At 46.9% G+C, this 228,586-nt stretch overlaps 6 protein-coding genes across 11 annotated transcripts; 3 read left to right on the top strand and 3 right to left on the bottom strand.

The window, feature by feature from the left end:
- Positions 1-6,519: 6,519 nt before the first annotated feature.
- On the top strand, positions 6,520-27,856 carry TMEM39A (transmembrane protein 39A). Of its 2 annotated transcripts, XM_065643315.1 has the most exons (9): positions 6,520-6,733; positions 19,491-19,684; positions 21,127-21,349; positions 22,769-22,852; positions 24,249-24,391; positions 24,860-25,208; positions 26,028-26,215; positions 26,716-26,836; positions 27,336-27,856. In XM_065643315.1, exons 2-9 carry the CDS (start codon positions 19,572-19,574, stop codon positions 27,567-27,569), a joined length of 1,455 nt encoding a protein of 484 aa, XP_065499387.1. In that variant the 5' UTR covers positions 6,520-6,733; positions 19,491-19,571; the 3' UTR covers positions 27,570-27,856. The 2 variants fall into 2 exon arrangements, with proteins under 2 accessions (XP_065499387.1, XP_065499378.1); XM_065643306.1 differs by lacking the exon at positions 6,520-6,733 and having other exon boundaries at positions 19,474-19,684.
- Positions 27,857-28,399: 543 nt separating this feature from the next.
- Positions 28,400-51,379, bottom strand: LOC135991877 (uncharacterized). Its single transcript, XM_065640704.1, has 20 exons — positions 51,224-51,379; positions 51,081-51,137; positions 44,231-44,268; positions 42,842-42,982; positions 40,882-40,944; positions 39,626-39,746; positions 39,106-39,198; positions 37,897-38,057; positions 36,714-36,799; positions 36,414-36,497; positions 35,144-35,206; positions 34,924-35,001; positions 34,743-34,831; positions 33,968-34,004; positions 32,554-32,702; positions 32,275-32,337; positions 31,875-31,950; positions 31,130-31,214; positions 30,860-30,947; positions 28,400-30,306 (listed from the first exon to the last, which is right to left on the bottom strand). Exons 1-20 carry the CDS (start codon positions 51,377-51,379, stop codon positions 30,196-30,198), a joined length of 1,839 nt encoding a protein of 612 aa, XP_065496776.1. The 3' UTR covers positions 28,400-30,195.
- Positions 51,380-51,488: 109 nt separating this feature from the next.
- CHD1L (chromodomain helicase DNA binding protein 1 like) lies at positions 51,489-75,791 on the top strand. 3 transcript variants are annotated; one of them, XM_065637739.1, is made up of 23 exons: positions 51,489-51,668; positions 52,901-53,013; positions 53,771-53,877; positions 55,757-55,871; positions 57,403-57,434; positions 59,511-59,592; positions 60,852-61,014; positions 61,367-61,522; positions 62,137-62,229; positions 62,658-62,754; positions 64,189-64,262; positions 65,363-65,473; positions 67,064-67,178; positions 67,621-67,774; positions 68,878-69,043; positions 70,401-70,546; positions 70,911-71,074; positions 71,798-72,006; positions 73,047-73,145; positions 73,906-73,976; positions 74,235-74,349; positions 74,590-74,698; positions 75,391-75,791. In XM_065637739.1, exons 1-23 carry the CDS (start codon positions 51,572-51,574, stop codon positions 75,464-75,466), a joined length of 2,664 nt encoding a protein of 887 aa, XP_065493811.1. In that variant the 5' UTR covers positions 51,489-51,571; the 3' UTR covers positions 75,467-75,791. The 3 variants fall into 3 exon arrangements, with proteins under 3 accessions (XP_065493811.1, XP_065493820.1, XP_065493829.1); XM_065637748.1 differs by having other exon boundaries at positions 51,580-51,714; XM_065637757.1 differs by lacking the exons at positions 51,489-51,668; positions 52,901-53,013 and adding an exon at positions 53,093-53,229.
- Positions 75,792-81,542: 5,751 nt separating this feature from the next.
- VANGL1 (VANGL planar cell polarity protein 1) lies at positions 81,543-127,420 on the top strand. Of its 3 annotated transcripts, none has more exons than XM_065653969.1 (9): positions 81,543-81,629; positions 89,951-90,242; positions 91,992-92,118; positions 94,941-95,548; positions 114,294-114,427; positions 117,674-117,806; positions 119,827-120,061; positions 121,308-121,580; positions 126,597-127,420. In XM_065653969.1, exons 2-8 carry the CDS (start codon positions 90,160-90,162, stop codon positions 121,566-121,568), a joined length of 1,581 nt encoding a protein of 526 aa, XP_065510041.1. In that variant the 5' UTR covers positions 81,543-81,629; positions 89,951-90,159; the 3' UTR covers positions 121,569-121,580; positions 126,597-127,420. The 3 variants fall into 3 exon arrangements, with proteins under 3 accessions (XP_065510041.1, XP_065510031.1, XP_065510023.1); XM_065653959.1 differs by having other exon boundaries at positions 126,594-127,420; XM_065653951.1 differs by having other exon boundaries at positions 121,308-127,420.
- An 8,427-nt stretch (positions 127,421-135,847) lies between these two features.
- CASQ2 (calsequestrin 2) lies at positions 135,848-170,945 on the bottom strand. Its single transcript, XM_065636315.1, has 11 exons — positions 170,508-170,945; positions 157,051-157,135; positions 155,486-155,586; positions 153,232-153,343; positions 151,174-151,247; positions 150,576-150,706; positions 145,387-145,432; positions 142,840-142,894; positions 142,047-142,147; positions 141,651-141,725; positions 135,848-137,867 (listed from the first exon to the last, which is right to left on the bottom strand). Exons 1-11 carry the CDS (start codon positions 170,739-170,741, stop codon positions 137,667-137,669), a joined length of 1,215 nt encoding a protein of 404 aa, XP_065492387.1. The 5' UTR covers positions 170,742-170,945; the 3' UTR covers positions 135,848-137,666.
- Positions 170,946-207,615: 36,670 nt separating this feature from the next.
- On the bottom strand, positions 207,616-208,062 carry NHLH2 (nescient helix-loop-helix 2). Its single transcript, XM_065658418.1, has one exon. It carries the CDS (start codon positions 208,060-208,062, stop codon positions 207,616-207,618), a length of 447 nt encoding a protein of 148 aa, XP_065514490.1.
- Between the last annotated feature and the right edge of the window lie 20,524 nt (positions 208,063-228,586).

The following is a 228,586-nucleotide window of genomic DNA, read 5'->3' as shown; positions in this document are numbered from 1 at the left end:
CTCCGCAGACCCCCGCCCTCCCGCAGCCCTCAGCGTCTCCGCCACCGCCAACCATAGAGCGCGGGGATAGAGCGGCCGCCTCCCGCCACAGAGACCACCCCGCCGCAGGGATAGAGCGACCCCGCGGTGGCCGTCGTTGTCCCGTCGCCCCCCAGGGCAGCTTCTCGGCGGGGATGGGAGTAGCGGGCCGTAGCCGCAGCCGCTCGTTTGCTTTAGGGTTTCAGCGCAAACTCGGGAGGCTTAGCTTCGGCGACGCAGGTCGGATGGTGGCGGCGGCTCAGCACACCCGCGGGGTGCGTGTCAGAGCTCTGCCCGGCCTTGCCAGCTGTGGGAACGCGGGAGCGCCCGGCTCTTTTTGGAGCTGCAGGGGAGTTTTGAGGGGCCGTGGGCATCGCAGCGTTTGCACTGCTGGTACTCGTCAAAAGCTGAAAGTTTGCCTTCCTCTCAAAATGTATCGTATTTAGCGCTTTAGCAAAATTAGATGGGGCTTGGCGGGAGTTCTTAGAATCTCCGAAATCAGATTTTAAGATACACGTTTCCAAACCCCGATTGCTCAGGAAAGAGAAAGGTGTTCCCCTTGCTTAATCTGAAGTGGAACCACGAAAGGGCCTTTTGTGTCGCACTCTAGCAGAGTGAAAACAAACCCATTTCAAGTGTGCATGCCCACATGCAGATGGCTGAAAATGTTTATCTGTTAATTAGTAAGTTTTCGTAAAATTTGTAAAAAGCCTCAAAATAAAAGGTATTTTCACCTGCAATACAAATTAGATCACCTTTTGGATTAGCTAAAATTCATATTGCTGTAATGTAACGTTTGCTCTTTCTCCAGGGAAAGCTTTCCTGCGTAACTGCCCAGCTGCAAAAACAATTTTAAAAAATTATTTGGTCAAAATATCAAAGCCATTTCATTGACAATAGCAAGGCAAGCAAAAGGGGAGTGGAAGGGATGACCACGGTGCTGTCCTGCTGAGTCTACCTGGCTCTAGGGTAAGGCTGCATACTTGCCCATCAGGAACTGGAATACTCCACATAGACCTTATGAAGTTGCACCCAAGAGGAATCTGCTGTCAAACACTAAAAAAGCCCTTCAAGAAAAAGGCAGCATTCATCTGTTTTTATGGTGAGAAACTACTTCTGTTAAAAGAACTAGAGAGGAGAAAACTTCTGTTTAAAAGTGTAAGAAATTAAACGAAGCAAAATGTTGCAAATGTTTTTGCAAGGAAGTATAGCCTCCACTAAAACTGTCAGAAATTAGATCTAAGGGAGACTGAAGGACAGTCTTAAATTCCTTCTGTTTGTAAATAGTGAAGGATATTGATAATCCAAAATTTAAAAATGTATGAGTAGTTGTCCAGTAAAAACTGTGTGAGTGACCCCTTTTCTAATGGTATCAGTCACACCTGTTGATAGTTTTAGTCAGGTTTTATAATGTTGTGTAACTCTCAAATCCAGATACTACTTCCTAATTGTAATCAAATTTGCCAAAGCGGCATCCGTCTCAAAGACAGAAAGTTACTGTTAGTGCTGTGAGAATCAGAGCTATAGATGCAGGAGACACTCCGCTCAGAGAGTAACATTCGTCATTGTTTGACCCAGCTGAGTGTGTATTTGCGTTATCCAGCTTGACAGTCCACATGCTTATTGCAGATTTTATCAGCATCTGTCTTAAGTCCCAACGCACACAGCAGATCACATTCTCGTTCCTCCTACAGGCCAACAAAGGTAAGTGCAAGGTCCCTTTGCATGTTCTCCTCCACAAGTGTTCTTATCTGGCAAATTCAGCATTTGTCAAACTTTCTTTGATCAGGTTTCTTTCCGCTCCACTAAATGTTATGCTTGTTGTAAGAAATAAAACCCTCTCATGGGAAAGGAGTCTGTATTGAGAAGGGTGCTAAGTCTGAGGTCTCCGTCAGTGATCTATCTTTAATCTTTTATTAAGCAAAACCTTACATTTCCCCTTCCTCAAAAATTCAGATTCTCCTAGGTGGGATCTTTAGCTGTTGATTTTAATCTCACTTGTAGAATATGAGGAGAACTGAACTTAAGCTATCCAGAATATCAGTCATGTATTACTGGGCCTCACACCACATGCAAATATAGTACAATCTATTTTTCCCCACATGTCCCAGGGACTTGAGGTTTTCAAGGTGTAAAATGATATTTTTGAGATATTTGAAAAAAAGCCAAGATCATTAGTTGTGGAAATCATGCCATCCAAGAAGTAATTGTAAACTTAGTAGTAGGTATTTCAGTGGAATGCTATGTCTCCAGTTTTGAGAAGGACACATAGTATATGGCATGTTGAATAACATCGCTATGCTGAGGTGATGAATGGACGATTTTTTTCCTGTCTGGGAAGAGGCAGAAAGAGACAGAAAGCCTGATACCTCATCAGTTTCCTTAGCACAGCATAAACAAGTTTCCCTCAGAAATCAAATCTGTACCAGCAGGTTCTTAGTGCTACTAAAACATTACCAATGAAGCAATCTTGGATGTAGTTTATCTCAATACGGTGTCATAGAAATAGCAGAATTTCTGAGCAAACAGAATCAGAACGTGGGTCCATTGGGTCTCTTTCTGGCAGTGTTGCTATCTGCTGAGCAGGAGTAGATTTTAAAGCCTTGCAGGTTAGTTTCCTAATCACATAGGTATCAGTGATCTCAAGTTAAATAGTTGCCTAACAAGGTTGTAGAAGATCTATGGAAGCACCATCTTCATGGACACAGGTACAAAGTCCACGTAGGACGCTCTTCCCTGCAGCAAGTGTGAAAGCAGCCTTTATCTTTGTCTCTATTCTTTAATCTCCCAGTTTAAACACAGGCCTTTTACATGATAAATCTTTTGTATGAAGGCTGTTTGCCTGGTGCAGTGTTGCCTTGAAAGGTGACCCTTTCTTGCATGCAGATATGATACAGAGGAACCTCTGGAAGGAAGATTTGACTTCCCAGGCAGTGTTTTGCCCACAAAATCCAACCGGTGTTTGTGTGGGCACAAGAGGATGTTCCACTTCAAGTGTTTAGACATTGGTGACTCGTGATCCCCGTGACACTGTTATTTTCTGTAAGAGTGTTAAGGTAGTTGTGTTAAATCTAGAGTTTTGTGCTCCTGTTTTTACTGTGTCTTATTCAGCTACACCCTATTTTAATCCTTGGAGCCAAATCCTAGCATACACTAAATAAACATTTGGCAGCACAAAATAACTTCCATGGAGAAGTTCCCTGGTGTTGATGACTTACCGTCACAGTTGTACAAGTCAGCCAAGTTGGATCACTTGCCAGTAATGGTGCGGTGTCAGTAACCAGGAGATTACAGTGGGCCTCAAAAGTAATCCCAGCAACTGGTGGATGTTCGAGCAATTGGTTCATGCTGATTTTCATGTTGCTACAGCTACACTGTTAATGGTACCCAACCTTGTCTGGATACCTCCCTGTACATGAGACGGAAATTGGGTCTTTGCCAAGGTAAGGCTTTGACTCTCCAAGTTGAATAACAGCTGTATCCCAAGATAAATTCACAGGACTGTTCAGGGTCACACCCATTTATGTCCCACAGTGTGTGGGACAATAGCCCTGGAGTAAAAGGGTAGAGGAGATGTTTGATAAAATGAAAAAGGAATGAGTTAAATCAGCAAGGCTGGAAAGGGATTTGAAACAGGAGGGAGTGTGACAAAGGGTTTTGGTCTTCTAAGAGATGGTGGAAAACAGACTCGAAGTGTGGCAGAAGTGAGAAGCAGATGAGAAGGGCATTAACCTGAAATACCAGAGAGGAAATGAGAATTCGAAGAAAAAAGGAACAGATGTAAAATAGGCAAAATCAAGTGTGCTACTGGCTGAGAGTGTAAGACATTTTATACCGTTAAGAGTTTGCTGGTGTACTGGCCGGTGGGGAAGGTGGTGGTACGGTGACTCAGGATGAGTGTTTTGTCAAAGTCCCTGTAGCGGTTACACATTTAATCAGAGAGGAAGGGTCTTTTTGAACATGGGCCTCTGTACTTTCTAGGATTTTCATTGAGGTAAGCCAGTGTTTCATATGATGAAGTCCCATGCAAGGATAAGTTAAAACACTGGGGGTATTTCACAAAATGTAACAAGGGTGGTTTCATCTTTTACATTCTGCCTGAGCTGCTCCTTGTTCCTCAGTACTAGTTTCCTTACCTCAGTCTGGATTACAGTTTCCTTGCAAGAAAACAGCTCTCTGATGAATTCAGTGATAAAAATACAACACACCATAGATTTGCTACAAGGACCTTAGCAGCTAAATGCAAAGTATTTCTGAAACAGCGCTATCAAAAATAGATGGGAGTAAATTGTCTCAGGCTCATACTGTTTCCATGTAAGAACAAGAAGGGAAAAGATGAGACACCCAAGTCTCCATACCATTTCATTGAATTCTGTATGCATCCCCATAAATAAGTATTATGCTAGGGAGGAGGGTGTGTAAATCTTAAAATGTCCAGAGTTGTTGTCAGGTCATTAGCCTAACTTTGACAAATAACACAAAGCTGCTTCTTTGAGTCAAAATGCCTAGTAGCTATAAGATTCTTCTACATGTATCCAGACTTAAACTGGTGTTCAGATTTGTGGCCGAGAAGGAATTTGCCCCCAGTTGAATTACCATAGACCTCTCTCTACTACCTTACTGTGCTCTGCTGCACAGCTCCATCAGCTAAGATCTCCTGAGCATATTTTACATGAAGAGCAGCTTTCTCTTAAAGCAGGGGCCTCAGGCTTTAGAAACACCTGGACTGAGGTTAAAAACATTTTATTTTTTGGAAGATTTCACATTTTAGTTCGTTGGGTTGGTTGGCTTGTTTGTTTTCCAGCTGATCTGGAACAGTGAAACACTTTGGCGGATTTCCTAGTACAAGGTGTATATTACAGAGGTGCAGACACAGGGACTATGGTACAGCTGGGATGTCACTGCTCATCTTTGTGGCTACAGGGAGAAGGATGAGCAAAGTTGAGGTGCGAGGGCAGCAGGGCAGGCAGATGCGGTCTCTTCACAGAATCACAGAATGTTAGGGATTGGAAGGGACCTCAAAAGATCATCCAGTCCAATCCCCCCGCCGGAGCAGGAACACCTACATGAGGCTACACAGGAAGGCGTCCAGGCGGGTTTTGAATGTCTCCAGAGAAGGAGACTCCACAACCTCCCTGGGCAGAGTGTGGCAGCTGTGGTCCAGCACATAGACATGAAAATCATCTGAAGATGCCATTGAAGCTGGAGGAAGGAAAGTGAATACACGAGGGACAGGCCCTGATCTGCTGGCAGGGAATGAGGGAAAATTCTGTATCAGAAAGAAGCCCAACCAACACTGATATGCCAGTGAGACTTTATCAGAGCCCCTTCCAGACCGTTGTTTTAAAAGTAAAACAGAATAGAGGGAAGGGCTGGTCAGGCCTGCTCTGTGCCATTTACGATAGACTTAGCACGTTCTCAGGATAAAACTTTTAACTGGTGCATCCCCATGCAGAATTGTCTACTGCTCACACAGAAGATTATTTCTCTCCTCCAGTATTTCCTCTCACTCCCTGGGAGAGTTTTCTGGTGATTGTGAAAGCTAATCGTTCAAAGAGATACATTTTCACCAGTTCAGCTCCCCAGCTCTGGGCTAGCATCTTCAAGCTGGCCCAGAAGTCACTTGCTGAGCACTGCTCAAGAAAGCCTTGCAGTGGTTTGGTGTCAGCCACCGCCAACTTTTGGTTATTTGCTGCCGCTTGGTGGCTATTGCAGACACTGCCCGATGCCCATTCCCCGCTGCTCGCTCCTCACTGGGTGCTTCAGTGCCTGAGGCTGCCCCGAGTACCTGTGTGCACCTTCTCACATCTTCAGGTGGCCCAGGGCTTCTCCAGCTGGGCATCTGCATCGCACCTCAGCTGAGCATGGCAATGGCAGCAGGTCCTTTCAGCTGTCGATGTGCAGTCATGGGATTTGCTGGCTGTAATGAAGCAGTTAATGACGCAGTTAATGACTCTTTTTTTTTTTTTTTTTTTGGCGTCTCATGATGCAAGACGTGGAGTTTTCTGGATTTAGTATTACCTGCGATTCTACAGCAGCAAAAATGTTCTTGGTGCAGCAAATAAGGAGACGGAGCATCACCCCCGGAGTCTCCTGCTTGGGGGGTCTGCCCAACATCCCAGCGCTGTGCGGGTGTAAAACACCAGCACAAAGGACAAACCGGCGGCGACACCGAGGCGGACGCCGCCGGTACCGCGGCCCGGCGGCGCTGCTGCCACCACCAAGATGGCGGCGCGGCGCGGCCGCCCCGCCCCCGCGGCGCCCTTCCCTCCCTGGGCCGGCCGCGGCTCGGCGGCCGCCGCGGTGGCTGCTGCCGCCGCCGCCTGTCGCTCTGTGATGAGAGCATCAGCCCTCACTGCCACGTCTCCCGGGCAGCTGCGGCGGCAGCGGCGCGGGCAGCCGGCGGTGTGCAGGGCCGCGCCGGGGTGCCGAGGCCGGGACCGCCCTCCTCCTCTTCCCTTCCTTTCGCTTCCCCGCAGGGCGGCCGCGGCCGCCCGCCCCTGCTCCTGCCCCGCCGAAGGGCGCTGGGCGCCGGCGGGCAGCGGCGAGGTGCGTCTGCCCGGCGGCAGGAGAGGCGCTCCGTGGGGCACCCGCCACCGCCGCCTCGTCCCCCGCCGGCCGACCGGGGGGCTGCCGGGGGCCGGGCCGCTGCCGCCGGAAGGAGACCCCGCTGCCGGCTGATGTCCGAGCCGCGCCGCCGCCCGCGCTTGGATGTGTGAGTACCGGCCCCGCCGCTCCCTCGGGGCAGCTCCGCTCCGGGAAAAGCCCGAGCGACTGCGGCGGGCTCCGCCGGGACCCTGCCCGGGTGGTGCGGGGCCGGGCGGCCCCATGGAGCCCCCGCAGGCTGCCCTGGGCGTGCGGTGCTGCCTCCCGCCGACCTGTAACTTCGTGTGTGTGTGTGTTTATGAGGTGCGGGGGCTTCTGCCGTTTTTGTTTCTTCCTGGCTGGTAAGTTAACCGCACTGGGTGCCGGGCTTCTCGTTTTGGACGTTTCCTGCTGTGTCTGGGTTTGGAGCAAGATGTCTGAGCGTGTTGCTGAGAGGTGGGTGCTCCGCGGTGGGAGGGTTGAGGACGGAACACGAAGAAGTTGGTCTGGGGTCATGGGTAGGTTCGCTTTGGGTTTTAAAATGCCGTCCCTACGTAATCAGTCCTCTGAAGGAGTTAGGAGAGGGCACCGTCCTGTGGCACATGAAGAACTGAGGCAATCTTCCCTAAATCGTGGCAAATCTAACCCCCCATAAGGTACTGTTTCCAGAATGGATGTGGGTGCACCTCTCTACAGCTGTTCTTTTTTGTACCACTGATTAAATGGTGTATCCATCATCCTCCGTTATGTAGGATAGCAGTTAGGCTGGTGACTTTCCTTATTACATGAGGTAGCTCCTTCGCTACTCCAGCACCATTTTAACATGTGAACGTATAGCGGAAACAGAGGCAGCTTTGTTTGAGATTTGTGATCGCTCTCATGCATGCTTTTTCGTTGTGAATAACGGCCCGCTCATGTCACTGCTGTCTGTTACGACTGTAAGTGAAAAAATGAGATAACTATATTATAAAGTGGCGAGTTGTAAAGTTTTTTGGAAACGAGGCATTGCATCTGTAACCAGCTCAGGTCTGTTAACTTGCTGCGATCAAAAGAGATTTTCTGGGGGAGGTATACGGTAGTACGAGGATGGGACTGGAATGGCTCAGCTCCAGTTTCACAGGATGCTGAGAACAGAGCAGGACACCAGCCCGTTAGCCCACAGTCTGCTCCTTTGCTCACCTCCTGGCACTCCTGTTGTGGGAGTGGCTTTGTTTCTGACATGCATTTCTCCTTCCAGCTGCTCCTCTGGAGCGCCAGCTCCTTCCGTCGAGGTGCTTCGTGTTGTGATCGGATAATACTCTGCTAGTAAAACCTGGGCCCACTGGAGCCAAGGTGCTAGCCAGGTGCTGCTGACCTCTCTGGGAGTTGTGCTGAAACTTCACCCGCTCCTTTTTGATCCTTATCAGACTGGAAGTTCTTCAGGTGTAGGTACAGCTACTCCGTGTTTCTGTTCTTGAGCATCTTTGACTTGGGTTTTGCAGTGGAAACCAGCATGTAGGGTGGGAATGCTGTCCTGGTCTGATTTATTTGGAAGAACAGAGGAGCTCAGGTAATATGACTGACACAGTTAACTGTGTCCAGCGTGATGTGTACTCCTAATCGTGAGACCACAGAGGTCTGCACGCCACCTGTACAGCTCATTCCGGGCTGTCTCTTTGCAGACCTAATGACTTGCAGGCATTTGAGACCTGGTTTTCAGAAGATCTGGTTATCCACACTCTTACCAATAGAAGTGTCTATATTGCCCCAACCCGAGCATTCAAAATCATTGATAATTTACATTAATGGCAGGCCTCTTATTTTATGTTTATTTTTTCCTTTTTTTTTACAGTCATTCCGACTGTAAAACTGAGATAAAACATTTTACTTCCTGGTTTTGCAGAGTATGTTGCTATTCTACTTATAAGAAAGTAAATTCTTTTCGAAACTTCTTTCAAGGTACAGGTTAGCACCTTGCTGAATTATTCTTTTTACAGAGACACTAATGTCATCCTGTGGTAGTTAAGGAAATAAGCTGTTCTCATTTTAGTGGCCTGCCTGTATTAGAAATATTTGTGCTGATGTAACATTGCCAATATAGGTATACTGTTAAAGCAGAGGCCTAATCACTTTTTTGTCTATGCTTTCTTCAGACACTGCTTTTTGGTCTGAAATTTGAGAGAGAGAATCAAACGATGTATGTAGTATTTGAGGGGGAAAAAACCACGCCTTTCTGCTGTTTTTGCAATTAAGCAGCACTGAACACCGATCTTTCTTTGAAAGTTTCTGTATTGCAAATTGACTTGGGCAACTCAAGTCTGGATATCATAAAACTAACTTTTTTTTTCTTCTGCAGGCATCAAATCTGGATGTTTGAGAATACAACAAGAGCATATATGCTAGAAACGTTTGTTAAGGTGGCTTCTAATTTCCGTGAGTGTTAAGTTCAGAAGCCAGTTGGGCCACTCAGTACAACTCTGTAGAGTTCCAGCTCCTAAGGATGGATATGGTGCTAAGCAAGAAGATAGTACTGATTCTGAGACTATTCTGCTCCTCATTCTCAGTGCTTTCCCTGTGCCTCAGCATCACAGAATCCTGGAAAAAAGTTTTTTTCTAGCAGTTACAAACATGTGATTCAGTTCTAGTTTTATGGATGTGAAACCCTTGAGTTGGAGGGGTTGGATTCGTACTCTGGATTTAAAGAGGAACTTTATTGTTGATACAAAGATGTGTGTGCATTTTAGCACTGGTGAAAATCAGAGATTTGGCTGAATTTGTTTACTATTAGAACATTTGGTCTTAAAAATATTACCAGTTTCTGACCATTATTTTGTTTGTCCATTGTGAAATTTTACATCCTGGCATGTTTATGGGCTGAGAAATAGAGAGGAGGGTTGAATTTGGTTTGCGGAAGCTACTTAAATGCTTGGAATCCTTAGACTCTAGTACTACTTGATCTGTCATACTTAATTGTGCAGCATGATATTCTGTTATACATATTTACCTTTGTTGTGGCCCAATCTTTGTTCTTCTTGCACTGCCATTCAGTTGGAGAACTCATACAGTTTGATGTCAGTACTGCAGTGCTACCTTATGCACAAGAAGTTGTAAGGAAGATACAAAATTATGACAGTCGACCTTCCTCTTCTTTTGGTGATCCTTTTCCTCTGCCATCTCTTTAATCTGCTCTCCGTCTGCCTGTCACAGTAATGGATGGTGCCATGAAGTTTGCTCTCTCCTCTTTGTTCACCTAACCACAGGAGGTCTCTTGTGGTGATAGAAACTTTAGTCCATTTATGTCTAACTGTTCCACAACGAGATACCTACTGCTAGATGAGCGGTATGCCTTTTGGCAGGTGGATTTTTAAAATCAGAGGTGAATCTCTAGTAGCTGTGTGGCTTGGGCAAATAGTTCATGAGCTATCACAAACTTGCCCGAAAGGTTTCCTGCCATTCTTTGTGGGGTGTAGCCGTTGGAGAGTAATTTCCAACCTTTTTTGACTTTTTGGGCTGAACGTGTCACAAGTGGAAAACGAGACTTCTGGTGGGAAGTGAGTATTACGCAAGCCAATCAGAAAAACTGTGCTAGCTAACGTGGTGCAGCGGCATCCACATGTGCTGGAGGTTTGAAATGCTTGGTTTAAAGCAAAATTATCAGCAGACATCTGTGGCCCCGTAATACTTATAAGGGAGTGTGTATACAGATTCAGGCAGCTAAATTAGTCTTGGTATAATTAATTATACCAGGGATTAATGTATCCTATTGCAATTTCCTGAACTGCAATGTTAGTTGCTCTGTAAATGGTTGTACAGTGTTCTGAGTGCTGCCTACCTGAGTAATGCAAGTTGAATTGAAGACCTTTACTGTTTTGCAGGGAGCTTGTATCGCTGTTATTTAGGAGGAAATTAGAGGGGAGTGATGTATTCTCATATGTGTTTTATGTATTAATGTGAATTTATGATTTATGCAAACTACCATTTATTTAGAATTCCCTGCAATAATTTTGCTTTTCCACAGTGTCAGGGATATGCAAGTAGTTGTTGCACTGATCCTTTCCAATATGAATGCCAGTGCAATGACACGGGGTAAGACTCGAGAAGCTGTTTCTTCCTTGCATTTTACTCCATGCCTTCAAACTCATTGCTACAGATGGCAGATGCCTGCCTTATTTTTAGCTACATGAGGACAAAATAGAAAAATCCTAGTGACTCCCTGTGATTTGTCATCATCACTGTTCTCCATTAAATTAAACATAGGGATTGGCAGATGAGCAAAACCAGCAGGAAAGCAGCTTCTGTTTATTTTTAAAAAAGCTTGTCTAAAGCACTAAAATAATACTGTAAAAAATATTCACTACTATGTACAGAGACCCCTGGGAGGAGAAATACTCGCCGAACAGTTTATCCTGTTTGGGATAAGGAAATTGAGATCTAAATCAGTAAAACAACTTCCCTGGAAGTCAGTTGAAGAGACTAAAAGCAGAGAGTTCCTGGTGTGCAGTCCTGTACTCAGGCCTTTGAACAATGTGTATGTATTCAGGGTTTGGAGGAGAATGCATATTTTGGTGGCTTGCTTGGCTGAAAATTATAAGATGGGCTCTTAAGGCAAGAGCATCTTTTATTTTTTCTCTCTTCTGCCACCCCCCGTAGGGGTCTGTTTTGCTGCGTGTTTGCCCCAATAAGTTGCAAAAGAAAATCTCAGTGGCTGTAGCTAAAATTCCTCTCCTTTTTCAGTCGCTGTGCGGTGTTCCGTGTAACAGAGAGCAGTCTCTCTGCGTTCATCGGTGGCTGTGTTTTAGCAGCTCCCTGACTGCACAGAGTATTTACTGAAGAGCTTTGGTGCAAGATGGATGTAGGAGTGCATGTTGATAAATTGTATTAAGAGCCAGCTTTGATAGCTTTGCCTGTGTTGTGTCTGCTGATACGTCGTCCTTATGATTTGGCATTGCTTCCCAGCCCGTGTCCCTTTCTGAAGTGAACTTCTGTTTCTGTCTGTAATGGGCACATGGAGTTGGAGCTTAAGACTTTTGTGTTGTTACATATCCAAATCCTGTTTTGGATCTGAAGCTGAAACTGTCCTGAGCTTACAGACGACAGCGCAGGTTGTCTGTAAGAACCTTAGATCTAGCTCACTAATTCTCACCAGCTATTTGGTTGGAGCCTCTTGCTGTGGATGAGGCTGGACTTGCTGCCCTTTCCCCACACCATTTAGAAGCATGGGAACTGTAGGACCGAAATAGACCATGACCCAACTGGTCAGGCCTGCATTTCCCTCTTCTGCTGGAAAAGCTCAACTTTGCAATTCTGTCTTGCTCTCCTACAAGGACAAGCCAATGCTTGCTTTATTCCCAGATCCAGTATTTGGCTGTGAGTGTTGCTGTATATGTCAAAAGAAGCCAAAGAAAATGTTAATGTCTTGCTAACTGTGCAATCCTGTTGCCTTGGTGAGAAATGTGTTATCAGCCACTTGTAGCTCCTGAGCCCTGAGGATCTTGTGTTGTGGGTTTGTTTTTGTTCGGTTAGTTGGTTTTTCTCTCCACCTTTTTGGAACGTAATTTCCCTTGTCTTCATTCATAAAATTATTCTAGTCATTCATTAAAGTCTTACTAAGCTGTTTACTTTGACCTCCTGGAGCAGTTAGTTGCACAAGGTAATTATATGGTTATAAAGTATTATCTTATTATTCCAGGAACTGCGGCTTTGTTCTTGTACTCATGAGAGGTTCATTAAGAGCGCTTAGCTTGTGTATCTTCTTTCCTCCAATTCACAAAGACTTGAACTCATCTGTGTTCTGAAGAGGACTGTATCCCCTGCATACCTCTGGAAAGCTCTTCCTTGCACCCTCTGAAGTAAGGTCTTTGAGGGAATTCTTAAAGAATGTACAGGATTTGCATTGGAAATCCTTCTCCATTTTAAAGAATTGCTTTCTCAATCTCTTGGATAATTTTCTTGGTCTAGAGTATTAAGAACTTAAATCCATGTCCCATCCTTAAAGAGCACATCTGCAAAATGACCTGAACCGAGCTTACTGCACTTCAACCCGGAGAGGCTTTTCCTGGAAAATTTTTCTTTCGTGCTCCCATTTTTGTTGGTGGGTATTTGAAATACTGGGTCACCCAGACATGGCAGGCACTGCCTTCACCTGGTCTTTAGCTAGAACTTTTATTTTCCTTGCTTGTCTGTCTCCTTAGCTCTAGCCTTCCTTGCTGAAGATGGCTGAAATGAGTCATACAATAGATACGCTCTTTGTGAAATCTTTCCTTTTTCTTGCTGCTTTCACCCTTTGGTTTTGGCACGTATTTAGAGGACTGATAGATGGAGCCTCTTTGGCCAGAGTTGTGCTGTATCGGAAAAGCCTACAGACTTGGTCTTGCCAGGTTGGTTTTGTTATTACAGAGGAGGTTCTTGGTTCTTAGTCACTGAGCAAAAATTAGTCTTGCTGATGCATCACCTGACAGCGGTGATTCACCGCCCAGCGCTCGTCCTCCTTGCCCAACCCTGCACTGCGCTTCAGGGGGGTTTCTGTCTCTCTCCGTACCACATCTCCTCCTTAATCCATCACTCCGTACGGCACGGCGATATGGAAAATCTGCTGGTTTGGTAGCCCTCCCTCCTAACTGGTTTTCCCTCCCAGCCCTGGGGCCGGTGCTGAGCTTTGGGCCAGGTGAGGAGTGTGTGCCTTTGGAGCCAGCCTGAGTTGAAAGGTTGTGTTGACTTAGCGCTGGGGGAGCTCTGCACAAGCCAAATATTTATCTTTCCATCTGATAACCTGTTGGTTCTTTCCTCCCTTGTAACAACCATATGCTTTTTTATTCCCAAACCAAGTTAAGGCTTCCACAGAAGTTTTGCAGCTTCTCAGCTTTCGGCATGGCAGATGTGAGGGCGCTGACACGGTGGCCTTGTGACCAAGGCACGTGTGCAGCTATTGCTGTTCCTAGGCTCTTTTATCATTTTATTTTGGTTTGCTGTCTGTATGGGGGTTTGTTGTTGTTTTTTGTTTGGTTGGTTTGGGTTTTTGGTGGGAGGTTTTTTGTGTGTTTTTTGTTTGGTTGGTTGTGTTATTCTGTTTGTTGATTTGGGTTTTTCTTGGCGTTATATTGGGTGAGTCATTTGCCAGCTTTGTGTCTCAGTTTTTCCAGCTGTCAAAGTGTGATATATAAATAAATAAATAAAAGGCTCACACTAAAAGGAAGTAAAAATAAGCCATAGTAACTAGGACTCAGAGCAGTTCAAAAGAAGACTTGACTATAAGGTGGATTCACTGGTAATGTGCAAAGACATTAGGATTGCTGGACAAATTTAAGTTTGGGGTTAGGTTGACCAGCTACAGCAACTTGAAGTGAGGACATCAGTAACCGAGTGACCTTTTTACATTGCTTGTTTCGATTTTGGAGAGTGATGGGGGCAGGAGGGAGGAAGAGGAGAAAGAGCCGTTTGTCGGCCAGCTGAAAGTCACAACTGTTACAGTATATATTTAATCCCAAAGGTTAGAGAATCCTGCCCGATTTGCCTCCTTCCATCCTTCCAGAAGTGGTTTCACCAGGGGCTGGTAACTGTCTTTTGCTGCCTTGCAAACAAGGTTTTATAAAGAAGCCACTGTCTGGGACACAGTGAGCTGTTGTCACCTGCGGGGCTGCTTGTGGGCACTGGCAGTCAGCAGCCTCAGAAGCTGTGCAGGTGCTGGCCGTGCTGTTCAGTGGCAGCCCTGGGGACAGAGCCTTTTGCTCAGGCCAGGGCGAACCAGCGAGGTCTTAAATGGTCGCTTGTCTTTGTGCTCTGGGAGCTCATGCCTCGGGGCTTATCCGGGCAGTCCATTTCCAGGATATATGTTCCTTTTTGAAGGAAAATGACCTAGAAGCTGGTGCTCCTGACAGCAGGGGAACAGGCAGCTAACTATGTGGGGGGAAGAATTGCCAGATAGCTGGGTGCAGGAGTTGAGTGCTCTGAAGATGGTGGTGCTCCTTGCCCTTTGACACTGAACGGCTGCTTCTTGCACTGCTGCTCCCACCCGCCTTGGCTTGTACTTTCCCTGCGCCGTTCCCAGTTCCTTTGTCCTTTTGTCCCGCACTTGACGCTAGCTGTGGTTCAGGTTATTACCAGTAGCACCCAGAGGGGCTGGAAACATCACTGGCGCTTTGTCAGTGCTGGTGGTTCCCCGTGCTTCGTGTCAGTGCTCAGCAGCCGTGTTGCAGGGGAGGCTCGCTGTGCTTCCCTGCGAGGGAGCACCGCAGAGGTGGCAGGTGTGTTTCCATGCCTGCAGAGCTGGGAATTTCCTGTGCCCTCAGTACAGGAAAGACACGGACCTGTTGGAGAAGGGCCAGAGGAGGCCACAAAAATGATCAAAGGTCTGGAACACCTCTCCTGTGAGGACAGGCTGAGAGAGTTGGGGTTGTTCAGCCTGGAGAAGAGAAGGCTCCGGGGAGACCTTATTGCAGCCTCTCAGTACTTCAAAGGGGCCTATAAGAAAGATGGGAACAGACTTCTTAGCCGGGCCCGTTGCAACAGGACAAGGGGTAGTGGTTTTAAGCTAAAGGAGGGGATATTCAGTCTAGATGCGAGGAAGAAATTTTTTACAACGAGGGTGGTAAAACACTGGCACAGGTTGCCCAGAGAGGTGGAAGATGCCCCATCCTTGGAGACATTCCAGGCCAGGCTGGACGGGGCTCTGAGCAACCTGATCTAGTTGCAGATGTCCCTGCTCATTGCAGGGGTGTTGGATGAGGTGACCTTGGAAGGTCCCTTCCAACCCAGACTATTCTATGATTCTATAAAGCACAGGCACCCTGAATGGGAAGTCTTGCTAGCAACCCAGACAATGCTGAGAACTTCTGTGTTGCTGAGGAGGAGGAGGAGGCAGGTAGAGGTAGGCATTGCCACAGAGGCAATGTGTTGCTTCACCCCAAGAAATCCTGTGCTTACTGCCATGAAGAAAGGTGCTTTGATCAAGGTGGAGAGTTGCAATGAGAGACCTTTGGTCTTCCCAAGCCACGTTGCAAGAAGTGAGGGTGGCCACGTTTCCCTTTGTGCTCTTGAGAGTATCGGGTTGTAGGACTTGTGGAGTCATGGAGAGCCTCTTGAATGTTTTCCAGGCTCTGAGAGTTCTCACGTCTCGGTGCAGCAAGCCTCCTGAGAGGATTGGAGGCTCAGAGTTTTCTCCAATTAAAAAAATGTTAACGCTATCAAAATAACAGGCTAAGCATTGTAGCGTTTCCAGCAAAGAGATGGGGAACCAGGCAGACTTTTCATTCTGATTCTCCTGATTTGTCTCTTGTAAGAGCTGTTTGGGCAGCTGCTGATGCAGGAACATGATTCTGAGTGATGGTCCCTGGGGAACAGGACCAGGCTTCATGCTGAACTGTCCACCTCTGAACTGGTGGATAGTTCATCTACCTAACTCTTCATCAGCAAAGCCTTGCTCACAGCTGTGGTTCTTGCTCACCTTGATCCTGCCTCATCAGGGTAACTGTGGAGCTGATGGGTAGGAAATCAGAGTGTCTGATGCCTTATGTTCCTAGATATTCTTAGAACCACGTCACAGCTGAAAGTTTTGTCTCTGTCCCGAAGAAAGAGCGCAGTCCCTTTCTAGGACCCAAGAGCTGTCTGTACCCATATCTGTTCCCTGTGCACAGGTAGGACCACTGTCCACTATTCTGTAGCTGGTCTCCAAATCCTTCTTGTGTGTATTTATGATGCCCACATCTGCCTGAGAGAGGAGAGGACATCTTGGAAACTAGGCAGATTCTGTTCTGGGGATGTTGAGGATGAATGGACTACAAGCATGTGATTTCTTTTTGTGGGAAATTATAGGTGAACTAGGAAGAACAATGTGGAATCACATTAATGGACTAAAGAGTCTTGTCAGGAAAAACTTTTATCTTCCATTACTCACTTTTTGTACCTGTGACTATATAAAAGAAGATTGCTGATGGGTTGGGGACTTGGTGGACTCCCAGCTCGTTTTGCGGGCTCTTATTTCTTAATATGACTTGGATGCATACAGGAATTTTATCTGTTGGCATAAAGGGTCATGGACGCTTTTTTTTTCCTTCTTAGAATATTTTTCACAGTAGAATCATGTCTTTGTTTATTAATTGAAAACTATAAAGAGGCGTTTTCCCATGTCGCTCTCCTCAAAAAAGGAGTGCTGTTGATTGGTTCAAGGCCAAAAAAAGCAGACTTAGAGTCAAACTGATCTGTAATCTCACTGCTTTGTTCACCTTTATCTGGGGAGATTCAGTTTTGTGTAGCTAGTTTTACAAAACAAAAGCAAACAAAAAAGGAATGGTTATTAGGCAGATTTTGCTCTGATAGACATCTACCTAATTTGATCAGACTCTAGTGAAGTTATTTAAAGCTTGGCTTGAGGAACTGCCCAGTCTGTATATGTTCGTGGATCACTGTGAAAGGGCTTATTCAAGTGCATTTAAAATATGGTGCAGTGATGTTAAGGAGGGCTCCTTTTCCACAGACATTCTGTTTTACTGATAGGAAGCTGCGTTTTACTGGTTTGCAAAACAAGAGGGTGGAAATGTGATTATGCAGTGTCCAAGTGTCTATATGTGTGTATCTATATGTCTTGTGAGCATATGAAGCATGCTAATGGGATAATACTAATTAGAGCTGTTAAATTATTTACATGAATTACTGAATGAGGCATAAAATACCTTCCACTGTTAATACCACTAATTAGACCACTGATGTATTGCATCCGTTATCACAAATAATCTGTAGGTTGAATCAGACCATTTGTTTTGGCTTCCACAGTCCCTGTAAGAGTTTAATTTGGCTTAAAATGGCTTTCAAAGTTGTTCCTTTTAGAGGTTTTTCTCCTTTTTTTTTTTAATTCGCCCTAGCTGCTTATGTAAAGTGTCTGGATGCCCTAAGTGAACATTACATTGTGTGTTGCTGCCTCTGCTCATCTTGTGCATGCAGGAGAATTTTCTTCTTTTTATATTCAATTCCTGAAATAGAAATACTCCCAATTAAAACTCCAGAACATCCTAGAGAAAGTTTTCTGAAAACTTTAGAGTCTTGACTAGAAAGGTAAGGAGGGCTTCAATTCTCTGTTGTGTTGTCATTGGAATTATAATGCAAATTTTGAAGTCTGCTGAAAGGCATTATTTTCCTCCAAGTCCAAATTGTCCAATGTTTGCTCTCGCCTTGCATGCAATATCACAACTCCTTTTTTTTTTTTTTTTTTTTTTTTGCATGACCTTCATGAGGGTATGTGGAAAGCATTTATCTTTTGATGAAACATCTTGATTTTTTTTTTTTTTTTGGTTGAAATTTTGAGAATCGGTTGTTGAAGTAGAGACGAAAGATGGGAAATTGTAATAAAAAGGACGATTCTTTGAGAGTTTTTTTAGAATAGTTCTCCTGCAGGCTGTGTTCATGGTGACAGTGGTGTGACTCATTGAGCAAACTTCCTAGCATTTCTGCCAGCTGTGATTTCTCAGGATTTTAAAGGGGGTGATAACTGAATTATAAATAGAAGATAGGTTCCATCTGTAAATTTCAAAGATAGATCCAGGGTTTCCCAGAAGGTGTGAGTACTTTTTTTGGACCCTGGGATGTTTCTGATTATGATGCTTTGCCAAAAGGGCAGGTGATTAGGCTCCAGACATGCAGACACACCAGAGTCCTTGTAGGGAGATGCTCATTAAGCGTCTGCATTACATACGACACATGTACTTGGAATGACTTCTGATTCGCTCTCCAATTCAACTCCTCACTCTCTCATGTCTGCTGTCTGTCAGAAACTTACCTGACTGCTGAAATCCTTGTAGTGTTAGAATAGTTTGGGTTGGAAGGGACCTTCAAAGCTCATCTAGTCCAACCTCCTGCAATGAGCAGGGACATCTGCAACTAGATCAGGTTGCTCAGAGCCCCATCCAGCCTGGTCTTGAATGTCTCCAGGGATGGGGCATCCACTACCTCTCTGGGCAAACTGTCCCAGTGTTTCATCACCCTCAGTGTAAAAAATTTCTTCCTCATGTCCAGCCTGAATCTCCCCTCTTTAGTTTAAAACCATTACCCCTTGTCCAGTCGTAACAGGCCCTCCTAAAAAGTCTGTCCCCATCTTTCTTATAGGCCACTTTTAAGTACTGAAAGGCCGCAATGAGGTCTCCCCGGAGCCCTCTCCAGGCTGAACAACGCCAACTCTCTCAGCCTATCCTCACAGGAGAGGTGTTCGTCTTGTGTGGGACACCAGTGAAATAAAAATAAATAAATAAATATTTAAAGGCTTACTTTTTTTTGAAGGCTGGGATATGTGATTGCCTCCGTGTGCATTTGAAGGACATGCATAATACGTGTGTTTTGCTGCACTACGCTGCTAGCTAGATCCACCTTTAAATGGATGTCCTACCATTGTGTCAGTGGGGCTTTCATAGCACAGAAGGGAGCTGAACCATGCAATTAACTTCACTGAGACCTAATAAGGCTGCCTTTTCTGAGCTCTCGCAAGAGAGGGTCGAGCATCAGACCCTGCCATGTGATGTGTTGGGTGGTAGAGAAGACCTGGGAAGCTCTAGTGGCTCTTTGCAGCAGAACAGGGAGAGGGCTTTCCCCAGGCTTGCTTTTGAAATGAGGCAGGCAGTCCTGTGGTCTCGAGTACTGGAGATGCTCAGTGGTGCTTTCCAGCCCACAGGAAGCATGAGCAGTCACTGATGGCTAATTTAAGCAGCCCCTTTTTAAAGACACAGTGTCAGTGGCATCCGTGCTGTGTATGCAGGGGGATGCTGATCCAGTGCTGTTGAAATGGCACCGTGTTTTCGGGTGGTGATGGGTGTCCCACAGGGCTCTGCATGTATGAGAGTGGCTTCCCTTCGCATGAACTCGCTCGGCTGGGGTGTGAACTAGGTGACCACCAGTTTGCAGCTCAAGTGATGTTTCTGCCTCCTTTGCAGACCTAGGAAGGCTTCGGGATCATTGTCTGGGTCTCGGGGCACAGCCTGCCGGAGGCACTGGAAGTGGACTGGCTCCTGGTCATGCCCGGTGGAAGGAGGGGACCCAGCCGGCAGCAGCTAAGCCGTTCAGCTTTGCCTTCTCTCCAGACGCTGGTTGGTGGGAGCTGTGGAAACGGTACCGGTTTGAGAAACAGGTGAGGACGAAGAGAGGGTTGCTGAGACTCCTGCAGCCAGGATAGCGCTAAAAGCCAGGAGCCTTGATCCGCTCTGAATTCTGCCTGGGAGCGTGGCTTCGTGGTTAAAGCAAGGAACTGGGAAGTGGAAACCTTGAGCCCTCTGCAGTGGCATCAGGAGATGGCCCCTCCAAGAAGGAATGTGCCCTGCGTGATAAACCTCTTCCAGCTTCTCTTCCGAGCTCTGCTGTGGCACACGCTTCCCTCTGCGGTCCCTCTTGTCTTCGTGCATTAAAATCACCCTGGGGGAGGGTTCATAGAGTCATAGAATTATAGAATGTCCTGAGTTGGAAGGGACCCACAAGATCATCAAGTCCAACTCATCTGTAAGTCCCTCTCCTACGTGAAAGAAAGGCAGGGCAGGAGGATGCCTGTATTCTATTTTAGCCCTTCTGGCTGCGTGTGAAACTAAGTCTCACAGTTGGCAAAGCTCATCTCCATTTTCTGGGGAAGTTTGGCCTGAAAAAGGAACACACAGTGATATTTAGATCTCCACATTTGGCCTAAAGACTAAAAGGGCCCAGTGTTACTTCCTTCCATACAGAAGTTAGCAGACTAGTGAAGCTATTTGCTCCATGTTGAGGCCCTGATCTACTTGGTATAGGTTCATCCTTACAGAGCAGAGAGATCCAAGCTGTTTAGCTTTGGCCTTTAATTACTTCTCTGGCTGTGAGAGATAGATGGCACAGTTTTAGATTCTTGAGGAACAAGTAACTGTTGAGACCATGGAGTTCAGTGCCCCAGGGTCCTGGGGGAGCATGGCTTATCCTGGTTTCAGTCAGACACAGCATAGTTCATGGCTGAACTTCCTCCATCAGCTTAGTCTGCTGGAGCTTTTGGTTGTCCGAGCCTCCTCTGAAGGCCAGGGAAGAAGGAAGTGTGAGAACACTTGAGAGATCAGTCTCTGCGAGGTGGCCAAAGTCCTCCATTTCATTTTTAGTTACCGCTCTTTTCAAGAGAGGAACTGTGAGCAGAATGACAATGGTTACTTTGCAATACTGGAGAAGGAGGCTGGGTGCTACTGTAATGTCCTAGTGATGGGTGGAAGGAGCCAACATTAAGTGCTTGGTCTGGCACAGAGTCCTCAATGATTTTTGCTTGGAGTTGCCTCCTTCCTCTCTGCCTCTGTTCCTCCATCTGCAAGTTTACTGAAATACTGCTGCAGCACCTCTGGCAGACCAATCTGTTGTCTGGTGAAAATGCTGGATAAGGGTTTTGTCTGGGCTAAGAAGATGAAGAATATCACCACCAGTCTTGCCCCACAAATATGAATGCAAGGCTGCTGCCATCTCTCCTCTAGCAATGCCCAGTGCCAAATTCACAACCCCACGCACTCCCCGTCCTGGAAAATGGTAGAGATGATGTAGAACGTTTACCAAGTGAGTGATATCTATCTCCTTCAGGAATGGTAGTGCCATCAGCCTCTCCGCGCCTCCAATCACAGCGCTGATTACTCCAGAGCCTGTACGGCACTGCCGGATCCCCGAACTGCCGTTGGATGGGAGCCTTCTCTTTGAATTCCTGTTCTTCATCTACCTACTGGTAGCCCTCTTCATTCAGTACATCAACATCTACAAGACTGTTTGGTGGTACCCATACAATCACCCTGCTTCCTGCACCTCACTGGTGAGTTCCCCAGCAAATGCCATCACTTGTGCTTTTTCATTACGCAGCTTCTTTTCATGCTTCTTCAGTCCAGGAATCACCAAGCATTTGACATTAAGGAAGTGAAAAGGAGTTCACATGCACCCCCATCAGCCAGGGCCATGTCACCCCCGTTTTACAGGGGAGAAAATACATGGAAGGTGAGAGAGAGGTGTCAGCAGAACTCCTTCAGTGGAAATTTCTTGCAGATATTCGTATGGCCTAGCTAGTCTCTAGGGTTTGAAATGGAGCTGAGACTCCAGGAGCCTGCTTTCTCCTGCTGTGGGTGCCCCTTCCCAGTGGAAACAACAGAGCCTGAGAGAAGGGAGGTGATGCAAGTTTTCATTAAGGTCTCTTAGCAGGTCAGTAGCAGAGGAGATGGGGAGGGAGTCAGATCCTCAGCCTATGTAAACCTCCCAGTCTCCTTGGTTTCAGTTTCCTTCCTGGCCCGTTAAGCTGCACAACCTGGCAGTGACCTGTACCTGAGTCAGCAAACTTCATCTGATGGAAGCCTCTGCGGTGGTCCTTCAATTTATATTGTGTCCTTGCTGCTTGGAAGTATGAGGTGGTTCCGTAGTTAACTATACCCACAGGTGGTGCTGGTGTTCCAGTTATCCAGCTATTCATTTCAAATTCAGCTATGTGATGGTGGACACAGCTTTCTTTGAAGAAAAAGCATTCTGTTTGAGGCTTGCTACCCAAAAGGATTTAATGGTCACTTCTTTGTTCCCATCAGAAGTCAAGCGCTCTTTTTCATGCAAAATGTCCTTGAAGTCCCAGACAGCAGTATTCAGAGTCTGCTAACTGTTCTAGCCAGAACACGTTTGATGGCTTCACTAAAAAATCATAAGGGGTCCAAGAGCTGTATCTAACTGGATGCAACTGGAGTGAACATTAACTTCTAATACTGACCTATGGCCCATGAAGATGACATTTCTCAGATCAACTTGATTATCAGGGAGCACTGGTCACTACAGACCATTTCTGAGACCAAGAGCTAAAGTGAGTTGGTGTGCTCACTTCTGGGCTCCATTTCAGCTGCCCTTTCTCTGGTTGCTCAGTGGCATTTCCCAGGAGAACTTGCAAGCTGTTCTCCATAGTAGGATCCTGGTCCTAGACATCCCTTTGACCCCAAAGATACCTGCCTGAAGGGTGGGCTTGTTTTGTTTTCAGTGGGAATCTCTCTGTGGGTAGGAACCCCCATGTGGAGATCATCTTGGTTCTGGAGACATTCCTGTGTTGCTGATGTTTATCCCTTCTCCCTCGTCCCTAACAGAGATTTGGGGAATGCTTACATGAGGTCCTAATGTGCTCTCCGCAGCCAGCTTTCCAATTCCACCCCAGCTGGGTGGTTTCAGAGTCCCTTCCCCTGGTGAAGACCTTTTTTCTTTCCTTCTTCAGAATTTTCACCTCATTGACTACCACCTGGCGGCGTTCATCACAGTGATGCTGGCGCGGAGGCTGGTGTGGGCCCTCATCTCTGAGGTAACATTCCCACTGTTCCCTCTCCTGCCTGCAGTACTGATTGCAGAGCATGACCATCCATGGCCTGAGAAGGTTCTGTAAGTTGGATAGCTGGAGGGTTTCTTCCTCCCAGAACAAGTCTGGGTGTGAAGGACTAAGATTTTGGGGATGCCTTTCTGCCTTGGAGTTTTCTCCTTGGGCCCATTTGTGTCCTGCAGTATTGAGTAGCTCTGTTGCCTCTGCAGCTAGACAGAGATGAAATTGTCCCACTTGCTTCTGTATCCTTGCAGGTGCAATACTGTACCTCACTACCTCGTGCCAGAGAAGTGGCTGAGAGAGTTGCAAGTCAGGTAGCAGAATGGCAAATAGGGATGTTAGTCAGGACTGGAAAAATGAGCAAGAGATTAGAGGGGAAGGGTCAGTACGCTAAAGTGAAATACGAATAGGTGGTAGAACTGCTTTTCTAGTCCTGGTTACTCAATAAGTCTGAGACTCTGGTCATGTCACCTCAGATTTTGAGACCCTATCTGTGTTTGTGAGAGCAGAACCAGGTCAAATACATGTTTGAGAAAGGTCATTTTGAGGAAAATGGAAGTTCTGTCCACTGAATTGGTTAATACAACTCCAGGCTAAGCAACCAAGCAATAACTTTAAAAATAAGGAACAGTTATGTCCTGTTGAATAGGTAAATGGAGAACATGGGATCTCTGAAGTCTCTTTTCATCTCAGATTCCTGCCATTTTCATTTGTGTTCACATCCTCCGTAAAACCTCCCATAGACTGAAATTTCTACATTGAAACCTTCCATGCAAGTTTTTGCACATCCCTTCTATTGGCTCTAACCCCTAAGAATGTTTTCATAGTTCAGTTGCCTTCTCCCCTCTGGAGACTGGAACAAGCTTTCTTGCTGTCCTTTTAAGGTGGTACCTCCTCGCTGGACTGCAGCCTGTACGTCCAGTAGAGATGAGTGGTGGATAATCTAGTTTGGGGATTGCCAAGGTGCACCATCTTCTCTTCCCTTAGCTAAGAGCTGCGACATTCCAGTTCTTTAGGAAAACGAATGGTGACACCTGATCCTTCTAAAGGAAAGAGCAAGAGGAAATGTGTTTCAGGCTATCCTGGACTATCATCAGAGCAATACGGGACTTTGCAGCTCTGATTTTTAAAAGGCCCTCTTTTAGTTGCACCCAAAAACTTGTGCTTATTTGAAACTTTTGGATTCTACAACTCCTGAATAAAAACAAAAGGTATTTGTCTTTGTAAGAGTTGGTCTCCTGCTTCTGGCAGGAAGAGGGCAGCCATCACTCTTGGAGTGCCTCCTGGCACCCCTCCCAAGTTCTCCTCCACAGGCAACCCCTGTGCTCGTGTTCTAGCACTGGTGTTACAGGGCCACTGAGTGTTTCTTCTCCATTTACAGGCCTCTCAGGTGGGTGCGACATCAGTGATTCATTACATGGTGCGCCTGGTGCTGCTCACCCTCTGTGGATGGGTGCTTTGCTGGACTTTGGTCAACCTCTTCCGCAGCCATTCTGTTCTCAACCTTCTATTCCTGGGCTACCCGTGAGTGATACCGCCTTGTACCTTCATGGTAGGGGGAGCATAGCTGCTTGGGGGTGGCATGAACCGCTATGGGAAGCAGAGCTGTTGGCTGTAATTCATCTCCTCATCATATGATTAAAGGGGAAGCAGGAGTGGCCAGGGATGATGCGAGGAGGTGGCACTGAGCTGATGAAGCAAATTGCTTCAATATGCTGTTTACGTGAGGGGCCTTGACTGTGAGTGAAGAATGAGCCATTGGGGTCGTTGGTTCTACAGGTGGGATTTAAAGAAGCTTCTCTGCACAGCTGTTGAAGCTGCAGCCTCTTGCCTTTTATGAGGGAGAAGAGTTGGCCACTAGCTTCTGGAGTGAGGGTTCCTGTGTGGTGTCCCTCTCATGAGGGCCACCATCTGTTGAGAAGGTGCCCCCTGTTTCATGTTAGGATGGCTGTCATTTCAGCACTTTCTTTCTTTTTCTTTCTTTCCGTGCAGGTTTGGTGTCTATGTCCCTCTATGCTGCTTCCACCAGGACAGCAGAGCACAGCCCCTACCTGCGGACTGTGGTTACTTGGTACAGGACCAGATGGTGGATGATGGGGCTTCAGCTGTCAGCACTCTGGTCAAACCCAAAGATTTCCTCTCGCTTCTATGGGAATCCCTGAGGGAACAGTTCAATAATCCTACATCTATCCCCACCCACAGCTGCCCCCTCTCCCCAGATCTCATCCGCAATGAGGTGGAGTGCCTAAAAGCAGATTTCAACCGCAGGATCAAGGAAGTTCTCTTCAACTCTCTCTTCAGTGCCTACTACGTGGCGTTCCTGCCACTGTGTTTTGTGAAGGTACCTCTTGTCTAGCTCTCCGTGTCCCTGCCTGCCGTCTCCTTCTGTATGTTGTGTGAATTGCTGCCAGGCCAGATTCCTGGTTAATTCCCCTTTTCTCTGTCTCCCCTTTGGCAGCCCGGATAGCGGAGCATGGCTGCATCCGGAGGGCACTAGTACTGCTCCTGGTTGGCGGATAGGTATTGCCATAAATGTGATGCACCTCTAGTCCCATCACCCCACTTACTAACTCCCCTTCTCCCACCCCCTGTCTTAGGCAGATGGATAGCTGTGTTCTTCCTAGGAAAGGGAACCTGTTGTTACCTGTCTCAGATCCAACATCCAGGCTTTTGAGTGCTTGGATCAGAGGCTTTGGTGGTCAGCTTGTTAGAAAGCAGAGCCAATGAGGACGCTTGGCAAGCTAAATCCAAGAACCTCTTGTCAATGTGGGGGTTGTATCTTTTAATCTGTCGTTTTTCTAACTTGAATGAGCTCCTGTTGGTGTAGTGAAATAGGCAGGGCTCCACAATCCATGTAGTAGTCTTGGTGCAGGTGGTGCTCCTGGGGCAGTTCTGTGGCAGGCGAAGCCCTTTGTTGTCTGCTGCTGGAGGAGGAGATGCACCAGCTGCAGCATCATCCCCCTTGCCCTTTTTCCTTCAAGTCAAGGAGAAGGGAGTCTTGAGTGTTTCCTAAGCTATTACCCTCTGAAATCACTGGTCCAAAAGCGCATGCCTGTCATGTGTGGTGTGGGTCTGCTGGATGCACACGCAGTACGTCCCTTGTCATTCCTTCCTCTGTTTTGTGACAGCGGTGCCAAGTTCTCGCCTGGTCTCTTTGCAGAGCACCCAGTACTACGACATGCGCTGGTCCTGTGAGCACCTCATCATGGTGTGGATCAATGCCTTTGTCATGCTGACCACTCAGCTGCTGCCTCCCAAGTACTGTGACCTGCTCCACAGATCAGCTGCCCACCTCGGCAAGTGGCAGAAACTAGAACATGGTTCCTACAGCAATGCTCCACAGCACATGTGAGTGCGGGGATGGGAAGAGGTTGGCATGTCCAGAAAGGGGCTGAGAAGACATTCTAGTAGATGACTAAATATCAGCAGTGCTTATCTACTAAGGATACTTCTCCATTCCCCATGCAACTCTGCTGGTCTTTCAGTTCCCTAGAAACAGAAACGTGCTCTAGAGACCTGTCTGAGCTCCTCCAGTTACTGCTGGTTCCTTCCCAGAAACAAATGCTGAGATTCTTCTTGGCTGCTGGAGAAGCAGCTTGTGCAGGGGCAGGGGGTGGCCCCCTCCAATGCAGTGGGCTAGGGTCTTGCACTGGAAACAATTTGTCCACATTACGCAGAGTCCATCTGGTGGGCTTGTGATCACCTCTCTCTGCTTTTCCAGTGGGAGCAAGGACTTGTCCTTGTGACGGGGGGTCTGGTATTTTGCAAGACGCAGTCCGTTTCTGCAAACACACATTTGGGGAGTTGGGAGCACAGATGCTGATGTTCTGGCATTTTTTTCCCCACAGCTGGTCAGAAAACACAATATGGCCACAAGGAGTTCTGGTGCGACGTAGCCGATGCCTGTATAAAGCGGTTGGGCCTTACAACGTAGCAGTGCCTTCAGACGTGTCCCATGCCCGCTTTTATGCAAGTATCTCTTCTCTTGCTTGATGTGTTACGTCTGGTAGGGAGGAGAGGCTCAAACCTAGCTGCAGCAGAGCAGAGTGCAGTGCTGCGCCACAGCCTGTCGCTGCTAAATAAAATACAGGTTTGCAGCGGAAAGGCTTTCCTGTTGCAGTGTTATAGTGATGTCTGGGCAAGATGGAAGCTACGGCTGCTTTAGCAGTGCTTTCTCAGCTCTTGATCAGGCAGTAGCATATTCTTAAGAGGGTTCTAGTTAATGTTTTCTGGGGAAATGGGAAAGTACGTCCTCTGGCCAATAGGTCCTCCCCTTCTCAAGCAAAATGACACTTTTACGTGCCTTGTTTCTTATGCTGCTTCCCCCAAGTAGCAGCTAGCAGTGGTTGGAGTGCTAACATTCCTTCTGCCCAGCACAGTGGTGCCTGACATTACTTACATACCCCTCCCTGCTTTAACACTGCAACAAATTACAGAAATCTGTCATTTTTTAACTGTTTCCCTGCAGTTCCTATTTCACCGTCCATTACGGCTGCTCAACCTGCTGATTCTCATCGAAGGCAGCGTGGTCTGCTACCAGCTCTACTCACTGCTGCGCTCAGAGAAGTGGAACCACACCCTCTCCATGGCCCTTATCCTTTTCTGCAATTATTATGTCTTATTTAAGCTCCTCCGGGACCGGATAGTATTAGGCAGGGCATATTCCTACCCTCTTAACAACTATGGACTCAAGGCACACTAGGCTGGCCAAACATGTACCCCTTTTCTTTCCCTAACCACAGGGCAGGGAAGGAACCTCAGAAAAAAAAAAATATTTTCGTACAGTTCTATTTTTTTCTTGCGGCGTTTATAAATATTTAAAATATTTTATATTTTGTATACTATTGTTTTTGTGGGGCGGGAAGGGAACCAGTGGCAATTAAATGTCGCTTTATAAACAAGGTGTTATTTTATATATATATATATATATATAAAAAATCAATGTGTATATACAGTATATCTATACCCATACATATATCTATGTGAAGCAACAGGATTGTGTGTGTGGTCACTGTGTCTGCTTTGCTCACATAACTGCCTTGCTGTTGCATACTGCGGGGAGAGAACTGCTGTTCATTAGGAACTGGTCTGCCGCAGGACTTGGATAAGCCTCCAGCCAGGGGAAGAAAGGAAACATGGGGGCCTTTCACCAGGATGAGTAAAGTTTATCTTAGTGACCTCAGTAGCAGGGAAGTCATGCAGTGAATTGATACCAGTTTAAGGAAAGGGAGGAAGCGGTGTGTGGAAAGACAAAATTGCTGTCAGTCAGTAAGAGCTCTCAGTTTTCTTCTTCCCACTGTTAGTGGGAGAAAAGTATTATTTTTTAAAAATAGTAAACTCTTTAACTCCTACCTCTCCTCCTAGCAACTTGAGCTCCCTCACTCTGCCCAGAGAATGAACTAAAGATTGAAATTATAATTGTAGGGTAGTATATCATTTAGGAAGGGATTTGAAATAAATAGCTTCATCTAGCAGGATGATAACTGAATATTTTAAACATCCACCTCTAATCCCTTGAGTAATAGCATTAAATTAGGGAATATTCAGCCACTTCCTTCAAGCAGTTATGTTCCTTGCAGAAGTTTATTCTTGTTGAACACTTACTGCTACACAATGCACTTCAGTAGTATTTCACTCTAAGGTATGTTGATAGTGTTTAATAACTTATCATTAATAACAGAGGAAAAACTTTGCTTTTAAACTGTTCTTCATAAAGCTGAACTATACTAGAATCTAGTGAAAAAATAGTCATGGCAGTATCACATAGAGGAATTGAAGATAAAAGACACTATCCAGCATATAATTAACTGCAGATGCTGGTGACAGCTGATGGAAGGAGTTGATGCTTTAACTCAGGTAATGAAGGAGCAGATGACAATGCAATGTCCTTCCATTCAGATGCCATCTGACCTAACTTTAGCTATTAGTAAAGTGCTAGCTCTGTTTAAAGACTGGATATGTGTGGGGAAAACCAAGACCAAAACTAAACAAAGTGTACTGAGCTTGGGAGAAACTGCAACTACTTTCTGTTCCTTCTTTCCTTCCTAGCTAAGTAAGAATACAATGATCTTTCTCTGCTCCTGGCTGTAGGACAGCTTCTCCAGCAGCCTGATCACAAGCCTGATGAAGCAGGCAACAGGAGATGCCTCTGGGCATTAACCCCAAACTACTCCAAAACAAACACAAATGCTTTATGTGGTATAGCCTCATCTTTAATCCATGTCTTTATTCTGCCTTGATTACTTCAGGAAGTACATTTGGGATAAGAGGGGGTTGGCTTCTTATCAAGACCAGGCTCTTTGCTGCACATGCAGCTTTCTTGCCCCCAGCTTTAATTCTTGCAGTAGCTCAGTAGCATTTCCTACAAATGTCACTTGTTTGTCATAACTGGCTCAGCACCCCTTAAACAGTATTTCACAGCATTACCAAGTAGTTTCTTCCATTTGGACACCTAAATGATAGTAGGCTTATACTTAAGGAACCAGTGTGAGAGAAGACACTGTCCAAGGCTTAGCTTGGGAAGTAGAAATGCTCAGCAAAGCCAGAATCCTGAATTAGGGCTTTGGGTCACAGAGCTGATGACGGTTTGTGCTCTGCTCTTTCCTCCCCTTGCACGTAAGGCTCATGCAGTGAGCACACCCGTACTTTGTGCAACAGTAAGACTCACCTTACACGGTTTGCAGGATAAGGGGCAGAAGCACGGTGACACTTCCATAGCTAAAGGCTTTCTATTTTGCTCTTAGTCTCTGACTAAGTAGGGGGCCAAAACACACACTACCTCATTACAGGTGTGTCAAGATCCTCCTCATTTCAAGGGAGTGAGGCATTACTTGCTGCCTCTCCCCCTCAAAACAGCACCTTGGTTATGTCCTGGAGCAAGAGGAGTTCTGTGAGAAGGTTTAAGGTCTAGAGATTGTACCTTTGCACACACAGTAGTATGAACTGCCTGCATGCAGTCCTGTAGATGCAACTGTCTTCCATCTTTACACAAGACTCCTACGTGGAAAGATATTGCAGAAGATAGTTGCAGCTTCTCCTGTTGGCAAAAGCACAGTGAGGAATGAGCAAGCACAGTTGGTCTCCCCAGTGTAAACTGGACTATGCAATAACCAACAGAAAGCAGAAATTATGTCTGCTCAGTATCAGTGCCTGCTTAGATCAGCGTTCCTCCCCACTCCTCAAATGGACCTGCTACTAAACCTTATTTAGATGAACACTGAAAACAAGTCCACTGTAATACTTGGTGAGGTCAGGGAAGGAAAAAAAAAAAAAAAGAAAAAAACCAAACCAAAACAAACCACAACTTATTCCCTATCTTGGTCGCTCTATCATGCGAGGATGTCATAATAAATGGATGGTTTTTTGGTCTGGCAACGGAACTCTTCTAGCTTCAGGCCAATCCTCAGAAGAACAGCTTCATCCCACCATTTTCCCATGACCTGGGAGAAGATGAGATAGGCAGAGAGAGAAAGGAAGAGCAGAAAAAAAGAAAAAAAAAAGTAGCATCAGATGCTCTTGAAAGCCGTGGAAAACAATTTCCTGCCTCCATCTCAACAGCACCTGAAGGACACATGCTTTTCCCTTTTATTCCAGAACTGCATTTGGGATAAAGGCAGTTGTGTGACTTTTAATTACAAGACATGGAACTTTCACTCCCGTGAGACCCATTTCAAGAGGGAAGGACTTGAAGAAGTTACAGAAATGAGAAATAGGAAAAAGAAGGGAAAGAGTAGTGACAAATACTGCGTACTGATACAAGTAGACAGGGAGACAGAGAAACCTGTCTCCCATATACCCAAAAAGTCCCCCTGCCATTCAGGAGTGAGTTGCTGTGACACAAATCTCTTCAACTACAAGTTAAAACTTTTATTACCAGTACCTGCTACCTCCTCAAGTGTGCTGTGTGGAACAGCAGGAATCTGCTTATAGTGGTTCCAGACAAAGCCAGCTGGGGATTTTGTGACCCAGCATACAACATGAGCCAATACTCACCTGGAAGCTGATGGGAAGCCCAGCAGCAGAATATCCAATGGGGATCACAAGGCCTGGAATCCCAGTGAAGTTACCAAGCTGCATGAACCTGAGGGAAAAGCTGTCATCAGCATTCCTGCCTTGGGACAGCAGCAAAGGCATCTTTTGTTGTGAGAGGCAGCCAGGATCAATCTCTCCTGCTCTACAGCCTGAGCTCCTTCAGTTAGTACAGCTAATTTCCAGTTGTTCCCAAACTTTTGCTTCCACAGTGCAAGCAGCACCCTTTCTTACCTCATGGATCGGACTGTGAGGGACATATCGCTGCTCCCAGTCAAGAGGTCAGATTCATAGATTCTTGGGGCAGTGCAAGCAACAGCTGTAAAGGAATCACAAAGTGATTGAGATTCAAAGGGAGCTCAGGACGTCATCTTGTCTAACTTTCTCTCTCAAGGATGGTCAGCTAGAGCAGGTTGCCCAGGACCATGTCCGAATGGCTTCTGAATATCCCCAAGGATGGAGATTCCACAGCCTCTCTGGGCAACCTGATCCAGTGCTTAACGAGCAAAGGAAGAGTCAGGCAGTGGGCAGTCTTTAAAGAACAGCTCAGTTCATTAAAGCCACATGTTTGATATACATCAGTGATGCAAACCCATGCTCCTGGAATGCAGTCAGGTTGCTGGGATTTATGAATTAAGCAGTTAAGTTTCTATTTAGAGCAAGAACATTTGCATACATAAGTAGATGTCCAGTCCCTCCTGTGTAAATGTGTTGGCTCTGCAGCTTGTGTTTCAAGTACCAATAAGGTGTTTCTCACTGCCATGGGTGCAGGCAGGAAGTCTAGAAATACACAGCAAATACAGAAGTAGACAGCAGTCTTTCAAACCAGGCTGCATTATCTCCTAAAGGCTTGGGGCACAGCAAAGTATTTGCACAAAAGAAATGCTCTTAAAATTGGGAGAAAGTTAAAGGAGTGACTATTTTTAAAATGCACCATACAGCTGTTGGGGACCAGCTCTTTGGCCAAGACTGCCAATACCTGGTGTAAGGATACAGTTCACTGTGGTGAAGATCTCTCGCAAAAATCTCATGCTCCGAGTTCTCTGTCGATTGGCCTGCAAGCAGAGAGACTACTATCTGACCAAGCCCTCTTGGTTCATGAGGCTTGTGTTTGATGTTGACAGACGCTGCCCATCAGAGCCTGTGCCTTTGCAAAAGAAGACACCATTCCTGCAGTTTGGAATAAAGAGGCAGGACAGCAAGTCCAGGTGTCATGTCCTCTGTGGCACCCCACCATTCAGCAAGCTTACACAGCAAAGGGCAGTACAGCTGAGCAGTTATCTTTCCACGTGTATGGGGAGGGTAAGAGAATCCTCTACCCCACCCTTACAATTTCGCTAGGTGCCTCCCTTCAGCCTTCACCACCATATGTTCCTTACCGTAATATAATCCAGAGCTGTGAACTGGGAAGCCAAGGCCAGGTTAGCCCGAGTGTCCAAATTCTGAAAGAGAGAACATCGATCGTGGCTCTGCTTGCAAGAAACTGAATGTGAGAGCCCAGGAGTTCTCTTCCAGACCTACTCTCCTGTATCAGTAGTCATCCAACAGGTGGTTTGTCATAGAAAAAGCAAGAAAGCCTCAGGTTTATCACTGACATGAAACATGTTCTGTATCAGCTGGGACAACTACTGGCACTGATGCAAGCTACTGCTACTTACCATTTCCTGGAAATGTTTATTGAAGTCAGGTTGCAGGAAGTCCCTCATCTCACTGAGAATACAGATTACATGTGCTACTCGCACTTCCTCCATCTCTGGCAGAGACAGTTCAACCACGCTGGCTCCCAAACTCTGCAGGTGCTCCACAGCTGTGTGCACAACAGGTAAAGCACAGACAGCATCCTTGAGTTCACCGAACTTCACAGAAGGGTTGTGAATCCCCACCCCCTTGAGAAGTCAGGGACCCCATCGGGCATCACAAGGCAAGCATCTTCAGTGCATTACGTGGCATGCGGACTGCTGCAGCTGCTTCTTGTAGGTAAAAGCCTTCAGCCTACCTAGATCTCAGTATTTCAACAGGGCAGGGGTAGAGGGCTTTCAAATGGGTTCCTAACTCATCCGCTACATTTTGGCCATGTTCTTCTCCTCCCTCTAGCCGCGCAATTAACCCAAAGAGTAAAAGTGGACTGACAATGCTTCCCTGAGCACTTGACATGACCAGCGTTCCATCAGCATGAAGCGATTATTTAGCATCATGAGATTCCCATTCAAAGCCTCTTCTGAACCACAGTGGTAGAGGAACCCAGGGAATACTCAAGAGATTGGGTCAACAGTACGGGTTCACTAAATCCTGATGCACTTTAGCAAGGCTGAACACCAAGAATTCAGGAAAAAAAAAAAATCTTTTGCAGTTTAAAAACAATCACCTCCTTTCTTTGACCCCAACTTCTTCACAAATACTCAAGCTTGCCTATTTCACTGGCTTATGGTGCATCTCTCCTAAGAAAACTCTACGCATGTAGAAGTGTGAGTGTCTATGGAAGTAAGGAGGCTGAAGAAAATCCAGGCAAACAAAGCCTGAATACTGTGAACTATCTCAGCCCCAATGCATAGGAGGCCAACTACTAAATCACACGCTGTAGTCTTTTTTCCCCCACCCCCACGGGTTGATTCTGCTTAGCCTAAAATCTGCCAAAGCCATCCTAAAGGCATCATTTGGCTGATTTCAGGGAAATACCAGAGGACGGGTTATATCACAAAGATTCAGCCCTGTCTTTCCTACTGAACATTATGTTGTAAAACAAGTCCCTTCCTTAAAAGTCTTTTACCATTTAAGCTTGCAGAGTAAGTATTACTGAGCACAGATCTGTCTTTATACAGACAGAGGCTTAGCACACTGGACTGCATTCTTCCATTGTAACCTGACAAGCCTACAACTGCTGAGCTTTTTAACCCTCAGCAGTCAGGAGGGCTTCCCTAATACAAAGCTACTGCTGTTGGTCTAGCCAGACCTCTTAACGTATATGCCTTTTAGGACTTCAGGCGAGATCTCTTTAATGCATACATAAGAGGAGCACCAAGTTACACCATGACATTAGGCAGAATAAGAGACTTACAGCCTTTTCCTCTTTACCTTTCTCACAGATGGACAGGATTTCTGCATCACATGCCTAGAGAATAAGAGGAAAGAACTAAGTAGACTTTAGTCACTGCCCTCCTCGTCTCCTTGGTGAGCACACTCGCCAGGACTTGGGTCCTCATGGAGCTTTCCTTGTTCCTGTCCCTAATGGCAGTGAAACGCAGCCCTTCAGGACTGCCTTACACTGGCTGCTCCATCTAGAACAGCTTGCAGGTCATACTCCTAAGGAAAAGGAAAGGTTGTCTTTTCCAGAAGAGAGGATATTCCTCCTTTGCACTTGGGTAGAGACAGAAAGAGTCCTCATTTTCCTCCAGGGAAGAAATCCTGACCACATTTGTGGGGTTGCATTACAATTGCCAAGCCGTACTAGCTTGCAAGCCCAGTTTCTACATTGGAATGATGAAATAGCCCTCAGCAGCTACAGCATTGTCACTAAATGGATACACTAATTTTCCTCATTTGATTTTAAACTGTCTTTTATAATCAGCTCAGCAGCATTGCTTCCAATGGAAACAGCAATACAAGGGAGCATACCACCATCAGCTGTACAGTCGTTACCTTTCCTTGTGCCTCCATCAGACTTTTAGTCAAAAGGCTGGCTTATGAAAAAACCTATCCCTGTCAATATTTTCACCCATGCTACATTCTCTTCCAATTATAAGACTAAATATGAGAAGCTCTAATGATGACAGGCAAGAGAATAGTGAATGCACTGAATTCCTCTAAAAATCTCATTTTCCAAAGCAGCAGAGATAGAACAGGCACACACCTTAAAAAATGTCCAGTCCACTCCCAGTTTTAGGCCTTTCAGGTCAGGAGCACACATATCAGATAGGGTTGCTTTGGGCTGTTTTAGTCCTGCAGGGAACAAACAAGAGTTCCTCCTTTTACCTAGGATGCCCCTAGGAAGGCAGAGCACCTGGGCTCAGGGAGGGAGAGGGCTCACCTACCATATGGATAGAGCGGATCTGGCTCAGCAAGGATACTGTAGACAATGGCTGCATCTGCCACTGAGGTACAGATAGGGCCTGTGAAGGAAAGATCAGTTCTAAAAATGTGACAAGGGGTAAATAATACCTTCCTCCCAAGGTCTTTTGTAGGCAGAGATTGCCTCCCCTGTGAGAACACCACACAACAAGGTCCCTGAAGTGGAGCACGAGTTCCTCTTACCTACACTGACTGTAGAGTAGGAGAGTGGCAAGCTGCCGTGACAACTGATGCGCCCAAATGTACCTAGAGGAAAAGAAATGGGCAGTTAGCTAGATATCAGCAGTTGCTGGTAAGATCTGACCTAGGTGGCTTTGGTGCACCCAGTCACTTAGCAACACACCCCTGCCAGTCACGTTTAGGTTTGGTGTTTTGGAGCCCAGTCACTCATCATTCAGTACCCTGTTCTGCTGACCATGATCTGACTCATTCATGAATAGTGAAACTGGTTTCCCTCAAAATAAATTATTTAGTTGAGGGGAAATATATGCAGGGATGTTTTGAAATATATGCATTTAAATATGCAGAAGCAGCATCTATGGTATGGAGGATGGGGAAGCAGGAGCAGGATTATCAACAGCATGAGATACCACCCCCCCGGGAGATCTCACCCACTTGACCAATGAGACTTCACGCCTAACACCAATTGTCTTCTGAGAGTACTTTTATTGCCTTTCTGATCAGTTACACTTTTGTCATCGTCATCATTAACTTCCTCAGATGAGTCAAGATTAATCAAGTTGATCGCATATAGAAAGATGGAAAAACAGAGTAATGGCTGAGTCTCATATGAAATAGCTGAGGTCCTTTGGAATGATAAATCATTCCCAAAAGCCAACATCTCTTCCAAGTGACAATCCTGCCATGCCACTTTCCATGCTGTAGACACTGCCCTATGCATTTCTTAGGTCCTCTGCACATTTTCCTTGATAACATTAATTCTTACTGCAAAAACTGCATTGCTACTTCATGTAACACTGAGATAAGAGGGAATGGCTACGTACTGGCTTCATACAAGCCTATTACCAGGTTTAATTTAGCAGATACAAACCTGAGCAGCATCAGCCTCTCCATATAATTGGGGTGATGGCAAACTATTGTGGGCAGAAATGTTTTTCACCAGCTCATTACAGATACACAACTATGTTGGGAACACCTCCCAGCAAAGAAGGAAGACTGAAGATGGAAGAGTGGGTAGAAAGGCAGCACGCACGTTTTGTTTAGCATTTGACTCAAGGAAGTAATTTTTTTTTTAACATCTGTTCAAGAACCAGTACTGAGAACACTTCCATGCTGCCAGGCCAACACATATCTCTCAGGGTGTTGTACTCCGGAGTCTCTCTTGGTCAAGTTTTGCTTGATGGGAATTAATGGACTGTGCCTGACTTGTTTGTGGCATTCTATCTGATACAGCAAACAAGATACACCCACTTCCATGATTAAAGGTCTCTACCTTTCAGCCCCACCACGCCACAGAACGAAGCAGGAATCCTCACAGAGCCACCTCCATCTGTGCCAATAGCCACTGGGCAGAGACCTACAAAAAAACCCACACATTGGCCTGTGATCAGAAAGACATAGTCTTGTCCTGTCCATTCTACCAGCAGCTGTAGCCAAGACAGCACACAGAGCTCTCTGTTCAGCTAGGAGTTCACTCCAACTTCTAAACACCCTCATAAAAAACAAATGCCTGAGGTACTTTGGCTCAGGACCTTCCTCCCACCACCCCTGAACTCTCTTTAGAAACACCTACCTGCCGCCACAGCTGCTGCTGACCCGCTGGAGCTCCCACCTGTGAAGTGGTTAGGCTTGTAGGGATTCCGAGGGATCTTGTGGTACCTGAAGCAGACAAATAATGTTGAAGCTTTTCCTAGAAAGGACCGTGTGCACTATAGGGCAGGAAAAGATCCAGAAACACAGCTCAGGGATTCTGATCTTAGTAAAGAGATACCATGTAATCCCAGATAATGCTATGTCCCTAGAAAACAAGATGTAAAAAAGACTTCTGCCTCAGAGTCCAATCTCTTGTTACCATAAGCAGCCTATCCAAAAGAAGCAGACTCAAAGCAAGAGAGAGGGTGATGCTCCAGCTATTCCATCTACAACAGCACTGTACCGTGACCGCATGCCACAGCGCATCACGCAATTCCAAAAGGTGGAGCAGCTGGTGGCCAGCAATTCTTACAGACCAGCAAGTCAGCACCCCCAGCTCTGCCCTTTATCCCAGAGCAGCAGTTCCAAAAGTCTCCAGATGCTCCAGTTCCCAGACACCAAAGAGAGCTGCCAGCTGCAGAGTGTCCAGCTGACCTCACACAGTGAGGAAATGCCCTGGCATGTTGTTGCAGCTGAGGGGGAGCCACAGTTCTCCCCAGCTGTACACACACAGAGCGTGGCTCTGCACATGGCTTCTTATCAAGGCTGTGAGGGCCGCTGCTCTGGAACAGCAGTTCTCAGCTTGGCTATAGCTGGAGAATTCGCAACAGTAAAGCAAATTCCTATAACCTAGGAAATAAACCCACTACATTCTGCTGAGATGACTTTACCTTTTCTCATTGTTCTGAGCCTTTCACCATTACTGTGACTGAGCATTAGATTAACTATTTATTTCCTGTCACTGCTTTTTTTCTACCACTCATCCTGTATACATTCACACCTCCAGGCCTGCAAGGCCTGGCAAACCAAGTTCCTTACTCAGCAGACACCACTTGGATCCTCTCCGTCCTTTGGTTTCAGGAGCCTTCAGGCTTCCACAGCTACTCCGACCCTCTTATCTACGACGCTGAGTTTTCATACCTGCAGGGTTTTCCCTGCACAGGGTGCTTCTGGCAGTTTTATTCTCACATGCTTGCCTTCTTTTTGTATCATTTTCTGCCAGTTCTGGACAGACTTTTAGGTCTTTCTAGATGGGGCAGAAGAGAGGGGAAAGGGATTTTTACCTATTAGGATTGCATCCCGTTGTTCCAGTCCCTAGTTCATGCATGTTTGAGACTCCAATAATGATAGCTCCAGCCTCTCGCAGCTTCTTGGCCACAGTAGCATCTTCTGTTTCGGGCTCTGTCCCAAGATACACTGTTCCCACTCGCTGATGGTAAGGTACCTTAGCAAGAAGACACCTTATTATTCATCCTAAAACTCTGGCAAGGTAGGCAAGCACATGTATGTGCTTCATACGTGCACTTCGACTCCACAACAGATTGCAGACATTAGGACCCACAGAGGTAAAGGCTAGGAAGCTTCACTCTTCAACTCATTCTGTGTTGGTTTCTGTTAGGAGGGACACTTAACTCTTCAATATTTGGTCCTTCTCCCATGCAGAGGAGTCATTTTAATACCATGACACAGAAAAGCAAAACGCACCTAGGTGGTCAAGAAGTCTGCCTTCCTACAGCAATGCAATTGCTGTACCCAGAGGCTGCAGAACAGACACCTGGGACCCACAGCACACAGGATATCTATTTTCCATTTTTCTATGGACAGAGCTGCAGCATTTCAGATCCATAGTGCTCTGAAGCAAGGCACTAAGATTAGACGAATGCCAAAATACCGGCTGTACTAATTTTCAGGGTATGCTAAGTACTCTTCACTTCGAGGCGGCAATGGAAGAATCTGTATATAAACAGGACTCCCACCCTATGGGTAGGTCTCTGCAGAACCTACAACAGCTTGATAGCACTGCCAGGGGTATTTAATAGTAGTCCTGTTAGGCCACAGGCACAATTCCTCATCAGTGGGGATTTTCAAAGTAACTTGCATATTTCTGACACATGTCCTTTAAGGTAAGACACTTCGCCAGTGGAGCAGAGTCAGTGCCTGAGAAGTGCAGAACAGTTACACCCACCACTACAGATCCTTTTATACATTCTGATTTCATCACAAGAGAGACCGTTTCCCATCCCCACCCCCACCCTCTACTCCCCATGGATTAAAAAGATCAGCACAAGATATGGAACACGTCTGCTGTATCCAAGATCTGTCATCACCTGGCAAAACTCATTAATCCTACTCATCACAAACCCACATACTACCCCTTATTACAAACATATTCTCCGGCTTCTGCTGAGGAGTTGGTCTTAAAACCTCGTCGCAGTGAGTTGTCCAGGTTGACCACCTGCAGCATGAGCTGATAGCTAGACAAGGAAACTCACCACTTTGAACTCTTCTTTCAGACACACTGGGATGCCATCCAGGTAAGACAGGGTACATTTATTCCTGTAACGAGCCGTGGAGGCCTCAGCCATCTGCACAGAGAAAAAAAACCTGTATGTTATATATATTTAGTTGAGCTGAAGGTCATTACTGGTATCAGAATAGATACCAAAAATGGCTCTCTCAAGCTGCTACTAAGCCAAACTAAGTTTGTTTCTTCCTTCTTCCACCATATGGTTATGGGCAACTACTACTTGGAAGCATCTATGCTAACGGATGCCGTATAACCACAGAAGTCCTGTTTTAAACATAGTTGTCCAGCAGGAAACAGATTGCTTTAATGCTACCTTTCTTTGCAGGATGGAAAGCAAACTTGTTTGTAGTCCTCCACACAAGGAGGGAGAAAAAAAATGTACATATTTCTCTGTGCAATATATCAGAAGAACCTCTGCCCCTTCTAATGGATGCTACCGCTCTTGGGGTGGCAGAGGCTCCTTTCCTAGCAAAGGCAGACATTACCAGCATTATTTGCTCCTGGTCCCATTGCACTATCGCTCTGAGTGGGGGTGTGGATTTGTCGCAGTCCTCCAGCGTGGCAATGATGTTCTTTGCTACCTGAGATGGCGTCAGCTTCCCACTCCTACAGGACAGGAGAAGTTGGTACCTTGTTACAAGACCCCTGCACCACATCCACACACAGGGTTTGTCTCTCACGTAGCAAGATGGCAGCTGTAAACAAGAACTAGATCCGAATCTGTGTGCGACGATGATTTCACCACAGTTGACACCATCAAGATGGAAGACTCCCTTCCTTAAGGGGAGAATTTGCCTACACACCACATCCCCAACCCTTTAGAGTAGGGGCAAGAGCTAGGAGAGTTACCCAGATACTCCTGAACCACCAGATAAACAGGGAAATCTTTACAGAGAGTCCTCAAGCTCCTGAAAGCCCGAGGCTATGAAACTCACAGTATCATGAACTAAGACCAAGAGGCCAGCCTCCATTATACAGGCCTCCGGTTACGGAGAAGGGGCTCCCAGCAGTACTATCATAACCCACCTTCAACACATAGGTCTTCCCTCCCTCCTGGTAAGAGGCTATGTTACCACAAACACATCTCTGGCTGACACGAAAGCCTCACAGTCAGGATGCCCCTATAACACCAGACCGCGGACGCCTTTTGCTCCAAAGCCGCAGCCTGCTGGCAGAGGTGGCCCTTGAGGAACAAGTGCTAGGAGCGCAAGAGAATTTATCTGAGCACACATCCACAGGCAAACAGGAGTTACCGAGCAGCCAACAGCTTGCACAGCCTCAGAGTCAGGGATGTGGTTCCAGCTCTTTCCAAGCTGGACACCCTTACTGGGTAAAAGCAAGCAGACTGCTCACAGGAGCACAAGCAGCTGGGGAACCAAGGGATTCTTCAGAGACCTACAGCATGTGCAACTCGCATCATCCAGATGAACCTTCCTCCCCTTCTCGCTCACATGTTTGGGCAAACAAGGTATGTAAAAATGTTTCCCATAGAAAACTGACCATCAGCCAAGGAAAACAGCATTTAAATATCTTTGCAGGATTTGTGAAAGTTATGCCAGCTCTCCCAGTTGGCTTTCCTTCATTATTCTATTAGAGGGAAAGGAGTGCAGAGGGTGATGCTAAATAGCGGTACCTCAAGGACAATCCTAACAAAGAGATGCCTGAGAGCATGTAGAACAGTAGCAGCCCACACCAGGGGAACATGCAAAACAGGTTGTTTCCAGGCCATAGTTTCACCTACCGGTAGCAGTCCAGGTAGTCTTTGATCCCTTTGAAGCTAAACCCATTGCTAGCAGAATCAGATCTGCAAAGAAAGGATTAAAGAGGCAACTGTGAACCATCAAAGCCACCTCTGTTTGGACCTGTAGACTTCAGCATCACAGTCCAATGGAGGCTGGGCATCATTCACTCACAGTAAACTCGCTGGTCATCATTTGGACTACTGGACCACACATTTCAGCTCATACCCTACCAAACTCCTTGCACACATGCCAGACACCAGATACACTTAGGATGCCCCAGAAATAAAGGGTCAGTCTTGCTGACACGTTCTAGTTCCTTCATATTTCTACCACAATACAGCAGTCATTAAACTGTTCAAAATTTATTCCAGGTTTACACTGGCTACTCGCTGCTCCAACATTACAGGAGTAGGCCCAGGTGGCAAAAAAGGCCAACAGCATCCTGGCTTGTATCAGGAATAGTGTGGCCAGCAGGACCAGGGAAGTGATTGTTCCACTGTACTAGGCCTTGGTGAGGCCCCATCTTGAATCCTGTGTTCAGTTTTGGGCCCCTCACTACGGGAACCACACTGAGGTGCTGAAGAGAGTTCAGAGGAGAGTGACAGAGCTGGTGAGGGGCCTGGAGCACAAGTCTGATGAGAAGCAGCTGAAGGAGCTGGGGCTGTTTAGAAGAGAAGAGGAGGCTGAGGGGAGACCTTATCGCTGTCTACAACTACCCGAAAGGAGGTCGTAGCATGGAGGGGGTTGGTCTCTTCTCCCAAGTAGGAAGTGAAAGGACAAGAGGAAATTGCCTTAAGTTGTGGCAGGGAAGGTTTAGATTTGATATTAGGAAAAAATTCTTCACGGAAAGGGTTGTGAAGCCCTGGAACAGGCTGCCCAGGGAAGTGGTGGAGTCACCATCCCTGGAGGGGTTTAAAAGGCATATAGATGAGGTTTCTTAGGGACATGGTTTAGTACTTGAGTTAAGTTATGGTTGGACTTGATGATCTTCAGAGTCTCTTCCAACCGAAATGATTCTATGATTCTAAGTTTGATCCAGAGATAGCCGGCAGCACATCCAGTGTGTGGTGTAGGAGGGGGAAAAGGTGCTACGCAGCATACACAAGGATACACATCAGCAAACTGCTTAAAAACTAAGTTGATGGCTCTAGCACATAAGAAATAGACCATTTCTCATCACAACAGAATGAACATAAGATCATCTGAAGAGCTAGCTACAATTACTACTTCTGAGATGCCTCCCTATCATCACCTAAACCAGAAGTCATATCCTGGAACAGGACAGGGTATGGGACCACAATGTGCTATGGAGGAAAGAGGTAAGGCTCCAGTAACCTGCTCTGTAATACTCAATGTATCACTGGAAAAGCTGAGACACAAGACCAGAAGGTTGCACTCACCAGGACCCACGCCTGCCGGAAATATATCCTTTCCTCTAAAGTGAAGGAGATTAAAGTTTTTCCTTGCTGTAGCTGAAGAATTCAAGTAGGGAACAAACTTAGTCCTGCTAAAAGCTGAGATGCTGATGAAGTGCAGCTCATAGACATTTTCAGTACCTACTCAATAGGCCCACAACTAAGAACCAAAACCAGATGGGGAGAGCATTCATAGCAGCCCAGCTGCTCCCACCTCAGCATCAGACATCAGTGAGACACGTGAGCCTGAGTAACGTTTTGCCTGGAATCTAGTGGGATTTAATCAAGTACAGGCTGCAATCAAGAAGCTTAACAGGCATTTATCCAAGCAACCTAACAAAGCCTAATACTTCACATTGCTTGTAACTACTGGTGATTTATAAGTTACAAAAGGAAAGATGACTGATAGCACTATTTGTTTTGTAAAGTAGCTGGGTGTGGAAAAAGATTTTAATCCAGGTTACTGAAAACAGCAGCTTCCCACTAACGTAACAGTGCTAACATGTGTGTTCTTCCACTCCACTCTTACACATCACATACTAACCTTGCATCTATCAGCTGCTGAATAACATCTGAAGTGCTTTTAGCCTCAGACTTGTCTTCCGTAACCTCTGCAGCAACCTCTGGGATAAACGTGGGATCTTCATGAATGTCAAGCAAACGCATGAGCGAGAAGTTGTTCAACCTGAAAGAGAGACAGTCACTGCTAGAGTTTGCAAGTTCTACCATGACTAATTCTTCAGATTGTTCAGAGGGAACCTTACGCAAGAACATTTTGTCTTAGCAGTCTGCTCTCACAGCAGGGAATTGCAACCATTACAAGATAATCTCTCACACCTTTCCAAAGGCATCAAATCTGTTCTGTTTAATAAAGTCTCCTACCTCTTGATATAAGGCCAACTGGCCTCTGTAAACCCAAGCTGCGAAAAAAAATGGTGAAAATCTTCAATTCACTTAATTAGAATGGGAAAGAAGAGAGAAAGAGAAAATAGTGTAATTCACACTATTCATAATATCATACATTCAAGTACTAACCCTGCTAAAACAAGAATCTCTTCAGGCTTTTCCATGACCTGCTTCAACATAGTTTGCAACCAGATACAACAGGGATTGCAGCACAAGTCCAGTGCTTGGAACACATAAAGCAAGGAAGTCAAGACTCTTGTCATAGATGTCAAGGAATGATCTGCTGTATAACAGCAGTGCCACTTGTCTGGGTTCGATTCATTCAAAAAGCCCATGCCCCAAGTAAAAATTAAGGGGTACCAATTGTGTGTAATATATTTTTCAGTGTCCTGGGATCTGCACAGATGACCCACCAAATGACCAGCAAACTATGTGAGCCAAGTGTGAGCCTGAGGTTCCTCACACATCTTACCTGAGTGGCTCTCAGTGCAAGTACACTTGACAGCACAGTTTCTAAACAAAACCGTAAAATGGGAGAGGAGAAAAGGCTGGCCTAAAATAGTGAATATCTTTAAAAAGAACATGCTAAAACCTTTGAACTTCATGTCATTTCCCCAGTACTACTATTCTTTTATCACTACTGGTGATAAACACAGCAGATTTGCACATCCACAAGCTTTGAAAGAGAGATCGCTCTTCAGCAAAAGGCAAGCCAGCAAATTGGGTTTCTATGCATCTGCTCCAGCGTGAAAAAAGTTGATTTCTTGTGACAGAGACCAACTCAAACCAAAGTAGTTAAAAAAATATGATCTAGTAAAAAACATGTATGAAATAATCTTGCTCACTCTCCAATCGTTATGCAGCTTCCCTTTTAGAAAAGGTAATTTCAGATAATCTGTAAGTGGTGTGCAATGCAAGCACTTTTAAAAAACAAACAAAACAAACCCACAAACAAACAACAAACAAAACCAAGCAAAACCAAACAAAATCCAACAACTTGGAGGGGGGAAAATCTCCCCACTCTTACCTTATTAAGAATGGCAGTAAGCAGATCTGTCCAAAAGCCTAGAAGAAAGTAAGGAGAAACATTGGTTTGCAGCAACTTTGACCTGAATACCTTCCCCACTAGACAAGGAACACTGAATGTGCTCACAGTTGCTGGAGACTCAGAGCACCCTACAGAGCAGGCAGTGCTATGTAGTAAAAAAATAGCTCAAATACTTGTATTTCAGGCCACAAAATGGGCTGAAATGCTTCCCCTCCCACCTCTCATATAACTATAAAGAGTGTATTCTTCCGGCTCTCCTGCCTTTGTCCTTCCCTGGCTTGGCCCAGAACGCCTGCAGCTGTGGGCTGCAACATTGTTAAGCTGCACCCATATAGAGCCCATCCATTTCCTTCTTCATGCTCCACAGATTAGGCAAGCATTGGATAATCACAGAATCACAGAATGTTAGGGATTGGAAGGGACCTCAAAAGATCATCTAGTCCAATCTCCCTTCTGGAGCAGGAACACCCAGATGAGGTTACACAGGAAGGCGTCCAGGCGGGTTTTGAATGTCTCCAGAGAAGGAGACTCTACAACCCCTCTGGGCAGCCTGTTCCAGGCTCTGTCACCCTCACTGAGAAGAAGTTTCTTCTCAAATTTAAGTGGAACCTCCTGTGTTCCAGTTTGTACCCATTGCCCCTTGTCCTATCATTGGTTGTCACCGAGAAGAGCCTGGCTCCATCCTCATGACACTCACCCTTTACGTATTTATAAACATTGATGAGGTCACCCCTCAGTCTCCTCTTCTCCAAGCTAAAGAGACCCAGCTCCCTCAGCCTTTCCTCATAAGGGAGATGCTCCACTCCCTTAATCATCTTTGTGGCCCTGCGCTGGACTCTCTCCAGCAGTTCCCTGTCCTTCTTGAACTGAGGGGCCCAGACCTGGACACAATATTCCAGATGAGGTCTCACCAGGGCAGAGTAGAGGGGAAGGAGAACCTCTCTTGACCTACTAACCACCCCCCTTCTAATACACCCCAGGATGCCATTGGCCTTCTTGGCCACAAGGGCACAGTGCTGGCTCATGGTCATCCTGCTGTCCACCAGGACCCCCAGGTCCCTTTCTCCTACACTGCTCTCTGATAGGTCATTCCCCAACCTATACTGGAACCTGGGGTTGTTCCTGCCCAGATGCAAGACTCTGCACTTACCCTTGTTATATTTCATTAAATTTTTCCCCGCTCAACTCTCCAGCCTGTCCAGCTCTCGCTGGATGGCAGCACAGCCTTCTGGCGTGTCAGCCACTCCTCCCAGCTTGGTGTCATCAGCAAACTTGCTGATAGTACACTCAATTCCCTCATCCAAGTCATTGATGAATACATTGAACAATACTGGCCTCAGTACTGACCCTTAAGGCACTCCACTAGATACAGGCCTCCAACCACACTCCGCCCCATTGATCACGACTCTCTGGCTTCTCTCCTTCAGCCAGTTCACAGTCCACCTCACTACCCGATCGTCCAGTCCACACTTCCTCAGTTTAGCTGTGAGGATGCTGTGGGAGACGGTGTCAAATGCTTTACTGAAATCAAGATAGACCACATCCACTGCTTTGCCATCATCTATCCACCTCGTTATGTCCTCATATAACAGGCTATGAGGTTGGTCAAGCATGACTTCCCCTTGGTGAAGCCATGTTGACTGCCCCTGATGACCCTCTTATCCTTGATATGCCCTGATATGGCACCAAGGATAAAGTGTTCCATCACTTTCCCAGGGATGGAGGTGAGGCTGACCAGTCTATAGTTGCCCGGGTCCTCCTTCTTGCCCTTTTTGAAGACCAGAGTGACATTTGCTTTCCTCCAGTCCTCAGGCACCTCTCCCGTTTCCCAAGACTTGGCAAAGATGATGGAGAGTGGTCCAGCAATGACTTCAGCCAGCTCCCTCAGCACCCGCGGGTGCATCCCATCTGGACCCATGGATTTATGGATGTCCAGATTGCTTAACTGGTCCCTAACCCAGTCCTCATCAACTGAGGCAGACTCCTCCATTGCCCTGCCTTCCTCTGGGGCCTCAGGGGTACGGGGCTCCTCAGGACAGCCTCCGGCAGAGTAGACAGAGACAAAGAAGGCATTCAGTAATTCTGCCTTCTCTGTATCTTCTGTCACCAGGGCACCCACCCCATTCATCAGTGGGCCTACATTGCCTCTGGTGTTAGTTTTATCTGCCATGTATTTGGAGAAGCTCTTTCTGTTGTCCTTGACCTCTCTTGCCAGGTTTAACTCTAAGGAGGCCTTAGCTTTCCTAGTTGCCTCCCTACATCCTCTGACAACAGCCTTATATTCTTCACAAGCGGCCAGCCCCTCCTTCCATAATTTGTAAACTCTCCTCTTCCACTTGAGTTTGCCCAGCAGTTCCCTGTTTAACCACGCAGGTCTCCTGGCTCCCTTCCTTGACTTCCTACGTATCGGGATGCACTGATCTTGAGCTTGGAAGAAGCAGTCCCTGAATGCTAACTAACTATCTTGGGCCCCTTTACCTTCAAGTACCCTTGCCCATGGGATTTCCCCTAGCAGTTGCTTGAACAGGCCAAAGTCGGCCCTGCTGAAGTCCAAGGTTGTGATCCTGCTTGGTATTCTGTTCCTGCCACATGAGATCCTGAACTCCACCATCTCATGGTCACTGCAACCAAGGCAGCCCCCCACCTTTACTGCTTCAACCAGACCCTCCTTGTTAGCGAGGACGAGATCCAGCAGCGCACCTCTCCTAGTCGGCTCCTCCACCATTTGCATCAGGAAATTATCATCAATGCACTGGAGGAACCTCCTGGACTGAGGCTGGCTGGCTGAGTAGTCCTTCCAGCAAACATCAGGGTAGTTAAAATCCCCCATGACAACCAGAGCCTGTGACTGTGAAGCCGCTCTCAGCTGCCCGTAGAAGGCCTCATCAACTTCTTCACCCTGATCTGGTGGCCTGTAATAGACACCCATGACAGTATCAGCCCTGCCAGCTGCCCCTTAATTCTCACCCACAGACTCTCAACTCGCTCCTCAACCGCACCTGGACAGTACTCTATACATTGTAGTTGCTCTCTCACGTAACGAGCAACTCCACCACCACGCTTGGCTGGCCTGTCTTTCCTGAAAAGGACACAGACATCCATGACCACATTCCAGCCATGTGAGCTGTCCCACCATGTCTCTGTAATTGCCACCAGATCGTAATATCCTGACCGAACGCAGGTTTCTAACTCCTCCTGCTTATTCCCCATGCTGCGCGCATTGGTGTACAGGCACTTCAGGGAGCGAGCCGAGTACACCGATTGCACCCTAGGGGCCTGGGGGGCCTCCTGGTCTTTATGGATTCTAGAGTGCTGCCCCACCAGTGCAAGCCCAGCTGCAACCCCATCCCCCTTCGAATCTAGTTTAAAGCCCTGCAAATGAGCCCTGCTAATTCCTGTCCCAGCATCCTTTTACCCCTGTGGGATAAACCTTTCCCACGTATCACTGTCCGGACTGGTATGTTATAAAACTAGCCATTATCAAAGAACCCAAAGCCCTGCCTGTAGCACCAGTATTGTAGCCAATCATTTAGGGACTGAATTCTTCTATTCCATCCCATGTCGTCACCCAAAAGTGGAAGGAGGGAAGAGGAAAATCACTTGCGCCCCAGACTTTTTCACCAACCGTCTCAAGGCCTTGAAGTCTTTCTTCATTTCCCTCAGACTACGGGATGCAGCTTCCTCCCCACCTGTCTGGAAGATCAGCAGTGGGTAGTAGTCTGTTGGATGCATCAGGTTGGGGAGCGCCCTGGTGATGTCCCTGATCCAGGCTCCGGGTAGACTACAAACTTCCCGATGCTGAGGGTCAGCTCTGCATATTGGGCCCTTTGTCCCTCTCAGAAGGGAATTGCCTACCACAATTACCCTTCTTTCTTTCTTATCGGAGAGAGTCTTGAGGTGCAGAGTCAACTGCTTCTTCCGATGTGACCTTGTAGGCGGCCCTTGCACCACATCCTCACCTACCTCTCCTTCAAGATCCAGGGCCTCAAACCTATTACAGAGGGGCACCTGGGGAAGCAAGGCAGGTAGGGAGGGGGGTTGCCCGCGATGTTGAACTGGAACTCGCTTCCACCCCTCCTCCTCTTTTTGGTCCCCTACCTCTGCCTGACAGCGGCAGGGCAGGGGCTGTCTCGGGTCTTCCCCCTCTGCCCGACAGGGCAGGGGGTCCATCACCTTTTGGGGGGTATCTTCCTGGGGCCTTTCTGACTGGCACGCCAGGGAGTTACTCCACCAATAGAGCTCCTTTTCAAACTCCCCGATGTTCCTCAGTCTCTTGACTTCCTCCTTAAGTTTCGCAGCCATGCTGAGCAGATCTTGCACCTGCTCCCACCTCCCGCAGGTGGAATGCTGCCTCCTTCCCCCCGTAGCAGCAGGCTGTGGCACTCCCTGCAGCCGGAGACCTGAACAGCCACGGTTCAGGGGAGACCCTCCATCTGGGTCGCCACAGTCTTTTTGTGACAAGCTCTCTTTCTGGAGGAGACCATGGTCAGCAGCAGTCTGGGACACTGGCAGTAATTGAGATGGTCTAACAAGCAAGGAGTGACAACCTCTGCACCCTACTACACGAGCTACCGCACCCGCTGCTGCAGCACAGGGTGGGTGGGACTCACTAGCTTCACAAGCTGGTTGCCCTCCCAGCGCCTGGCGGGCAGCGGACGTGTCCCTGCCCTCTCGGAGGCTTTTTCAAGGCGAGGGGCAGAGGTATGGTCGCCATCACCGTGGTAACGCCCATGCCAAGAAGCTTATTATTATTTTGTTTATCCCACTGTTAGGATCTTTCCTGTCACTCAACCAGCTCCTGCAGTAAACCAAGTGAGCTTGGAAACGCGTGAGAAATTTGAAGGCTCCATGGTAGCAGGCAGCTGAAAACACTCTTTGAATACCTTGGTTCCCAGTGTAGCAATAGCAGCAGTCCCAAAGAGAGCAGCCTTGTTCTAGCCTGTCTTAATAGCTCAACAACAAACTTTGAAAACATTAAGGGATGTACAAATACAGTACAAGTCTGAAGCAAGGCTCACACTCCTAGACCCATGAAGCGATATATTGCCTCACACTCTCCGTAAGAATTACAGTCTCTTTTTCGAAAGGCATTGCTCCTAATCTGCATCTAATATAATATAGCGCAATCCTCTAACATACTGAGATGTTGTGTGTCCCGCCCACTCAAGGGGGATGCCAGGAAAGGAAACAAGCCCAGGGCCAGAATCAGCCACAAAACAAAGGGTAAAAAGGTATTCTGGTTATCATATCCTGGAAGAAAGACACTTGCAAAGTATTCTCACAAATACAGGCAGAGCCCATCACTAGCCTTCACTCCAGACCCAACCAGGCACTGAGCTCTGTAACTGGTCATGCTGCTGAAATGAGACCTTCGTGCCTAACCTTGACATCAGCTCAAAAAGAAAGGCCAAGTAGCAGCAACAAAATCCACCCGCTTTCAGGCAGATGATGCCGCAAGGCACTCACTGCCAAAGGGACAGAGGCTTTTCTCCCCGCAGCACCCTGCTATACACCGGTCTCGGCAGGAATCAACCCACAGGCTGAAAAACCATCCAGAGGGACCTGGCCAAGCTCGCGAAGTGGGCCCATATGAACCTCATGAGGTTCAACAGAGCCAAGTGCAAGGTCCTGCAGCTGGATCGGGGCAACGTCTGGTATCAATACAGGCTGGGGGATGAAGGGATTGAGAGCGGCCCTGCTGAGGAGGACTTGGGGGTACTGGTGGATGAAAAGCTGAACATGAGCCGGCAATGTGCACTTGCAGCCCAGAAGGCCAAACATATCTTGGGCTGCATCAAAAGGAGTATGGCCAGCAGGTCAAGGGAACTGATTCTGCCCCTCTGCTCTGCTCTGGTGAGACCCCACCTGGAGTTCTATGTGTCCAGCTGTGGAGCCCGCAGTACAGAAAAGACATGGACCTGTTGGAGAGGGGCCAGAGAAAGCCACAGAAATTATCAGAGGGCTGGAACAGCTCTGCTGTGAGGACAGGCTGAGAGACTTGGGGTTGTTCAGCCTGGAGAAGAGAAGGCTCCAGGGAGACCTTGTTGCAGCCTTTCAGCAATTTAAAGGTGCCTAAAAGAAAGATGGGGACAGACTTATTAGAAGGGCGTATTATGACATGACAAGGGGTAATAGTTTTAAACTAGAAGAGGGGAGATTCAGAATGGACATGAGGAAGAAACCTTTCACAATGGTGGTAAAACACTGGCAGTTTGCCCAGAGAGGTGGTGGATGCCCCATCCCCGGAGACATTCCAGGCCAGGCTGGACGGGGCTCTGAGCAACCTGATCTAGTTGAAGATGTCTCTGCTCACATTGCAGGGGGGTTGGACGAGGTGACCTTCTAAGGTCCCTTCCAACCCAAACTATTCTATGATCCTATGAAAAGCACCGCAAAGCCCACTCGTGGAGGAGTTATGGGGGAAGAGGTGCCTTCATCACCTTCCTGAAAACCCCACTCAGAGGGCTGAGGGACTTGAATCCCTTCACATCTGAGGAAGGCTGGTGGCAGCTGCATTCTGAGTTTGATGTCAGCCTCAGGCTCTCCATACCAGAGGACTCTCATGACACCTCCACCCCAGAGCCCAGCTCTCCCCACAGCATCCCACCTCGGGGACAGGGTGAACCCAAAACCACGCAGAAAACCACAACTTCCCCACAACTCCCCTACAAACGCGGGTTTAACCTTCCGACCGAGACCTCCTCCCTCTGCAACCCCCGGCAGTCCTGGCCGGTTTCCCCCAGCAGCCGCAGGTTTTACTGCCTTGTTTACCCGGCTCCTTCCGCGCCCCTAGCCGCCGAGCCCGGGCGGCGACCCCGACCCCACTCACCGTGTTGGCCACATGCACGAAGAGGCGCAGCCAGGTGCCGCACAGCCGCGGTGCCCACTGCGGAGAGGACGCGAGAGGTGAGCGCTGCGCCCCGCTCCCCGCCGCCCGCCCGCTCCCTCCCTCCCTCCCTCCCCGGCGCTCACGGGGTCCCGCGGCGGGCTGCGGCTCCGCGGCTCCGCCCGTCCCGGCTCCCGGCGGCGCAGCACGGCCTCCGCGCTGCCCGTGTGCCGCCGCACGCAGCACAGGTAGGCAGCAGCGGCCGCCAGCAGCGAGACGAGAAGCAGCAGCAGCGGCGCCATGGCGGCTCTGACACCGAGCCCGGCGGCGGCGAGCCCACCCCTCGCCCCGCCTGCGGGCCGGCCCTGCCCGCGCACCGACGGCGCCTGCGCTCCGCCGGGCGAAGAGCGGCGGGAGCAGCGCGGTGAGCGCCGGCGCCGGGCGAGCAGCGGGCTCCGTCCCGCCATCCCGCCATCCCGCCCTCGCCAAGCGCCATGTCCCGCTTCTTCCAGGCGCTTCGCCGCGCCGCCAGCGCCCGGGCGGCGGGTCCGGGCGTGGAGGAGGCGGACGTTCAGCGGTGGGGTCTGACAGGTTAGCGGGCCGCCAGACCCGGCGCTGCCGGGGGGAAGCGGGAGCGGTAAGGCGCGTCGCGGGGTGGGTTTCCGTGCCAGGGTGGCGGGAGGGGCCCTGCGGCTGCCCGGGGATCGTCTGGGCCCTGTGTTAACAGCCCTCGGGCCTGAAATAAATCGAGGTGTAAATACGGGTGGTTCCCGGGCTCGCTGCACGGAGTGGTATTGCCGTGCTGGCTGCGCCGTGCAAACCTTCCCCCAGGTCAGTCGTGCGCCCATCGGCTCTGCAGTTAGGTGGGAGCTTAGGCCGGGACTTGGCTCCCTGGGCCCGGCTTTTAGCCCTGCGGTGTCTCAGTGCAGCCCTAGACAGCTCTGTGCTTCGGGAGCTGATCCACAGGGCAACGCTGGTCGGCCCCGAGGTGGGTTGATGTTGAGCATGAATGTTTTTAAAGTGCTTTCCACTACGCGAAGGGTAGATGTTAAAGCGGAGTGCCCAGGCTATCCATCCTGCTTGCACGTTTTCCTTAGCTGCGGGCAGCCCATATTTCAGTCCCCCTGCTAATTTGGGTTTGTGTTTCCTGCGGGCTGGTGAGTTACTTCGCCCACTCAACGGTGTCCCCAGGGAGGAGAGGGCGGCAATGGCGCAATGTTATTAACAACACACAGCACTTGAGTGCGGGTACAGGGAAGGATCTTGAGAACTCCTACTTGACTGGTTTGGTGGGTTTTTTTGACATATTGTGCCCCATAATAAGGATTGCAATGGCGGTAGTAGCTACAGTGACCTACAGTTCAGGTCTGCCCTAGCTTAAGTGCAGGAAAGCTGGAGAACGTCTTGTGGAGAAATGATTATTATACAATAGTAGATAGACTGTTACTGGTAGCCTAAAGCGTTCCCCTGGATCTAGTACTTACATATTTTTAAAAGTGACTGGAGCTGAAAGTCAAGCTGTCTTTTAGGAATGCAAAGTAGCAGATTAAATATCAGATTAGGTTCCTTGTACAGGCCTTTGTAATGACCTAGGGCGTTTTTGTGGGTACAAGTTCTTGAATATACTTTAATGGCTTTACTGTAACGCTGGTGTTTCTGCTCTCCAGCAGGGTAAACCAGTTTCTGCTGAACACTTTTCTCGCAAGGCTGCTGTTTAGGAAGGCCTGGTTGCACATGACCCATTTCTGGTGGCTTCAAGGTCTAATTGTGTATGGAGTGTATTGGATGACTATGTAAATGTAACAAATTTCTTTTATTGCCAGGCATTAAGCTTCGTCCCTATCAAATAGAAGGTGTAAACTGGCTGGTGCAATGCTACGAAGTCCAGCATGGCTGTATCCTGGGTGATGAGATGGGTCTTGGGAAGACTTGTCAGGTGTGTTGTCTTCTTCTGGAAAATGATCTTTGTCTAATTTAGCCTAATGTTTCTGCAGAATGAAAGGAAAATCACCTCGATGAGTGGTCAGTTAAACAGCCCCATCCTGAAGTCCATAGTCGAAAGAGAAAGCTCATTCTTTCATTTCTTAATCGCTTTAAATCCCTGTTAGGTCCTGAGTGACACTCCAAAAAGGTTTCAGTGTTTTGTAAAAAGGTGAGTGGTCATTTTACATGGACATCTGAATGTGTAGTTCATAGTGTGCAGATCTGAAGGGACAACACATAGCTAGTAAAGAGAGGTTGATGTAATTTTGATGAACATGCAGCAAGAAGATTTTTGTGTTTGTCAACACAGGGATTAAAATTTGCAGGTGTAAATTTTTCAGTGCTGCTTTTTTTTTTGGTAAGTTTTTAAATGGGTTTCAGTTTTGTTGGAAAATAAATGTTTGTGCTTTGGTTCAGCTGATAGTATTCGATGGGTCTTAAATAACAAACTAGTAGTTTTAAAAGTGATGTTTAGGAGATGATCTTCTTTGTGACTGTGGAGAAAGGTCTTTGGAAAGGGGCTCCAGATAACAAGGTCACTTTTTTGTCCTTTATGGTGGATCTCACTTGACATTCTCTTAGCTGTGTTTTGTGCTAGAGAGCCAGTGGGAACCAGCTAAAAAACTTAAGAGGGAGACAGTTTATGCAGGTTCAGGTTATTGGGTTTAACCCTTTTCTTATTATTAAATTTTTTTTTTTTTGCCTTTTAGACTATTTCTCTACTACTTTATATGGCAAAAAAAATAACAAACAAAGAGAGATTTCTGATACTTTGTCCTCTGTCTGTTCTGAGCAACTGGAAGGAGGAACTGGAGAGGTAAGTTTCAACAGTTGTCTGGCTCATCATATTTCTGCACAGCAAGTTGCAAAGATTCTCTTGGGCTCAGTCCAATAGTTTTCTTCCTTTCAAAAGGAAAAAAAGTAAACCAGGAAGCTACCAAAACAACAGACCAATGCAAACACCACTTGCAGTTAATGCATAGTCTTTACAATGCTGTGGTATATGTGTGTTGTGGTTTAACCCGAACTAGCAATACAACCACAATAGCTGCTCGCTCACTCCCTCCTCTGCCCCCCCACAACAGGGGAGAGAATCAAAAGGGAAGGGAGAAACTTGGATTGAGATAAAACCAGTTTAATAAAATAACAAAATAATAATACACTACTAGTAAATATATATATATAATAGAAATAAAAGATACTCAAGGCAATTACTCATGAACTCCGTCCACAACTGAGCAGCCAGTCCCAGCAAGCAGCACCCGGTCCCCGACAGCAAAAAAAAAAGAGAGGAAAAAGGCAGAAAGGCTCAGAGGCCTCTGCAAAACGGCAAAAGCCAGACTAAACATCCCGCGCAGACCTCCTCCGGCTACACCCCAGAGAAAGCAAGAGATAGCGGAAGACTAAGAGAAGAGGGGAGCAACCCAGAAGAGCAACTCTCCTTAAATCTGAAGCATGACACTAATGGGATGGAATATTCTTATTGATCAGTCTGGATGTCAGTCAATCTCTGCCCCATCTCTGCCTCGCTGTCTCACACCTGTGGGCAGAGCACTCAGAGTGTCCTTGGCTCTCAGACCAAAGCAATTAAAAACATTAGCTCTGTGCTGGGATGTTCTTTCTTGTTCTCAAACTAAATCCAAATAATGAGCGTGCTAGGTATGAAAAAGAAAGGCTGGCTTTCAGGCCAAATGCCCCCACTAGCTCCGTACTTTTTATTGATTTGTAACCCTCCATGCTCAGCCTCTCTTAGGCAAAATCTGCTGAAGACAGCCAGGATTCTGTACGATGAAAGGTAAGACCCAGCGTCTTTTTTGACATGCTCACATATGCATGCAAAATACATTACATCTGTGCATGCAACCCATCTTCACTGGGGTGCAATGACTCTGCTGATGGCACATATGCTGTGCCCAAAATGTATACATTAAGATGGAACCCAAAGTTTCCTTTTAAGAGAGAGGTCAGAAAGATTAGAAGTCCGCTTATGTGGCTGTCGGGCGATGCCGTCTCTCGGCGTCTTGAAGTCATCCAGGTTACATTCGGAAGTGAGCTGGCCTGATTTGGATACACTTACGGTTGGAATAGTTGGGGGAAAGTGCCTCCCTTCATAGATCAGCAGTGAACAGCTACCCAGGAGGAACATTAGGCAGATATCAGTGATGGAATTAAATGAGGAAAAATTTTAAGATTCCAACTCTTCCCCTGTAGAACTGTTTTTATCTGCTTTTTTGATGAAGAGGGTAGCTTCTTGAGGCCCTGACTTAGACCTGTTTGCTGCAGACATTGTTTGCCTTTATTTTAGCATGATACAGGCCAATTCTTTGGTCCCAGCTAGGCAAACTGTATTCATTCACCTGCTTCTTGTGAGCTTTTTCAGTTCAGGATAACAAATGGGCCATGAGACTGGTTTTCAATCATCTGCTTTGGACTTTGAGACATAGAACAACACAGTTTATTTTGGACTTGTCCAAACCAGAACCAGCAGTTGAGGTGCCAACCTGAGATGCAAATTAGTCAGGAAGGGGTTAGATCCGGCCGCATCTCATGGGAGGGTAGGGTAGCGGACAGGAGGTTCTCATTATTTGTGCAGTAGCTATGTTTGATAATGGGGTCCAGGGTCATAAAATGGGGTCCAGGGTCATAAACACATGAAAGACGTGGCTCACTGTTTTTGTTCTTTCTCTTGACAACAGGTTTGCTCCAGGACTTTCCTTTGTGACATACATAGGCAACAAGGAGGAACGACCCAAACTGCAGCAGAACCTGAAAGAGCGATCTCACTTCCATGCACTCTTGACAACATATGAGGTACTTGATGTCTTTGTCTTTTGAAAGGAGGGATCAACTTTTTCCTCGCCTTTTCCATTGCTCTGTACCAGCCAGCTCAAGTCTTGTCCCCTGTACCCGTCTCTAACCTTCCTTGGTGATTTTTCTACTCTGTAACCCTTTTCACCAACTCATCCAAGTTCATGCAGATTTTGTGTCCTTAAGAAAATCTACTTTAATTTCATTTTTACTGCATAGCTGTATCACACCTTGAGTAAAGAAAACAGACACATGTCCATCCTTAACTAATGCTAAATGGAAAAAGACAAAGGCATTGTCTTTGTATAGTGCCTTACAGAGGTTTAATATTTAATAGAAGTATACATGTGTTATGTTTATTAAGATTCTATTAATCAAGCAATGCAAGAACACTTAGCATTTGCCTTTTTTGTGCCCTCTTCAGCATGCCCTCCTCAGACAAATCTCTCATTCCTGGACTGCAAAATGGTGACATTCCTGTTGCAATTGATAGGACTTCAGGCAGAATCTGATCAGAGGTCTCCTGAGAAGGTCCTGTCCGGCTGTAAATGGAACCAACCAGAATAGGGTTGCTTCCTTGGTCACTGCTTTGGACTTGGCATGATCTGGTGCTTAGTTATCTGGAGTGGGAAAAAGCCCTTATTTTTCTCTTATGAGTCCGATCTTGGATGTTACTGCATATCAACACTTTGGTTTTATTTTAACAATCTCTTAACAAACACATGAACTTGAAATTAGATGAAAACTGTCTCTTACAGCTCCTTCCCACCCCCTCCTCCACTCCTGGTCTTCCTTTGCCCTTTTGCTTTCCTTCTCTTCAAGTATTTTATGGTCTCTTCCCACTGGGAGCTGTGTGACCTGTGCTGACCATGCTGAACCTGAATCTTTTTCCATGTTGCACAAGTGGGAGTGGGTAGCAGTGAGAACCCTTGTCCTGAATGGGATAAAGGGAGGTGCTCATACTGAAGCAAGTCCAAGAAGGCAATTGTCTGTATTGAAATATTCACTTAGCTAGGATTTTTTCTTGTCTCTGTTGCTTTTGATGATAAAATCCTGTGCTTTTTAAGGATTTCTCTTGAGTGACCTGATTTTTTTTCCTATGAATCTGAAGTTGGGCAAGCAGTGTCTACACTTTGGGATACTATTAGATCATTGTAATAGCTTAGATTAACCCACTGAAGCGTATGTTTGGTTAGAGTGAAAAAGACTGCGATGCTGAAGGTCCGTGGTGTTTCTTACTGAGTGAGAAACATATGAAAAATTTACAGAAGTGAAGAGCATTTATGATGTGTGTAAATTTTCATTAATTCGCTGAGGTTCTACTGCTGGTGTGTTGCCAGACAAGTGTTAAACTGTAGGATCACAACAGCTTCTTGTTACAACAGCTGTCATGTTACTTCCCTTAGGTAATAAGTGGCTTCATTCCACTCTGCTCTTTTCCACTATAGTTTGCAAGTAGACAAAAAGATGTTCTGTTTCTTAACTGGTGTATTAACTTAAGTCATAAATCATGGTTCATTTCTTTTCATTGCAGATTTGTCTGAAAGATGCAGCATTTCTAAAATCGTGAGTCTGGTTTTAATTTTTTCAAATTTAATTCTGCATGTCTGTCAGTGACTTCTTAAGCGTATGTTTGTACGTGTGTGAGATCCCATGCTTGTTTCACAAGAGCCAAGGGTGTTCTTTGCTTTTGATTAGAGCTTTTGCCTTTGCCAACTTTCAGTGAAGAATCTTTAATGTTAGCTAAGATGTACGTGAACTTCCCCCAAGGACAGTTTTCAAGCCAGCTAATGCAAAATAATATGATACATAGTGGCTTATAGCAGTACACTAAATATCAGTTCAGAAGATTGATATTTAGAACAGAGGAGATCTTTAAAAGGTTCAGATTGTAAAGGTATTAGATGCAAAATTTACTGAAATTGACCTGCATTATACTATGGTGATCATATGCTAATACCGTATCCTGAAGTTTTTTGCCTCCTGCCACCAGTCAGAACTGTGGAGGGTTTATGGAGCATTATGCTTTCTAGCAAGACTGATTATACAGCTGAAGATCAGCCTGTAGGAAGTATTGTCATGGTCATGGAGGATTTTACAAAAGCCGACGTTTGAAATGGGCAGGAATTTTCATACTTTTTAGCAGCAGCGCCAATGCCTTGCAATAGTGGTTAAGTGCTGTGTCACATTCTGGGGGCAACCAGAGATCATGAATGGCTCAGGATCTTTGTAGAAGCAGAAACCCAGTGGCCCCCACTGACAGAATTTTGGACCTCGGGACTAGTCAGGCCCGCTATGGGTGCCCTGTTGTCTTTCTGCAAAGCACCTGCCCTTGGCCACTGGTGGAAACAGAAAGTTGCGTTCAATGAACTCCCCCTGGTAGAAGCCAAGCCTTATGAAAGGTAGCCATGGCCATACTGTCCTTACAGTTTCATATCATGTCCTGTGCTGCTGCATATGATCCTGCTTATTTTGCAGCTTAGCCCTGGGATGTAGTACCTAGGGAGAGCAAGTAACTAGCCCTAGTATCACACAAATGTCAGCTCCAGTGCAATTTCCTACTTCTAACGTTAGCACATAACCTCAAAGCCATGCCTTCAAGGGTTTTTTTGCCCTCTAGTATTCCTTCTGGAAAAAGTAGCTGCTAATCATTTGTACCTTGTTCTCTGTAGGAGCTCTTTTTAAAGGTGGGTCAGTTATCAGATGTCTCAACATCACCACTCCTTACAAGCAGTGTAACAACACTGTTTGTTGAGCAAGAGCCCTGTTCTAATGTAACGTGGAGAGATTCAGTTGCTGAGCTTGTAGAATAAGAAAAACGACATTTCACTGTCCTGGCAGTAGAGAACCACTCTTAAATAGCAAAGAGGGGAATCAAAGGACACAGAAGAGCTGTGAGGAGAACGTAGATCCCTGTGATTTCAGCCCTTGTATTCCACTGGGAAGAGAAGTGTGTGGGTGAGAAAAGCTGGAGGGTCATGCTTTCCCTCCCTCGCCTGCCCATCAGCCAGTCTTGCCCATATGGAAATCACTCTGTGATGTGGGAGTTGAAACCCTAGCGGTAAGCAGGCACAAACACTGAGGGCTGAAAAGATCTGGAGTTTATATTAAGCCTAGTGGATCTACTAGGTCACCAGTGATTCTGCAGCCTCCTTGATGAGATGCCGCATATAGCTGTATAAAGTCCAGAACATGCTGAAGCTCCTGTCTTGGATGATTTGCAAAAAGCTCTTAATCACTCTGCCATCACTACCTGATCATAGTTGTTGGGTTTTTGCACAGGTGCAAGGGCCTAGTTTCACATCTCTTTTGTTGCAAATTGTGGACCTCCTTAAATGTTTGACTAACTTGTGCTTATGTCATTTTCCCCATAGAAATGGGGGTGGAGAGGGAAGGAAAAAATTCAAGTGAATTTACGTAGTTTTGATTTCAGAAAACCTCATCCAGACTACAGTTAAGAAGCTGCGTTGCCTTCTGAAAACCAGTACTTGTGAATTCCTCCCACCCTGCTTGTGATGTTTGCTTGTGGCTCACGGGGTGGGATCATCTCAAGTTCAGCCAAGCAGAGCCACTGCTTATTTCAGTGTTTTTGTACTGACAAGAATGAATTGTCTGCCCCTAACTGAAGATGCTATTTTTCAGCTTTAACTGGGCTGCCGTGGTTGTAGATGAAGCTCACAGACTGAAAAGTCAAAGTTCTCTTCTTTACAAGACGCTTTCTGAGGTAAAATAATTCCTCCATCTTTTAGTGTCTACTGCCTCTTTTCTCTTCAGTATAGCATACAGATTCTCTGTTCCTCTGAGTATTTATTAAGCTCTAGGCCACAACCAGTTGCCATCAGTGCTGGTGAACAGATTCCCATATTTAGTGGCAAACACATTAAGGCCTGTCGTGTTAGCTTTGCATGGAGGTGGGCAGTACTGGGAGCTTATCTCGCATTTTGACTCATGTTTGGGCTTGACATGTTGGAGCAATTTGAGAGACCAAAATAATGTAAAGCAACCATACATAGTGCCCCACCACAGCTGTGCTACTGAAGTGGTAGAAGTCTGACTGACCTAAGACAATATAAAGCAACAAGAGTCTTATCTCCAGCTCTGGGAGAGTGAAGGACCGCTTACCTGGTTCATGGGACGTCCAGTCATGAACTATTGACTTCCGTTGTCCCATTTACTGGAGCCACCCTTTTTAATTTAAATTGCTCCGGCTTCCAAAGCACTCTGCCGAAGTATGAATGCCTGATTGAAGGCTACACTTCTTGTCATGGCGGTGAAACATGGGCACTAAATCTGGGCTCACATTATCAACAGAGAAGTACAGCACTTTGAAAAATATTTTTTTATTAAATTCCTGAAAGTCTTATATCTTCTGAATGCATTGCCCATGGTGTCTGTATTTCAGGAGCTTTGGTTGTAGTCACAAAGAAATAGGCGTGATTTACCTTAGCTCTCCTCTAAACTTATTTTCTATTACCAGACTTGTGAGAAGACTTGTGTTTTTTCAGAGTTAACCATATTCCCCAAGTCTCTTTACAAGGATTGCCGTAAGCAACTCGGACCAAATAACGTTGCTGTGTTTGCCAGTTAGCCAGCAAATAGAAATGGAACATAGTCTTTTACAGTTTCATTTCACTGTCCCATTCCGAGAGCATTTTCCAGTCATCTCATTACCTAACATTGAGCATGCAGTATATAGAGTGCATGGATCCAAGAATGTTAATGGTGTCTGTTTTGGACATTGTTCTTGTTTTGCTTACAGTCTTCCTTGCATTGGTGCCATCCCAGTCAGTTTGGTGGAGCTGTTTGACTGTCACACCATACATGTTGGATGGTTTTGGCAGACGTTTGCAGCATTCTGCAGGCAGCTCTGTGCCACCTGTCATCTTTATGTTAAACTTAAGAGTGGCGTGGGTGGAGCTGTGTATTAAGTAACATTGCAGATATTTTCTCCTAATAATTTTGTTTTGTTGCTGGTTCTTTCAGTTCTCAGTAGGCTTCAGCCTGCTACTCACAGGCACTCCAATCCAGAACAGCCTCCAGGAACTGTACTCATTACTCAGCCTCATTGAGCCTGACATCTTTCCTAGGGAACAAGTGAAAGAGTTTGTTGAGTATTACCAAGCGATTGAAAAGGAGAGTGAGCCAGGTCAGTAATAAGCAATATTGTACTTGCATCAGAACCAGCTGTTTTCTTGACTAGGAAGCAGAGATGTCGTGTCCCCTTTATTTGCCTTTTTTTTTTTTTTGTTAATGCTGACTAGCTTTGAAACAAAGCCACTAAAAGTAATGATTACTTACCTTAATGTAGCTCTTATGTATTTCAAGTATGCAGCTATGTTTTTTTTCTCTGTTTGTAAAATTGGGCTTGAATCATTTAACTAATAGATGTAAAGTTCCTTATGCATTTATTTTGAAAGTATAGTTGTGAAGGTACTGTATAAATTCCTTACATTTAATGCAGTAATCTCCTCTGGTGTTTTTTCTCTGCCTCTGCATAGCCAAAGAATTGCACAATCTTCTGCAGCCATTTTTGCTTCGAAGAGTCAAGTCTGAGGTGGCTGCAGAGCTGCCAAAGAAGGTGGAAGTGGTTCTGTACCATGGAATGTCAGCTCTGCAACGGAAGTACTACAAGGCCATTTTGACAAAAGATCTAGGTAAATGAGGGATTTGAACCCTATCAACTAATTTTAAAAACAAAATTCTTTTTGTAAATCTGTGCTCTGTTGTACTGAAGGAGAAGATACTTTGGCCTGCAGAATATGTGTAGAATTAACGTACCAAATTCACTGCTTTGGGCTGCTTGATTTGCAGTCTTAGCTTGTGATAAAATAAGAGATATATTAATCTAGAGCTGAACTTTTGCGGAGCTGGGAAGGATTGTCTTCAGGATTCTGTTTTGGGCCAGCCTGTAATTAAAAATACTTACTGCCAGGCAAGCCTGCTCCTATCCCATGTTTTTGTGTTCAGAGTGGTACAGGGAGTTTTGGATCTGTGGATCTCTACAAATTTTCCAATAGTAGTAGTTTTCATCAGGGTCTTTTTCTAGAGGCTTGTCCAAAAAATGTGAGAGAAATTTTGTTTGGTCCATGAAAACAGATGTGTTAGTTGTGAGATGGAAATTCAAATGCAGATGTCATATACAGAGGGAGAGATACCTCAGTGCTGAAGCTCTGCAGAGCAGCGCTTGGTGCCCAGACATTCCCAGTCACACCTATTGATGGAGTGTGGGCTTTCCTGCTCAGATCCTTTTCTGTGCTTTTTGTTACAGATGCATTTGAAAGTGAAAGAGGAAGGAAGGTTACACTTCAGAATGTCTTAATTCAGCTTCGGAAGTGTGTTGCCCACCCATACCTTTTCAATGGTAAGAAAGCACTCCTCTCTCTTGAAACAGAAATAAATTTCTTGATTTACACAATGGTTTTCTATTATTGCGTGGCAGTGTAATGCTTAGAAGCAACAAGTAATAAACAACGTTGTACTCGAATCAGAACCAGCTGTGAGTTTGTGACCAGTTCCAACATATGACAGTTCATCAATAATGAGGAATAAAGTAGGAGGCTGTGTGAAGTCTGAGTTTCTTACTGCAGCTCTCCACTTGTTTTCTCATTGATGCATCTACTCTCACGTAAACAATGAAATCAGAATGCTTTTGGGAACTACTGAGGGTGTTTGCATTGTGGGAGTCTGCTTGGCGATAGCTGGCAGTGCAGATACACTGAGGCTGACCACCGAATTCTTACAATACTTTCATAGTATTATGTCTGCTTCTGAAATTCCTTTCTGTTCCAGGTGTTGAGCCAGAACCCTTTGAGATTGGAGAGCATATTGTTGAAGCCAGTGGGAAGCTGTGTTTGTTGGATAAACTCCTTTCGTTCTTGCATGCTGGGTATGTCATGTTGGTGTGAGGAAGATAGGGTGGGGTTGACATAAGGAGAAGAGGTAAACTGGGAAGGCAAACTACTTTATTTAGCCATAGATTGAACAGATGTTCATCACAATGCAAGCACTGCCCTATTTATTGCATGTTATTGACCACTTGAAATAAGTCATTTCACTACAGGGAGCTGCATTAGAGATGGTAGAGGAATCTAAAAGATTTTTGCTGCTTCCCTTTAAACATTTCTCAAAACACTTCAACTTTCTCACATGTTCTCGTATTTGTCATATTTGGGAACCTAGGAAAATAACCATCTGACCTAGTAGTCAGCATATCTGGTTTGACCGTGGGTTTCCTGTGAGCAGCTTCCAGTGCATCAGTTGAGTTCCTTTGTGCTGCCACGTTTGTGTTAGCCTGGGAGGCAGAATGCATAGCAAATGCAAAAAAGAAATTTGACTGGACCAAAAACTGAGAATAAGCTGAAACTTCAGCTTTGAGAATGGCGTTCAGAACTCCTGGTGCTGGGCTTTAGTGACTTCAGAACCTGGAATCCGAGGACCTTGGGTATTTATGTCCAGCTCTCAGATGGGATACAAATCGAACTGCAGTTTGCATTCTTGTGCAGTCTCTGAAGCAGTGTCTCCTGCATGACACAAATTCTACTTTCTGTCTTAATTGGGCTGAAATTTCCCTTTGACTACTTCCGAAGGACAGCTTGGGAAGTTCCGATGTGGTTGTGGAGGTCTTTGTCCTTCTGCTGTATAGCACCTTGTGAATGGATGCCTCTCCTTTGAATGTCTTTGCCACAGGACCAGCCCTGTTCAAAATCTGGACTTTAAAACGCCCGTGTCCTGCTGTAGAGTGAAGTCTGGTTAAACAGAGCATTGAGGCCTAGAGCTGATAAGGAAGAGAGCTGATGTCTCACTTATACATGATTGTAGGCAGAGATTGATCTTTGAAGGTCATTTGCTGGAGGAGAAAATGCTCCACTGTCACAGAGCTGTTGATACTGTATTTTCCCAGCATTTAAGATGCTTTGTAGTGTGTGATCTGAGAGCAGTCTGGTGTGGCAGGTCATGTGGTGAGGAAGATGCCATGACACTAGGTTGAAGCTGAGGATCCTTTTCGACAGGCTCCTTTGGATCCTCACCAGGCTGCATCCAGCCAGCTGCAGAGCTGTGCAAGAACCTTGTCCTGTCTCTGTGACTCCAGACTCTAGACATGGCAACGGATGATGGCAGATGAGGTCAACTGGTTGCATCTGGATGTGGGGCTGAGAATGTAGTGAGGGAATGGGCCGTGACTCTTTGAGGCTTAGTGTACAGAGATGGTGAGGCCTTGCTATTTAACACTGACTGGTTGAGCTACTGTAACCCCTCTGCCACCCTGTGAAATGCTGTCACAGTATGTTGATGCTCATGGTGTCTCATGTTCTTCTTCCAGTGGCCACCGTGTTTTGCTCTTTTCTCAGATGACTCAACTACTTGATATCCTGCAAGACTACATGGACTACAGAGGTAAGTTCTGTGTGCTTTGTCAGCAGAGGGTTTATCCTAATGATCTCTGCCATATATTATTCTTCTGATTTTTGGTTCATCTGCCTGGGATTGAGAAAGGACTGTGATTAAGATTTATTGTTTCTTAGTAGATAGAAACCATATTCTTGCAGTGGCTCTGTAAGTTCTAGGGTCTTGAGTTCAGCTCTTCGCTATGTTACCATCTGCCTGTAATGAGCTGGCACTTAAATGTCGCTCTTTAAAGTAGTTTCAGCTTTGGTTCCTCAATAAAATGGAGCTAACAGATGGCAGGGTAGCAATGTTTCATTATATATGTGTGTTCAATTATGGGCCTGAGTCCTGAAGTAATTGCACTGAAGGCACTAGGCTTGGTCTAGATTCAGTTTGTCCAGCACAAAATGAAAATTGGGCCACATTCATACCAGGAAATTAATTTTTGATTAAAACTGTTTCTGGCAATGGGGCACCGACATGTCTGCAAGGGCAGGTTGGATCAGACCATTTTTGGCAAGGTTACCACAATGTTCTTGGGACATTTTCTTTTGTTTCAATCCACATGGCTCCATGCCTACTTAGGATTTCCCATGAAAGAGGCTTTTGTTTGGTGTTTATGGTTTTGGACAACTAATAATGCAGGATAAAGCCAAATGGAGGGCCATATCCCGTACTGCTTGCTCACAGGAAAGCACACATTGAAGGAGTTTGCATAAGGAGGATCCAATGGTTGTTGGCCTGTTTTGTGGGGCTAACAGCCAGCACCACATAGTCTGAAACGGCACTGTGTGCTAACGTTCTTTTACTTTGGCTCTGAATTTTCCTGTTGTGTTTCCAAGCAGTAAATTAAATGCAAAGGGTCTCTATTTCAGTATCAGCTAAATTACCCTTTGCCGACAGTCAATCTGGAAGTCAAGGTCACTACTTCATTCTATAGGAGATTTAACTAGGAAAGAATGAAGGAATTGAAGGCAATAAAATGAGAATCAGGGCAGGAGGATTTAGCATAAAAAGATTCAAGACAGCAGTGAGACAATAGAGAATGAGGTAAGAGGGTAAGAGAATAGACAGAATTTCAGAAACATACATGTTGCTTGTTTGAAAAGGCTACAGCTATGAGCGGCTGGATGGTTCTGTCAGGGGTGAAGAGAGACATCTTGCCATTAAGAACTTTGGTCAACAGCCCATCTTTATCTTCTTGCTGAGCACCAGAGCAGGTAAGTAAGTAAAGGAGAGACAAACAACCCATCTTGCTTCTGCACTCTTCTTTTCCTCTCTCTGGCAGGATTTAGGGAGTTCTGAATCCTGCAGAGCCTGTTCATGTGAGGGATTTTTGAGAGAGACAAGACACATCCTGAACTTGGGTCTCTCAGCTAGGACATCTGGTTTCTTTGCTTTCCTTTCAGCAGCTGATGCCAAGATACTTTTTATATTGCAGCCACTCGAGTTACTTTTTAAATTCCAAGTCCCATAATGCCTGTCCCTGTGCCAGGTTGAGCTTAAGGAGTTTTACTAGCATCTTATTTCTGCAAGCACCAGAGTTCAGACAGGAACAGACTTCCTTTAAGTTAGCTGGTGGAATCGCTTCACGAGTTCGCTGAACGTGGACATGCTCTCTAGCTGGCAGACAGACTGACGTGAGAGCGTTTTATTGTCCTGAGACGGCAGAAAACACCATGGGACTGCGTCTGGGCTTCTTCCCCTCTTAGCTCCTCAGGCAGATCTGTGTCTACACAGTTTCAAACCTCCCTGTCTCTATTCAAGCAAGCGCAGAGGCAGGCGTGTTTCCAGAGGAGGGGTCGACACTGCTTCACCTCAGGCATCAAACTTGAACTCAGTTTTGCTTTGGGCTTCTGGTCAGGCTTTCCTGGGTGAGCTTGGCTCCAATGATGCTGCAGTGCATTCAGGGGAGTACATGGAGAGACTGAAGAGAAGCACCTAATGCTGGATGGCAGGAATAAGTGTGTCTCTCACCACAGTGCCTGAACTCTCCCTGCCCTTGTCAGCGAGGCTCAGAGTTGTTTTTACTATGTTTTTTTTTACTCTGCTATGTCTGACCAAAGAATTTCATATTCAGCTGGGAACAGTATTTCCATCACTGTTATGGACAGAGATTTTGAGGTGCATGGCTGTCTCCACATGCAGGTATGTTCTGGTTACTGTGAAGAGGTGCTTGGCATGACCTGGAAGAAATGTAAGGCAGCAGGCTCTCCCCTCTTTAGCTACAGTATATAGTCATAATAGTGGGTATTATAAAATATGTAATTAACTGTATTTTTTCTTTTCATTCCATGAGAGCCCATACTCTAACCTCAAAAACTTTAAGTCACATTAATACCTAGGCTCTGGTTATTGTACAGTTGAGCCTGGTGTTTTCCACTGCTTCAGCAGCATATTTACCAGTTGCTTCTGTGCTGCAGCCAGGTCATGACTTGGGCAATCCCTTGTAGCCTCAGTGAAGGCAGCCCTTGCTGGGTTAATCTGCCTGTCAGCTGAAGAATGTCTGTGTTCAGCGGTCTTGACAAGCAATGCCCTTTGTGTTGGTTCACTTGCACCCTTTTTTTTTTTTTTTTTTTTTTTTACTATATTGCACAGAACAGCTTGGCTTTGGGCTGTTGCAGAAAGCTGGAAGTGGGAAACGGAAGACTTACCCATCTTTTTAGACCCTTATGAGACTTAGATTTGGGGTCGAGAGATGGTTTGAATTAGACATAGTTGGTCAGATTTGACAGAACCTTACACAGCATAAATTCTTCATCTTCTCCTTTATTTTCTGCTGGTGACATATTTTGTGACCTTCTTTGTAGGCGGAGTTGGCATGAACCTGACAGCAGCAGATACAGTTATTTTTACTGACAGTGATTTTAACCCGCAAAATGACTTGCAAGCAGTAGCAAGAGCTCACCGGATTGGGCAGCACAAGTGAGAAACGTTGCTACTTCTGGTTTGGTTGTTGATTCTCTTGATCTCTCAGTATTGCTTTCCATGTCCATAAGCAATGGAAGGTTAAAGTACAATAAATCGAAGATTAATGAAGGAGAGCAGGGAGGATTTTGTCTTTGTTTTTCTGTTGCAGCCTTGTGCAGTCTTGTCACGCGTTTAGGGTGGGAGCTTTGTTGATTTGGAGGAGGAGAGGGAATCTGGAGGTTTGCCTGCCCTTTTACACTGAGCATTTCTCCTCTGTCGAGAAGTGATTTTATCAGCATTACATTTCTGCTGATTATTTTTGTTGATTTTGTTCTTGCCTTTTTTTCCCTACCAAAGGAGTGGGTGAAGGGATAGTGCGTTATGCAAGGAAACAGCTTTAGTGTACCTCAAAAAAAAAAAAAAAGAAAATAATAAGAATTTTCTTAAACTTTTCAAGGCCTGTAAAAATTATCCGCTTGATTGGGCGAGATACAATTGAAGAAATAATCTACCGAAGAGCAGCTTCTAAGCTCCGGCTGACAAATGCCATTGTAGGAGGGGGTCAGTTTGCCCTGGGAGCACCCAAGCCATCGGCAGCAGCAGAGTTACAGGTAAAATAGAGCTCTGTCCTCAATTTGACTCCAGTAATGTCTTTAGGAATGTTCCAAAGTGTTTCTATATTTATGTGTGATATGAACCTAGCCAAACACTTCTGTTTTGGAGGAGATGTGCATTGACTTAACAGCTTTTGCATATCTTAGGAACCAAAATGATATCCCAGGTCCAGACGAGATCTTATGTTTGCAGACAGTTTTTACAATTTTGAGGCACATCCATTGTTGAAAAAGTGTGTCTTTTCTTGGAGAAGAGGGGAAGGCAGAACCTCTCCGTGTTTTACTTGTTTATTTTTAATTTTAACAAGTCGAAAGTGGAAGCTGACTCATTGTTTCTAGAACTTATCTGCTTCTGGTGCTATTCTCTCACAAACAGACCTGATGATAAGTACTTAGTCAGCTTTGGGTTGCTAGTCTGAAACTCAGTCAACCTTCTGTTGACCTATTGGTAAATATAGTGTCTCGGGAGTCAGGGCATGATTTAGAATTATGACCTGAAAGCTGAGATTTGCACTGAGAACTTGGGTTGAAAACCTCAAGCAAAGTGACATTTAGGGGAAAACATCCCCTATGTGCAGCTAAACCTCGGAGAGGTTTGGAATTAGTGTATCCTTTCCCCTTCCACCTCCCCTCCCAGCCCTGTCAGCACGTATCTCAGCAATTACAGTTTCCATGGGAGAACTGGAACTGAGCCCATAGGAAATTCCATGATGGTGTTTTTCTCCCCATGGATTTTTGTGGTATTTAAGCTTTTGTTTTAAAGGAGTTGGGGGCAAAAACAAGCCTGATCTTTCTGCCTATTGAAGAAAGCTGCTTGAATGCAGTCAGTAGAATGCTATTTTGTCATTTAGCCCGGAACAAAAGTGACCGTTCAAGTCTGGATGAGTTATGATTGAGGGAGATATGTTATAGGGGCCTGCCCCATCAGGTGTTGGGAGAACCAGATGTGTTAAAGCATAAGTATTTTGACAGGTAACATTAAGGCTTGGATTTCTGCACTCACACATCCTTTGCATTTAAACCTGAGAAGCTTGAGACACTGGGATTGACATGCAGTTAGGAGATATTAATACTGAACTTCCCCTTCTCTTTGTTTAAAGCTGAGTGAAATCTTGAAATTTGGCTTGGATAAATTGCTCTCCTCTGAGGGGAGCACTGTACAGGATGTGGAACTAGAAAACATCCTTGGAGAGACAAAAGGAGGGAAATGGGTAATGGATGTTGTGCTGCCACTTGAACAAGAGAATGAAGAGGAGGATACAGAGAGTAAGTTAAGAATCTAAATACCTATGAAATGCATGTCATTTGGGTGCTGGTAGAGAAATTTTCTCAGGCAAGGGTGGCATTTCTCAGTCAACAAGAAGAAAAGTGAACTTAAATATGTGGCTTGGATTTTGTTTGTGGCCTGTCCACAAACCTTATTTCTGAGCTTTTATTAGTCTTTTTCTTCTTTTTGTGTCTTTATTTGCCTATTTGAACAATAACGGTAACAATACTTGCCCAGTTTTGGTGGCTGGGGGGCTGAATTCATGTGCTTCAAATATTTTGAGACTTCAGATGAAATTCATGAGAAAAGGGGAAGTATTCAAATTGTAGCTGCTGTTTTTCCCACAAAGAATCTTTAAGACAGATCTATAGTTTTAGAGATATAACAGTAACTGAGATATAACAATAACTTAAGGAAAGGCTACATAGCAGGTGTTTTGTATTTATCTCCAAACAAGTATTATTGGCCATGAAAATCACAGGTTGAAATGACCTTAAAAAAATTCCAAAATGTGAGATTAGAAATGCAGAGTCATGGTGTCTAAACAACTAGAACAAACCCACTTTGTCTTCAGTACTCCAACTTCCAGTCAGAATGTCGCACAATTCTGGTTCATTTTTCATAGCCCAATACTATATGAGAATAAATTCTAAGGATATTTCCCTTCTTCTAATGTCATGGTGAGAAAGACTGAATTTCTGTTTTGAGTACACAGTGGCACTTAAATATAGATCTGTGACTGAAGCAGAAATATGGCCCAGCAGGTTAGGGATTGTCCATCCTGCAGCAGTTGCTGGCAACAAGTAATTATTTGCTGAGACTTAGCAAAGAGTGGTATTTTCTGTTGGTAATTTAACGAGGAGCAGCAGGAGCACACTGTGTAAAAGTTATTGGGGAAAATAGCTCACTTGATGAGCAGTAACTCTGGGTTGCCAGAGTTCTGTGCTTTTATTTTGCTTGGGAGCTCCAAAGAAAAAGTTTGCTATCCATTTAAAAGAGTTGCCTGTAACTAGATAGCACAGCTGAATTAATTTGCTACTGGCAAAGATGGAATGACCGAAGAGAACAATGATGGAGCCACAACTTAAAATAGTTAATTGACCGAAATAGGAAAAAAGGTTCTTTGCCAATATAAATTACTTAAATGAAAAGCATTTGCCTAAGGAAGTAAATCTTGATTCTGTTGTTTCTATATGATGCTGACACATCATACAAAAAAAATTATGAGAGTGAACAACTACTTCTGCTGAGAGTAGGACAGTGTTACGGGGAAGCCAAATTTCTTTCAGTCTCACTGTATACTTAGGTGTTAGTGGCTTTCAGTTACTTTTTAAACTTTTAAATTGTGTTTTAAAGATCACATGTATGTGTATGAAGGCAAGGATTATTCAAAAGAACCCAGCAGAGAAGACAGAAAAGCATTTGATCAGCTTTTGGATCTTCAGAAGGCCTTGACTGAAGAGACCAGTAAGGAAGGGAGAGCTCTCCGGAACAAAGCAAATGTAAGACAAAAGACATGACAAGGCACATGATGCTCTTTCATTTGCTTGTGGAAAATGAGGCTTACAGTTTTGTCTCTTTACCTACGGCTTGCAGAAGGCATGTTAAAAAATCTGGATGTCAATGTGGCTCTTCTAATCTGAGGGCTTGACAATTCAGCAATTCTGATAACAGATCAGAGATATGATGTGCAGAGCACTAATATAAACTTAGGTCACAAAACCACACATTATGGGACAATTGGGATCTGATGATTAAGGCCTGTGGACAAGTAGACAAATGGGAAAGGAATGTAGGTTAAGGCAGGCACCAGATATGGCTTTAAGATGAGCAGTTTATTTCCATGGTGCTTCTTTCTTTCTCCAGACCCTTCTCACAGGCCTCCGGGAACAGTCAACCAGGAGAAAGCACTTGTTGAGCGCAGAGGATCTGGAAGCTAGGAAGAAGCAGCGCCAGGAAGCAGCAGCAAAGAGAGCAAGGCTCATGGAGGAAAAGAAGGCGGCAAAAGCAGAGGCAGAACACAAGAAAAAGTATGGTTTGTATATTATATCTACTACCCATAAGCTGATGTCTGTTACCCTCTAGAAACGTGTGTCTGATTGACAAAAACAAGTTGTGCTCTGTATCCACTCTGGCAAGTGGGGCTGGGGATGAGGGAAGGAGATGACAAAATGGCTGTGGCCACCCTCACAAGAGAGTTAATTCCATACATCACAATGTTTCTGTGTGTGCGCTGAAACTGCATAACATAAGGATGTGAAGGTGGAAAAAAGGCTCGAGCCCCTAGCAAGGTTCTTTTCCCCTCAATACACTGCCTGACTTCACATCTAATTTAATTCATAGAGACTGGCCTGAGCAGGAACCCCATATCTGATTGTACAGTGAGCTTGTGGGAGATGCTTTCCAAAATGTCACATTTGGCCCCCTATGTATTGGCCTGGCATCTGTGGCTCTGTGGCATATGTCTTAACTTGTTCCTCCTTGTTTCCTAGGTGTTCTTCCTTTTCACCACTCTGAGTAGCTCCTTGCCCTTTGTCACATGGTCACTTTTTCCATGCCTGCAGTTGGCTTATCACACTGGCATGTGGCTCTTAATATCACAGATAGCAACTGTGGTAAACTTGGTTCTGGTCTAAAATAGGGGAGGGAGCAGAGGTAAGGTAGGTCTGGGTCTCCTATATTTCACTGCAAAGATCTAAACCAATGTGCGTCCCCCCAACTCTGATTTTCATGGAACATCATCTTTGTTTCAGGATGGCCTGGTGGGAGGCAAATCATTACACGTCTACCTGCCTTCCTTCAGAGGAAAGTGAATCTGAGGAAGAGTTTGAGGAGGATGAAGCTGGGCTGAATGTGGATTTAGAGTACAAAGATGCAGACCTGAACTGTATCAAGTACGTCATGGGAGATGTCACCCACCCCAAAGCAGAAGAGGAGGATGCCATCATTGTCCACTGCCTAGGTAGAACTTATGACAACAGGAATGTGGATGGGTGAGGTGGGAAAGGGGGCTGAATCATCCATACTAGCTCAGTAGTTTCTAATTCCCATCCAGACTGAAGTAATTTGGATTTGAGTGGTTTTAATCTTAAGTGGTGCAGAGGCAATACAGACTCTACTCCACCATGTGTAACCCACACAAGTACTAGCAAGTGTACATGGGTCTTTTCATGCTCTCTCTGGATTTATGGGTGAGTTTCTTGAAAGGTGCCTGTATGGCTTGAAATTGTATGTCTGTGGCCAAATGGACCTCCTGAGATGAGGGCCTTTTCTTCATCCCTTGTAAACTGTAGGGATTGAACTGAGATATTGAAAATAATTTCCCTTATATAGTCAGCAGAGACACGCATTTCCAGAGGCTGAAGTCAGAGCTGCTCTTCTTGGTGCTTGTCTCTTGACACTGACAGTACAGCAGCTCTAGGCTAGTCTCCTAATTTAAGGATACTGAAGCTGAGGGAGAGAAATTCAAGTTACAGATTTCCTCCTGGATCAGTCTTGGAGTTGCTCTCTGGCCAGGGCTATAGCAGAACATTGTAAGATGCTTTGGCTTATGTTAAACTGAGCACAAAAACTCGTGTTTGAAGTGGAAATGCCAAGTAAAAGTAAAAGCCTGCAAGTAACAAACACCTAGTTGTGAGAAGCCCATGGCACCAATCTGGAGACATAGTAGTACATGCTCTATGCACCTATATGCATATATGTAAGGATACCAACAGGTTTATAGTCACAGTTAGTGCTCATTTGGGCATCCTCAGTGGACAATAAGAAAGAATTCTTCCTGCAGAGTTTTTCAGGGAACTGTCACAAGTTTGTTTTTCTGAAAGGCTGAGGTTTATCCTCCAGGATGGTGCCTTGAGTACTAGTTGACTTCAGTTCGTGTGTCATTCTCATATCTGTTTTTGATAACCATTTTTTGCATTTGTACAGAGTAGGTCCCTTTCCTGCAGGGGTGGTCTTCAGCCTTACTTTCTAAAAGGAGTCTTACTTGTCATTTCATTCTAGATGACTCTGGCCGTTGGGGAAGGGGTGGATTATTTACAGCTCTGGAGGCTCGTTCTGATCAGCCAAGGAAAATATATGAGATGGCAGGAAAGATGAAAGGTAAGAGATTAAAATATGACCTTAGGCCAAGGTACTTGAAAGAGTTTAAATCCTACTGATGTTGCAGGAGTGAAGTGCCTGGATACCTTCATACTCATGTTTTTTCGTCTTTCTCTAGATATGTGCATCCCTAATTCTGAAAGTAGAAATATAGCCAGTGCTTTGACTTGACTTGTTATGAGTCTGAGAACTCTGCATAGGGGCTGGTCATTCAGATCCATGCTACAAGACATTAAAAAAAAAAAAAAAAAAAAGAAAAAACCCAAACTTGTTCATTATTCACAGGATGTCTATTCACTATATAAGAAAGAGCCCATTATCTTCTGTCAAAGTCCTTTTAAGAGGGATGAAAGTCACCTCAGGTGGTATTCAGTTGAGCCTTTGGTTCCCTCCAAGCACTGATCTTCTCCTGAGCATATATTAGCAGTTTTGAGCTACCTGCAGCTGGTGAGGACCGCACGTCTTGCTGTAGGGTGGATCTGTTGTTTTTTCTGTTTTCATGGGAGATGCTTTCTTCTTGTTCCCAGTGTCTCTTCATTTGTGGTCTTTATCTGGGATGGGTGTGTGTCTTGGGTGGGGTAACATCAGTCTTGTTTCCCTGGGCAAAGGGACTGACTCTGCTGAAAACATCATGAGGAGACAAAGAAAGCCAAAGAGAATAATACGGAATGTGACAGTGAAATCACTGTTGCATTGACTCACGGTTGACTCTTCAGGATTGATTTTTTTTCTTGTTGTTCTGTTCTTGTTTTCTGGACAGACCTGGAGTTAGGAGGAACCCTGCTATTCCCGATTGATGATAAAAAATCCAGGAAAAAAGGACAAGACTTGGTGAGAATGCAAAGCTCCTTTTTGTCTTGCTCTGTCCATGTGTTTTTGAAGCTGTGTGAAAGGAACGTGATGTCCTTTTCCCAACAATAATGGTACTGAATACAGAACAGGGCTAAGTTGCAGTTAAACATTAGGGAAAAGGAGATCTTTTTCTCATTTATTAAAGCTAATAGTAATGTGGTTTTCTAGCAGCTGTCGCTGTCTCTCTTAGTGCTGTATATAGACTCCATTTCATGTTTTTGTGTGTTTTCTCCTTAGTTGGCCTTGATTGTAGCTCAACACCGGGATCGGTCCAACAACTTGTCTGGCATTAAGCTGTCTGCTTTGGAAAAGGGCCTGAAGAAGATTTATGTAGCAGCCAAGAAAATGAATGGTAAGTGTTCGTACAGTAGAACAGTGAATCTTAACACGTGTGATTGCACCTAAAGATGATGACCGGTTTCCACCTCTACTGTATTGTTTTTTCTGAAGTAAAGTAAGAGTGAGATCCCCATGTTGTATTCCAGACTATTTCTTCTGTTCTTGTTGGGTAGCTTGAAGTCTTTATCTACATCACTTTCTATATGTGTATCTTGTCCTAAGGAATGTGTACTCTCTGTTCCCTCCTTCTCAGCAACAGTTCATCTTCCACGTATCGGGTATGCAACAAAAGGTTTCAACTGGTACGGTACCGAGCGACTCATCCGAAAATACTTGGCGACGCGGGGTATCCCCACTCTTATGTATCCTTTTGCAGTATGTTTTATTTGGTTCACAATCTAATATTGAAACGATCCCCTAAATATCTTGGTAGATGCAAACGAAGCAAGCAAAGCAAGGCACAGATGCTGCAGTCCAGCTGGAAACTTGGTTTATCTGATTTTGTTCTCATCCAAGTACTCATTCCACAATGAGGACTTAGCCTCTTGGCTGATAACGACCAATTAGTGTGACTCAGTATGCCTGTCAGAATTTGTTGGGACTAGATGCTGGTCTTCTGTTGACAGCCATCAACTTACCTGTATGTGCCACCTCTGTAGAAAAGATGCCTGGAATTTCAGAATAATGGAAGTGACTCAGAAAGTAGCAAAAGTGAAAAAAACATTACAATGTACCACACAAATGATAACCTGCTTCCTTGGCTGAATATGGTGGAGTTGGTGTGTGTTAGGACAGGCTTTTATAACAAAACGGCTCATTGCTTTTACCTTCCAGAAAAGAAAACAGGTTTACAAGGAGGCTCTGTTTTGTCACTTCTCTAGGAAGACGTGTGCTTGCTATACTGCCACTGTCAGCAATTCTGTGAAACTGAAAACCTGAAACAAAGACAATAGTATTCAGAGCATTCTGCCTCCTTCCTTGGCGAATCTCTTAGTGGACATGTTGTCTGGCACTCCTTGACACTTAACAGCATTTCCTTAACACTTCTTATTAGATACTACTTCCCTAGGAATAAAGGCTCTTCTCCTTCACAACCATATTCATCTTCAATGACAGTCTCAAAGCCATGAAGATGTAGTAATTCCGTTGAGAAACATGCAAAAAGCCAAGGATCTTTTCAACATCACTCAGTCAGTCTGTATGCACCCACTTCAGAAACATGGCTTACACAGCCATTATTTGCTCCTGTATCTCTCTGCTTTCATTGGGCAGAACACTTACATGTTGTTAGTGGCTTTGGAGAGGAGTAAGACTGCTTCAGAATGCAAAGAGTCTTCGGATAAGGATGTTGGCTCAATCCCAGATCTGTTTTGGAGGTGGAAAATTAAACTTTCACTGATGGTCAGTTATTATCCCTTATATTAAATTGTTGCTAGGGCTTGGAATAAAGTATTGTTTGGCTATATTTTTTCCCCTCTTCAAGTCCCATCCCTTGTTTCACTATACCTGTTTTCAATCAGCTTTTTATTGGTTACCTCAGACTGTGTGTACGTGCCCGCATAGACGTCTCAGTGGAAAGGAAGCTGTCTGCATTAACAACACTGCATGACAACCACACAACATAAACTGTTTATACTGTTCCAATTCCCTAGAAGTCCATTTGACTTGCATTTGTTCAAATATAAATTTTAGCCACGTAATCATGTACTTACAATCTCACAAAATCCTGACCAGGATTCTTGGCAAAGGAATGCAAAGCTGCCAAAATTTGAGAATGGCTTTATAAATGACACCTTTCCTTTTCCCACAACTGCTTTTTCATTACACGGTTCTTTGTCGCAGCTGTTGGGCAAAACCAGTTCCTTATTGCTGTCCAAAAAGCTGTGTGAAAGGTTCCATGACCCTTTGATTCACTTCAAGGGAATCTTAATGCAGAGTTTTTGATGTTGGCTTTACTATGTTGCAAGTTTTTAGCATTGTTGGCACTGTTGGTTTTAGCATATTTTCTATTTTGTTTTGTTTTTAGTACAAACAAGCAATAGTAGCTCTCCTAATAAGTGTTTTGACCAGAGAGACTGTGAGGTACCAAACTTAATTCAGTGTGAAGTTCAGCTTCCAGTAGGAAGTCACCCCACAAGGAGTGGAAAGTACGTCTTTAAATATCTAATTGCCACTTACACTTCTTCTGCAGCACCGTCTGGTTACCTAATAATTTCAGGCCTGAAATGACATGGCTCACCAGGTGGACTGGTGTGTTCCATACTAGAAGAAGCCTTCCTGAGTTGGATGCTCTGTCATTCACTCATAGCTCTACCAGAAAGCCCCAAGTGATTCATTATCTCCTTTGACCCTGCTGAAGCTCAGGTAAGCAAGCACTGCACAGCACCACTCTGGGTAAGACCTTTCTTGCAGCTGCTCGCAGGAACAGCCCCTTTGTATTTGGCAAAGGGCTTGCCAGATCAGAGTCTGACTGTGAAGACTCTCTCAGGTGAAAGGTGGTGAGTAGATGTACATTACCTCGTTTTCCCACCCCGTCAGGCAAACTGGCGCTCTTCCAGCAGGCCGGCTGGTGGCACTGTTAATCAGCCGCAGCAGCGCATGTTGCTCTTCGGCCTCCTTTCAGAGAGCAGGGCAGTGATCTCCAACCTGGAAAAATGCTCCCTCTCTGCCAGAATTGAAACACCAATCATGCTTTTCTCTTTCCTAGCTTGACTGAACACGTAATTTCAGTCTGCAGACTGAAGGCTCTGTTCTTCCGCCTATTCTTTTCCTGTACATTTATTGCCCTTCTTTAGAAGGTTCCATTCCTGAGTGTTACAGAGTGTGCAGTCTTGTGCCTCAGCCTCACACACACCTATGGCCAAATCCCAGCCCACCTGTGAGTTCTCTGGTCACCATGCAGTTACACATGGACAGGATTTGTCTTGTGGCTGAGTCCCCCAGAATAGGTTGAAGTTCTGCATCTGCCACCACTATGACCGGTTATTCCTATATTTGAGGCCTCATGCTTTCCTTTGTTTCTGCGAGAAGGCGGTGCTGTGCCTCTGTCCTGTGCCCACCACCCTGCTGTAACTCTGACTAGAGTTATAAAGGAGAGGAGGGCATGACTACCTGCCTGTTAATGTCCTTTACCCTCTAAGATAAGGTCTATGGGGGGCTGAGAGGTCCCTGCCACACACAAGGGGAAAGGTCATGGTATGCAGTCAATTCTAGCCCTCTAACTTGGGGGCAGGTCAGACAAAAGATGTTTTCTTTTCCCCCTCTAGTCATCTTGGCCCGTAGAGATGAAATCTACCTTATTTTTTCCCCTTTAAATTTACTTAGGAAATGCTACTGGAGTGTGGGGATTTTGATATTTTTTTTAAAACAGTATTCTTTCTTTAAATCTGCTGAACCCAAATAAAAGTCCTACCTCTCTATGTGCTTTGAAATGGAAGTAAGCTTTCAACTGAATCTTTAACTGGGTTTTGCAGAATCTCAGCCAAGAGAAGTTTTTCTAGTGTTTGCTGCCCACCTCAATTTCTCTTTATTTGGGCAGAAATCATGTATTTTGGATAATTAATTCCATAAAGGGCTCAGTAGATTTTATGCAAATTGCTATGCAAAATAAATGTGTCATGCTGTTTCTTCAGCTGTGCAGTACTACGCATTTTCCCTTTCTAAATAGCAACCACCCCAAAAGGGAAGGAAGGTGTTCTTTTGTAGTCGTGTCCCTCTGGCCTTTCTCTTCCTCTAAACAAGATTTTCTGCAGCATAAGGGATGAAATGTGGCTCCTTGTGCATATCTGTCATTGCACGTTTACTGAAACTTCAGATGCTTGCTCCTGGATTGAGGTCAGCAGCACAGAGCAAGATCATGCACAGTTCAGATGGGTTATACATGCATTTTCATCAGAGGGGACCTAGAAAGGGGCATCCAGTCTCAGTGAAAAACTTCCCTCTCTGGCCCATGCTGGAGGCTCCAGCTGATGCCATATAAGAATGAGCAGTAATTCAGAATGACATTTGTACTTGTGTTGGCTCAGCTTATGCTTATGTTCCTTACTTGACAAGACACTGCCTCTAATTCCCAAAGCATCGTGCAGACAAATTCTGTCTTTCATGAGGAATCTCTGTGGTCTGTAACTTAAAAATGATCTTTTCATTCTGCTCAGGAAACAGGAAAAAAATGGAGAAACTCATCAGGTTTCATGGACCCCTATAGATATGTGATTCTGTCACTGAATTATGTCACAGACAAAAATTATCTGGATATGTCACTGTGGGTTAGGGAAGGTGGAGTCTGGATTTTGGGGAAGGAAAGAGGAAGATTGGTTTCCAAGGTGATGGAGAAAATCTACAGCAAATTCAGCCTCAGTGTCTTAACGAAAAATATTTTATGTATGTGCCTCCAAACAAGGCAGAATCTGGCCTACAAAAATGATCAGTAGAAAAATACAAGGATAACTAGATGGATTTAAATCTAAGAGAATCTAATAGTCCTGGAGGAAAAAAAAAAAAGGAAAAAGAAAGAAATCTTTAAGCAAAGATATGACTTAAGAGCGTAACCTACATGTCAAATTGCATGAAAAGTCTCACTGCTTTACAATAGATGATCCTAGAAGAGAGAGAGCAGACTCTTCCCACTGGTACCTAGTGAAAGGAAAAGAGGGAACAGGTGCAAACTGAAATACAGGAAATGCCATTTAAAAATGAAAACAAACAAAAAACCCCCACCAAACCAAAAAAAATCAACAACAGCAAAAAACAAGTGTGAGGATGTTCAAGCACTGGAACAGGCTGAAGAGGGAAGTTGTGCCCTCTCCATCCTTGGAGATGCTCAAAACCCAATTAGTCACAGCCCTGACCAACCTGCTCTAGTTGATCCTGTTCTGAGTGGGGAGACTGGACTAGAAGATCACCAGAAGTCCTTTCCAACTTAAACTGTTCCGTGAATCTATGAGATCTGTTCTGGGTAATCTAAAAAAAGCTCTAATCTCACCTACTCAATAGCGTACAGGAGCATAGCACTTTACAAATTTTTGAACTATGACCCTACCACACAAGTAGCTCGACTCAGCCCAAAGATTTCCTTATGTGTCAGTGGTTTAAACAAATGATGAGAGATAAGCATGTAATGTCACCTCAGCATCTGCCCCTGAGCCCCTCTTCAGTGTATGCCTCCTTTGTCAACATTCTGTGTGACAGCTTGACCTAGCTGAGTGCCAGGAGGCCGCACCGCAGGGTCTAATGGGTATCTACACCAGCTAGGTCTGGACAAGGCATAGGTGCTGGTCCTCTCTGAGGTTCATGTACATCCCCAGGTAAGATCTCTTAGCAATCTCCTTTCTGTGGGCATCTGTAACAAGTCCTGCTGCTCTAGACCATGAAACCAGTATTCAGAAAAGAAAATAAATTTAGTATTTAGAAAGGAAAAGAAATACAGATTTAGCAGTGGAGTTTTCTTGATCGCTTTCAAAGCAGTCCAGTTAAAGACCTTTGAAAAAGTCCCGTTTTCCTTGTTGAAATTTCCCCCTGAGTTTCCGTAGCCTTTCAGGCCGGGGCAGCATCTCCCCTTTTTCCCTTTTCCCCCTGAGCGCAGGTCAAACCTTCCTCCTTGCACCAAGTCTCTCCCCCGTGCCCGATGCACGGCCTGCATAAACTCTAGCCCGTTGTCTTTTGTGACGTTTCCCCTACCTCTGAGCCAGGAGGAAGCAAACCCTGTGATGATAGTCTAGCGGTGGGGAGCCATCAGCAGCCAGCGAGGCTGAGAGCTTTCAGCAGGGTGTCAGACACTTTTCCAGGGCAGAGCCATCGCCTGGAATGCAGCAGAGTACTCGGGCCTTGGGCAAGTTTAGACACATGTAGTCGCATAATACAGGATGGAGCCTATCACTGGGTATCAGCTTTTGCCAGTCAGTCGCAGGCTTGGGTAAGCATGTATGCCATGTGAAACAGGAGGGAATGTAACTACCAAATCAGAGTGATATGAAAACTTTTCTTCTAATTCCTGGTTGACTGTTCCACTGTAAAGTAATTCCATGTTGTACAGGTGTTGAGTACGGGGCAAGTGCCACAAATAAAACCATAGCATGATTTCAGAAAAAGGGAGTGAAGGGAGAAATAAAAGATGTTGTCTACAGCACCCACAATAATGCAACAGAGAAACTACCTGACAGGAATAAGTTGAGTATCTTCTGCATTTGTTCCCTTTGTAGACTGGATTATTCTTGAGTAGTTCAAAGTGCAGGACTGGAATCTAGGAGGTCTAGATTTTCTTCATGCATTCCCAGCTGCAGTTTCATTGTACAGCCGGAAAACTACTTTTAAAGGGTAAGACAACCCAGAGGTGAAACGAAAAAGGAGCAATGTCTGAATACAGAAAAGGTGGTTGCATGGCACGCAGAACTCCGCATGTTCTCTCTCCAGCTGCCCAGAGCAAGCGGTGTAAGGAATTCGGTGCCCAAGGCGGGCTTTGGGCAGCCCCTTAGAGGCTGCGGGCAAACCAGGCCTTTCTCCCTGAGGGGCGGGAGCTCCTTCCTCATTGCAGACCTCTTGTGACCAGGGGCAAAGTCCGCTGCAGCCGCAGGCCACAGGTGGAGGAAATGACCAAGCTGTCCCGAAGGCTCATCGTTACAGTGCCTAGCGATACACATGGCCTTGGAGCGAAACCCAAGAGCGTGGTCCTCCTGGACGGGAGAGCTCCAAGGGACTGTTTCCCTGGCTGAGGGAGAGGGTGATGGCGTAAGGACAAGCGAGGGGCAAGGCTGGGCGGAGGAGAGGTGTAGGAAGGGCTCAGCCTTGGAGGGGCTGTGGGGCTCAGGAGGTGGGTGCCCAGGAGCGGGGCGATGCGCAGGTCTCGGAAAGAGGGGCAGCAGATATGAGGGACCACGTTGTACGAGCTGAGGTGCAGAGGACACAGAGCTGCGAGGAGAGGTTCGAAGGGTGAAATCGGGCCTCCCAGGGGTGAGTGGCGGGCCCAGCCGCGGGTCCCCACCACGTACGGCTCCAGCGGGGGCCGGCTGGGAGGTGCCAGGGCGGGCGGTGGGCAGAGGCAGGCAACGGGGCCGAGGTGCCGGTGGGGGCCGGGGCGGCCGCCTCTCGGGAAGGGAAGCCCCGCCCGGAGGGGAGGTGGCTCCGGCGGGGCCGGGGCGGTGCGGCTGCCGGCGGGGGAGGGACGGGGGAGCGGTGCGGGGCGGCGCCGGGCACAGGAAGCGGAAAGCGGCGGCAGCAGCGACGGCCGCCGCCGCCGGGGGAGGACGGCACGGCGGCGGGTCGGTGCCGGGAGCGGCATGGGGCGGCCGCGGGCGGGAGGTGAGTCCGTCCGTCCGTCCGTCCGTCTGTCCGTCCGTCTGTCTGTCTGTATGTGCGGGGCGGCGGCGCTGCCCCTGCCCTCTACCGCGCCCTCCCGCCGCCGGGACCCCGCTGCCGTCTCTGCCCCGGGGTGCCCGGGCCGGGGCGGCGGGAGCAGCGCTGGGGCAGCCTCCTCGACGCCTGGCGGCAGGGGTCCGTCCCGGGCCGGGCCGGCGCTCAGAACCCGGCCGGGCTCCCGTGGTGCCGGCTGTGAGGGGACCCCGCTGTGTCCCGGTGCTTTCCGGGGCGGCTGGGTGCCGGTTCCCGTGGCTGGGCGGAGGGAGAAAGGAAGGCGGGCGGGGGCGGCCGCCGGGCCTCCCTTCAGCCGGGCAGCCGCGGCGCTGCCCTGCCCGCGGTGAGGCTGCTGGGGCGGCGGGTCGCGGCTCCGGTGCCGCGGGCGGGAGAGACCTGAGCTTCCCCGGCTACAGCCCTCAAAGGCCGGCGAGGGCCGTCGGTGTAGCCCCTCAGGGTGGGCAGCAGTTTCCCTGGCAAGCCTTGCCTTTGAAGGAAAGAAGCCGTGCCCTGCTAACACACCAGCGCAAGCGAATTCACGCTGTGGCGAAGGCTGTGCTGGTGCCTCGCGTGCCCGGGTTGTATAAAAAAGCTGCTTTATGCCTTGGTTCGTCCTGCTGGGCGGCGCGGGGGTCACTGCCGGGAGGAGGGAGGGCACAGCCGCGCTGCTCCGCTTAGAACCCTGTTTGGTTGCCCAAGCGACGCCCGTAGTGACGGGCTCGCAGGACTGAAGGGTTGTGTCCGTTCAGCAAGTTATGGACTGGGGAAGCTCCCATGGCCAGAGATAAATCTGCTCCAACAGCAGGGGTGGAGATGGAAGTCTCCTTCTGCGCCTTGGCAGTGCTGTCCTGGGACACGTACCTGAACGCTTCAGAATGTGCCCAATAGAGGGCAAAGCTATTGCTGTAGCTGTTCGGTTCCAGTAACAGCGCGCTTTGGAGAGCCACTGTGGAACAGCAGCATTGTTTTCTTATTTAGAAGACTGTCAAGGTTATAAACGAGCTCTCTTATGCCAAGGGCTGAACTCTTTGATTGCAGGGTCTGTGGAAGCGTGAATGGTTATAAACGAGCTCTCTTATGCCAAGGGCTGAACTCTTTGATTGCAGGGTCTATGGAAGCGTGAATGTCTTGATGGCAGGCTTTTGTTCTGGGGAGGCTTGCTTAGCAATTCTATGGCAGTTTGAAGCAGTGGGGTTTTTTGGCCCTGGGTTTGTCAATATGGACTTGACCACAAGAGCTTTGCAGCGAGAAAGAGTTAAGAAATTAAGTTGCACTGGCTGGAAGAGCAAATTAGGATGATACGGAGTGTATTCTGTGATAACGTTGCCTGTGAGCCTGTCACCAGGGCATCCTGACTTTGAGGAGAAGAGTTATGGAAAAGAGAGCTTCAGCAATGCTTTACAGTCTTTGAAGAACTTCATTTTGACCGTACTTGGCTCTTCTCCTCCTCTGGGGTTTGGCTAGGTCGCTGGCTGCAGCTATGGGACCAGTGTTGGCTCTGTGATCATTTAACTTGTTAATTTTGAAAAATAAATGATGAATAAGGTCTTACAGAAAGCATCCCTTAAGAGTGCCTCATACGAGCTGAAATTTTGAAAGGATTCCAGCCTGTGTTGAAACCACCCAGGCAAGCATCTGACTGCCCATGGTCATGGGCCAGCAGCTCCCTGTAGCTGCTGCTGGCCTTGGGTGAGCAGTGGCAAGGTTCTTGGTGGCCCTTATCTTGTGGATTTGTGTACCTAGGGAGGGCTTACTGTTACTGGGAGGCTGGAATACTGTACTAGCAAAATGCTACCAAGAGGACTGTAGTTGTCCTAGAAAAACTGCATGTGGTGGTGTTGTGGTAGCTGGCCTTCCTTTCAACCCCATCTCTGACAACTAAGCGAAGAGTGGTATCAGAAATGTGGCTTTGCTGCTGTAGGGCACGTTGTGCTGTGTAAGGACCAGAGAGGAGAACTGTGATGTCCAGTTCTGCTGGTGTGAAACAGTGTCACGCTCCTCTGTATCTGGTACCGTCACTGAGGAAGTTGGCAGAGGGAGAAAATGAACCCTCGTGAAAACTCTTATGCCTTCTTTTAATTTGTCATTAGCCTTTACTTCAGGATTATCTGAAATAGGTCAAATTAAAAACACAGTGGTTGTTTCCTCAGGGGTTAACACCCTTTCCCTTCCTCCTTGCAAGGTCAGAATGGCGTTGCCTTTGTACAGGGTTGAGCGAGACAGAGGGAGACTCCATACTGTGGAGTCCCACTGTGTTGTGTACTGGGAGTTTGATCAGGGTCTCTAGACTTCTTTTTCTTTTTAACTTCTAATAGGAAACGCAGGAAGACGTGCACTATCACAAAGAAAGGAGTGCACATTCAGTAGAGAAACCTTCTGCAGTTGATAGCCTTTAATGCTATCTCAGTATCTAAATGCTATGGCTGAAAGTAAACTTTGAAAATAAAGTTACAAGTACTGCCTCCTTGGATAGGCAGAGTCTGAAGAATCCTGTTTGTTTCAGTGAGGCTGTAGGGCTTTATATGACAGTATGGAAAACTGCGGTCCTGTGCATGGTCCAAGGTGCTCTAGTATCACAAAGGTGAGGCCACGATACCTTCTACCATGTTATGTGTCTCTGGGGTTGAGAGCTGCACTTGAAGGTCTAGCAACACAGGAGAGGTGTATGAGCAAGGAAGTGCAAGATTTCACCAGTCTGACAGCTGAGGTGTAATTTACACTACAGACTTGAGTGCTGGTTGTGCTTCAAAAACTTGGACAGTGCAGGTTCTTGGTCTGGGCAAAGGAGATCCTCCAGGGAGGTGCTTCACTGATTAGTCGCACGTGTAAAACTTCCCAACTTCCAGCTGTGTAATTGGGAGGCAAGAAGCTGGGGCTTCCCTTTTGGAAACACCGCTTGCTTGGCTGGTGGTCATGGCCGGGCATTTCTGCTGTAAATTGAAACAGCTTTGCTGTGTTTTCAGACCTGTGATGTTGCACGTTCTGATTAAACACACAGGTGGATTGCCTCATTTAACCAAGTGACTCTTCTTTTTGAAACATGCATGTCATGGACTAATGGTTTTCAGCCTAGGGGATGGAAATTCCCAGGGACCTATGAAATCTTTCCAAGAAGCCTCTGAGAAGCAAAAGGAAAGAAAACCTATTGCTAAAAGGCTTGAATTTGCTAAGTACTGAACCTTTTTTTAGGATAAGGGGCTTGCAAATCAAGAGCCACTGCTGTGGAGTAAAAGTTCTGGTTTACACATATATTCAAGGCCAAAATTAACCTTATTTAATGACATGCAAAAATAAATAGAAAGCTTTTGGAACAACCTTGTTTCCAGAAGCTTGTTGGTCGTTAAAATTGAAATACTTGGCTCTGTGAGTAGATTAGCATGGGCGGACTTCTGTGTGTACAGATCAAATGGCTGGATTGGGGCCTGCTCAGGAAATTCAAAAGCAGAAGGTTCCTGTGGCATTGCTCATAGGTCTTACTATACATGCAGTCGAACATAGCGAGTTACGCAACTTGTCGTTTTTCTGAAGTGAATAATAGGAATACGCTGCAGCCCTACCATGCAGCTGAGTTAATGCCGGAGTTGGAAGGCTTCCTCACTGCTTAGCCACCTTTTAATGATTTTCACTCTTGAACCCTAACGCTATCCCATAGCTTAGCTCTTGGGGTTCTGCGTGTTTAATTTGTGAAGCTCTTCGTTTCACTGAATGAAGGGAAAAAAGCTTTCTCGGCGCGATAGCTCGGGGGCATCTGTTACCCTATAGACAGCTGGTGCTGTTTAACAAGCGAGGCCGACACCGTACAGAGCCGAACGTGCCCACGTCCTCGCGGACACTTGTGGCTGCTCGTGCTCCAGATGGCACTTCCAAATATATCTAACTTCACGAACTGACTGGCAAATCACCTCTGATTTATTGTGAGCTTTAAACAGGGTAAGATTGAGACTGTACAGACAAGGATTTCAGAGCTGAGCAGCTTTGGAGTTATTTGCCTTGCTTTAACAGGGGAAAATCCATTGGGAAAGCATGGGATGTAAAAGAGCGTTCTTGTTTGCGTTTGCCTTCTTTGATTTAAAGATGTAACTTGCTCTTTTAAATTTCCCTTGGGCTGGGAGCCAAACTATGCTCCCTTGAAGACGATCACAAAGCAAACTTCACTGGAAATGGGACTGGGCTCCCAGCATGGAAAATAGTTATTCAAAAGAACTCTTTTTGGAGATTTATGAGCCTATGAAAAGAGGGAGTTACAATGAGTTGTGTAGCTGCGTGGAAACTGTAATTACAGTGATCTCTGCAGTACTCACGGATAACTACATTTCTCCACTGTCATTCAGGATGTAGCCATCTCTACTGCCAGAATAGGGTCCCAAAATTTCCTTTGGAGCATTCTTAGCGTTGTTTTCCATCTAGTACGTGCTTGTCGATGACAGAAGGATGCTAAGGGAAAGGCTCGGTGAGAGTGCTGGCCCTGCTGGGAGCAAAGTGCTGGGTGTGCAGTGACACAGTGCCCTGGTTGGAGTGGAGGAGACGTCCCCATCTCCCCTCCAGCCCTTTGCTTGCACTGCTGTTGGTTTTGTTGTTTGGGGCCGTGCTGTGAACTAGGTCACGGAAAGGATCCAAGACAAAAGCGTGGCGAGGGGTAGAAAAGGGATTTTTTTGTTGTTTTGTTTTTCAGCGGCGCTGTTTGCTCGCTGAGAATTGTGTTGACACAACCGAGAGTGGCGAACCGTGGTGTGGAGGTGGAAGCTACTTAAACCAGCTTTCTTGTCAGTGCTGAAATACAACTGTACCCTCAGGCCAGAGGAGCTTGCTTTCAGACAGGGCCAGAAGCTCTGCAAACAGACTGTGCCTTCAGTGGCATCCTGTGAGATGTAATGATCTTTTGTGAAGCCGTTTCAATTGGCTAAATTGGGCTCTCCATTCACACTTGTTTGTGGAGGGATGAGGCCCCAAATGATGGGGCTGCTTTTTCACGCAGCAGTTGTCCTTGCCCAGAGGGATACGGTAAGAATCATCATTAATAGTGGTTTAGTAGTGGAGGTGTTTAAGGACTGTGCTTAGTTTGGATATGGTTGTGCTATGTAGGACACACATACAGCTTGTCTTCAGTAGCTTTGCTTAGGCTCTAGTGGTGTGCACTATTGAGGTGGTGGCTAATGCAGGGTTGACTTCTGTCTGTGCTATTGTAAGAGCTCCAACCTGAAAATGTAGTTTAGCATGTTGGTTTTTTTTTTTTTGTCCCCTCCCTGGCTCTTTCCCAGTAGTTCCAGAAGCTTTTCTGGGGTAAGGCTGACCCCCTTTCTGCTGTAAAATAGACCAGGAGGTAGGTAACCTGCTTGGCTTGGCTATGAGGAGCGTGTGTTTGGATGGTGCTCCTCCCTCCTTGGTTTCTTCATCTCATCCTGCTCAGACTGGGTGTGGTGTCTGGCTGGCAGCCCAGCCTGTCCTTTGTTGGCCAAATCTAGGAAACCTTGCTGAAGATCTGCCTTAGTTGGGCACCAAAGCTTCTGCTTTTTCCAGCTGAAGTTGGGAAGAAGTATTTTATTCCCAGGAGCCACCTTGGTGGGAAGATCTGTTTAGCCACCAGTGTGTCCTGCAGCTGGGGTCATGAGGTGGTGCAGAGTCCTCAACCTCATCTTATTGCCTTTGACAACAATCCAAGAGGTTTAACGTTTTTTGAGGCCCTTCTTGTCGACTTTTCACAGGGCTGCGTCAAAACCGTTGCTCTTGTTTACACAGAAAATGAAAGCTGGCATGACCCAGCCTGCCCTGATGTTCCTGCATTGGTCCTCCCACGAGTCTGCTTTCTGTGCCTGATGCCCAGCGCTGCCGCGTTCTGCCACCATCAGATGGGCACTGCTTGCTCACGGTTCCCGTCTAGGCAGCCCGTGCATTTCCACAGCAGCCTCTGTCTACCTGCTGAAACGTTCTCTGACATCTCCAGGGAAGTGTGACCCTGTGCTCCTGGACATGGGAGGGCTCTGCTCCCAGTCCCTGTCTCAGCTCTGCTTCTTCTGTCTAAAAGCTGGGGGCAGGTGGAGGGAGGAAATCTGGTTTGTGGTTTGAGGAGAAGGCTGGGAGTTGATACTTTCCTAGAAGCCTAAGAAAAATGTGTAACTCTTACTGATGTATGCCAACAGCAATCCTTGCTTTCCCTGTTCCTGTAATGTGGTGGTATGTGTTTGTGAAGACAGTGGTTGTTCTTAAAGGGACTCTAGTAACATCACAAACAGTCAGCGATCTAAGCCTTATCACCTTTTGTACAACTGAGGGTGTTTCTGGTTTGCAATGCCTAGTTTTAGTAAGGTCCTGTATAGCCATCTCTGTTGGTATCATAGTGCTTTTTGAAGACAAGGCGGTGGTGGCCTCACTGCCATTTATTGGGAAAGGACAGACACAGAGGAAGGATTTTTTCCAAGGTTGCCTAGCAGGACAGAAGTAAAAACCAGGTTTAATGAGTCCCAGCCTATTGCTGGAGCCATAAGTTGCAGGCTCTGTGCAAGTCAAAGGAGTTGATGAGTGTTAACATCATGTGTCTTAGGCTGGGGGATTTTTATTCCTGCTACGGTAATGATGCAATTTCCAAACTGTGCCGTGCCTTGGCTTTATGTTTTGATATGCTTAAATACTTCCTATTTCCTCCCCTCCCCAAACCAGGCCTTTTGTTCCCATCCTCATTTGTCCTTCCCAGATTCTCTGCTGCCTTTAAGGAGCTTTCTCAAGGCACGATATGGCCTTAGAGCCAGGGGATTCTTGTACACGAAAGGTCTCCCCCTGCCTTCTCCTTTCCAAGAGCCCTGGCTAGCCCAAATGTTGTGCAAATAACCTGCAGCTTCCAGTGCAGCGGGAACGCTGCTTCACGTCGTCGCAGATTGCACCGCCAGCCAAGGAGCCCCGTGGGGAAGAGGCTTTGTTCTTTGGCACGGCTCACGTGTGGTAGAGCTCTCTGCTTGCTTATGGGCTTTTCTGGAGGTGTTAACAGAGGAATCTTATGGTTGGAAAGAATAGTTGGACAAGTACAAAGTGTGACTTCGGTTGTTGTCCTTCCGCATTTGGGGAGGGAGAAGGCGGAAAGCAGTGGTTTATTGCTAACAGCTTTGAAAACTGCTGTGAGCAGAAAATAACGGAGGGATCTAATTTAATTTTAAAGCAGTCTTTTGCCTGCTCCGAAAGTACGGCATGGCTATGGCCCTCCGTTCCACCCGCATTGGCAGGAGGCATGTGAGGCTGCTCCTATGTGTCAAACTCTGGGCTGTGCCAAGGTACCTTCGCTGCAACCCTCCATCTGCACCTCTTTGCCATTTGTATGCGTTTCCCCAAAGGGGTGACAAACTCCCCTCCTTTCCACTTTTCTTCCCACCTAACGCAGGATGTGGGTTTGGAAAAGGGGATTGGCATCCACCCTTCTTCCCCTCGGGGTTCAGGGGTTTTGACATGTCACTCTTAGGAATTGTTCTGATGTCGCCCTGCTGTTGTTCCAGAAAACATGACCTTCTTCTGCTCTTCACTGATGAGATATGAGCTTCTGTTCCAAATGGAAGTACGTTGTAAGAAGTGTTGGCCCATATAAGCTAGATGTGATATCTAATCTACTCTCCTCAGTGTTATTAGCATGTGTTTATATAGGTATAATTTTTAATAAAATTCAATTCTTCAAGGCCCAAATTAGCTTCTGGAGGCAAAGGTTACAAAGAAAGGGAGGTGCTGATAGTGCCATTGATTGTATAGTGACTACTGCTTGTGAAATGCGTACACCTTGCAGTTGTGAAAACAAAGCAGGTTCAGCATGGTAGTCTGATCCTCTCCTGCATTTTCTCCTAGGAAAGTCACCCTCGCCCCCCACCCCTTGCCCCTCTATATAGGCTACAATGCTGCTGTTCTGAATCTGGGGGTATTTGGGCTCTGTGCTACACAGGTGAAGAGATGTGGGTATGGAAGTTGAGCCCGGTACTTTTTCTGGGGGTGAGTTTCTTTATCTAGGCTGCTGAGCCTTCTCCAAGTCACTGTCTTTTCCAGGTGATGACTTACACAGTCTTCTGGATTTTTAGATGAAAGGGCTAGACTCTGCAATACAGAGATATGTTATCAGCTTATTTAAAACTCTACAAATGTGTATATTTCTCTAGGTTGGAGAGATATTGGCCAGGGTGGGCTTGCATACTGGGCACAGTACGTGAGTTGTGGCACGTGGCTGGGGTGAGGGAATTGCCGCAGTAGGAATGCTGTTTTGCTTTGCTTAGGGTACACTTCCATGCCCATTTTTCTTTCCTTAGGTCGATCGTGAGGAGCCAAGCACCCTCCCTTCCCTCCCCTGTGATCGGATGCCTTGTAAATAAAGCTCACTCGCTCCCTGAGGACCAGGCCTCACTGATGACGGGGAAGCAACGAGTACCCAGGAAAGCACTTTTACCACGGACTCCACCTCGGGAGCACCAGGAACTCATCTGCTAAGTAACATCTGTGCCCCATCCGTGCAGACCGGATGTCTGCTGCAATGGATACAGAATCAACGTATTCGGGATACTCCCACTACTCAGGTCACTCCAAAAAAGCCCACAGACAAGGGTAAGAAGTGCTTATTTTTAATTACTTGCTGTTCTAAGTTAGGACATGCCTAGTAGAAAATAACTGTAAACCACGATGGAATCAGTGGGGCCACAGCTCTGGAGGAGATACATGCATAGAGTCTTCGTGAGGAACCCAGTGAGGAGACTGGAAGCAATAATGCTGCTAATTTAATGATATTCAACCTGTTGGATGCACTCTGGAGTCACGTATGGCCAGAAAGATTGAGAAAGTGCCAGCATAAGCAAATAATGAGCAGAGTCTCTGGGGAGAAGACGTGTCAGACTTTCTAAACTGATAATTGCCAATTGTTTTCTCTTCTGATGCCATTTCTTTATTGTATAATAATAAGGTTTCCTATCTCTCCCCACTGCCCTCCTAGCTACTCTGTTGCTGGTGTGTTGGGTTTTTTTTTAATAGAATTTGAGTGGTACTTGAGTCCACAACAAGTCCTTTATCAGCATTGATTGGATTAGAAGTTAGGCTTAGGCTTTTCTGTACTTGAACAGCAAGTCCTCTCTGTTGTGGTATTTCAGCATCCTCAAAAATGATTTTGCTCTAAAACTTCTGGTTACTTGGAAATGTTATCCTTTTTTTTTTTTTTCCTGCATCATCGTTAGTTTTACATGCAGAATGTGTGCTACTTAAAGTCTTCACAACTTAGAACTGAGCTGGTTCGAAATAACTTTGCATTTCAGAAGCAGTTATTCTGTGTGGCTGGAAAAAGAATTCTTCTAGGAAATGAAGTCTCTTTGCTTGCAGTCCAGTTATTGAGTAAAACATCTCTTGCTTGCCTTTTCTCCCTTCTTTAACACCCCTAGCCTCTAACATGGGTTCCCCTTTGAAACTTAAAACGCAATGGGGAAAAAAGCCTTCAAAGTTCTCAAAACAACATAAAAAAATCCTAGAGCCTCTTACTGTGAACAAGAAAAAGTCTCATCCCATGAAACCTTTGGGCTTTGGTAATTCCAAGAGAGATGCACTGGAGAGAGCAGAGCTGGGACACTGGATACTCCTGAGCTTTAAGCTGGTCCACCAGCACAGTGAGTGTATCTGGTGCAAAAGCTGCTTTCCTGTGCAGGCAGGAAGAGGGAGGAAAATATTGGTGAGCAGGTTGGTGGGGCTTAACTCATCTTGAGATGTTCTCAGATGAGAAGCCATGAGCTCTAACAAGGGTACTCTGGAAGTCAGCACTACCCTGGTACCCTTGATGTTCCTGCTCTCATTGTAAAAGGTTGACTGGGGATTATTAACCAGTGGAAATAGGCTACACCAGTTGTAATGCAGTGTTGAAGTCCTAGTTGACAAGACTCTGTTGCAGGACCTAAAGCGGTGTTAATTCCCTGTGAGACACTTATTGCAGGTGGGGAGCTGTGTAGACGAGTTAATATCAAATGGAGTTGCCAGTTTGGAGAATGCAAGCTTCCCTTTCACGTGCAGGACTGGCAGAAGCTGTTTTAAGAGAAGCTGAGGTGGCAGAGATGCACCCCTGTCCCCTTTGCTCTCTGATTACTGAGGGGGTAGACTGTGCTAGCCACCAGGTTGTAGGCTGCTCTGGGCAAGATCCCTTTCTAGCACTTCCAAAGCTTTTTTTTGTCACCAATTGACAAATACTGATCAAGACATGGACAAGCACGACTACAACCTAATACTCAGGGCACCTGCTGCAGGCAGAGGTGTAGCAGATTCCGGGCCCTGCCCCAGAAACTGCCTGGTGATGTTGTTCTCTTCTTGCTCTGTTTGGAAAAGGAGTCGGGACAGGCACAAATCACCGCGAAGCAAAGATGGCAGTCGGTCTGAGAAGTCCGTCACTATCCAGACACCTCCTGCAGAGCCGCTGCTTGGGAACGACGCCTCTCGGGCGGAGGAGGGCCAGGTAAGGAGGGAGTGAACGCAAACATGGAATGTGGTTTCTGGAATAGAGCATATGACTTACCGACATGTGAGCAGGAGAAAAAATGTTGCTCGTGTGCTGTTAGTAAAGAATCATGACTTCTGGGTGTCCTTTATGCATGCATAAAGCCAAGGCCTCAATCAGTTTTGTCTTTTTCCGAGAGCATTATTTTTGACAGTGCCAGTGCTGATGTGACTGCTCCTGGGGCACTAATTTGCCAGTGTCTCCAGAGTGTCATCTGCCAAGCTCTATAGAAACATCTTGTTTCCATCATCTCACTGTGCATTTTTTCAGGTCAACCCTTTCACCTGTATGTGCACTTTTATTTTTAAGCAGGACTTGCTCTGGGTAATCCTGTAAAACACATTAGGACCAGTATCCCAGTAGGAAAGGGAGACAAGAAATGTAAAACTAACGTGAAATAGCTTGGAAGGAGGGTGAACTCTGTGAAAGCTGGTATATTAACACTGGGCTAAATAAAGAATGAAATAATGCTGACTTTAGATTGCACCTAGGATGGATCCAGTACACTCTCTGCTCTGGCAGTTGATGTGAAGGTGCATATTCATTTTCGAAGGATGGATGATGTTGCAAGACATAGAACGCAGGATGCTTCAATGCCTCCTGGGCTAGATTTGGCATCTGTTAATCCTTGACTCTGGGGCTCCACCTCTGCTATTTAAAAATAAATAAATAAATAAGTTGGTGCCCAGTTTCTACTCAGATTGTGTATGGTAGTACTTGTAACGGTATTCATGTAGCTACAGGTGTGCTCACTTCATGTATTGCAATTTGGTACTTTGTAATCAGATGCTTGTTCTCATAAGTCCTAGATATTCTAATAGATCTGAAGGTGCTGGTGGATTCTTAAGCCCTTGTTTTCATACAGACATCCTCAATGTGAATTAAAGTAAAAGAAAAACAAGTTGATGTATGAGCAAGACTTTTTTTTTTTTTTTTTTTCAGGGAGCGGGGTGCCCTGGGTTGGGCCCAACAACTTTATACCACTGGAGATTTAGACTTATCCATATAATTGCGCGGTTTTTTGCTTGTATCATTTAAAGTGGGAAGAGGTGTTATAAGGGGTAGACTGGGACTAGGGCTGCCTGTTGTCTTCTAGGCTGTAGCCTTAAGCTGCTGTGGTGTTTCTGTCCCTTTTTTCTTCTGCATAGTTTCTCAGTCCATCAAATGGAGGAAACTCTGCAGAGCTATTTTCATGCATAAACGTCAAATAGTTGAAATGCTTAGGTTGCTTTACTGGAGACACTAGCAAAGAGGGAAATATGATAGGATTATGCTGCCTTTCAGGACATACTACAATGCAGATATCTCTTCTGAGGCCTCTGTTTTGGTGAGAAGTGACTCAAAAAAAACCTCATTAATTCAATATGCTGACTGTGGCTGGTCTGTCTCAAAACCCTACTGCTCTAGGCATGGGAGGTATTCATGTCTTGGAGTATATTAGAAGTTAAATCCCTGGAGTTGTTCAAAGTAGTCGTGCTGCCTCTGTCTACTTCTTTCCCAAAGAGTCTTGAAGACTCTTTCCTCTAACTCTGTTGAGGAAGCGAATAAAGGTTTAAAACTATGCCTATTTCTTTAAAACAAAATGCTTTGATCAGCATGTGTGGCTGCAGAAGTCTGGAGGAAGGTGTAAATCCTATTATTGACAGAGGCTGCAGGAAGATACACTCAGGAGGGCAGGAGGAAGAGCAAAACATGTGCTTCTGAATGAGTGTTGCAGCGACAAAGGTGTCAGGTGCCAAGCAACACAGCACACGCTGTGCTGCTCCTTGGTGTGTATTTGTGGGAAGCAGCAGGAGCCTTCATGTGTATGAGTCACTCCAGCAGCAGCTGTGAGTCAAATCCATACATGTCAGTGTAACTCTTTGGCTGTGCCAGCACCGGGAAGGAGCAATCGGAGGCATCGTGGGATGGGAGAACTAGCTTGCAGAAGTCCTCTGGTATTAACTAGGGAAGAGATGAGACTTTCAGAAAAAATGTAATGTAATCTGAAGCTTGACTATATGGCGACTGTGTTTCAGGTAAGCTTCTTTTGTGGCTGAGTGGCTTCTGACAATGTTCTGACTGTACCAGAGCTACTTGGTAGTCCGGGATCCTCTAAATTTAAAGCGCCATACCTGAAAATATCCCCTTTGACCACCTACGATTTGTTGGTTTAACTAAACTTCTATTAGAATGTGTCAGCTATTGAGGGCAGTGCTACTGTAAAGGAGGATAAAAGAAAACAAAGTGGAGGAACTTGCTGTAAGTGCAGTTACTTCTGCGATGGATGGAAAAAATGTGCGAACATGTTTTTGATTGTGTAACAACAACAACTGGCTTGAAACACTGAAATGAAAGCTTCCCTTCCAGGTGCTTCTGTGGTGTACTTGCACCACGGAATTTGTGGGCTAGAAGGGTGCTAGTCCTTGCCCTGCACATGGGAACTGATGATTACTGCAGTTTCCAACAGTTATGTGATATTACTCATTACGTGTGCTGGAAGAGGAACCTCTGGGGTACAGTGAGTGGCATAGCAAGTTGAGCTACCTGCTCTACAGTTACAGGCTTTTAATACCTAATGTTTATAATCGCTGGTTTGGACAAGTTGCTGTTGTCTCCAAACCTTTATTAATTTTCAGGGTTGATTATTCAATGTATTGAAGATTGCTTTTGCTATATATTTTTTTTTCTGGGACTTAAGTCAGCTGTAGCAATCTTTCTTCAGGAAAGAAAAAGAGAAGACCTGGAAGGAATAACCTGATTGTTTCAATGTTATTTTTGTTTATTTCTTCTTCCCTCAGGATGACAACTGGGGTGAGACCACAACAGCAATCACAGGCACCTCTGAGCACAGCATTTCCCAGGAGGACATTGCCCGTATCAGTAAGGATCTGGAGGACAGCGTTGGGTTGGACTGCAAACGTTACCTGGGCTTAACAGTGGCAGCTGTTCTCGGACTCCTTGTCTTCCTTACCCCCATCGCCTTCATTCTGTTACCCCAGATCCTGTGGCGGGATGATCTGGAGCCGTGTGGTACTGTCTGTGAGGGACTGTTCATCTCTGTGGCGTTTAAACTCCTCATTCTTCTGATTGGGACCTGGGCCCTGTTCTTCCGCCAGCCTAAGGCAGATTTACCAAGGGTGTTTGTGTTTCGGGCCCTTCTGTTGGTCCTCATATTCCTGTTTGTGTTTTCCTACTGGCTCTTTTATGGCGTTCGCATCTTGGACTCGAAGGACACCAACTACCAAGGAATAGTGCAGTACGCGGTGTCTCTGGTGGACGCTCTGCTCTTCATTCACTACCTGGCCATCGTGCTGCTGGAGCTGCGGCAGCTGCAGCCCATGTTCACTGTCAAAGTAGTTCGGTCAACCGACGGGGAGTCGCGATACTACAGCTTGGGGCACTTAAGGTAGGTGCAAGCCCTTTGAAGTCCAATGGTGCAGATAAACGTGACTGTGCTGTGAGGTGAAGCATCAAGTGCTTTTGTAAATGTGATGTCACTGGTTGCTGAATCCTCCCCCAAGGGAGACTTAGAGTCTCTCCAGAGTTACCAAACTGAACCTCTCTTCCCCTCTGTGACTGTGGGAGAGGTGGTCCCTGCTCCAGAAGGGTCCTGTGCCTTTCTGTAAATGAAAAGAGCTGATGGTGCAACGTGAGGCTGGTCATTGGGCTAAGTCTGATGAGATCCTTAAGATCCTTCTCTGGGCTTCTTGCCCTATCTTCTCGCTGGAGGAAAGGGTAGAGGCCTCCTTGTGTGGCTGGGGCTGGCTTTGTGCTCTTTGGCTGTAGGGGCGTGATGTCAATCTGAGAGCAGCTCTTCAGGCAACTCAGAGCATTGCTCCTTGGAGCCATCTGACAGCAGGCCAGCCCGTGTGGCAGTGTCTGAAGGGAGAAGCGACTGGCCCCGTGCGAGGAAGCATTCAGCAACCTAATGTGCTGTTGAAAACGTCTGTGTGTCCTCATTGGCCCATGCAGCCAAGAGTCGTGTGAGGAACCTCAGTGAACATGGTCGGATGGAGCACTGTCGTTTGGATCCCGTATCCAACTTTTGCGGCCAGTTGAGGTGCTTGTGCTCTGGAGCCTGTTGCTGTGACAGGCTGGGCCTACCTTGAAGGGCTCAGCCAGGTAGCTACACTGTGGAATCTGAAGGCTGCTGCCAGTGACTGGGGACTCCTTCTTTGTTTCCAAGATCAGCGGTTTTCCACAGTTTTGTGTTGCCCTGAGGGAAATAGCGTTTAGTCCTGCTGAAGCAGCTGCCTTGATGCAGCCAAAACCTCCCAGCAGTTCAGGCATTCAAGAGAAATATTTTTAATTGAGTACTGGGGCACATGCAGGTGGTTTTTTGGTGGTGCTTGCTATGCTGCTTCTGGTTTGTTTTTGTAGCATGATGCTCTCTTTGTCATGCGTATGGATCAGTTTGCTGGGTCAGATGTATCTGGGAGTGTTTGAGAGTTGTGTAGTGTCTGTAGGTATGATCTATGCCTGCCTGCTTCCACCTTCCTCCTGGGGTTAATGCTTCCCTCAGCAAGGGTACAAGAAAGGACAGTTGTCTCAATCTCCTTAGTTCCTGTGTCCTGTAAAGCTCTCTAGAAATCTCTTCATTCCTGTGCTCTGTTAAGCTGTCAGCTGAGCTCTGAAGATGATGCCTCAGACTGTACATGCACTTAAACATCTGTTCTGCTTATCCTGTCCAGACCCCTATGGCATGCGTATCTATTGCAGATGGAGAGATTAACGTCTGCTGGTTTAAGTGGATGTAGGAACGGTCTCCTGCAGTCATTAGCTCAGCAGTGGAATTGCTTTGAAGCAGATTTAGTAGGTGAAGCTCAAGTCTGACTCCTGGATGTTGTTTCTGGCTTAATGGAAGAACTCAAGACCTTTTGGGTGAACTAGGTCTGGACTCCTGTTATATTCCTTCTCTGTAAAATGTGAAAGAGAGGCCCTCTGTAATTGGAGTGTTCCCCTTGATTTAATGAAATGCCACCTTCAGGGTTTGAAAAATGAAATAATCTCTGCTGGTTTTCTTGTGAAACTTTTTTTTTTTGTCTTAAAAATACCTCTGTGGTACATGATAGATCCAGTGGAGCACTTAAGACTAGGGGGTGGAGAGATGACTACCAAAGAGTTCCCCTGTGCCACAGCTTTGTGCCTTGACATTTGCTGAGGTAGTTCTCTCATAAGTGAATTCCGCACAGAAAGTTTAGTACATGTGTGTATATACCTATATACACCCAGTCTATATAGTAGGTTTGGTTTGAGAGAGTTTGCGGGTTGCTTGGTGCTAGATTGTGGGTTTGTGTTCAGAGGATTTAAGATCCTACGCCTGTGGACATCTGCATACCTGACTTGAACCATGTAAGCAACCTTGCCATCGGAGGCAAAGAATTTGCTCGAGAATCAGTGCACATGTGTTAGAAATGGTGGGTTTTTTTCCAATTCTGTCTTTGCATCTAGGTTTTGAAATGTCTTGAGTGATGCAAGGGCAGCAAAGAGTTGTAAAGCCTAGGATGAAATCTGAGATGTATGAAAAATTAATAACTCCTAATTTGTTGGCAAGCTGATTGTAATTTTGTTTGGCATATTGAATCCAAACTATGCAGCATGTAGATGCTTTAACGTCTTGTGTTACAGGAGTCTTGTCAAGTGTGCCTAATAATGGTAAACGAGTGTTGCTTTTTCTTTAGTTTCTGATAGATGAGTGTAATGTGTATTGACATAGTTTGGAGCCTGTGTGTCTTCCCGTCTTTACTAACGTAAAGGTAGAACTGTGTAGGTTTGATGAGTGGCCAAGTGTCTCCCAACTAAGGGAGAGTTCATTCTCTCTCTCTCTCCAAGCAACAGGGAGAGTTACTTGTATCCAAATAGCAAGAGCTGCTGATCCTGACACAGAGTGTGGCCCCAATGTGATAAACACTGAAAGAAGTAAATGCAGTTAGTATCTCCTTCAGCTTCTAAAGGCTTAGGATTGTGAGATGTTTATGCAAAACATGAGAAATTTGGGAACTTTTGCACACCTTTGCAGCATAATTTTGCAAAGTTTCCATAAAGGTCTTGACGTGCTTGTTGGTGAAGTGTGAGTCAGGGTCACAAGGGGCTGTCTGCTGCTTCTGGTCGGCTTTCTGGCTGAGGCACAGGACTGGCGTGGAAGGTATGTCGATGGGAAAACGTGGAGACATGAAAGGACAGTTTGGATTATTCAGGAAGATTGGAGAAGTCGCCTTGTGGGTGTGCTGGAGAGGTGATTGTAGCTATGATGGAGTGCGCATATACTACTTTTTGCTGCCTCTGGGCTCTCCATTTGTCACCGTGCATGCTTGCTTCACCCCAGCACTTGTAAAGGGGGCTTAGATAGGTTGTGGGCTGCCACCTGGAAGGAGGAAGCGTGCTTTAAACAGGTATAGAAATCTGACTGCCTCCTGAAATCAAAGCCTTGCTGCCTCAGTCCAGCCTTTTGTCCTCTTCATGCTCCCAAATATCTGAAAAGTTTTGCTCCCTGGCTGTCCATGGAGTCTGTTGTCTTCAACAGTCCAGTGGGCTCTAGAGAAGCTGGTGGCGAGAAGGGTGTTGAGACATCTTATCTTGCTCAGTGTTGCTTCTTGAAATAGATCAGGATTTTCCACAAGAAAATTGCAGATACCAATCTTTTTAATCCAAGGTGGAAGGTTTCAAATTCTAGGTATTTTCTGATGAGGCAGAGGGAGCTGCTATGTAACTATGAGGAAAACAGGCTTTCTAGGGGAGAAGGGAAGAAAACAATAGCTCAGCCACCCTTCTAGAGAACCATGTTTTTGCCAGCCAGGGTACAGACAGGATTTTCTACTCTCCTTGGCTCCAAATGCAGCAAAGAAGCTGAAAGTGCTGAGTTAGGTATTCCAATCCACCCTTGAGGGCCCTGGGTCCAGGAGGGTAAGCATATTTGGGAGTAGTTCCCCAAATTCATATTATAAGCAACCTATTAATAGGCTGGCTTGGTCCCACCCCTAGCACTTTGGCTGTAACTTTTCTTCTGGGAGACCTGACTGCCAAAATGAGCGTTCCCTTTGGCATCGATTCAGGAGCTTGAGGGGGAGGTAAAAATTAAATTGGAGTCCCAGTGAATGTGGTGCCAAGTCTCAGCTCACTGACTGCTCTGCTACTCCTGGTAGGAAGGGTTGCCATGCAAGGGGAATGCTTTATGGTGATATGTAGGGGTAAATAGCAGGGAACAGAGTAGATGCAAGAAAGGTCAAGCCTAGGAAAATATGAGAGAAGTTGGGTGAGGATGCTGGTGAGACTTTTGAAAGCAGCAACAAAGGGAACAAAGGTGGGGAAGAGTGACAGGAGAGAACTTTTCTGTTGAAAGGCTGATAGTTTTGTGAACTGAGGCTGGGATTTGCAGCTGAGGCTTAGGTTTGTCCCTGCAGATAGGGACACTGATGGCATCTGTCACCCACAGTTAAGTTCCTTCTGCATGGCTCAGAAACTATGTAGGAAGGATGTTGCAGGAAAAAAACCTTCCTTTTCTGTCACTAGGATGTTAAACATATTCCCTTCTTTACAGTGAATTATCTTTCCCCACCCTAGAGCTTTGGTAGTCTAGACAGCTCAAGAAAATGAGTGGCTTCAAACACATGTGGTAATTAATGATCTTACACACAGACTTAATGTTGGGCTCCCATATAGTCTTGGTTTTCTGAGGTTAGAAATGTCTGAGAGTGGGTCTTTTTCATCCCAGCAGTCGGGATATGAGGAGCAGGGCCATCACAGTTCATTATGTGGTGTTCCGTGCTTTCATTATGTGTTGGGCAGTATGAAGTACTGAGAGCTTTTCTGCCCTTCCTGGCACAGGCTTGCCTTAATGAACCAGCTGATTGGGGAGGCCTTTGGAATCAGGATACAGCTTTTGCAGATGGCTGTGAGCTGGTTGATGTTCTCTGCCCGCCTAATCAAGAGAAGCCTTAGTACTCAGAAATATCAGCTCTGTGTGGAAGAGGTCTGTTAGAACATTACCTGTACTCGTGTTATCCATCAGCTTTTGGACGAAAATTTGCTGAACTGGGATTTAAAAATACAGGAAGAGAGCAGCTGCTTCCTGAAAGCAGGCACCTGTCTCTGGGGAGCCTATACCTTCCCTGCAGGAACTATCCATCTCATATTGAGAAATCTCATGGCTTCTACATGCTCAGAAAACAAAGTAGATGTATATGTGTTTCATGGAAGGGAAAAACACTTGGCCTGCCTCCCAGCTGAACCAGAGGTGCCAGAGTAGCTGTTTCTTAGGTGGCGCTTGAGCCCTTACCTTTAATACACACCAGAGCTGAACCAGAATTGCGTGGTAGATGCTGATGCCGCTTTTGACCCAGCTGCTTTGGGTTGGCAGTCTTGTATCTGTTGATCCTGTTGCTTATAAAACAGGTCTCTAGGCTGTCAGTATTTACTGATCTAATCTAATCAGTGCTCTCTTGTCTGTGTCCCTTGGTGCCACTGGGGCTGTGTTCCCTTGTGAGGAAGCGTGTAGAGGGCTAAGGATTGGGAACAAACTTCTTCATACCCCAGTCTGCATTTGTAAACCTCACACCATCTGACCTTGCGACAATGGAGTGTTGCTCAAATATGCCTCCCCCTATCAAGGGTGAAATTTCTCTAATGAAGAACATCTGGTCAGCATTTGAACTGTACAGAGTTCTCTTACCTGGAGTTGTGTCAACACTTCTCTCTAGTTTATGCTGTCCTAAAATCTGCCTACCCCCCAAAAAGGCATATAGACACCTTCCTTTCTCTTTCTAGTGTGGTGAAATGTATCAGTTTAACCATGGGTTTAGGAAGCTGCATCTCTTGCCTGAGGGAAGAAGCGCTGAAATCTTGTGGTTTTCTGGTGAAGGCGCTTCATAACGCGTGTCTAATTGCATTGGTCATTCCCAGTGTGACTGATCCCATACACTTGTGTGCTATTTCTGTTTCCAGTCGGGCGGTCGGAAGCGGCACTGCAGAGCAAGCACTGGTGCACACTGAGCTGGAGGTGCTCAGGGCTTGTGCGCTTGCTCTTCCCTCTGCCCTGTGTGCAGTTTGTTTGGTCTGCGTTCCCAGTGAACAGACGAATTACGCTGACACCCCCCCTCTTTCTCCTTGAGGTTTCGTCAACCCTCACCGTCTTCCATAGTGATAAACACTGTGATGAAAGAGATTGAGCTGATGGGTTTTTAGCTTGTTCTGTAGCAAAACATCTTATTAACTGTCCTGCTGCCTTGATTACAGGAGCTTCCTAGACTAGCATGTTCCACAAACTAGCAACTTTGCAGAGCAGCTCTGTCGCCAGAGCCTGCATGGAGTGTGTGAAATTGGCCTCATTCCTGAATGCATTTTTTCTGCCCTGAAATATGTACAAGGCACCCTGATGAGCATTTGTGTGACTGTCCCTCCCCCCGCCCTGTCTATTACCAAACCTGATGAGCACCAGCCTTAGTCTCTCCTCCCAAGAAGTTCTGGGATAGCCGGCTAAATGGGTGTTAATTGCATCTGCAAGTGTGAAGCTCTTGAACAAGCTGAGCTGTCTGCTCCAGAGCAGCTTCTTTAGCACTGACTTAGAGGTGTTAGACTTGTGACCTCCAAGCCAATGTCTTTCCAGCAGCACTTCACATAACTGAGTGCTTACAAGCATCTTATTTGCAACTCATCATCTCTGCAGCTGGGCCGCTTCTCCACGCTCTCATTCCTGAGCTTGCAGAACTCTCTGCCCACAGTTGTGGGGCATGGGCAGTTGAGCATTAACACCCATTCAAACACCCCATGCCATGGAGAAGGGAAGGAGGCTATGACTTGGGACTGAACCAATAATGACTTAATGGCAAAAGACTTCCAGCTGCATTCTAGCCATTCTTGGTCACAGGCTATACCTTTCCCCCTCCCACCTGTGTCTGCTGCCTCATGTCCTCCGGTGCTGCAGAGAGCGGTTTGCCTGATTGCTCTTGCTGGGAGGGTACTGGTGGAACTGGAGAAGCGAATTTTCCGGTAGCCCCTGAAAAAATGTGCTGTTGCCTGCTGAGCAGGGAGCAGTCTCCTTTGATGCTCCAGATGAGTTATGAGGATGGTGCCTTGTTCTGTTTTATGAGGGTCTGTTTGACGGTGCATGGGGTGTGTTGGCAGCAGAGACCAGATAGGATGTCTTACTTGAGTGAGAGCAACACCTCATTAAGAGGATGTTTGTTTGTGACAGCAGTGAACAGCAGACACCAGGAGTGCCAGGTGCTTCTCATTAGAAGGGAGGGGAAAGTCTAGGATGGACTGTTGGTATCTCACTGCATGCACAGTTCATCTGGGAGTTTCTGATGTGGTAAAGCCTGGGAGTGCTCTGCTTTTTTGAAAGGAGCATGTTTTCCTACCCCCTTGCCTTTCTGCTTGTTCTTTTCAGGAGGTTTTATACATGGCTTTATATGTAGAGCAGCTCTTCATTTTGATAAAAGATGACAGAGCTCAGGGAACTGAAGTGCCCACAGTCATCTTTCTACCCAGCCCTCCTTGCCTATTTGATGTTTGATTACCCCCCACTGCCCCTTTTGTACACACTGCCTCTCCTCTCCTTTTCACCAGGAGCGTGGAATTGAGTGTAGTAGATCACAGCCTAGGTACCAGTCGTATTGTGCTCCTGCAAATGCACCAGGCTGTGATGGCAAGTGGTGCAGGGTGGTGGTTGTACCCTGGAGCAGTCTCACATTTTTTGAATACTTAATACTTTAAAAAGTTTACAAGCCTACTTGTAAGTGAAGGGCCTGCTGTCAATTATTAATCCCCCTGGTTAGTACAGTATTACTTGCTCCCTGGCAGGGAGCTGCTAGGCTTCATCCCTCTGAAAGAGATGGTGTGGAGGAAATGCCATTGGTTTTATCTGCAGGGATTTCCCTTCTTTTTGGGTTGTCTTTCAAAATCAACACTGCCCAGAAGTCCAAGAACAGCATGCACTCCAGCCTACCCTGTACTTAAGGGGTTTGTCATGTAATTTCTTTTCTTCTGCTGTCAGTGCCCTGCAAATCACCTGTGTGTACCACCCACAGAGACAGATGGTCTCCCTAAGCTGCAGAACAAATTTTGTGGCTGTGAAGATACTTTTATCTTCAAATGCTCCAAAACAAAAAAAAAAAAAATCCACCCCCTCAACCTTTGACATCCATTTCTTGTGGTGAATGATGAAATACAAATATTCTGCAAAGGAGTGAGCTGTGTGCCTTTTGGGGGACAGGAGGAGGAGCGTCACTTTTTGTTAAAAGTGCAAGAAATGGTTCTTGTACAGCACAACCAAGTAATATGTCCAAGAAAAGTGACCCTGTGCTGAATGAGTAAGGAAGAGTTAATAGGGAGCTGTGTGGTAGTAAAAGAATCCCCCTCTCCTCCTCTAACTGAAGGCAGTATTTTTGCTTATAACTTGATTTCCCCCTCCAGCTCTCTCTTTACATGAACCTCTGTGCTTAAGTTCGCCTCGTGCAGTTTAGTTCGAGTGGAGACCTTGGCCAATGCTTTGGGAAGAGCTATTCACCAGCAAAATAAGCTCCAGGCACAGCAGTAAGGACCTTAACAGTGGTATGGGGGGTGCTGACTCTGGCTCGTGCTCCCAAAAGTCCTGGCAGAAGGTCATTTACATCCTTGTTGGGGCTGGATTTTTGACACTCAGCTCAGAACCATGGACGGCTTCCCTGCGGCAACCCAGCGTTGTTTGTAGGGTTTCTGGGTGCTGGCCATAAGATGAGGCGGCTCTTGCTTGTGCAAAGCTTGCTAGGGTGGAGCTGCGTGGGGGATGCCCTGCGGTGGAGGGGTGCTGTGCAGGGAAGGCTGGGCTGTGTTTTAAGCAAGCCGATATTCCTCTGTGTGCAAGGGTCTGCTAGCAGGTAGCATTGGTGCTGCCTCTTCAGGCCCGGCTGTGTAGGCTTGCAGGGAAATAATGCTCCGAGGTGTTGTGAGAGAAATCCTAGAAGAAGTAGAAGCTGCTGTGTTGACTCAAATGGTGAGCTTCATTCAAAGTCTGGCCGTGTTAATCCCGTCCCCCACTGGGGGATCAAGTAAGAGCTGGTTGTCTTTCCTGAGAGAACACCCTACCAGGCTGCTGTTGGAACAAGAGCTGAATACTGACGTTTCATGGCAGCAGCATCTAAATGTAAAGTTCTGTTACAGCACCGAAGTTTTGCTGCCAGAATCTTTGAATACATTTTGTTGTTTCCTTGGCATTAAAGTTGCATTTCTTAGCTTTCATTAAAAAAAAAAAAAAAAACCAAAGCAAACAACAGCAACAAAAAACCCTCACAAAAAACCCACAAAAAAAAACCAACCAACATCCCCCCAACAACAACAAAAAAGCCAAACAAAAAACACCCTTAGTTGCTTCATAACCATTTATGTAACTTGAAGAATTCCATGTCTGAAGACTCTGGCCTTATTTGATGCTTGGTTAAGCTTTAAATTATCTTTTGAAAAGGTAGACTCTTATAAACTTCTTGCCATACCTGCCAGTTTCTGCATATTTTTTTTTCCTTTTGAGGCTCAGACTAATCAAAGGCACAGCACGCATTTTTATGTTGGGAAGAGGAAATGCATTGCTGTCACGTATTACGCTGCTCCCAGGGACTCTGGAAGTGGTAATCCAGAGTACCATGTATTGCTGGCTGTGGCAAGGTTCCTAAGCGCTTGAGTGGGGCACCAGCTCGAGTTGGAGGCTCGTGGGTGCGCTGTAGCTCAGGGCTGGGGCAGTTTGTATTTAATTCCTTCCATGTCTGCATTAAGTGCCTGTCAGACTCTTGCATGCAGGGGAAGCTCTTGGTCTTGCTCCAGACTCCGGTGTTCAGAAGGTAAAGCACACCTTGGTGTTGTCCTGTCCACCCTGACTTGTGTGGAACTCTTTGAATCCTAAATGTAACCTGCAATGTGTAGAAATCTTTGAAAGAGATTAAACCTCCCTCATAAATACTCAGTACACCCTTCAGTTACATAAATGCTTGATCATAGTTCCAGTTTGCTTCTTAAAATAATGCTTGGTCCTGTCAACAATCTGGTTCTCTCTCACCCCTTCCAAAGAAATCTTGTCTGGTTGCACAGGGATCTGAATGGTGGAACTGGTAATTTATATCTCTGTATTATCTATATAGCTTTTTAGTTAGTTTATCTTTCTTCCTGGATTATTTTACCCAGCTCAAATTCTGCAAACTTCTAAACTGTCCTTCTGCTGCTTGAGGTGTACAAAGGTGACAAGGCAGAAGGCAAGAGGCAGGACTGCTGCCTCTTGTGGCAGTGATGGTTTCATTGAAAGCGGTCCTGCTACATGTATGAAGACGTAGGTTGCACACGTGCATCCCAACAGTCTGCCTGCAGAGCAGGAGCAGTCAGTCCTTGGTGGTGGGTGGCTCTGTCTGCAAAGGTCTGCTCCTCTGCTGAGCTTGGGGAAAGGAGAACATCAAGTCCTTGCTGCTTCTCCCCTACCCAGCAGGCCTACAGGGGGCCAGCGGTGGCTCAAACACGAGGGACAAGTCTCATGTTCCAGGCCACATCCTTTAAGGTGCAGAGCTGGACGTGATGTACTCTGTGGCAGCTTATTGTTGTGGGCTTGGTGTAGAGTCAGATTGCCAGCAGTGAGATGGGACTATAAATTGTTACCCTGAACTATGTGGGTCTCCTTCCACGGGGCTCATTGGCTTCAATAGTCTGCTCAGCTATGGAGATCTTAACTGCAAGATTGACTTCAGCAGTGTCTCTGGCTCTTGCAAATCAGTCGCAGGTCTACGTAGAGCTGAGTGAGGACAAGTGGAGCTTGCTTGGGCTGCTGGCAGCTGGGTGCAACACCCGCGAGGTGCCCAGGGAAGCCGGCTTGTCCCTGCTCTGTTGGCACCTGTGTCTCTCTGGTGTGCCTTATCTGCCACGCTGTGCGAGTTTGTGGGGACAGCTTCACAGCAGCTTCCTCTTATCATCTTTTCACTTCAGTTGTCGCCTTTGTGCTCTTCTCTCACTGCCCTCCTTCCCAACCCGTCAATTTGCTCAGTAGGAAGCCTTTCACAGCTTTGGTTTTGCTTCAGTATGAGCAGACAGTAGTAGATTTTTTTTTTTTTTTTTCCCTCCTAAATAAGCAAATTAGTATTCTCACTAGTTCCCTTAAGGACACCCCACTGCTTTGCAAAACCATGGCACGCAGGCAGACTGCTTGGTGTGCTGTCAGTGTGCTTGGAAAACCCATTTCTGAGCTCTAGCACATGGATCCAGCTGCTCTCCATGTCTGATTCAAGTATGCCTGGTTCCTGAGGGCGCTGGGTTGAGCTTGTGGCGTAGGTGTCCAGCCAGGCGTTGGTTCGGTTCGCTGCGGGTGTCTGGGACGTGGTTTGCTCTCATCTCTTTTTTTCCTCTGCTGTTGCAGCAGACCCTGGGGCAGTGAGATGCTGGTAGCAAGGGCTAGCTCTCTGCTTGATGAGAAGGTAGCGCCTTCGCCTGTTTGAATGTGTTATGCATGATCAAAGGGAAGTGGATGTCTCTAGTTCGAGAGCTGTTGGGGCATCTGCTTGTGGTTATTGGTGTCTGAGGGACTGGTTGAAATCCAACCCAAGCTGTTAGTGCCTGAAAGCTGCTGTTGTCTACTGGCTAATCCGTGAGCTGTACCATTTGGATTTAGTGGTTCTGCTGGGTGAGTGCTTGAAAGCACCCCCCACACACACGCTGTTCGTCTTGGAGAGACGGTCTTGGCGTAGGAGGATGCGAGTGGTTTGCTTTGGAGCCTGCTCTCCTGGCAGCTGGCTTCCTCAGCCTTCTGGGGCAGAGGTTTGTCATGCCGCACACTCAGGCTTTCACAAGCTGCTCTTTCAGATGCAGCCCCTGAAGCTGCTCCTGTTGTACCCGTCCCCATGGATGGGCTGAGGCAATCGGTGCAACGTACCTTTGCCGCACGCTGACAAACTCCCCTTTGCTGCTCTATGTGGGGGTGGAAGACAGCTTTTGGCTACCTAGGCTGACCCTTGGCAATAAGACATCCTAGAATTCCATTCGGTGAACCTGGGAAGCAGCTTAGGCTCAGGAGCAGCTTAAGTTTTTCCTTTCTTGTGAAAAGAGTCCCACACCTCCCACAGAAAGCTCCTCCAGTGCTCCAGGTCCTCCATTGTTTCTAAAACTCTCTTTAGGCTTTTGCAGCTTATTTCTTATTTCATTTTTCTATCTGCTGAATATAATGCTGGAGGTAACAAGTTTCCCTATGATCTTTGTCTCCCTTGGCACTGTATACTGTGAAATGAGATGTTTACTGTGTCACTGAGGAGAAGTGTGCTGTCACAGCATCCAACCTGAACACAGTGACTGTATTTTTCTGGTAGATTGTATTATTTGGTATTTTGTACCAGTCTTTGAGAGGATTGTGCCCTCTTCCTCCTCCTCCTTCTCACTATATGTTACCACTAGTATCCTGGGTTTTTGTCCTGGCTAATTATACCAGGTGCCACCTTGAGCTGTTGGAATTGGAAGCAAGGGCAGTGCGGCTGTTGGGAAAGCATTCATCAAAATGTGAAGTTCTACCAATAAAGGTGACTGGGAAAAACATCCAGCCCACATGCTGGTACCCTGAAGACCGATTAACTTCATGAAGTATCAGGATGTAAAGTTTCTCACAAGGAGAATTGCAATGGGAACATGCCTGTGGGTTTACTGTGTTTTTATAGCTGCTTGCTAGAACTTATAACTCTGTACATCTGTAGCAGCATCTTCTTAGTACTGCCCTGGGAATACTTTTATAGGGTTCTTCAGGGAGGCTTAAATAAGTAGCTTGTTTGGATCATGTGACATAAAGGAGCGGGGTTTTTTTTTTGTTTTTCTCCCCCCTGCCCCCAAAGTTTGGTCATACCCTTCTGTAAAACTGTCTTTTTCAAAAGCTCCCATTTCCATATTCACAGCTTACCTTCCAAATAAAAAGATTAGAACATAACAGTGATATTAGTAGTAGACTTCCGGGGGTCCTTTTTTTGTCCATACTGGAGGGTTTTGGCTAGGCTGCTATTGAGGAAGACAAACAAACAACAACAACAAAACCTGAAAATGAATCCTACTTTCCCTCGTCATTCAAAAAATCTGTACATTGAAATCCCTTCTGTGTCAGGTGTGACCTACTATGTTGCTCAGCTGGTGTGTTGATTCTGTTTCTTTGTCCCACCAAACATGAGACCTCGTGTAGAGTGTACGTGTATTGGAGAGCACCATGTCTTGGACTATGCAGGACAGAAAAGGGTAGATCTGCAGCTAGAAACTGAGCTGGTGCTTTCCTTAAGCTTACATTCATGTGACAGTTGTTCAGATGTCCAGTGCTGGGGGAGATGGACACACAGTTAAAATCCTGTTTATTTATTTATTTTTAAAAGATTGGGAGGGGAGAGAACAGATGGGGACTGGTTGCTGCAAAACCGTGGCACAAACTGTGTATTTGGGCTCCGTATAAATTGCGCCGTTAATAGATGTACGTTCGCTTCCTTGGGGGCAGCAGTCGTGCTGCCACCACAGTGACAACCTGTTAACTGTGCTGAGCTTTCCTTCCCTGTTAAAGGCTTGACCTTGCAAATTCTCTTCCCTGCCTGACCAAATGCCAGAAGACAGGTATCTAAAACAAACTTGCTGCATCCCGGTTGCCTGGTGCCTGTTCCAGGGAGGGCGAGGATTGCACTTGGCTGCCTTAGCAGACTAGGGACTTCAGTTGTAGTTGTCTGACAAGAAAATGTGGTTTTTCTGTTCCTAGAGGTTGCAGCCTTGTTCCCTTGACTCTACCAAGCTGAAATGCTGTTGTAGTTACGACGATCAAAAGGCATTTTTCTGCTCTGCTTGCTGGAGAGGACAGAACTGTAGCTAAGGCATTGGTGCTACTGCAAAGCGCTCCTGCATGGCCTTGGTCCCCTCGGGAGCCTTGCTTCAAGGTGCTGCTTGGGGAGGACAGTGAGTACCAAATCCCTCATGCCCTGCCAGCTCATGAGAGGCAGCCCCTGATGTGGCCGTGCTGCCCCGGGTGCATCTGCCAGGGCAGCCTGTGGTGGCCTCGCCACTATCTATGGTAGGCATGGTGGGGTGGCAAGTCTGTGTAGAGGATGGTAGAAATACCTTCTGTAAGAGTTTCCATCGGGGTGTTGCTGGTGTGGGAAGTGCTTTAATTCTGCATTTCAGATGGGTATTTCCAGTTTTGTTTCTGAGGCTTCAGTCCTGGTGACTGTGCTTTGGAAGAGCAATCAAGTGTGGCAAAGAACCAGGAACTTGAGCCCCAGCTCTGGGCCCAGCAAAAGAGTATGTGAAGGAAAGGAGTTTTCCAGGAGGCAGATGTGATTGTAGGGTGCTTCTCGGAAGGAGCAGAAGTTTTCTGAGGCTGTTGGGTGTGAGCTGACAGCACGGCTAGAGAGCAAGAAGTGCTCTGGATGAGCAGCTCAGTGTTCCAGGAGACCTCAGAACCTCTTGCAGAAGATACAGTTGATGCAGTTGTAGGCTGGAGACAGCCAGTAAGGAAAAATCAGCTCTGCGTGGAAGGTTGCATTGTGCAGTCCTTGCTCAGCTTCTGTTTGAGGTGCCAAAGCTTCCCAGTTGGCTGTGGCATGTATTTTGTGTGCCTAGAGACCTCGGCTTGTTTTGATGCTGTGTCTGTTTTGGGGAACATAAAAAAAGTTGTTTGGAGGAGAAGAGTCTGTGTTGGGAACCGTTTGATTAAATAACCCCAGACTTCCTCAGCCCTCAATTAGCACAGGGCTGATCAGGCCTATCTGGCCATCCCTGTGGATTTTAGGTGTGTGGCTCACCCTGAACTCTGCTGCAGGATTTGCATCCGTAGCGAGGTAAGGAAGTAAGTGCTGTGGTAGCAAACGGCTCAGCTCTTTCTGGATGTATATTTAATCTCTATCTGTTGCAAAAGCATGAGGCACTCCTCTGCCTCTGATGATCGGCAGTGTCTAGCTGGTGGTTGGTATAGTGCCATGACAGGCTACTTTTCTAGCTTAGCAGGAAAGCACAAAACTACTAAACCAACCCATGTGAATGACTCACAGCTGGGTTTGACCCTAGTGTGTCCAATGGCGACTCTGGCTGTAGAGTTGTGGCTTCAATTTTTTTTTTTCCTCCTTATTTTCTTTTTCACTAACCCTTCCTCACCACTTTAGAAGACTCAAAACTCTCTTACTAGAAACCAGCACGGCCCAAAGCCAGTATTTGGATAATATAAACACACTACTTGTGCTTTGCTTCAGTATAGCACTGGCTTGTTTTCCTGGAATTCTTCTAAAAAAGCCATATGTTGGTATAGCTATGTTACAGAAGGCAAATACAAAGCCCAAATAGCCTCTGAGCTGCCAAGTGTGGCAAGACTCAAATCAAAATTCCATGTACCACCAAGTATCCAGGCGAAATTGTTCCTGACTTACCTTTTGAGAGAAAAAATTGGCAATAGTTGCTGCCTTTGTGTCACATAGTCCCCTCGTCCACTTCCTTGGATGCCCTCTAAAAGTTAATTCATTACTGTTTGTAAAGGATTCTCTGTTTCTTTGCTGCCAAATGCCACTGAGGTACCCTGTGCTTCTGTTGGGTCTGCTTGTTTGCTTTCCCTCTTGGCAGCATGCTGTGACATGGCCTTCTTCAGGGTAGTAGTAATAATAATTAAAAAAAAAAGCAACCTTCCAACTACACAAAATGCAAAGTACCGAAACGCAGAACCTTACTGTTTGCAAGGAAAACTTGGTTTCTAGTAGGCCACTGGCCTGTGCATGAGGCTTTTTCTCATATCATAGGTTTTGAGTCAGAACTGTTGTATGAAAATGCTCTTTGTGTCCTGATATGCTCTTCTGTTTTCTGGTAGTTTGTTACAATGCTTGGAGTACATTGAGCTGCCAGACCTTCTTCATAGAATTGTGAGGACGATCCTCACTCTGACCTTCTCCAAACACGCAATTAAGTACTGAGACTTTCTGTTCGTTTTCTTCCTGCCCCTCCCCATTCTTTCAAAATCCTACACGCCAAGGAAAGCCTCGGTTTGCTGAAGTGGGGGGTGAATGAACGCAGTGACCGACGTGGTGCTGAACCCCTCCAGAGATGCGGCTGCGAGGAAGCAGCCTCCGAACAACGCGGGCCCCGGGACGGCCGCCAGCTCCCATCCCCATTGGAGCTGGCATCTGGGTGGGGAGATTTGCTGCAGCCTCTTCACCTTCCTCACAAGGCAGGAGAGGGTCTACCCTGCAGTGGAAAGTCCCAAAAAAACCCTGGATTTCTGTCGGGAGCCTGCAGGCTTCCTTAGCGTTTTTGCTTTGCTCCTCAGAGCTGCTCCGGATGCTTATTTGCTTGTGGTTACCCCCCATCCCTGCACATGGCGTTGCACAAGTGCGGTGGGTCCCTTTCTGCCGTGTTTGGGACGGCTGTGCCGGTTTCAGATGGGGTTCTTGTTGGTTTGTAGCTCCCGCATGGGGCAGGGCTGGCTGTCCTGCACTGTGCAGGGTGAGGCTTCCCCTTGATGTGGGTGAAGAGGTTGAGCAACACAGCCCAGAAGGCTCTGATTCAGCCTTCTCCTCACTCTTGCTAATTATTGTGACCCTTCTAATTTTCTTGTTTGGAGAATCTTCTCTTTAATTCTCTCTTTTTTTTTTCCTTTTTTTTTTTTCCCTCCTTCTTCTCTAAAAGATAATTTGAAGAGTCAGAGTACAGATGTCTTCCTAACCTAACATGTTTACACTCGACTACATGGGAGACAAAAATGGGAAACTGATGTTTAATTACAGTTCTCTCCCTAGAGGGCAGACCCTCTGTGTGATTGGGGTATCTCATATGTGGGACTGAGCCTGTACTGGATTTGCATCAGCAAAAAATACCTAGGCTTTAATTTTTGAGTCAATGGCGGTTGCTTATTGCAATGTAAAAGCTTTATTGCGTTTGGATTGTGGGTGCGCGTGCCAATGAATTGGTGGGATAGGTTACTTAGTGAGGGGATGGAAGGGTTAATGGGTGGGGAAAGCTGGCATCCTGATGATAACATGCTCTGTGGGGTCCAGGGAAAATGTGTATGTATCAAAATAAATTATTCTATCCTGTCATGCATTGTGTTTTGTCCTAATAGAGCTAGTTGGTCAATGAAGCAGCTCCCAAACATTTCCCACTGCTGCAATGGAAGTCCCAATGCTGTCTGAAATGAGTGCAGTGGATTAGCAGAGTATAACTGATTTTTATCTTCTTGTTTTTAATTGGTCCTAGTTTTCCAAATGTATTTTGAGATGAAACTCTGTGGAGTTTTACCTTTCTGGGAAGCAGACATGGAAAAACTTAGTCATGTTTGAATGCAGTCAGAAGGGGAATATATGCTGCTGCCGCATGGCTTCTTTTATGAAATTTTTATTTTAAGCTGCAGCAAATTCAGAGTAGAAATCAGAACTTTGGCAGGGAGAAAGAAACCGGCTTTCCCTTGTTCTGTGTCAGTGGCTACGTGTGTGTAGCAGTGGGTCAGTCTGTACTACTTCATTAAAGGAAAATTATTTCCTTGATTAAATAGTGGCTTTTTATTACATATCAGTAGCTGAGTGCTTAAAGGGAGTTGCTTTTAACAAACCTGATATGAGGAAATATGAAGGACTGGCACCTGAAAGGTAAAGCTTCTTTGAGATGCTATTGCTGGATGCAAAAGACCTCACCAAACAGTCCTAAAGATGGAAATTGCTTCGAAAGCTAAATTAATCATCTTCAGGACGTACAACTAATGAATTATGTTGTGCCAGACAATAATACTGACTGATGAAGGTACGTGGTGAACAAGTCTGGGTTTGGTTTTTTTTCACAGAATCTTGTGAATGGGCTGGCATCTGTGCTTAAATCACTGATCAGTGGAAGGAGGGGGCAGCTGGAGAATGATGGTGTCCGAGAGAGTGTATGTGTTTAAATTACTGGGGTGTGATGCAGAAGTTTAATATTGGCACAAGGCACGGGAAAATTTAAATTGCTCCTCTGGGAGTGTGCACTGATTCAGTGGTAGTGCTGAGAATTGAATTTAGGTCTTAATTGGTTTATGTCGTCTTTTCCCACGTTACCATCCTTGTAGTGTTTTCTTCCTATGTTGTAACATGTGTGAGAATACTCGATTGCTTTCCTTAGGAGAAGCTTTGTTGGTAAGTGTGAACTTTACAATTAACTGGCAACAAATGTGTTGGCAGTTCCCTTATAATTTTTATGGATTCAAAATGAAATTAAGTTTGGGTTCTTGGCAAATTCCCGCTGGCTGAATCGACTATCTTGGTGCTTTTCTGAGAATACTACTGTCGGCTGGACATGGAGCTGGAGCAACGTGGAGAGATCCATGTCCTAGATCCTCTGTGTGTATTGTCATTTCTAAACACCATAGCTCTGGTTTGTTTTGAAATACTGTCTTCTTTCTTGGTAGCAGTGCCTACGGATATGTTTCTGTTGTCAAAGTGATTGCAAAGGAAGATACCTCTGGGTTGAGCCTTTCCTGTTGCTGGCACGTGTGGTGTTTTGCTCCCATGTGTCGTCACTTTATGTAGAGGCATCCCTTCAAAGGGACAGAGGGAGTGTCACTGCTCCTGATTCTGTCCCTGCCTGGGATTTAACAAGCAATACTGAGGTAATCCCTCCTCTGGCAGCGATCTTATCTTGCTGTGAAAGCTGAAGAGGTTGGTTTCTTGTCAGTGCTGGGACAGAGGAGATCTGAGGAGCTGCTGCGAGGTGTGGCTGAAAATGACTCAAAGGGGAAAGCATCCATCCTGAGCTGGTCCCTCCATCAAGGCCGGCCAGCTGCAGCAAAACCAGCGTGGTGCTCTGATCTTCAGCCTGGGCAAGGTCTCTGCATCGCATTTACCCTACCTACCAGCTTGAGGCAGCCTGAGCTCTTGTTCTGTTCTTTCCCATACTTCAGGCAGCCTAGTGCTTTGGTTTATGTGCTGCCCTTGTAGGGATTTCCTGTCCTTCCCCTATTTGAGGTGAGGGCAGAGACATTTATCTTGCATCTCAAATGAAATTTCAGGTCCTAGGGAGAGTAATTAACATTCTGCGTATTCTGTGGGCATGACAACCCTGTTCCAAATAATGTGTCTATTTATTTTTTAAATTTTATTTATTTATTTATTTAAAGGAAACAATAGAACTTGTTGCATTTTTGGGAGTTTGGTCTTAGTTTTTTTCTTTCTTTTTTTTTTCTTCCTCCCCCCTCCCCACCCCAGCATCCAGCGAGCTGCACTGGTGGTTCTGGAAAATTACTACAGAGATTTCACAGTCTACAACCCGGCTTTGTTAACAGCCTCCAAATCCCGTGCAGCCAAGCATATGGCTGGACTGAAAGTCTACAATGTGGATGGTAGGTGAGGTGAAATGTAGTCTCTGAGACTGGGTGGGATGGGGAAGGGCTGGGTTGGCTTTATGCTTTGTTATGCACACATTCTCACCTTTTTGCTTTGCCAAATCCTTGTCTCTTGCTGGAAATCTTCCTAACAGTGCTGAGTTTACCGGTTCCAGATGACTTTACAGATGTGTTTAGCCCACAATAAGGCTTTTGTCTTTGCCAGGTGAAACGGCCAAGTTTTGGATCAGGCTTAATTATTATGTGGCTTGTCAAGCACTTTTTGTCACCACTACTTGTTTTAGGCAGTCCCTGCGTTTTGTCGCCATTGGGCCATCTCCTTGCTTGTGCTAGTACAATAAATACAAATTTTAACCTAAATGAGCTCCTCAGTCGTTTCCCATGCCACTTCCACAGGCAGCCTTCCAGAAAGTGAAGGAGGTTGATACCAATGTGGGAAGAAGCAGCAGCCTTAGCAGTAAATTATGCATGGCCCTGCTCCCAAGTCATGGTGATGCTAAGCAGTTTGTGAAAATTCAGCAACAGATAACTACTCCCCTTGAGCTTTACCATTCTGTAAACCAGTTTGAAACTTTTGGACTTTAAACAGGCCTGTGGGAGGATGGCCGGGTGAATCCCTGTGGACACTCAGAGCAGTAAAAACTGGACTTAATCATTTGACACTCTTAAACCCTATCAGTGAAAGCTAGGCTTGATAAGCAGCCATTACAGCCTTTATAGAAGTGTGTGTTCCCTTGATGGAAGAGTTGAAGTTGCGTGGGGAAGATTTAATAGCGCAGGATGGCTGAAGTCCTGTCGCAAGATGTGGTAAGGCACATTCTGCTCATGAATTTGTTAGTATTGGAAGGCTTTGAGAGCTGGAAGGGAGAAGGGACTGAAGTGACTCAGCTGAGCAAGGTGGCTCTGTGTGCAGGGTGTGAACTGAAATACAAAGAATATCTGTCACATGGAAAAACACAAGACATGACTATTTTGCCTTCAGTAAAGTTCCAGTGCCTTATAGGTGGTGGTTTTTTGTTTGTTAATTTTTGGTGAGTTTAGAAATTTCAAAGACCTTACGGTAAACGTTTCCCAAACCTGATGCAGCACTCCTGAGCCCCTAAAATTAATTGGATATTTAGATCCTTACAGTGAGATGTCCCCATCCTGACAGAGGAAGGGGGGAGCAGGGTGAAGTGAGAGGGGCAGGCATGCCCATTCTGTATCCCCTGTTGCCTGGAGTGAAGAAGCTCTCAGGTGGGAGTGAACAAGTTGGGTTGGAGAGAGGAGGCAAACAAGACCCACTCAACTTCTGTAGAGGCGAAGCCTCTAATTGCAGCTGCTCACTCTGAATGAAGCCTGGTGTGTGGAAAGTGAGGGCTTCCCGATCCCGCAGGTGTCTGTCCACCATTCAAACCCAGCGGCCCGCCAGGCTGGCTGCAGGACGTGCCGTTCCGGTTACTGGCTGGCTTGTCTTCTCCTGCGCTGCAGCATCTCTTCAGAAGGTGTCAGGGTCTCTGTTCCTGCAGCATCTGCTGGGACACTGGGACTTGCAAGCCTGGAGGAAAATCTTCCAGTCTGGTAGTGTTAGTAGCTTAGGAGCTGCTAGCTCACAAAACTTTATTGGAAGAGAAGGGACGAGAAGCATGCTCCATATGTGGCTGGCAGGCCTTTCCAAATGTCAAGCTCATGAGTTTGCCAGGGCCCAAAAACTCATGCCGTCCCTTCTGAGGCACTTATGAGTTCCTGGGCGGTTGTGGAAATCTCAGGCTTAGAGGCATGTCCTTAAGATTCCTGTCCATTTTGCAAAGCAGAGCATAGTTCTGGCTGCAGCTTACCTTGGCATCCTGACAGTCTCTTACACTGTTCATGTGAAAAGAGAGTAACGCTATTAAGGCAGCCTAATTTGTTGGCAGCTTTTGTATTTGATAGTGGAGCAGCCAGGAAGGAAAAACATCATGCTGTAATCTCTGTTATATAGAGTGGGTAGGCTCACCTTCAAAACTAGGATTTTCATCGCCAGGCATAGTCAATGAGGCAAATTGCTAAACCAAATTTGGGAGTGAGTGTCTCCCTTGAGTCATATCTTCCATTTCAGAGCTGTGAAACAAAGTCTGAAGTGTTTAGGCTTTTAAGAAGCTGTCTGTGTGAATGCTCGTCCTTCCCACTGCCAAGCTTTAAGCTTCTGTCTTGGAATCTGGTTTGTGCTTTTTAGGAAAAAATTAACAAGTTGCCCTTGCGTGAGCAGAACAATTCTAAGCATGTCTGTGCAATTGGTTGGCCTTAACTACTGCCGGTTGAGAGTGTGGGCTTTCAGAGCAGTTAGTCAGAAAAGCAGCTCATGGTGGCTTGGAGGCAGTCCAAGGCTTCTCCTTTTTCCCTCTGGGTAGACCCTACTCTATCTAGGTAGAAGGGTTGATAGACTCTTCTGGGGCAACATTTTCTTCCTCTGTCTGCCTGAACAGCCAGACCTGTGAGCTTCATGGTGGAGCTGCAGAACCTACTACTGTATTTTAAGGTCACTAATTAAGGTCTTGTAGTAGACAGCTCTGTCACTTGGCCGGGTGTTACAGAGCAGATCGCAGCTTTGCTGTAGCTGTTAACAGCAACAGAAGCTGTAATGGCAGGTGCTGTTCAGAGTGCCATGAGAAGCTGCTACGCTTATAGACCCCAGTGTACCCTATCGCAGGATTGCTGCTCTGACAGCATTTGCCCTTCTGGAAAACCCTGTGCTTCGTCTAAAGGTGACCCTGCTGCCTCTGCCTCCTGTTTTTCCTCCCTGCACGTAGCTGCCTGGAGTTTGGCTTTTGTTCATTCATCTCCATGTCTCATGATGTTCTTGTGTTTGTCTTTCTCCTCTTTCCAACTCCTCACTTCTTGTGCTCACACACTGTCTTGTTGCTGAAATGTGATGTGTTCCAGCTGCCCTTGCCTTCAAACTGAAAACATATATAATGGGTGGTAAGTTGCATCTTTGGCATGTGCACCTCACCTCTGCCTTTGTGTATGTTGCGTGAGATCCTTCATCCCAACTAACTTTCCTCCTCCACGTGCCAAAGCCCCTTCTCTAAGCCTGTGCTGCCTCGCAGGGTTTCTACCAGAGCTCCTGAGGACTGGGGAAGGGTTTATAGATTTGGCTGGGACAGCTGGAGCCACAGAGCACTTGTGACAGGTGCTGTGGGGTGCTGGTCTGTCCCAGCCCCAGCCCTGTGGCAGTAACACCACCTTTCTCATCTCCTTTTTGCTCGTCCTCGCCTCCCGAAGGCCCAGGTAACAACGCGTCGGGGCAGTCCCGTGCCATGATTGCAGCCGCGGCACGTCGCAGGGACTCCAGTCACAACGAGCTCTACTACGAAGAGGCCGACCATGAGCGCCGAGTGAAAAAACGCCGTGCAAGGTAAAGCCACCCTGTCCCGGGTGTGAGGCTCGGTGGCAGGGGGCTTGCTGAGCCTGGTGAGAGGTGGGGGACCCATGATTGAGGGCTGGGGGTTGGCTGTAAACCTGTCACAGCAAAGAAGCACCTGAAACCCAGATGCATAAGGGACGGCAACAACTTACAATTGGAATTATCTGAAGAACGTGCATAAAGCAGAGCTTATGTATAGTATGCAGATAAGCTAATGCAATGTCATGGATTAGGGAACAGTCCGGTGCTTGACAAATCTGTAGTTACTCGCTGTGGGAAATCCCATTATTTCCCCCTATGCCCAGGCTGGTCATCTCAGCTCAAGTAATCCAGGGACAGGATCAGTGGAGCACTTGGTGTTGCTTGTTCATGGGCGAGGAGAATATTTGTGTTTGCAGACTACTAACAGGGGCAGTTTGACTGCCCTTTTCAATGACTTGAGGAGGAAAGACCACAAGCGGTTGCATTTTATCTTGGACCGTAGGTATGTTTTCTGCCAATTGCGCTAGGTTGCAGAGTTGATGCTTTGTTGAGGTGACCCGAGATAGTGCCTCTATTTGCTCTGGAGCTTAATGACTGTTTGTAGTTACCATACTTAACAGTTTGAGGCAAGTTGCTTACGGACAGGCACCCCTGAACTGAGCTGTGTTTGGAAAGAATGTGCTGTAACTGGAGGGAGCTGGCTTGTTTTATGTTTCGTTTTGGCAGTTTGTATTTCATTGGGAAAGTGCTGGCACAGTGTGTCTCCTCAGCCTGCTTCTGTCTGACCTGTGCTCTATGTCAGCTCTATTTTGGGGTCTCTTCCAGCCTTGGAGCAATAGGAACTTAAACTTTCCTTTCAGTGCAGCACAGCATCCTAACTCGGGCACATCTCCGTTGCATGCTGATTTTGATTAGAACGGCTGCTTAGTCAGGGGAAAGCCATCAGTCACTAGAAGATTAGGCCAGATATTTTGAAGGAGGAAGGTCAGAGCTGCAACAAAAAGACATGAGGAGATTAGAAATTCATTTCCAGCCCCCATCTCCTCCAGGTCAAATTAAACAAAATGGGCAGGGGTCAAGGCCTCTCGTTCTGTTTGTCATATGTCATCTGAATGCAGTGTGCCATACCTCTGCTTGTCTCCAGTTCCACTGGCTTTAAGATGCTTTGGATATTGAGAGCAGTGTGGAGAGTAGTTGATGACTTGAGTGGAAATCTAGTGTGAAACAAGTCCCGTCTGGAGCAGCAAAAGGGTTTTTTGTTGGGTGACCGTTTCGTTATCGTTGCTTTTTCCTCACTAAATGCAGCGTAGACCTTCGCTTGTTAATTAGTACTGGGCTAACTCGCAAGTGTCATATCCTTCTGTTTGCATTTTTATGATGTTGTCTTGGTGTTTGCTCACCTGTGCCAACATGGGAATGGTTTGCAGGGAGTGTCTCTAGCTGCAGTGTTAGGAGTGAAGACGGGAGCCCTGTCACTCTTCAGTGGAGGGATGCAGAGCGATCAGTTGGCAGCACAAGTTCTGTACCCAGCTGGTGTAAATCCGAGCAGACAGCAGCTTGTGAGCACAGAGTCTCAGAGCAATCTGTGTCCTGGTCATGGTTGTTTATAGCCAGCCTTTCCTGACTCCTTGCCTGTCCTTATGCTTTACGCTGCAGTACTGTGTGCTGGAACCGTTGTTTGCAAAGGCATGCACTGAAGGCAAGGGCAGCTGTGTCTTGTTTGGGTCATGTAGCTGATGTTCATGCTGTGTTGGCAGAAACAAGTATGACACTTGGGCTTTTGAAGTGTTAATCCTGGTTTATGACCCTCGGTTGCTGGATGGCTTGGGCAAGGGAAAAAAAGCTGCTGTTTACCCCTCTGACTATCAGCAGAGAAGATTTTCTGTAATTTGTCTGATGGCAGGCAGTGACTCAGTGGCAGAGATGGGAATAGGAGCTTGTAAATCCTGACTCTCAGGCTTTGCCTTAACCACAGACCCATCTTACCCCTCTTGTTATGACTCTTGCTGTCCTGTTTTTCCTTCTGCAGGCTTGTGGTCGCAGTAGAGGAGGCTTTCACTCACATCAAACGCCTTCAGGCAGAGGAACAGCAGAAAGCTCCAGGGGAGACAATGGACCCTCGAGAAGCAGCCCAGGCAATCTTCCCCTCCATGGCAAGAGCTCTGCAGAAGTACCTTCGCACCACCCGCCAGCAGCAGTACCACAGCATGGAGAGCATCTTGCAACACTTGTCCTTCTGCATCACCAATAACATGACACCAAAGGTAACACTTTCTCTAATGTTGATGCAGTAAGGAGGGAGAAAGGGATGGCACATCTGTGTGTGCATGCAGAACTGAAAACAGTCAAGGGAGGTGAGTGGAGGTTTTCATAGTTCCTGTCTGTGATATGATCAGTGCATTGCAGGTGGCATCAGATCTTAAAGGGAAGTAATGTTTCGTCTACAGCATCTTCTGTCTCTTTTTTTTTTCTGAAAGTGCCTATGAAATAATTCTTCTCATATCCAGTTCTGCAAAGGAAGAACCAAAGAAGTGTTCAAGGTGGTGGCCTTGAGTCAAGGGGAATTCTCCCAGCTGGCTCATGGTAGCAGCATGATCCAGGTGGCAACCTGCGAAGGACCACTTTTTTTTTTTGGTTCCCTCTGCAGTGTTCCATTTTGGACTGCTTCTAATTATTGTCTAAATCCCTGTCTGTCTGACAGTGTTTCTAATTCATGGGCTGCTTGGTCAGACATCACTTTGCTGCTTTGCCCCCCGTGACTGTTGACTTGTAGACACATGGAGGGACTGAAAGATGAGAGAAACAGGTCACATGATCCCCTTCCCACTCTCCACCTTCCCCTCTAAGAACACCCCACAATCCTTGAGAAGGGTTAGAAATATGAGAATTTACTCCTGAGCACTTACCCAGGACTTACTATGCTAAGAGTAGAAATGCTGTCAAGAGATGGGGTTGAGCACCCTCCCATTGGGATCTACCTGGGACCTTGCCCAGGGATGCAAGGAGGAGTTCTGCTGCCATTAGGATTGCAAAGGAGACTTGAAAATACAAATGATGTCAAACAGTGTTCCATGTTCTGCTTTCAGTTTTGCAGCCTCAGTCAGGCTGCAAACATGGAAACCTCTGCTTTCCACCTTAGCTTGGCCTGAAGAATGGAGGGCCAGCTATCCCATCTGCTTGTTTGGGATGGGTTATGCAGCTGGTAGGGGAGAAATGACCTCTACTTTACTGAACTGCTGCTGGGTAGCAGTCTTGACAGCAAGAAGCTGGGGCTGTAACTTTGCAGGCTTCCTGGGATGGACTCAGAGGATCTCCTGGTGGTTGTCTCTGCTCCTGGGGTCTGAAAAGCTGGGAGGGACTGGGGAGAGGATGTCTGCTGAAGTGTGGAAGCTGAAACAATTTGCAGTGTGGCAAGCCTGTGCTCGCAGAGCTGTATCTGGTGATGTGAAGAGAGCATTGATGCAGAGCGAGTTGTGGGGCTGGCGCTAATGCGTGTCCCTCTGTCGGCAGGCATTCCTGGAGCGTTACCTCAACCCGGGCCCAACCCTCCAGTACGACAAGGATCGCTGGTTCTCCAAGCAGTGGACGCTTGTCAGCGAGGAAGCGGTCACAAGCGGGTTACAAGACGGCACTGTGTTTGTCCTCAAGTGCTTGGACTTCAGCCTTGTTGTTAATGTGAAGAAAATCCCCTTCATCAAACTCTCAGAAGAGTTCATAGACCCTAAATCTCATAAATTTGTCCTCCGCTTACAGTCTGAGACTTCAGTCTAAGGGATTTTGAGGGTGGGTTGTTCGGGGACTTTTTTTTTTTTTCGATATTGTGCTTTTGGGTTTAATTTCCCTAATGCTGACTGAAACTGGCAGATGATGGACCAGTAATATTTGACCATCTGCACTTTATTTGGAAAGGGGAGGGGGGTGTTGGGATATCTTATCTAGAAAGAAATATCTTAAGAGGTGACAGGGTGACTTGGCTCAGTTAGCTCAGCCTTGGAGGCAGAACAGATTTATTTTTTTTTTTTCTTTTCCCTTCCCTTTCCAGGCATACTGTAAATCTCATGCTCTCTTCACTTGATTGCAATGTCGGTATTTTTGTTGGAGTGTTGCCTTGTGCCATGCGCACCCTTTTGCTTTTGTGTCTCTGCTTTTGCTACCTGTAGCTGTTTCTAAGAGCGCATTGCTCACCTCCCCGCTGTAGAAACCTCCTTGCGTGGGAGGGTGACAGTCCCTGTTCGCTCAGGGAGTGTATCGAAGGGTGGATGTGAGAGGATTCTGCCTCTATGAGCCACCTGATCTGGAGACTGAAGACTTTTATTCTTTTCCTCCCCTCCATGTGCCCTCTTCTGTCCGTGCTGGACCTGTATGAGGGTAGGGGGGTGGGTTTGGTGTCTCTATATCTGAAATTGCTTGTCTTGAACTGCATCAGCCCATCTTGCAGATCTTTTTTACCAGTGCTTGTTAATGAAACTGTTCTGTGTGACACAGCTCCCTGTTATCTCTCACTTGCTTGCCTACATCTTTGTCAGGCGCTCCCAAGGCTCCCCATTTCTGTCCCCTTCTGTCTGGCTTTCCGAATGTGTTTCTCCAGCCACAGTCCCCTCAGGGTCTGCCTTACCGTCACTTCCTTTTGCACCTGCAAGGGCTGTGTATTTGAACCAGGACAGGGTAGGGAAGTAGCTGGCTCCTCCTCAGATAAATTACAGACCGTCTCTGTGTCTGACAGCCTCTTTGAGGGGAAGGGGCTGCAGGCAGGAATGTGCCCCTCCCTCTCTAGCTGGCTTTGAGTTCGTCTGGAGGAAAGATGTGCAAAAGCACTTCCCTGCTTGAGGAGAGGAGCCAGGGAAGGGCTGACCTCAGCCACGTGCACTTGCTCTGGAGAGCTGCTGTGCTCTGGAAACACTGCAGTATGTCCTTCTGCACCGTACGCCTTCAGCTATAGCTAAGAAATACCAAACTATATCTGAATGTTGAATATCTCCTTGCCTTTCTTGGCCTTTCTGTGCTGCTCAGTGCTGGGATCTGCTCCTGTGTGAGACACGTAGCTCTTACATTGCAGTTTGGTTTGTCCGGCTGCCTTTGCCCATCAGTGCAGCTTTCATGTGTGACTCCTGTCGTCTGAGATTTGCGGAGTTTTGAAAAGTTTGCTTTTAATGATGAGCCTAAACTGGTGTCTGAAGTCTGATTGCCAGCACAGGGCATTGTGTGACTCTGGAGCCACCTCCGAGGCTGGCAGTGACCTGCCTTCGGTCAGGCGTCTCTGAGAGCCCCCCAGTTCTGTGGCCGTGGATTTGCGCATGTGAATGCAAATGCTGGATTCATTCTGCCCAGTCTTTTGCCATGCAGATGTCTCTATCAGGCAGGAGCTGACCTGCCCTCCATACATGTCTTAACACAGAGGGCCCCGATTCAGCAAGGTGCATAAGCCAATGCCTTTCACTGCCAGGGTGCATCATCTTCTGAGGGGGCCTGTGACAGCCCTTGCCATGCCCTTTGGCTTTCCCTGGGCTCCTTCACTGTCTTGTGGAGCTGGTCTCCACTCTCACCAGTGGGAGGTGGCCCCGCTAAGACCAGGGAGTGGGTCTCTGCCAGTCCTGCGTGGCGCGGCTGGTGTGGGCTGGCCAGTGCCCATCACAAGCTGGTGGGAGGGAGCAGTGGCCATAAGCGGGGTGCTGGGGACAGGGCAGGGGTGTCCAGCATCTTCCAGCTTCAGCAGCAAGAGAGCTGCATCTTCAATAGCACCTGTAGATAGTCCTCTTGGGATCAAGGAAACACCCTGGTGAGCAAGAGTCCAGAGTGATGATTCCCCATCCAAGTGACACCTGCAGTCTCCTGCACCTTTCTACAAGTGCATCGTAGTCACCTGGGTCTTGTATTCTTCATGTAATGTGCCAGATGTAGTTGCAAAGAAACTAGATGGTGCGATACATGACAGGATCACGCCCACATCCCTTAAAGGATGGGAAGTAAGTAGAGTTTTCCCATCTCTGAACTTAATGTTTTTGGTTTCTTTCTATGTCAGGATTTCTGGTAGTCTGTATGGGGACTCCTTTATTAACTGTGGCCTTCGCAGTTGTATTATTTTGAAAAATTAGATTGGTTCATTCTTTTATCTAAAAAAAATTAAAAAGAATGAGGGGGAGCACATAGTATCTCACACTTGGCTCTCCTAAAGATGTGTGTATCTGGCTTTTGCGATGTGCATAATCAGCAAGGTGGGAGAGACTCGCAGTAGCTTGGGAGACTCTGGAGTGCTTATGTCTGTGTGGAGGCTACTGCCTGTGGCTGAATTGGCTCATTTCTGTGAAGCCAGAACAAAAACCACCTTGCTGGGGGCTTGGGTGCAACGTGTGTGTGAGAGTACCTCGTCACAGGCACCTCTGCAAAACTTTATTTTCCCAGGATCTCTTTCCCTTTTTTTATCTCCCTCACAAGGGGGGTTGTCTGACAGTGTCTGCTCAGGAAACTCCTGTCTTAATTGTGTTAAATCACTGAACGCGTGGAGAGCCAGACGGCAGCGGCGTGTGCTTGCTCTGAGTCTGCTTTCTCGTCTGTGTGCTGTGGTTCTGCGCTGCCTTTTCTGCCTGCCGCTGAAAAGGACACTGTCAACGAGGGGCCAACTCCTACATTAAATGCTCTTCCCTGTGTTAGCAGTGTGAATGCTTTGCCTGATGAAATCTGAAGGAGAGGACTTCGCCTCTCAAGCGGTTTCCCTAGAGATACGCAACCTGCTTAGGGGCGAGGATAGACTAAATGGGGAATCGGGACTCCTGAGTGTTCCCTGTTTGTTTTGGTTTTTTTAATGACATTTTATTTTTCAGGGTCTCTCTTGTTTCCCCTCTCCATGCAAAATCAGGGGACCACTGTCATACCTACCTCACTGGGGTGCTGAGGCTAAACTCAACTTGTCGTCAAGTGCTTTGAGATCCACAGATGCATCTGTGGCGTCTATAGGGATTCAGACTCTTTGTTAAAAATACTGAGCAGTGAGAGCAGACTGGTTTGTTTAATTCTGTTTATAGCCAGCTAATGAGTAAGAATCGAGTCACAGGGAGCGAAGCTCTGATCGAAATCCTGCAGTCCTTACTTCTGCAGAGCTTGCCAAGAGCTGAGCACAAATAAGGCTTGTAGGATTTGCCAGCCAAGCCCAGGCTGTTTTCCTCCAAATGCCTCTCCTATCCTGCACTGTCGTCTTGTACATATTCTCCCTCCTCTCTCCCAGCCTGGATGCTTGTACCTGGCTGGGAATTGTTTTTTAGAATTCGAGTGGTTTATAAGACAACCCTGTTTGTGGTGAAGTGGACAATGTCCCCCTCAGAGGAGATCCTTGCACTGGATATCCTTCACTAAAGGCTGAACCATTCGATAGGGTGCTGTGTTGCCCCACTCCTCACTTCTATGTTGCCGTTTTTCCTGTGACTCTCAAGTGTGCTGCTTGGATACTTTAAAGGCTTTGGGTGTTTTGCTGAGATCTTCCAAAACCAGATGCAGCTAAGTCTTTCAGATGGAGCAGATGGAAATGTCTGTGGGTTTCCACAAAGGCTGGCTTTCTATTTTGTAGCGAAACAGTGAAAGATTCTGATTTCTTGCAGCTTCTAGGAGTGTATGGGCAGATATTAGACCCTTAATACCTTGACAGCTATGTAACGAGGCCTGAGCCAAGTTTGTTAGCAGATCTGTTGGCTCCTTATTGCCGTGTGGCTGCAGCCATCCCTGCGTAGGCTCCGTGGGGGAGCTGCTTGCAACTACCACTTCTCACCCTGCAGAGGGGAGATGCTGCCACCTGCATACCCCTGTAGGCAGCAGGGGAGCTGGGGAGGGATGCACTGTGCATGATGAAAAGTTGGCATGATGCAGCTTGCTCGCAGAGCAAGGTCAGCTCCAGCTTCTGGGGTTGTCCTGAGTGCCTTCAAGAGCAATCTTCCCTGAAGGGGGAAATTGGAGAGAATGGCAGATCTGATTTCAGCCTCTTGTCAGCTATTCCTCTGACCTCTGCCTTAAAATCTTCCTGCCAGCCACTTCAGTCACTCTAGCTCACATCCTCCTCTCGCTGTGGGGTTTTTTTCTTCCCCTGAAGTTCCCTGGTGAGGAACAACAAGTATCCACTGAGATGGGAGGTGCTGGGGCTGCAGTTTGGAGCTCGGGGGCAACTGACAATAAGGCACAAATCTGGGAGAGATCCGAACAAATCCCAACCCTCATGGAGCCTCTAAACCTTTTCTGTTGGGATGGGGATCTCCACACAAAGCCTTGGGAATCTGCTGTTGCCAAGTATGCCAAAAGCTGTGAGGAAGCAGTTTCTAAAGCTGGCCCTGCCTGAGTTGCTTTTAAAAGTCTTATTTGAAATGTGTTTGTTTCCAACACTTGCTGCTGAAGAAACTGGGAAGATCCATACTCTGCTAAATGTGGAAACCTCTTCAAGCCAATTTCATCTTGCTTACCCAAACTTGTAAACCTGCCCTTTTTGAAGGTAAAACAAAAGTTCTTCAGTCTTTTGCAGAAATGCTCTAATCTCATCCCAGGTTCCTCTGCTCAGTTCTGCCCTGCTGTATGAGAGCTGATAGTGAGATGTGTGCACAGATGTCTGTTTTCTCATTCAGCTTGTGTGTGGCTATGTGGGTTTTTTTCCTCTTATAGGTGTGTGCATTATACATGTCTAAAAGCCTCGAGCCAGGCTTGGTGGTTTGGTGTTTAAACTGTGTTAAGAAGGAAGCGCTCTTGGGATTGAGCTGTTTAGGGTTTTTTTGAAAAAAAGAAAAAATTAAAGTTAAACGCTCCAAATTTCTGTTTTCCTAAAAGAAGATGGCTTTGGGCCATGAAGTCTCCTACAGGAATATGAATCCTCCTGCATTCAAGCTGCTGCCTCCGATAGATGATGACCAAGAGTTGCCGTTTCTGACAGCTGCCATGTGATGGGTGCGGTTCACTTTGGGGTGTTCCTGAGCTGGGTTCCTGCAGCACCAGCAGTACTGCTCGTGTTACCTGCTCCTCTGCATCCCTCCAAGAGACTGCATTTTTATCCCTGTAACATCCCGGAGCCCTGCAGGCAGCAGCCAGCCCGGCCCTATGCTCTGCCCGGAGGGGGAATTGGTCCTTCCCTCCGGCTGCTTCCCATGCACCTCTCACCAGTGCTGACGATGCTTGGGGGGTACCCCTGTGTGCACAGGGGGATGCTGGGGCTCGCTACCTGCACAGACATAACTGTGAAGGAATCTTACACTCTTCTGTGCCTGTTTCTTTGATTCAGCATTATTGTGTCTTGGGGAAGGGGGCAGGAGAGATTGCCCTTCCCTTGCCCTCTTTTGATCACTGTGTAATACTCTTTTTCTACACAAACTGTGTATAGTAAGATGGGTTTTGCCAAGGTTTTCTAATTAATAGACACTAACCAGCATTTTTTTTTCCCCTCTTTGCACATGTGACTTTAACTGCAATGGTACCTGGTCTTTCTGTTCTTTTCTAATTGTGAACTTAAGTAAGCAAATTCCTGGTGTCTGTGACATTAATGCACTGTGGGTCTAGCCTAGCAAATTGTTCTGTTCCAAGCTGGGTTCTCTTAAGTTATAGCTGGATGGGGCTTTGTTGTTTTTAAACTGAAATATAAAACTGTTTTACACTTTGCATATTTTGTACAGTAAAATTCTGGAAATAAACCGAAACCAGATTCGATTGTCACACTCCTTCCTCTTATCCTTTCAGACAAAAAAGAAAGCTTTTCTGGCCTTCAAGCATTCCTTAGCTGTGGCTGGGAGGGGCCCTGCAAACATGTGGTTTAACCTTTTTGAGGCTGACTTCTTGTCACCCTCGTTCTAGACCTTTCTGATCTGCCCTGCCACAGTAAAATGCAAACTCATTTATCACTTCTGAAGAAAGACTGGTAGGTGAGTGCTTTGAACACCTGAAATCTCAAAGGATGGGGAGCAAATGCAGCTGGTGAGGGTGTGTGGTGGGGGCAGGGGGGGGAGCAGAGAGGACATGACTGGAGTGGGAACAGGTTTTTCTACCTCCTGTCTTCTCTGGTAGTTTGCACAGGAATTATGAAGTGCAGGATTCATGGCAGAGTTCCTTATTTGCACCCAGCAGGGAGGAGGAGCTGTGAGAGGAGGAAAAGCCAGCACTCCTCGTTTGTGTGGATGCGAGCCTGTGCTCTGCCAAAACAATGTGCAGGGATTTCACCCCAACAGCACCTGTGGGTACAGCTCTCCCCACCTCCCATTTCCCCTGCCAGGAAGCTGAGAGCTCTGAACGGTGGGAGCAGCCTTCTTGCTTAGAGGGTCTTCGGTACCTGCTGTTCAGGAAAGCCCCTTTTGATGGGGACTACCTGGCCTCGCAGCTGTGGCTTCGGCTGCTGGAAAAATCCACAGGATGCTGCTGTGTGGTGAAAATTACAGTGCAGCAGTTGTGGAGATAAGCAGCACACGTATAAATGCTGGTGGAGAGAAATATCCATGTGGGTAATTCTCTGCTTGGTGGGGAGAGATGGATGTATTTAGGATACAGCGCACTAAACTAAAGCCTGGGAGGAAGCAGGAAGGGTGGGATAGTGGTGTGCTCGGTCCTGCCTCCTGCCCTCCCTTGGTCTCTCTGCTTTTGTTCTGTCCTCCTCATCCTCCTGGTGCTTTGGCAGTGCCCAGCCCTGGGCTGTTTGCAGTGCAGCTGCTGGAGGTGGGCAGGGAAAGGAAACGATGCTGCTACTGCCCTGCAGAGCCTGTGCAATGGGTCAGCAGCCCTTGCTGGTCCCCTCCTGCTCCTCAGAGGAAGACCTGACTTGCCAGGCTGGAGCTGCGTAGGTAAATGTTCTGTGGGAGCCAGCTGCAAGTGTGTTGTGAGAAGGTGTAGGAAGCAGGAATTTGGCACAAACAAGATAACGGGCTCATCAGCCTTATCCTAGACTCTAGGCCGTGAGAGTTATAGAATCATTTTGGTTGGAAGGGACCATCAAGATCGAGTCCAACCATTGTGTCTTTACATTCGTGTTCAGCATGCTCTGTTTTATTTGTGGCTTAATGCTGATACCGAATCAACACCCAGTTACTGCCATTTGTGGCACTTTCTCTCCTGCCATGGGTTGTGGAAGCCAATGGAAGGAACAGGCTTTGCTGGAGGGACCAGTTCCCCAGCTTTCGCCCAGAGCTCAGCTGCCTGAGTCATATGAGGCTGTGGTGCATAGCTCAGCAGAAAATAGAGCTGAAGGTGCTGTTCTGGTTTGGCCAAGCCTTTCACTGAAGTTGCGAGACTCTTTGAGGGGTGATGGAGCCTCAGGTGCAATGTCAGGTTAAGTATTACCGACCGCATCCTCTGACAGAAAAGGGATGGAGGCTTTCACTGTCAAACAATGCTTAGAGGGACCTGGTGCCTGAGGGACCTACCATGCTAGGGTCACTTGGGAAGAAGATGCCTCTCCTGCAGTGCCCTTCCTGACCATAAGGGCATAGGGCTGTGGCTACTGTGAGACAGCATAGCAACAGCCACTGGGGTAGGTGGACCATTTGAGCAGGGCTGGTGGCTGACGTGTGGCTTAGTACATAAAAAGACTGACTGATCCCAGTAGCTAATGGGACCAAGCGTCACAGTGGTGGGGTGTCAGAAAATACCAGTTTTGGAGAATTTCAATGGGGAAGTATGGGGCAAAGAGACTACGGGGTATAACAAATGGGTTCAGAAAGGGATATGTCACCTTACACAGCTAGCTCCATAGCCTTGCATGAAGCACCAGGAACACCTCACTGTGCAAAATTGTTAGCTAAATTGATAGTTCAATGAAACATCTGGCTGTAGAGATGGGCAGGGCTTCAAACACCAAAACAGCTTCTCCTGGTACTAAGTATTGGCTCTGCTGTCCCAGCCCCAGATCTGAACTGAGAGGTACAGAGAGGGATTGATCTCGAGGGCTTCCAGGGAAAGTCTGTACGGCAAGCCAGGGGTCCGGGAGCTCAGGGGCAGGTGGGGTGGGTGAGAGAGGAAGAGGATCTCTCAGCAGGACGTGGTGTCTCACAACAGCGTGCAGGAAGGGAAGGTGCGCTGGGAGTTGGCCGAGCAGAGCGCTTTGATTTGTCTTTCAACACCACTCCTGAGTTTATGTTGGACTGGGAAGGTGATGGGTTTAGGTTACAGTCCTTTCCGGTACTGACAGATAATGCACTGGGGCGGGGGCGTCCATTCCCTTTTCATGTATGCATCCATGCGCTGCTGGGTCAGGAGGTCCTGAGAGAAGAGAGAGCACTGGGCAGGACATGTCGGCAGATGTAAGTAGGGATGGTGTAGTGGGGTGATTGCATGTGCACAAGTCACTATATATGAACAACGTTACCCAAAGTTGCTTTGAAATGCTGTAGCAAGTTTTACAGCCCTGCTGTGAGCATGTGTGTTGGTTTATGCTGACAGGTTGCTGGTAAAATAGAGAGTACCTCAAGTGGGAAGCAGGCTGTTTTCCTGTTCCTCATCTCACTGTTCCTCTCCATAATGTCCCTGGAAAATATTTGGTTTGTTTTATTTTTTTCCTGTCTATTGCTTATACAGTAGTCTGTGATCGGGTTGGGGCCCACTGCAAGGCTGCCAGCCCACTCCAAAGCCCTGAGCTGATCTTCCTTCCCCCATAATTTGGGGAGCTGAGTGGGGCGAAGACGGCCACTTCTGTGCACGGCTTGGGGCTTGCTCCGGTTCCAGCTCAGCTAATGCAAACAACCTGGGGACACCAAGAGCCCTCGCACAGGGACACTGCTGCCCGCCAGGCAGGAGGAGCAGAGCGGTGATTTGCTACTGAGGCCATGGCCAAGACGAAAGGAGCAAGTAGTCTTTGGGATCTGTGTGGGCATACAATCTAGAAGAGGAAGAAGTGAGGTAACTTCTGCCTTGTGCATGTGCATTTGGGATAGCTCAGTGCGTCCACCTTGCTTACATACCAAAGTACGGAGGAAGCAACGAAACCTTGAGAGATGCAGTAAGACAAGGAGGAGTCAATGCGAGGTCAGTGGGAAAAACCTTGGAGAACAGGGTGTGGTTTTGCCTCTGGCATCCTTAGAAACATGAAGGTACAAAGATTTTAAAAACAGAGACACTACAAATTGCTCTAGGCATGAAGCTACTCTGTAAACTGAAACATTTAAAGTCTCTTCCAAAGGCAAAAATCACGCTTCCAAATGGTTGTCCTTTTTTTCTTCATTCTTCTTTTTTCTTTTTTTCCTTTTTTGTTCTTTTTTTTTTTTTTTTTAAAAGTCTTATTACTACTTGAAAAGATAGCGTGAATGAAAAGTGGATGCATGGAGAGAAGGGAGTTATTGATAGCACACATTTGATTCAGCTTCTCAGAGACACTCAGAACTTTTTAGCTCTTTGGACCTCTCTTCAGTACAAGTCAGATGCTATGGGCATGCTTTAAAAGCATGAACGAGAAGGAGCTGATTAAATCTGGGCCACAGATGTGAAACAGATCTGCAAACCTTTTAGCTTCTATTTTGTAAAAGCTCCTTCTTGAGTACTCATAATACCAGATCCTACAGTTGATTATAATTTTGCCTTGTAAGTGGTTGGGAGAAACTGGTTTAGTAATTCAGTAACTAGACTGTGGGAAGCCGTGCAAATTCCTGCAGCGATTTTGTTTTGCAGGGACTAAAATGTTCTTCAAACATTTGGTTACTTTTGTCGTTCAATAGCCTCTTTCTTTGTCCCTAGCAGGAGCAGGGCTTTGACATGTTGGATTGAATTTTAAAGCAAAAAATCTAACACCAGGCAAATTTCAGGGCTGCTCTCTTGTCGAACATAATTTTATTTTTACCTGCATTACTGAGTGAGGGACCGGATTCAAGCCAGGCTTTCTCCAAATCCACAAGCGGAGGATGAGGTCACCCAGGGCTATTTAAGTCATTTTCCACCCACAACCAAGGGATGGCTCAGTCAGGACAGCTGCTGATCCTCTTGGGCAGGTAGTTGGCTTTCTGGCTGCCCTTGATGTATGGGATAAACTCTCCAGCAAACCTGGTTCATTTAACCCTCGAGGCTTATTTCTCATGCATGAAGTCATGCCATTTGTCTTCTGCTCAGGCAGTATACTGGTGTGATTACTGGCGGCACTGGGGGTTACTGATCTCTTCCTGCAGCAGCAGCAGTCGGGGCTGGGGCAAAGGGTGATGGTCCCTCATCTGGATTTTGGGACAATGGGAAAAGACGCCCACTCCAAAAAAATCCTGGTGTTTCCTCAATGCTCAGGCTGGTGAAACAGCTTCGCCTTGAACATGTCCAACACGTGCCCCCACAAAAGGAAAGCCAGCGTCGGCCTTATCTGGTCAGCTTTCTCCTCAGGGAGAAAACGTTGTCCCTCCCCAGGTTCACAGCCACAGTTTTTGGCATGGGGTGCCACCACGGCTGGTTCCTGGCAGTGGTGTGAGGGAGGCTGCCGTCTGCCCGGGCTGGGGATGAGCTCAAGCAGCAGGGGAAGGCCTCGTCCTTAAGCAACCCTGAACACCATATGCTGTGGGGGTGGGTTGAGGAGGAGAGGAGGGCAGGCAAGATAGAAACAGCAAAAAAAATTAGGGGAGCCAGTGAAGACCAGAAGAGTAATAAGTCAAGAGGGAGGAAAAGAAGGTTAAACAGCTGTATTTTCTTCTTGTCCATATCATTAGGGACAATACCAGAAGTCGTCGGAGTGCTTTGCTGGTGTCCTTCATCTCAGGGGTTTGGCAAGAGAAGGCACAAGGGGAAGCAGAAGGGGAGGGGAAGGATCTTTGCTTCCATCCCGAAAGCTGACTGTAATCTGACTCCAGAAATGGGTCTTCAAGCCGCGAGGAAGCTCTGTAACTCTTTTTTGGTCCCTTTAGTTAGTTTAGCACCTTTGAAAGCTGGCAGAGAGACTTCTGGGAGCAGGGCCAAGGGGGCTGGCTTTGCCCTGGACCCTGCCCTGTGGTCCATGTTGTCATTGTCTTCTTCTGCCAAGCAGGTGTGAGAGCCACCACTGGCCCCAGGAGCTGCTGACTGCTGGAGGGCTGCTCGGCCCACGTGTTAGTGGTGCAGGGGAGCAGGCAAAGGCAGGGGATGCTGCGGCGCCGCGGGTTGACACGCAGACTCTTAGGTCTCAGGCAGGACACTGTCCTGCTGGCGCAGCCTCGTTACCGAGGTTAATTACCCTTCCTGCTGTGTTCTGCTGCTTCCAGTTTCTAGCGGATGGGACCACACTGCACAGCACAGGCATACCTGGGGTGTGCCATTAGCCGGCCGCTGGGCCAGGCAGCGGTTTGCTTTGCCCTGGGGGGCCTTTCACCTGTTGAGCTGCTCTCCCTCTTCAGCCCCCCAAGTGCAGGCATTGACGTGCAACTGGCCGTGTGTGAGGCTTCCCCAAAAAACAAAGCTTTGCTGGGGCAGAGAAGAATCCAGGTGCAGTCCTGGCCTGTTTCCACAGCAGTGCAAATCAGTGGCAGCTGGGAAGTGACATGTTCCTGTCTAACTATTGCTCTGAGAATAAAACGCAATGTTTTTTGTTTGGTCTTGGTAATGAATCAATCATTTTTTAGGTATGATGTGTGGACAGACACAGAGAAGCAGCCGGTGTCCTTGGCTGTACGTGCACGTTGGCATCTGGCTGAGCAGCTCTGCAGTGGGGTGGAAGCAGCCGAGATCTCTGGTGTCACTTACGGGGCCGTTCTTCTCCCAAGAGCAGATCAGGAGTCTCTCAGCACTCCTCAGAAACATCACAAAAACTGCTGACCCTGAAAATATGGAGGAAACTGTGACTTCCAATATGCCTCCCTTGTCCTCTCCTTCTGGTACTTTTTCCCAAAGGGCTGATGTTAGAGCAGCTTCTGGATCACGGAGCCCCTCCATCAGTCTCCTTGGATGCGCTGTAAAGGCAGAAGCTTTCTCCTCCATGTATGACAGCTGTAGTGTATGGCTCTTGATGGGTTTCCCTCTCCCTTGGTCAAGACACAGGGTGGCCTGCTGTACAGCACACCAAACAAATTCTTCTTCTGTGGCCCCTACCCCCATGTCTGGGGCCTGGGAGGAGTTGGCACATGAATTTGTGTTCTTGCCACATACTGCTTGCAACTGAGGAGCCTCAATATTATTGGGGGCTAGTAGGGCTAGGTTTTTGGGGTACTTCGAAGTGACTGATCAGCTTGAAGCACTTGCAGTTGGATGAGGGCAAACTATAATTCCTTGTCTGTCTTTATGTGTATTAAGACACGTTTCATATGAATGTCTAATTAACACTTCGGAGAAAAAGAACTGTTTTCTAAGAGAGGGACAGTCTTAACAGACTTGCCTGCAGAAACAGTGCTGCCCATATGCACACTTTTTTTAATAAGTGAATACGTTTTTTTTTGCCGATTCCTCATCCAAACGTACTGACCTTTTCCTTTTGAGTGTGTAGTGGCAGGTTTAGGCTGACTTTGCTCCTCGGGGTCACCTGTGCCTTTCACCTGCTGGTTGTGCCGACTTCTGACAGAGGAGCCCAGGAGCGCCTGTGCCTGGGGTGCTGCGTGTGATACCTCCCCACAGTGGAATCTTACCTGTCCCTGCAAGGAAGACACTCAAATTCAAGCTGCCATCTTCTTCACAAGGGGCATTACGCTGTTCAGTGGTTCAGTCACTATAAACTCAGGGCAGACAAGGCATGATAGGTGAATGTGAGAGGCTTTGCTGCCTGCTCATCTTCATTGCCGCAATCCTTCCTTTGCCGCAACATCTTCTTAACTTTTTATGTGTCTATCCCATAAGCTGAAGATAAAAAGTTCCCATTTGTGAGCAAAGAGAACCATGAAAACCATAATGGGGGGCATGAGTGTAGAGGGAAAGGGCGGCTCCATCAAGGACTACACTGGCACCCTGAAGGAATAGCAGCTGTAGGATTGGACCTAACTCTCATAACTCAAGGGAAACTTTCCATAAACCACTCGCACCAGCCCCACCAGCCCCAACATGAACTCAGCCTCACTGGCCTTAAGCGTGTAAGCCTAAGCACCACTGCGTTGTTTTTCCCCAGCACTCTGTCACTTGATGTGTTGAAATGTGTAGGTGCCTGTGAAACACCTGTGCATTTGAACATGCCTGTAGTGCCATCTGCAGCGTCTGTCTGCTCTGCCCGTGTAAGTTGTACCTCTCGGAGCATCTAGAGAGGGGCACACCAGAACAGACAGGCATCCACAGCAGGAGGGGAGGTACGTGGAGAGTACCCAGGCAATCAGGATACGCAGAGACAGTGCTGTTTGGGAAAGGCAGTGGAGCAACTTTTTGTTCATTCTTCACGTTTACAGAAATCCATAGCACTTTATGGTGACTGATCTGGAGCTGCAGGGCCTGTGCAGGCTGGTACCTTGTGCAGGGTGAAACTGTGCGTGTTTTACTTGTGAGAATAGCCCCAAGGTAAAGATAAACAAGTGCTTTGCTCAGGTGAGTAACATAAGCGCCATTTGTCCCTTGACCACAGATTAGGAGACTACTGAGCTGCTGCTTTTGCCTCCTGTTCTTGCTCCTTACCGATGTACATAAATGAGACCTTGAGTCCCACCTGCTCCCTCTCTCTCTGAGCCGGGGGTCCTTCAGCAAACCTCTTGATGAAAGTGCTGAAAGGGGAGAGCAGCAGGAGTGTGCTGGGCACCCCACCAGCCAAGAGAGAGGTGTGTGTGAGCGAAAGGGAGGAGGAGACCTCCAGGCTGACAGCACTGCGCATTTAAAGGCTTTTGAAAGTCTCCACCAGGTCCTCTGGAATGGGGCTGTTGTTCATAACCCCACTGGGACCAGGTGGATGGTCTCTCCAAACATGCTTGGTTCAAGTCTTCTAGGCAGTGCTTATGCATCATAAAGAAGCGAGAAAGGGCAAACAGGTGACCTGGAGGCTTCGCTGTCCTGTCTACTCTTCTAATAAGCTGTGCTTTAAAAGCACGGGTTGAGTGATGTTGAATGAAAAGCTAATATGGCCTACAGTCATACACCATATAAGCACAGTATCAATACATATACATAGAGATATATAGATATCCAGCTGCATGTCGTTCATGCACTTTCATGGCACTTTCCACCAAGGGGATATGGCACACGAAGAAGTATATCAGTACTTCAGCCTCTTTATACCAGGAGTTTCAAATTTCTATTTCAGCTGATGTAGAGAGAGAGTCAAAGAGACTGATCAACAGGCAGGAAAAAAGAATAATCTATAAAATCTTGCTTTGCAGTTCAACTGATTAAGGAAATATATAGTGTGTAAACCTTGTTTCTCATCAAGCCAATTCACATTCATATAACAAGCTTTGATTCTCCTGTCCCTCACATTGTTATTTCCAGTGACATCACTTACCTCTGACGTAAACCACTATAAGAAAGGTCAGAACAATATTTTTTTTGTCTGTAGCAAGAGGGGACATGTGTACTCTACCTATGCTAACAAGTCTGAACGACTGGAGAACATATTTATAAATGTATTTATGAAGATACAACTATCTCCAAACTCTCCATTCATTGCACTATTATCAAACCTAATAAGCTAAGACAATTGAAACCTGCCGGCATGGGAAAGCAGGGAGACCTAACACTGTCGCGGTGACCTGCACATGGATGGTGCTGCACTCGCCAGGACTGAGTTGCTGACCCTTTGCTTTGTGAGTGACCCCCTTGACTGCAAACTGGTGCCCTGAGCTCCTTCTCCATCTGCAGTCAAAAGAGGCTTCTCACAGGCTACCATGGGACATCCGAGTCTCTAAGCAGGGAGTAACTGTGCAGCTGAATACTTAAAAAGCCAAACAGCTTGAAACCTTTCACTGCTCATTGCCCAATGCATGTTATCCAGCATCTAATACAGTTGGATGGATGTGTTCCCTCCCAGCATCTTGGTCATGGGAAAACATGCTCTGTAGGCTTTGGGTTAGAAGTCAGCTAAAGCTGGAAGGTCATGGGGAATAGGAAAGCTTCAGGGGAGGCCCCTATGAATACTGGCAGGAGTATGCTAGCTCGTGTGCACTGTTTTCAATCCAGCTGAGATTCATGTGAAAAGGATGGTAGGCCCAGCCCAGACCTGGCTGCAGATGTTTGGAACTGGCCTGGATTCTGCTCTGGTGTTTCTCTGGGGTTAAGACCAGCAATTTGGCTCCGTGCCATGATCTTCAGCCTCAGGAATTTGGGCTCAGACCTGGATCAGCCCTTCCAGCAGTTCAGGATGTCCCATATCAGACCACCTGCACTTCCTCTGTTTTTTGCCTGAGCTTCCAAGAAGAAAGAGGTTCAGACAGGGACCACAGTGTTTGGTTTTGCATTGCTCTGCCAGACAAGAATATCCTGTCATTATACGGAATCACTGTAAATTTAAATAGCATCTCTAAAACCTTCCTTCCTTCCCAAGCCTTTTGCTGCTTGTAGCATGTTAATGAGTAGCTACAGACTCCTGCAGCAGAACTTGCAGCATTGAGTGGTCTTGGCAGAGTAGCTGCAGAGGGTATTGTGTTTAATAAAAGGACTAAACTTTACAGTGGCCTTCCCTATGTCTTGGAGTGAGATTTGGTCTTTGGATGCAAGTGCTGGGCCGATGACCATTGAAAATCCGAACTGGCTCCCTATGTCCCTCTGGCAGGGTGCAGGGGGCACTTTTCTCCTGCCCTGGGGCACTCGGGACAAATTCCCTGCAGATTCCTATTGTCCTTACTAAGGAGGCATGATTTGCAGCGGTGCTGGGCGCCTGCAGGCACTGGCCGCTGCAGGGGCAGTCCCGGTGGCTCAGCACCGCTGAGAATCAGGCCAGGGGGTCCAGGCAAGGGCAGGGGCAGGGGGAACAGGGCAGGGGGATAAGAGGAGCAGCGGTGCTTGCTGACGCTCAAACGCAGGTCTTCCGATGGAGGGACCTGCCATGGAGGGAGGCCTCTCGGCCCCCACAAGTCAGACTGCACAGAATCACAGTTAGTCATCATCATCATCGTCATCATCATCATCATCATCATCGTCGTCATCATCATCATCATCATCATCGTCATCATCGTCATCGTCATCATCATCTTCGGTATTTATCTTTCCAGAAAGCACATCCTCTATCCAGTCCTCCAGCTCCTCGGCTGTGGGCAGGTCATCGTCGTCTCTGATGTCCATCCACACGCTGTCAGCCTGTGGGGACAGGTGATGGGGGATTAGCCACCCTCAGAGACACAGGGAAGAGATAAGGTTTGCTGCTGTTGTGGGGGTAAGGGTTGGACCACAGGTGGGATGCGGGGGTGCTGGTGGCATTAGCTCCCTCCCTGCCACAGTATCTCTCTGCACACACATTGGGATTACCACTTCCCCCTGAATTTCTGGTGTTTCTGTCTAGGGGCCGTGGGACTGGTCAGCAGGTTTATATACATGTGTTGTACTGTTTGCCCTGGGTTAGATGTGTGCTTGCTGCCCGCTCCTCTCCTGCACTGCTTACACCTGTGAGCAAGAGCATCGTCCACCTGATGCATTCATTGTCCTCACCCCATCTGGCCAGTTCTGTAGACTCCAAGACTGCATAAAGAGACCTATACCAGCTCCCCGTGCATTGTCACAATTCACAGAACATCACAGTGTTTCCTTCCTTCCTCCCAGAGACCCTCTGGGAACTATTCGAGTCATGACACCCTCCTGTCAGCAACCCTTCTCCCCAACCTCTTTTACCATCATCTTTGCCCCAGGACATTGCCCTGGACTCTCCACATGTGATAGTGGTTCCTTCTCTTGAAAGAGCCTCTTCTTAGATCATTTCAACTGTGCTCCAGCTGAAAAGTGATGGAAACCACCGATGCCCTGGACTACAGGTGCCCCCTCCTCTTTATCCCCAGCTGTCTGCATTAATTCCATAAACTGGAGGGGATAGGGGGATTTAGTAAGAAGATGCTGTCTAAAATGAGGTAAGATCACATCTAAATTGTGGCTGTTACCCAGGGGCAGGAAGCAGAGCTGAGACGGTCTCTGAGACCTGGAAATGAAAGGTTTTCTCCCTGCTTTGCCATAGGTTCCTTGGGTAAATGGCTGGTAAGCCTCTTTCCCTTCACTGCCTCCCCTCCATAAAATAGGATGAGCCTCCTGTTTCGCAGAGATGTTGTGAGGTTATCTCATTCAGGTTTTGATGTTGCAGGAGCAAGTGCTTTTCATTTGTCAGAAGATAACTAATGACTTTTGCAAATGCACTGCATTTCTTTCCCTTTCGGTGGTGCCTGATTCTCTTTGTTATACGGCTTGCTAAAAAGCCAGACCAATTTCTGGTCAGAGAAGGCTGTTTCTCCCTTACAATATTTTCCTTCTAAAATACCAAAACTGTAATAAAAGAAGAGCCACAGAATGGCACACAGCTCTCGCTTCATGGAAACGATCTTGTTCCCTACCTCAGGACTTTTTGTGCTGTAAAAATGACACCTTTAAATAAGGGGAACAGGAGTGGGCTCACTGCGCCTAAAGAAGGTGCTGTGCAAATAAAATGTTATAGCAATATTTTGCAGTGCATCATGGTCCTGGTCCTGAGCCACCACAAGGTGACAGGCCAGTGGGAGCTCTGGTGTTTGTATTGGCAGGTTTTTAGAGAAGCAATGGGGTCACAGGAGCTATGTCCACCAAAGCCAACAGCAGTGTTTATTTTTACTCCATTGTGTAAGCCCTACTTTGTACCTGTGTAACTTGGCTGAATGCAGTGATGTAACAGTGAAATAACGAAATGAGCTCAGTGTTTGTTTTAGATATCACTCGCCAACCTAGAACTTTCTTAAGTCTCTCTCTTGAGGAACAAAAAACAAACTTAAGAGAAATTAAATAAAAACTACAACTACTATAGTCAACAACCTGAAACATTTGCTGTATCAAAGCTAGACAATGCATGAGTTTTTACAGGTCTCTGAGTGTTTGCCAGATACTAAAGCATATGTTCCTGCCTAATACTGCTTTCTATATGATTCCCTTGCCACTGACAATCCTACTTCCATGAATTTCTATTGATAGCTGTTTAATGTAACTTTAATGTGACTTAAACATGGCCAGTTGTGGTAAAGATAATGAAGAGAGATACTGCAGGTAAGTAAGAAGGGCAAAAGACTGGAAGACTTGCGCTCTATTTTTCTCTTGTCCATTTCTCTCATGATTTTAGGTGACAGATGCTGTTTTGGTCCTCTTCCCGTTTGACTCTCTCTTAACAATTCTGCTAATAAGCTTTAACCCACTAGGTCCCCACTGTCCAGGTGTCTGTCCTGTGGTCTGACGGATGCTGCTCTGTTACAGGTAAATCACTGCTCACATCCAGCCAGCACCGCATCTACTCCACAACTCCCAAGCCAGCCTCTGTGTTTCTCTCTCATTCCCCTCAATGGGATGGAGAAGATCCAGGGTTTCCACTTCATTCATAACATTATCTCTTTGCCTTCCTTATCAGATTTCCCATCTTATGGTCTTGCAAGCATCTGCCATAACAGGAGGCACAGTCATCTAGCACACCCTTGCTGTCCTTCTTTTTCTGGGGAGGTACAAGAGAGAGGACATGGGGGCCAGGAACAAGGTTGGTGGTGGGGCCAGAACTGGTATCCAGTCCTGGCCAGTTGTCCCAACCTCCAAGTCTCTCTCTGCTCTCTTCTAATGAAACACCATGTTCCCATGGGACTGGAATTTCGAACACGAAGTCAAGCATCAAATTATAAACACCTCTGCAGTGGAGAGATTTCTGCTTCCAGATGCACTTACATACCCACGCAGGTTCATTTCAAAGAGGTTAAAACATCCAGGATTTAACCATCAAAAATAAACTACGGCAACAAGTGAGCCAGCCTGGAGTACACTGCATTACCTGCTCTTTGATCATCTTGGCTGTTATTGTCAGAAAGAGGAAAAATGGTTTCTCCCTCTAGATGTGTCAGGGCCATGGTGCATGTTACATTGCACTCAGCAGCTCTCCCCACATCTCCGCTGGTGGGGATCAGATGAGGTCCCTCTCCTGACTGCCTTCACATCTCACAGTGTGTGGGCAACCTGAATGAGTCCCATGGCTTGCTGGCTTGAAGGCAAGCACGGTGAAAACGGTAGCTGCTAGAAAGCTGTCCCGATAGCACAGCTGTGGATGCTGTGGGTACCAGCACCGCCGCAGCTGTGCCAAAGCATCACCTGCCTGTGCAGCTCTCCCTCTGCAGTGCTTCTGGCTGTGGGATGGAGTGGAAACCCTCACTACTGCCAGCTGCAGGGCAGACACATCCCCTCTGCCCACCCAGATCCCTCCAGCATCACCTGCATGGTAGTGGCTGAGGAGGAGGGGGGCCTGGATGAACCCCACCATAACCTCTTTGCTTCAGCAGGATCCCTCTACTACCAACTTATGTCATATTCTTATCAAGGCAGTATATTTACTAAGTTTTCTTTTTTCAAGCTGTGCAGTTGCTCCCTGTCATCTGTTGGGGACCATCTTCCCCTCCTACTCTTCAGCTGGGCTGTTGTGGTCCTGCTGCCAAAACACTCTCCTTTTTCTCCTCCTCTCCTAAGTACGGCTGGCTTTCCCTCCCTACACACACACTTTTTCCCCACAAGCCCACCCAGGTTCAGTCAGAGCAGGGCACAATGGTGGATGCTGTAAGTTGGGACAGAAACGTGAGACCTTGAAAACAAAACTGGGCAAAGCCCTGAAGCTCAGACTATGAGGGCTGGTCCTGCCCCCAACAGACTTGGTTTGCATGTGACTCAGCAGCAGAAATATGCTCAGACCAAAGCCCTGAAGCTCAGCATCAGAGGTGTTATGGACCCAGCTGCATGTGTGAATGATGAGATCTCTACAATTTTTCTCTAGGGAAAAGGCCTGGTCTACCTGCATTTAACAGAAGAAAGATTTCCAGCAGACCTCAGCTCCCATCCTTTCTAGCACCCTCTTCTTGGGACCACTGGATTTTCTGGGTATGTGCTACTCACGTCTGTGACGTTCACTATCCCAATCTGTGGTCTGAACAGGTCAATCTTGAAGGTCTTCTCCCAGTAAGTGATCAGCTGCAGGAGTGAGAAACAAAGCTCAGACAAGGATGTTTGTAATGCCCTGTTATGTTAATTCAGCTGGCTGGGCTGTGGTGTGGGAGCGTGCATCGATGAGCACACAGGAGAGAAGAGAGGCTGAACAGAAGGCTGTTCTCAAGACACCACCTTCAGGAGAAGCAAACCAGAGGAAAGAGCTCTTAGGAATTGCCCCTAGTCTTGTTCCCAGTCCTTTATATCCTGTGTAAGGGCTGGGGCAATTCCTGTGCTCACACACACTCTCTCTCACACCACATCCATTAATTAAACCAAGAAAGGGAAGAAGCCCCTGCCACTCACCAGAGGAAAGTCATCAGGGTCAATCCACACAATGCTCAGGTCGGGATTATCGGTGTTGTCCCTGGCAACCTGCTTCAGGATTTCCAGGAACTCAAAACCATCTGAAACGATACATGAATCGCTGCAGCCCTCTCCTGCAAACATGCAGGCACTTTTCGCTTGCGGGGCTTTCAACTTCCCTCCCCTCCACTACGCACACAGAAGTTGTTTATAGTTCTCATTAAAATGCTGTCTCCCAGCTCCTTCTTCTGATAATAAGGCTTTTAATTTCGAGCATCCTCCCTGGGTACTGAAATTAGTTACGCATGAATTAAATCTCATAATCCTTCCATAGAGTGGAACGATGTCACTATTTTCTTGTGGTGAGGGAGGAACTGAGCCCCTGAGAGGCCAAAGCTTTTCAGCACGCTGATGGTGCTGAGTAGCACCAATTCCATGGCTTTTCAGGAACTGATGCCCATGGGTTTCCTGCATGCCCATCACACACCCAACCCTCAGCACTTTCCCAAAGCCACACAGCAAGGTGGATTCAAAGTTAGGGAGCAAATCCTGGCACTAGGTTGGAGAGGATGATTTTTTTTTCCCAGCCGGTCATCTGTTTATGTCCAGAATTTGAACCCCAGCTAGGACACATGCTAGCGTAAACACCCAGAAGCATCCCAGCTCCCCATCCTGGCAGGCTGGGGCTCCCTGTCCTGACTAGGGCACGCAGCTCCACGGTGCAAACAAAGCGCATGAAACTACACCATCTTGAGTGATGCAGAGTCACGCAAGGAGGAAAACAACCTCCTACCTGGGTCGTCTTCTTCGGCAAAGGCCACAATGTGGATTCCCTCCATGTCATCCTCCTGGAAACAAGAAAACTGTTACTGATGGGCCAGGGAGGGAGGACAGTCTGTGTGGTTGCTGGAGATGAGGAGTAGTGGGATGCCTTCAAATGAACAGGATTATTGCAAAGAGAAGCTTGACTGGAACCCCACTGAGACACCAGAAATGGGACCCGAGGTGAGGTTTAGTCATGGAGGTGTTAGAAACTGAAGTGGGTAGTTTGGGTAGTGTTGCCGAAACCTTTCAGCTAAAAATGAGGTGGGCACCACCATGGCAAAGGCAAGTGGGCTTCTGATGGTGTGGGGTAAAACCTTGCCTGCAGAGAAGGCCAAGCGCTCTCTAGCATGGGAATATGGGCTTACTCTCCATGCCCAAGGCCACCTACCCTCAAAATTTGCAGTTTCCAGGGGCTAGTTTCTAGGGAAACAGATAACTGTGACCAAGCTCAGACCCCAAACGTGTTCCTTTGGGCCCACCAAAGGAGGTTTCCTCACAACATGAGAGGCAAGGTGGCTCACTTGGACAGCTTTTGAGAGGTCAAGGGTCTCTGCTCTAGATGAGGGTCTCTGCGAACAGTGAGCAGAATTGAGTGGGAGGCTCATTTCAGTGCTCCAATGACTAGAGGACAGAAATAACAGCCTGGTGGACTGCTTCTCTCCATGAGACATATGAGTAATGGGTAATGATATTGGCAAAGGCCAACGGTTCTGCCTGCCGGTTCATCATCCGCCTGCTATGAATGTCGTCTCTGAATTATCCCACGGATCGGCTTCGCCTTCCTCACCCGCTGCCAGTCTCGGTTTCCATTTCAATTGGTTTTAATGCGAGAAAAAATTCCCATCTAAATGCTAATTTCTTTTCCCTCCTGAGCCCAGAGGTGACAAAGCCACTATCAGAAACTGAAAGGAAAAAAGAAACCCTGAAAGATTAAGTGGAAAACATTATCTTTAAAAACAATAGAGGATGGTAGGCCTTTGCTGGCGTCTTCAGGGAATATGTTTTCACTGGGCCATTCTAAGCAGATTTACTTGGGATTCAGACCACTTACAGCTGGCAAAATCTACGCTGTTGCTTTTTCTCCATATTTGCCAGCAGCATTGTCAGACAGTAAAATAATAACAACAACAACAACAACAATAACAACAACAACAACAATAATAATAAATGCAATATATAATTATATATATAGCTATATAATATAGCTCTATTCTGACCTTCAAGGCACCAAACAAAACTAGAGTAATCCTTTGAAGGCATTGGGGATGTTCTGAAGACGCAGTGAGATCAGAATCCAGGCTGTCCTCTTCTGTATTTAGGCAAGGTCTGTATTCCTAGGCTGCTGGTAAGGCAAACATCCTACCTTTGACAATTCACACTTTTCCTGAGGTTATTTTTGAATATGTTCAGTTTGAAAACAAAACCACTGCATGTGAAATTTGAGTCCCACTGAAGCCCCCTGAAAAAAAATCTGGAGGTACTTCAGTGGATCTAGGAAGCTATCTTCTATAAAGAATCTGTATTTCAAAACAAAATGAAAAGCTACCGTGCATAAGTGACTCATAACTCCTGGCTCGGTTTTATTATCTCTCACTTTGTTGTATTGAAGACTCCCAAGGTTTTTGGTGCTTCAGAGTCCTGCTGTTACACAGCCAAGCAAAGAGACAACTGAATGCTGTTCTAAATGTGCTGAACTTTTTTGGGGGAATGACCGCATCTTCCTTAGTGCCTGTAAAGCACCCGTTCAGCTTTATTTTTCAGCATTCGGCAGACACTTGAAGGTCCCTGATGGGCTATTAACTTTGTACTCACTCACGGTAAAGTGATAATTTGTTTTACATTATTTTTCTTTAGTTTTCACCCTTCCCCTTTTCCCCAGCACTTGCAGACCAGGAGAGTCCTCTGCATGTGATTGGTGCCAAACTGCTGGTTAGTTCTTCACAGTCGCTGACTTTCAGTGTGCTCACACCATGAGAAGTGCAAGCAATGCACAATTTGCTCCATAATCTATATAATTAACCGAACTACCTGCCCTCACTCGCAGTTTGATTTGTACAACTGCTCTGGTGCAATTTCCATGAGTCACCTGTTTGGTAAAACCTCCATCACTCACCCAGCGAGCAGGCCACTGAAGTGACATCACCACCAGCACTGATGCCCCTTGGATAAGATAGAGCACCCTTGGGAAGGATGCTCTCCACAGCTCTATCACAGCTGCCACAGAGGCTCAACACCTGCCTGGCACGGTTGGTTAGCTTTCCCTGTTCTGTCTGTGGAGCAAACGGGACCCAGCTCAGCTCTCCACCGCTGTTGAGTGAAGCATTTGAGCACACCGTTTGAACTCAGGCACTGGTCCTCATAGCCAAGGCTTTCCCTTCTTCCTAGAGGAGGGAGAGTGGCTTTGCAAGGAAGGAAAGATCATGTTTTGCCCAGCCAGAGGCTAGAGCTCATGAGCAGCGGTTTCTTGTTGGGAGCTAGCAGGGGATGCGAGGCTTCCCCCGCCACACGTACTTACCCACGTCTCAAACATGTCCTCGGGGCGCAGCTTCCGCAAAGTGGCCCTGGAAGGAAGACAGAAACGCTCTTTGAGGACGCATCCGGCACTGTCACGCATGATGCTGCTGGTGTCATGGAAAAGGTCACTGTGGCGCGTTTGGCTGGTGGCTGGAGTCAGTGCCGTTGGCCACCATGTTTTGAATGCAAAAGCACAGGGGCACAGTAGGTCAACCCATGCTTTTATTTATGGTGATGAAACCCTGCCCTTGTCCCCACTGGAGTCACTGCAGCCACTATTTGTGCTCGGGAAGATGAAACGCCTCTGTGCTGGGATACACTGGTGAATTAGTCCCACACATGGCACATTGTTCTGACCATGCTGAGAGCACAAGGTGAGGCATTCACTTGTGTGTGGCAGTCGCTGGGCTGGTCACGTTCTTTTTTCCTACTGGGCTTTGTTCCTCTTCCCTGCTGGTTTTATCCCAGCATAATTACACCACAAAAAAATCCTTCCATACTCTGCTGAAGTGAAGAAAATAGAATAACCTCTGGCAAGAAAATTTAAACCATAAGACTAGTCAAAGCAAATTTTTTTGAATAGTTCAAACAGGACAAAAAATAAAATGAATATTAAATGTTTTCAGACACATCCATAGCAGGAAGCCTGTCAGAGTGCCTGGCAGGCTAAGAGGTGACTGGAGTGTTAAAGCGGCACCCAAAGAACACAAGACCATAGCAGACAAGCACAAGTAATCCTTTGCACCTCTACTCACTCCAGCATCAAGTGTTGAGGGAGACTCCCCCAGCAGAACAGGTCTCCCTGGCTGACCAGCCCCAGGAGCTCTTGCAAAGAGAAGTGTTGGTCGATGAGGTCCTAAAACAGATTGGTAAAGGGAGTAGCAACACGTTTCCAGGACCAGGTGTCATCAATGAGATGCATGACCTGTTGCTTTGGTTTGCCTCACTACCAGAGCGGTGGAAAAAAAGGAACATTTTTTAGTGTTTCCTAAAGAACCTGAGGAAGCATATATCTGAAAGAGTAACTTCCTTGTGGGCATGATACTACCAGAAAGAGTTAACAGACATTTGAAGGAATATGATGTGATAGACAAGAGACACATGGCCTTTAGGAGGAAAATCATGGCCATGGATCTGCTGGAGTTCCCAGAGCAAGTTAACAAGTGGGCAAAGTTATGCTGGTCAATGCAATGAGCTGCCTTCAGAGGACCATTGGACAAGATGCATTACTAAAGGTTCTCAGAGAAACTAAGCTACAGTTAGATCAGAGGAGGGGTCCTCCTGTGGGTTAATGACATTTGAAGATAAAGGGGAGAGATGAATGATCAGTTTTCACAACAGAGGGAATTAACCAGTTAAGATCCACAGCATATGCTTTGGCATGATCATATGCGTAACATATTCTCACATAGAGAGTATGGCAGCATTTGCTTGTCATATCCAGTTCTTCAGATGGCCAACACCAGACCTGACTATGAGGAGATACACAGAGGGATCTCTTGAGACTGGAGTGTCTGCATGATAGACAGACATATACAAAATAACTCACTTGCAGAAAAACAACTCTGATTATACAGGTACAACAATGGATTCTAAATTATTTATAATTAATTATTGGCTCTCAGGAAAGGAGACCAGGTGTCACGAATTAAGAAAGCATCAGCTCCAAAGGCAAAAAGTAAGTTACAAACAGCTAGGAGATGACTAAAGAGTAAAACATTGTTATGACAATGGACACCTACACTAAGCACCTCCATAGTGAATGGATTTGTGGTTCTGGTCATTCCATCACAGAAATGATATGGGAGAACTGAAAAAGGGACATGGAAACACAGTGGTGGTGAATGAAGGTATGGAATGACCTCTCTTAGGTGGAGGCTAAATAGATGAGAACTATTTATCTTGTAAAAGAGGTGAATGAAGAGAATATTGGCAGGGTGTCTAAAAAAGTGAGAGTGGTAAAAAAAAAAAAAAGCGAAACAGAATGGCTTGTCATTGTTCCTCTTTACACAAAAGCTAGCAGACACACCGGGAAATTATTAGGTAATGGATATAAACTGAACAAATAGAAATGCTCTTTTGATGCAACGCATGATTCAGCCACAGAACTCAGTACAATTGAACACTTTCAGTATCAAAATAGAAATAAAGTAAAAAATGACTACAGAAATTGAAGAAATAGTCACTAAGCAGAAGATCAGGAATACTATTTTTGATGCATTGGGTCTACGTGTTGGTAATTGTCAGAAACTGGAGATTATGTCAGGTGAATATGCGCTATGAACTTGTACCTGGCTTTCAAGAATCTTTCCCCAGCCATTCTCTGGGGGCATCTCTTAGATAAAGAAAACTCAGTGAGAAAGATTTGATCACACCCACGTGTACTGATTGCTGCAGAGTTACTCAAGATTTACTCTGGTTACTCCCCGATACTGGAAGGAACAGAGTGAGTAAGATGGAGCAGAATTCAGCTTCATGTCGCTACACAATTACAGAGAATGTGGTAGGGATTCCACCGCCAGCGTTTTGTATGTGAGAAAGGCATAAACCCAGAGACCCCCTACTGCAGGCAGAGGAACTACTGCATAATTTGTATTTGTTCAACCGAGAGCAAAATCTGGGCTGAGAGCTTGGAGTCACGGCACCTGGCCACCATCCCCAGCCGGACACCGATCTGCTGGTTGACCTTGGAGGAGTCACCCCACTGTGCTGAACACCAGGTTCCTGACCTGCTCGGGAGACGGTGGACTTTCCCACCACTGCCTGCAGCTGCGCAGGGAAGCATCAGCCAGGAGGCTGCCTACGGGCTGCTCCTGGGCACCCGCTGCAGCTCCCATCTCATGGCTGAACTGAAAGCTCAGCAAATCCCAGTTCCTGTGCAGGGCTGGAGGAACAGATGGTGAAGCCTGCCTGGGCACGGCAGCGGGGAGCCCTTTTTGGAAGGGCTGTTTCAAGCATGCCAAAGAGCCTGGATGTTGCTGAGCACTGGGAACTTCATATAAGAATCATAGAATAGTTTGGGTTGGAAGGGACCTTCAAAGCTCATCTAGTCCAACCGCCCTGCAATGAGCAGGGACATCTGCAACTAGATCAGGTTAGGGTACCCACAGCTTCTCTGGGCAACCTATTCCAGTGTTTTGCTACCCTCACTGTAAAAAATTTCTTCCTCATGTGTAGCCTGAACCTCCCCTCTTTTAATTTAAAACCATTACCCCTTGTCCTATCATAACTGGCCCTGCCAAAAAGTCTGTCCCCATCTTACTTATAAGCTCCTTTTAAGTACTGAAAGGGTGCAATAAAGTTTCCCTGGAGCCTTCTCTTCTCCAGGCTGAACAACCCCAACTCTCTCAGCCTGTCCTCGCAGCAGAGCTGTTCCAGCCCTCTGATCACCTTTGTGGCCTCCTCTGGACCCCCTCCAACAGTTCCACATCTTTCCTGTGCTGTACTTTCCCCAGTGATGTGACAGAGCTCCTTCTGGGCAATGAAGAGGTGGCAGTGCGGCTTTGCACCTTAGCAGAGGGACAGCCCGTGCCTGCTGCCTGGGGTGAAGTGACAAAGTGTGCTGTGTGAGAGGGAGAAGGCGAGAGGTCCTCTACACCTTCCTGCAGAGGAGAAGATCCTGCCAAATTGTCTACAGGGAAGGAGCACACAGCAGGTGCTGAGGTCTCTTCATTTTCCGCTACAGGCCTGATCATCTCCTTGTCTGACTAATTCCACTTTCAGCCTTCAGCTTTAGGTCCTTTACTGGCAACAAGGCAGGAAGAAACATTTCTGCTCCAAGAGACAGAATTAACCACTGGGAACATACCACTGTTGCTCCAAGGATTTTATCCTGCCATGGCAGCACCTTGACAGGTTTGGGATTTCAGGCATCTGACTTCATGAAACTCCTTTCAATTCCCTTCTGAGCCTTGGCACTTGCAAAATAAATGGTCCAACCCTTCCCTCCTACCAAGCACCACATAGCATCTTGAAATATGTAAGACTTGGGGGGTTTCCACTGCAATTTTGTGCTGTTGGAGAGCTTGCCTTATTAGACTGGCATTTAGCTGGCTGTTTAATCAGCCTTCTGATGCTGCTGCGTTACAGCAAGAGCTTGGGGAAAAAAGATGGAAAAAAGCTGGGATCAGGAAGTCCAGGAGGTCAGCAAAGTGACCTGTGAGTACATGGGAGATAGAGGACTCCTTCGTATTTCAGAAAAAGCAGAGGTCTGTTTCTAAGACTGGTGACTCTGCTGATTCTAGAGATGATCTCCTGTCTCTAAACCATCTTTGTATGAACAGAAACCTCCAGCTCAGCCTGATTTGTGGTCCCCTAACAGTATCAATGGCTCTGCTTTTCTTGAACTCTTTTCTGGCTCTTTGCTGGGAAATGCAGCTGCAGGAGCAGCAGATGGCCTGTGTGACTATCCTGTGTTGTATTTTTAAGGGTGTAAAAATACAGCACTTCATAGGTAGTTGTGCCCTTATATTTAACCATGTGCTTTTACAGGGGATCAGCCTTTCCAGATGCTTCCAGACTGTTGATGGCCAACTTGCTGAACAACTGGGCAATAAACCTGATTGCAAAAAGCACAGAGCATCCATAGCTCCTGCTGAGTTGATCAAACACTGTAGGTGCTCGGCACCATTGTCACATGAGGCCCAAAACAGCCATAGCAGCAGTGGATTCCTCTCTGTGCTCGTGGTCAGCAGGATCTTCTTAGCCCATCACAGTTCCTCCACGCTTGGTCTGAGCTCAGAGGCTGCCTACAGATGTATCTGACATCAGGAGAGGGACATATCCATTAGTGAGGCTGTTTTGGGGAAGGAGGGAACTGGACAGAATTTGGATTTGGTTTGAGAGGCCTTGGATAAGATCATCTTCTGTACAGACCTAAAATAAAAGCATGGTCAAGTAGAGTAAGGTTTCTGCTCTCCAGTGCCTGCAAGCCTCCCTGCTCTTTGAGGCAGGACTAACCAGGGAAAAGGAGAAGGGAAGCTGATGGTGGGCTCTGATTGTGGCACAGATACTTCCACCTCTGGAAGGAGGAAAAGACCAGTCAAAATCTCAAACCTGAATCAGGAAATTGTCAAAAAAGTGGTCATCATGCTGATTTTTACTGACAGGGATGCCCTAGAGGGACATTCTTGCAATGAAAGACACCTTTATCTACTTCCTATGGCCAGGACCACCCTGTACATTACGTACCTTTTGTGCTCCATCACAAATTCAACCAGCTCCTCTTCTGTGTAAGGCTTGTCAGGGATGTGAACAGGCTCATCCATAAACGGTTCATAGAAGTCCACCTCATTCATTTTCAGACCTAGCTTCTTGGCAACCTGTTGCAGTGCAGATGGTCAGAAGTGAGTGAGCCCGACGTGCTTCTTTGCCCACCCAGAGTCTCTCCCGGCAGAGAGCTGAGGTCAAGTTGCTTGCTCTCTTTCAGAGTGTGCACTCTTAGGAGTGACCAACAAAATATGAATGGATCTTTCCTTGGTTAAAAAACCACTGATGCTCTCTAGACAACTGATCTCACGTGCCAGGGCAGAGCAAGGCCAGAGTCAAGGTCCCACAAGCCTAATGGGACTGGTTTCCAAACCCAGATCAGAATCTGCCTCCACGCTGCATAAATGGCTTTTTATCTTGTGACAGGGCCAAATCCAAATGTGAACACCAATACCACAAATTACAGGAACAATGAAAATGAGAAGTGGGAGCCAGATATTAAATCTGGAAACATCCTGAGCTTTTGGAAAATAAGTGGTGGAGTATGTGAGCTCCCATGGTGAGGTCTGTGCATGCTTACCCCTTTGTCAAAGGTAGCAAAGAACTTAATGTATGGCTGGAAGTGTTCGGCGGCTTCTTCAAATGCCTTGTAATCTGGAAGGAGAAAAAGGGAATGAAAAAAAGATTTCACAGACAGCTGGTCATGTCTGATCAGCACAGAAGGCACCAGGGAAGAACAAATATAAATTATTGCAAAATACATCAGATGACAGCACTGTGTTTCTTCCACCCTTCCAGGGTTTACAAACACGGACCATTTCATATCACAGAATCATAGAATAGTTTGGGTCGGAAGGGACCTTCAAAGCTCATCTAGTCCAACCTCCTGCAATGAGCAGGGACATCTGCAACTAGATCAGGTTGCTCAGAGCCGCGTCCAGCCTGGCCTGGAATGTCTCCAGGGATGGTGCATCTACCACCTCTCTGGGCAACCAGTGCCAGTGTTTCACCACCCACATTGTAAAAAATTTGTTCCTCATGTCTAGCCTGAATCTCCCGTCCTTTAGTTTAAAACCATTACCCCTTTTCGTGTCATAACATGCCTTCTAAAAAGTCTCTCCCCATTTTTCTTATGGGCTGCTTTTATTAATAAGTATGGAAAGGTCACAATAAGGTCTCCCTGGAGCCTTCTCTTCTCCAGGCTGAACAACCCCAACTGTCTCAACCTGTCCTCACGGGAGAGGTGTTCCAGCCCTCTGATCATTTTTGTGGCCTCCTCTGGCCCCTCTCTAACAAGTCCATGTCCTTCCTGTACTGAGGGCTCCAGAGCTGGATGCAGAACTCCAGGTGAGGTCTCACCAGAGTGGAGTAGAGGAGTGCGCAGGACACACATTGTGCAGCCCCACAGCACTCAGGAAAACTACAGATCCTGGCGTGCCATGCTTAACTGGGGCTGAAATCAGCAGCCTTGCAAAGCAGGTCTGGGAGTTACAACTCCAGCCTGTTGATAAGGCTGTTTGCAGTTGCCCTCTGACACAAGCAGTAATTCAGCCTGCGAAATACATGGAGTTGCTCCAACATTAATTATTGCTGCCATTCCCTAAATATTCACCAGGCATGATTAGGCACACTCCTGCTGCACGAGGAGGGGACAGGAGTGAGGGACGTTTTTACCATTACTGGTATCAGGTCCTCAGCTGTATTCAGTAAGGATGCTCTCAGCCTGGAGGAAGCTGTTTACAACAGGTATTTCCCACCTTTCTTCCAAACACTTGTTACTGAACAGCATAAGGGGCACAACCCTGCCTGAGGTGCCCTGCAGCCCGTTTTGAGCTGGTGAGAAAACTGAAGGGAGAGGTGGATGGCCATTGTGGTGCAGCAGACCTGGTGATATGTTGCTTGTTCAGGTAGGAATACCTGTCTTTTTGCTAAAGCGAAGCTTTGCAAACATGGAGTGCATGCTGCCAGCACTGCCCAGTGAGTAGGGGAAGTGCTTGGGTCTGGCAGAGGAGCCTACTGGTGCTGCTGAGGAGGGACTCGCGTGAGGGTTTCTCAAGGTTCATGGAAGCTGATGGTTTTGCTCGCAGTGATCCCCAAGCTGCACATCCCTCAGGGCACAGGACCAGCCTCTTCTCAGTCTTGGGGTCCAGAGAGGAGAAACAGGTCAGTGCCTGTGCTGGGCTGCCCCAAGGCATCCTGCTTACTGCTGCTTCATGTTTGCCAAGATAGTATTTAATGTGTTTCCCTCTCTTTCTCTTTATTCCCCCCTCCCTTTTTGTTTAACCATTTGGGCTCACTGCTCATAAGAGGTGGACCTTTGCTCCCTTTACGTGCTTACCCAGTATAACCATAATCTCAGCTGGTTTTGGGTGAGGTAGACTTCCCTTCAGGAGATCTTGGTTTATCGCCCTCTTCTCCTGCCAGCAGGCACCTTGCGGAAGGGTCACTGCTGTTGGTGTAGGAACGGGCTCATGCATAGCAACACCAGAAACTTTCCTGCAACCCCACCTCATGCTCCAGCAACTTTGGAACTGTTACCCCTACCACCCTTAATGTTCATGTAGAAGAACATGTAGAATGCCTGACCCCAGCATTCCCAGCCAGGCTCCAAGCCCCATGAGGAACATATTCATCTTACGTTCAGAGTCTTCTCCTTTGAAGTAGCCGATGAGTTTTATTTCCTCGTCGATTTGGTCAAAGGCTTGAAGCTCCAGCTTGTTGTTTATGATCTCCACAGGGTCTTCTAGCAGCTGCCACGACAAACACATTTGATAATGCAACAATTTGCAGCACCAACCTGTGCCTGGTGGTGTGTCACCAGCAGTCTAAGTTAGGAGAAAGAGGTCACCCAATTTCTCAGCTGCTGGAAACTCTACTTAGTGCTCTCTGCCTTAATGTGAGGGATCAAGAGATGCAAGTCACCTTTAGAAGGAGCTGTTAGTAGATCGCTGTAGAGGTTGAAGCATCAAGAGGGAAGCTCCAAGAAGCCTGTGTAGCCCAAATGCATGCTGAAGAACCTGCTATGCTGAGTGACATGGGGTAGAAATTGCAGCTGGATTTAGTGTGGCTGAGAGAAAGGGAGAGCATTTGAAAGCATGGGGACTGAACTTCTGTGAATGATGGATGTATTTGTTTCCAAGTGTCGTTTTCTGGAATAGGTCATTGCAAAGAACTTGCTTATGGATAACATTTAAACTGGCACACTAGAGTGTGGCCAAACAGTGTTTTGGAGCAGTGGAAAGTCTGGATGTGAATTTTCCTGGCTGATTCTCCTATGAAGAGTTCTTTGGCCCTGCCGTTTCAGTCTGTCATTAAGCCCAAACTTAATCTCTGTTTTCTTAACTAGCCACTGCTGGTGATAAGATTTGGTCTGAGTATTTTGCCCAGTAAGACTGGTGTAAATCAGGTATGGTTTCACTAGAAAAAAAATGCAGGCAGGCCACTCTACAGTCTAGAGAGGAGTAGAGGACCTCTGGATTTGTTTTCCTTTGAGATGAGGCTGCTGAGGCACCACAGATGTGTTTGTTTTTATTTCCCTGTTTTGCTGGGTATTATCCCTCTTGAGTGGAAAACACACAAACAGAAATCCTTGCTCTTTTCCTTTGTTCACAGAACATGATATTTTCAGTGGCACACCACAAAACACAGCAAGCAAAGCCTCACAAAATGCTTTTGCTGCACCCCTTGCGAGTGATGCTCCAGCATGTGGTTATGCCTCTGCTGCCTCCAGAGCAGCTTGTGCAGCTCCCTGCCACAATGCCCTGAGCCATGGCAACCAGGTTTCCCAACACTGTCAGGGTTGCAGCAAAGCCCTGCCCTGCCTGTGGCCCCCTGGGGCTGGGCAGATGCCCACTTCTGTCCCCGAAGCCACTCACATGTGTTTTGGCCGCAATACCTGATGCATGCAGCCACAGATGTTGCTGTAGGAGAGCTAAAATCCTAGGGAGCTGTTTCTGTTCCCCGGCCGTGCCTCTCCCCACCAGCACTCCTACACCTTGGGTGACCATTTAGGCAACCTGCCACCCTGGGGAACAAACCCTGCCAGCTTTGCTGCTCGCCTCACGTCCCTCGTCTGCGTTTTTGCACGGCTGCTCATAAAGGCAGCCTAATTTCAAAGGAAAGCCATGCTGCTGCAAAAAGTTTTCCCTACAAATCAAAGACTATGTTTTTGGACTGTTGCCTCTCCTAGGAATAAAATGTAAAGAAAGAGTAGTGCAAAATATTGATGAGGGAGTCAGCATCTCTTTTGCATTTAGACACAAAGATGAGTATATCGTTGTACCTATGCATAAAATGACCTGAGAGCACGAAGTCCTAGGGCCTTGATCTTCTCTAACTCATGGCAGTGCAATTCGGTAAGTTCACTAAAGAACCAGTAGTAGTCTATGTTTTTTGTGTGCTTGTGTCTAGAAATGGGCAAATAGTTTGCAGCATATACCTTTCTCAATGAACTGAGCTCTTTTTAGTTGCTCTATGAGAATGAGAATGCTATTTGTTGGAATTTATTTGAATATAATCCTTCCTTTTGACAAAAAAAGAAAAAGTGAAAAGTTTTGCAAACAGCAGTGTTTGCATGCCAGCTTGCTGAGGTGGGTGACTAGCGGTTAATTATGTGGGATTATTGTTTGCTTCCAATCAAATACTCCATAAACAGGAAAGAGAGCAAAACATCTTTAAGATAAAAGTGGTTGGGGGCATATAAAGGTATGTGCGTTCCTGGGAACTCATGGTCAGACAAGTATTTGGGAAGCTGTAAAATATCATCTCTACCAGTGTGCAGCAAAGAGGGATGGAATTTCAAATAAAGATAAACCCCTGTTTTTTAGCAAAGTGAGCATTTACAAGGTCTTCCTTGAGAGGCTTTATCTAGCTCTCAGCTTATCTGTGCTTACATCCAACAGGAATTCCACCAAGACATCCGTGGCCAGTTCCCCATCAAATTCAATCAACCGCTCCTCCTTAAAGACATAGAGACTTCCCTCTTCAACCAAGCCTGAAAGAAAGAGATAGGAAACAAAATGCGGCTGACATGTCACTAAAAGCATTTTTACTACAGAGTATCTTGCTTGTTACTCTAGCAATGCCTCCTGGGAAAACACAATTGTCAGTTTACTATGTTGGTCCCATTAGAAACAAACTGATCAATCTCCTGACTGATGTCTCACGGCACAAGGGACAAACCTCAGCCAGAATTTGTGCTAGCTCCTTCCCAAATGCTGAACTTTTTCATTTAGGTCACAGTCTGGCCTCAATTGGAATAATTCTGTACCAGGAGCTTGTTTTAGCTCTGACTGATATCCCAAGTTTGAACAATCTAACACTAGAAGGAAAATGGACTTTGATGTGGGCTGTGCTCTCTGCCTGGAGAAGGCTGAACTATGTGAACATAAACAGTAAGCTGAAAGCCAAAGTGAACTTCAAACTCTCTGCAGCTTAGCTAAGCTTGGCAAAAGGAGTTAGAAACCTATGGTAGAGATGCCACAGGTGACAGGCTGGCAGTTTGGAATGTTATGTCACTGGAATGATGACTGGTTGCCACAGTGTCTTGTTGGAGGGTCCAAAATCATCAGCAATAAGCTCCTGCAATGCATGATGGCGGGGTACCATGGGTGAAGGCGCTTGGTAGTTTGTCCTTCTTGGAGACGAAGAAGCTCTCAGCTTTAGTTTAGCTTCCACCAGCACACTTAGCCTTTAATTTAGGAAATAAAATTACAGTCCAGCATACAGTCCAGTATGCTTAAACAGTCTCTGACCTTAAGTCTACTGGTACATTTATGTGCTGTTGTATTTACGTGCCATAGTATTTCCATATGGCTTTGTGGGCTAAAATATAAAGGAATCACCAGTCGCTGGACGGCAGCTCTTTCCAGGGGTAGGCAGCAGCCTCTCACCTTTACAGCATGTTTGCTTTTCTGCTCTGGGGAGCGCATCAGGGAGGGTTGGCACCTGGCTGTCAGACCATTGCAAGGCTGTGGCTTCCTGATTGGTGACTGGGGTCACTCTGCCGTGGGACCAGTGACATTTGGGGGCCTATGTGATGTCTCCCTGTAGGTTTTGGTTCTGTGCCACTGAGTCAGACCTGTCTCTGTGCAGGAAGAGCATGGAGTTACTCCATGGCACCTATCTACAGTTTCTACTCAGCAAGCTGTGAGCTTCTACCCTGTCATCGCTACAGCATGAACTGGTTTTCTTTTTCACTTGGTTTGGTTTTGTTTTGGCACTTTTAGCTAAGAAGCTTTTTGCTGGAAGGGTGTTGGCTCACCTCTCTCATCCTTGCCACCCAACTTCCACTTGATCCTGCCCATGTTGGAGTGGGCAGGTGGTTAGTGTGCAATTGCCACCATCACCCTCCCCATCCTGGTGACAAGGATTTGGCTGTTCTCTATGGGGCTGGCTATTGGGCATCACTCCAACACCCTCTCCGAGCTATTCCAGAGATATCAGACATGGGACTCACCTAACTTTTTAGCAAGTTTGGCATCCTTCTTGGAGTCCACCATCCCGAAGCCGATGCTTCTGGGTTCCAATACCTGAGCTGCCAGCTGTGGGAGAAACCAGAGACCCCAACGTTAGCAGCATTAACACCACAAGGTAGCTAAAGGGCATCATGCCCTGCTAGCATGGCACAACAGACACAAGTGACCCATTTTCTGCTTTCGGAGAGCACCAATAGGTGGGATTTGTCACATGCTGCCTCCCAGCTGACATAATGCTGCCTGGAGGTCACAAGGGTTGAGTTTCTTCCCACTGTGTCGCAGCACGAAGTTTGTTGGTGATAACATGTGCTGTTATTTGCTGTTTGACACACAGGCATTGGGAGAGGGCTCTCGACTGAATCGGGGACACCAAAGCAGTGGGCATGGCTGGGAGAAAGATCTGTGCCACCGACACAAAGCAAAAACTGTCTCCACTGTTGTGCCTCAGTGGCCTCCTGTGAGAGAGCGTGACATGTGGGGTCCATGGACATTTTAATTCTGGAAGTGCTTGGTGCCAGGCAGCAGTGGCCGCAAACTGAAGGGGATGCAGGGCACTACAGTATCATGTTTCCTTCATACATGCAATAGGCTGGCCAAAGCAGACAGCCAGCAAAAAAAAAAAAACAGAGGGACTCCAGGCTTTGCAAAAGTGGCCACTTCTCCTATAAAAGGCTTTAATTCATGTCTCCAGTCCAGGCTTCAGTCACCCCCCCTCTTTCTTGTCCCCTCTTTTCCCTAAAGAAGTGGGTCTAATCCCAGCCATGCTCACATTTGCCTCCTGACAACTTCACAAAATCACTGCCTCCCATTCCCACCATTTTTTACGAAGGGGCCTCTTGAAGATATCAGGTTCCTGCCTGTTTTGTGAAAATAGATATGTGAGGAAAGGAGAGACCCTCTGCAAGTTCCCCATGGTGCAAGCAGCCCTGGGTGAGACCCTGTGAATTCCAGATGGGCTCCATAGAGATGCAGTGACCCTGGAAAATGAGCCCACTTACTGACCAGATGACTGACTTAGCCCCACCACAAACACACCAGAGACCCTACAAGGTGGTAATGATGCTCTGAGACCACCAAGCAGCTGTAAGAGCCCCCTCCTCCTTCTTCCTCTCTGCTCCACGAATGCTTCTCATGCTGATGGTCTTGTCACTGTCCCCCCTCCCAACTCTGCCAGATGAAGTGGGGGCAGCGCAATGCAGACAAGGAGTTTGGGGCCTCCAAGACAAGAATGTCCCTATTAGGGCACAGCTGCCTGTGCTTGATGGTGAGAGGCTGGAGAAGGGCAGAAGAAAAGCCGTGGCCAGAGAGATGGCGGGCTGATTTATGAGGAACGCCCTCCCCCAGGACCTGTTTTGGCATCCTCCCCCAGCCTCGAAGCTGGTTTGAATGTCACCCAGCGGCACCGCCCCCACGGCCATGCAGCCCCTTGGCTCCCCTGCCATAAATAGCCTCCTTCTGCGCCCGGCTCCTGCGAGAGCAAGCAGCGATTAAAGGCATCGGGGAGCACAAGCCATGGGGCAGCTCCTTCACCTGCACCCTGGTGTGTCATGGGGCAGGCCAGCTCCCCGTGCTGGCAGCATCCAGCCCTTCCCCAAAATCCTGGAGGAGATAGCAGGCACCCTGGCGAGGTCTCAGGGGCCTTGGTTGGGTGAAGGGGAACAATGGAGAACACGGTTGTCTTCTCCCTTCCACCAAATATGTGTCCCCAGGCCTGTCTGGAAGCCCTCCAGAAGGACATATTCTCCACCAGCCATCATGGCATCACTGCAGCCTTAATCCTCCTGCAGCTACCTGGCCTATTGTCTTTGGGGAGAAATGCCACCGTGTGAGGCAAAAGGGCTGCTCTGTGTTGTGCAAGAAATATGTGGTCTCTCTGCTCTTTCCTTGCTCTCTGCCAGTGCTTTGAAATTAAGGTGAAGTCACACGTTCAGGGCTCATGCTTACAGGGCACATTGCCTGAACAGGGCAGAGCACTTGTCTGTAATTGCACATCCATTGATAGAGCATCTGAGCCTTTGTCTGACTGGTCTGGCATCCCATCTCCTGGCTCAGGCCACAGCCATCCATGTTAGAGCACCTGAGAGCAGCTGGTACCTGATAACACAAAAAGAGATGGACAACTCTTGTAAGCTCCCTAGACATCTGCAAGCAGGTGGTAGTGGGAGATGCTGTTTTCTCTTCCCAGTTGTGGAGATCTGCCTTTATGGGACAAAGAGACAGAGCCTGTGGGATCATCATCTTTAGGGAACATTGTCAGCAAGTCCCTGCCCTGAGGAAGTTGTACAGAGCAGCAAGAGGTTTCTCAGAGTCAACACTGAGACTCTGGTTCTGGTAAGACACAGAAAGCCCAAGGGAAAAGGTCTGTCCAGGCATGTCTGGTCCAGTGCATACTTGATCTAGCTACTTCCTTACAGCTATGTTAGCCATGTGCCAGACAAATTCGAGGCAGTTTAAGCCCAATAGTTCTTGACACCTACTCACAGGAGGTGGTTAGAGTTTCTTGGGGGTGTCTGAAGAAGCTCAGAAATGTGCCTTCATCGTGTGAGGTTGCAACACCTGCTGCAGACAAGTAGTTGGGCATGAGCAGAGATGTTTGCAAGAGAGGAAATGTTAATCAGGAGTAATGTGTGTCAGTATGCAGCATAGGCAAGGTAGCTCTTTTGTGGGGGGCTGTGGATGCAGCCATGTAGCTGTGAGCATGGGAGCTTGCTGGGAAAGAGCAAACATGTCTAGAAAATGTGGGCGAAGGGATGAAAGCCTCTTTGTATGAAACTGTGGGAGTGTGCACTTCATTAGGGCTCAGGAGGCAGAAAAGGTCACAGTAATGCTGGAGGTGTGCCTGCTGGTGTGTCAGGGCCTGTGTGACTGTGCCTAGTGAGAATGTCTCTAGGAAGTGTATGTACCATGGGTACAACTGTTTGGAGATGTTCCTCTGAAGAAGCCCATCCCAAGAGAAGACGTGACAGTATGTGACTTTCAAGCTAATGAGATAATGAGGTGAGTGGTGCAGCCTATGCCCATCTGCAGAGCACTAGAGTCCTGCACCAGGGAAATCTTTATGCAACATGAGACTTTCGGGAGCTCTTTCCACTGTGTCAGCGTCCGGAGGCAGGAGACCTTTCCAGGGTGTCAGTACCTATGGTGGCTTTTTCTAGTGGAGCTGTACAGGGGCTAGATATCGCTCCTGCATGTGCTTTCTCTGCTTTCCACTGTAGCAGATCAGTCTGACCAGTGCTCAGATGAGGATGTATTCCCACACCTATATTTGAACCCTATAAGGCAGCAAAATACAGGGTATGCCAGAGGCACGGCAGCTTGGCTAGTTGCCCCCTGCTCATTACAGTATCAAGCATTTATATATCCCCTTACAGTATTTTCTGATTCCATAATACTAGTGGGATTTGAATGCAGATAATGTTTCTAATCTTGACAATCCTCTTGGCTCAGGACCTTGGGACAGAGGCAGCTGTAATATAAGAACACAGCCCCTCCTCCTCCCCCTCCTTCTCCTCCCTTCAAATTTGTGTTGCTTGAAGTCTTGGCCGGCCAGAGCCCTTGCCTTTGTGTCAGCCTCTATAGTGAGTAATTTAGCTTCAACAGCTGCACGGAGGGGTGAAACTGCCCTGGAAGAACTGGACCTAACTGGTCATGCAGTCCCTGAGGTATAGCAGCATCTTTGGGCAGGCAGAGCTGGCTGAGAGCATGAGCAAAGATCCCAGTAGCTTGTAACCTCGTATCCCATGCACGTTTTGCAGCCTTCCTCTCGCGTGCATGAAGACTTTGCAATGCACACTTACTAGCCACAAGATCACAAGCTGTGTCTCATGCAGCCTTGGGAAAAGGAGGTGTGAGATTGGGAGCACTCCTTTCTTCTTCCACTTCCCTCAAGTAATAGCCATGCTTGAATTTGGGTGAGCGTGAGGGCGTGCATGGCCCTCTGGGATGTGTGAGAGGTGCCAGCCCAAAGTCAAGCTTGAGTACCACCATGTAAGCAGGAACGACCTCATCTTGGCTGGTGTCAACATTTACAGGCAATCTGAATAATGGGGATGGAAAGAAACAACTCCCTGCCAGAACATCTCACCTTCACACCCACCATACCTATCTGAACTTGGGCGTGATGTTGGGAAATTTTGAGAGATTTAAGAAGACTCATAGGGTCATTCTGAAATCCTAGGTTATAGAGCAGCAGAAGAGTCACCACTTCACTCCTATTCCAGCTGCTCAGATTGCGCTCAGGGCGCTGGAGACTTTTGAGTCTCTGTGAGAGCCATAATGAGTAAACTTCTCTTAAGAATGGGGAGCTTTCTGTTTTCCTAACTGGCAGTGGTGGAAGAACAAAGCTGAAGTAATGCAAGGAGAAGAGCAACAGGAGATGATGAGGAAATGTCCCTCAAGAAATGCCACCTTCTTTACACTTCTCCGCTGTTTCTCTCCTACTCTCTTTAAAGCTGCCATTTATGTTGCTGGTCAGAAGTTGGTTGATGCAATGACGATGATTATATATCCCCAAACATTAGGTTTTTATTTTCAGAAGCAACAGAAGGAGATGGCAAAAGTCTAGGGTATTTCCCCCAAAGATTTGAATCCTTATGCAGGACTCATGCCTTCCTGCTACGGTTGGCTTCACTGTTGTTCAAGCTGGTGGGCAGTTTGTTGGAGAGCAGAGGAGTATCTGTCCTTCCTAATACTGTGCTGCCTCCTCTAGCATCCCCTTGCATACCCCACCAACAACATTTTGGGTTCTTGAATAATTCACGCTGGTGGATTAGGAGTTCTGAAGCATTATGGTGGTCAAAGGGAAGGGGCAGAAGCCTGCTGAGCAGCTACCACTAGAAAAACCACCCTCTTGGCATTGGGGCCAGGGGAGAGTGTATTGGTCCCATCTTCATGCCCTTTTCCACCACCTGAGCTGCCCAGAGAGGCTGTTTACAGCTGAACCTGCCATCCCAGGGGGTCACTGCTCCTTGGACTAAAAGGCAAGTCCCCAAATATGGAACATGCAAAGGTCACTCCCACAGAGGTGGCTTTCGCAGGTAATGCTTCCAAGAACACCGCTCCAGGGCTTTAACTGCCACACAGCCACTCAGCTCGGTCAAACAAATGATGTGCTCTTTGGCTGCCTCCCTAAAGGTTTCACATAGTTCGTATTTTTGTCTGCACCAGGCATCCCTAATTTTAGCGAGCTGTAAGCTAAAGCTCAGCCTCCCCAGCCGTGAGCTAACCGGGGCCGATGCCCGTGCCACTGAGCACCCAGGGGTGCAGGGGCCACCTGCTGCTGTTCCTGGCCAGTCCCTGCTGGCCCTGCATCACGGATGTTTTGCCGACTCAGCTGGGCAGCTTGCATGGCAAGGATGGCCCAGGGCAGGCGTGCGTGCATGTGTGCATGTGCTGACCCAGGCTGTGGGGTCTGGGATGGTGCCCGGGGGCCAACCTGCTAAACTCCTCGTCGACAAAACAGAGACCAGAGGTGCAATCTGGGGGCTGTCCTCAACAAAAGTGAGGCTACTGCAGCCTTGTTGTCTTACTGGACTCAGAGAGGCTGCTTTGAAAGCAAAGGCTGGGTGCTGCTATGAAGCCCGTGCAGGGCACAAGCTGGCTCCTTTCAGTTGATGCTGGAGGAGGGAAGCATGCGTGATATTCAGCTCGTTCACCTCCTCAAACCATTGCCCATGTCATTTCTACACCTCCAGCTCCCAGAAATGAGCGAGATTTCTCAGGTTTCTGACCAAGTGGGTGTGATGCAGCGCCTCTGAAACCCCACAGAGCCCAAGATGTGACAGCAGGAGATGGGACCTCCCACCCTACATGCATGGGAAGGATCAGTGAGGGGGGGACCCTGGGGGAATCGAGGGGTCCTTGAGACAAGAAAGGCCTTTTAGCCAAGGAGTGAGCAGAGAGAAATAAGAACTGAGGAAAACTTTAAAATCACGCAGCCCCCATTGCTCAGGTTTTGAGGTGTCAGAGGTCTGCTAAGCTGGCGGCAGTCTGTCTCCTGCCAGGGCTAGACAGGGTTCCAAGAAAAAGGATGTATCATATGCGACAGCTGGCCCTCGCCAAAGCTGTACCAGAGAGCGCAGAGGAATGAGCACCATCAGCACTGCTTAGGAGGGAGCACTCGCTGTCCCGGGGTGCCAGGGGAGGGGAGGAGTGAATGCGTGCTCTGTGGTTCCCCCCAGGAATTGAGTGTGTGCTCTATTTCCTCCGGCAAGGTTTTGTCTCATGTATGTAGGTAAATCCCAATGTGCAAAGGAGGAAAAAAAAAAAAGGGATTGCTTGGACCTTGCTAAGTCACTTCTTTCCTAGGCCATGGATGTTATCCAGGGACAGAGGCTGCAAAATGACATTTTTAGTCATCAAACCTGGGACTATGTCATTCAATCTCTGTCACAACCTGGTCAGTGTCCATTTAAAACTCATTGGGCTGTTCTTCCCTTGACATCTTCCCCCTCTGATGATTAGGGACTTCCCAGTTTCCAGACCTGGTTTATTCATAGCCCATTTGTCCTTAGGCTTTGTGCTTAAATAGCTCTTTTCCCTCTTGGGTGTTTAAAGCGAATTATTGCATCCCCTTTCTACTCTTGCCACTAAATGAAGCTCAGGCATGAAGGAAGGGCAGTCACAGGCTTTGACTAGTTTGGTTTTAGATGAAGGGCACTGGCAGACCAAGCTCTGGGTTAAGGTCACGTTGGGCGAGCATGGCAAGGGCCACCATACCTGTTCTGCCTGGCAGAGCAACAGCTGCCCCAGCCTGCAGGCAGGCTCCTGAGAAATGTCAAGGGGACATGAAATGAAAACTATAAACAGCACACAGATCCACTGAGTAGGAGAGTATGAGCTCAAGCTAAGCCTTTTGAGGCCTCCCACTCAGGACAGGGCAAAAGCACCTCGTCATATAGGAATGAGACTCTGCCTCCTGGGAACCAGACCAGCATGAAGGCATGGGAAACCCTTGCTGGCACTTTTTTGGGGAGCTGACTAGTGTAGCAGGGTAGCCGAGACCTAAGAGGATGGGTTTTCAACATTTTTCCTCAATTGTACTTCTGAAGGGAGGGATGACACAGAATGAGTCTCCATGCAGCTTAAGGTCTTGTGTGGCACCTACAGAGTTTGTCTGCTCTGCAACTGGACAGTGAGAAGAGCTCCTCACTTCAGGGCTGAGAAAGCCTGCAAAGCCCAAGCAGGCTTAGCCTTGCACTGTGTCTGCAAGCAAACCCAAGCTCACAGGGACCTGCCATGTCTCCAAGTGACATCTGCACAGAAATTTGGTCTCTGGATAAAACCCGTTCGATTTTCATTAGATCCTGAGATCTCGTCTCTGCTCTGGTCTCTGCTCAGAGAACTGTTGTCAGTACACCCCTCTCTGACCATACTTTAGCAGCCGCGAAACGTGCCTTTCAAAGAGCAGTATGGCACTGAAAGCGGGGTCTTATGCTAGATGTGGCTCATGCAGCCAGTTCCAGCTCACTGCTGGGAACTGACAGGAGGGACTTGAATGAACCTGGGCAAAACCAGCAAAAGCATCACTGGAAATTGTTCCTGCTATTGTTATACAGAAAGACTGAAATCACATACTTGTCCCTGGATGTCAGTGTGCCCATCTGTGAAACAGGGACCTACCTCTCTGTAACTTGTTTTTGTGACTGGCATGTGTAGTGAGTTAAATCGTCCTAAGTGCTACTGCTAAAAATCAGTGCTCTTTCTCTGCTGTCTGTTTATGAATTGAGACCTACTTACACGGCCTCAAAGGACAAAGTAATCAGTGCATGCTTTTTCCTTTTCTTTCCCTTCCTTCCTTATTTTTGCGTTAACTTATCTGTAGTGGAAGGCACTGCTTTAGTAGCAATGGAAACAAAAACACCTCTTTTATTACAGATATGTACAGGCACTTGCACTGTAGACTTCTACACATACCTATGCATCCAGGTGTGCCTTGTCTCTCACCCTTAGGACTTGCTCTGTAGGAACCAAGAGACCTGATAGTTTCTGTGAACGTGTCTTGTATAACATGTCTACCCAGCCCAGGAAATGAGGCACTGTCTCATTAATATGCCCATTTTCAAAGAAAAAGGCTGAAATCTGAGTCTGTGAAACAAACAGCAGGGTGTTTCAAGAAAGAATTTGGGTTTATGTTTGTACTCTACCTAGAGATGGGGATGAACTAGGATCGCATCTCCTGGTTCCTATGAATTTCTGGGATAAACTGCACAGACATAAGCTTGTAAACCTTTTTTCTGTGTTGCATTAGAAGCAGAGAAGACTTTCTTGCTATATATTAGATGACTCTGAACTCTCATGGGAACCACCTGCTCTCAACAGATTTCAAGACCATGTGGGTAGAACTATCCGAAAACCATCCGACCTTGTACCAGTTTTTCTATCCTGAGCTGCAAGCTGCAGCAGTTTCAAGACTTGAATATAAATACTTGCTCTCTAACCCATGCCTTTTACTGAATTCAAAATCTATCTTTTCCTCTCACACCACAGGTAGCTACTGACTGTGGCTGGGCAATGAGAGGATCCCATGCAATGTAAGCTCATGGATTTATATTCCCAGGTTTGTAGGATAAATTTTCCTTCATGTTACAGAACTGACCAACTATGTTAAGCTGCTTCACCTTGTTCTGCCATTTATTGCTAGAGGCTGGGCTGACCCTAGACCTCAACTGGAAAGGGAAAACCATGTCCCTCTTCTCTTACTTCTAATCAGACTGGTTTGTGCTTGGGCAGTTCTCCATGAATTTTCAGCCCAGGGGCACTGTTGCATTGAAGGGTCTAAAATAGCGGGGCTTGACTAACCTCTATTTTTCTTTAAGGATATTACACATGCACACAGGTGACAAGGGAAGAAAGACAGGGGAGCCAGGACTGAGCAAGTTTCAGCAAAGGAGAGGGTAAAGGAAGGAGTTCATTGCAGGCAGCCTGCTGTGATAGTGAGACAACCTCAGCTGCTGGAGAGATCTTCTCAAGTGCAGAAAGACAGCCCCTATCCCTACAGCTCATTATTCTTGCTACAGGATTCCTAGAAACAGGGTCTGGCTCACTGGAAGGTGAAACTATCCAAATATTTGGGAGATTCAGAGATGAGAGGAGGAAGGGGCACAGACTGAAGCATAGGAGGTTCCATCTGAATATGAGGAGAAACTTCTTTACTTTGAGGGTGCCAGAGCACTGGAATAGGCTGCCCAGAGAGGTTGTGGAGTCTCCTTCTCTGGAGACATTCAAGATCCACCTGGACACATTCCTGTGCAATCTACTCTAAGTGAACCTGCTTTAGCAGGTGGGTTGGACTAGATGATCTCCAGAAGTTCCTTCCGACCCTAACTATTCTTTGGTTCTGTTATTCTGTGAAGGGAGAAGGTGTGAGAAGTGGTGGTATGAGACAGGATGGAATATGGCAAGGGAGCTATGGAGGAGAAGAAAACCAGAACTGATATCTCTCAGCTCCACTACTTTGGTCTTTTCCTCTTTTGCCTCTTCTTCATTAAAGCTGAGACTTTTCAGGACAACTAGCTTTTTTTCTTACTGGTCTGTTAAATACTTATTGTGAAACCTTGTCTTTGGCTGTTTCATCTGCTTCAATGTGCTCACATCATGGGGCATACAGGGCTCTTGTAAACATCACCACAGAGTACGAATAGCTTCTGTTAGCTCTGGAACTACCTGGTTCAACCTCTGGCATTGCCCTGTATGGAGGCTTTTCCCCACTCAAGCTGCAGGTGCTTTTCGGTAGTCAGTGACGCAGAGTGGAGTCATAAGAGAAAGGCAAGCAACTGGGAAGAGCCCTCGAAATTCAGCTGTGAACCGGCTTGTGCTTATGCTGTCTCTGCCCTGAGTTGTCTTATTACAATCCTTCCTCAACCCTTTTCCATCTTAGTCAGAAAGCAGTAGGCAGCTGCATCTCCAAACATTGCTTTTACTGTTTTCCTGACAGAGTAGCCCAACAGCCCCTGGCTTTCCCACCCTGACCTGAGGGGTTGGCGCTGCCGTCTTTGGAGCTGTTGTCATGTACAAAGGAAGGCCCAAAGAAGCCCTTTCTCCAACCAGAGGGGCTCGGTTGTCCCTGTACCCTGTTGTCACCAGTTAGCATCCAGCAGTATAGGTGGCAGGAGCTGTCAGGACTGCTTCATGATGGTCTTCACCTTCGTTCCCTTTCTAATCTGGAAAGGGACCCTGGGCTGCCTGGGAATCCAGTAACAGTTCCCAGTACACCTGGGTATGCGGAACCAAAGACCCCGTCTGTTGTCCCACAGAAATATCAGCCTAATGGTGGCATCCCTTTTCTGGTGATAGCTGGTGTGCACCTTGAACTTTTGACAGTGTCGGTCAGTCCTGCATGCTGGGATTTTGCCCTGGGAAGGAAATTTTTCTAGCTATTGGCCCTTTTCAGCCAAATTTTCCGGAGGAAGGGATCTGAAGCAGAATAAAGCAGTTACAAGTTTCATGAAGAGCAAGGACTTGGAAGTGAAGAGACTGACATGCCCTGAAAGAAACATTGCCAGCTGAGCTCAATCCCTGTTAGACACCAAAGGATCCAATTGAGAAGCCTCACATGCTCCTCACTTGTGGGAGAAGACCCAGTCAGAGCTTGTTACTAACCATGAGCTGCATACTTCAAGGAAACCCTGCTGGATCTCTCCTGTTCTTTTCTTGATGTCTAAGATATTTCTTCAGGTCTTTGGAATTACATACATTTTTTCTAAGGTGTGTGAGGAAGAAACAGAAGTGTGGACTCTTTGGGGGTTTTCTGGACTTAACATCCACTAAGCCCATTCCCTCCCATGTGCACACACACTCATGTTCATCAGACAATAGGACATAACAACCCTTAACTACCCAGCTCAGATCTTTGCTTAGCTCCACACTTGCCTGTGTTTTGCATGAAGGCTCTCTATTATTCCTAATGGTGGAGACTAGTGTAATTGTATGGAAAAAGGGCTAAGGACATGATGCTTTCCAGGCTGTGGAAACAGCACATCTCATTGTGAATCAGCAGATAAACTGTCAGTACAGTAAGATGGAAAAACATGAGCTGCTCTAGGAAGGAGCGTCTTACTACAGGTAGCACCCTACTCTGGGAACCTCACAAGCTGGTCAGCAGGGAATAGCGAAGGCTGGAGCATTTGCCTCTTAGATACCTCATTTCAGGCATAGAGGACCTTCAGCACTCAGAGCCCTGAACCCTCTGCTGAAATTAGATACATAAAGTCTTCCTGAGTGAACTTTTCCCAGATTTGGCTGGAAGGAGAAACCCTGTCGCTGCTCCTGCGCCTGCCCAGCAGCTCACTACTCTGAGTACTTGCTCAAATTACCAGAGAGCTGGGCTCAGCTGCTGGCTGCTTCCAGTGAGAGTGACCTCAGGCAGTGCATCTCCCAGGTGAATGGCTCCACACCTCTGTCATGGAGCCACTTCAGCCATTTCTTTCCCTCGCCCTGTCCCAGTGAACATGTGGTGGAATCCCACAGCTGGATGAGCTCTGACAGGGGACATCGAGAGTGACCCTCACAGCACAACATGTTATGGTTTGAGGTCAGGGAGGTGAACACTGTCACAAGAGGGAGTAGTTTACAACCTGGCTTGCCCTCTCCTTTCACAAATGCTCCCATGGTTGAGTTAGTACAGAAATTGGGAGCACTAGCACCTTGCTGGGCTGTGTCCTATGCAGGATAGGACACATCCTTATCTTCTCTGTTACCCTCTGAGACCCTCTCCCTGTTTGATTCCCTCAAGTGGCAGAGGCAAAGGAGTGCTCATTCTGCAGATTGCTCTTGTGCTTGGGCTGTCCGATTGCTGCTGCTGCAGCTCCTGGTCCAGGGGTGGTACTGTGAAACTTCAACATGCACTGAATCAGCATTGCAAGTGTTTGGAAAATTTTGTGGTCAAAGTCAAAAGTGATGGCTGATGTGTGGCACAGTTAGCTAGTAGCTGAGTAGTAGTGGACTAGAGCACTACAATTGTGTAAAGTCTGCTGTGGATCTAATCCTCAGTCTCTTGCCCAAGGTCACATAAGAAGTCCATGGCAGAGAGGCAGTTGGAAACCAAATCACCAGCGTCCTAAGCTAATGTACTCACTGCTGAATCAAATCCTGCAAAACAAAAGCTTTAAGACAGCATGTATTGCAGCCATTGGACTCTTTATTTGGCTTATTGTTAACATGGGTATAGATGTTGTGGGGACTAAAACCGGTAGTACAAAACAAATACCTGCTTCTGCCAGCTTTCTATAAATACATATCTAGTAACTGCTTGCCATCTACTGAGCACAAAATAGCTATCCTATTAAATAACAATACAATTATACTACCAACCATAAACATTTCAACTGGAGTTTCAATGTTGTTTTTTCTTTACTTTGCCAAATGGTATTTGATCATTCACCTGGAGCAAGTGTTTCCTGATAGGTGAGTAAAATCTGGTTAGTTTTTGAATCTTTCTTGTTGACAGGCTTGCTGAGGAGGTCCATAGACTTCAAACTTGACACTGGACTTTTTCAGGTCCCAGCCTTCAGCAAGCATGTTTTCTAATTCAGTTTTGCTGTACTCCTAGAGTTGCAATGGATTTTCTCTCTGGATCCGATAAGTAAAGCTTATGTGTTTCTTCTGTAATTCTCACTTTATTTCCAACTGTGTCTTTTAGTTAAGAGGGAATATTTGTAAGCCCCTGGTAGGAAATAAGCACCTAACAATCCAGGCTTGATGCTGTATGATTCCCTAGATTACAGCTACATTACAAGAAAGAATGCTACAAGTGTACTTTGTAATTTTTACCACGATTTATTTTACTGAGGATTAATTAATCATTCTTAAACCAAAGAATTAACAACACTCTTTTTTTCCAGCACAGAAATGAATGGTTGCATTAATAAGCAGCTACAGACTGATTCTAAGCAGGCAACCAAGTGTCAGAAAAACAAAAAGGGATTTAATGCTGCACCAATGGGGAGCTTTTGAGATGAGGAGCTAGGACGCCCGTTTGCAGCACAGTTTGGTAAAGCTTCTTGGCTGATTGCTCCTAGTGGGACAGAAAATGGGACTGAATCCAGAATACAAGGGGGATACTGGCTTGCACAGAATGAGAAAGGACCTAAAAATTTCAAGCTATGGGCTCAGGTCTGTGCTAAGATTAGGGAAAGCTCAACAGAACTGAGTTCACATTGCTGAGGTTTGCAAGGTTACTCGCTAGTGCCCGGGTTTCTGACACACAATCTAGAAAGACTATGTCCCAGCAAACAATTCAGAGGAGCACAAAAGAAGTTTTTTTCTTGGGTTTCACAGAACCCAGGGGTTAACTCAAATCCAAGTAAACAAACCCAAAATTTTGAGCACTCAGTCCCCACTCTACACAAGACCCTTTGACTATCCTGTCCCGTGGCTCCTCTCCACAGCTCCAAACCATGCTGTGGTGTTGACCCCAGCCAGGACATGCAGCGACACTTACCTCCAGGACCATCTCTGTCATCTGGAACTGCTTCTGGGAGACCTTGTCAGAGCTCACAGGCTCGTGGAAGAGCAGGCACAGCATGTCGTACTTCTTCAGGGCCTGCTTGTAGTTCTTCTCATTCAGGTCGATCACTCGGTCTTTTCCATCGTAAGTTGGGAAGTTCAGTCCCTCTTCTGCCTTGCAGCAGAAAAGCAGGTAAAAACCTGCCAGGATCCAGCAAGTCGCCTTCATAGGGGAGTCCTTGGAGTGCAGCAGAGGGCAGGTAAATGTCCCTCTCCTTCTTAATTTGGGAAGAGAGGGGCACCAAAGGCTCCGCGTAAAGTTTGAACCGAGTTTCTCTTTCTGCTGCCTTCCTAGTGACCAGCCCAAATGCTGCAAGGCTGGTGGGGAGCAGTAAACTTTGCTGTCCTGGGCTCACAACAAAGAGACAGACAGGAGAAGCTGTCAGGCCAAGCCCTGGATACCTTACATAGCTGTGTCCAGCTCCCGTGTCATTAGGAACTCCATTTTTAGGAAGCAGTTGTTTCAAGCTAAAAATAAACCCTGCAATGAATAAAAAGGACAGATATGACACCATTGAGGGACTTGCTGGCACTCTGCATCATCTGAGAGAGGGGGAGTGAGCAAAAGGGAGGGAGTGGAAGATGTTGATGCTGGGAATACGCAGGCAGGATTTGTGAAGGGACAGACTTCACTTGTACAGGGAACCAAGGCACAGCCTGTCCTACTGAGGCTTAACAGAAATAGAAGGTATTTGCTGCAATTTTTAATAAGGGTATCTCTCTTTGTATCCCCTTGGGCATCACACTGATTAGGCTTTGGATAACGGATCTCAGGTTAAACAGTTTTGGAGCCTCATCTGCACTGCTAGAGGAGAAGTCTCATTTCCTCAGCAGCAAAGGAGGTGAGTGCTCCTGGGACTCCCTCCTCCTCCTCCTTCTCCTGCCTGGGCCACTGGCCGGACATTCAAGCTCTTTTCTGAAGTACCTTCTCTGCTTGCGGGCTACCAGGATAATTTCTGGCCCTGGGACATGTAATCCCAAAGCAGAGGGAAGTTTATGTTGCAACCTTCCATGCCCACAGCAGTTACCAAGTCCCATACATTTCTGGTGAGTGGTTGAAACCTTATCGTACTAAGAGGGATGAAGGGCAGGAGGCACGTACCCAGGCCAGCGTCTTGGGGCAGGAGGCAGGGCTCTCCTCAAGATGGTGAACAGATGCCACCATTGCTGCTCACCTGCCTTCCTGGGACCTGCCTGTTGGCCCAAAGGGCCGTATTCCCTCATATTGCTTCCTCTTCATTTCCTGGGAACGGTGACCAGTTGCCCTTTTCCCTGGAGCTCGGCTCTGCCTGCCGCTTCCCTGCAGCTCCTGCACCGGGCTGCTGGGGGGAGAACAAGTTCGGTGGCACAGGCTCTCACCTCCTCCCCTCCTCTGGCTGGGCTGTCACGGCTGCCCCATGACTGGCAGCGACAGGCAGGCGGAGGCAGGCCAGCTGGCTGCAGGCCGGCAGCGGGGCTGACGCAGATCTGCTGCAGAAGGCACGCCGAGGGGCTGGCAGAGAAGAGCTTGACAGGGGGCACGGGTCTCCTCCCCCCGCCAAAGTGGTGTGCAGACACGTGGCCCCCTCCTCGCATGTTGCTCCATCACGGCCTTGCTCCATCTACACCGGGGGGGAGACGATGTCTCTTCATAGCGCATGCAACTCTCGCCCCAAACAGCTGTTCCCATTTAATTGTATGGCTGGGATTATTTCAATATTTGGGGTGAACGGTGAGCATTATTTAGCAATTAGAGAATCACAGAATCATTTAGGTTAGAAAAGACTTTTAAGATCATAGAGTCCAACTGTAAACCTAACACTGTCAAGTCCACCACTAAACCACGTCCCAAGCACCACATCTACATCTCTTTTAAATAACTCCAAGACTGGTGACTCACCCACTTTCCTGGGCAAATTATACCCACCTCCTGGGTGACTTAGGAACACACATCCCCTCAGCTTTCACTTCCAAGGTAAACAGCCTACAACATACTGACTGAAGTCTGTGGGCAGCAAGTCTCTCATATTTCCAAAGCCTCCTCTTAATTTCTGCTCATACGTTTTCAGAAGTTCAATGTTTACCTGCAACTTGAAGTCCTAATGATGAAGCCTGAGGGATGCGGGTAGAAGCCAGAGCAAGACAGCCTCAGAAATACACTCCCTACAGAGGCACCCTTCAGGGGCAGTCACTTTTAGAGAGAGATGTGACAAACCTGGATATGTCTGATTGCTGTTAGTGAGAGACGCAAGACTTGTGCCACAGTGGGTGGCAATGGCTGGCCAGGCTTCTGCTGAGCATTTAGGCTGTATAATGCACAACTGAGCTTGTGGGATGATGAAGAATACACCAGGCCGGTTGGTTGCCTTTGAAGGACCTCATGGATCTGGGGTGCAGGAGCAGGCTTCTGCCGGCATCAGAGTGTGTTTTAAAGCAGGCGCACATCAGACGGGGCTGCAAAAATGAAGCGTTCACAGCTACTTCAAAATTGTTTTCTCAGGCTTCTGCTCTCCTTTTGTTCTTGTAGATCTTCAGCAATTGCTCCACTTTCATATCACTTAAGCTATTTTTGAGGCACTTTCTCTCTAGTCTGAATAACTTTTAAATCTGCCTAAAATTAGACACAATCCAATTTTCATTTTCTCCTCTTTTTGCTATCAAAAATAAAGGAATAAAAAGGCTTTTTATTCACAAAAAGTGTTACCTCGTTAGCCCCAGGCACATCTATTTCATCTGCCCTTGGCATGACTAGCAGAGATCTGTGACTGTTAGGCTTCACCTCTGCTCTGAAGGGAATTCCTCCAGCAGAATGACACTGGATGTTACAGTCACCAGAGTCCATCTCTTTGTGTCTCCACTCAAAACCTCAACGGGACTGTTTGTGCTAAATCCAGTGGACATGCTGGGGCAGGTTCACAGCCAAGAAAAGGACAGTGTGTAGACTTCGTGGATTTGGGGAACCTGAGTTTTGTTGAAGGCCCATTTCTATGGGACACTGATGAAGGGTTTCTCTGTGTCCCAGATCCTCCTCCACAGAGTAGGAGCAACAGCAGTTCCTCATAGGAGGGGAAGATGAGGCGGACAAAGAGATTTTCTGTGAAATCTTGAATTTTGCATTCACAGATTCACTACAAATACTTTGTGCTATCTTTCGGCATAGTCCAAGGTCTTCCTGATTTCATTTAGCTGCCCATGGTTGCAAAACATCTGTTTCTGTGGCCAGCACCATGCGAGGGAATGATATAGTCAACCCTGTGTCCTGGGACACTTGTCCTTTAGTTCATTCCATGACAAAGCTGGCATCTGTTAGTCTCTGATATAGGCTGACTGCAAGGCTCAACCTCCCAACTCTGATTCCTTAGCCACCTTTTAGCCCTGACTCTAGAAATCATTATGATGCTCTTCCCTGGTGAACCATCCCACCATCCACCTGAAAACTCTCTGAGAAATTAGCTGATAGGGCTGAACACCCATCCACATGGGCAGGTGCGCACATCATTCAAATAACCTTCAGAATTGGCTCCAAACTTCAGGCGAAGAAAGAAAGAATTAAAGGAAAAGCTTGCTGGTGGTTTATCCACTGTTTTAGGCTCTTTGGCGTATATTCATTGAACAAAAGCCTGATTCCAGGGAATTAGGTTTGCAAAACCACTCGAGTAGGATTTTACTTTGTTTCTTTGAATTTCGTGAGGATAGGTAGCCATTGACAGAAATGCAACAGAAGTGCTTGAAACAATACAATCTCAGCCCTTCACTTCAGGCCTGCAGAAATTCAGGATGGGGAAGTAGGATGAACAAAAATCTCCTTCTTGTTGATTTTTTTTTCCTACTTGTACTAGAAATTTGGGATATCCACTTGCTGCTCCTCCCTCCTGGCCACAGCAGCCACACTCCTTGCTGCCATTCTCACCTTCATTGTCCTTTCTAGCTCATGCAGTAAAAGAGATCCCCAGCCACTGCTGATCCAAATGCTTCAGTGAGCCTTTTTTTCCAAGGCTTCAGGATTTAAGGTTCTGCTTTAGCTAATCTCTTTTCAAGCTTCTAAGACCTTGTATGTTTTGCAAGATAGGAGTATTCAGAAAATATGCCTTTTGCCACCAGCTAGCCAAGCAAGGTCACAGCTTGTAATAACTTTCAGTGTACTTCTGTCCTTAGGGTGGAAGCCTCAGAGATATACTGAACCTTTCTAAAGAGACTAAGGGAATCACTGTTATCTCCAGGAAAGCCCTGCAGTGTGAGAAAACCTAGTTCTCTCTCCCTTCCCTTCAGCCCTGAAAGGTGACAAGTCCTCCACAGTGCTTTGCGTTGCCTGTGCTCTAATGCAGTCATGTCAGGGATGGCAAGTACAAGTCAGAGAGGTTGTATCATTTGCACTCCCTCTCTTTTTTTCCTATTTTAAACTGCTGGAGAACTTTGTATATTTTGTCTGAGGTGTCCCAAGACCTGCCATGTGATAAAAGATGCTATAAACCCTCCTTTTTTTCTGACACACAGACACTGTTTTTGATGAGGAAAATAAAACACGGTACGGACAAAAGCACTTTTGTGAAATTACATAGAAGTTGTAAAGGGAAGGTCAACGAGATGACTCAGAAGTCCTGACTCACTCTGAGCCACACAGGGTCTTCGCTCATTGACATTTCAAAAAGAAAATTTTCTCTTTTAGACATTGTGTCCCCCAGAGAAAAGTTGCTCTCTGCCATCTTATGGGGATCATTGCACCTCTCTGTCTTTGGGAGTGACACCTGTGCCTTATACAGGTCAGAAGGTAGTTTAGAAAGTCAGACCTGGGACTGTCCCAGAAGGATTGGGATAATTGCTTCCTAATGGATTTATAATCCCTACATAGCAAGAAGGGATTTAACGCAGATATCATGCAGGGCCAAATGGAAATGGGCCCATTGGCATGGATGGAAATGACTGGGAAGGAAAGCAATAAAGTGCAAATGAAAAGCATAAGGAGAAATGCTGGAAGCAGACAAGACTGCTTTTTCATGCAAAGATCTGACAAGGGATGTCTGAAGGCAACCTGCTGCTGTGGTTTAGGGACCCGTCAGGTGGACTGGAAAAGGCTGCAAATAGCCTGCAGCAGGACACAGAGACAGTGACCTGCCTACCTGTCCCAGCTGGGCTGGGAGCTCTGCCAGCCTGTGGGAGCAGGGTATGACTTATCCACACACAACCCACTCTGGAAAGGGTAGAGGGACTCCCTGGGGGCTTTCTGCAGGTAGCACTGGGATGGGAGGATTTTCTTCATTGTTTCTGTTGCTCATACAGAAGCCAGCAAACAGATGCTACCTCTAGTACACCCAGATAGTTTCAAAGAAAGAAGAGCTTAAACCTGGCATTATATATTTGGATGAGGGGATTGAGTGCACCCTTAGTGAGTTTGCAGATGACACCAAATTGGGTGGGAGTATTGATCTGCTGGAGGGTAGGAAGGCTCTACAGAGGGGTCTGGGCCAGCTGGATCATTGGGCTGAGGACAACTGCATGAGGTTCAACAAGACCAAGTGCCGGGTCCTGCCCTTGCGTCACAACAATCCCTGGCAGCGCTACAGGCTTGGGGAAGAGTGGCCTGGAAAGCTGCCTGGCAGAAAAGGACCTGGTGGTGATGATCAACAGCTGGCTGAATATGAGCCAGCAGTGTGCCCAGGTGGCCAAGAAGGTCAACAGCATCCTGGCTTGTATCAGGAATAGTGTGGCCAGCAGGACTAGAGAAGTGATCGTCCCCCTGTACTCAGCACTGGAGAAGCCCCATCTCGAATCCTGTGTTCCGTTTTGGAACTCTCACTACAAGGAAGACACTGAGGTGCTGGAGAGAGTGCAGAGGAGGTCAACAAAGCTGGTGAGGGGTCTGGAGCACAAGTCTGATGAGAAGCAGCTGAGAGAACTGTGGCTGTTTAGCCTGGAGAAAAGGAGGCTGAGGGGAAACCTGATCGTTGTCTACAACTACCTGAAAGGAGGTTGTAGCAAGGAGGGTGTTGGCCTCTCCGCAGCAGCAAGCAATACGATAACAGGAAAAGGACTCATGTTGCGCCAGGGAAAGTTCAGATTGGATATTAGGAAAAATTTCTTCACAGAAAGGGTTGTCAAGCATCGGAACAGGCTGTCAGGGAAATGGTGGGCTCACCATCCCTGGAGGTGTTTAAAAGACATGTAGATGAGGCTCTTAGGGACATGGTTTAGTGTCAGTGTTAGGTTAATGGCTGGACTCAATGATCTTGAGGGTGTCTTCCAACTAAAATTCAATATGAATCCTAGCTGGAGTGACAGCTTTGCACCTAGCTATACCTGCATTGGGTTTGACATGTTAGAAGCCTGAATCCTACTGACTGGGCAGAGAGATGGTAAAAAAACCCCCTGACCTCAGGATGCTCCAAGAAAGACCATTTTATAAGCTGCAGGCCTCAGTCATAGTTGGTAAATGGGCAGGGCTACACTTAGGTGTCCCATAACTCCCTGTGCTTTTGTCTGCAAAACCTCCACTCTTTGAGGATGGCGTAACTGGCACACTGGCTAAAGAAGACAGACACAGATTTATTCACTAAGATTCTGTCAGGAGTCCGTACCCATGGTTTGCAGGATGTTGCCTCTGATGGGCTGGGCACAGAGGAGCTCTGTTTGTGGCTCTTTAGGTCCTATAGGCACTGGCTTTCCAGAGCCACAGGAAGGCAGCCTTGTTTGGGCAAATAATTAGTGTTTGGAAGAGGCTTTTGAGCAAGTATCTGGCCTTCTCGCTCTGTCTAACCTGAAAATGGATAGATGTGACTTAGCCATAGCCTGGTTAGTAAAATTTTTGCCTTGCCAGTAATCACCACGAGCTGAGGTCCAGCAGATGCCCCAGAGCTCTGCTGATCACATGCTCAAAGCAGCCTGAGTGGAGACCTGGCCACGCTGCTGCTGCCTGCAATGACCTCCTGCCCACCTTCTCTTCTGCAGGACCTGGGAGCAAAGAGGAGTCTGACATGCATTTGGTGCTGGGACTTTCAAACCTTTTTTTTTTTTTTTTAATGTACGAACTCCTAGTATCATTCTGGTGTCAGTGCAGATCCCTGCATAACAATTTTAACTGACTGATGAGAGGTCTTTTTTTTTCCAGATGCCTCTAACACACCCAACTTCAGAAAAACTCCAGTGCCACGTTCTGAAAAACTCTTCCCTGAGACAAATCCCATGGCATGTCTCAGCCACCCTGCCCCATTCTATGTCACCTTCCTATGCTCTCATGTCACAACTAATTAGTTAAAGCAGTTGCCCCTGAGACACTAAGACAGGGGCATAATCTCCCACCTGGGGGAAAGGTGTGGATGGGTGCTTCAGAAGGGACAGGATGTAGGTGTGGGTAAGAGATGGATGTTTGAATTTTCCACTGACACAGGCTTCCCACATGGCTTTGGAAAAATCCATCCATGTCTCAGTTCTCCATTCAGACCATGTGATGGGGTCCAGGGAAGGCATGGTGTTGCAAGGTACTTGGACACTAGACTGACGGGGGTTGGTGCTTTAGGCAGGCAGGGAGCCTGAGACAGGTCTAGGCTCCTGAAGATTTTGGTATACTGGAGGGCCAGTGAAGGGGGCACAACTGCTGCTGGCCACGTTTTCAGGAGAGCTGTTTCAGAGACCTGGCCAGGCATGTTCCCTGAGAGATGCTAAGAGCTGAGGTCTGGATGATTTCTGTGAAAACCCAAGTGATCCACAGCCAAGCCTCGAGCTGATGTGAAGGAGTGGTGCAGTGCTGGTCCCCCGACAGCTAGGGTGTGAATGTGTGCAGGCTGAGCTCTGACCCAGGCACCCCAACAATTACTAATAATATAGTAATAATATAATTACTAATAATAAAGTATAAGACATAAACCACATGATCTGACATGGTGCATTCCCTTCTGGAATCCCTTAAGGCACATACAGCCCAATCTGACCATTTCCATCTATCAGCCCCACTTTTTCTTGGAGGAGGTGGGACACTGGACTGCTGCCTAGCTTTGGCCATGATCGGTATGTCCAAGCATATGTCCGTGTCTCTGCCTGCACACACCCATGCACGCATTAACCACCCAGCCCTTCAGGGCCAGGGTCTAAAACGAGGAACCTGCACCAGGCAGGGTTGGAGTGGCCAGGTCTGCAGTGCCACTTGCACCTCAGGTTTCTCCTAGCCATGAGAGCACCAGCGTATTTAATAACATCTTGACAACTGGAGGGGTGTTTAATTTAACGGCATGATGCCGTCTGCTGCTGAGAGAGCTGTGCCCAGCAGATTTACACCTGTTGCACTGGAGTGGCAGCTCAGCTCTCCTTTGCTGTGCTGCCCCTCAAAACCTTCCCCCTCCCCTGCCTGGACCGTGATGCCTGCTGGGGTGCAGCTGGCAGCGAGGAAGTGCTGGGGTGAGCTCACTGTGCCACCAGGAACCTCATTCCTTTTGGATGATGAGCTGGACAAGCTTAGCGAGCTCCTTAATTTTGTAAGGGGACAGAATGGACTTGCTGCTCTTGAATTTCTGCTCTGTTTTGACTTCCCTCTTCTGTAACCAGACTTCATACAGTCTGAATTGACTGTGAATCTCTCTAAAAAGTCTGTTGGCACCTGTCAGGCACATGCATTCCTAGTGTGAATAGCTTTCCAGGCAGTATTGATGTCTTACAGTCAGTCCTTTATGCATGCTCTGGGCATGGGTTGTGGGTTTTTTTTTCATTTCAGGCAATTTTTTAATTCAAATTCTTCTATGTGAATAAGCCCTACTGGCAGTGCACCCATCATGGATATTAGTATGTAGCTGGAGTACAGTTACACAGCTTTCCCAAGCATTCAGAAGTAATGAGTCAGGTACCCCCTTCCCCCAGATCATTACGTCGCCTAAAACCCAGGAGATCTAAGAAGTGTCTTGCTTATGATGTTTTTCTCCAGCACGGTAGCTTCTGGGTGCCTGTGCTCAGGCTATTACCTGCAGCCACAAAAGAGAGAAAAGCTCCTCCGTTAAAGCTTTCCTGTTTGAAAATGGAAGCTGAAATGCTTGAGTAATAGTGTGAATCCTGCTGTCAAGAGCCACAAAAGGACCTGAAAATCATAAAAATATGTGATGATATGGTGTAAGATAGCAGAAGGATGGACACCCCACCTCACTCCTTAGGGATGGCTGAAAACTGCTGTTGCAGCTGATGATGGGAAGCAGCATGTCCTTGCCTTTCTGAAAATGGGCTGCTACCGGCGATTCAGGACAGCTAGCAGCTTTTTGGCCAGAGGAAAGATTTCACAGTTCCTTTTGAATCCTTTTGCACCTCTCCTTAAGAATTATCACCCAGGCTTGAAAGGACACTGGCCTGTGTGGCTGAAGAGTCTCCTCACCCTGAGACAGATCACTTCTGAGTCTGTCAGGACAGGAGACCAGCTCCTGCCCTGCCCCATTGGCCTTGTCTGCTGTGGGAGGCTGGGAAGTGGAGACTGAGGCCCCACCTGGCCAAGGCTGGATGCTCAGAGAAGCCCTGCTAGAAGGAAGAGACCCCAGCAGCAGCCTCCTGCACCAGCGCTGCTCTGGGACATGCAAATAAAACCTCAGCACCCAAAAGCACGCAATCAGGCAGCCAGGGCTTGCTTTCCTGGAGAAGAGGCAGTAGCTGTGCTTCTCCAAGCCCTGAGCCAGCAGGGTGTTGCACATGGAGCATGGTCTTGCTTTTCTTTCTAATCTGGGGCTTCTAGCAAAGCACCCCCTGGCAGCACCTCCAGGCTGCAGCCTGAGCCATGGCTTCCATAAAGGGCTGCTGGGTTTACTCGTATTTATAACGCTTGTTTCTGCTGCAGCGTGTCAGCTTGCAGAGGTCAGCACGAGGAGTCATTCCATGGGGTGTGATCCTATTTCCATCCCTGTGTGCCAATGGGCCTCCCACCTCCTGGCAGATGTGACCTGGAGGTGGCTGGGGTGGGGGACACAACAGAACAGTCCAGGGGAGAAAGGGGACCAGGCAAAGGGAGTGCACAGGAGATGTGGTACCTGGTTTCTACTGTAAGCTCTGGGAGGTATGTGGCTTTCTCTACTGGTGCAGGGCAAGTGTGAGCCACTACATCCCCATGGCAGACAGGTTGTCTCCAGGCCAGTGAAGAGTTTTCTTCTTCAGGTGCATTTTAGTGGGCACCACTGGTAAGGAGAATTTCAAAAAACAGGGAATAGCTCCTGCACTGGGTATGGCTTGGACAATACTCCTCTTAGTTCATCAAAGATTACTTTGGACTTCCTTGTACATCTGCCAGCTGTACAACATGGTACACCCCAAGTGGAGTTGTACCTAAGAGAAGATTAGATCACCAGATGCCAGCCTGTGGCCAGTGTTCAGATATTCCTCATGGTTTGACAGGGAGATCAAACTATGACTCTGCTGTCCGGAGGAGAGCCACAAAGTTCAGCTTGGAGAAGAGGCTGAGGGGAGACCTCATGACGATCTACAGCTTCCTCACAAGGGGAGGAGAAGGGGCAGGCGCTGATCTCTTCTCTCTGGTGACTGATGATAGACCTAAGGGAATGGCAGGAAGATGTGCCAGGGGAGGTTTAGGTTGGACATTAGGAAAAGGTTCTTCCCCCAGAGGGTGGTGGAGCGCTGGAAGAGGCTGCCCAGGGAGGCGGTCATGTCCCCAACCCTGACAGTATTCAAGAAGCGATTGGAGAGGGCCCTCAGACACATGGTGTGAATTTGGGGATTGTCCTATGCAGGGACAGGAGTTGGATCCTTGTGGGTCCCTTCCAACTCAGGACATTCTATGATTCTATGACGTTGCTCTCAATGGGTAACTTACTGAGTGCTGTGGCCCTAGAAAAGGCTGGAGACCCCAGAATGAGGAATATTTTGGTGGACAGGAGATAGAAGTCAGCTCGTAGGATGTGACAGCATTTAGGTAAGAAGAGAGACTGTATGTTGTTGGTGTTCTTTGTCCTGTTCTGTCTCATGGCACGTGCGCGGTGTCAGGAGCCGACACTGCAAACTCACCTCTTCTGCCTCTCAAGAGCCGCACGTCACAGCTGTGTGCAGCGTCCGCACGCTGAGGGCTGCAGCTAAGCTCCTACAAAGCTCCCCGGATTAGCAGGTGTGCATATGCCAGGCAGGGACAGAGTAATTTGAGCTGGAGTTGCTGTTAGTTAGTGCAGTTAAGCAAATGTCATATGTGAAAAGAGTGTCTAAAAGGATCTAGCACAGTAGTTTGTGCTCGGTTCTTACCAGTCAGTAGTAGGAAACAAAAGTAGCTTTAAATTAGTAAATATAACTATTCTTCCTTGGTTAAGACCCTTTTCTTTGTGTGGTGGTTTTTTGGTTGATTATGTTGTTGTTTGTCTGGTTTTTTATTTTTTTTTTCCCCCCACCTTTACATTTCAATCTAGTACAGTGGGAAAGATTCCCAGAAGGATTATGGAGCTCTCCTTATGCTATCTGGGACATTTTGGGAAAAATATAAATGTCTGCCTTGTCATAATGTGACATTTTCTGGGCTACTTATAGCACCATTTTTTCTGAGTTAAAGTCTGCAGATTTATGAACACAACACCCTTTTAAAGACTGATTCCAGGCTGCAGTCATTTCTGGATCACTATTTCATTTGCCAGTGGTAGATTTTCATGGTTTAGTCAGGCCATTAGATATTTAAGGCTAGACTTGTGAAGATGAGAAAATTTTATCTTTTTGTTGCTTGCACAGTTCATTCTGATTAATGTTTGTTCAGATTAGACCCACAAAGCAGAGATTCAGGCAGCTGAATCACTCAGGACAGGGACTGATTCAACGATTCATTTAACATTTTTCATATCTCCTGAAGACCCCAAGTACTTAAGATTTAAGTAAGTCCTCTTGACTTCCATGTGTTGTGAACAAACATGGAAGTGTGTGGCTGAACAATGTCATTTAGCCTGAACCCAAGTAACTGCACATGCCAAAAAGGGGAAAACTACCTAAGAATAATTCCAGGCAGACCCTCAATGCCATTAATGGAAGAACTAATTGAAAAATATCCAGCTAAAACTCTCCAACAGCAGAAAACACAGATCCTGTAACAAAAATAACTTTATGATTATGTTTTAATTTGGCATAACTGTTCAGATAAAACAGTGAAAACATTTCTTTTGACATTTTTAATTGCAATATTTTTATTTTTATCCAAAATTGCCTTTCTGTACTTAACCCGTGTCTCAGATGAGAGCTGAGACACCACTATTTGGATATCAGAGCCTAAGCTCCCCCATCCACTGAGAACATTGTGAAGGAAACCTGGTGAGCCTGGTACCCAGGGAGAGGTTGCAGGAGTGTACAAACCTGGCCATGGTCCTCAGGCCCTGAGAGACTTCACTTATGGAACTCTAGTGAACCAAACAAGATGACGAGCTGCTATCTATAGCTACCCAGTGACAGTAGGTTGGCTTTTTTTTGCCTGTAAATTACTGGACACAGGTGGGGAATTTATTAGCATAAGTAAGATTAGGAAGCAGTACTCCATCCATCTCCCCGCTGATGCTGACATGCTGCAAGATGTTGACCTTCTCTGAAGTGTTAGCCTGTATAGCCCTGAACCCAGCAAAAACACTTAGGCCTGTGCTTAATTTTGCATCCCATTAGGTCTGCCCTTGCGCTAGAAGTTAAGCATGTGGGTCACTGTTTTTCTGGATCAGAGCCAAGCTCTGCACGGTCCTTCAAGATTTAGCTAGATAGAGCTTGTCAAAAGATACAGTGCAATTTATATAATAGGATTCTGCTCTCTTTTCTCTTAATGGCTGATTTGTGATCGGTAGGCTGGGGTGGTCAGAAGTATACATTCAGCCATCAACAGTTTTTTGCAAACTATCGGCTATATAGACATTGGGGATTTCTAATTAATTAAGTCTCTTCTGGAGTGCCTTTTTGTATCTGATCAAGGTTGTATTTTCTTGCAGGCGCACTGCCTGCTTCCAGAGGTCTAAATTAGGACCCAAACTCTGAAGCTCAAAAGTCAGTCTGCTTCAGTTGTCAGAAGCCGGTGGCTCTTCAGCCTTCTAGGTGTTATGAATGGCTGGGCAGATGAGGGAAGAGCAGTGGACATTGTCTACCTTGACTTCAGCAAGGCTTTTGACACCATCTCTCACAACCTCCTCACAGGCAAGCTCAGGAAGTGTGGGCTGAATGAATGCATGGTGAGATGGATCATGAACTGGCTGGATGGCAGAGCTCAGAGGGTTGCGATCAATGGTGCTAAGTCTGTTCGGAGGACTGTAGTTAGTGGGGTTCCCCAGGGGTCAGTATTAGGTCCATTCCTGTTCAACCTGTTCATCAACGATCTGGATGAAGAGACTGAGTGCACCCTCAGCAAGTGTGCTGATAATATCAAACTGGGAGGAAGGCTGTGCTGTCATCCAGTGAGACCTAGACAGGCTGGAGGAGTGGGCAGAGAAGAACCTGATGGAGTTTAACAAGGGCAAGTGCAGGGTCCTGCACCTGGGGAGGAATAACCCCAGGCGCCAGTACAGATTAGGGGCAGACCTGCTGGAAAGCAGCACTGCAGAGAAGGACTTGGGAGTTCTGGTCAAGCACAGGTTGACCACGAGTCAGCAACGTGCACTTGTGGCCAAGAAGGCCAACGGTATCCTGGGGTGCATTAGGAAGAGTGTGACCAGCAGGTCAAGGGAAGTTTTCCTCCCCCTCTGCTCTGCCCTGGTGAGGCCGCATCTGGAGTACTGTGTCCGGTTCTGGGCTCCTCAGTTTAAGGACAAGGAATTACTGAAGGGAGTCCAGTAGCGGGCTATGAAGATGATTAGGGGCCAAGAGCACCTTTCTTATGAGGAAAGACTGAGCAAGCTGGATCTGTTCAGACTGGAGAAGAGAAGGCTGAGAGGCGATCTCATCAATGTTTATAAGTATCTCAATGGTGAGTGTCAAGAGGATGGGACCAGACTCCTTTCAGTGGTGCCCAACGACAGGATGAGGGCAATGGAATCAGATGGAAGCACAGGAGGTTCCATCTGAATATAAGGAAAAGCTTCTTTACTTAGAGGGTACCAGAGCACTGGAACAGGCTGCCCAGAGAGGTTGTGGAGTCTCCTTCTCTGGAGACATTCAAGAGCCACCTGGACACATTCCTGTGAGATCTGCTCTGCGTGAACCTGCTTTAGCAGGTGGGCTGGACTAGATGATCTCCAGAGGTCCCTTCCAACCCCAACCATTCTGTGTGAGGATGTAGAAGTGGTGCTCCTGCTCAGCATACACCTAGGCACTGATTTCTCCTGGGGAAATGTAGACATTGTAGACAAACCCCTGCTTTGTGAAGATGTTTGTCTAGTTTCACATTTCGGAGCTGACTACATCACCTAAAATAAGGGCTGAGCTCACAGAGCAGCTCAATAACACAGGCAATAACACAGCGTCTGCCTGGCCAGCTTTCCCCAGGAAGCCTGCAGACATTATCTCACACTTTTGAGACCTTAACTTTTTCATCAGGTTTAGGTAATTGTCCAACCGGTTCAAAAGTTATTTGGACATCCACACAGGGAACTGTTACCTGTGCAGCAATACTAATAAGCGTTATCTTACGAACTAGCTGTTTACAAAAAAAAAAAAAAAAAAAAAAAAAAAGACACCATCGATTTGTTCTCTCCCTCCTTTCCGGCATTATAAGGGCCTTGACCCGCCTCTCCTGTGCTCCCGCAAACCTCCGCCCGCGGCTGCGGGACCCCGACTCGGGGCACCGGGGGCGCCCCCGCCCGCGGAGGCGCCGGGACGTCCCGCGCTGCCGCCTCAGGCCGCCAGGTGGCGCCGCCGCCCCGCGCGTGGCGCTGCCCGCCCTGCCTGCGCCTGCCCGGCGGCCCGGCCGGGGACGGAAGAGCTGAAAAGTGCTTCAAAGGGGCCTACCTGAAAGGCGGGGACAGACTTTTTAGCAGGGCCTGTTGCGATAGGACAAGGGGTAATGGTTTTGAACTAAAGGAGGGGAGATTCAGGCTGGACGCGAGGAAGGAATTTTTTACAAGGAGGGTGGGGAAGCACTGGCACAGTTGCCCAGAGAGGTGGTGGATGCCCCATCCCTGGAGACATTCCAGGCCAGGCCGGACGGGGCTCTGAGCAACCTGGTCTAGTTGCAGATGTCCCTGCTCATTGCAGAGGAGTTGGACTAGATGAGCTTTGAAGGTCCCTTCCAACCCAAACTATTCTGTGATTCTATGATTCTATGCCGTGTTCTTCCTCACCTGCCTTGCCTGCTCGCGGCTTCCTGACCCTTAACGCTGTTTGTCTGACAGCTGCTCCCTCAGCTGTGCTGGCAGCCTTCCATGGGGCTAAACCACAGTCCAGAACAGAGAGCAGGTCAAGTTCCAGAAAGACCTTTTCTTTGTTTCCTTGAGTGGTGTTTTAACCATGGCCTTTTCAGAGGTCTGGGCCACAGTGTGGTCCCTACAAGCAGTGCTTTGCACAGCCAACGGAGTGCCTGCAATGTGAGAAGGAGTGGCTGAGAGTCAGAGGACCTTGGAGGTCATGGCTAGTGTGAAATTTGGGTCTTGGCTTTCAATTTTTAAAACCTAAGGTTCCCCCCCAGCCCCAGCAGTTGCAGAGGGCAGCGTGAAGTAATGATCCATGGCAGGGTTTTAAAGGTTCAGAAACAAGGGTGTAAAAAAGTTCATGCACTCCCAACCAAAACCACGCACACAAATCTGGGGTTTTTTGTTGTGTTTTTTTTGTTTGGTTGATTGGTTGGTTTTGTTTTGTTTTTTAATTTAAATCTTGTAATTTAAGGATGTTCATGTAACTTTGAGGGCTATGATTTTTTTAACAGGCAGGGATGGGTCTACTGGGGTTTACAGGTGTGATAAAGCCTTCACCCAAGGTTGAATCCAGCAGCGAAGCAGACCCTTTCCTTTCCCGTGGTGTGATATTGCCCACTCTTTCCCATGCTGATGGAAACAAGGTTACTCGGCCATTTGGACCCAGGTATTGCCCAGCCTGCTGTGCCCACATTTTATGCCGACTCAGACAGCCTGGCATCACTCCTTTCTGTAGACAGGGAACCAGAGGAAGGAGAAAATCAGGGTCTTCAGGCAGTGCTGGCAAGCACAGATGGCGTTATTTCCCCCCAAGGGCCGCAGGGTGCCCGCAGCTATGCTGGTGTGCGACTGAGCAGGGTGCTCTGGGATTTGCATGTGCCCTTTGCACGCCAGGCGCCGGCTATTTGAATAACAATAGGATGAAGGGCAGGTTAGGTGGAAAGATGTTTCTCTCTCTGCATGGGCTGCTGCTGGCAGCTGCCATCCAGCAGCCAACCTCGCCTCCCCTATCAATATCCTTTCCCCTGAGCTGGAAGGACTGAGGGATAATTTAGTCTTTATGCTAGTTTGGACTTCGCCTGATTACCAGCTGAGCCTAATTACACAGGCCTTGCCGTCCCTTCTGGGAAATAGTCCAGACAGAATGGAGGGGCTGCTGCTCCTCCTGCCAGTGTTGCCACTGCTGAGCCCTCTTATTTCATTTTGGATTGCAAGCTGCACTGCTCGTTCTCGCTTCTGTCCTCCTTGTGCACCCACCATCTGAGACCAAAGGACCAAATTTTTTTTAAGGACCCTAAATCACATTCACACACAAGACTTACATGAAAGTGTATAGAGGCAACTGCTGGGGAGCTGAGCTCTTGTGACTACTGATGACATGGAGTTGGGCCCTGGAGCAAGGAGAGAGGTGGAGCCCAACTTCGTCTGTCCTTCCTTACACACCAGTTTCCCCTTTCATTCACGTCTTGGCAACTAAGCCCCAGTCTGTGCCAGTCCATGACATAGCTACACTGGATGCCTGGATTTTCCATGTAACTGGGAGCAAGAACAAGCTGACAGGTAGAAACTGGTTCAAGCAGCAAAGCTGAAGGTCCACACGAGCTGAATGTCCCAGTTTCAGCTATTTCAGTGACAACAGAGTGAGTGGCAGGCTGGGCAGAGCTGAAGTACTGGGAACCGGCAGCAGGTAGCCATTGCAGTCCAGCAGCCAGCACATTCTCCCCCATCAACAGAGGATTGCCACTTAGGAGCACTTGAATCAGTCAAACACAAGATTCAGATCTACATCCATATCAGTGGTTCTGCAGAGTTCAGATGAAGGGAAGTTTCGGCTTTGGACTTGTGCAGTTTTCAAAGCTAATTAACATATGGTGGTTTACTTGCTGTCTCCAGCCCCTTTGTATTAGGTGTGATCCAAGTTTAAACAGTGTAGAAGGATTAGGATGGTCATGGTGCCACATTCATTTGAAGGGAAATTATGCAGGGAGACAGAGGGAAATAATGCAAAACCAGATCCAGGACTGGTTTAAAAGCATCCCTGCACAGCTGAGGTGTTCCTGGAGTCACCTCAGTTGCACAGAGGAGTTATCTCAACTTCTGAAGCTCAATGAAAACACTTGACCCTTGACTTGAACTGAGACCTCTGGCTGTTGATCCCAGGAAAACTTAGGAGAGAGGGCAGGCGCCTTCTGCCTGCAGTGGCTCTGGCTCCTGAATAGCTCTGCCTGTTTTTAGGAGCTGTCACACTGAACTCTCCCTCCAGCCTCTCCACATCGTCTTCCCAGCCTGTGGGTGACAGGGCTGTATGAGAGTTTGACTTGACTTGATCATCTTTGGAGAGTTTGACTTGATCATCTAATGTAGTCCAGAATGGGGATGGCATTGTTTGCAATGAGGACACTCTGCTTGTCTTCCGCTTGTAACCCCTGACTTCTTTTCAGCTGGGTCTAAACAAGTACATCTGCACTGACAGATCACATAGGTGCCACCAGGAGCACTTCTGATCACATTGGTGGGCCCTACACAAACTATATAGATATCTCAGACCAGATATAAGGAAGAAATTTTTTACAATGAGGGTGGCGAAACACTGGCACAGGTTGCACAGAGAAGTGGTAGATGCCCCATCCCTGGAAACATTCAAGGCCAGGCTGGATGGGGCTCTGAGCAACCTGATCTAGTAGATGTCCCTGCTCATTGCAGGAGGTTGGACTAGATGAGCTTTGAAGGTCCTTTCCAACCCAAACTACTCTATGATTCTATGCTAGCTGGCATTTGGGATTTGACCCCCTGAGCCCCACTGGTGGCAGTACCTTGAGTGTTCGCCCATTTTCTGTTCCAGGCATCTGAAATTATGTGAGAGCTGTGGTACAGCAGGGCACATCCAGCTGGTGACAGCTGCCAAACAAAGCAAGTGTCAAAGGATGGAACTCAAGCAGTGGTTGGTTGGTGACACCAGGACGCAGCCTGACCCAGGATGATCTCCCACATGGCACTGTGAGCTCAGGTACCACAGTGCTACCCTGTGCTCTGAGGCACAGATGGTCTGAAAGAGAGTCTCTTCTACATGACAAAACACCATATGCAATTTTGTGACAACTTTATTGGACCAAAGAGCTGTCCTTCAGTATTCCTTCTCCAAGCTTGGCTAGTAGCGGCTGCATAGGTAAAAGGTATACTAGGAGGACAGCTTTGTACTTTTCAGGCTTAACTTTATAGCTTTGGGACATCTTGGAAACACCCACAGAGAGGAGTCTGATCAATCTTCCTATGACACAGCATAACTGAGACCGTACCACTCACAGCCCAAGCTCTTTACTGTCTTTGCAGCTGCACTGTGAGCTCCTTTCAATTATGCACAGGCACTTTCTTGCCCATAGGTAATTTAAAGGTGGAATATCTCCAAGTTATTGAAATGCTTTGTTCCAATATTTCATTTTCAAGCAGCTTGTCGCTTAGGCTTTTTTTTTTAAGGTGAAGCAAAATATTTTCTTTAATCTGAAATTCATTTCTTTGCAAAGAGTTTTTGTTAGATGCGAAACTTCAAATTCCAGGCTGCTTTTCTGGTATGGGGTGAAAGCAAAGATTGAATGGATAGAACTGCCTCTGCCAAGAAGACAGAGGAAAACTAAGGAACCTCAATATATCTAGACTTCAAAAACTTCAGTTTTGAATTTCCAGATTGTTCAGGTTTTAAAATGTTCTTCCCTTGTAAACAGGTTGTAATGGTCTGGCTGGAAGCATTGCCTTTTCTTGCTGGAAAGAGTGAAAGTTACTGAGCCATATCATGTTTGCCGAGCCTGAACTTCAAGTGTTTTGCTTTGAAAAGCTTGGGGATCTGTGTTCCTTGGTTGGCTGACTGGATTTTTAAGAGCAGGATCTATTTTCTCTTTCTGGTGCCATGCAGGTGTGCTAATGGGCAAAGCATCAGCCTAGTGATAAGAATGTTGTTCTTACAGACTACTGAAAATGGTGGTTGGTAGTTTGCTCTCTTCTGCTAACCCTTGCCTGTCTAAAGTGCTGTGCAATTAAAGCTAATGTTCATTGCTTGTGAGGTACAGGCAGACCTTAATGGGAATGTTGCTAACTGCAGGTGCTAGTGAGGCACAATGATCTCTCCTTCATCTGAGGTGTGAGGTAAGAGTCATGGGAACCCCTCACAGTATGTCTCCTCTACAGGGACCCTGTAAGGCCCTGTATGGAGCTCAAGGCTGAGCCAGCTTTACTTCTTGGCTAGCTGGGTGGACTTGGCTCTGGTAGCCCTCCCATGGGCTTCTGCACTGCAGTCTGGGCTGCTGTAGGTCTTGGTATGGCCACCACTCACCCCCCAGTACTGGGGTGCTGCAGCCCCGGTCCTGGGTTGGGAGCACTGGGAAATGTGCTGCAGAAACAGGATTTCTCCTGAACATCATTTGGTATCAAGTCATGCGTCCTGGCCCTGGCTCCTCTCGCCATGCTACTTGGGTTGCCTTCACTAACGCTGATCCTAGGAGGGCCGGACTGCACCTGCTTACTGCTGGTTTGCGCCCATCAAGGTTTATTAGCTGTTCTCTGCACCATGCTGAAGTGACTATGCTGCTTCAGGACACAAGCTGTGCTTCAGCTAATCAGAGCAGTTGAGCCTGAGGTGGCTTGCCATGGAGCTAGCATGGTGGCCTCCATGTTTATGGCATATCTCATGTGCAACCTGGACCCATCACCCGCAGAGCCACCTGTGAGCCTTTGACTCACTCTGTGCCAGTCCATGGGTGGGTAGCAGGGGGGAGGCATTTGGGCTCTGCCCCTGCTGCTCTTATTTGTGGAAACTGGACAACTGTGCATGGAAAAATGTTGACACAGTTTGCCTTGCCAGCCTCTCACCTGCTGGTAATAACGTGAAACACACGTGTTGGTGCAATGATGTTCAAAGGAGATGTGCGGCTGTGGAAACCTGCCTCTGCATGCCCAGAGAGCCCATGAAAGCTTGTGAGCAGAGCCACTAATACTTCTCCACCTTGGCCCCCCGTGATCTTTCTGCAAACAGCCCTGCGGGGAGAACCACTTCATTTTCTGGTCTGCGTTCCCTACACTTGCAATACCTGGGGAAAAAATGACAGCTCTCTTTTCTTGAGACTACATGTCAAATGCCTGAGGCTGTAATGAAATATAGATCTACCTGATGCTGGACATAATACTCGAGTATTTCCTTATACACTTGATGAAAGACCCTGCCATGTCTCCAGCTCACAGCATCCTACTGCAGCTGGAGGAGAGCTACTCTCGAGCTTCACTCACCTTGTCACCCATCAGCTAAATAAAGATATGATGTTCGTTAGGTAATAGGGAGGCTCCTGGGAAAATATGATCAAATACAAAGATCAGTTGGGGAGCTTAAACCAAGGATCCCATTTGAGGAATTGACTCCTGACTCGTCTTCACTGGTGCCCATTGTGCTTCTGAACTGGGGGCTCCTTGTTAGGCAGCTGCAGATGTCTGCCATGTCTTCCCTTCAGGCCTGACCCTGTCAGAGCTGGGGAGTGCAGGTGAGCACAAATGGAGCCAGAGCTGGCCTGGAGAGGAGGGAGGAGGTGGAAACACCCGAGTTGCCCGAAAACCCCTTTCTGTGCTATGGTGAAGGTCACCATCCAGGAAGGGGAGCAGGAGGAGCTCTGTATCTGGAGCAGCTTGCTGTGCTCGGACAGAAACCCACTCTGCTATGGCTCCAAGCATGGTCTGAACCCAATGTACAGCTGCGGTACGGTGGCTTAATGAGTTGCCGTGTACCAGCCACGCCATGGTAGCCATCTGTGTGTGCCCTGCACCCGTGATGGATGTGTGGTGTGCTGCGAGGTGCTGAGTGACCCACCTGACTTCCCTGTCTTTGCAAGCCAAGCTGGTTCAGGTGGCTTTGGGTTTCTCACAGGCTTCAGGCAGTCACCTCTGCTCAGCTGCTGTGAGGTGGTGAGCCACCAGGCTGCAGAGCTTGGAGTGGCTCGTTCTTCTCCCAAGTGAGGAATCAAGCTTTGCTGGAAGGAGATGTTTCCCCACATGGTATTTGGCAGGTATTTGCTGCTGCAGGAGATCACTGAGGCCAACAACCATGCATGATTCAAAAAAGGCACTACTTATTTGTTTAAATGGCACTCCCAAGACCTCTGTTCATAAATATGGAAGAATATGCAAGAGCCATGATGAAAACAGAAGGACTCAGTTTTGAAGAGTCACAGTGTACCGTGGCCCCGTAGAGTTTGTGAGGAGATGTTCTCAAAGGACAGGTAGTCCATCATGACTGACAGCAGGTTTCTGAGCACCTTTTCCAGAAGAAGCAGTCTTCACCCTTGCCAGGAAGCCGGGCTGGATGAACCATGTCCCCCATCTGGTAAGTTCAGCCTGAAGCCTCTTCAGATAGCTCATGTCAGGCCAAGACACAACAAATGTTCCCAGCTCAGGTTTTAGGCTGATCTGATGACAATCTTTCTTTTGAAACAGCCTCAATACCACATCGGTTGAAGGTTATTTTTTAAATTGTGCAGCTGAATAAAAAGGAAATGACCTATGAGGGCTTTTGAAAAAAATTTTTTTTTAATTAGTTGGTGAGGAGTCATCCTTGGTAAATGCCTAGTAGCTGGCTTGATGTGAGTCTTCTGTCTGCCTTTGTGTGCTGGTACATATGGTCTCGGTGGATATGTACGGAGTGGAAGCAGTCCTGTTCTGTAGGTCCCCTGTGCTCAGGTTTGTGTTTGTGTACTGGGAGACTTAATGAGAACAGACTGCCTTTCTTTCCCTTCATTCCCCAATCCCATCTGTTCAAACAAAAGGCTGAAAGGGAGAGAGAGCCGAGACCCTGCTGGTCAAGAGGGGATGGATAATAACACATATCCTTGGGCTACATTTCAGCACATGCAACCCTTTCAAGCTGTGCTAAAGCTTTTATTCAGGCAAGAGAAAGAACAACCAATATAAAATATTTTTTTTCTTCTTTTTAAAAAAGCTGCATCAGACCTGAAGGACGCTACGTTCCATTCTATCCCTCTAACATTTTATAAAGCTGGATTGTCAAAAAAGAGTCTAAATCAGCACTGATTATATATTTGTGTGTGTACAGACAGGGCATGGTATTGGGCTAGAGCGAGCGACATATGCAGAGGGGCCAGGGATGGCTTAGAAAGTCAATTTTCTCTGTGTTTGCACATGGTAACAGTTCCAGATTCGTGTAATTAACTATACATCAAAAGGGTGTGAAGGAAGATATATTCCTCTCCACCTTGGGGATTTGATGGGTACTTTGCAATTCATAGTTAACCCCCCATTCACATGTTTGTCATTATGGTCATGCCAAACAACTCATCTGAAGATCAAAACAGCTTTCTCGGGGACTGTTACAGAGAGAGCAGCAAAAGAGATGGTACCTCGAATCCCAAAGTGGGTACCAGGAGGCAGAGAGGGATGGCAGCGCTGGTGCTCAGCTCTCTGCCAGCCATTCCAGGGAGGTCGTAATGGTTTACGGGAGAAAAATGGTCTCAAATGCCATTAGTTTAATGCTTCATAATGTCGTTGTGTCTGTTTTAAATGCAATCATGGAGCTCAAGGGACACCCAGGACTAAAATAAAAAGGAGGAAAAGAGCTTCCAGAAATGTAACAGTAGAAAGGGAGGCAGGAGAATCTTTGGTGAGTGAAGAAAGGACATTCACTGATTCTTTTCCATTGAGCAGGCAGCACATGAATAATCAGTGTAGGACTCATAAAGGTATATTCACCATGAGGACTAATTGCATCCAGGTTGCAATAAACACAGCAAAATAATAGAATCAGTCTTGGAGAGGAGAAGAGACAGTTTTACAAAACACAAGGTCTGGTCCTGGCCAAGATTTTCGTAAACAGCCTTTTCAAGTGATATTTCTAGTGCCGTGTGAGTGTTTCTGCCTAATTTTCAGAAGTGGCGCAAAACAGATCCCACCAAATGTGTCCGCCATCTCCTGCCAATCCAGCAAGTTCATTAACATGAGTGCCTAACTCTGGGGCACCTGACTCTCACTGACTCAAAGAGAGGGATCCAGAGAAAATAAAAGAGGCCAAAAGCAGTGAACAAGATGAAACTGACCTGTTCACACTAATAGAAATGCTGATAAATACATTTAAAAAAGCAATGAGTACAAGCAGTGGTTATGCTCAAATAAGCTTCAGAAATCTTTCTAGGTGTCTCACATCTCGTTTCAGTCACACAGATGGAGCTGTTTCCTTGTGGATGAAATCTTCTCTTGGTTGGCATCTCCTGCTCCAAGCAAGGCAGGTACATGCTCCTTTCAGACAGGAGTTGTTCAGTTCCAGTGGTCATCAGTTATTCTTCTCCAGGGCAGAATTAAACAAGGTGTGGGGTTCGTAGGACTGGCCAGCACTGTTCCTTTGTGTCCCTTTCTTTTTGAATCCTGGCAATCAAGAGCAACCTGCTTCTGTGCATCAATGCCGAGGGCTAATCTAATGTAGAAAATTTGCATGAGCAGCACAGCTCCCCTCCTCTCTACACCTCTTCTCACAGGGGATCCATCTCATACGTAGAGGACACGCTATGGCTGCTCTCTTGTCTATTATTCAAAAGCAGACCCCTTAAGCCTGGCCTAACGACGCACTATTGATATATTAGTGGGACGTGCCTCTGCTGGGTTCATCCATCAAGCAACCGCAAGAGATGATTCCTAGGGATTAACTTGCTGATGGGTGTATGCAGAGGTTGAAAGGAGGCGGGATCGCAGTAGTAGCTGGTTTACTGAAAAGACAGAAAAATGAATGTGGCAGAAATAGGGCCCTTAGCATTGCAGGTAGGTACAGCTCAATAGGTGGTTGCTTTCAGCTCCTCTGTTTGCTCTCTGCAACAGCTATTTTAGAAAACAAGGAAGCGCAGTTTCACACAGTGCTTTGTACAAGGCTGGTTGCATTATAAGAATCTGTCCCCAGTGTCTTACAACCTAGCCAAATGTAACCCTTGAGGCTGAGATATGCTGTGGTGGATGTCTCTGGTGGTTTCGATTGGAGGAGCTGAGTTTAATCTGACACAGTTAAAACCTAGTTTCTCAGAGCAAGGGTAGAGAAAAAGAAACAGATGTATCTGTAGTTTAAAATTGACTCGCAGTGCCTTTCTTTGAGAAGATCTAAAGCTTCTGTGGAGCAGAGGCTAGAAATTTGGCTTAAAAGGGGCCTCCACTGTGGAGGATATGACTTCTGTCATCTCCTGAAAAACTGTCCCGGTTTGTCCATATTGTGAGCCTCCAAAGAAAACCAGAGGAAATCTCATTTGCACTTGCCCAATAGAATTTTGTCAGAGTTTAACAGCCAGATTGTCTACCCATCCTTGGCATGCATGACCACTGTGCGTAGCCCATCCCCACGGAGCACAGGAGTGTGCAGTCCTGAACTGCATTTTTCCTTGCTATTTTCTTAACCATGTGGGGCGGCCTTGGCGCTGGGTACCACAAGAGAGAGCATGGATCATGGGAATATAGCTGAGAGATGTGCACAGGGAAGTTTCTTTTGCATTTCACTGATGGCCAAAAGTGTAGCCAGATAGACTTATAGCTTCAGGAGTCACTGAGCAAGGAGAAGAGTCCAGGAAGTAGACATATGTGCTGTCATAGGTGAAAGAGATAAAATTCTTCCTTTAGTTCCTGATGTGAAATGAATAAACTAAAGGGAATATTTTTCACTGCAGGCCATCAGAGATATTTTTTGTGATTCCCCAAATATATTACCTGAATGTGATATATCAGCAGGCTTCCAGAACAAGGCTTTAGAAAAACAGAGTGCATGTTGGCATGTGTTCAACATCCTTTCTGGGAAACACCGCTTCCTTTGACTGTCATTCAGCCTGTGTTTCGCATCTTACCCTTCACCCTCGGAAAGAGTAGGAAAGTTGGTGGTATAAAGATACTTAGGTCTGCAGAGGTGGTATTTTGATATAGGGAAGGACAGAAAACTGATGGCTTGGAGCAACTTTGGAAAAAGCTGGAGTTTTCAGCTGAACAAGCAAAACTATGTATTTCTTATGATAGGAATTATGTGCCTGAAAGAGAAGTTAACACAGCCAGGTAGACAAGAAAAATATATTCAAAGGGATGCATCAAAGGTATTCAGGAACAGAAAAAATCAAAGAGAGGAGCCAAAGGTGTTTCATGCTGGCATCAGAAGGCCAGTGACATCAAGGAAGCTGATGAAGCTTGTCAAATATCTACAGATAAGTAATAGAAATAGTCGGGTTACTATGAAATAGTAAGATTGCCGTGAGGCAAATATGAACAGAAATATAGGTCTGTGTGAAAGCACAAGGAGAAAAAATAGAGCAAGGGTTGAAAGGCTGGTCTGTGTTGAGCACCAAAGGTATGACTTAGAGCAACCAAATTTGTAGACATTGAGAGAGATACTGTTTATATCAGGCCTGGACTTCAACTGGGCCCCAGCAGCGATATCTCCACAGCAGATATGGTCTCTGGCAACAGGAGGATGGCAGCAAGGCTACAGCACATTGAATACGCCAGTTATCTTCCTGTTATCCCAATGAGAATGCAGGCAAATAACTGTGAGATGACCAAAATGAGGAATCAGAGACATTGGGCACCAACTGTGCCTAAGGTTTATGGCAGCTGAAGTGAACAAGAGTCTGAAGCAAACACTCATCCCATAAAGACTGCAGACTCTGAAAAGGTATAAAGGACCCATTCAAAAAATAGCTAATTGTCAGCAATCAAGAGGATTCCATGTGCATGAAAGCAATTCTGCTTGGATGCAATATGCCTGACACCAAGATGTCTATACTCTCCAGTCTTACAAATTGGCTAGTAAAACACTTACTGAAGAAGGACATGGAGCCATATTTGGATGGATGCTCAGCACTGTTACAGTGCAGAGTGGTACCACAACAGTGGGGCTCATCATATGGTAACATCTTGGTCAATAGGAAACTGAAAAGCACGAAAAATGCTGGCAAAAATGCTTGGAGCCAGAGTCCCTGGGGACTCTAACATATCAGTACAAAAAGCCAAGATAAGGAATACGTGACTCTGGGATGTAGGAATTGCTAATATGCATCCTTATGATAGGAGGCAAATTTGCAAATGGTGGGGTTAGCCCTACCACCACGGAAAACTGTTGTCAAATATACTTGTCAGATCAATGCATCCAGTGAAGAAATAAGGAGCACCTTCTCACAACATCAGTGAAAAGGACGCTGGACTGAGGCAGCCATCTCTTTTGGAAGGGCCTCAGACAAGGACAGCAGAATCATGATGAGACAGTTGATGTAACATGACCACAACAAGTAGACTTACTGCTGCTTACCAGCCGTGCTGTTGCTCTTTCAAAAGAGACCTTGGGACACAATAGACTTGGCATTGTTGGACCAGCTAATCCAGAGACTGACTGGATATTTTTACTTTTTGTAGGCATTTATTCAAAGGTCTGTGCTGCAGGCAAGTCAAATAGGGGTCCTCTTATATGGTGAACTATATCAATAACTGGCTTTTGAGACAAGCAAGCAAGAACAGCTGTGGCAGAGCATGTATGGAGACTTACGTCATACTGTACCATCCACTCCAGGAGTGGATGATGATGACCTCCATCAGGATCCTTGCTCCCCAGTAACCTTTTACTGTCACTCAGTAATTAGTAAGAGTTCAGAAACAAGGTGGGACTAGGTAGGCTGCGAATCATCTGGCTGGGTAGGTCAGGTCCTTATACTGCTGACAGAGCATTTGCAATCTAAACACGGAAAGGGTGGAAAAGGGAAGCATGTGTTGTCTAGCAGGAGGATGTGAGGCATGGAGAAATACCAGACTGGCTGTGAGATTCAGAGAAATGGCTTTGCTGGTGTCAGTCAAGCCAGAAGGTGCAACTCTTAGAGAAACTCAAGGAGCCACCATGCACAGTAAGAAGGAGTCAATCTGGTGACAGCTATTTGAGTGTGACAGTGGTATAACTTTCACTTGACAGAAATTCTTCTGCTGAAGATGCTATTGTTTTGGATGCAATTATCTTTTACAAGGTTCTTCCAATCCACCTAATCATCTTTGTCTTAATGTGCTTTTCCTTTCTACATTGTCACGTAAAATCCATTTCCTTTCAATTTACTCCAAATCTATCTGCATCCAGATTACTGCAACTTGGACGCACGGTAATTAAATGCAGTTTGTCTGAGTAGAAAGGCAATGAATGCTATCGTGGCTTGTTTATGCTAGCAGCGCAGGTTTCTCTGTGTCATGCTGCCAGCATGGCTTAACCCTACCCTAGAGAGACTGTATTTTAGGCCAGACGCAAGCTTCACCTTGCATTTAGTCCTTGGGCCATCTTCTGAGATTGCTGATGAATGCCGCTTGGGTTTCAGATTCTGAGATTCCAAATTATTCATCCCACTAGGACTGGCCTCGATAGCTCATACTGTGCTGGCTCTCACTTGATCCTCTATTTCTGATATGAATATTTAAGAGGCTACTGACACCATTTGCATGATTAAAAAGGTTGCAAGGTTGTTCTACCCTTTGGCTCCAATGCAGCCTGGTGCTAGAATCCCTATGCGACCGACAGGACTTCACCCTGGCCTTGGCCCTTCATAACACTATGTGCTTTGGGAGCTTGTAAATCTGTACTCTGAATCCTGTTTCATGTAGCACTTCCACCTTTTGGATGTTACTGAGAAGCAAGTTGTTTGGTAGCAAGGGTCCTGGATGTCTTGAAATGATATAGAGGAGGTATTATGAGTGTCTGTAGGTCAAGCATGCACTGTGAACCCACCATTGAGAGCTGCTTTAAGAGTCATTCAAGAAAAGGTCAAGTGACGTAAATTAACCTTTACAGAGTAAGGTTCAAGTCTTGGATGCTGTTACAGGGTGAATGGAGTAGGGAAGTCTTGCACTGATTTATTTTGTACATTGTCTGAAGCTACTTCATGAGTCAAGAAATCTGTAGTTCCTTCTCAAGAAATCCTTTGGCATTGATGAGCTTTGTGTGGGGAGCCCTGGACTGGGAGGGCCAAGGGGGCTGCTATGTAGTTTTTCTGAGGCCACTTTCTTTGAAAGCCATGCTTTTTCTGATATAGGCTAAACTAGAGAGTGTAGACTTTGAGATAGCCATATGACTATGGCCAGGAAAGTGATTTTTTGCCTTTAAAGGTAATTTCTGATTCTCTGGATCCTTTTTATGTTCAGTTTCCCCATCAAGAAATCAGGGATAAGTGTCCCCAAACCACTTTTGGAGACTCCACACCTAGCTGAGCAGCAAGACCTGGCTCATACTGGAGATGGCCTCTGGCCACAAAATTTAGACTGGTCTGTTTATACTATGATTGTCTGAATAACTACGTATGGTGTCACCCTGCAACTATTTGTCCATTTGAGACACCTTTGAATACCTAAGAAGCCCCAATGGCATGAGCTTAGAAGATGACCGACTATTCATGTACGCCCCTGTTCTCACTCCTCTTTATGTCACCATTTTAACCTCCCCTTTGTTTTCCTCTTCATTGTTTCTTTCTCCTTTCTGCAGCTTGAATCTAAAGTATGTCTAATTTTGGTAGGTTTTGATGACCAGGATGGCTGAATCTAAAATCTCGAGTTTCTCATCAGACCTTTATTCTTTTATTTCGCTAGATTAATTTTATTTAAGGTCTCCTAAGCTTAGGTTTTCTTCAGGCAATTCAAGCAAGGTAAGAACTTGTGACCTTGATTAATAGGTCCTACCTATTTAGAAAGTAATCCTGTCCAAGTAAGGACTGGAAAAAATACCAGAACAAGAAGGTTGGGACCAAATTCAAGAAAGGACCTCATCCTGCATTTGACCATCCTACTTTACCATGATCATCTTCAGGATCCTTCTTAGTATTCTTACTCTGGTGACAATCACAAGAATCTCCACTGAATCAGTGGAACTGCTGTGCATGTACATTTATGTCTGACATCAAACTCCAAGTCTGGCTTTCAGGAAAACCTCATTCATTTTGCTTATTGCCCCGGAGAACAAGTCCTCTTCCCTCCCAATATAAAGATCATATTTATCTTGTCACATTGGTCCACTGGGAACTCACCATACAGAGGCTTGCCCATACATTCTGTGTTCAGGTTCAAAGAGACTGAGGCTTGAAAGAAGTTGGCATCTGTCAAAGATCCATTTCCTTCAGATCATGAAGATGTATGTAAGAGCAGTTGCACTGAGCCAAACTGAACATCCATCTAGCCCAGCATCTCAGTTCAAAAGGGGGCCAAACCCAGATGTCTGGCAAATATCACAGTAGTGGAGGTATACATGATACTTCCTGCTAGAAGTCTGCTGGCCTTCAGCCATTTGTGGCTTGAGGAGAGCCTGAGTTGGAAGCAACATCTACATGTTTAAAAATCTTCAGCAGATTTATCTTCCGCGAGCTTCTGTCCTTGAACTTTGTAACATTTTTGCTTTCACAGCATCCCGAGGAAGGAGCTCCACAGTTTTACTGCATATGGTGTGACGAGACATCTCCTTTTGTTTGTTTTGAACCTGGCACACAACAGTTTAATTTGATGCCTCCTGCTATCAAATTATATTGGAAGAGACAGGGAACAACTGATCCCTTTCCACCATCCCCTTCATAACCGGAGTATGACAGCTTTCTGTAAAATTACCGCTGACTCAGTCCTTTTCACTTAGTCATTTCTTGTACAGAAGCTACTCCATGCTTTGGGTTATCCTTGCTGCCATTCTCAGATGCTGTTGGACTTTTACTGTATTATTACTGAAAGACTGGAGGACCAGAGCTGCACGTGATATTTAGGATACAGACTTACTTCGGTTTTATGCAATAGCATAATGATGCTCTCTGCCTTGTTGTCTATTTGTTCTGTTCTCTCTACAAAGATAATAATATCTAAAATTTAATTTTCTTTTTCCACTCTACCAAGAACCAAGCTGATGTTATCATGAAACAGTATATTGTAACTACAAGATCTTGCTTCTATGGTTGGCTCAGGACCTATCAGTTATATGTGAAGTTAGAAATGTTCTTTCCTGCACCACCTTATCACTTTATTACAACTGAATTCCTTGTGCTATTTTGTCAGTCTTACACAGTCATTCTGCAATTTTTCATGATCAGTGTTTGTCTTTATTATCTGAAATAACAAAAGTCCAATAGAGGTTTGTGGGTCTATCCTGTAGGAGTCATTTCTAGGAAAGGCTTGAATCCTGTCTTAAATCTTGAAATCACTTAAATGGGAAGATCCTTGATGTTGCCAATATCAAGTCTCAGATGAGGGAAAGAATTGTGTCTGCACACAGTCAAATTCTTCTCTCCTTCCTCCCCTTCCCTTCCCTCCCTTTCCTTTCCTTTCCCTTCCCTTCCCTTCCCTTCCCTTCCCTTCCCTTCCCTTCCCTTCCCTTCCCTTCCCTTCCCTTCCCTTCCCTTCCCTTCCCTTCCCTTCCCTTCCCTTCCCTTCTCTTTTCTTCTCTGTGATCCCATGTGAGCTCTAGGGCGTTTGCAAATCTTTTGCCACTTCCATGTACAGAACAGTTTTGAGGAAGGAGAAAGACAGAGGACTTCTCTGGAGGATAAATGTTACATGACAAACCCCTTGTCTTTTGGTCCTTGAAAAAATGTTCCTGTGCCAGTCCATCCCTCTGGTCATGATTAAAGTTGTAGTGATCTCTCCTCAGTAGTGTTGAACATCTAATTGATGACTCCTTCCAGTTCTCTCCCTGCCTCATGTCTGCCTGTTTCTGGACGAACTCGCTTCTAACCCCCAAAGCGAGCTGCTACTTCTGGCTTGTCGGAGCATCTTCTCCCCATCCTCCCATATGAGCAGCTCTACCCAGCTGCTTATATCCTTCCCCTTCCTCATATGTTCAGCTGCTGCCTTTTCTCATGTTTGTTGCCTGCCTTTTCATATGCTTTTTATCACATTGCTCCACTTGCATATGCCCCAGATTTACTTGTACACCATACCACCCTCATGCAAAATGCCCTGCATCATGCTCAGTCTCTGACTGATGTGGCCTCTCCACTGATGTGATCTGGCTTCTTCTACTTTTCTCTCTTTCATCCTGCACTGCTTTTGCTTTGATTTAAGCACTTGTAATGACATCCCTTTCATCCCTTCTCCTAGGTCTCCTCTGAATTCTCTCCAGAGTGTCTTTGTCTTCTCTAGTCATCTTCATGTTTCAGTGAGGAACAGCAGAACAAATGTCACCTGTTGCTTTCTGAGTGATTCTGTGTCCTGCCACACTGACAGCTATTGCACGTAAAAACGTGTGCACACAAGCATGTGTGTGTGTGTGTGTGTAGGAGGTTTTGGGAGGAAAAGCATGGAAAACGGGGTTGGTGGTTTTTTTGTGTTAAACTGCTAAGAACGCCTGAACCATCCGGATGGGTGTGAGAAGAGTGTAACTTCTGTAACATCACCTGTTCTCTTGGGCCCAGTGGGGAAATGTCTCCACAGATTAGAGAGGAAGCGAGAGACCAGATCTGTCACTCTGCCTCTGAGCTGGAGCACCAGGCAGCTCCCTGCAGGAGCAAGGACCAGCTGAACTGGAGGGCATGGGCTGGCGGTGATGGAGGAGCAGGACCTCTGTGCAGTCATACAGCTCTCAGGACCTGGAAGGGCAGGGTGGCTGTGGGGTGGCCAGGAGGAGCGGCTGGAGGGAAGTGAGGGGGCCAGGAGCTGCTTGCAGAGCTGGGCTGTAAGGAGCTGGTGGAGGGTGGCAGTGGGCAGGGGAGCCTGCTCTGGGCGGACAGAGGCGGGGACATCAAAGCACGCAGCAGGGAGCTCAGAAAAAAAAGCAGCATTAGCTAGCCCAACTTTTTACCTGTGCTTGCGTGTCTGAAAGTGGACAGAGACTGAGCTCTCTTTCATTTGAAGCCTGAGCTATTCCAGCCCAGTGACTCAATTTATTTCTGTCTCTGCTCCTGACATTTCTCTTTCAGGTGGCTGCTGCCTGGTTTTGGGTGGGGCTGTGGGCTGGGGTGACTCATGTTTTCAAGCTCTTATCGGCATCAGTACGATGTTCTGCTTTTCTTTTCTGTCATACAGCATCCTGCTCCCCTCCCCTTCTTCCCCTCCCTCTGCCGAATCCCAGAGGAGGCGACAGACGGTCCTGTAATTTGGTTCCATTCGCTCGACTGGAGCAACACCTGCCCCCCTCTCAGGGGACGGGAGGGTCTCATCCCAAACTGTGCAAGGAGCCAAAGACGAATCTGAAGCCCACATGCAAATAGAGCCCAGGATAAAACAACACAGCCATTCCGGGCAGGAAAGGCAAAATCCATCACCAGGGGAAGAGGCAGTAAAAACAAAATTGCCTCTGAAGAAATAAATAAAAAGTGCCAAGAGATTGTCTTTTCCTTTTGGGTCAGTTGCTATTGTGGTTATTGATCTGTCCCACCCTGGAGAATAAACTGAGAGTACTGAAAAATAATGGCTGATATTAGAACACATTTATTTATCCTAAAAGGACTGGGTTAATTTGGTTACAGAATGTCTGATGGATAGATATGTGAATAGATAGAATGTTGCTAGTATTTCTTCATGCCTATATAATGGAAAAGAGCCATTTCTTTGTTGAATTTCATATGCAGTGTCCTCTTAAGCTCACCACCCCCTGCAATTTTTCTCTCTTTTGTACACACACATGCTTTGCTAGAAATACAGCAAAGATATCAAATCACACCCAAGACCCTCAGAATTTCTCTGCTATAAGTATCAGCTGTTATACCCTACCTGGCTCCCCTCCTTTTTAACACAAGCAATAAGGCACTACTTTGTGGCCAGTAAGTAGTGTGATCCCAAATGTACATGTACCATGCACTTTGCTGGTGAGTGATAGCCTATGTCTAGAAATCCTTCCTTTTGTACACACATATCTAATAGCAGCATAAATGCAAGTCTATATTTTTGAATATTTTGTCCTCTAGATCCTTTAATCTCTTAGGAAAATACATGATACTGATAGAAACTGTTCCCCCTTAGCTGTACAGTCCCACAGAAATCAGTATGTTTCTTTGTAGAAATTACTTTTGGCTTGCTGTCTGTCCTCGTTCACTGTATCAGGTTCAGGATCTATTTCTACGGTTCAGATGAATGCGTTAGATGCCTTGTTTCCTAATGACACCAATGTGAACACATTTGCACCCCTTGTCCGTATCTGCAAATGTATCTTAATAGATGTTATCACCTTGTGCTAAGTGTGTGCTGGGTATTCCTCGTATTGCGATATTTGAGATCTATACATTTAAAGTACTTCCTCTCTGTGAATGCTGGAGATTTCCATTCCGTGTTTTATATATTGGATTGAGTCAGGCTTAAAGAACCTCTTTTAGCCTCAGCTAAAGGTCCAGAGGTAGTGCTCTGCGCTCTTTGAGCATGCTTTCTTTCATGGTTTGCAGGATGAGTTCCACTTTAAATGTGAAAGGTATTTGAATGTAGCTTTAATCTTAGCTTTACTCCCTGAAAACCCAGGAAATACTAACATTGTGTTTCTTTCCTGACAATTGTTGGATTGGCCGCAAATGATAGAAACTTCCATTCAGCAGTTCCACCCAATTCCTCCTATAATACTGTGCAAGGTCATTCAGTCTTGTGTTGCTGAGGGAACACAGACATAGGCAGAGGAACTTAGATTATATAATTAGCTATCTATAGCTAATTAGCTATAATATAGCTATCTAACACAGACTTGCAATGAGATGGAGTTAAATTTGTTTACCCATTCTTCATAAATCCAGACTTTTGAGCACTTAGCCATGCAGCCTTTTTATTGCATTAACTTTGTAGCTTGTACATATTACTCAGATCTTTCTGAAGAATAACAAAGGGGTGGGATGGGGAAGCAAAACCTGTGTTTTGTTTTCAACAGTCATCAATAGTTAGATGAGAATGGTGCCAGCAGGAAAAATAGAAGTGGTTGGAATGATGAAGGTACAAGCAAGGTGCTGAGTGGGTGGAACTGAGCAGCTGTAAGGAGAAGCACGTTCTTCCATCAGATAAACCTTTGGAAGAAAAGGACGTACCTTCAGGTCAAGGGCCTTGACCCTTCTGCAGATTAAACTTTGAGACTCAATCCTGTGGCTACTACCAAAAGCAAAGCCCTTCCTGCCCTCCTCCTGAGTGCAAGCAGGCTCTCTGAGATCCCAGGAGATGATAGGAATGGGATGACCCAGAGGATAATGTTACTTCCAAACGTGAGCTGTTCCCAGACAGCTCCACACTACGCTGTCCTATGTTCACAACGCAGGGGGCTCACTGTCTCATCACTTGGGCACAGAGCCCCATGGCTGAAACCTTGAGACCCGAGGCACATCTGAGCTAATAACTGCTGCTGGGTCTCCAGAAAACTTCACCACAGTTGCCTGCATCTCTTAACCTGTGACCTGATGTGTTTGCAACACTCCCATAGGGGAGAATGTGGCCAGAGGGACATCGGGTTCACAGCTCCATATCCCGTACTCTGTGTGCTAGAATCAACCACCCATGACTGCAGTCACGCTGCTTTACAGTAGGGTAAAACACGTATTCCCACACTTGAGAAAGAAATAATACGTTAATCTTTGTATTAATTATCCTCACGAATGTTGATAGAATGAAGGTTTGCTGCATGGCAGGACTTATAATAACATCACTCAGGCAATTAGCGTTGAGCTTGACCCAGTGCTCCGATGTTGACAGAACCTAAGAAACAAGCCTGTGCTAAAGAAAACCAGCTCCAATGTTGGTAGAGTTCTTTTCAGCCCCGAAAGATGCAGGATTTGAAAACTGTGCATCGAACTACCAAACCTGTATGTAGTCTCTTGAGGTGTGGGAAGCATACATTGGTAGAAAGTGGAATTAACAGCCTCTCTGAGAGTTTTTCTGCATGGAGCTTTTCAGCTGGTCAAGCCTACTCTTCATTAAACCACTGTGGAAAGTGTCAGCCATAAAAATGGGAGGGGAGGAGGGTTTTATCTCTCCAGCAAGTAACAATGAACATGACCACCCGAGTCAATGGTGATATTCAAATTATAGGTAAAATTAACCCCTTGTGGTAAACAAGAGAAGGATTTAATAAATGAGATGACACAGAGGTCTCACATTACTCAGGTAATAACCTGTCTGTTACTGAGTCTGTATCTGTGCCGTGTTTCAAATGACAGGCTTTGGCAGTAAAGCCTTATACAAAGGAATACTCTTGAGGTTTTGCAAAAATAGAGAAAGGGCCCAAGATTTTTGCTTGGTTTCAGTAGAAATGGACCTGGGCAGAGCGGGATCAAAACTGAATTTAAACAAGAGAAAGAAAACCCAGTGCATTCAGGCAGGATGGAACATATACCCTTTGGTTGCAAAGTTGGTCATACCGAAGAGCGGTGTGGTGAAACAGGTTCTTTGCAAGCATGGGGTTTGATTTTAGAGCCCGAACTTTGAAACGCGCGACCAGATGTCAGTGGTGACTGAGAAAGTGAAAGCAGTGGTCCTGTGCCCCCCTGTGCATTTGGGCAGCACAGGCAGCTGGGAACAGCTGGAGCAGGGGAGCTGTGGTGGGGGACCCGCAGCCTGAGTCTCCCCAGGAAGCAGCAGGTAACCTGTTGGAGCTTTCCCATGCACGACTGGAGAGGCCTCTGCAATCCTTATTCATAAGGGCATGGTGTCTCCATCTTATAGAAAGACCAACAGGGAAAAATAATTAGGAAAAAACAGCTTTTATTTGATACTTTTATTTATATGCAAAACAGCTCACCATTCATGAGAGATATGAAAAACGCATCAGATAGAAACCAGATTTATCTATTTTCACTACAAAATATTGCATTATATAAAGCAACAGAGACACACAAAAAAACCCTGAAAAAGACTAAAATCTTTGGATAGCAGATGTGTTTTTTTCTTTTTCTCTTTCATCCCTAAAATGCGCTTCTTGTTTTCAGAGATTCACAGCAAAGAACATGAAACATTTTCAGGCTATAGAATTTTTTGGTTGTCACAAAGGAAAGCAGTCCTGGATTTACCTTTTTTTTTTTTTTTTTTCTTTTTTTAGGAAAAGTGTCCTTTCCTAAAAATATGCCACGCACATACACACCCACGCTCACTCCCACACACATGCATGTATACACACACACACACATATACACCCACAAAGAAACTACTTCCCTTATAAACGATTTGCAAAGTACTTTTCAGACATAACTATAGATCAGAATAACAACAAGTTTTAAAAAAACTCTCCTAGTTAAGTGCTAGTGGTTGTCGATCCCACACGAACAAAAAGAGAAAAAAAATGTCAAGAACAAACGCCTTCATATACATAAAATATAAACAGGGAGGAAGGGAAGGTTTGTAATACACAAGTGCAATATAATTGGAGGGGAAAAATAAATTAAAAAAAAAAGTAAATTGAACACTATCGATCCCAACAAACACTCATCAAGTTAAACATAATATTCCACAGGAGCAAGTGTAAACACTCGACTATAGAAACCAATTGGCACAAAGTATCCAAAGTAAAATTGCCACAACTCTGAAAAATAAATAAATCTTGAAAAAAATAAATTGTCAACTCCTTCTACCATAAATAAAAAATAGTTATTTTTAACTGCACCCATGGGTCACACGTTTAAGGTCACAAGTAAATGTTTTTGGATATATATAAAGGGGCACTTGACAGCCTGAAGAAACAATCCGGTTTTACACTTCTTTTCGAAAATCGGGCTCTCCCTCGGCCACACCGCGACCGTGCGGAGGAACCCCCGGGGAGAGAGGGGACGCTGCGGGGACACCCCCACCCCGGGGAAGGCGCTGCCGCCGCTGCCCGGGGCGGCGGGGGGTGAACCGGGGGCCCCGGGGGTCCGTCGGGGCGGTGGGGCGCTACACGTCGAGGACGTGGTTGAGATAGGAGATGTAGCAGATGGCGAGGCGCAGGATCTCGATCTTGGAGAGCTTCTTGTCGGGGGGCAGGGTGGGCAGCAGCTTGCGCAGCTCGGCGAAGGCCAGGTTGAAGGCCTCCACGCGGATCCGCTCACGCGTGGCGTGGGCCGAGCGGTACTTGGCCGTGGCGCGTCGCCGCCGTCGCTTCTCCTCCCGGCTCAGCGGCGGCGGGTGCAGCCCGGGCCGGCCCCCGCCCCGGCCCTCCCCGCCGCCGCCGCCACCGCCTCCCCGGCCTTCCCCGCCGCCGCCGCCGCCTCCCTCGGCGGGCTCTGGGTCGGAGACGCAGCAGCTGAGCGTCTGGGCGTCCGCGCCGCCCAGGGACTCCGGGTCGGAGGGCGCCGAGGAGGGGTGGTCGGAGTCGGCAGCTTGGTCCGGGCTAAGCATCATCTTGGAGGGGGCGGAGGAGCCTTCCCGGGACAGAGAAGCAGAGAAAAGCGTGTCAGCGCCCCAGCCCCGCCACCGCCGGCACCGGGGGAAAGGGGGGTACAGGGGCAAGGCAGGGGGCAGGGACATGGGTAGGAACAGGGACATGTCTGCCCCCGCGCCCTGCTTCCGTCGCCGTTGGCCGCCGCAGCCTCGCTCCGCCCGGCAGGGGCAGCGGGAGAGCCGGGCGGCAGCGGGCGGGCGGGTTCGCTGCTCCTTCAGAGAGCACTAATGAGAGCAGTACCGGGGATAAATTATGCCCCTTCATTTACCATCCCGTTTCTAGCGTTTGACGGCAGCTCCAACAGAATAGACTTCCTCTCGTTATTCCCCGTGCTTGCTTCGGTGTAGGAACAGGCCCGGAAAGCAATAAGAGACTTTTTTTTTTTTTTTTTTTCTCAAGCAAGCTAATATCCAGTGGCTCAATATTAGGTAGATTTATATTTCCCCAATTTTAAGTTGTTATTTCCTCCTCTGCGAATCTCTGCTTCACCATTTCTCTTTCTGTAACACTGTGGGATGCCGCGCTACACACATGATGCTTTTAAATATACACCTCGAGGATCGCCAAACGTAACAAGGCCAGTGGGGAAATTTATTTCCCCAATCAAACTACGGGATCTGATGTAACTACTGAGCTCTCCCCCTGCTTTTTTTTTTTTTTTTTTTTTTCCGCTGCTAATTGTGCGGATAGCGATTTGCCAGCGATCAAACGGATATTTGGATAGTCTCCGGTTTTGAAGAAAAACAAAACAAATCCCAAAGCAGCGACCGAACTTTGCCATTCTTTTAAATTTTCCCTCCTCTCCCCTCACTGCGCGAAAAAGGGGGGTGGGGTGCTGGTGTTTAAATAAATAAATAAATGCGGAGGTGCCTTTCAAAAGAAAATTGAATCGTATCTTCTTGCGGCCTCATAGAGCACCATCTGTCATGTAGACAGCAATACAAATCCGAGCTCGCCCGTGGACATGCCGGCATGTAATAAAACAATACATCAGGCTACTAGTGAATAACCTTGGACGCAAATGTGTGTGTGCGCGTACGGCTGGGGTGTCGAGCGAGGTGGGGAGCGAGCCTGCGGGAGGAGGGAATATTGCGTCCTCCCTTCCCCCGAATTCAGATTACCGAGGATTTCCACGTAAAGTTTCCAGGCGAAGTCCCCTGTCGGGTCTCAGACCCGATTGGGAAAAATAAATTAAAAGCGATAATAATAATAATAGTAATAATAATAATAATGATAAGAGACATGAAATGACGGGCAGGAGGGATACTTCCCAAGCAGGGCTAGAGCCAAGCGTCCCCCCACGGGACGAGACGCGGGGCACGCGTGGCGGGGCTCCGCCGGGGCTCGGCGCTTCCCGGGGCGCCCAAGGCGAAAGGCCCGGGGAGGAGAAGAGGAGGGCGCTTGCTTCCCTGGGAAAGAGCCACCGCTTGCCAGGGCCATCGGAAACGCTGCTGCTTCTGTTTTGAAAAAGGAGGGTTAATCAGGCCCACAAGGTAGGGGTAGGGAATAAAGCCGGGAATAAAGCGCGCAGGTCAGGCATCAGCGATCTCTTGGGGGCAAAAAAATGAAAGGAAAGGTTTTAAAATCACCTTTCAGTTAAGATCCAAGCGAGAAGGTTTGTGCGAAAGCACACTGACAGAGGGAGGATTTGCAGGGAGGTTGTACGAAAACGGAAAATTACAGAGGTGGTTCCTGGAGAAAGTTGCTTAAAGGTTTCTCTACGGTGTGTGTTGAATTTTCCCGTTTCGTTTGGGTTTATCCAGGCGGTGAGTTTTGGCGAGCTGAGCCGGAAACAGTCTTTTTTTTTTTTTTTGTTCCCCAGTAAACCCATACCCGTGCTACCTGGAAAACGGATATATTGTTAAGTCTGCTTACCTCGGCGGAGTCGCTTGGACAGCCTCTCTCTCCAGGTCCCCTCGCCCCCTCGGCGATTCCTTTACAGTTCAAATGACCCTTCGGGAGCGGAGCATGGAAAAATTACAAAAATCAAAATCAAATCAAATTAATTACGAGAGGAAAAGTGTCCTGCTCGGATGGGGAAAAGCAGATCTCATCCCTCGCCGCGGCCTCCAGGGCTCCAGAGATGGGAAATGTTATCGTCGTGTTTGCGAAGTATAAATAACAACTTAAGTTACTTACGATGCATCAGGGGAGAAAAAGCGTTTTCCCCATCAAAGTCCGCCTCCGCCTGTTAATTCGGGGCAGCGGGCTGCAAATGCACCGGCAGCTCCTGCGAGTCGGTTTTGGGGCTGGGTGGTGGGGAATTGCGCTGAAAAGTGCCGTCTCCCTCTCTCTTCTTCGTCCTCTTCCCCGATCGCGATAAATGACAAAAGGGATGCGGAGATAGCACCAGCCGGGGTTATTCCCTCTCCCCCGCCCCCTCGGCCTCTCCTTTCCCCGCGGCGGCCCGCGGAACCGCCGCTCCCGGGCCGGGCGCGGAGCCCGGGGTGCGGAGCCCGGCGCCTGCTGCGCGCTGCGCAGAGCCCGGTGCGGGCCTGCCGGCTTTGTTCCACCGCGGCCCGGCGCGCAGGCACGCCGCGGGCCGGGGTAACAATGCGTTGCTCCCTCCTTTCTTCTCTATTATTTCCTTTTTTTTCTTTTTTTTTCTTTTTTCTTTTTTCTTTTTTTTTTTTTTTTGTTTTGTTTTGTTTTTGGGTGTAACGTGCAGTTTTGTTAATTCACCGGTCCGGCGGAGAGGGGTAGGAGAGGGAGACGCCGTCGGAAAATAAATGTTTGGTTTAGTTTTTCTTCTGGTCCTTCAAGAGCCGGCGAGGGGGGGTGGGGGGGAAGGATAAACGAAACCCCCATCCGTCTCTGAGCTTCATAACTCCTCCTGCATCTCTCGAGTCAGTATAAAGAAAGAAATGCGAACGCTGAAGAGAAAAATAAAGAAAAAAAAAAGAAAAAAAAAGAAAAAAAATAAACGAAAATCTCGGCGAGGGTTCAGAGCGGCTCCGAGAGACAGCGTCGGTGCAGGCAAAGGTACGCTCACACGCACAAAAAGAAAGTGCAGTTCCTCCTCCCACCCCTCCCGGAGCGGCAATGAAGCCAAGGAGGGGTGCGGAAGGTGTCAGGGACGAGACAGACAGACAGACAGAGCGGAGATGCGTGCGGATTCGCCTCTGGTACCAAAGGGTCTAGCCTAGAGATGGTCGGAAGAGATAAAGGCTCGGAGAAAAGGGGACGGCATTTTTTCCCTCTTAAATTGATATTTAATGGGAAAGACTATTGGACAGAAACCTGGACACGAGTCACTTAATTGGACTTGACATCTGTCACAGTGTGGGAGTTCTCACAGCCCAAATATTTTCAGCAGATCAGATTCTCGCTGAATCTGTGCCACAAATTATAACAGTCGAAAGCAGCTCGTGATATAAACCCCAGCCTCTGGATACACAGCCTTAAGCCACGCTCACTCCCACCGCTATTGTGTCTCTCCCCCCCAAAAAATATTGGTTACCCACTGATCTAGAAAAACACCGCTGGCATTTCGCATGCAAGCTAATAAATAAGCTTTAAACATCAATTTGCATCATGTACACCGAACATGTGGAGAATCGTCAGACTGTTTTTCTAGTGCATTTATTTTGGCAGTCCCCATGCCCTGTCTCCCCCCCGCACCCCAATCCCAGTGCATGGCAGGCACAGCCCTGCTGGAGCCAGGGGGGAAGAGAAGCCCTGCTCCCTCGGTCCCTGTGTCCCCCCACCCCCCAGCTCCGGCAATACAGGCAATGAGGCAAGGGAGCCGGCCACGGGTCTACGGCTTTTCTGCTCACAAGGGGCTGGATGGAGCCAGGCCCCTTTGCGCTGAAGCCAGGAGGTGCCTGTGACCAGGGTGACTCTTCTTGCTGCCACCTTGCCCCAGACCCCTCCCAGCTGACAGCCCCTTCTCCACTCTGATCTCCTTTTCCTCATCTCCCTGCCTTTCAGATACCATCAAATGGGAGCCGTAGGCACTTTTCTCAGTGTAATCATCTTCCTGTCTGGGGACTTTTCTGTGCCAGGAGCCTGTGCTGGCAGGCTCCCTCTGGAGTCCCCCCAAAAGGGCAGTGGGAGAGGTGGCTGAGATAGTGGTCTCCTGCATAGAACAGAGCTGGTTCTGCTGCTCACCAGCAGCTCTGTGGATGCTTAGTCTTGCCAGAGATGCTTTTCTCCCTGAGTCCCATCAGTAGGATGGGTGGGGGCGAGGCGACAGGAAAACACTCGCAGGAGTCCTTGTGGTTCATCCAGTAACATATGTAACAGGCTGGGATATCTCTGAATGGGGAGAGGTTCTGCTCTTCATATGACTCACAGGACCCTAATAAGAATAACATGCTTGAAATTTTTTCTTTCTGTCATTTTTTTTTAAAGAGATAGATACTCTGGCAAAGAATACAATCCTACCTGCATGTTACCTGGACCACTAGTGAAAGAAATGCCTGCAAGAGGATCCTCATGGACATTTCTTCTAGGGAAATGTGGGAATTTCTCTCCCTTCCCCTACCCACACCAGGTCTCCAAGACAGCAGGGGTGGTCGCTTGTGTAGGTACTCTGAGTCCACATATCAGCACTGGATTCATGGATATACAACACAATCCCAGCAGGGCTTCTGGAGATGCTTGGCTAAGAGACCCTTGGCTACCATGGGACATGCATGTCAAAGACCCTTCATGGAAGGCAAAGTGTAGAAATGCAGTGCAGCCTCTGGCTGGGAGGATCTGAAACACTTGTGCCCTCAGCTCACCTCTCTGACAGTCCCAACAAGGAATTTCCTAGATCTGCAGAAAGCCTCCTGCCAAGCTTGAGGGGAGCAGGTAGGTATTGCTGTGAGGTACCTGGTCTGCATGGAAAGGGGTGTTACATTGGTGCTTGGGGGGGTGTTTGAGCTCCTAGGCACAGGAACTCAGTAAACCCCTTTGCTACTATGAAAAAAGGTAACTAAAATCTCAGGTACTCTACCAGGAAGATTCAGATGTAAATCACCAAGGCTGTGGCACCTGCTCATTCAGCTCAGCTCTCTGGCAACCTTCACAGGTGCTCTTTGGAGATCAGGATCTGAGCAGTTCAAGGTCATTGTGCTCCACGTTGCAAGACCCAAGGTCCCATTCAATCAAATGATCACCATCCCACATTTCAAGGAGTAAGCTGTGAAGGAAACTTTCTCCAGCTCTTGCTCGAGTGTGGCTCGGTGCTGAGGGCTTTGATTTGCAGTATTCCTCAAGGTGTAAGTTTGAGGCTACAGCCCACAGAAGCTGCAGGTGATGGCACGAGTATCTGGCTAAGACTGCCACAGAAAAAAGCCAGGAAGATACTAATTCATGCAAGCTACCCTGCTCTCTGCTACAGATGCTGTCATCACATGGCTTGCTTTTTATTTTTAATTTCCAGAAGGAGATCAAGCAGTTGCTTCTCAATGCCCTTTGGTTATGAGTGGACATTTCTGACACCTCATAAAGGACTGTTTACTGCCACTGTGATCCGATTACTCCGCTGCTCTGCTCCCAGACATGTTAAACCTAGAGGTTCCCACCTTGCCCTGGGCATGCCAGGCCTGTGGCATCTACCCAAAGAGCCCTGCTGGAATATTGTGGATCTTCTCACATCAACTGTGAGAGCCAGGGTGTAGTTTCTGTATCTTTAGCCCTAAAAAGCCAATCACAAATGCTGGAGCTGACAGACTGTCTCTTCTCTGAGCAAAGTCCCAGAGCCCAGAAGCAGGGCCAAATTCTCCTGGTGAGAGGAGGAAGGGGCTGGTTTCCAGAGCTTAGCATTCCCAGGCCAACTAGTCCAAATGTGGAGGTCACCATAAATGATCAGAAATTATGGGGCAAAAGTGCAACTAATGGAAACTAAAGAAGTTCCATTTTGGGAAAGGAGGGATGACTAAGGCTCTTCCTCAAGCTCTCCATGTCTTTTTTCATAATATATATCCTCATGCACACTGGGAATCAGTATGGTCCCAAGGGTGGCTACTTAGATGCAAGGCCACCTTATGACTTCTGTCCCCCAATATACGCATGGCCAGTGCAAGCCTATGGTTGGTCTCTTCACTAAGCAAGCACCTCACTGTCATCAAGACAAGCTGAAATTCCCAAATGGTATCAAAAGTGACCTCAATGGCATGAATAGCATTGGTTTGGCTTCTCTGTAAAAGGTAAAACCACAGCCTCCAGGCTGCACCTGATGAAGAAAAAGTGAATAGGAAAAACTGAGGCATAAAAAGCACTTCCAGTTTGTACAATGGGTGTCCAGGGACATCGTTTGGCTGTGGCCTTACTGCAGACTAAATCCATGACAGTGAACCTTGAAGAACAAGTGTACAGACATCTCCTGGAGGATAATCTGGGATTACTTTTTGCCATGCCATGCTGCAAGGGAGCCATCAGCATCTCTTCTTCCTTACCTGGCTTGAGACATTGCTCCCAGGGCTGGAGGTACAGGAGAAGTGGAGCTGGTTTCCTGTGGATGGCATTGCAGCTCACACAACACCCATCTCCTTCCCACCAACCCATAAGTTTAATGAGAATGAAAGGCGGCCAGAGAAAGATCCAGTATCAAAACCCCCACATCCCACCTTTTTAGGTGGGAAGCAAGAAGAAAATCACTCTGTTCTGACTGCCAGGGCTCACTGGCAAGCCAATAAAACCTTATGACCCAGACTGGTCACTAGGTAAGACCTAGCATGGAACTAGTATCATATAATTCATTAATGATAGTGAATAAAAGCTACCCGCTGCTATGAGACTTATAGCTAAGTATCACAGGCCACCAAACAATATCAAGTGACAGGCGGTGCTGAATCTGTGACAGAGACTCACAACCCAGGGTTTTTCAGGGCCCAGCAGGATCAAGCTTTGGAAAGGCAAGGTTCAGAAGAGGATTGTCTTCAGGGTGTAGTCAGAAGAGACAAGAGTGAAAACAGCACTGTCACGTGATGGTATTTTATGGAAAAGGGGCACTTTCTTGTCTGAGAATAGCCTGGGTTGGGATGTACCCACTAGAAGTCTGCAAGGGTGCAGCACTAACACCCTGGAGTAGCCATTTGTCCCAAGGAGATATTCTTTTGGCCTGGCAAAGCAGAAGAACAAAGAACCCAGCTGAGCTCTCCAGCACTGGGCCAGGTATTAGGAAAATAATTTTTCACTTGCAGCCTGGGCAAATCTCACCAGGGCGCCATGGCGAGACATCAAACATGGGAACCCACAACACCACTTTTATGGTGTTGCTTGTCAGACCAGAGCTGCACTTCCATTACTGACACGTCCTCTATCTGTCGAAAGGACAGCTTTCCAGCATGCTTGAGAACATCCATTCTCTTTTATAGCATACGCCATTCACGTTGCTGGCATATGCTGCCCATTGAAATAAATGAAGCTTGTCACTCTTGGATGTGTTCCTCGGAAATAAACGGTCAAACAAATTAGAACGCTGAGCTATGAAAATCCTTGTCCTTTTGAAAAATCTGTGCTGGATATAGCTCAGTGCCTCTGCTTGTGGCTTTCTTGGATGTTGGGGTGATATTTTTTGTTTTCCACCAGTCATGTTTGCTTTCTCTAGGCAGTGGGATTGAGGCAGTTTTGATAACTGGTTGGGAGCTTTGAGGCTGCTGACAGGAATGGCCTGCAACTGGGAAAGGTGAAAAAACAGTTTCACTCTCTGGGCCATGAACAGAGGGTCTAGAAACACCAGATCTGGACGCAGGGCTATGCTGGCTGAGGTCTGCCAGCATTTGCAGGATGGTCAGGCCCCCTCAGCTGCTCCCTTGCAAACGTGTGACTGTCTCTGGGACTGGCTATTACGTTTAAGCCGGTATTCTCCAGGCTAGCTAATGGTTGAAATCTATGGGTTTTGGACAAAATCCTGTATTCTTTTTACCTAGTTGCAGTTTGTGATTCATGTCTCTTGGTTTCTGTTTTGTTTCCAGTCTTTTCCTTTGCCTGTTGGACTACAGGAGCTGTGACATTAAGATCAGGCTCTAGCTGCTACTATAAAGACCCAGGTGCCATCATCAGGTTGTTCATGATCCTTCACTGCCATACTGTCGTGACATCTCCAAAGATCATCCTTGCAATGTTAGTTTCTATTCACAGCCCTCTTGAGAACAGGGTGTCTCAGGAGATGGAGGGTGATGTGGGGGTTTTCAAGGCAGAAGGGACCACCATGAACATCTCTCTGCAGGTCGAAGGCCACAGGATTTTCCTATTCATTTCCTGTACGAATGAGCGTGTGTTTTTCAGAAATAATATCCTTGCTTGGTCTAAACTTTGGTAGTAGTGGGGGATTCACTATGATCTTTTGTAAGTTACTCCACCAGCCATTTCTCCCCACTGTTGAACACACTGATATGGAAAATGAGCATACGCACCTTCAGCATCCACCCATGGGATTTTGTTATATCTTGGCCCTCTGGATTAAGAGTTCTCTGTTATGATATTATCATGTTCAGGTAGGGTTTTTGTAAACAGCTGTATGGATGTGTGCTGTACAGCTGACGTGTCTGTGTGCACCAGCGATTAGCTTGGACTTTGTGGTCGTGCAGAGCCCAGCTATTGCTGCTGCTCCAGCCAGATGTCTGGAAATCTTGGACAAACGGGAAAATTCCACCTGGGCAAACATTTCAGGCAGAAAGTGGAGACATGCCTGAGTAAACTCAGACATCTGTTGGTCCTTCGTAGATCAATATTCATTAGCAGTGGCCACACCAATTCTGCAGCCTCCTTTTTGTTAAACTGAACAGGTTTGAATACCTTGTCATCGTGCAGAAGAGACTAATCCTGCTTTACTTTTAAAGTGCTTCTGCTCTGGGATATTCGCCATTCTTCATGTCCATAATTCTAGCTCAGAAATGAGATGCTTAGCACACCAAGCTCTGAATATAGAGCAGGAAATACATATGATACTTTTCAATGGGTCTATAAGATTGTAATGCAGCTTGGATACTTCTGGGACAGGCGTTTTAGAAATCATATCATACTAAGATCACAGAAAACACATATGAGAGCCCAAGAACAGTCACAGTGGGTTAGATCAAAGTTATATTGTTTTCTGCAGTACCAAAAGAGGGTGCCTGGGAAGCCTGTGAGAATAAGACAAATCAACAGTGATACTGTCCCTGAATATTCTCCTCACATCCAGGTAATTGCAGTTTAATGCACTGGACGAACTTTTCTTCTATGAATTTGTCAAGTTCTTTTTCGAATTCATGTAAACTTTCAGCATTCCTAATTGCCCATGGCAAGGAGTTCTCTGTGAGGCATGCAATTTAAATAAATGCATAAAGAGATGCTTGTAAACGTTTGCAAATAAATCAGGCAAGTTTACTGTATTACTGTGGCTTCTACTGCTGATGAGTAAATGAACTGTGCATGCAACAGCGCCTTATGTTTTCAATGATGTATTTTTTTTTAAACATAAGTAGTAGGTGGATTATAGCCAGTTAGGGAAAAGAGGAGGAATCTCCTACTGCCTGAGTGGGGGAAAAGTAGCAAGACCAAGGCCTGGCTCCTTGAAAGCAGCTGATCACCTTAAATTGACCTGGGCCAGGGTCTGCAAATAGGACTGGTTATGCACATGCACACACTTTTGTTACACAGCTTGGAGCCATGGAAAGTGGCTGTGCAGAGCAGGCACTAAAGCAGCTCACAAAACAAGCCAGAAACAGAGATGTGAATAGTAACCTTCGAAATGCACAAGCAAGTCACACACACTAATGACTAGTGAGTAGTCTGTGAATTAAGCAGGACAAATAGGGGGAACTTGGTAATTTTGATACATGCCCAGTGCATTAAACAGGGTGCGTGGGTTTAAGCAATTCCCAAACACACCTGGCTGGGGTGCAGCAGTGAGCGGATTGAGAGGGAGTCAGATGGTGAGTACTTTGCTACAGGAGACCTTACCTGTGCACATGTGCGCAGCTGCCGGCTGCCAGAGTGAGGAAAGAAAAAGTGGATGTCAAGTCTAGCTGGCAGCCAATACATCTGTCTTCTGTCTTTCACTCCCCCACAGCTGAGGTGGAACTTGGCTATTTTTAAATCTGATGTCTGTGTGTGTAGCCATGGGGAATGCTCTTTCTTGTGAAAAGGAAAAAAAAAAAAAAGAGATTTTGAAGCCACCTGCATTCCATAAGCATATATTTCTCCCTCCACTGACACCATGTGCCCCCACCTCCGGATCTCCTTTCTTCACTTTGAAGAAGTAAAACTTGTAAAACAAAAGCCAGTGATCATTACTGAACAGTTTGGGCTAGCTGAGCAGGAAAGAAAAACCCTGCCATGTGATGCATGCAGTGTAAGGACTGCCTCGCTGGATCATCCAGGTGCTTTGCCCAGTTCAATGTCCTTTCCCCAGCCGTGGCCAGTTTGGGGTATCTCACAGGTGAGTGCATCAAGCCCTCTGGAAGATGCTGTTGCAAATGTTGCAATAGGATGTGCCCGCACAAAACAGAGTTCACAGGCTAAGAGAATGTCTGTAGGAGTGACACAATGGGCACCTACCAACCAGGCAGTAATAAATGTCATTTTAAGGTTTACCTTATACTGCAAGTGGTCTATGGCAACTAGGTAAGTGTCCTCTAGGAGCAGTTTAATCAGACAGGCAGGTGGAAGAGCAGCTACTTGCTAGCTTGAAGACACCTGAGTGGCTCTGTTGTGTCATGCCAAAGGGTCATCTTGCCTCATATTGACATTGGTTTGTTAAAGAGGCTTAGAGGAGAAGGATGAGAACAAGGTGAGTAGCATCACCAGCCATGGCCTCCTGTCTTCTAGCAAACTGTGATTTGGTTATTTCTTGGGGCCAGAAGTGGTTTAGGGCTTTAACTATCCCTGAATAATTTGTTTTTCATGAATTTGTTCAATCTTTAAAAAAAAAAAAAAATCATATACCCCCTTGCTTTTGTTTGTTCTGAACACACTGTATTTCATTTGTCTTCTACTTCTTGATTTTTAGGAAAAAAGAACAACCATTCTCTGCTCTTCTTTTCCATGTGTTAGCTTTTCCACTCTTCTTGCTTTCATAGAACCTCTACCATATCTTTCTCCCCAGTGGTCTCTTTTTCAGCCACAAAATTCCCAAGTCTATGTAGTCATTTTCTACTTTATCCATGCAGTAACTTGGATGGGAGCAGCTGTATGCCTTTGTCCATCTTTGTTGCCCTTTCTTTACTGTGACAAGTTTGCTTTGTCGTTTGGGGTCGGGAGGGGGCCAGAATGTACTCTTCAAGATGTGAACACATCATAAATCCATACGGTGACATAATGGTGCTTTCAGTTATGTCATGCATCCCCTTTCTTTCCATGCTTGCCACAGTCAGCTCCCAAAGTGGCTGCTTGTTCAACCTTCCATTCCAGTAGTTTTATGCCTGGGTGTGAGATGCAGAGGTGTCTGGGGGTGATATTGGATGAAGAGGAAGCCTGGTCTTCCTGGGTCTAAGCCCATACCCACAATTGAGACAGAAAGTGTTCTAAAACAAATAATTTCACCTCTCGGTGCCTCAGCTCTGTCCCCAGGAAAGGAGGAACTTCCCAACCTAACACAGATAAAATATTGTAAAATGAAGTGAGTGTGTCTGAGATCCCTGGATGGATGCTGCTGAGCAAGGGAAGACCAGTGTTAATTAGGGCCAGCCCTAATTATGTTCACACAAAGAAAGTTGTAACACTCTTCCTCATGTCCCTCCCTGTGCTCTCACTCCCTTGTAAAGAGGGACTGATTAATAATGAAAACGCATAATGAAAATTCAAATAACTTTAATGTCTGGAACAAGCAGCAAGGGCATCGCTAGCATGCAGAGCCTTTGAGTGTGCAGATCGACCAACTTATCTCCACTTGTATAGTTTGGGCCAGCTGCAACTGGCCTTATTCCAGCTTCTCTGAGTTATATGGTCATTCCTGGCAAAGGAGGCAAATTGCTTTGTGACCTGCACCCTTCCCTGAGATTGTGCACTACAATCAGGGCACCTATCCCATAACGAAAGGGCTGGAGGTTTCTTCCTTACCCTGTGACAGGATTGCAAAGGAGAGCCAGGCCCAGCTCTTTGTCCAGCAGTGTGGAGCACTCCCATGATCAGCTGGTGCCTCAGGCTGCTGCTGGACTGAAACGGCCAGTCAGTTTGTCTGTATCCAAGAAGCCACTCAGGCCCCATAAAGTGGTTTTCCTCTCCTTCTATTCCTGTAATTTTGACCTCTATCTTCTGCTGTAGACTCTAGAGTTGGTTTTGCATCCTCTTCTTGAACATATTTCCTCATATCTTTCTCAATATGAAATTTGTCAGTTGTCCACATTTATCCTTCCTTCCTGCATCCTCTGTTTTCTCCTGTTTCTCCATGCTGTTATTTGTTACTGTTCATCATAAATGATTCTCAGACCCCTCAGTTGGGTGGTCCCTTGTCTGAAGGGAAGAAGACTTATCAAGAAGAAGGGCTGGTAAGAGCTCAGCCCAAGTTGGCAAGACAGTGTCCCTGAAGGATAAAATAACCTCTATTATCTTTTCGGGTTTTCCTCATGAACTTAGCCCATTCCTGTTTGTTTCCAGGACAATGCCTGATGTTTATCTGAACTCTACTGAAGCCTCCTTGGGCAATAACTCTTTATAGATATAGATACCTATGTATTCAGATAGGCACATTTGTAAGGCTGCTTCTTTAGGTTCCTCTGAGGCTCAAGTTTTTCTGATTGTCTTCTCAAGAAAACTCCACTTCAGGGCTGCATTTAAAGAAGGGGGAAAAAGCAGAAAAATGGCATGTCTATGAATTGCATGTTATAATTCACATTCTCATTTACTCCTCCTTCTATTGCTATGTGTGCAGGGTTAGGATAATTCATGTATCTCATTGGGGAGTCTGGAGTTTTTCTGGAGTTATGATTATGTAAAATTACAACATTCCTTTAAAAAAGTGCTGCTAGGCCTCCTGGGTTTCAGATGAATTTGAAAACATGCCTGGCGGGTGTTAGATGCAGAGAAATCTGAGTGTGTATGTGGTGTCCCGAGGTCAAAACTCTACGAGAGATGAGCTATCTTGCATCATTTTGATGGGGTCTAATTTCGTTGTGCACAGTTACTCACAAGACTTTTAATAAGACTAGAGGTCATAGTAGGATCCTCTAAAGCACTTAAAAGCCCATATGGCTTAGCAAGTGTATGCATTTCCAGGAGTGAAGAGTGCCTGATATTGAAGGCTGAGGGACAGAAGTTTCCATTTCTGCAGATTGTAGTTAAATGTTCAACTCCGCGAAGTTCCACTTCAACTGCCTTCCTTATCCCTGTCAGGGCTGCTCTCGTTGACCCAAGAGACTCTTGTTGAATGACTTCAGCGTAATATTACCTGTTCACAGAGAAGATTTCTACCCACTGATCTCAAAGTGGTTTAAAAAGGTGAATAGTTTCATTTGTCTTGCTTTATGGGTGAGGGAAGCTGGTGTATGGGTGAAATATAGGCACAGAAGACATCTGGTAGAGGACAGATAGGAACAAGATCCAATCCTCTCTCCACGAAGGCTCAGATATCAGGAGTTTGTGTCCAGGAGAACAAACCCCTGCCCACCTCCATGACCTGGCTTAGGATAGAGCAGTAACTCTGCTAAATCAAAGAAGCAGGTGCTCTGCTAAGTCAAAGAAGATCATACTCCTAGGTCCACCAATGCTGTCATTCACTGGCCACAGTGTTTGGGGAACATTCCCAGGGGAATTCATCCACAAACTGGTGGTAGCCATAGTCTCTGCAGGGGCACTCAGGCAGCACAGGATCCCCAAGTCCTCAGTCCCACAAAATCGAACCTCTCAGCTGTTTTTAGGCTGCAATGACTCTAGCTTGTTATTGGCCAGAGTTTGTTTATATACAGGGTCTAGGTTTAAAGAAATAAAGTTGTATGCTAGGCCATCTTGAAGTTCACAGAATCACAGAATGTTAGGGATTGGAAGGGACCTCGAAAGATCATCTAGTCCAATCCGCCTGCCAGGGCAGGAACACCTAGGTGAGGTTACACAGGAAGGCATCCAGGCGGGTTTTGAATGTCTCCAGAGAAGGAGAATCCACAGCCCCCCTGGGCAGCCTGTTCCAGTGTTCCGTCACCCTCACTGAGAAGAAGTTTCTTCTCAAATTTAAGTGGAACCTCTTGTGTTCCAGCTTGAACCCATTACCCCTTGTCTTACTGTTGGTTGTCACCGAGAAGAGCCTGGCTCCATCCTCGTGACACCCACCCTTTATATATTTATAACCATTGATAAGGTCACCCCTCAGTCTCCTCTTCTCCAAGTTAAAGAGACCCAGCTCCCTTAGCCTTTCCTCATAAGGGAGATGCTCCACTCCCTTCATCATCTTTGTGGCCCTGCGCTGGACTCTCTCCAGCAGTTCCCTGTCCTTCTTGAACTGAGGGGCCCAGAACTGGACACAATATTCCAGATGAGGTCTCACCAGGGCAGAGTAGAGGGGAAGGAGAACCTCTCTCGACCTACTAACCACTCCCCTTCTAATACACCCCAGGATGCCATTGGCCTTCTTGGCCACAAGGGCACAGTGCTGGCTCATGGTCATCCTGCTGTCCACCAGGACTCCAGGTCCCTTTCCCCTACACTGCTCTCTAATAGGTCATTCCCCAACCTATACTGGAACCTGGGGTTGTTCCTGCCCAGATGCAAGACTCTACATTTTCCCTTGTTATATTTCATTAAATTTTTCCCCGCCCAACTCTCTAGTCTGTCCAGATCTTGCTGGATGGCGGCACAGCCTTCTGGCGTGTCAGCCACTCCTCCCAGCTTGGTGTCATCAGTAAACTTGCTGATAGTACACTCAATTCCCTCATCCAAGTCATTGATGAATATATTGAACAGTATTGGTCCCAGAACTGACCCTTGAGGCACTCCACTAGATACAGGCCTCCAACCAGACTCCGCCCCATTGATCACGACTCTCTGGCTTCTCTCCTTCAGCCAGTTTGCAGTCCACCTCACTACCCGATCATCCAGTCCACACTTCCTCAGTTTTGCCGTGAGGATGCTGTGGGAGACGGTGTCAAATGCTTTGCTGAAGTCAAGGTAGACCACATCCACTGCTCTGCCATTGTCAATCCACCTTGTTACGTCTTCATAAAAGGCTATGAGGTTGGTCAAGCACGACTTCCCCTTGGTGAAGCCATGTTGACTGCCCCTGATGACCCTCTTATCCTTGATATGTCTTAAGATGGCACCGAGGATAAGGTGTTCCATCACTTTCCCAGGGATGGAGGTGAGGCTGACCAGTCTATAGTTGCCCGGGTCCTCCTTCTTGCCCTTTTTGAAGACCGGAGTGACATTTGCTTTCCTCCAGTCCTCAGGCACCTCTCCCGTTTCCCAAGACTTGGCAAAGATGATGGAGAGTGGTCCAGCAATGACTTCAGCCAGCTCCCTCAGCACCCGCGGGTGCATCCCATCTGGACCCATGGATTTATGGATGTCCAGATTGCTTAACTGGTCCCTAACCCAGTCCTCATCAACTGAGGCAAACTCCTCCATTGCCCTGCCTTCCTCTGGGGCCTCAGGGGTACGGGGCTCCTCAGGACAGCCTCCGGCAGAGTAGACAGAGACAAAGAAGGCATTCAGTAATTCTGCCTTCTCTGTATCTTCTGTCACCAGGGCACCCACCCCATTCATCAGTGGGCCTACATTGCCTCTGGTGTTAGTTTTATCTGCCATGTATTTGAAGAAGCTCTTTCTGTTGTCCTTGACCCCTCTCGCCAGGTTTAACTCTAAGGAGGCCTTAGCTTTCCTAGTTGCCTCCCTACATCCTTTAACAACAGCCTTATATTCTTCCCAAGTGGCCAGCCCCTCCTTCCATGATTTGTAAACTCAAGTTCTCTTCTTGTTTTCTCACATATATACATGGTCTAGGTTTAAAGAAATAAAGTTGTATGCTAGGCCATCTTGAAGTTCTCTTCTTGCTTTCTCTCCTCTGCTCACTTTCTCCATAGTTTCTTAAAATGAGGACTGAGTTGCAAATTGCCCCCCTGCGTGTACTGGGTATGATCTTCCTGACAACTGCTGCTCTGCGGTATTGAGCCGAAGTTAATGCAGTTTGATTCACCGCTCACTTAGGGTTGACAGATGAGCTGGCAAGTCCTTTTGTGGCAGTTTAGGCTACTTTCATATCCAGCTGTCTGCCTCGTCCATCAGCCACAAGTTATTGCCCCTGTGACAGAAAGTCTCAGCAGCTCCAGTTCATCATCTGGTGTCTCAGTGCTTTTAAGATAATGCACCATGCTCCACCATGACACAGCCACGGGAGGACACACATTCCCATCTGCCAAATCTGCAAAGGGAGTGGTGGGTCACCAGGAAGTTCTTAAACTACTGCTGCGGGGTTCGTCAGAGCTCATCTGTCAGAGCTCTTGGGTGAATCGAGGTACTGGTAATTTGGATCAGTGTCGTTACTCTGTGCCTGAGCAGACCCCAGCTCGCAAGGTATGGAGGCCTCAGCCCAGCCCTGGATCCCTAAAGACTTAGGTCCTAAAAGGAGAAGTCTCTGCTTTCTTGATGGATTCAAGATTTCATGCCCATATCCGTATTTTATATGCTACAGCTGGAAAATGAATATGCTTTTCATTCATAGCTTGTCATCTCAAGGAAAATTACAGGATGGGTCACAGGAGGAAGGAAATTATAGGCTGCAGCTAATAAATGACCATTTACCAGGGCTGCAAAGACTCAGGAGATGGAGAGTCTCCCAAGGCTGCGGTTTCACAAGCAACCGTAACATCTGTGCATGAAGCTTGACAAGTGTGTTTAGGCTTTTTATGCAAGTCCTTTGAGAGAGAAGAGACCTTCCTGTCTGTGGGATGGGGGAGCATGAGGAGGTGGCTGTGGAGAAGAGGAAGATAAAGGCTACATGTTGAGCCAAGCAAAACCTGTTTTTCTCCCTTCTTGTAATGTTTGGAGGGACAATACTCCAAGGAGTAAAAGCACAGCCTTGCTCTGGAAACATGCATTTCCAAAGAGCCCAGCTTTGCTCATGGCCCCTCCACAGGAAAGATGGAGGTGACCATGTGCCCCCTGCAAGTGTCAAATTCCAGCACCACTGTGGCAGCTGGCTCCGACCCTCATACAGCTGCTCAGGTCTCTCCCTTATGGCATCTCCCCACAAAGCCCAGGGAGCCTCGGCAGAGGCTGAGACTTTGCTGTGGTGCAGATGTTGGTGCTGGCTTCCTCCTCACCAGCTGGACTGCTCTTCCAGCAGCCAGGAGAAGCAACCATTGGCAAAGGTAATGAGATGGTGTCGGACACACTGTGAAAATGCCATTTGGGCTACATTTATAATCCCACACCGTGAGCCACGTTACCATGAGAGAGGCAGTCTGGACCCCTTGGATAATCTTAATCGTTTCTGACACGAAGGCTGCTTCTCCTATTTCATGACTTATTTCCCCAGTATCATTTAAATGTATTAAAACACTGTTAGCGTAGAAAGCAGGCATCATGTTAGCATAATATCTAATCAGAACGAGCCTGCCTGTCCCCGCAGGGTTTATTTATTTATTTATTTTGTGTCTGTTTGTGCTGTTTTCTTGTTAGATTGGCGAGCCCTTCCTTGACATACTCATTTGTTCTGCTGTGTAATAGAGTAGGTTCCTTCGGAGCTGCTGACATCTGCTTTATTCTTGAGATCTGCAACTCTCAGTCCACAAAGCAACAATGATAATAATAATAGCAATAATAATAATCATAGCACTAGGAAGCCTGAGAAGTGAAGTTAAGCATGAAGAGGAGAAGGCAAAAAATAGAAGATTAAAAAAATGGGCTGGGAAAGAGTCTTTTGATCACCATGAGTGTATTTTTATTGCCCCTGATTCTTCACTCATTTACCCATGCTTTATGATTGCACTGCCCTGTGGACTGTAATTAATTTCCTCATGACTTGTAATATTGCAAGGGAGAGAGGGTCAGACACCATGGTCTATGTGATCAGGACACTTGTTCACAGGTATATTCAGCTCTGTTCTCGCTCAAGTACATTGCTTTGATTCCTCAACGGCATTGCAGTATTGATTTTGAAGGGAATTAGTTTCTTCAGTGCTTCTGAAGATCTGGCCAGTGTGATTTCTCAGGGACTTATTTGGCCTCCTCCCCCACAACTTTATCGTCAGATGTCACAGCTGAGATAATTGGCATTGCACTATATCAAACTGGCGGGATGCAGTCCTGAAGGCTGGGGGGAATAAAATCCTGAGCAAACCTTGACAAAAAGCTGCATGAGGAATACAGTCATTGGGTGAAGCACTGTCTGAAAGAGGCCTGGAAGCCGTGAGCACCCGCTCTGGTTAGTTTTGTCTGAATCCTGCTTTATTGAGATAAAACAGGGCTTAGTACTACCTAAGGGCAAGGAGAGATGACAGTCTACCGCAAGCAGAGAAGCAGGGAAAAGGTAGGAAAAATGTAGGAAAAGGAAGGAAAGAAGAAAGGAGTAGAAAAAGAGTAAGGAGAAGGACAAAAAAAAAACAACCAACAAAAAAACCGCCCCAAAACCCAAAACCACACAAACCCAAAAAAACCCCCACAGCAACCAACTAAAAAAACACCAAAAAACCCCCCAAACCCAAAAACCACCACCACAACAAAACACCACAAAAAAACTAGGAAAAAAGAGTTCCTAGCAGTAAGATCACGTCATGTTGAGCTTCAAGCATCCTTGAGAGAGGAGGGAACTTATCTGAGTGTGTTAATCTAACTGGCTGTCATACCATCTCCTAATGTAAATTATTCACACTCAGGAATTCTGCATGATTTTTGACTTGAGATGGAAACAAATCTTGCGACTTGTAGTACTGAAAATTAAGGATCTAAAGATGAGTTTCATGGCTTGTCTCAATGCAACCAGCAGGTCAAGGAAAGTGATTCTGCCCCTCTGCTCTGCTCTGGTGAGACCCCACTTGGAGTTGTGCATCCAGTTCTGGAGCCCTCAGTACAGGAAGGACATGGACCTGTTGGAGAGGGGCCAGTGGAAGCCACAAAAATTATCAGAGGGCTGGAACACCTCTGCTATGAGGACAGGCTGAGAGAGTTGGGGTTGTTCAGCCTGGGGAAGAGAAGGCTCTGGGGAGGTCTTATTGCAGCCTTCCAATACCTAAGGGGAACTTATAAGAAAGCTTGAAAGGGACATTTGACAAGGGCATGTAGTGATAGGACAAGGGGTAATGTCTTTAAACTGAAAGAGGACAGATTTAGATTAGATATAAGGAAGAAATTTTTCACCATGAGGGTGGTGAGGCACTGGAACAGCCTGCCCAGAGAAGTTGTGGGTGCCTTATCCCTGGATATGTTCAAGGCCAGGTTGGATGCAGCTTTGAGAAACCTGGTCTAGTGGAAGGCATCCCTGCCCAAGGCAGGGTGGTTAGAACTAGATGATCTTTAAAGTCTCTTCTAACCTAAACCATTCTATAATTCTATGATTGTGGCCAGCCAACAGGCAAATGGATGTAGAAGGGCTTGAAATTAGTGAATTTGGCCCATCCTGAGCAGCTGGGAGTAAGTGGCCCTCTTGCTCTTTAGCTTAAGGCCCACTGTCATAAAAATAGGATGGCTGAGCAAGGACAGAGAACTGGTAAAAAACTAATTTCATTAACAAAGATACAAAAATATCCAGACTCAGAAGCTAAACTCAGGCTCCAGTGTTTGTTGTCCTTCCCCTTTCAGAAGGACAGCCCAGGCTGAAGACTCTTGCTTATAGTGGGTTTCCCAAGCCCTGCTTCTTCTGGCCCAGAGCTTGGGTCTCCTCAGAGCCCCCAGGTCATACTATTACTACTATTAGTGTCATTATTTCTTTAACTAGACATAAACGTAAGTGATATTTTACAAATATTGGTAGGGTCACCCTTCTGCTGAGTCCCTTATGTATACAGCATGCAGGCATGGGGCAATACAAAATAGAAAAGGGACTCATGAAAACTAGAGTTGGAAAAGATTAATGAGGTCCCATCTGTTCCCTTTTTCTCTCAGCATATGCTTATAAACTAAAGTACCTTAACTAGTGTTTTGCTTGGTTTTAAATACTCTAGCCAGCAGGAATTCCATGTCCCATGGAAGGCTTTTCCACCAAACAGAGCTGCTCACACCCTTAAAACCCAACATTGCAGACAGGTGCCTCATGAGACGTGCAGCACCTCACCCCATGTCAGACCTGAAAAGGGCATCCACGCTCAAAAACTTCTCTGATTTGTTGCTACTTGAGCTTTATCAGCCTGATAAAAGGCCGTGGCATCACTCAGACACTCAGAAGCATTTCAGTACTGTTCCATTCGATTTCAGGTGACTATTGTGTTTCAGGGAGTGCTCGCAGGAGTGGTTTTCCCAGGAAGCTAATGTATTCTTACACCTCTCATTAATAACACTGTGCCTACATGCTATGTGGACCACCAAGGTCTTCCACTGATATCAGGCTGTGTCCACTACTCCTTCATGCATGGTGATTCAGGTCTGTGTGCCTGGCCACCCTTTTGTTTGTAACCTCTGTCTTTAAGAGTCCAGTTCAGACTTTCTTAC

The sequence above is a fragment of the Caloenas nicobarica genome, chromosome 1 (genome assembly GCF_036013445.1).
Source record: "Caloenas nicobarica isolate bCalNic1 chromosome 1, bCalNic1.hap1, whole genome shotgun sequence".
Taxonomy (NCBI): domain Eukaryota; kingdom Metazoa; phylum Chordata; class Aves; order Columbiformes; family Columbidae; genus Caloenas; species Caloenas nicobarica.
The sequence above is the reverse complement of the archived record's forward strand: the minus strand, read 5'-3'. Positions and strand labels throughout refer to the sequence as shown.

Excerpts from the sequence above, each read along its gene's own strand:
- TMEM39A (XM_065643315.1), top strand. The coding sequence starts at position 19,572 with ATGCCCGGTGGAAGGAGGGGACCCAGCCGGCAGCAGCTAAGCCGTTCA. Across the intron at positions 21,350-22,768 it reads CTGCTTCCTGCACCTCACTG|AATTTTCACCTCATTGACTA; the intron begins GTGAGTTCCCCA and ends TTCCTTCTTCAG. Across the intron at positions 26,216-26,715 it reads AGCAATGCTCCACAGCACAT|CTGGTCAGAAAACACAATAT; the intron begins GTGAGTGCGGGG and ends TTTTCCCCACAG.
- LOC135991877 (XM_065640704.1), bottom strand. The coding sequence starts at position 51,379 with ATGGCGCCGCTGCTGCTGCTTCTCGTCTCGCTGCTGGCGGCCGCTGCT. Across the intron at positions 51,138-51,223 it reads GCAGCCCGCCGCGGGACCCC|TGGGCACCGCGGCTGTGCGG; the intron begins GTGAGCGCCGGG and ends TCCTCTCCGCAG. Across the intron at positions 32,703-33,967 it reads CCTGTCCATCTGTGAGAAAG|CTGTGGAGCACCTGCAGAGT; the intron begins GTAAAGAGGAAA and ends TTGTGCACACAG.
- CHD1L (XM_065637739.1), top strand. The coding sequence starts at position 51,572 with ATGTCCCGCTTCTTCCAGGCGCTTCGCCGCGCCGCCAGCGCCCGGGCG. Across the intron at positions 62,755-64,188 it reads CTTTCGTTCTTGCATGCTGG|TGGCCACCGTGTTTTGCTCT; the intron begins GTATGTCATGTT and ends TTCTTCTTCCAG. Across the intron at positions 71,075-71,797 it reads GAGGCAGAACACAAGAAAAA|GATGGCCTGGTGGGAGGCAA; the intron begins GTATGGTTTGTA and ends TCTTTGTTTCAG.
- VANGL1 (XM_065653969.1), top strand. The coding sequence starts at position 90,160 with ATGTCTGCTGCAATGGATACAGAATCAACGTATTCGGGATACTCCCAC. Across the intron at positions 92,119-94,940 it reads CTCGGGCGGAGGAGGGCCAG|GATGACAACTGGGGTGAGAC; the intron begins GTAAGGAGGGAG and ends TTCTTCCCTCAG. Across the intron at positions 95,549-114,293 it reads TACAGCTTGGGGCACTTAAG|CATCCAGCGAGCTGCACTGG; the intron begins GTAGGTGCAAGC and ends TCCCCACCCCAG.
- CASQ2 (XM_065636315.1), bottom strand. The coding sequence starts at position 170,741 with ATGAAGGCGACTTGCTGGATCCTGGCAGGTTTTTACCTGCTTTTCTGC. Across the intron at positions 151,248-153,231 it reads CAAAGGAGAAGACTCTGAAC|ATTACAAGGCATTTGAAGAA; the intron begins GTAAGATGAATA and ends TTCTCCTTCCAG. Across the intron at positions 142,895-145,386 it reads AGGACATGTTTGAGACGTGG|GAGGATGACATGGAGGGAAT; the intron begins GTAAGTACGTGT and ends TCTTGTTTCCAG.
- NHLH2 (XM_065658418.1), bottom strand. The coding sequence starts at position 208,062 with ATGATGCTTAGCCCGGACCAAGCTGCCGACTCCGACCACCCCTCCTCG.